This window comes from Nothobranchius furzeri, chromosome 14, assembly GCF_043380555.1.
Source record: "Nothobranchius furzeri strain GRZ-AD chromosome 14, NfurGRZ-RIMD1, whole genome shotgun sequence".
Classification (NCBI taxonomy): domain Eukaryota; kingdom Metazoa; phylum Chordata; class Actinopteri; order Cyprinodontiformes; family Nothobranchiidae; genus Nothobranchius; species Nothobranchius furzeri.
In genome coordinates this window covers 39,069,338-39,357,695 of record NC_091754.1, presented here as the reverse complement: position 1 = coordinate 39,357,695, position 288,358 = coordinate 39,069,338, and the positions used below count along the sequence as shown (strand labels likewise).

At 44.5% G+C, this 288,358-nt stretch overlaps 6 protein-coding genes and 1 pseudogene across 8 annotated transcripts in view; 4 read left to right on the top strand and 3 right to left on the bottom strand.

Moving 5' to 3' along the window:
• Window positions 1-13,823, bottom strand: part of fundc1 (FUN14 domain containing 1) — a 497,656-nt gene extending 483,833 nt beyond the window's left edge. Inside the window, exon 1 of the mRNA XM_070544114.1 lies at window positions 13,820-13,823. The gene's annotated coding sequence lies outside the window, so the exon portion shown is untranslated. The remainder of the gene's footprint in view (window positions 1-13,819) is intronic.
• pikfyve (phosphoinositide kinase, FYVE finger containing) overlaps window positions 1-29,906 on the top strand; it is a 103,038-nt gene extending 73,132 nt beyond the window's left edge. Inside the window, exons 22-42 of one of the 2 annotated variants that reach the window (XM_054746532.2) lie at window positions 6,185-6,285; window positions 6,354-6,425; window positions 6,497-6,668; window positions 11,300-11,478; window positions 11,562-11,675; window positions 16,559-16,667; window positions 16,834-16,988; window positions 22,371-22,464; window positions 23,450-23,507; window positions 23,670-23,783; window positions 23,894-24,014; window positions 24,087-24,182; window positions 24,678-24,758; window positions 27,273-27,361; window positions 27,444-27,500; window positions 27,594-27,770; window positions 27,862-27,965; window positions 28,032-28,160; window positions 28,241-28,502; window positions 28,568-28,642; window positions 29,645-29,906. In XM_054746532.2, coding sequence (XP_054602507.1) covers window positions 6,185-6,285; window positions 6,354-6,425; window positions 6,497-6,668; window positions 11,300-11,478; window positions 11,562-11,675; window positions 16,559-16,667; window positions 16,834-16,988; window positions 22,371-22,464; window positions 23,450-23,507; window positions 23,670-23,783; window positions 23,894-24,014; window positions 24,087-24,182; window positions 24,678-24,758; window positions 27,273-27,361; window positions 27,444-27,500; window positions 27,594-27,770; window positions 27,862-27,965; window positions 28,032-28,160; window positions 28,241-28,502; window positions 28,568-28,642; window positions 29,645-29,760 — 2,475 coding nt within the window. In that variant the 3' untranslated portion in view covers window positions 29,761-29,906. Of the gene's footprint in view, window positions 1-6,184; window positions 6,286-6,353; window positions 6,426-6,496; window positions 6,669-11,299; window positions 11,479-11,561; window positions 11,676-16,558; window positions 16,668-16,833; window positions 16,989-22,370; window positions 22,465-23,449; window positions 23,508-23,669; window positions 23,784-23,893; window positions 24,015-24,086; window positions 24,183-24,677; window positions 24,759-27,272; window positions 27,362-27,440; window positions 27,501-27,593; window positions 27,771-27,861; window positions 27,966-28,031; window positions 28,161-28,240; window positions 28,503-28,567; window positions 28,643-29,644 lie in introns of both variants that reach the window. The other variant, XM_015965682.3, reaches the window with a different exon arrangement.
• A 7,009-nt stretch (window positions 29,907-36,915) lies between these two features.
• On the bottom strand, window positions 36,916-116,312 carry LOC107389521 (ras-associated and pleckstrin homology domains-containing protein 1). Its single transcript, XM_054746533.2, has 19 exons — window positions 116,119-116,312; window positions 84,760-84,891; window positions 84,564-84,669; window positions 83,070-83,200; window positions 74,108-74,314; window positions 73,570-73,722; window positions 69,589-69,753; window positions 64,464-64,538; window positions 63,923-64,000; window positions 59,338-59,412; window positions 58,670-58,754; window positions 52,712-52,833; window positions 48,876-48,941; window positions 48,662-48,805; window positions 48,201-48,311; window positions 47,168-47,266; window positions 45,306-45,426; window positions 44,606-44,727; window positions 36,916-39,233 (listed from the first exon to the last, which is right to left on the bottom strand). Exons 2-19 carry the CDS (start codon window positions 84,889-84,891, stop codon window positions 37,098-37,100), a joined length of 4,128 nt encoding a protein of 1,375 aa, XP_054602508.1. The 5' UTR covers window positions 116,119-116,312; the 3' UTR covers window positions 36,916-37,097.
• Window positions 116,313-129,610: 13,298 nt separating this feature from the next.
• On the top strand, window positions 129,611-178,576 carry ccdc80 (coiled-coil domain containing 80). Its single transcript, XM_015965687.3, has 10 exons — window positions 129,611-130,372; window positions 130,439-130,636; window positions 131,084-131,478; window positions 136,159-136,476; window positions 148,916-149,072; window positions 159,568-159,704; window positions 162,966-163,117; window positions 164,904-165,007; window positions 171,398-171,481; window positions 178,060-178,576. The coding sequence occupies exons 1-10, from the start codon at window positions 129,793-129,795 to the stop codon at window positions 178,374-178,376; spliced, it is 2,442 nt and encodes an 813-aa protein (XP_015821173.1). The 5' UTR covers window positions 129,611-129,792; the 3' UTR covers window positions 178,377-178,576.
• Window positions 178,577-184,560: 5,984 nt separating this feature from the next.
• Window positions 184,561-211,806, bottom strand: slc35a5 (solute carrier family 35 member A5). 2 transcript variants are annotated; one of them, XM_015965691.3, is made up of 11 exons: window positions 211,716-211,803; window positions 206,507-206,582; window positions 205,365-205,608; window positions 205,191-205,289; window positions 204,669-204,799; window positions 204,479-204,546; window positions 204,212-204,400; window positions 195,450-195,650; window positions 195,255-195,382; window positions 188,681-188,949; window positions 184,561-184,813 (listed from the first exon to the last, which is right to left on the bottom strand). In XM_015965691.3, the coding sequence occupies exons 3-11, from the start codon at window positions 205,507-205,509 to the stop codon at window positions 184,745-184,747; spliced, it is 1,299 nt and encodes a 432-aa protein (XP_015821177.1). In that variant the 5' UTR covers window positions 205,510-205,608; window positions 206,507-206,582; window positions 211,716-211,803; the 3' UTR covers window positions 184,561-184,744. The 2 variants fall into 2 exon arrangements, with proteins under 2 accessions (XP_015821177.1, XP_054602510.1); XM_054746535.2 differs by lacking the exon at window positions 206,507-206,582 and having other exon boundaries at window positions 211,716-211,806.
• LOC139062699 (uncharacterized) lies at window positions 190,005-193,565 on the top strand (annotated as a pseudogene).
• A 5,004-nt stretch (window positions 211,807-216,810) lies between the features above and the next one.
• f5 (coagulation factor V) lies at window positions 216,811-284,388 on the top strand. The gene is made up of 25 exons (XM_015965688.3): window positions 216,811-217,099; window positions 226,355-226,437; window positions 234,787-234,909; window positions 236,843-237,055; window positions 242,530-242,691; window positions 244,606-244,827; window positions 244,906-245,071; window positions 245,149-245,329; window positions 246,236-246,332; window positions 246,419-246,624; window positions 251,076-251,223; window positions 251,362-251,574; window positions 251,656-253,768; window positions 253,878-254,046; window positions 260,301-260,537; window positions 260,620-260,836; window positions 268,432-268,611; window positions 272,612-272,728; window positions 273,932-274,003; window positions 279,841-279,926; window positions 280,011-280,166; window positions 280,246-280,390; window positions 283,113-283,264; window positions 283,385-283,567; window positions 284,015-284,388. The coding sequence occupies exons 1-25, from the start codon at window positions 216,939-216,941 to the stop codon at window positions 284,159-284,161; spliced, it is 5,949 nt and encodes a 1,982-aa protein (XP_015821174.1). The 5' UTR covers window positions 216,811-216,938; the 3' UTR covers window positions 284,162-284,388.
• The last annotated feature ends 3,970 nt before the right edge of the window (window positions 284,389-288,358 follow it).

Here is a 288,358-nt window from a genome sequence, read left to right as displayed (position 1 = left end):
TTGTTTTTACCCTGAGTCTAAATGCTGACAGTGTTTGTCCTGAGGACGTTTATATTTCAGATCACCATTGCATTTTCTTTAACTTGTCAGTTTCTGCATCCCCACCTCCTGCTCACCGTATGGTTAGTTCTCGTTTTCTTAATGAGAGCACAGCTAGCAATTTTCCTGCTGCTTTTGATCCACCCTGTTCTTCTGATAACGACCCAGATTCCTTAACTTCTCAGTTTAACGAGCACTGCCTCTCCATTCTGGACAACATCTGTCCTGTCAGAACCAGATCAGTTCCTGCAGTGAACCCTACTCCCTGGTTTAATGACAGCCTTCGCAGCCTAAAGCACCAATACAGAAAAATTGAGCGCTTGTGGAAGAAAACCAATCTCCACGTCCATCTGCTGCACCTAAAGGATCTTCTGACATCCTTTAACTCTGCAGTTAGAGATGCTAGGGTTTCCTATTTCTCCAAACTGGTGTCCCAGAGCAAAGGGAACCCCAAGGTGCTGTTTAACACCATCAGCAGCATTGTCTCTCCTGCCTGTCCTACAGCCTCCTTCCACTCTGTTACAAACTGTGAGAACTTTCTGTCTTTCTTTGTGGACAAAGTCAATAAGGTTAGATCTAGCACTTTGCCTGAGTTAACCAAACTAGTTAACTCTATGAAGACCTCTGCATGCCCCCTCCACATCTTACCCTCATCTTTGTTTAAAAGTGCTTTTCAGTCCATCGGTCCCAGCGTGCTCTCTATAATTAATGCTTCTCTGTGTCATGATCTGAGGTAGATGCTTAACCCAAGACATGCAGAATCAGAGACCGAGGTGAGTATAAAGGTAAAAATAAAATAGTTCTCCTGTTCAAAAATAAAATAAGGGTGCACTGGGGTCCAGCGGATGAGAATCAGGAAGCGGCGTCTACAAGGAAAACAGAGGTGAGTATGGGAGATGTAGTCTTGAAGGAATTGTTTGGAGTCAGGACTTACTATGCGGAAGTGAAGCAGAAAAATGGAGGGGGAGTGAGCCATGGTGATATCCAGAGTGAGATAGCAGTCCAGGAGGATGTGTTTGACGGATTGAGTTGAGGAGGCTGATTAGGAGAGGGAGCGTGAGCGTGGTGGAGAGCGGGTCGGCTGAATGAGAGGTGAAACAGGAACGAACCGGAGAACTTCTTCCAGAGATCACAGAGTGTCCAAAGATGCAGCAACCTGAGGTAAGGATCCAGAATTATCCACATTAAGTGTATCATCAAAAAACCAAGCACAAAACGAATCGAAAGGCCAGCGAAACTCGAAGGGCTAGATACTACCAGTTAGTAGCAATCATCCGGCGTCACAGCATGATCACCCTCCTCCTTATAAAGCCGGCCCGCTGATGAGGATCAGCTGTTGCTCCCTCTCCTGCAACCAGAAACTCACCCCGGCTCATGACACTCTGGTTTCTGGTCAGGTCCCTGCTTACTTTAAGAACGCTGTAATCCACCCGCTTCTTAGAAAACCGAGTCTTGACGTTTCTCTCCATAGCAGCTTCAGACCCATCTCTAAACTTCCGTTCATCTCCAAGATCTTGGAAAAGGTTGTGGCTAAACAACTCACAGCTGCTCTTGATGAACATAACATCTATGATAGCTTCCAGACAGGTTTTCGTAGAGCTCATTCTACTGAAACAGCTCTTCTTAGGGTCTCTAATGACCTTCTGACTCTCAGTGATGCAGGGGACTGTTCTTTTCTGGTCCTGCTGGACCTGACTGCAGCCTTTGACACTGTTGACCATCACCTGTTACTGGAGAGGCCGAGAGACTGGGTAGGCCTATCAGGATCTGCTCTGGAGTGTTTCTCCTCTTATCTCTCTGAGCACTCCTTTTCTGTGGCCGTCTCCAAGTTTAGGTCCTCCACCACCTCCCTTACCCATGGGGTGCCCCAGACCAGCTTGTCTGGGGCACAGATGAGGATCTCAGTCTTATCTTCATTCAGCTGTAGAAAGCTCCCAGCCATCCAGGTTTTAATAGAGTCTAAGCAGGTTTGTAACAGCTGCAGCACAGAACCTTGTGGGGCCTCTACTCTTCCTCCTCTATCTGCTTCCTCTTCAGCACATCCTGAGCTCCTTCAAAGGAATCTCCTACCATCTTTAAACAGATGACATTCAACTGTACATCTCCTTTAAGCCCCATGAGATGTCTAAGCTGCAGCTGTTACAAACCTGCTTAGACTCTATTAAAACCTGGATGGCTAGGAGCTTTCTACAGCTGAATGAAGATAAGACTGAGATCCTCATCTGTGCCCCAGACAAGCTGGTTCCCAAAGTCAGAGACTCTCTTGGTCAGCTTGCTTCTCACACCAAACCCTCTGCCAGGAATCTTGGCGTGACCTTTGACCCAGCTCTCACCCTGGATTCTCATGTCAGTCCTCTTGTGCGCTCTTCCTTCTTCCATCTCAGGAACATTGCTAAGCTGAGTCCCATTCTGTCCCGCTCTGAACTTGAGACTGTTCTCCACACCTTCATCTCCTCACGCTTAGACTACTGTAACTCTCTTTTCACGTGTCTGAGCAGAACCTCCCTGGACCGTCTACAGGTGGTTCAGAATGCCTGTGCTCGGCTTCTGACCAAGTCCTCCAAACACACCCACATCACCCCGCTTCTCCTCCAGCTTCACTGGCTGCCAGTCAACTTCAGGGTTCATTTCAAGATCCTGGTTCTGGTCTATAGGGCCTTACATGGACAAGCACCATCTTACATTGGTGATCTTCTTAGTCCCTAAACCCCCAGCAGGTCCCTGAGGTCCAGTGATCAAAGCCTACTGGTTGTGCAGCACCAGGCTAAAGACCAAAGGTGACAGATCATTTGCTGCTGTGGCCCCCAGACTCTGGAACTCTGTCCCCCTGAGCCTGAGATCAGTGGACTCAGTGATCTCCTTTAAAAAGCAGCTGAAGACTCACCTGTTCAAGCTGGCTTTTGTATGACCTTCTTTACCACTCTCTCTTTATTCTGCTCTCCCCACCTATTCCACCTTCCTCAGGATCCACTGATTTCCCTCTTTCCTGTTCACTCTCTCTCTTTCTTTACATTTTTTAAAATCACAATTGTCTATTTTTTGCTCATTTTAAATAAATATTTTAATCATTTTCTAAATTCTTTTTTATATTTTTACATCTTTTGTTTTTGTGAAGCGCCTCGTGATTTTTATCTTGAGAGGCGCTATAGAAAAGATCTTTTCTTCTTCTTCGTTTCTTCTGCGCTGCCACTGACTTCTGTTTATTTTGGGCATAACTTGCTTTTTATTGCAACTGAAGCCGCTGTAATGGATTAGAATTACATTTAATTAAGGACCATAAGACATTAAAAATTCATATCTAGTATGAATCTCATCTTACGGACACTGGGTTATATAAATCATAAGATTGGATCTTTTTATCACAGGGATTTTAAATAACACTTTGCATTAACTGAAAGACAAGAGAAGAGAGAGCGACTTTCAAACGTTTAAGGAAATTTATTACTAAATAATTTTAAACAGTTTAACAAGACTAACTCTCTAATGATAGATGTTCTGTTGGAATGAAGTGTGAGGTGGTTGGTGTTTGTGAATGGTGTCAAATTCAGGACCTCCGCATCCGGAGAAGCAAAGTTTGAGTGGGAGATGATGTTTTGCTCCTAACTGGTCAAAGTTTGAGACCTATGGTCATAAACACATGAGACGCCAGTTTGTCGCATCCACATACCCTCAGTGAGACCTCCACGATGGATCCAGAATGCCCAGGTCCTCGGACCTTCCTTCCGGTACTGGAGCCAATGGTACACCGTCACAGCACGACAGACTAGTCCTTGGATTGTCTCCAGGTAAAAAGCGACAGGTGTTTCACAGCGTCAAAAAGAGGACCCTCCTTGGGTCAGCGAGTTCAGCTTTTATTCTGAAGGAACCGTTGTTGGTTGATAACAACGAAATTTTCCCAGCTTGAATGGTTCTCAGCTTGGAAATAAAAGTACAGATGGCCTTTCCATACTTCACTTAACATGCGGTGAACTTCATGGGATATTGAATACTGTTGAATACTGAACTTAAAATGGCTTTGGAGCTGTTTTATTAATCTGGATATTTTTGATTCTGGACGAATCAAAGCTGACAGATTTAATGAACACCTCAGAGACTCTGCCATGCTTCAGACTTGAAGGTTCTGATTGGATCAGCAACAGCAATGTGTCATGTGATTATTTACCTTAGTGTATCAGCGTGTAGTGACTAGAATAAGTCATTTACTTATTTAAAACATATTAATCATAATATTGTGATTTCACCGATTGGTCACATTGTAATATTGACTAACAGTTGTTTTGATTAGCTTGATTGAAAATAGAGTTCTTTGATTTAATAAAAGAAAAGAGTCTTCATCTTCTGTCTTCATTGCTGGAAAGTAGTGTTGTCAAAAAAATCGATACCCAGATATAAATCGATACTAAAAGTGGTATCTAAATGAGATATTCCATCCCTGTGGTATCGATATTATGGACTATTATACACAGCCTTCTTCAAGTACACCGACACGCACGACAGCCAGATGCCGTAAAGCAACCTTCGCCTCCCAGACAAACAGAAGAAGACGCCGCATGGCTACATTGCAATTTCCCACGCGAGTTGTCTCCGATCCAAGTTTTGTCTGCCAAATAAATAAACAAAAACATAAACAGCGAATTTGGGAGGCGCTTCACAGCCCAACTTAATTAGCATACCAAGTCCGACACGTAGTTGTATATTCACGCTTATGTGCTTAAAGGAAACTCCTGTTTATTGCAACCCGGACTTAATTTCTAGCATGCAGTACGTTTGTTTACTCACGCTGACAACTTTGGTGCTACTTGGATTCCCCGGGGTATTTAGATCCATCGGCGAATCGCCGTCAGTGTATATCCATATAACGGGTGCGGACGGGCGCCCATGGTGCAGCCTCGAAATAAGACATTATCTGCACCAAAACATCTTCATGTCGAAAGGTTTTGTTAGGAATCATTAACGTGATTCCCCTGTTCGTTTGGAGCGGGTCTGGTCTGGGATTTCTAGGCGTGAACAGACTAGCTGCGGCTAATCTAACCGGCGCTTTTAATGACGTCACTGCCGTGCGCCAATCTGTTTTTATTAAGACTACCGGTAGATGTACCTTTGTCCTACTGTGGAGAAATTCGTTTTCTCCCTTTATTGACCAACAGAGTTGTTCAAAAGTACAGAACAAAACATATGGTATTACATCTTATGACAAAAATGCACCTTAAACAGAGTTTAAGCAGCAAAACATCACTCTGCAAATAGTGTATATATAGTGAGACAATTCATGATTTAAAGTGTTAACTTTCACCAGTTTTTGTATGCACGTTTTAAAAAATGCTGATACTTGAAAGGTTTAAGCACTTAATACACTTAATTCTTAACATTTAAGTTTTGTAATATAAATTGAGGAATGTTATTTTTTGAATAAACTTGTTCGATAAATGGGTGTTTTTAAATAGTATCGAAATCGAGTATCGAGTTTTTTTTCAAGTATCGAATCGAGTTTGAAATTTTAGTATCGTGACAACCCTACTGGAAAGTAAACAGTTCAGAAGCGAATGCATGACCTTGAGGCTGTTTCATGCACTCTAGCGCTGTGTCAAAGGGAACTGTGGTTAGAGGATAAATAACCTTGAGGAATGGCTCCTTCATCACCTTACACCGCACTCATTACGTTTATTTTTTAACAAGCCGCTCTTAAAGGCGTCTGTCCTTCACAGTCCCCGTTCAGTCGCTGGTGATCTGAGCTCCAGCTCTAATGGGGAGAAGCTCCAGGAGCACTACATCACTTCAGTTTAACATCTCAACTGGTTCTGTTTACAAAAGTGAAACGTATTGTCCGTGTTTACTTAAATTTTCATTATATCTGCTGGCCAGAGTTTCTTACATGATCATAATACTTCCCTCTGTTGCGCCAAGGTGTAATCGCCGTTTATAAGACAATTATCACAATATTACTACCAAGCAAAGCGGAACGAGTGCCGTAAAATTTGCGCATCGCCATGCTGGCACAGTACATCCATAAGACACACCGTTGTGGTAATATTACGCTGCTCTGCCGGCACGGTGTGTCTTGTAAGAAGGGCTAAAGTTGCAGCAGAGTGATGTAAGCATGTTTTGTTTAGAGTGAAAAACTGATGTTTTTGATGTGTGTTTTTAGCTTGACTGCTTGAACCCCATCAACCACCAGAGGCTCTGCGTTCTCTTCAGCAGTTCATCTCTTCAGTCCAACAATGCACCCAACCCCTGTGTCAGTCCATGGTAAAGTGCTCGCACATGAAGATTAGAAAGCAAAGTCACTGGTTTATACTCGTGTGTGTTGCGAACAGGATTGTCACCATGGAGTTTTATGGTAAGAATGACCTCTCTCTGGGTGTGTTTCTGGAGCGCTACTGTTTCAGGTGAGACACCTTCTAATCCAACTACAACACCTTTGATGATCTGAGTTGACGACGGAGTGTTTGTTCGCCAGGTCATCATACCAGTGCCCCAGCATTTTCTGTGAAACTCCCATGGTGCACCACATCCGCCGCTTTGTGCACAGCAGCGGCTGTGTGCAAATCGTGTTGAAAGAGTTGGACTCCCCTGTGCCTGGGTACCAGCACACGATACTTAACTACTCCTGGTGTCGAATCTGCAAACAGGTGAGCTGCAGGTAGATCAGGTTTGTTCAGGTTGTGATCATCTGTTCTTTTAAACACAGGAACGTCCTAAACGCAAACAGGGACCATGTGAAGGTGTTATCTAGCCTAATGTTTAACTGTCTGGCTGTGGTGGTTGATTATTGACTCTTTTTAAATCTAGCTTTCCTTATAATCCACTTTGAGTTAACACTAACTTTTAGTTGTCTGTTTTTGTGTTAGGCCCAGCTCCTCTGATTCTGAGTGGGCTACTGTTACAAGTCATCTTCCCAAGCTAGCCTAACTCTTTAACAGATGTTACGTCTCAGGGTTGACTTGTATTTCTATTTGTGCGTGGGCGTGATATTCAGCCGCTCTTTAAACTGTCTGCACACTATAGGAGCTAATTAGCAATCACCACTAACCTAGACACTGATTCTGGCAACACAAACTGCTTGCAGCTCAAAGGAAGACTCAGTTCAAACGCAAACACACCTTCAGTCACCTGTGGCTTATCTATGCTCAGGTTAAAGACTTTAAAATGACTCGTATAAACACCTTGAAGTGGGATATGATGTAACCAGCTCCTCTCCTTTTCCGGTTACCCGACAACAACGGAGGCCCCAGACAAAGTTGTCCTTTTAGTTTCTCACAATAAGAAACCAAGGTTTTTATTAAAAAAATATGAATAAAGATTCATCCAGACAGAATCACCCCGACACAGCGGGTAAAGACACTCAAAATCCAAATCAAACAGAGCTCAACCGAACTCAACAGAACTCCCGGTTCCTCTCGGGTCCCCCCTTTTATCTCTCAGCTTCCCCCTCCTTGTCTCCTGTTCGTCTCCATGGTAATTCTTCCTGTTTCATGAAGCACACTGACCGTCCACTGGTAACATGACCTCGCTCCTCCCAGCGTCTCTTGCCAGCTCGTCTTGGTGTCCTTAGGGATTACTTCATCTCTTCTTTGTAGTCATCAGTCAGCAGGGGGAGGTGTGTCCCCCTCCCTTTTCTTCTCCAACCCAGGGGTCTGCTAAGTCAGCTATAAACATTACCCAGACTAGATGTCTCCTCTGTATCTTTATAGCATTCTGGACTAAATCCACAGAGGATAAAGACAACTTACTACATGTCATTACAGGTTATATCTACAACATTCATTATCTAACCATAGCAGAGTAGTGAAGGCACATCCATTATTTACGACAGCACTGGTTATGAGTCTCCAGCCAGGTCACTGGTCACAGGTCACAAACAGCAGATCTCTGGCCTTTCAGCTTGGTTTCATACACACACACACAGATTGAGATGTAATCCAGAACTGATTCTTATAATTATGCAGGTCTGGAATCGAAATCTTTGTTCAACAGCTACGCCCTCCAAATACAGCAAAATGTTTTAAACTGGTTTCTCTGACTTTCAACTTTCTCCAGGGTTGTACAGTGCAACATAAGTCGCGCCTCATGATTTTCATCTTGAGAGGCGCTATAAAAATGATATTTTCTTCTTCTCCTTCTTCTTGTGAGCAGTAAAACTCGGTGCGATAAACTATTTTTAGACGTGGCACTCGTGCGACACCTTCCCAAGTTACTTTTCCCCCAGAACTTTATTGAATAATGGGTAATTGACTTATTTGTGTAAAGAGTTTGCATTTTACATGTGCACATTGATGTAAACTAGGTGCTGTGAAGGGAAATAGAGAAGCCAGCAAGAACACCAACCATTGTAGGGCTGCAGCTATTGGATTTTTTAGTACTCGAGTGTTCTATCCAGTCTTCCATCGATTAATCAAGTGTTCTATTTGACGACGTTTCAAGTGAAACAAGATTATGGTCTGCAGCTAAAAATATGAAAATAAAAAGCAAAATGATAAAAGGCTCAATAATATATATGAAATTGGTGTTGTCTAGTTCCCTCTTTCCCAGCTGATATTTATAGTTAATAAATATTTTAAGGAACAACATTTGACTTGCATTTCATCCACAATTTAGGTTTGTATTGACGTCATCCTAGTCAAAATAACATATCTAAAAGTTTTCACATATAATGAGTAGTATTTAATTATTTCATTAATGTGTTCAGTAGTAAGCTACTAGAAATGCTAACATTTAATTTCTACTTGTAACAATCTACTTGTGGTATACTTACTTATTATGTACGGGGGTTGGCAACATAATCTTGTCTAAATTGTACTGAAATATAAAAGTGTTAGTGAGTTACATGCTACAACGTCTTGCCATACACTTCTGCAACCACCAGACGGTAGCTGCAGCGGCTCTGCCCCACACCGCTGCAGAGATCCACAAATAAACGGGATGGTGGGGATTTTTCTTCCGCTTGTGGAGCTTAGTCGTTCACAACCATCACCTTTTTTCTTAAACACACTAGCTCGTGAGAATGCTACCCGCTAGCTTAGCTCTAGCAATTCTGCTCGTAGTTTAACTCTTGATCCCAAACTTTGGACCGTGTCTGCCTTTTACAGTGATTTCTGTATTTTCCTCCACAACACCTAGATCACAACATGGTGCTCCAGTAAAATGTGATCAGACTGTGGAGCGCACATTTAACGAAGCTTCAAATAATTAAAAAAATTAATCGAGGAATTTAATGAATCGAATCATCCAATGATTTGTTTCAGCCCTAAACCATTGTAAAAGGCAGAAACACTCAAACGTTAGGCATCAAAAGTGTAACTACAGGCAGATTGACTAATGTTAATGCCAGCAGGTAGTACGCTCACAATCAAGTGGGGTTTTGGAAAAACGATGACCGTGAAAGGTTGACTAAACTCTACAAATGGATGAAAAATCGCATACCTGACGAGTCTCCGTTGTAGTATGTAATTCACAAATGCATCTACCTTTGAACATACAGGATTATTGCCATCCTGTACTTAATAAAATAGATAAGTCACCATTAACTGTTACCTGGAGAAGTGAGATGTTACTAGCATTTCCTGTCCTTCTGAACATGTTAATGAAATTCTACTGATCATAGTTCGACTTAGATGTTCTTTTCAGTGGGATGAGTGATATTAATACTAACCTAAAGTGTTACTGAAATGTAGGTCCATTTTTAATTAAAATATTTAACTATAAATATCAGATGGGAAAGGGAAGTAGACGGCACCGAATTAATACATATTATTGAGCCTTTTATAAAAGGAGTCTTGACATTGTGACATATCATGTCCATGTCTTCTTATCTCTGTCGCTTCTTTAATCCGTCTCCTATTTCTGCAGCTCTGTGTGAGAAAGAATGACAATGACAAAATAAAATCATCCTACATAAAAGCCAGGTTGAATAAATGAGTTTTAAGCAAGGACTTAGAAACATCCAGACTTTGTGAGGTCCTGATCTGCAGAGGAAGACTGTTCCAGAGTGTAGGACCGGCCACAGAAAAAGCCCCATCTCCTCTCGTCTTTATGCGAGCCTTTGGAATTGATAATAAAAACTGTGAGCCCGACCGCAAATTCCTGGTAGGATTGTAGGGTGACAATAAATCATCTATATAAGGAGGGGCCAGACCATAAAGTGATTTATAAACAAAAAGCAACAATTTAAACTGAATCCTGTAATGCACTGGCAGCCAGTGAAGGGAAGCAAGCACTGGAGAGGTGATCATGCTTCCTTGTACCTGTTAAAAGGCAGGCTGCTGCATTTTGAACCAGTTGCAAGCGGTTTAAGGATGAATGCCCTAATCCATTGTACAAGTAATTGCAGTAATCTAGTTTCTCCCTCCTGCTTGCCTCTGCTCTCTGGGGCGTGCAGCAGGCTCATAACTGTATGGCTGTGATCCACCATTATAAACATTTACCAGCATTAGAATCCATATTTATCTCTGAATCAAGCTAATCACCTTAGTTTCTGTTATGTGACTCTAATTTCCCTCTGGGATTAATTAAGTATCTTTGAATTTTGAATTGAATTGTGTTTCTTTGAACATTTGTTCAAGGGAGGCTCAAACCTGCAAAATGCTCTTTAAACATGTGGTCGTCCAGACCTAATCCCACTGAAAATCTGTGAAGAGATTTGAAGATTGCAGTCTGCCAACGCCTACCATCCAGTTTCCCTGAAGAGTGGGCAAATGTGTCTCAATCTAGATGTGTAAAGTTGATAGAGAAGTATCTGTAGACTCAAGGCTGTTATTAAAGCAAGAGGTAGTTAATCATCAAAAGTTGTTTTTGTTAGCATCTCTACTCTCCAAAAGGAAATCTCTGAGCACTAGGTGGTGCTGTCAGCAATTCCCAAGCAGACCAGATCAGTAGTCAGGCCACTGGAAAATGTCCTGATGCTTATAATGGCCAGTCCACCACTGTGTGGAAATTACTTGGCCATCTGGAATGTGCTTGACAAACTTAAGAATTTAATGTGCATACATACTTTATGCATGATCTTTGCAAATTCCTTCAATTGGACTGGAATTTCTTCTGAAAACTCATATCTGAACAGCTACTCTTGATCACTCAGCCAGCTGTGAAAGGCTGTCACCTACTTGGGTTATGATTATGCTTCACAGGCTCCCAAGAGAGGATTTCCAATAATACCGCTACAGAAGACCAGAGTGCTAGTTGTGCACTCAGGAAGGCCTTCAGGTCTTAGTAAGACTGGACATTCTTATCATGCATATTTAACCCTCTGTACTTTCTCCTGCAGGTGACTCCAGTGGTGCCTCTGTCTAATGACTCTTGGTCCATGTCTTTTGCCAAATATCTGGAGCTTCGATTCTATGGCCACCAGTACAGTAGACGGGCTAACGCAGAGCCCTGTGGACACTCCATCCACAAGGACTATCATCAATACTTCTCCTACAACCAGATGGTGGCCTCCTTTAGGTCGGTTCACCTTACAGCAAACATCCATCTTAGAGGTTTACATCAACCAAAACAAATCATTTGTGACCTTCTTGCTCCCTCAGCTATACAACTGTAACATTACTGGAGATTTGTCTCCCTCGTCCCAAGATCTTAATCAGGAACCTGGGGCCTTCCAAAGCCAGCTTGCTGCAGGACCTGAAGGACTTCTTTCAGAAGTAAATGAGTACATTAAAGGCACTACTTAACAGAGCAGGACATCTGCTTGTTTATCTCTTTCTACATTTTTTTGTGTTAATGCCTTATTCTGAAATGGAGTTAAAGGCCCAGTGTGTGATATTTTAACCTGTTTAGTATAAATCCTGTGTTTCCAGTTCACAAACGTGTCATTTTTCACTAATGTTTCTCACCAACATCAATTCTAAATATTCCTCTCAACTTGAAATGTTACATTTTTATATACATAAACTGTGTTCGACACTCCATGGTCATCCACCATGTTAAAGTACAGTAGCTGTTTAGGGACATACGAGCTCCACGTTACCGTTTGTACTATGACTGTAACCTGAAAGAACCAGCAGAGGGCAGCAGTGCACTCTGGAAGCATGGAGTTTGATAATTCAACAAAGAAACAGAAAAGAATAGCTACACCGTTGCTGTACTTGTTAGTTTGAATAAAAAACAATTAAATCAATAGACACATAAAATGTGTCAGTTCGTCATCATGTCCGACACAAGGAAGCTGCACATGTTCAGACCCCGCCCACTATTAGCTGTTCTCCAGCCTCCGATTAGTGTCTCTGACTCCCAAACTCACCTCAACTTGTTCATCCGTCTTTTCCTAGTGCCAGAACTCCTGATCCGGTCCCAACGTGTCAGTACCAGAACTCCCGACCCGGTCCCAACGTGTCAGTACCAGAACTCCCGACCCGGTCCCAACGTGTCAGTACCAGAACTCCCGATCCGGTCCCAACGTGTCAGTACCAGAACTCCTGATCCGGTCCCAACGTGTCAGTACCAGAACTTCCTACCCGGTCCCAAATGTGTCAGTACCAGAACTCCTGACCCGGTCCCAACGTGTCAGTACCAGAACTCCCAACCCGGTCCTAACGTGTCAGTACCAGAACTCCCGACCCGGTCCCAACATGTCAGTACCAGAACTCCCGACCCGGTCCCAACATGTCAGTACCAGAACTCCTGATCCGGTCACAACATGTCAGTACCAGAACTCCTGATCCGGTCCCGTGGAAACTATGGAAAGTCCCTTTTCTGTCCAAAATCATTGTAAGGGTGGCTTTCAAGCAGATCACAGAATACCTCTCACAAAACTGTCTGCTTGACCCTTACCAATCTGGGTTCAAAAAGGGCCACTCCACTGAAACTGCTCTGTTAGCAGTGACGGAATCCTTAAAAGAAGCTAGAGCGACTGCCAAATCCTCAGTGCTTATCCTGCTCGACTTATCGGCTGCATTTGACACTGTCAACCATGGCTTCCTTTTGTCCACACTCTCTAGCATGGGCATCACAGAGAAAGCACACGCCTGGTTTGAATCGTACCTCACAGGACGAGAGGCGGAGGGCTGGGGTTGGCTTTTTGTTAGCCCCAAGAATCTCTGCCTGTGTGTTGGGGTTTACCCCAGGGGATGAGAGGGTAGCTTCCCAGCACCTTCGGGTCGGGGAACGGGTCCTGACTTTTGTTTGTGCTTATGGGCCAAATATCAGTTCAGAGTACCCACCCTTTTTGGAGTCCCTGGGACGAGTGCAAGATAGTGCTCCATCAGGGGACTCCATTGTCCTGCTGGGGGACTTCAATGCACACGTGGGCAATGACGGCATGACCTGGAGGGGTGTGATTGGGAGGAATGGCCCGCCTGATCTGAACTCGAGTGGTGTTTCGTTATTGGACTTCTGTGCAAGCCGCAGTTTGGCCATAACGAATACCATGTTCGAACATAAGGATGCCCATCGGTACACTTGGAACCAGGGCAGCCTAGGTCGCAGGTCGATGATAGACTTTGTAGTCATACTATCTGACCTGCGGCCTTATGTTTTGGACACCCGAGTGAAGAGAGGAGCGGAGCTGTCAACTGATCACCACCTGGTGGTGAGTTGGATCAGATGGCAGGGGAAGATGCCGCGTGGACCTGGCAGACCCAAAAGCATAGTGAGGGTCTGCTGGGAACGCCTGGCAGAAGAACCTGTCAAGACAGTCTTCAACTCCCACCTCCGGCAGAGCTTTGACCGCGTCCCGAGAGCAGTGGGGGACATTGACTCCGAGTGAGCCTTGTTCCACTCTGCGATTGTTGAAGTGGCTGTCACTAGCTGTGGTCGCAAGGTGGCCGGTGCCAGTCGTGGTGGCAACCCCCGTACTCGCTGGTGGACACCAGAGGTTCGGGGAGCCGTCAGGCTGAAGAAGGAGGCCTACAGGGCGTGGCTGGTCTGTGGGTCTCCGGAGGCGGCAGACAGGTACCGGATAGCCAAGCGGGGTGCAGCTGTGGCCGTTGCCGAGGCAAAATCTCGGGCATGGGAGGAGTTTGGTGAGGCCATGGAGAAAGACTATCGATCGGCTCCAAAAAGGTTCTGGCAAACTGTCCCGCGCCTCAGGAGAGGAAGGCAGCAACTCGCTCACACTGTTTACAGTGGGGATGGGGAGATGCTGACGTCAACTGGGGCTATAGTCGGACGGTGGAAGGAATACTTTGAGGAGCTCCTCAATCCCACCTACGCGCATTCCGAGGAGGAACCAGAGCCGGGAGACCTGGGGATGGACTGTCCAATCTCGGGGGCAGAAGTTGCTGAGGTAGTCAAAAAAACTACACAGCGGTGGAGCCCCGGGGGTGGATGAACTTCATCCTGGTATCTCAAGGCTATGGATGTTGTAGGGCTGTCGTGGTTGACACGTCTCTGCAACATTGCGTGGTCATCGGGGGCAGTTCCTGTGGAGTGGCAGACCGGGGTGGTGACCTGAGGGTGTGTTCCAACTATAGGGGATCACACTCCTCAGCCTCCCTAGAAAGGTCTACTCCAAGGTACTGGAGATGAGGGTCCAATCGATAGTTGAATCTCAGATTGGTTTTTGTCCTGGCCGTGGAACTGTGGACCAGCTCTATACCCTTGCAAGGGTGATGGAGGGGGCATGGGAGTTCGCCCAACCAATCCACATGTGTTTTGTGGATTTGGAGAAGGCTTATGACCATGTCCCCAGGGGCACCCTGTGGGGGACGCTCCAGGAGTATGGGGTGGGTGGCTTTCTGTTAAGGGCCTTTACCAGAGGAGCGTGAGTTTGGTCCGCATAGCCGGTAGTAAGTCGGACCTGTTCCTGGTGAGGGTTGGACTCCGCCAGGGCTGCCCTTTGTCACCGGTTCTGTTCATTACCTTTATGGACAGAATTTCTAGGCAAAGCCGTGGTGTGGAGTGTGTCGAATTTGGTGGCAGGACAATCTCGTCTCTGCTTTTTGCGGATGATGTGGTCCTCCTAGCTTCATCCAGCTCTGACCTTCAGCTCTTGCTGGGTAGGTTCGCGGCAGAGTGTGAAGCGGCTGGGATGAGGATCAGCACCTTCAAATCTGAGACCATAATTCTCGACCGGAAAAGGGTGGCTTGCCAACTCCGGGTCGGGGGAGAGGTCCTACCTCAAGTGGAGGAGTTTAAGTATCTCGGGGTCTTGTTCACGAGTGAGGGTAGGAGGGATCGGGAGATCGACAGGCGGATTGGTTCAGCGTCTGCAGCGATGCGGACGCTGAGCCGATCTGTTGTGATGAAGAGGGAGCTGAGCCAGAAAGCCAGGCTCTCGATTTACCGGTCCATCTACGTCCCAATCCTCACCTATGGTCATGAGCTTTGGGTAATGACCGAAAGAACAAGATCGCGGATACAAGCGGCCGAAATGAGTTTCCTCTGTAGGGTGGCCGGGCTCAGCCTTAGAGATAGGGTGAGGAGCTTGTACATTCGGGAGTGACTCGGATTAGAACCGCTGCTCCTCTGGATCGAAAGGAGTCAGTTGAGGTGGTTTGGGCATCTGGTCAGGATGCCTTCCTGGGGAGGTGTTTCAGGCATGTCCTGCCGGCAGGAGGCCCCCGGGTCGACCCAGGACACGTTGGAGAGGTTACATCTCCAATCTGGTCCGGGAACGCCTTGGGGTCCTGCCGGAGGAGCTGGTGGAGAAGGCCTGGGAGAGGACGGTCTGGAGCTCCCTAGTTGGGATGCTGCCCCCGCGACCCGGACCCTGATAAGCGGAGGAAGACGATGACGATCTTTATTCATATGAGGATTTTATGTTGCATGGGCTGGAGAATAAATTATAATACATCATAAAAAATACCAGAAAGGTTTTTTAAATACGTTTTAGATGTATTTGTTCTGAACTTCATGTGCAAATGTAAAAAACTGTCATTCTGACTAAATAAATAATAAATTTAAATTTATTATTTATTTAAATAAAATAGTACATAAATAAATAGAAGAAACGAAGATATTGTGATATAGATTTTAGAAAATATGGCCCATTCCTAAACACTTGAATATTAGACCAAGCGCCCCTGTCCTGGGCAGAGATTAAAGAAATACTATGAAGGAAAAACCAGAGCAGAGCTGCAGATTGCTACCGAGAGAGGTTCTGAAACCTCAGTCACATCAACCCAGAATGTATACCATCTAGTTTCAAATCGCAATTTTTATTTTGCGGAAATCTCAGAAAAGCTTTTTCATGTAGCCATTGTTGGGTGTTATGTGTAGAATTTTGAAGATAAACATGAATTTAAACAACTTTAGGAAAGGGCTGTAACGTAAAAAATGTGACAACTTTTGTGCTTTGTGATTACTTTCTGGATGCTCTCCTTTCCTGTGAAGGAAAGATTGTGTTGAGTCCAAAGTTTAGTTGTAGCCTGGACAGAAGTTAGTTCCCTTTTTGAAGGAGAGTAGAAGTCAAAGGTCAGGGGGATTAGAATATTTGTAAAGTTGGTCCTGGCCCTCCAGATGATCTCAGTGCAGAAGCATCTTTCCATATGAGAACCTGCAGAGCACTTCAACACCCTTTTACTTACGGTCACCTGACCAACAGGACTCTTGATGTTCTGACCACATCTTTCTGGTCTCCTAACAGAGTAACTCAAGTGTACCTGGCCATCGATGACCGCCTCACCTCTTTGAAGACCGACACCTTCAGTAAGACTCGGGAAGAAAAGATGGAGGACCTCTTTGCTCAAAAAGATGTATGTATTCATTCTCATCCCACCATCTCTTAGTGTTGTCTGTTAGTTTAATGTGTGTGGGTGTGCGTGCGTGCGTGCATGGGTGGGTGTGTGTGTGTGTGTGTGCGCGGGTGTGGGGGTGGGGGTGGGTGGGTGTGTGTGTGTGGGTGCTTTTGTGTGTGCACAGATGGAAGAAGCAGAGATGCGTAGTTGGGTAGATAAGCTCCTGCTGCGTCTCCAGACCAGTGGAATAGACTCTCCTCAGCAACTGCAGGTCCTCCTGGAGTCACTCGTGATGAAAAAGCAGAGTCTCTGTGAGACTCTGCAGTCCTGGAACAGCAGGTCAGAACCACATTCTGTGTTTGATTTACAGTTGTAGATGTTCCTCAGCCACCTCGAGCAACACACACACGTACACACACACACACACACACACACACACACACACACACACACACACACACACACACACACACACACACAAACATTAAAGGGATAGTCCTACCAAAATAGAGAATTGTTCTGTTGACAGTTTTCCCAGAGTTAGATAAGTGGGAAAAACCAGTTTTTAACCAGCCCAGTCATTCTCCTGATTCGGCTGTACTCCTTTAGCTTTAGCTTAGCATAAAACACAGTAAGTGAATGAATCCAACTATCATTGTGAGTAAATCTAAAGTCACTCAGTAGTGATCCCAGTAGTGCTCGGTGACCTAAGTAATCAGACTGACAGCAAGTGGAAATAATGAGTAACATGAAGGACCCACAGGCACCATTTTAGACGTGGGACAAAGTGCCGCTGGCGGCCTCCGAGACACCTACTTTTGTAACCGCAGATGCACATGTTAGTAAGTAAATGTTGTTTTTAGAGCACTCATCACAGACAGAATCACAACGGGCTTCACATAGATCTAAACAAAACAAACCATAAAGTCATAAAATCATAATGATCTCAAAACAGAAATTAATTACAATCAGAAAAATAAGATCATTAAATTATAACATTTCATAAACAGATGAAATATTAAAATTTGAGTTAAAAATAAGAAAATAAAAGGTTTAGGTAAAAGCAGCTTTAAATAAAAGGGTCTTTAGCTGTTTTTTAAAGTCTCCAGACTGTCAACGCTGCGTAAGGATAAAGGAAGATCATTCCGGAGTCGGGGTGCAACAGTCTGGAAGGAGCGATCACCTCCACTTTTATATCTGGTCTTTGGAACACATCACTTCTCGCAGTGATGTGTCATGGCTCTACATTTGGTGATAAACCGAATCCAGCTTTTGAAGAGCAGTAAAGATTATAAAAAAGATCACCATAATCTTACACAGATAAAAGACGCGTTTTTGCTTCAAAAGAAAAACACATCTTTTTATGGAAGAAAAAGCCTAGCTTAAGTTTTAGCTTCTTCACCAGTTTTTCTATGAGAAAAACAGTAACCCATCCCATTTAGTGAAGTGGAGTCAGAGTTCACAACGCTTCCTCTCTGCCGTGCTGCTTTGTTTACAGCTCGCCCACAGTGACTGACGACATCACGCTCTTGCGCCGGCACTCGTACCGAAACAAGGCACCGTTTCATGTGACGTGAATCGGTACTCTGTCGGTACTATGGAGTTCGGTCGGTGCCTTAAAAAGTACCAAATTCGGTGCCCATCCCTAGGTGCAGTGCTTTATCCTGGGCTGCATGGTGGCGCAGTTGTTAGCACTGTTGCCTCGCAGCACGAAGGTCAAAGGTTCGAAACTTGGCTGCGGCCTTTCTGCGTGGAGTTGCGTGTTCTCCCCAAGCATGCGTGGGTTTCCTCCGGGTACTCCGGTTTCCCCCACAGATCACAACATGCCCTATAGGTTATAAATTGTAATTCGCTTTGGATAAAAGCGTCTGCCAAATAAGTAAACATAAACAAACATTATACATTAGCTGGCATGCTACTTCCACATTTTTAAACAACTTAGCTCGGTTTCCTTTTACTTTAACTAAATGCAAATGCTTTGATAAGTTTTTGCCATTTTTTTAGTTTGTCAACTTTGAGAATTTTTAAAAACTGAGACTCCAGTAGGGAGACGAGCTGCAGCTCCTTAACAGGGACTTTTTTTTTAATTAATAATGACAATAATAATAATAATAATAATACATCGATTTTATATAGCTCTTGTTTAGGACGCTCGAATGCACTCTCACATTCACACACTCCTAGTGATGGTAAGCTACTTTGTAGCCACAGCCGCCCTGGGGCGGTCTGACAGAGGCAAGGCTGCCATTTGGCGCCATCGGCCCCTCTGACCACCACCAACACTAACTTGGGAAGTTAACGAAATTTAGCAGAGAAAAATATGTTTTTCAGCACCTGTTCAACAAGTGGTGTGGTTATTAACTTATTTACTGTTTCTCATCCTGCTGGCTCCCAACTCCGGGGGCATTGGAGCAGCTTGTGGACTGTACCAATATGAGGGTTAGTGGAGGGGGACACCTATATTATTATGATATACTTATATAAAATAAATGCTTTTAATATTATTAATTTTACTTTGGGTGCTTTTTGGGGCTGATCAGTGACATCACTCACTGCCAAAGCAGTCGTGATATGCTGGATTTGAATGGAGACACAACAGCTGAGAGGACTGGGACATCCTATCTCCTGGTCAAGTTCCCCATCCCAGGAACTACCCTGGAGTTCTGGTAATGGAAACATGCCTATTGATCGGTCAGAAACAACACCCAAATTTCTTAAGATTGACTTGACGGCAGAGGATAAATGAGCAAGTTTTAGACTAATCAGGGGAACCATGCTCTCAGGGGCAATGATCAGACATTCAGTCTTTTCAGAGTTTAACTGAAGGAAGTTATCTTCTAGCCAGCTGATGATAGCTGATAGACACTAGTAATTCAGACAGTTTATACAACTCAGAATCCCTAAAGGAGCAGTACAGCTGAATGTTATCTGCATAGGTGATCAATGACATTATGAACAGAATCACTTATCTGTCTAAGAAGGCGTATGTACAGTAGAAACAACATTGAACCTAAAACAGAGCCTTGCGGTATCCCACAGAACAGATGGGTAGAATCTGACATGATTTGGTTTATACAGACCCTGTAATTTCTGTTAGAAAGGTACGATCATCACACAATCATGCACATAAGACCTTGGGGGGTGGACAAGTCAAGGGGTGCGGGTATGGATCCCATTTCTGAATTCCTGTGGCAGCCTGCCCTCCAATTTTACTTGCACATTAAACATTTCCACTAACGACATTCAATCCAAACACGCGCTTAGGGCCTTGGGAGTGAGCACACTCAAGGGGCAAGGCAAGGGGATTTTTCAGCCTCATCCCGAGTGCTGGTGCCCACTTCCAATTTTAAACTGCACTTATACACAGAGGGCTGTGGGGGGAAGTTGGGTGGTGTGGTGGCATCAGCTGGCATAGGCCAGACGATGCCTGCACTGCCCGCTCACCACAGCCATAGAATACACCTCATCAACATGCACTAACACTGTTTTGGAGCAGGTGGAGGGAGACTAGGGTCTTAGCACACCTCTGTTGTCTCTTTGCTTCCCGTGCTGGAGGCTAGGAGGGGGAGCTGGCCGTCTGGGGTGGGTCTGGGGTGGTGGGTTGTTTTGCTCGGCGTTGAGCGAGGGAGCCTGCTCATCAGCACCCCAGCAGAAAGGGGCTAACTCTGGGAACTGGTGACGGTTGTATGCTTTGTGCAGCAGTACCGGGACCAGAGTGAATAGGGTGTGTATGGGGAGCATGAGTGGGTGTCTAGCATTCATTTTTGTAAGTCTTAGGTTGTATGTGTATGTGTGAGCATGAGGGAGGTAGTGTGTGACTGTGTCTGTGTATGACTGTATATGTCAGGTGGGTCTTGGACTCCTCCCCTCTCCTGGCACTACTTGTGCTGCTACACATCTTCGCCTGCCCTCCCCCTGCTGCATTTTGTGTGGAGTGCGGTGCCTTAGTCTGCCTGAGTGTTCGTGGCTCCTGGCTCAGGAGGCTTAAGATTTTTGGCATCTGTCTGGTTGATCCCGGTGGCTGCCTGATGGAATCTGGGTCCCCGGCGGGGGTGGTTGCCCTTGGGTCCCAGGTCGAAGGGTTTCGGGCTCGGCCAGCTTGGGGGTGGGAGGCTGCGGGCGGGCCTGTGGGCTTGCCGCTGATATCTCCCGGTACTCTGCCGGCTGCAGGTTGTGGCCCCCGGGGCAATCTTCTGCGCCTCTCGAGTGGGGCAGGGCTTTTCTGGTCGCAGTCTGCCTGGAGTCCCTGTGGCCTAGGGCAGCTCCTGGATCTCTGGGACTTGGAGCTCCTTCCATCTCCTGCACATCTTTGGGGGCAGATCTGTGGCTCTTCACACTCTCTATTGGACTCTCCTATAGAGAAATCTTACATAAACAAGCGCGTGTACACACACAGGTGCTCACATGGTGCTCTCATAAGTATAGACTTGGGCACGTTCAACACATGTCTTAAGGCTGTGGTTGGCACTAAATGCACTGTGATTTATTATCGTGTGATTGTTCAGTTAAACAATGTTGATTTTATATTTCTTCATCAAGTTGATGCAGTGATAGTTTGCTCTTGTTGTATTGTTGTGTGTCCCGTTTCTGCAGGTCTAGAAGCAGACTCTTGTTCATCATTGATTGTTTATTTTTATGGAACCCCCCCCCCCCCCCCCCTCCTTTTGTCTCCTTCTTTCTCTTTCACCTCTGTCTCCGTGTCTGGTCGGAATTATAAAGCGTTAACAGTGGATTGTTTTGTGGATGTTACATTATTATAAAGTGTCACCCAGGGGCCAACAATTTTGTTGAAGCGCTGGATTTTTTTTCCAGCAGACACTGTGAGGGCCAGATGCTGTTCCAAAATAAAGTTTAAGTATTATTGTATCCTAATATATTAATATTTAAAATGACTTAGTTTTCCATCTAAACTATTTTGATTGTAGGTTTAGTTGTGTTTGGAGAACATTTACAATTATTGATATTCATACATGTTTATGTCTTGTGATCAGCATCACGTATTAGACATCTCTCCACTTTCTCAACAAGTAAACAGCACAGTTTATTTCCAGATGTGCTATCGTTTTATTGTCAACTAATTCTGACAGAACACAACAGTGTTAATCACTCGCCTCTTTTAGAAAACAATGCAGCATCAGGGAGCCTTACGTCAGCCCGTGGTAGTAATGTGGCGCAATTGTGTTGTTTTTACAAAAGATTACACGATGTTGGCATGAAGGGTGTACGAGGGCGGTCTCTGTACCAAACCTCATCCGCAGACAAGGATCTTTTAAAAAATCACAAGAAAGTTTGGTCACCGTGAGCGGTACGGACCGTGACTAATTTAGGGTTGTAGCCAACCATTTAGAAAAGGATGTGTCCACCCCCCATTCCCTATGCTTCTAACACCCCTGTGTTTATGCTGTCAGACTCATACTGTAATGAAAATTAGTGTTATTTTTACCCAAAGCAGCTAGGTTAAATGTTCATCTCATAACGTTTTTCTCATGTTCTTGTCGACATTTAAGAAGATATTTATTGTTATTTGCTTGAAAAATTTAAAGGTGTGTTTTGACTTTCCTAACCAGGAGTTTCCTACAAACCCGACATTTATTCAACCAACCGAAGGTTGGGGTGCTCTAATGGGCCACAGACAAGGATTGATACATGGACCTCTGGAAGTTTTGTTTTAGTAGACCTGCACAGCTGGGCTCAGTTCTGAGTGTTTCTGTTCTTTTGCAGACTCCAGGACCTGTTTCAGCTTGAGAAAGGCAGGAAGCGACTGTCTGTCCCTCCAAGTCCAGGGCGGCTCCGCCCCCCCACTGCGGAGGACAAGGTAAATCTCACCTTACGGCTCGTTTGTTCTGGTTTCCTTTGTTAGACAGACAGAAGTTAACCAGGATGAGAAATAAAAGAACTGTGGTAAATGGTGGAAAGCCCACACTTACAGGGTACTGCTGTGAAATGTGGCACCCATGAGGGCCTGACAGTGATGGGCAGCTCATGTATGTGGGCCAAGCCCAGTTGAGCCGCTGCATGGCCCCAAATGATGGGACCCGCATGTGCCCTACATTTCCTAATGGCTGTGGGTCCCACAGTAGGCAACCTTTGTGTTCGTGGGTTATATTGCCTAGAGATCCCACATAGGGGCCCAAATGGGCATGTTTGCTGGGGAAGCCCCTGGGGACTTGTAGCTCTTTTCCATCCCCAGGTCTGGAATGGTCTAGTCTGGTTATCTTTGGACCAGTATGTTCCGGTATGGGTCTAGAACTTTCGGGCAAGCCTTTCGATCGCAGTTTGGGCCATCACGTCGACAGGCGGGGTTAAACAAATCGTCATGCGTGATTTTTTAAGTTGTGCAACTATTCAGTATGTCTGAGCTGCAATAACTGGTCCACAGCACTAAAGACTAAAACGAAATGCTGACCACAGCCTCCACATGTGACTCCAGAGTGCAGTCGCTAAGTTCGGAAGGCTGCTTTGGCTATAAATATCATCCAGTGACGAATTTCTGTCAACCAATCAGTGGACTGTGTTGTTGCTCCACCCTAACGGTACCACTCCAGGAATCTCCGAACCTACAACAGAAGGGAGCAAAAAAGTCCCGTGATTGGCGCGTTCAGGTAGGTTGCCTGGACCTGTTTTAACAATCGGATCAGAAAATTTAGCGACCCGATCCTGTCCGTTCCATACCAGCTTGGGCGATGGAAAAGGCCTTCAACAGCTGTAGGCTGGGCTAGATTTGTGTCTGCTGGTCCAGTTCAGCTCTGCACTGGTTTCACACCAAACTTGGCTGCTGTTCTTTTTGTCATGTTTGATAGAGTTCCCTGGATTCTTCTCCTCGTAACTCCTTACCTGTGGTCCAGAATGGTGACAAAGGTGAGTCCAAAATACTGGGAGACTGTTTTCTCCACTGACCTTCCTTCTAAGCTCTGGGTCAGGTTAGTGTCTCTGACACTTGGGACAGAGTCCAGGCTGAATAGCCACTCACACAGAGGAAGCATCCTGTATCCTAATGGGAAGCCTTTACCCCTCTGTCAGAGGACCGCCACCTGTGCACACTGCCCTCAACCATCTCCCCCCTGCTGCCATCACCGGGAGACCCCATAGCAGAACCAGCCACAATTGAACAGGACTCTGTCAGTATCCCAGAAGGTACACACACACACACACACACACACACTCTGTTAGCCACAGAGACACCGGGTACTCGACACATAGAAACTAGCTGTAGCTCTAAGGTCTCTGCTCTGACCCGACTGCAGACGTGTTTGATGGACACCTGCTGGGCTCCACTGATGGCCAGGTAAAGGAGAAGTCCACTATGAAAGCCATCCTGGCCAACTTCCTGCCTGGCATCAGCTACAACCCCATCCCCTTCCCGTTGTAAGTGTCAGAGTTGTTCTGTACCACACACCCGCGTCTGCCGTCCTGAATGATGTGTGTGTGTTTCAATAGTGATCCAGATAAACATTATCTGATGTATGAACACGAACGGGTTCCCATCGCAGTCTGTGAGCGTGAGCCGAGCTCCATCATCGCCTTCGCCCTCAGGTAACTTCCTCTTCCGTGTCTGAGCCACCTGTGATGTTGACCCTGATGTGTACTTCTCCGTCAGAGACGCACACCCATAACACGAACGTGTTTATGCATATTAGAAGCTGTATCACCTCCACCCCAAAGCACACATTTCCATCCACAAATAAAACATTGGCTCATATTTTTGTGCTTGTTCTGCGACGGGTTCTTCGATCTGCTCTGTGTCTCTCGCTAAATGTATTTTTACTCTCTGAGACGGCAAAGGCGTTGCTGTTTTTACAGGAAATTTACAGGAAGCAGCGTCCGTGACCAATCACAAGCTTGCGGTCTGTGCCACTTTCGACAGATGTTTACATGTTTGGGCGTGTCGCCGTCACCCTCTGTGAGCCCGTCGGAGAGCCCTTGAACAGATGTGTAGCGGCGTTGCGGCTCTCTGTGCCCACGCTGACGGAGAAGTAGAAATCAGCTTCACTACTTCTCTGCCTTAACACGCTGCTTGCTCTCCACCAGCTGCAAAGAGTACAAAACAGCACCGGATGACCTGTCCAAGACGTCCCCTTCAGCAGGAGACGAGGCTCCACATGCAGTCAGGTACTTGACCCAGATGGCTGAAGGTCTGGATGGTTTTGTAGCGGTGGGTGTTGACGGACCCAACACACAGAAAGAGGAGTTTTGATCCTAGATTGTGGAATGAGTTGCCTCTAAATGTCAAACACGCGGACTCACTTCTCAGTTTTTAATAGTTCTAGATTAGCATTTGATGGTTTTTCCTGGTTTCACCCATGTTTATAATATCCGTTACTCAGACACGTCTGGAATCTTCCCAGTTGCATTTGTGTAGGATCAGGATCCTCCAGAATACAGGAAGGCACAATGCTTGTTACCAAGGGTTCTGGTTCCCATGTTTGACCCATAGTTGGCTCTAGAGCCCTGCACAGGACTGCTTTTTACTCCATACATGCAACAAATAAGGTACTTTACTCTGCTGTCAGTTAAAGCTAAGCATGGCGCACCATCGCTGTTCCATATAGGGTGGGGCACAAAGGTCTTTAGCAGCCACTGATCCTTGTCCCCCTTAAAGAGGCAGTAGACGGTAAAGCAGCACGGTCCATGTTGCTGAACAAAGGCAGCTGTCGGATCACAATAGCCTCTCCTGCTGCATCTCCATGTTCCAACCCACTACAACATCAGCAATGTTTAGACGCTGGTCACAGTGAGCCGAGCCTTTTTTAACACTAGAGCGGAGGAAAATAATCCACGCGTTGAGATGTGGACACAAACTATTCTGAATCATTGAAGAAGTGTGCAGCATCTTCTTTTGTTCCTTTAACCGCCGCACCAGCGTCGCCGTGGCGGTGCACACAAGAGGGGCTGCCGGGAGCCCGCTGTCGGGCGTCAGGCAGCCATTTGCAGTCATCCACCAGCTGATCATAAAGGACGTTGCTGCCAGTGTGAAAAAGAGGAGAGACTTGAAGCAGACTCGAGAAGCTGGGTGAGCTCCTGTCCGCAGCTACGCTTACCTGTGAGTCAGGTGCAAATAAAGCTGTGTGTGTGTGTGTGGGTGTGTGGGTGTGTGTGTGTGTGGGGGGGGGGGGGGATGGGGTGGGGGGTCCGGTAGCTGTAAATGCTACATTTTGTGCCCAACACACACCGTGGCAGCATGCAGCTGGATCACAAAGCATTGGTGCTGGACCAGACTCTAGCTGAGATGGTTCAACAGAACTGAGAGTCAGCGGAGCGCTGCAGCCAGATGGAGACACTGCAACGATTCACAGCTGGTGGATTGGACTGGAGGAGGGACACCAACCACCACGCCAGGAGACCCACCCACTCATCGGCCTCTGACAGACGACAACTTAAAAGTGTGGTGCAGAGGAACTCCCAGGAACTATGCCAAAATGGCTGATTCCTGCACCATGTGGTCTTTAACCCCCAGAGCCACGGTGCGACTCCCTGACTCCGATCCCACAGAGGGGGAGACGGGGCTGATGTGACATCGGCACAGCTGGACCGCAGAGCCAACGGCCGAGGATGGGGACAGGCCGCATTGCTGATGAAAACGCGACGAGGTGGAACACGAGTGCCAGGGTGGCCTGGCAGTGGAGGTGCACAGCTGGACCCGCCCGGCGCGGGCAGCCCAGCTGATCAGACGTGGCTCCTCTCCCTCCGCTGGAGGAGGGGGAGTCGGCCAAACTGGAGATGACCCTGGCCCGGAGCCAGCTGGGGATCTGGCTGCAGCATTTTGAACCTTCTGCAGTCTACTTAGGGCTGAAACATTAATCCCAATCAGGACAGAATTCGCATAATCCAGACGTGAAGTTATGAAAGCATGAATGAATGACTCAAGATGCGGGCGTTTGAGGATTGTGTGATGCGGCGGAGTTGGAAAAGGCAGGACCTGACAGTGGCTTTTTCCATCTTGTCTCCATTTGTTTGGCTGTTTTGGGGGGTGGGGTGGGGGGTGGGGGGGGGGGGGGGGTGATGTGTATTTGTTTAGTCATGTGACAGTGAATTAAATCATCTCAGAAACGTAAATGTGTGTTGTGTGTACATAATGTAAATTCAGCTTTAATCATTTTCATTCTATACAAAATCTGCTGATTTTAGAAACATTGTCAGTATATCGGTATCGGCCCAACAATTTCATATCGGTGCATCACTAGTAGCATGTGATTGGTCCTCTCACCCAGAAAGGCTCTAAACAAGTGCAGGTCATTACCGTCTGTCGGCCATGGGAATCTGGAGCAGCCTTTGAAAGAACAGCACCACCCGGTCAGCGTTTATCCTAACTGAGGCAAAGAGTGTGTGTGCAGGTGTGTTTAGGAGGAGGCGGGGCCGGAGAACATGAATGATGTCGATCATTTGTGTTCTCCCAAAGGAATTGAAAGTGAACAGAAAGGTTTGTACTGCATACCAAGTATGTAAACAAGTATTGGTTTGTTAGGAAACTGGGCCATGCCCAATAATACTCTGACCAAGGCCAGATGCTTAGCACAGGGTTATAGCATCAATGCTAACTTCCAGCTGATGGACCAGCGCTCCTTGGTTAGACTGCTGGAGTTTTGTTGTTGTAGACCAGCTGACTGGTTTTTGTTTGTTTACCAGTTGTGCGGAGAGTCGAGGGAAGAGCAGTCCTGCTAGGCCCAGCGAGTCTCTGTCATCACAGCAGAGTCGCACTGATGGAGATCCTCTAAGTGCGTCTTCAAGTTCTCAAGTCAAACTAACATCTTCTGACTGACGCCAAATGATGCTCACCTTCTTATGTTTCACCAGAAGATGCAGATTTAGCTGAAAAGCAGAAGAAGCAAACACAGAATCCGCACATTGAGCTGCGTGAGTTTTGGGTTCCTCACACTTCTTTGAATCGGTGTAAGTTACCTGAAAAGGTAACAGAACAGTGATTCTCTCATCTGTGTTCCGACTCAGAGTTCTCTGATGCTAACGCTAAGTTCTACTGCCGGATCTACTACGCTGAGGAGTTCCACAGGATGCGAGAGGACATCATGGAGAGCAGCGAGGAGGACTTTGTGCGCTCGCTGTCACACTGTGTAAACTGGCAGGCTCGTGGAGGAAAGTCTGGAGCTGTGTTCTACGCCACAGAAGGTTTATAGACCTATACCTGCTCTCGTCTCACACGGTTTAGTAAGTAAAGCAGCAGAGGGAATAATCTGGTCCTTCTCCTGATTCTTGTCAGATGATCGCTTCATCTTGAAGCAGATGCCCAGATTAGAAGTCCAGTCCTTCCTAGACTTTGCACCTCACTACTTTTCCTACATCACTGGAGCTGTACAACAGAAGGTAAGCCTCCAGCCGGAACGCTTATGCCTGTAATGAAGCCCCACGTTAACTCCACGTGTCCTGTAGCGACCCACTGCACTCGCCAAGATCCTGGGAGTTTACCGGATCGGATACAAGAACTCCCAGAACAACACGGAAAAGAAACTGGACCTGCTCGTCATGGAGAATCTCTTTTATGGCCGCAAAATGTCTCAGGTGTGCGTCTCACAGCTGCTGTTGATCCTCTCAGGTTTGCTGGGGCATGAGTGGCGCTGACGCTGCGTGTTGTGCTGCAGGTGTTTGATTTAAAAGGCTCACTGAGGAACCGCAACGTGAAGACAGAATCAGGAAAGGAGAGCTGTGAAGTGGTCCTGCTGGATGAAAACCTTCTGAAGCTGATTCATGACAACCCGCTCTACATCCGCTCCCACTGCAAAGCCATCTTGAGAGCTGCCATTCTCAGTGATGCCTACTTCCTATCCAGCCACCTGATAATTGACTACTCGCTGCTCGTGGGGCGGGATGACGCCACGGAGCAGTTAGTGGTGGGGATCATAGGTGAGACTGGGGAGGGGGGGCTTTTTCTCAGGTTGGTTTTGATTCTGTTCCTCTGCTGCTTTCAGATTACATCAGGACGTTTACGTGGGACAAGAAACTGGAGATGGTTGTAAAGTCCACTGGAATCCTAGGAGGTCAAGGTGAGATGATCGGAAACATGGCATCCTCCACGTTCAGCATTTCAGAACATCTACTGTTATCTGTCTCCAAAGTGCTCTGGAGCAGTAGATGGCCTGTTGTACTGCAGGGCCGAGTGTCTGACTGTACACACCTGACACTTCCATTCATAAACAGATCACCAGAGACTGTACGGGACAGATACCTTTAGGAGCGACTTGCTAAAAAACGTAACGATCATTATTGATCGAAATAAAAAACAAGTTATGTCAAAGATAAACAGAAGTACGCTGCAGCGCAGAGACAGCCCCTATACTACCTTTATACCTCTGTTGTGTAATCCTTTGTGAAAAGGACACAATTGCACAAGATTATCACCAGGATCTGACCACAACCTGAGGTCCCTGATGCCGCCACGGCATTGCAGCAAATTGACAGCATTGTTTTGTAAAAGTGGCTTACAACTACTTCACGCCTCAAGCATAACACTCTCCTCTCTTCTATGTTTTCCTTCAGAGATTATATAATCTGAAGTTAAATCAGCCTGTTGGGATTAACAAACAACTTTGTTCCAAAAGCAACTTCTCTTGTCTTTTGAAGATTTTTCTTTCCCATCTGAGCTTTTCAAAAACTAATTCAAAGAACATGGATGTGATAACTCTTCATTTTATGGTTCTTTACTATACACAGAGTAAATTGAGCTTGTTTGTACTTTTGCCTACATACATGGACTTCTATTGCAGCCTTCATCTGAGCTTCGCCGAACATCAGTAAAGTTAAGAACCAGCTAAATGGAATCGGATAAGAAACATAGCACAAATGTAACAGACGTTGCATGTTTAGCCTCCTTAATCAGAATCTAGTGACATTTGCAAAGAAAATGAATTTCCGTAGATTAACTTTGATTAAATGAATGTTTTTTCATGGAATATGGTTTCTCCTGATGAGTTTTCAGCTAAATCATTTTACTCTCTTTGGCCTTTGTTCTGATTTATGGTAAATCTTATGCTCTTGTGTTTTTGCAGGAAAGATGCCTACTGTGGTTTCTCCGGAGCTGTACAGAGCTCGGTTCTGTGAGGCCATGGACAAATACTTCCTTATGGTCCCAGACCACTGGACTGGCCTGGGGACCAACTGCTGAGCTTGGAAACAAAAAAAAGCATATCAGACCCCATTTTCTTCCATACATAGTGCCATTAATGGGCAGAGCTTCTGAAATTTTTGTCTGGAGTTTTTGTTAATTTTATATGAGTACAGACTCTGTAACTATTAAAACATTTACCTAGAGATGTTTCTGTCAATGTTCATTAGAAGAGACTGTCTTGCCTGCAGGTGGTGGTTGTGTGTGTGTGTGTGTGTGTGTGTGTGTGTGTGTGTAACTGAGTGAATGGCAGGTGTGTTGTGTGGCGTCACGAAGGAACTGTTTTCCACCTAAAGGTCATCTCTCCTCATGAAGAACCAATCTCCTTGATTGCTCAAGGCCTTTGATGCCTCTGCATCTAAACAGTTTTAACTAGCTATTTGCCTCCCCCTACAGCTCAAGAGAGGATCAGAAGAACTCTTAAATAATTATCAAATAACTTTGTTAGTCCAAATAATCATGTGAAGTCAATGTTAAATCAGTCTGTGAAATGAGAACATTAATTACTTGATATTATAATCCTATGATAGTATTAATAAGTAATATAACATTACACACTAGACTGATTACACATAATGTTAAAATCACATGACACATTCCTTTTGTCTCTCCAATCAGAGCTTTCCTTTCTGACACATGGCATGGTCTGTGTGGTGTTTATTTTGGTGTCAAATCCTGATTTGACCATAAATCAAAACATCTGAATTATAAAACTAATTCCCACGTCACCCTTAACTCAGTTCAAACGTTCTAGAGTTTCGAGCCGGCCACTTGTAACTTTTTAACCACAAAGAACCTTGACAAGCTGGAAAATAAAACCTGTTGCAAGCTCCACCTGAAGCAGCGCTCCTTCAGAGTAAAAGCTGAACTCACTGACCCTTCAGGGTCCCGCTGATGCTGTCAAACACCTGTCGCTTACCTGGAGGCATTCCAAGACTAGTCTGTCGTACCGTACGCGGCTTCACCGGCTCCGGTACCAAAGGGGGGTCCGAGGACCTGGCATTCTGGATCTACAACGGGGGTCTCCACCAAGGGTTTGTAGAACGGCAAGATTGCGTCTGAATGTGGTTTTTGAAACTCCGACTGTAGTTTAGAGCAAACATTCGCTCCCACGCAGAACTAATGCTTCTCTGGAAACGAGAGTTCTGATAACAACATTCCACATTTACACCCTCCATTTTGCCTCATTCACACCTAGATCCATCCATCACACAGGGTGTTTAGAGTTAGTTAGCCTTGTTTAAATTGTTTAGAAATAAATCTTCTTAAACTTTAAAACTTGTCTCTCTCTCTCTCTCTCTCTCTCTCTCTCTTTTGACTGGGTTAATACGAATTGTTACCTAATCCCTGCAATAAAAAGTTCCGATCTTCTGGTTAAAGTAATATTCAAAGATCCATCAAATTGATTTCATATTTTCTATGGAATCTCACCTTTGATGGTTTCCTATGTTAGATGCAACTATTGGAATCACTACAGTTGTAAAGCACATTGGGGTGTAGCACTCTAAAAAGTGCTATATAAATAAATACAGGCCATTCACCCATTGCATTAGGGGTAATCAGCCCTGCCCAATGCTGTCTTCATAGACTGTCATTGGGTCGAACAATGAAAGATCCAGTCTAACCAGCATCTGGTGTCTTTTAAATGAGCATGCTCTGTAATTTTCCTGGCTCTAAATTCAGAATGATGTGGTTCCACAATTTCACATTCAGTCAAAGAAGTCATCAGCTGCTGATTCCCACCAACGACATCAAATTGAAGCTGTAATCCTGTTTTTTTTTTCCAGACAGAAACAACCTACTTTACTTTGGACAACTCTCTGCAGCCTTCTGCTGACCAGAACCCTCACTTAACAGTTGTGAGATTGGTAGGTTTTCTAGGGGGAGCTCTTAACCTGCTTAACATCTGTTAAAGTATTAAAAAACATTACATTCAGCATAGCCAAATTTAGCGCTTTAAATTTCAGAAAAAAGGGTATTATTTTTTTGATTTTTAGATGTTATATCTCATTTTTCAAATAGTTAACACTTCAAATTTGTCCTAAATATGCTGATCGATTTGGTATTTATAACTCAAACAACACAGCGAAGTGCACATTACAACACCACAGTTGTTGCCATGGTTACCAGCCAAAATTAGGGACAGCTGCAATCCAGAACAGCACCTACAGGAAGCTCCTCTCTCTCAGGGCAAAATATAGATTTTAAAAAAATATCAATATACTTTTAAACAAGCAGCAAGATGACCCAGTAAAGTTTATACCGATATAAAAAGTCTGTCTCCATTCCCTGGGGAGTCCCTCAAGGCTCCATTCTCTGCCCATTACTGTTTTCCCTCTATATTCTACCTTTAGGAGCCATTCTCAAACAGCATGCTGTTCCATACCATCTATATGCAGACAGGTCTGTGGAGAAAAGTTTGAAAAAGTGGCCGGTGACTGTGGCTAAGCCAAGCAAAGGCGCCATCTTGTTACCGACCGGAAGCGGAAGCTATGCCTGTTTCACCTTCAGGCAGCCACAGGAGGGCACTAGGCAGACACTCATCACAGCTCCCTGTAGGAGCTGCTGTGGCAGGTGTGTTTTCCACTCACCTGCTCTCCATTCTACCAACTACAACCAGGAGGATAACAGGAGAGGCAAGTCATCCAGTGCCAGAGCAATAAATCTGATATCTCTTACTTATTTGGCCCTTACAAACTTACTGTAGTGCCAGAGAAGTTAGTTTTATGACAACCATAAAAGTTTTTCTTTTTAGCTTCAGTTTCCTGAGAGTTTTGCTTCAAAGAGCAGAAGAAGCATTGTTTACACCCGCCTCTTGTAAGCACAGCCCCAAGGTATGGCTCCAGATCACCCTTACAGATAACACTGTAGGGCCTTCCTTTGTTCGCCCCCATTGGGTGAGGGGGGTTCATGAGGGATATACAGAGTGTGGGGGCCGTTGCAGGACAGGACTCGCTCCGGAAACTGCTTGGGGAAGAGCCTCTGTGACTGCCTCCTCATTTGGATGTTGCAATATTGAAATTAACCCCTTTTGATTGAATAATGGACTGCTTTCTCTTTTTTTTTTTTGTTAAGTCTCTAAAAGAAATGCCTCAACAAACCTCAGTGGTAACCTCCAGCCCCTGCCTATGAAATCTAGCTCTTGTATAATTGTGTTCCTATTGGAAAATGTTGTGACCAACCTTGTCCTTCCGGCTCCTCAGGTTAACAGGCTCCCGTGGTGATTCCTGGAACCTTCTTACTCCAGTCCAGCTTCACACTTGGATTCCTCGGTCAGAACCATCCACTCTATACCCACCATCCTAATCTTCATTACTTGCCCCATCTCCTGAGCTCCTCCAGAGCTCCTGTTAACCTCATCATTACCATCATCATCTTAACTGCTGTGCATCTCCTGACCACCCTCCTGCATTATACTGTAAGCTACATCTCATTCTTCTACCCAGACTCCATTCAGAAGTTCCCTATGGTTCACCACCTGCTCTACAGATACCCATCTCTGGACCTCACCCACTCTACCACCACTCCAGCTCCACCTCCCTCCCTGAAGTCCTATCACTCCTCATCTTCTGTAAGCATTATCTCCTGCCCAACTCATCTTCTCTCCTGTTTTATAGTTAGGAGTGTGCACGCCCCAGCCGCTGCCCTGGCGTCTCTACCGCAACAAGGACGTGTTCAGAAAAGGAAGCGCTGTGAGCTCTGAGCCCCTAGAGACAGCAAAACAAGCCTGAAATACTACAAATGTGATGCCTATGTTTGCAAAGCCCACCCTGACCTGAGTGTCACATGCCACTCATGTGCAATAATGCACACACACACACACACGACATCATGCTGAATTTGGTCTTTGTTTTTCCATTAAATGTTCATTTTGTGATACATTTTCTGGGTCTAATTGTATTTTCACTGCAGAAATGTTTTGTCTGACTCTGTAAACTTACGTCTAACAACACTTTGAGACGTTCACAGCTAAAGATTGTTAAATACAGTTTTAATCTAAAATGTAGCCACATGCAAAACGCTACAGAGGTGAAGTCTGCAGCTCACACTTCCAACAACAGATAATGAAAGAAGGAAAAAAGCTAGAAACATCTTTCTGATGTAAGAAGTGAGTCTGCTTTCTTTTGGTAGTTTAGGTGTTTACTTGGTCATTAAGCCAATCAGTAACAAGTTTCCTATATAAGGAACCCAGCAGGCTGCATCGAGTCACTGACTAGTGTCAGAGTCTTTACAGCAACCCTCATACTAAGCAAGCATGCAGCGACAGTGGAGAGGAAAACTCCCTTTTAACAGGCAGAAACCTCCAGAGGATCCTGGCTCAGTATAATTATTCTATGGCTACACTGTGATTTTTAGTATATATTGTAATTAGTAAGAGATTAACTTAATTGTCTTTATCTTAGTAAATCTATAATTCATAGAACACAATGTTCTTTGACTCTTCATAAAACAGTAAAAACGCTGGCAGTCTTTCTGTTACAAAAACAGCTCCCAGTGAAAAAGCTGAGAATCCCGATAAGTCAACCTTGATTCACCTAATTTTAACAAACGTCTCTCATGAACTCTCATCTTTAGGTGTTTTCTGCAGACTTGAGTGATCATTGTGTTATAGCCACTAGCAGGAGCACTAAAACACTTAAATCTACATCACGCATCATTTACAAGAGAAATCTTAAACAATTCAGTGAACAAGCGTATCATAAGTATTTGTCTTTGGTTAATTGGAGGCAAATACATTTGTTATCAGATGTGGAGCTAGCAGGAACATTCTTCAAGACTTTCATGGACATTGTGAATAAGCATGCCCCCTTCAGGAAACTCGGAGTCACTGTCAAATATTATCCATCGGAGTCACTGTCAAATATTATCCATCGGTGTAACGTGGCATGGGCCAAAGCTAGAAAAGGAAATCTGCCCTCTGGTTTATCTTTAGGCAACTGAGAAATAAATGTGCTACCCTCATCAAAAAGGCCAAATCAGACAATCTGTCACAACGGAGAACCTAAACAATCCACAGAATTTTACGATTAAGTCTTCGTCTGTTAACTTCTCATGCTCTTCCAAAATGTGTCCTAAACGACTCTGTCCCAGTTTATGATAAAACTGAGGTTTTAAACTCTTTTAACAAGCATTTATCTCATCTGGTCCAGTGCCTACTTCTACTGGAAAACCCCTGTGTCCCCCTGTACAGATTCCCAGATGACCCCGGTGTCTCTTTTAACTTCATCCCGTTTACTGTAGAGCAAGTACATCAAATTGGATCCCAGAAACCCTCTGGTCCTGACATGATACAACCCTATTTTTGAACATGGCCGCTGATTTCATAGCAGAGCCTCTTTTGAACCTTTCTATCAAAAACAAACAAAAACCATCAGTTAGGAAGTCTGCTATTGTGTCTCCTTACTAAAAGGTGGTGACTCAGCTCTATTAACTAATTACAGACCAATGTCTAATCTGTGTGTCCTGGTGAAGCTTCTAGAGACCCTGTAAGTGAACGATTAAATACTCTCTCTCAAGTCACCAATCAGGTTTCAGAAAGCAGCACAGCACCATCACTGCAGCTACAAAGGTGATCAACGACATACGTGTTGCTCTGGATAAAAAGCAGTACTGTGCTTCACCTTTTATTGATCTGGCAAACACCTTTGACCCTGTAGACCATGCTGTTTTTAACAAAAGCTTCTTTGTTTGGGATTGTCTGAACATTTCATCTCATGGTTCACAGACTACATGAAGGACTGAACTCAATGTGTTGAATGTGATGGGTTGTCCTCTGAGTTTTTGAGTGTCCACAAGGGAGTACCACAGGGTTCAGTTTTGGGACCCCTCTGGTTCATTAGGTATATTAATTCATAACAGAGTTATAACTCAACTACCTTCTGGAAAAAGTTATTTTTAGCTACCGTATTTTCTGGACTATAAGTCACACTTTTTTTCATAGTCTGGCTGGTCCTGCGACTTATATACCAAAGTGACTTATATACCAAATTATGGACATCGCGCTGCTGCGGGCCAGCTCTGGACCAGGTTTCAGCTCCTCTGCCCTGCTGGGAGGGTTTCAAACACCGCCATCACCTGCTGCAGCCTGTGGCGGGGTGCTGCGGGCGCTCTCCCTGCCCGCTGGGAGGGTTTGAGACACCGCCATCCTCTGCTGGAGACCGTGGTGCACCGCTGCGCTCTGGTTGTTTATTCTGTTATTGTGACCGGTACTTGTCTTGCAATGTGAAATGCTTGGTCTCAGATTTTGTAAGAAAAATAATAACATTTCCCCCCAAAATGCGACTTATATGTTTTTTTTTCTTCATTACACATTTAATGGCTGGTGTGACTTATACTTCGGAAAATACGGTACAACTAATTCCTTTTGTAAAGTAAGATGGCCACCACTGCACACCAGAATTACTTTCACAACTGACTGGGGTGGTGCTGCAGTCGCTCACTAGCTCTGGTTGTTTTTTCCAGTAATCCAGGATGACACAGAGTTTCTGCCGGTCTAAGGAAGATTTATTGTTGAAATATGTGGATCAGCCACTGTGTGTGTCATGGCTTTCCCAAATGAATTTTACAGAGAAGCTGGACTTGTGGGACATTAAATCACTGCGTATTTGAGATGGTCATGAACAGAGTATTTTGTTTGAGCAGGCCGAGCCGTTTTTTCAGGCACTTGTTCCCAGATATTTTATTCAGCTACTACAGATGCTGAGCACAGACCCTTAACACCTAATAATGTGACTGATGACGAGACAGAATGGTTTATTAACAAAACAACATGACCAAGGCGGAAGTGACCCACCTGAAGCTGACAGATCCATCCTTTTCAAAGTTCCTAGAATGATGGCAACATTCCACATGGACAAGTGAGTCTTTAGGATGTTTATATATGAAAAACAACAAGATGCGAGAATAATAAATATAAAATAATATGCTTTAGCTCTGTTGGCTGACTAGAGCTGTGCATTCACGAATGAGAGGTTTTGCTTCCAGCCATAATCATAGAAGTAGCAAGAAGGGCCTAAGGTGCATTACATCCCCCCCCCCCCCCCCCCCCCATCACTATATGTGATCTGTACAGATTATGATCTAACGAAGCTCCCATACATGCCAGACCACTTCCACTTGAACAGTCTGATGCTGTTTGAGTAGCTTGTTGTTTTGGCGGCATTTGCTTTTTAAACACGTATCTAACGGGTGAGTTGGGCTTGTTTTATAACAAGTAAGAGATTAGAGTCAGAAACGTCTGCAACGTGGAATCCGGGACAGCGTTAAGTCTCAGGAAAAAGGAACTTTCTTCAGCATAAATGAGTGGGCCTGATTGGTCAGCTCTGTTCTTCCATTTCCTACCACTCACTGGTCAGTTTGGTGCTTTGGTCTCGCTTGGGAGGAGCTGGAGGTGGGCCTCGCCGCAAAGTTGCATAGCCTGAGATGTTGCCGTGTTTAGCGGAATGGGAACGATGGTGGCGTGACAACGTGTGAGATTGACCTCTGAGACCTTGCTGCTGCTGCTGCAGAAGCTCGGGGGGAGGAGGTGGGGTGAGTGCCATGTCGTCCATTGTGCCAACAGGTTCCATCTTAGAGGAAGAGGTCAGTGAGCCATGACGCAGCACTGACTTCCTCTTCAGGGTGCGGTTCAGGTCTTCCAAAAAGTGAGGCTTGAATGCCAAACAGGCTGGATTTGGTGATTTAGGAGAGGTGGGGGGAGCAGTGGAGGAGAAGGAGGGAGGTGGGGTTTGGGACATAGGTGGAGGTGAGAGGGGCAGTGAGATTGTGTTATCATACTGGGGCACGTTGCTGGTCCATTGGTTTACAACTGGTGAAGGAATTGCCCCCTTTTTCAGCAAGCCTTGTTTCCGTGACAACGGTAAGGAGGATGCTGACAGTGGAGGCGGCAGCATTTGAGGCTGAGGATTCACAATGGCAACCTTTGGAGGGTGATGAAACTCTGAGGGGGCGGGTGGAGGAGGTAGGAGTTCCAATTCACTAGGAGGAGGAGGGAAGAAGTCACATGACGAGTCAAGTCGAGGATGAGGAGGGGGTGGGGGGGGCACTGACTGGCTTGTCTGCAGGCCCTGCAACACCAGAGGCAGATTGGCTAAGTTCAGTTTTCCTGGTTTTGGTAGAGGAGCCGGGAGCGTGGAGTCTTTCGAAGGAGAGCCGGTTGCAGAGGAGGAACTTGATGAGGTTCCTGTCTGAGGAGGTTGGCCAAACTTACTGAGCAGGCTTTCCACCTTCTTAGGCTTTTCATCCTGGATGTCTCTGATGTAGGAGGCTTTCTGTGGTGTCAGTGGGGGCCCCCACTTGGTGGATCCTGTGGATAGGCTGGAGGGGGACTTCTTTATAGGGGAACCTGTCTTAGAGGAAGAGGATGAAGGAGGAGAAGGAAAATCTCCAAGGGATTCCTCAGGAGGGGGTGGAGGGAACTCTGGAGACTGCAAAGGCATGACAGTACCTGGCTGCCACTTTGGTTTAACCTTAACCGCAGGGGGTGACTGAGGAGCAGATGAAGCAGACTGAGAGGAGGAGCTCCCTGGAAACTGATTGACAATCTTTTTGACCAAAGAAGAGGTAGCAGCTGTAAAGGAGACAGGTGAAGAGGATGTGGGGGAGACGGAGAGGTTCCTGGAGGAGAGGCTGTGCTGCTTGGGCAGCGTGGGGGGAGGTTGATTTGGTGAGTGTCCAGTTGAGAAGCTCTGCTGCTTTTTCATGTGTCCATGTCCCAAGGGGGGCTGAGTGGGGGACATGGGGGACAGGGCAAAGGGGAGGGAGGAGGGGCCTGATAGCTTGGGGGCAGTTTGTGGGGGAAAGCTACCAATGAAGGTTTTAGGAGCAGCAGGTGAAGATGCATTAGGAGACAGAGGTTGAAGAGAGGCAGGGGGAGATAAATCAGTGGGAGGGGGAGGAAGTGGGAGGGAATCATCATTGGGTCCTGCTGGGCTAAAATCATACACCATGTTGGGAAACTTCTCAGCCAGGAACTGCTGGAGGCCGGCGTTGGAGAGCTGAGGGTGCACGTTAAGGAGTGAGTTTGGAGAGGGAGGATGAGGCAGAAGCCCATTGGCTTCAGGGCTCTCTGGAGGAGGAGGTGGGAGAAGCACCTCCTCCTCCAGTGGAGGCGGTGATGGCAGAGCAGTGGGACTTGGTGTTCTGAACTTCTGTGAGACCATGGCTGAGCTAGAAGCTGGCACTGGCTGGGTGGCATATTGCTTCTGACCTGCCCCTCCCGATTCCTGTGTCTTGGACTGGTTCTGGTCCTGTAGCTGAGCCAGAGTGCTGTAGCTCAGAGTTGAGGAGGGGGGCATTGTTGTCACTGGGGTGGAAGAACGGGGGGGTGAAGGTGAAGATGGAGAGGAGTCTTCCAAGGGAACCAGACCATCCATGTAGCTGGTGTGGAAGGGCCGAGTCTGGGGCTGGGGCTGAGGGGACAGTGTGGGTATCTGGACATGGATGGGCCGACTAATTGGGTCAATCTTCATCATCTGTGAAAAACAAGAGGAAAATAATGGTGAATTTCTGTTTGACATCAGTGTAGTAAAGTATGTGAACACAGTAAGAATGAGGGCTCTGGCCCACTAAAACCCCCATGATAGGACTGCCATCCTCCCGTTTCAAAGCCCTGCAGGAATGCATGAAAACTGAAGACATACCCCTCCAGAAGCTGTAAAAGACTCAGCTTTAGAGAGCATGTCCTACACAGAACATCTCTTCTGCTGCCCCAATGCAGGGTCAAGGTCAATCTCTTTATAATAGAAAAGCACTATAACGTCACCAAGTCAAGAACTCCACAGCACTCTGCTCTACATCTGTAATTAGCTACATCACTCATGGAGATGACCTTGATAACCTGACCCACCGTGTCACTGATTATGTGAACGTCTGAGTCGAGAACGCTGTCCCAGCACAAAGAATTAGGTTGTTTCTCGAAAAATAAGCCCTGGCTGACTCCAGAGCCAAAATCCCAGCTGAACCATTGGAAGAAAGCTTTTATCGCTGGAGTCGAAGAGGAGCAGACACGTCCAAAGGGAGCTTAAATATAAGATCAAACAGGCTAAAGACAGCTGCAGCTAGAGAAGCAGCTCGGGCAGAACCACACCATTCTGTTTTATTTATGTTTAAACAGCATGGGAACTGACCAAAGAGCTGCACAGGCAACAATCATAAAGTCATGATTTTAAACTGTTAGTTTAAAACAGCCAATATAGATAAAACAACCCAAAAGTGATTTAAAAGATGGCAAAACCAGCATTAAAAGTCCTTTTCCAACAAGCATAGAAGTGAGTCTTCAATCATGACTGGAAGACAGCAACAGATGGTGACTGGCAAGTTTCAGTGGGTAGAGCATTCCAAAGGACGGGGGCAGCATTCACAAAAGCCTGCTCCCTCCTTGCTTTATAGTTTATTGTTGGAGTGCAGAGAAGCACGTGGTCTGATGATCTCAGTGAGCGCACCGGCACATAGGGCGTGAGCAATTCAGACAGATAAGATGGTGCAAGACTGTTAAATGCTTTAGAAACCAAAAGAAGATTCTTAAATCGCACCCTGAAAGTCACGGGTAGCCAATGAAGATGTGCCAGGACCGGGGTGATGTGGCTACATCTGTTTGTGCTTGTTATAACCCTGCAGCAGCTTTTTGCCCCAACTGAAGCCTGTCCAGTAGCAAGGGAGCCAATGATTAGGGTGTTCGCATTGTCCAAACAGGAGATGATAAATGCGTGAATAACAAACTCCAAATGGGACCGTTTGAAAATGGGCTTCAGGCGTGTTAAACGGCATAGCTGAACCAGCGTTTTCCACCCATACGCTTTACCATACACTGAAATTCCAGTGCCACGCCTACAAAATGCAGATTTTTTTTGTATTATTATAGTAGATAATATATTTAAATAAATTAAAATAAAGAGTAATAAATAAATAAATGAAAAATCTCAAACCGCCTGCATGAATATCTGTAGTCCACTGGCTGACGGTGGAGGTGCTACAACAACCTAAATGTTTATAGTGACTATGAAGAAAAGCACAGCTCAGTTTGTTTGCCAAAAAACACGAGAAGAAGAAGCAGCTGGTTGAGTGATGATAACCTTAAAAGATGGCGGAGGTGACCAGCAGGATACCAGCTAAACTGATTTTGATCTATCGTCACACCGTCTGCTAAGCTCAGCTGTTTCTGCCCACCGACAACATAGATTGTTTTCATTGCTTAGCAGCCCTACAGCAAGCCAGTCTGACATTTAATCAACAATGGCACCTCAGTAATTCCTTTCTACATCCATCCATTTTCAACCGCTTATCTGGAATCGGGTCAAAAGGGCAGCAACCTACACAGATAGCCAAGACTTCCCTCTCCCCGCTACTGGGCCAGCACCTCCAGGGGAATCCCAAGCCCGCGTTCCCTGGTCAGCCGAGAGACATAGTCCCTCCAGCGTGTCCTGGGTGTTCCATTGGGTGTCCTCCCAGTTGGACGTGCCCGGAAAACGTCACCAGGTAGCCACCTCAACTGGCTCCTTTCAATCTGGAGGAGCAATGGGCCACCCTGCAGGGAAAACTCATCTCAGCTGCTTGTGTCTACAACCTTGTTATTTTGGTCACTGCCCAAAGCTTGTGCCCATAGGTGAGGGTAGGAGCGTAGATCGACCGGTAAATGGAGGGCTTCGCTTTCCAGCTCAGCTCCCTCTTCAACACGGCAGACCGGTACAACACTGCAGTACTGAAGATGCAGCACCAATTGGCCGATGGATCTCACTCTATATTTTTCCCTAACTTGTGAACAAAACCCTCTACTTGAGGAAGGACCTCATCCCTGACCTGGAGAAGGCATTCTACCCTTTTCCAATTCAGGACCATGGTCTTGGATTTCGAGGAGCTGATTCTCATCCCAGCCTCTGCACATTCAGCTGTGAACCGCTCCAGCTACAGATCACTATCTGATGAAGCCAACAGGACAAAATCATCTAGAAAAACCAGGGACCTGATCCAAAACAAACCACATAGCTCCTCCTGAACCTGAGGTTTGTCAATCCGACAGACCCTCCTCTCCAGAACCCCCGAATTGACTTCATCAGGGAGGCTCAGGACTATGATCCCCCTGTAGTTGGAACACACCCTGCAGTCCCTCTTTTTAGATAAGGGGACCACCACCCCAGACGCCAGATGGTGGACCAGAATCTCCTCAAAGCCATACTGCTTTTTATATAGCAATAATAAAACGTGGTTTAATAACAACTGCACTACAGTAGTTGGAATTAATTTTGGAAACTAGCTTTATATATTTGAACTATGGCTGTTACTTGTAAAACATATTTTGAATTGGTAAACTAAAAAAATAAAGTAATTGTAATATTTTTAGATATCCAAACATTTATCTTCCCAGAAAAAAGTAACTTCTTGCCATCTATGTTGTGCCAGCTGTGTTGTCATTTCTCCCACCAATAATGCTGTTTTAGAGAGCACTGACATCAAGGTAAGACCAAAACCCTATGAGAAAATCTACTGAACTCTTTGAACTTGCCGACACGCAGTCAAGTGGTTCATGAAACCTGGAATACGTCCAAACAGCTCAGCGCTGCCAGCGGCTTCTGGCTGGAATGGAGACTAAAACGGGCATGGATGACCCTCTACCTCCACTGCTTTGTCTCTGCGGAGCCTAATACCTGGCCTATGTGTTTTTGATAATAATCACTTCATAACTTAATTCTTTTACATCCAGAACTCAGCTCTCCCAGATATGGAAGTTCTGATAACATCACATTCACACATAGGTCCATCCATCTCAGTAAATGTTAGTTAACTTGTCATGTTTTCATTGTTGGTGAAATACATTCTTACTTTTATAAACCTGACTCTTTTCTGAATCAAAACAAAGTATACATATACATATATATACATATATATATATATATATACATATATATACATATATATATATACATATACATATATATACATATATATATATATATATATATATATATATATACATATACATATATATACATATATATATATATATATATATATATATATATATATATATATATATATATATATATATATATGTATATATATATATATATATGTATATATATATATATATATATATATATATATATATATATATATTGAGCTCTTAAAGCACTCGATTTCCCAAACCCTACAATGGCATTAAATTAGTCTCCGAGAACAAAGGATTTCCTTTTTCCACCTTCGGAATATTGCTAAGATTAGAAGCATCCTTTCCAGGAGTGATGCTGAAAAACTAGTTCATGCATTTATTACATCAAGACTGGATTACTGTAATTCATTACTCTCAGGAAGTCCACAGAATGTAGTTAAAAGTTTTCAGCTTGTCCAAAATGCTGCAGCTAGAGTTCTGATGAGAAATAAAAAGAGAGATCATATCTCTCCTGTCTTAGCTTCCCTACATTGGCTACCTGTTAAATTCAGAATAGACTTTAAGATCCTCATTCTCACATATAAAGCTCTTAATAATCCAGCTCCATCATACATCAGTGATCTGATTGTTCCATACATTCCTAACCGAGCACTTCGCTCTCAGACTGCAGGTCTACTGGTGGTTCCCAGAATATCTAAAAATAGGATGGGAGGCAGATCTTTTAGTTATCAGGCTCCTCTCCAGTGGAACCAGCTCCCAGCTTTAGTCCGTGAGGCAGACGCCTTGTCTACTTAAGACTAGGGTTAAAACATTTTTATTTCATAGGGCCTATGGTTAAAATCTGTTAGCCTAGATCTGGACAAGTGGGGCAGTAGAGGGAGGTGCAGTGTACAGTCGGTAAAGACGGCTCTCCCTTGCCCTGCCTCCAACATGCCTCCATCTAAAAAGGCTAGGTTATCCAGAGTTAATTCTGTAGTTATGCTGCTATAGGCTTAGACTGCTGGAGGACATTAACTTGACCTGCCAGACTCCTCCTCTGTTTAATTCTGCACAGAGAAAGGGTCTGGGAACTCTCCTATTCAAATAACCCGCCCCGTGAGAATTCTATCTGAGCCAATCAGCGTTGAGCAGCGTACGTCACACACCATAACGCCGAGTTTGTCATAAACATGGCGACTGAAGCATAGTTCACTGCGACTCTTTCCTCTGTTTTAAATGACTTGAATGCATTTAAAACCACAAGTAGAAGTGCTAAAAGCCTTTCTTCTAAAAAAAAAAAAAAGATGTTTGCGTCGTTTCCAGACGCCTTTTTTGACTACAGCTAAAAAACAGCGTTGCATGGTACAGTGAGCATTTTGGTCTTTTTCTGATTGGTAATTTTTAAGCTGGCTAGTCCTGTCCCTCATGTGCCTCTCTGACTGTGAGTTAGAAGACTCTCTCTCTGTGCAGAATTAAACAGTGGATGAGTCTGGCAGGCTAGGCTAGGAGGATACACAGACCACATTCCACACTGGACTACTTTCTTCTACAATCTGCTCTTTAACTGTATTATTTTCTGCAATTTCAGCTGTTAACTTTATTTTTTCTCTAAGTGTTTTTCTCCCCAGAAGATGCGACAATGACGTTCTGCTGAGCTGTGGTGGCCTCATGGAGGGGGCCATCGTCTAGCACACTGCTGCTAACCACTTAAACTTTCTCCCTGTCCTGCTAAGAACTTTTAACTTTCTATGACATTGAATGTGCTACTACTAGTTTACCCGTTTAATTATAGATTCACTAGAATAAATACAATAAAGTTTATCTCTCGCCAAATAGAATATTTACTAAGAAATCACAATATAACTATAGTAACACTACTTGGTGTGTGTGTGTGTGTGTGTGTGTGTGTGTGTGTGTGTGTGTGTGTGTGTGTGTGTGTGTGTGTGTGTGTGTGTGTGTGTGTGTGTGTGTGTGTGTGTTCACCTCTCCCTGTGTTCCTTTCCTCCAAGCTTCTGAGAAGGTGGAGCTAACCGCTCTCTGGGAGCGGATGTGTCCTGATGACGTCATCTCAGAGACTCCACTATCTGACTGGCAGGACTGGGACTCTGTAAGCATCAGAAAAGATGTGATGGTTAATTCAACTATTGTGTTTTACACTGTTGTAATTTTTATTTAGTTTTATTCTTGACAAAAATTCTTTTTAATTTTAGTCACAATTTAGTTGTAGAATTTGTTTTAATGTTCATCCTTTTAGTCGACTAAAATATCATTTTTCTTCTGTAAAGGAAATGTTAACTATATTTACTTGAAACTGTAAAGAAATTTTTAAAAAATTATTGGAAAATACCAAAATGCACCATGACAGACATCGATCTGTGGTTACTGGTAGCTTGTTCAAACAGCAGCCGGCTCCAGACTCTGATTGGTTATTTACTCATCTAGCCCCGCCTGTTCCATTTACTGATTGGATTTTCGTTACTGTTCATTTTTGTTGTCGTCTTTTATTTGTCAATGAGAACGTCAATCAACATTTGTCATAATTTAGTCGTATCTTGTTTGTTTTTGTTTCATTTTAGTCTGCAAAAATTCATTTTTCATGAAAACAAAAACTAAAATATTTTGTGAACAAAATGAACACGGACTGATCATGACCAAGAATCCCGGCTGAAACCCCCTTGCAGACCTGGAAGGCTGGAGGAGCTGGATGCTGACTTGATGGAGGTGGAAGAGAGGGAGGACCAGTCGTCGGTTGCCTCTGCCCTCTTCATTGCATCCTGGAAGTTGATATACAGCTGCTTCCCGTACTAGAAGGACGAGAAAACTTGAATTACATACAGCTGGGAAAAAGGTCAACAGCCACCACCTGTGCAAGTAAATAGATGAAAGTAAAAAGATTAGTGTAAAACATGAGAGGTCTGTAATCTTCCTTCTAGGTACACTTTAATTGTGAGAAACATAATTAGAAAGGATAATCATGAAGTCATATTGAATGGTTTTTAAAGATTTTACTTGTATAATTGTGCAGAAAATAAGTATTTGGGGTCATTGTCATGCTGGAAGATCCAGCCATGTTTCATCTTCAATAACGGAAGGAGGTTTTTGCCCAAAATCTCAAGAGTCATCCTCTCTCTCATGAGCCACGTTTCAGCTGTCTGGTCTCCAAACCAGAAAAAGCACTTGCTGTTTGGGAAGATAGTTATAGTAATCCACTGTCTGACTTCTTTTTCTAACATCAGGGTTCATCTCTAGATCCTGGTTCTGGTCTATAGGGCCTTACATGGACAAGCACCATCTTACATTGGTGATCTTCTCAGTCCCTACACCCCCAGCAGGTCCCTGAGGTCCAGTGATCAAAGCCTACTGGTTGTGCTGCACCAGGCTAAAGGTCTGAAGATTTAAAAGTGATGCTATTTTATTGACTCTGGTTTTAAACACCTTCTGTTTGGTAAAACTTTTAGCAAATTATTATAAAGAGTTTCCTTGGATTACCCAAATTACCTAGTTTAATCATCAATCTACTATTAAAGGCTTAATAATATTGTCGTCATCTTCCTCCGCTTATCCAGGTCCGGGTCGCGGGGGCAGCATCCCAACTAGGGAGCTCCAGACCGTCCTCTCCCCGGCCACCTCCACCAGCTCCTCCGGCAGGACCCCAAGGCGTTCCCGGACCAGATTGGAGATGTAACCTCTCCAACGTGTCCTGGGTCGACCCGGGGGCCTCCTGCTGGCAGGACATGCCTGAAACACCTCCCCAGGGAGGCGTCCAGGAGGCATCCTGACCAGATGCCCAAACCACCTCAACTGGCTCCTTTCGATCCGGAGGAGCAGCAGTTCTACTCCGAGTCCCTCCCGAATGTCCGAGCTACTCACCCTATCTCTAAGGCTGAGCCCGGCCACCCTACGAAGGAAACTCATTTCGGCCGCTTGTATCCGCGATCTCATTCTTTCGGTCATTACCCAAAGCTCATGACCATAGGTGAGGATTGGGACGTAGATGGACCGGTAAATCGAGAGCCTGGCTTTCTGGCTCAGCTCCCTCTTCACCACGACAGATCGGCTCAGCGTCCGCATCACTGCAGACGCTTTTGCCTGCAGTGTGAACCAAGCCTATGTCAACAGACAAAATGTCTATTTCTAGTGGAGTATCCTTTTGAGATGTTATTTCTCCCAAATCTGCTTCTCTATGATCTACTTGTTTCCATGGTTTGTTTACACTCGTGATGTCATCAACATGTCCACCATGACCCAGAAGGCAATGCATATTCACATGTGATCACAAGCCCTAATCATGACTAAATGTTTGTGTAATGAAACAGAAAAATAAGACATAACATCTGAAAATCCTTTTCTGAAACGTAATACCCTTTAAGGCCTTAGACTTGGCTATAGTGAATGTAATGCTTTTATAATACTTTAAGCCCCCACAGCTACCCTATGTACCGAGCCATTTTTGGCTGAGTTAGAAAAACAGCTGAAGTAGCACTGGATGGCTCAGATGTTCCAGAGTTCAGGACTCAAAAGGAGAGCTGTGAGAACTCACAGTACCTTAGCAATACGAATGCTGTTGATCCACTGCTGGAGTGTTCTGAGGTCGTCACAACACAGATACTTAATGTACTGGGACTTCTTCTGTATCTGAGGGTACTACACACACACACACACACACACACACACATAGGCAAACACACATGCGTGCACACACACGCAAACACACACACACACATATGCAAACACACATATGCACACACACACACACGCAAACACACATGCATGCACAGACATATGCAAACACACACACATATATGCAAACACACACATGCACACACACACACAAACACACATACGCAAACACACACACACATCACACAAAAACACACACACACGCGCACACGCACACAAACACACATAGGCAAACACACATGCATGCACAAACATATACATGCACACACACACACACACACACACACACACACACACACACAAACACACATAGGCAAACACACATGCATGCACAAACATATACATGCACACACACACACACACAAATGCAAGCACACATATGCACACACACACACACACAAACGCAAACACACATGCATGCATAAACATATACATGCACACACACGCAAACACACACACACATGCAAACACACAAACACACACATATATGCAAACACACATATGCACACACACACACACGCAAACACACATGCATGCACATACATATGCAAACACACACACATATATGCAAACACACACATGGACACACACACAAACACACATATGCATACACACACACACACAGACGCAAACACACATGCATGCACATACATATGCAAACACACACACATATATGCAAACACACATGGACACACACACAAACACACATACGCAAACACACACACACACAAACACATGCGCGCGCGCGCACACACACACACACACACACACACACACACACACACAGACACACGCAAACAAAGAGAGCATGGGATTTCAACTGAAATCAATCCATCATCAGTTAATGCAGTTCTGGTGTGTGGCCACTAGGTGGCAGCAGGATCCTGTGCTGTCTCACCTTCAGCACCATGCAGTGGTCTGTAGGAGCCTTGTATTTGTCCTTGTAATCCTGACCCAGGTACACGTTAACATGATCCAGCTGGAGGAAACAAACCAGGTCTCTGGAGGCCTACACACACACACACACACACACACACACACACACACACACACACACACACACACACACACACACACACACACACACACACCAACAACATTCTTACACTTTTGACAAAGTCAAGTTCAAACACGGACTTTGAAGATTTTCCAGCCCCTTGCGATAATAGAGATTAACTCAAAAATGCTCAAGAGGAATTTTTCACAGATTTTGTTACACAGAACTTAAACACTTAAATATCACAAGCCTTCTCAAGGCTTTCAAGTACTCGTCTCACACACTCATGCATGCATGTTCACATGCATGCACACACTCAGAGAGATGCTTGTGTCATACTACGCATCTCCTGTCTGACGCACCTTGCCCTTGCTCTTAGGGACATAGTAGATACCAGACGCCCTGAGTAGAAAGTAGCGCTTCTTCCAGGACTTCTTGCTGTCCTCCTTCAGCCACAGGACTCCTTCCATCTCAGGGACGGACACTGAGCTGCCTCCAAAGCACTCCTGACACACAGAAGATCAGTCAGATTTTGTTTAAGATTCTGAAATGAGAAGGACACGAGCATGTACCAACCTCTAATAGAGCCTCTTTGTTCCTCTCAGACATCTCACAAGTGTCCTTCCTTCCCAGGAGATAGTTCTGCAAGCAGATGGTTCAAATGTGATAAACTGAAACCAGTCAGGCTCATTAGTGTGTGTGTGTGTATGTGTGTGCATGCGTGCATACATGCGTGTGTGTGTGTGTGTGTGCATACATGCGTGTGTGTGCATGCGTGCATACATGCGTGTGTGTGTGCATGCGTGCATACATGTGCGTGTGTGTATGCGTGCATACATGCGTGTGTGTGTGCATGCATACATACATGCGTGTGTGTGTGCATACATGCGTGTGTGCGTGCATATATACATACATGCGTGTGTGCGTGCGTGCGTGCAGAGGTGGAAAGAGTACGAAAATGTCCTACTTAAGTACGAGTACCAGTACTTTGATAATTTTTTGCTCAAGTACAAGTAAAAGTACTTGCCTAAATTTTTACTCAAGTAAAAGTAAAAAGTATCGTAAATAAAATATACTCAAAGTAAAAGTTACTTAGTTACATTTTTGCCAGCGTAAAGATGGTTACATCAGTGCAAAATCACAACACCAGTTCACAACACGCTCGTGTGCGCGCTCACACACACACACACACACACACACACACACACACACACACACACAGTTTGATGGAAGGATTTCTATCCAATCAGTGAGAACAGGACGTGCACATTGATTGGACGAGGTTTTTCTAGGATTGTACGTTTCAATTGTAATTAAAATTATTCTTTATTTTGAAAAAGAAAATGTTAATTTTTAGATGCCATCAGTATGTGAGGTATCTCAATGTTCTCATGACAAAACTCTAACATGAGACTGTTCTCTAACCTGTCACATAACAAGCTAAATGAAAGTCAAACATTTGAAATGGACCGTATGACAGCTGCTAACATTGGCCCTGCCCTGCTTTACCTCTACATTACAGTTCCTTTATTCATGTCCATCCTAGAGCTCCGCTCTGACCTTCATGCTTATTTAGAGCAGCTGATTTTTAAAGTTAGCAGAGTTCATCCTTGGTAGTGGGTTCACTCACTCATTTAAAGATATCGGCCAGAGGCAAAATTCATTTGAACAGCATGTGTAAATGTGTATTAAAACCTCAGATGAAAAAGGTTTTGGGATTTTGACGTCTGGAATTGTAAGAAAATCTGATGTTTGTGACTGACGCGGTTAAAAACAGAATCTAACTTCCGGTCTAAGCCCTGGGCAGCTGGTGACGTTTCACATGGAGCTCTGCTGAAACAGCTGTAGTAAACAACGCCTGGCTCCGGTGTTTCTGCGTTAGCGTTATAGCAGAGAACAATGTGTCATCAGTCAGATGTAGCTTCTGAAGCCTCTATTAGTGGGTCAGATTTGTTTTTTCTCTGGGATACGGCGACGAGAACGGATGTTAGATTACCGGAGAAGTTCAACCGAACTCCGACCCCGCCAGCTGGATATCACTACCAGAGGTGCAGACATGTTTTAGACCATTTGACTCAGAAGACCTGCAACCTGATTTGGACATAGAGGAGGATTCTGTTAGTCTTGAGAACCAAAATTGGTACAGTTTGTTTACTTTTCTTAAATATTTCATTTCTGTGCTCCACTGGGAGTTCGAAGCTGACGAGTTCTCAGCTGGTCTTAGCTCCATCATGTGTCCCAATATAGTTAAGTAATCTACAGTTTTACTGCTGTGTGTTTTTATTGATACAACTCTTGAAAATATTTAACCGACAATTCACCAGAATAAATCTTCCTGATGCTGGAGTAACTCCTTAGCTCTACTCGTTGTTTGCACTAATCCAGGATGTCATGGAGGTTCTAATGCTGAAATATAGAGATCATCTTTTAGATTATATCTGTGTGTGTGTGTGTGTGTGTGTGTGTGTGTGTGTGTGTGTGTGTGTGTGTGTGTGTGTGTGTGTGTGCGTGCGTGTGTGTGTGTGTGCGTGCGTGTGTGTCGTAGCTTTCCCAAAGGACTTGTTCTTTCCTTACCGGAGCGAACACGGTTAGCAGTGTTGCTGCAGTCATGCTAACGGGACTGTCTAGAGTCCAGAAGTAGCGGTGCAGTTCTAGATGGATTTATAGATGTAGGTTATTATTTTAGATCAGACCTGTTATTTAAAAATGCGTGTAGGACACAGACACATGGCTCAGACCTTTTGCTGCAGCTGTAAACGCAATTTTACGTAATAATTAGGAGCATGAAAGTAAACAAATAACAGTTATTCACAATATTAGCATCAGCAGCTAGCTTGTTTTACGTGCTGGAGTGACGTATGCTAAACACAGCTCTTCACTGTCTGGAGGAGAGGATTTGGATTTTCTGTAATGATTTATGACAAAAGTCCTTAACAAAATTTAAAAACTGGACCCAGTGCATGTTTATATAGATAATAAAGTGTAGTTATTTAGCATTCTACAATTTTAATGCCGAGCCAATACATTTAACCCTTCACCACTGAAATCAGTGTGTTCATTCCAATCCTCCTAAATAATCCTCCAATCATCCAACTGGAATCCTTAAGGGTCCCGTAATGTCCATCCTGTCAGAACAGGCCATGGGTGCCCAGGTGTTACTAGAACTAATGGTGTCTCCTCACCAGCGTGAGCCTCCAAACTGTGAAGGTTGGTCTCCAAACATGAACTTTAAATTTATGCATTTATCTCCTCTTGTAACATGTTTTAAAAGGCTTGTATCATGATAAGTTACACCTCCCAGACCAAAGATAGGTCCAATATAAGATAAAACATTATCATAAACACTGCAGAGACGTCATTATTTATGAAATATAAGTTATTTTCCTGAGCTGTTACTTCAGCCAAGATAGAAGATGCATGGATTTGATGAAACCACGCTGTCCTATATGTGTAACACACACACACACACACACACACACACACACACACACACACACACACACACACACACACACACACTGCAGCATGTTAGAATCATCTGAACGACTAATTTAATTGAACTGCTTTAGTAATAATTTAATCTCTTATTCTGGAGTAAAATAAAGAAACACGCTAAATCATCACATATCTGTGGCATCAAGGAGCATCTTCTGAGTTCAAACACAGGGATGGAGCACAATGTTTACACCTGAACAGCATCAGGATGTTTTAACTCACAGAGGCATGCAGGTCTTCTGCTTTATGAGCAAAGCTTGTTAGGAGCGCTAAACATTATTTTGCCGCAGCCGTGCGGAACGGTAGGGAAACACGTTTCAAACACGGAACCGAGTCTGGCTACCGAACCGAGTGGAATTGTGATGACGTCACACCGGTGCGCGAAGGTGCGGATTCCAACCCACAGGAGAGGAGGGAGAGAGGAGGTGAACAGCGAGTGGATCACAGGGACTGAACTGATGTCTTTGAGCAAAACTGCGGCAAAAATGGCTGTTTGTCCTCATTATCAAAAGTGTACCCCACCCCCCCACCCACGGTTTAGACGCGGCGCTCATGCAGGTGTCTCTTTCTGTTCCGACGCTACTACACGTAATATTTTTAATTTATTAAGCCTACAATTTATTTTTACTCAGTAACGGATATGATTTAAAATGTAGCGAATTACAATTCTTTTTTAAAAACGTACTCGAGTAAAAGTAAAAGTACAGATTTTAAAAACTACTTAAAAAGTATAAATATACAAAAAGGCTACTCAATTACAGTAACGTGAGTAAATGTAATTCGTTACTTTCCACCTCTGCGTGTGTGTGTGTGTGTGTGTGTGTGTGTGTGTGTGTGTGTGTGTGTGTGTGTGTGTGTGGATACATACGTACATGCCTGTGTGTGTGTGTGTGTGTGTAGGTGTGTGTGTTTCTCACCTGGGGGTTTTTAAACACAGCGTACTTCTCTGTACGCTCTGTGAACATCAGACGATTGTGGCTGTCTCTGGTCCAGTTCAGCAGGTTCTCCACTAGGTTCTCATGGTCCTCATAGATACGCTCTGCAGACACAAAGTTTAATCAACTGTAGGTGTTATTCTGTCACATAGACATGTCCACTTATGGACAGTGGGTGGACCATTGGTGAACCAAGCTCTCGTTGACATCTGTCAGCTGGTAACAAACTAAATATCCTCCAGAGCAGAGCTTAAGCTTGGTTTATGCTTGACGCATTCACTTTCCGCGCGGTGATGCGGCTCGCGGATGGAACGCGCTTCACAACTCGCAGCGTTTATGGTTCGTGTGGCTCATCTCTGCGGTGAGCCAATATTCTCCCGAACTGAACGGGGCAGCATGGAGCTCTATGACATGCACCCAACACTACACCATAGTAGAAGTAGAAATTACTGTTTACAACATGGCATTTCAGCATTTTTTAACAGCGTTCTCATCTTTTCCGACAGTGCGAGCTATTTCTCTCCAACATGTTGATCACGGTGATCTCTGAGAGCTGAATCATACAAATATCTGTATTTACGAACCTCTGCCATACTAGTTCTTGCCGGTCCGCCATGTTTTTCCACGTCCGTCCATCCGCGTGGTTAGAAATTTTCCGAGGTGCGCGTTGCGGAAATTCTGGGCCGTGCGGAGGCGCGGTGGATGGGCGTGGTTGTTAAAATGACGCAAAATGACGCAACTTTTCCGTGCGGAGCCGTGCGGACCTCGCGGACGCGTCAAGCATAAACCAACCTTTAGGGTCTGGAGCTTACAGGCGTGTGTTAACACATGGGACAACCACCTCAGAAAGGATCGTTGGTTACGTATTGTAACCCCACATTCTATGAGTCTAGTCGCAGCCCTTAAGCTAGCCGCTATTGGAAGGGTGATCTCAGCATCAGCCAATCATGAAGAGCTTAAATGTACGCCCACCAATGGTGGGCACCCCGTGGGTATACAAGTGGAGTGACTCCACTGTTCGCCTCCAATGGCTCTTGGTCCTAACAGAACCAGTGGGGCCACTGGCTTAAGGGCTGCGACTAGACTGATAGAATCTGGGGTTACAATACGTAACCAACGTTCTATTTCATCTAGTCTTAGCCCTTAAGCTAGCTGCTATTGGAATAATGCGCAGCTGGATGAGTTCAAGCCACACTGGTTAGCTCAAACCAAATGGACACATCCAACATTTCTCTTCTTAGAGAGGGTTGCTCAGCCTCAGCCCAAGGGCTTAGAAGGCTGAGGCAGCCAGAAAAAAAGAGTGGGGTTCCCACTAAAATGATCATCCACAAGAGGATGAATTTAATGATCCATTGATGTAATCACCGGCTCATGTATGAGGGGTGATAAGGCAATAAGGAGCCCGGGTGACCAGAAGGCAATGAATTGAATGGGACCCATTATGAGGGGAACATAGGTAGTGATTGTGAACATATCCATCTGGATATGTATTATTGTAGTAGGGCGGATGTGAGGCCGTAATGTTTTCACTCAGCCTGTTTGGGTCCAAGCACTGAACGAGTGATGGATCCTGAAGACACATCTCGTAAATAATAACGAGTAAAGGAACATGGGGAAGCCCATGAAGCAGCCTGACAAATGTCTTCCATTGACACACCACTGTGGAGCGCCATAGAAGAGGAAATACTTCTGGCTGAGTGAGCCCTGTGTGTCTCAGGAGGATCCCGCCGTGACGATGTGTAAGCGAGTGAAACAGCGTCACATAGTCAGTGTGAAAGACGCTGGGTCGACAGCGCTTGCCCAAGGGAAGAGTCTCTGTAGTGTACAAACATGCTCTGTGAGCGACGAATCCCTGATGTGCGTGGCACGTATCGTGCGAGCGTCCGCACCGGGCAGAGAAGGTGGGGAGCCGCCTCCTCGCCAGAATTATGGGGAGGGGGAAAAAGTCCAGCCAATGAAATTGACCTGGATTTGAAGGAAATATTAATGTTTTTGGGCACAAAGGCCGGGTTGGGGCATAAAACAGCAGATCCGCCATCTTCCTGGATCCTGAGGCATACAGGAGCCACTGAGAAGGCGGTTAGGTTGCTCACTCTCTTGAATGATGCCAGTGCCAGCAGCAAAGCAGTTTTAAGCGACAGGAACTTGAATGAGACCTGGTCCAAGGGCTCAAATGGGGCTTCAGATAAGCCGTGCAAAACCACCGTGAGGTCCCACTGGGGAAATAGCGGGCGGGACACAGGTCTGTTCCTTCTGACACCTTTTAGAAAACGTTTTGTGAGGGGATGATTGAAAACAGATCCATCTCCAAAACCCTGGTGACAGGATAAGATTGCTGCAGCATATGTTTTAATAGTGCTGAATGCGAGGCCTGTCTGTCCGTATCTGCAGAAACGATAGGACATCCGCCAGCTGGCAGGAGAGCGCTTGAACATTCCGCTCTGTGCACCAGTTCTGGAAAGCTGCCCATTTAGCAGCATACAGTGGTGTGAAAAACGGACCCCTTCCTGATTTCTTATTCTTTTGCATGTTTGTCACACAAAATGTTTCTGATCATCAAACACATCAGGCTTGGGGGTGGCTACAGAAATTGAACTCAGGAGTGAAACACCACAGTTGGGTTATTTTTTTAACAAGGGGGCAGTTACTTTATCACACAGGGCAATGCAGGTTTGGATTTTGTTCTCTCCCTAAACAATAAAAACCATCATTTCAAAACTGCATTTTGTGTTTACTTGTGTTATCTTTGACTAATGGTTAAATGTGTTTGATGATCAGAAACATTTTGTGTGACAAACATGCAAAAGAATAAGAAATCAGGAGGGGGGCAAATAGTTTTTCACATCACTATAAGATGCAACGGTGGAGGGCGCGCACACACTCTGAATCGTGGCGACCACATCACGCGGCAGCCCAGAAGCCTCTAAGCGTGAACGCTCAGCGGCCAGACCCAAAGCCGTTGGCCTATTTCTGGAGGATGTGTGATTATTCCCCCTGCCTGGAGAAGGGCGTCCGCCCTCCACGGGGAGCCGGACACCAGCACTTGTAGGTCTGGAAACCATGATGCGGACAAGCGTCTGGGAGCTACCAGAATCACCGAGAGCTGTTCCAACCAAACTCGGTCCAGGAGTCGGGGAATCAGTGGGACTGGCGGAAATGCATACAGGAGCGTCTAAGGTCAGGGCTGGTGTGAGAAGGCGTCCACTCCGAGCGGTGGGTGGTTCTGCAGTCTCAGGGAAAACCACAGGCGACACTGTGCGCTTTCACGAGCCGCGAACAGATCCACAGATGGTTCCCCGAACCTGATTCAGATCTGTGATATTAGAGCGGATGCAGACACCAGTCGGATTTGCAGGGTACCCCTCTTGACAGGATGTCTGCTGCCACGTTCAGGACTCCTGGAATGTAGGTGGCTTTGCTGGACATCAGGTGGACATGTGCCCAACACAGTAAATCTGTGGCTATGCGCAATAGTGGGAGGGATCAAACTCCTTCTTGGTGATTTATGTAGGCTGCCGCCACCTGGTTGTCTGTGTGAACTTCGACATGACGGCCCTCGAGAAGGGCAGCAAAGTGTCTGATCACATTCCTCACTGTCATAAGCTCCAACAAATTTATGTGCTCGTGGGTGTGGGAGGGCCAGCGATCTGCCACCGTATGGGAGAAGCACGTGTCCCCCCATTAGGGCTGTCGCGGTAACCGCAAAAATGAAATATCGCAATATGAAGAAGCCCACCACGCTGCATCATGGGCCACCGCGATTACTGAACTTGGTTCAACTCAATGATGCATGTTGAGAAGGATGGCTGCGCTGGTATCAAAACGAAACGTTACTTCGCTCCTTTGGGAGCACTTTGGTTTTCAGTACGTCAGCTGCTGCGCAGCCAGAGTCCTTGGCCGGGACAGAGCTGCCACCAGCGGCAAAAAAATAATAATAAATGCTCGGAGACCTGCTGAAGTCCCGGACAAGCACTGCTTCTGCAACCGTCCCGAAGAGAGTTTGAGCCGAGCTGGAGCTCACTCGCTACCTGCAGGAGGAATGCATCCACCCTAAAGAAACCCCCCTGACATGGTGGAGCAACAACCGGGAGAGATTCCCTTTGCTCGCCAGAGTCGCACGCAAGTACGTGTGCGTGCAACGAGCGCACCATCCAAGAGGGTTTTCAGTGTTGCTGGAAATGTTGCCACCCCTCTCAGATCCTCTCTCAAACCGTATATGGTTAACATGCTGGTTTTCCTTGTAGGTAACAAGGACGTGACCGAGCTATAAATCACCGTCATTCGTGTGTGTGAAAATGAAATGATAGTGCGCCCGCCCCCCGGCGCGCGCGCGCCCGGTACATGTAATTTTTTATGCTTGATTTTAAACAACTAAACAAAATGGGGACTTGTTTCTTATTTGTTAGATGCTGCAGCCAAATTTGCATTTAAAAGTTTAACCTCCTGAATTTTTTTGTTTTTAAGTTCAGTCGGACTCCGACTGTCGGAGAAACAAACGTTACTGCGATCTGTGTTGTTACTGCCCTTTGATCTGCATTCAGTAAAGTGTTATTGAAGAAGGCACGGCAATTTTTAACCTTTTTTAAATGTGTAAACATTATGTGTAGATAGTACTGCAATAAAAAAGGGCTGCAATAATATCGCACACCGCAATATTAAACCACCCTGAATCACCGCAGGGGGAATTCCTCAACCGCGACAGCCCTACCCCCCATCCCAATAGTGACGCATCCGTAAAAACAGAGACGTGTGACGTAGGACGTCCGATGGCGACCCCGTGTGAGAGATGCAGGGATTCCCCAGTGTGAGAGATCCCCGCCCACTGAAGGGGAAATCCTTCCACATGTCACACACACTACGAACTTCCAACACACACATACCACTACAAATGTTTTGAAGACTCACGGACCCGCCAAACAGTACATCCTCCCTCCTCAAAGCGGTTGACGCCATTACAGCGTCAGATGAAGTTTCTGTTTCCTCACATATATTTTCATGCAATATTCTTTATTATTGTTATTATTATTAGAGAGAGAAAAGGAAAACTATATACTACTGAAGAATCAGCTATAAATATTCAACATTATAATTTTAGACTCCTGCAGATTATTATTTATGTTTTCGTTTTTGTTAGTTTATATAAATGAGTGTAGCTCAGAAACTATTTTATGGAAGCACTTCATTTGTGGTTGTTTGAAAGGATTGTGTGAAACTTTTTCCATTGACAATTTTGAGGGATAAAGCTGTGGCATTTCGGTATAATGAAAAATATGTGTAAAAACAAAAAATGAATTTCAATTTCTGTATAGATAATTGCATTTTTTAGTAAAATATTTTGTTGCTATGGACATTTTACATTTATATAATAAAAATTTAGAATGTAAGGGATGTATTAATGTATAGAAAGTTGAAATACTCCAAAAAATGGCACCACAGCATGTAAAAATGTAAATATAAGTTCTGGCGAACTTGTCCTATGGCCGGTCTTAAAGGGTTAAGGCGTTAAAAAGATGAACACACAGCGAGGAGATAAGTTTCACTTTTGGTTCTACTAAACTGAAACTAGGGAGTGCTAAAAGCAAACCAAAGCTGCCAAGTGTGCCTTTAAAAATGTTAAATTTAGTCTCTCACAACTAAAGTGCACCTATGACAAAAATTGGCGCTCTCATCTTGCACATTAATTGGCTACTAAATACATTTTTGCTCACCGTATGTTTCAAGGGCTTTTTTATTCCTTTCAGACATTTTAGTTATAAAAACTATTGCATCTGACCTGAGTTTAAAACCCATGTATGAAAAACACAGCCATGTGCTTCCCACCTCAGTCCATCCAGAACTGGTCCATAAGCATCTGTTTTCTATCTACAAAACCCCAACAGCCAGGGGCAGAATCATATCTGTTTACCACTGAAACACGTGAACAACATTTTAATGACTCACCCATTTGCAGCTCACTGATGGTTTCCACCAGGGACCAGTCTGGACTGTAGCCACAGTGAGACTTGTCCAGAAGACTGTCCAGAACCTACAAAAAAAAGAGACAAAGCAGATTTTCAAAGGACACTACTCAGCCTAAAACAGCTCTGTACAGCGTGGGTCGCCATACTCCACACAAAAGTAGCATGAAGTGATCAGCAAACAGTGTAAGGCAGGGGTGTCAAACTCAAATTCACACGGGGCTGAAACGAAACTCTGGGACTCAGCTCAGAGGTCCACAAGTAACAGCCGGACATGGGAACCAGTGTGAGTTTCCACCAAGATATTGTTTAATACATGAACGTGGGCAATTTATGTGCTATGGTGAGTCCTGAAGCCAAATTGAAAGTGGTCCAGGAGGCTTTGAACTTCCAGGTAGTTGGAAAGTTGAGTGCAAACCACTTTCTCAATAATCTTGGAAAAAAATGGGAGATTGTGCAATAATCAGAAAGGTCAGTGTGATCCATCAATGGTGGATGTACGGCTGCGTTCTTAAAGGTGGTTGGAAATACTCCGGTAGTTAGGCATCAAACAAAGACCAATTGATTAAAAAATCTAAAGGACCTTAAAGAATTGACCCAGCTAGTTCTTTCTACCAAGTCCACCTAGAAAACCATTTCCTGAAGACCTACCTGCCGGACTGTCTGTCTTTCATCCACCATCATGGTTTTGGAGCTCTCATCAGACAAATGAACTCGAATTACCAGCTGTGAAAGGACAAAGCGATGATAAGAGTACAGCAAAAAAGTAGAACTTCAAAACAGTAGACCTGAGGGTCAAACAAACTCTGACAGGTGACTGAATCCAGGTCCGTTCTGTAGATCCACCACACACACTACATCAACCCTGCAAACTGAAAGCTGTTCCGCATCCTAGGTTGAGTTGGAACCATTACACAAACACACACACGCACACGCACGCACGCACGCACGCACACACACACACACACACGCACGCACGCACGCACACACACACACACACACACACACACAGACTTACATGTGCACATACTAACATTCCTGATTATGTGCAGTAAATACTGGTTGTTAATCCCTGAAATTGACATTGCAGTGATCGTTATGTTGAGTGCTGTGCAGTAGTGGCTCGTCCAGAGGGGGCGCTAGGGTGCCACCCCACCAGTCTCACAGGAAGTGGAAGAAAATAGGAATCACAAAATATATTAAAAAAAACATGAAAATGAAACTAAACAATCTTTACATCATACAGACTACAAGTGCTGTGTGTAAGCTGTATTTAAGTGTAGTTTTAAAATGTTATTTACACTTTTAACACTACCAAATCATCTTGTGACATTTTCCTGTTGCTTTTAGGTGCAGCAATCTCTACCATAGACCTACGCTAACTGGCGCATGCATGCTGGATCCCCCTCTCCAATACAAAGAATAGAAGAGCCTTTGGGCGCAGGGTATAATGCCCATGATGATACGCACAGAAGACCAGCAGGGGAGAGTCTCAGCTCAGGTCAGGACAGAACCAGAAATTTTCCACAGTTCATCGTCCTGTGCTGTTGTAGAGCAGCTGAGTACACCTCGTGGAGTTTTGTTATTACGAAGAACCAGAAAGTTATGGAATGGGGCATCAGAGGGCACCAGAGAAACTCTGGGACGGAGTCGCGGGCCAAACTTAATATTTTTTGAAAAAGTGACGGCAAATTTGCACATTTTCTTTTCCAACATATATGCAATTTTGAACCTTTTAATTTGGAAACAAACTTATTTTTGCATTAACACTGAATGTGGAATAACCAAATTACACACGAGCAAGTCAGTTTTAAAAAAAAGGCATCAGTGGTATTCATTACTTGTGGTATATTCAGCATTTTTAAAATCTATTCAGGATTTATTATTTTTCTTGTTGTTTATTCATTTTTCTTATTTTTTATTCTCCTTTTTTTCTCCTGTAATACGTGTCATCACTTATCACTTATCAGCAAGGGCTGTGCTGCAAAAGGAAGGAATTAAAAGTAATTTGTGGGGGTCTCCTGCCTTCTCTGGCACAGCAAAAGGTGAGTTTGCTGGTTGCTTCATTCCATCCCAGGTTGTTTTCATCAGTATTCACCTGATCAAAGGAGAAACTGGGAAAAGAGGATTTGGATGAACTGATATTAGGCCTGACCCAACAGGGGGTGCTCAGAGAGGTGAAAGAGAGCCTCACAGTCACACCAGTGCAGATGGTGCTCAAACCTAGTGGAAAACACCGGCTGGTACATGATACGAGGGCTCTAAATGAGTGTACCACACCAGATATAAGATATAAAGTGAGCCCCAAGAGAGCCCGTGCTCAGGTGCGGCCGGGAAAATACAAGAGCAGCAGGGATCTGGCCAATGGATTTTGGTCCGTGCCCCTTTTGTTGAGTCCCAGAGGCTGACAGGTTTTCAGGTGGGAAACAAAACTTTTCAGTGGACCCGCCTACCTCAGGGCTTCATAAATTCACCCAACGCCTTCCACTCCATAGTGGAGGAGGTGCTTAAGGGGCAGCCGGTTGTTGTGTATATTGATGACATTCTGCTCACAAATGATGACTCTCACGTGCTCCTCAGTGACTCCTTAAGAGTTATGAGGAAGCTCAGTGAGGCGGGATTTCTCATTGCACTGGATAAAACACAGCTTTTCCTGAGGGAAAAGAGGTAGACTCTGAAGTATTTGAGAAAATACAGCTACCTAAAGCTCTGCTGCAACTGGAAGGAGTTTTGGGGAAGTTAGGATTTTTTATAGAAAATATACCGCAGATGGCGGAGAAAATGCAGTCTCTCCAGGCTTTAAAACGGGGCCTGAGAAGCCGCTTGGGTGGCAGAGGAAATCCTAAAAGTGAGCGAGGTCCTGGAGTTTTGTAGACACAACCACTGTGCTCTAGAACACAGGAAAACCGCTCTGGATCCGAACGGATAAACATGAAGACGGTTATACTGTGTAAGCAGGAAACAAGGGATCAGAAAGAGCCACAGCCATGTGGGATGCCACATGGGAAGGGCCCAGAAAGGGAAAAATTCCTCCCCTGGGAAAAGGAGCTGGCAGCTGGGCATATCTATACTGGTATCAGATCATGTGCATGGCAGACGGGCAGCCCGTGCTGCTGCAGACCACAGAACCAGAACTCTGGAGTTTTAAATCCTCGCACGTGATCCCAGGTAAGGCGCTGGCATCCAGAAATGACAAACGGGATGCTATGCTAATGGACCCCACAGTGTCCATCGTGCCTGAGGGGGGTGATGTGAAGTCTAAAAAAAGTGAGGGTGGCAGAGCCTCCCAGAGACCCTGAAAAGGGAATCACATACTACACAGATGTGTCCAGGACACACTGATGACATGGCATACTGGGCGTGGATAAAACATGTAAATAACAAGAAAGTATCTCAGAGAAAAGGGAGAATCGCAGGCTCTGCACAGAAAGCTGAACTCACAGCCGTGCTGGAGGCCACGGTGCATCATGTGCACACACACGGAAAAACCCCTGCACTAATAGTCAGCGACAGTGACTTGGTGTGTAAAGGGGTGAATGATGAGTTACCCACATGGGAAAACACGGGATGACTAAAGGACAGACCGGAGGAGCTCTGAAGTTTACAGACAAGTGGGCTTTAATTGCAAACTGTCTGAGAAAAGGAAACTTTCAAGTCCGCCACCAACCAGCTCACACCCTGGACAGAACCAGTGAGACCAGGGGCAACGCTGCAGCAGATAAACTGGCCCAGGCCCGAATGGTGAGACTGGTTCTGCATAATAGTGACGAACCAGTTCATGAACTTGTGAGAAAACTCCATGAGAGTCTTGGACATCTTTTGTACGTTCTTTCTGTGTTTGTCTTCAAATTCCATGTTTGGTTCTTTTTTAAACACAGAGAAGGTTTTTCTTTACCTTGCCGACGTTTCGTTTGCGGCTGCAAACATCCTCAGAGCTGACGCTGATGGTGGCGTCACTTCCTACTCCGTTTATCCACGGGCAGCAGAGGGCGACAACGCTCTCCCCTCTCCGATGATGCAGTCCCATGCGCGATCCAATGAGAAGGGTTTCCCTTACATAGGCGTAGCCGTGGCAACCCGCTACGGCTGAAATCCCACCGCCACGCCTACAACATCCCAAGTTTTTTTTTTTTTTGGCGCAGTTTCCCGGAGAAGCAGCGGGAACTACTATGTTGTCGCATGTGATCACAGCCGGCGGCAGCAAGGAGGAGTGGGCAGGGCAAGGTGAAGTTACAGCATAAGTTACTGAGTTTAAAATTAGAAAGGTAGCAGTGGATATAATGCCTTTTGGTTTACATGTTTCAATAGCGTTAAGATAAACGAGTGCTGACGATCTTGCTATATTGTAGGATTTTCTTGTTTTACTTTGTTTTTTTGTTAACTTCATTTAATGCTTCAACGTGATGTAGGGACTTTAGAAATGCTCGACCAACAGGCTGAGAAAGGAGGCAAACGGCTGCTTCTGTGGACATGATCATGGTAAATGGCCTGTATTTGAAATAGCGCCTTCTAGAGTCCTGGAACCCCCCAAGGCACTTTACAACACAATCAGTCATTCACCCATTCACACACACATTCACACACTGGTGGGGATGAACTACAATGTAGCCACAGCTGCCCTGGGGCGCACTGACAGAGGCGAGGCTGCTGGGCACTGGCGCCACCGGTCCCTCCGACCACCACTAGCTGTCAAGGTGGGTGAAGTGTCTTGCCCAAGGACACAATGACAGTGGCAAACTGAGCAGGGCTCGGACCTGCAACCTTTCGACTACGGGGCGAGCTCAACTCCTGTGCCACCGTCACCCCTATCAAATCACTACTGTGTGTTTTTCTTTGTGTATTTAGCTTTTATTCCACCCTTTTTTTAGCATCATTCTTGAGGTAGAAAACATGGATTCTGTCATAAGATTGGTAATTTGGTGCCCCTAGTGGTGATATGTGATTAGCACATCTAACATTTAACAGACAGCATAACTGCGCCCCACCCCACAAAATTCACCAGTTGCCGTTGGTGCTGTGTGTATGTGCATGTAAATGTGGGTGTATGTCGATAGGAGTGTGTAAATGTGTGTGTGCGTGTGTGTGTGTGTATGTGTGTGAGACCTCAGCTGTAATTGACCTGAGCTTTCAAATGCAGAGTAACGTTGACCTGACCCAGAAAACAAATCTTCCAGACATGTGACACACACACCCACACTAACTGAAATGTTATTGTGTGTTCACGAAGCAAACCCACCTTCTTCACCTGGGCCTCCTTGATCTTTTCTAAGGCCACTCTGATCTTCTCTGCCTTCATCTTTGCGGCTTGCTCCTCCTACACACACACACACACACACACACACACACACACACACACACACACACACACACACACACACACACACAATGTTAAATACAAGACCACCCACTATCAGCACCATCAAAGCTGTCGGCCCACCTGACTCCTCCAACGGGAGCTCATGATAGATTCTATGAACAGAGGCATGGTTCAAGTCAGACGAGAACCAGAAAACTAGAGGGCAGTTTTGCATTGAAGATTAGAACAAGATCTCAGTGTCCCATGTAATGTGTGTGCACAACACACATTACATGCACATGCACACAATAACGTCTTAAAAAATAGCACCTAAAATCCACACAACTGCAAAAGCCGAATGAGGAGAAAGTGGCTTAAATGCTCCATAAGCATCAACATTCATTATTTCTAATGCATAAAACAGCTATGGGACACTGACATGTGAGGTGTGGGGAGTGCAGAGATAGATGAAGAAAGTCACCTTGGTCAACAGGTGAGAAGGTTTTCCTGCAATGTTCCTTAGAATCAGAGAGGTCTCGTTGTCCAGATAGGAGTGCTTTAAAGAGAGACAGAAAAAGTTTCTATGAGTTGATGTGATGCTTTGATGACGGACAGAAGAGTGTGATGAAAGAGGGCTCATGATCACTGAGACAAATCAGACTGGAACCTCTGAACAGCATCAGGATCTGAATAGAGATAATAATACTAATACATTTTATTTGGCAGCGCCTTTCAGGACACCCAAGGACACTTTACAACAACGGGGATAAGATAATAAAACAAGATAAACAGTAATATGTAAAAACACTGGAATGCTAAAATTTAAAACAATGAATTAAAACTGTGGTAAAAGCCTGTGTGAAGAGGCGGGTTTTGCGAGTGAGTGAGTGGTGCGTAGATCGGGGGGAAGAGGATTCCAGAGGTGGGGAGCAGAGCGGCTGAATGCTCGACTCCCCATGTTGACAAGGCAAGCGGAGGGAGTCGAGAGTTGAGGAGCAGTAGGAAGAACATGTGAGAAACCATTTCATCTGGTGGGGCTACCCATCTATAACTGTCTCTTTCAGAAGCATCAGTCCTAAAAAAAGCTGTGATGTCCAACACAAACAGCAGTGATGCCATAAAACAGCACTTTTGCATGGGTGGGGGTGGGGGGGTGGGGGGGGGTGTAACTGTGTGTCTCTAGCTCAGCAGAATCATCATGGTTGACTGACCCAGGCAAGGTTGTCATTTTGTGTGTTGGTTGGTGTGGCAACAATACGTCTTATGGGCATCCAGCCTGCCTATATTATTGAAGAAGAAGAAGGAGATCCATGCCCTGCGATGGACTGGCTCTCTGTCCAGGGTGTATCCCACCTAATTGCCCGTTGACTGCTGGAGATAGGCCCCCCCACCCCCGCGCGACCCTACGTGGACAAAGCGGGTTCAGAAGACGGATGGATGGATGGATGGAAGAAGAAGATCCAGAGTGGAGAATGAGTGCTGATACATTGAGAGTAATTGAAACTCAGACACACCTAGTTTGATTCTAGTGTTGTTTCATTGAGTTTAGTTTTGGTTAGAGGTCTGTGGAACATTTGGAGAGAGTGCTCAGTAGAGGTAGGAAGTTTGTTTAACTAAACCTGCTGGTTGTGTTTGCTCAGTGGAGATTAACTGGTGTGTTTTGGGTTGTATGCTCAAAGGAGCTTTGATGTAGTAATTATTACCATTTTGTGTTACCATTACCTTAACAGCCTGGTTTGGACTTCTTCTGAGTAGTTTCTACTTTAACGAAAAGGGTAATAGTAGAGTGTTAGAGTCCACTATGTTTATCGGTTTATCACTTTAGCTAACTGATCAATAGTGGAGCTAAGTCCTGGTCTTTTCCCTCTTTGGAGGTCGCCTTAGTTCTGGTATTTAATTGACCTAGTAACCTTAAATTTGTTTGATCATTTATTTGTAATAAAAACATTTTCATTTTAAATCCTGACCCCACGCCTTTTGTTACGGCATCCTTCACCAATAGCACCACCAGTCGTAACACAGAGACATGCAGGACAGGGAGGCGCTTGATAAAAGCTGGTTTATTTTTTATTTGGGTAGGAATGGGCCACAAAATGACTTGAGGAGGTTTTTCTGTTCAACACTAAACTCCTGAATTCCAAAACAAGGTCCATATAATCAAAGCTGTTCCATCTTCTTTACAAGTACTCCTTAATCCACACACACACTGCGCTTAGGCCAGCGCTCTATGCTGCAGCAGCCTCTAGTCCAAAGATGATGCAGCTTGACAAAATTCATGCAAATAGATAGTTGATAATATGATTTCCACCATGGTACAGCAAATGCTGTCATCATCTGGGTGATGAAATGTTAATTTTTCTGTGTACCCCCTGTAATGTGCACACAGACCACTAGTGGTACGTGTGCCCCTGATTGGGAATCACTGCTCTAGCAAACCCTTTAACCCACCTTATAAACTTATCATTTACTAAAGGGGAATTTCCAGACAACTTCAAAAAAGGACTCATAACCCCGATCCTGAAATCTGGTAGTTAGTAACTACAGACTCATCACTATCTTACCGGCCATATCCAAAGTTATTGAATTATCAGCAGCAGAGCAGGTAACTGGTTTCCTGGACAAAGATCAGCTACTTCATCTGGAACAGTTTGGATTTTGCTACAGTTAGTCAACTGAACTGGCTAACACCTATCTCACCAAAAATATTAAAAGATCCTCAGACAACTGTAATGTCATTGGAGCAGTGTTCTTAGATGAGAAATAACGTCTTTGACACAGAGAATCATGAGAGGCTCCTACATAAACTCAGCAAATTAAAACTTTCACAGACAGCTATTAACTGGTTCAGATCATATCTAAAACATATAGAACAGTGTGCTAAAGTTAATGGCATTAAAAACTGTACAATAAGAGTTCCACAAGGTTCCATCCCAGGTTCACTATTGTTTTTTCTATACATCAATGACTTGCCCAACAGTTGTGAAGCTGTCCAGTGCTAAAAGTATGCTGAAGATGACAATCTATGTCAGTGATTCCACACCAGGGGTACACACACCCCTAGTGGCCCATGAGCACATTACAGGGGGTATGCAGAAACATTAATATTTAATTTCCCAAATGATGGTATCAGTCGTTCTCCAGCGTTCACTGTGCCCCGGTGGAAAAACAAAAGAAAACAAAGAAAAAACATCAAGCTTGGATGCATTATTCTTAATGAATACCCAGATGTAGTGATGGATGGTAATGTACGGTTGATAGTAGGGATGTGTATTGGTGAAATTTTGGCGATGCGATGGGTATAACGATACAGGGGAGACAATTCAGTCAGACGTTACTAGCAATTTTGTTAGACTGAAGTTATTGTAGGAAAATTCAATCTAGTCCAAACTGATACACAACATGTTTGCCATGAGGTAACTGAACCATAACACAGGGATTTACATTTCAATGGTGGAAACAAAACCCAATGCACACTGCTAACAACTAGCAGTCTCCGTTTGAATTGTACCAAAAGAGAGGAAAATACAAAAATGTTTGCGTGTAAATTCTTCCAAAAATTAGATACATGGCTTTTGAATATCTACATAATATCGCAGGAAACAATATCACAATATATTGCCATATTGATATTTTCTTACATACCTAGTTGATATGAAATACATTTAGGCCACGCAAGACTCTGCATGGAGTGATTAAAGAGATATGTAAAGGATACGGGGCAGTCTTGGTTAAACAGACCTGGTTCAGGTTTGGAACCAATTTTCCTCCAAAGTTTAAGCATTTTGTCCCCATTTATTTAATAACGGGTTGGCAGTACCCCACCCCCCCCCCCTCTCCCTCGCTCCACCCGCTTCTTAAAAAACCGAGTCTTGACCCCTCTCTCCATAGCAGCTTCAGACCCATCTCTAAACTTCCGTTCATCTCCAACATCAGAATCAGAATCAGAATCAGAAGAATTTTATTGCCAGCGCTCCTTTCAGAGCGTAGGAACTTGACTCCATGGTACAACCTGGCCAAGGTTACACACACACACATATAGACAAGACAGATACAGGCAGACCACGGGAGCAGCCATAACGGCGCTCCTTTGTAGATGAGTAAGGGAATACATGAGGGAAGTTCAGGGATGGAGAAAAAAGGCATTAACAGAGTTACACCAGCAGGGTGTAGCGCTCCAATGCAAAAAAAACACCTGACATGTAAGCAACAAACGTCACAGTCCACAACATGAGACCCGGTAGGTGGGGGGAGGGGCTGGGATCCTGGTTTGCTCAGCGGGGGCGGCCTGTGTGGCGCTCGACCAGCTGTCTCCGCAGGTGGGAGGGAGGTCATGAGGAAGCATAGAGAGCAGTGAGTCCAGCTTGATGACCTCGGTGGAGACCACAATCTGAAGGCGGGGGGGTGGGTGGATAGAGATTCACAGCATTTGTCAGCATTCCTTCCAGCGTGGGGGTTTTGCACGCAACTCCAAGGCTGCTTGTGGCGTCAGATTCGGTAACAGAAACTTTGTTTGGGTTAGACAGAGATAATTTTTCCTCTCTGCCTTAAGTCTGTATTGATCATTCAAGTCCTCCAGTGAAGCCAATTCAGTGATTAAACATCTCCACACCGTCCGGTGACCCTTTCCGAGATGTTATCAATCCTGCGCGCTAACACCGGTAACGCAGCTAAGACATTGTCCAGCTTGCGATTCACCTCGAGCAACGTCCCAGTCTGTGAGGTATCCACACGGACGGTGCCGTCCATGGATGCGGGTCGCCCTCCAATCGCTCCCGTCATCCCAGTTTTGCGGAAAGCCAGATATCCTCCCACTCCAATCAGAAGAAATCCAACGATCATCAGGCCAAATATCCACATATCTTTGACGTCCTCAATGGACAGCTGAGAGAGACAGATGACATTCCACTTTTTCCAGGAATCGAACATATATCCCGCTGCATGTGTCCCCTGAGGACAAGCGTGAGCCCCCTCCTCCGTCCTCATTGTAGAAAAAAATCTTATCAATCGCGTTGAATGACCAATTAATTAAGTCCATGTTGAAAAATGCTGAAAAAGGTGATTGCAGAGGAAATGCAGAGAAACGCTCTGTAGGCAGACGGGACAAAAAGAGCCTTGGGAAAACACAGATAAGGGAGGAAAAGGCAGAAGCGTCTGCTCCCTGTGAGCGCCGGAAAGAAAAATCTTGGAAAAGGTTGTGGCTAAACAACTCACAGCACCTCTTGATGAACATTACATCTATGATAGGTAGTGTTGTGTTGGATTCTCATCTTAAATTTGAGTCTCACACCAGAAAAGTGTCCAGAATCATTAGAACCAACCTCAACTGCGTCCGCCTGTAAAAGCTCCCCAGCTATACCTGCATGCCATGATTCTGTCTTACCTCTTATTGTGTAACTGTTTGGAGCCAAGCGACCCGGTCCTCTTTAAAACTTGTCATGTGTCTGCGCAGACAAACCCAAACTAAACTAGGCTCGGTGGCATGTTGAATGATTTTTTGTCTTTGTGAGAAAACTGGTTGAGCTTTAGAAGAAGGAGGTAAGAACAAATTCCTTCACACCTTCTAGCTGCTGGAGGAAAACAAACACCTGCTGATTATGTGTTTGTACCTCTGTATTGTGATGAGTCTGATTGGCTCCTTGACCTGAGGTTTGCAGCCCATCAGCATAAGAGCGGAGGACGCTGTCTAGGGAGTCCATGGAGCAGGCAGAGTTAACAGAAACACCAGAAGCAGAGCTGACAGAAGTTCTGGTGGAGTGGATGATAGAGCACACCTAGAGAGAAAAGAAAGAGACAGCATGTGAGAAGATGCAAGAAACCCAGATGCAGCACGTGCGTGATGGTGGCAGAGGAGTTAAGTGCTCGATTTGTAACTGGACGATTGCTGGTTTGCAGCCATTGTGCCCTTGAACAAGGAACTCAAGCCGCCTTGCCAGCTGGTGTGGCTGCAAAGTAGCTCATCACCACCAGCATGTGAATGACCAATTGTGTAGTAAAGTACCTTTGGGGGTTGTAGAGCCCTAGAAGGTGCTATTTAATTACAGGCCATTTACACACGCACGCACGCACGCACGCACGCACGCACGCACGCACGCACACACACGCACACACACACACACACACACACACACACACACACACACACACACACACACACACGGGGTTGTATGAACTAGTCGACTTCACTGCTCTGTAGTGACTTTTATGCCTGTCATCGACTAGTCGCTGTCACGTGATAATGACCGACAAGATGCAGTCCTTCGAAAAGACAGCAGGTGACGAGCCCCTGCGCGTTGGGAGGCGACGCGCTGTACCAGAGCGTCGGTATCTGACGCCCGTGGTAAAACAGACATTTGACCGAATTGTGACCTTTACCCTCTTGCAATTTAACCTTCCCCTCAACCCCATCCTAACCTTAACCAGCTTACGCATGCAAAGCTCTGATCGTTGACACGCTCCAGACATCTGCGTCCTGAGCACGGCCACAGTAACATTATCAAATCAGGTGTCGCCACCTCAAAAACTAATTTAACGCGATCATTCATGTCGGCTCATTTCCTTTTATGTTTTCTGTCTTTTATTTGTGCCTGATGCGTTTCGCTGCTGCGGAGTGGAGCGCATCACCTGTTTCGTCCTCCGGTGACGCACCTAACTGATGTGGCCGGCGAGCACTCCGCTGTTTTGCGGTCGGTAGATCTTTTAGAACTGCAGTTCAAAGGTCACTCATAAGGTGAATATATATGAAGCCAGGTAGCAGTTTCTCTTTAGGATTGAGAGGAGATGCAGGAAGATAATAAACAGGCAGGACAGAAAAATAGTCACATAAAAACAAGTTAGTTTTTGTACCTGGTGGTTGCAACAAACAGACACGCAATCATGCACATAAGACCTTGGGGGGTGGGCAAGTCAGGGGTGCGGGTATGGATCCCGTTTTCGCATTCCTGTGGCAGCCTGCCCCCAATTTAATTTGCACCTTAAACACTTCCACCAACGACATTCCACACAAACACACACTTAGGGCCTTGGGAGTGAGCACATTCAACGGCATTTGGTAAGGGGATCTGTCAGCCTCATCCCGAGTGCCGGTGCCCACTTCCAATTTTAAACAGCACTTAGACACAGAGGGCTGTGGGGGGAAGTGGCGTTGTGTGGTTACATCAGCTGGCATAAGCCAGACGATGCCTGCACTGCCCGCTCACCACAGCCATGGAATACACCTCATCAACACGCACTAACACTGTATTGGAGCAGGCAGAGGGAGACTAGGGGTCTTAGCACACCTCTGTTGTCGCTTGGCTTCCCAGGGCTGGAGGCTAGGAGGGGGATCTGGCCATCTGGTTGGGGTCTGGGGTGGTGGGATGCTTTGCTAGGCGTTGGGCGGGGGTTGCCTGCTCCTCATCACCACAGCAGAAAGGGGCAAACTCTGGGAACCGGTGATGGTTGTACCCTTTGTGCAGCAGTACTGGGACCAGAGTGAATAGGGCGTGTATGGGGAGCATGAGTGGGTGTCCGGCATGCATTTTTGTAAGTCTTTGGTTGTATGTGTATGTGTGAACATGAGGGAGGGAGTGTATCACTGTGTTTGTGTATGACTTTATATGTCAGGTGGGTCTTGGACTCCTTCCCTCTCCTGGGACTTCTTGTGCTGCTACACATCTTCGCCTACCCTCCCTCTGTCAGACTTGGTGTGGAGTGCGGTGCGTTGGTCTGCCTGAGTGTTAGGGTTAGGGGGTTTAAGATTTTTAGCGTCTGCCTGATTAATCCCAGTGGCTGCCTGGTGGGATATGAGTCCCTGGGCTCTGTTGGGTCCCCGGCGGGGCTGGTCGCCTCAAGATGAAATAGCCATCCATCCATCCATCCATTTTCATCCACTTATCCGGAGTCGGGTCGCGGGGGCAGTAGCCTAAGTCGAGAGGCTCAGACTTCCCTCTCCCCAGCCACTTGGGCCGGCTCCTCCGGGGGAATCCCAAGGCATTCCCTGGCCAGGTGAGAGACATAGTCCCTCCAGCGTGTCCTGGGTCTACCTTTATGTTTATGTATTTAGCAGACGCTTTTGTCCAAAGCGACTTTTAGGTCTCCTCCCGGTTGGACGTGCCCATAAAACCTCACCAGGGAGGCGTCCAGGAGGCATCCTGACCAGCTGATGTGGATTCAGAGGAATACGACCTCTGATATCCAGAAGTCAAATTCCTCGCTTGTCGAGAAGACTTCATGGTCAGCCGTATCGCTGAGAAGCCTCCATACACATGGGTACCATGAATCTGCACTGGCGTTGGATGGGTTAAGATAAATTTGATATCTAAATAAAATTCAGCTTGACAACTCATAAACCCAGACATCACATTCTTAACTAAGACATTTAAATAGGTTCTTAATAACATCTAAGATCGAGTTTTATCAGAGTTTATTCCTTGTCTCCGTTGATACCCCCTTTAATCATCATTTATAATCATGTGTCCTGCATCATTATTAGTAGTAGAAATATAGAAGTAATTAGATTTTTATAAACTGTTTTTTATGTGTCAAATTATCATAAAGTGCTGTTTCCCTGACAAACACCTAGTTTCATCATCAATGGAATATTAAAGGTTCAATAATATAGATATATTACATTTTACTGAATACCTTTATATTCTATTGACAGTTTATTAAAAGCAACCACCTACAAATCATTAGAAAAATCTATAAACAAATGTTGAAAGAATCCTGATGAGGGGGTCGGAGGAGGAGAGGTGCTGCTCGTCACGGTGAGAGCAGGAGGTTAGGACCCAAGATGCAGAATCCCCTGAACGAAACAAGGCAGGAGAGGTTTGAGAGAATACGTCCTTTATTTTAAAGGCGGATGCGCCAAAGTCCAGAGGCACAAAACAAACTCGACTTAATATCAAACTCACAGAACGAACAAACAAACAGAAGCTCACGCATGAGCACAAACTAGGGTAACTAGAGGAGGACAGAACACGCTGACAATTACAATGAATCAACACAACATTGAGACACAGACAGGGTTATATACACAAAGGGAGAAATCAGGGAAACAGGAAGCAGGTGCGTGGGGAGTGAGAGGTGAAGGGATCAGGTAAGACTAATTAGCTGAGTGGGGAAAACTGACTAGGTAAAATAAATCTACAGAGAAACTACAGATAAGTGAACTCCTAAAACCTGAAAACAAGACAACCATAAGAAAAACAGGGATGGGATTTCTAAATCTGAAAACACTACAGGGAAACCTGGAGTGGGCTGGGGAACACAATGGGACACAAGAGGAAAACCTGGAGTGAGAACAGGAGGAGACTGGGGACAGAGGGACACAGAACATGACACTGCTAATGTGAAGCAGACATCTCTATTGGAGCCTTCCAGTGCTTGAGGAAAGCATCATCCAGGTGCAAAAGGAGAGAATATGGAGCTGCTTAGTGAGTTTAGTATGGTTGCTAAATTCAGGAAACGTTTTACATCTGTCTGCTATAAAATCTGATAATTATATATATGTTATTGTATTGTTTTATTCTTGAGAGGCACTATACAAAAATAATTTCTTCTTCTTCACAATTGCCCCTCGGGGTAGATAACATTCAGAATCTGATTACCTCATGTTCGCTGACCGTGCCCACCGATCCAGTGCGTCTGTGTTGGCGCTGAGACGATCCTGGCTGTCGCACTGAGGCTGATGTGAAAGAGGAGGTGGAGCTAAGAGAGTGGGAGGGGCGCTGACGAGCAGCTTTGTCCATACTAAGAGAGGCCTGAAAAGGAAATGAGCAAAAACATAAAGTTCAGACAGAAGCGGTTTCACCACATTGTGCGATGGTCATGAATATTAAGATCCAAACTTTGACCACTGGGACAGTATCAGAAGTCCTGCTTTTCCAGGCTAGTAACCCCTGATGGTAAGAGGCTCAGATTTGTATAGCTCCATTTACAACCCCCCAAGGCGTTTCATAACCCAGTCAGTCATTCACCCATTCACACACACATTCACACACTGGTGGGAAAGGGCTACGATGTAGCCACAGCTGCCTGGGGCGAACTGACAGAGGCGAGCAGGCAAGGTGGGTAAAGGGTCTTGCCCAAGGACACAACAGCAGCATTCTCTGGTCTCTGATGCAACCTCTGACCCTGTTTGCTGACCTTCTCTAGCTGAGCAGTGATGTCATCCAGGCTGCAGTTAGAAGCCAGCGGGTGCCTTCCCTGTTGTCCACTAGGGGTTCTGATGGTACCAGCCGGAGATGCTCTGGTGCTGCTGATGCTACTGGACCTGCTAGTGCCTCCACCTCCATCAGAGCCCTTTACTGCCTGTGTCCTGCTGCTGCACCCAGCTGGAGACTTCTGGCTGACCTTCAAGCACATTAAATAGTAAAAACAACAAGAACACACAACTGCATCTTAGGTTTTACCCAAGCAATCTGCTGTTTGTCATCTGGATTTAGTTTCATTTATTCAGGCAGCCGGTGTCATGTTGAACTCTAGAGTTCTTTGGTTCCTGGTGAACTTATCGGCATTGTCAAGCTGCACCACTCAGTAGGGGTGTGACACCTTAGCTACCTCTCCATTCTATTGGATTTTTATTCAGGGTCCTTCGGATAGATTATGAAACGATTATCATGATTATCACAGTCACCACTAGTTTTGATGCATTTTTTCCCATCATAACGTTTTTATTCTTTCAAATAAATTCAGCACACATTAGTTTAAAGTATCTTTCCGCAGTTTTGCTTTTTCAGAAATGATGTACGATTTGTCAGAAATCTGTAAAATTGATTATCTCATCATGTGTTGTTTACATTAGTGTGCAATACGTCTTGTTTTTTTTTGCTAACCACGCCCCCAACCCGCAGAGCTCCGTGCAATAGGAAACTGAGCACCGACCAGAACTAACCAATAGCGTTAGAGTGCCGCTTAGATTCTTCAGATTTAAGGAATACCTCGGCTGATGCAGAGTTGATGAACTTTTCACAGACAAGAAAGTCTCAAAAATATAAATATATGAGAACACAACATGACATGAGAATAATACTCGTAAAACAACGTGTTTTAGCTGTTTGTCGGCTACAGAAGCACATTTATAAACAGAAATGTGAAGTCGCCATCTTAAACAAACAGAGCAACAGACTTTTGTGTGATATGCTTGTCAGCCACTAGATGGTGCCTTCGGATAAGAGAAATACTCTGGAAAGAAGCTTTAAGTTACGAAATACCTTTCACTATTATTCATGTGAGACTGAACCTGCACCCGACGTGCTTTTCCATGAAATCTGCAGGATACACGTGAATAACAAAAATGGATAAAAAAAATAAAAGCAGGCAGTCAGTTTTGCTTTTGTAAACAGAATCAGCTGAGAGTCGCAAACTGGAGTGATGCACAGATCCTGAGGCTTCTGTTCCAGAAGCCTCAGGATCTCCACTCCAACAGAAGTGGAAGTAAATCTGCAGCCCAGATTATCAGACAGCTCGCGTCGGACTGTGAAGGATAACCCCCTTTTGGAGAGGCTCTTGAAAAACCTAGGGGGCGTTTCCACTGTGCAAAGACTTAGTTTGGACGTCCTACAGTCCAGGGGTCTTATTTATCAAACATGAAGTTGAATCGTTACTAAAACCGTACTTAAGCTCAGCTAAAAAATTTACTTATGCCAAGTAGGTTTGTGATCTATCAAACATGGAGTACGCACAGCTGCATGCAATCTCTGCATCATAACTCAGAAACTATCTAGAAATGTTCTCAGCTGCTTTTTAGTCACACCGCCCTCACCACGCCCACTTACTGCCATAAATAGTCAATGCAAAGTGCCTTGTGGATCTCATGCATATACATAAGCCGGCTGTTGCAGCGCTCCGCCAATGACATGGCGACCGTAGATCAAGGCAGATCAAGGAAGCAGCGCTATTTCACAAGCAGAAGTTGAGGTACCTGTGGGTGAGGTGGAGAAATGAAAAGGAGTGCTTTTGCAAAATAAATAAGAGAAAATCCACGGAGTGGCACAGCGTTGCTGAAGCCGTCAATGTTGTGAGTTCTTCAGAGAGATCTGTGACGAATATAAAAAAAATGGTCCAATCGGGATTCGATCCCCAGACTCCCAGGTAAAAGTCATGTGCGCTAACCAGTCACCCAAACAGAGATCTCCCTTGTCCATGTAGCCAGGGCGCATCATCAATCGGGTCACAGTGACAGGACACACACACTGTCACAGACGCATGACGTTCTGTCTCAGTCTGTCCCCCTGCTGATATTCCGCATTCCGTATTCTGCGCTTCAGGCTGTGTGTGTGTGTTGTGTGTGTGTGTTCAAGCTAAAGGGAAGTCGCAGAGATGGCTCCCACACTCACTTATACAGCCATCGCATAACCTTCGTGAAAACACATGATCGCTCCACATTACCGCTACAGTCTGATCACGTATACATGACCAAGGGCTCCCTGGTGATGCCTGAGCTTTGCAGCAAAGTACCGTCATAATTTTATGCAAAAGGCTGAAGTTTTGTTAATCATGGAGGAACATACACCAGCTTTTTCTCTTCATCTAACCCAGAATGGAGGCATGTATGGTGCTGTCGCAGATTGGTAATGTTGCTGTTGTATTTTATTTTACATTTACACAACTTTACTTCATTTCGGTAAAGGGTAGAATGCCTTCTCCAGGTCAGTGATGCGGTCCTGCCTCAAGTGGAGGAGTTTAAGGCTACGTTCACATTGCCGGCCTTGATGCTCAATTCTCATCGTTGATGGACAACTTAAGTTATGCTTTTATGTTTTTTCATTTACTACTCGATTGCCTTCTGTAACATTGATCTTATTAAGACTGGGATATGTTACATAGCTTTTATTTTTATGATGCAAGGTTGGGGGAGTGAGAGTTGGTGGAGGAGGGCTCTCATAGTTCAGCCACTCCCCCGTAGAGTGGATTGGCATTTGCCCCCATCACACTTAGTTGAATAAGGGAAGGAGAAAGGGTGTTCAAAAGTTCAGGGATGTCTGTTTGCATGTTCTGTTCTGTTAATTTTATTTTAGGGTTTTATTTTTTTTGCCACACCTAGCATGGTCGCCTTTGAAATTTTATGGAGAAATCAGGGACGCCTGAATTAAAATTAACAAGCTGGAATGTCAGGGGACTGAATAAGCTGACTAAATTAAAACAGGTAATGAACAGACTTAAAGACTTACACTGTAAAATTGTTTTTCTTCAAGAAATTCATATGACGATCTCAGGGATTCAGAAAGTATGGTGCAGGTGGTCCGGCCAAATTATACACGCAACATACAACAACTATGCTAGGGGGTACTAATACTTATTCACGGGACAACACCTTTCCAAGTTTCTAATACTATTCAAGACCCTGAAAGGAGATATATGATTGTACAGGGTAATATCCTTTCTCTCGTATTGAATCTGGTTAGCATGTATGGCCCAAATGAAGAAGACCCAAAATTTTTTGAGGATCTGTTCTTAACCTTGTCTTTGCTATGAAGCACATTTATTATTGGAGGAGACTTCAATTGTAAGCTAAAGCCTCTACTAGATCGGTCTACGCAATCAGATGTGTAGGACTGCTCGATTATGGCAAAAATAATAATCACGATTATGGTGACTGAAATTGAGATCACGATTATTTAGGACGATTTTTCAATTTATGTTGATTGTAACTGTTTTTATTCAGTCATAAAATTGCTCAGGGCACAATCAGGACAAAAATAAGAAACAAGATGATCACTAAAATAACTCATGATTCCCAGTATAAAAAGACCAATATACCTATAGCTCATAGTCTATAACCCACGGGCTATAGACCTTGGTTTAACTCATTTAAGTCTAACCAGTACAGACCCAAATACCAATATCTTGCAAATACTGACAGCAAGAATTATACAGTGGCCTTTATAACAAATACATGCAAATAAATTGATGTTCACAAAATGTTGCATAACATTTATTGAGTCGTGTCAAGGTGCTGTAGGAGAGTGCACTAGCACCGTGTCCTCAGAGAGATTAGTTATTATTTATCAGCGTAAGGAAGTTATTTCTACCTTATTTATAAACTATTTATTTACAAGTCCATCAGTTAATGTAATAATTGTCCCAAGCACAGCTGCACCCCCCACCCCCCAACCCGGTCTCACAGCAATCGGGGCAAGCTGTACATGTGTTTAGCGCGCCGCACGCGCACATTTAGCTGTTTTTAGCGGCTCAGGAGCCCGCAGGTGCGGTGTGTGTGTCACTCACTCTGGTTAATTCAACAGGGAGCCGGCTCGGAGAGCTGTCTTTAGCGACTGACACATCACTACATCATTCCCTTTCCTAATGTCCTGAAGAACGGTCCGGAGCGCAGATGGAGTGTAAGCTAACCTGCAGGAAATGTCAACGACAGTTATCCAGAAAGTAACTAAGGGTTACCAGAGATGTTTCTGAGGTGTTCGCTAGGTACTTTTAAGTTAAAAAATCAAGAAGGGGGTCTGAAAAGCTGCTAGAAATAGCGTCAAAGTCACTAAGTTGGCAACACTGTGGGAGGAGCGCTTCATTTGCAACTCAGGGCAGCGCAAGCGGGAGGAGCAAATAATCGGCTTGTTTCGTTTTTTATAATCGTTCAAAACTCAAATCGTAATCGTGATTAAAATTCGATTAATTGAGCAGCCCTACAGATGTGTATAAAACTAAATCCAGAAAACGTTTAAAGCAATATATAATAGATTTGAATTTAATAGATGTCTGGAGAAGACTAAACCCCACCAAACTAGAATACTCGTGTTATTCGGGCATCAATAAGTCTAAATCATGTATCGACTATTTCCTTGTGTCACAAGAATTGGTGTCAAAAATAAGAAGGTGTTTTTATGATTGTATAGTAATTAGTGACCACACCCCAATCTCACTGTATATTCATATCGAAAATCTTGTACACTCACCTAGTAATTCGCGTAGTCTTGGGAGGTATACCGGTTCATACCAAAAACCGGGGTGTTTATTTTGGTTATGATATGAATTTTTCACATACCGCTATACCGGTGAATGGCCTAAACAACGTACAGAAAGTTCGTAGTAGGAAAGTGTTTCAGCGGGGACTCGTTTCACTGCTACACACAAACACCACAGCGTGGTGAAACCAAGAATGGCGGCTGGCGGGAGCTGTCATGGCATCATCGAAACTTCGAACGCAGAAGAACTTATTCAAAAAAGAGGAGCCACGTCTGTTGTTTGGAGGTATTTCGGGTTTAAAAGGTCGGACGTGGAGTAAACAACTATTATATGCAAATGCTGTCGAGCAACGGTGGTAGCCGGCGGGGGTAACACCAGCAACTTGCTTCATCACCTCAGCCGAAAACACGTCTTGGATTACCAAGAATGTCTCAAGCTTCGATCTGCACCATCCACCTCCGAGGTTAAAACGGCTAGTAGCAGTCAGAATCAGGCGTCCATTAAAGACGCGTTTGCTAAAGGGACTGTTTATTAAAAAAAAGCAAGCGGTGGTCGAGATAACCAACGCAATAACGTTGGATGTGAAATCATAAAGATGATTAACTGCACAGATTATATGCAAAATGTGTTCAATAAAAATAGTTTATTTTGACTGCAATATTTTATCTTTCTAGTGTTTTTTTCTTAACTGCTTTCTTTTGACAAGGATACTTTGCGGGGGGTTGTGCATTTACCTACCTGTGACTGGACATGGAAAAACTGGTTCTGCACATGAAGGTAAAATGGGCTATTTAAGGCCAATCTAGTGCAGCAATTATTTTCCATAGAAATAATCTGGGTAATCACGGCCTTGAGAAAAAAAACGTCAAATACCGTAAAACCGATTTAATTTTAAAAAATACCATGATATACCGCCCAGGCCTAAATTGGCGTTTCCAAGTACAATGGTTACAAAATACTGAGTTTGTTAAATTTGTGGAAAGTAAAATTGATGCTTATTTTGAAATAAATACAGACCAAACTAATGCATGTGTAAGGTAGGAAGCTTTTAAAGCATACACCGGGGGAAACAATTAGCTATGTAGGTACCAAAAATAAAACACAAACTGTTGAAATCAAGAAGTTAGAGAAACAGATAAAATCTTTAGAAACTGAATTGAATCAAAAGGAGGATGTTACAAAACATAAATGGTTAATCCTTTTAAGAACGGAATATAATAAATTAACAACGGATAAAGCAGCAAAAAGCCTGTTGTGGCTCAAACAGTCTTTTTATGATCAGGGCGAAAAAGCAAGTAAATTACTAGCGTGGACAATAAAAAAATTCAATCTGAAAGAGCAATTATTAGCATGACCACACAAACAGGTGAACTTACTACAGATCCTAAAGAAATCAACAGTACATTTAAAGAGTATTATCAATCGTTATATAAGTCAGAATGTCCCTCTAACTCTGCTTATAGAGATGCGTTTTTAGACTAACTTAATTTTCAAACACTCTTGGATGATGCAAAAATGAAGCTAGATGATGATATTACAACAGAGGATCTATCTCAGGCCATCAATAGTATTAATTCAGGTAAAGCTCCAGGCCCGGATGGCCTACCAATTGAATTTTATAAAACTTTTCAAAAACAGCTATCAACACCACTTCTGACCATGTATAATGAGTCCTTCTGTAAAGATAAATTGCCACCAACCTTAAGACTTGCCACGATAACACTCATTTTGAAATCAGGGAAGATATCCACGAAATGTTCCTCATTTAGGCCCATCAGTCTCATGGGATGTGATAAAAAAAATCTTATGCAAGATTCTTGCTAGAAGACTAGATCCATTTATTGCAGGCTTAGTGCATAGTGATCAAAACGGTTTTGTACAAGGCCGCTAAGGGTTCCACAACATTAGAAGGATCCTCAATATTATTCATGAAAAAGGTGACACTAGGGACGCGGCACTCTTATCTCTAGACACAACACAAGCATTTGATTGAATAGAGTGGCCATACTTATTCAATGTATTACCAAGGTTCGGATTTGGAAAACAATATCTTAAATGGATTAAACTGTTGTACTCAAAGCCTACTACCCAAATCCGAACAAATTATATTCTGTCTGATTATATTTCACTAGAAAGACCGACCCGTCAAGGATGCCCTTTATCTCCACTGTTGTTTATACTAGCAACAGAACCTCTTGCCATGTCAATAAGAATCCAGACAGACATCTCAGGGATTACTATTGGGGACAATGAACATAGAATATCATTATATGCGGATGATGTGATTCTCTTTCTGTCAAATTTGTCTGTCAGTATTCCAGCTTTATTAAAATTAATTGACAAGTTTGGACAGTTCTCTGGATATAATATTAACAACTCAAAATCCACTATACTTTTCTTAAATAAAGATGAACGTGCTAATCCAACAGTAAAAACACAGTTTTCAAATGCAGAAGAGGGATTTACATATCTTGGGATTATGATCACACCCCAGATCAATACAGTAGTTAAGGCTAACTATGACCCCCTGATGAAAAAAACTATAGAAGCGCTGGATAACTGGACAGCAATGCCCATATCATTGATTGGTCAGATTAACATACTTAAAATGAACATCTGACCAAAGTTTATATACTTGTTTCAATCATTGCCCCTCCCATTATCGAGGTTATTCTTTAAAGAAATCAATACTATATTCAGTGGATTCATCTGGAATAATAGAAAATCCAGACTGAGGCCGAAGTACCTTCCATATGAGAGAGGGGGTTTACAGTTGCCTAATCTACAATGGCACTATTGGTCTGCTCAGTTGCGTTCTGCCATGTTTTATTTTGCGTTTCAATCCCCTCCAGCATGGATATCTATTGAGCAGGAGTCAGTACCTAAGCTGCCATTGAACCTGTGTATATATTCAGCGGACCCAAAGACTCTAAAGAAAAACACAACGAACCATTTCCTTAAAAATACAATTGACATTTCGTTCAAGGCACACCAGCACATCTGTGACACACCCGTGATCTCTCAATTCTCTCTTGTCTGGGGCAACACGCAGTTTGCCCCGGGCAGGGCAGATGGTGGTTTTAAAATCTGGGCTGTTAGAGGAGTGCAAAAAGTGGGGGATTTATACAACCAAGGCAACTTATTACTGTTTACTGATCTATGTTTAAAATACTCACTTCCCAAAACACAGTTTTTTAAATACCTGCAATTAAAACACTTTATTTCTCCAAACCACACTTGTATAGAAAATGAACCACCTTCATCATGCCTGGAAAACATTGTGCTTAAACATTTACATGGTAGACGGCAAATCTCCATATTGTACGCAGCGTTACTGTCACATGACAAAGAATCCAGCAATGATAAACTGTCAGCATGGAGATCGGATATACCAGATAATATTAATGAATCTGAGTGGATCACAGCTTGCTTAAGAGCTCAGACACAGACTATTAACACAAGGAATAAACTATTGCAATACAAGTGGCTAATGAGGACATATATCACACCGGAAATGCTGAATCGGTGGTCCCCTGACATTCCAGACACATGTGTGAAGTGTATGATTGAGAAAGGTAATTTGTTTCATTGTATGTGGGAGTGTCCTAAACTAATGTCCTTTTGGAACACGATTGTATGTACCCTATCTAGAATTGTAGGTATTCAGGTTCCTCGTCAAGCAAAACTCTGTGTTTTGGGTATATACCCGGAGAATTTTTGTGCCACCTCTAAACTAAAGACTTTGATCGACTTTGGCCTCCTGCAAGCCAGAAGGACAATTGCTCTTGCTTGGAAAAACACAGAGATATCCTCTATACCAATATGGATTAAAGAGATGGCACACTGTGTTAAATTGGAAAGACTCACTTATATAATGAGAGGCAAAGAACGAGAATTTGAAGAAATGTGGGCGCCCCTGATTGATTTTCTTAAGCAATAGGATAGACTGCTGATTTGTTTAACCCTTAGGTGTGGCTTGTAGTATTTTTATTCAATTTTTATATTTATTTTATACTATTATTATTATTTTCTTTCGATGGTCACTTTATGTGGCAGATGTCTTTATATTGTTATGTTCTATAATTAGAAAATGAAAAACACAGTGGAAAAAAAGTGCGTGTGTGTGTGTGTGTGTGTGTGTGTGTGTGTGTGTGTGTGTGTGCGTGCGTGTGTGTGTGTGTGTGTGTACCTTGGAGTCAGTTGGTCCTAATTGAGTCATGCTGCTAGAATTAGTGCTGATGGTGCTGAGCTCCTGCTCAATGGAGGACAAATCAGCCATCAACGAATCCAGGTCCACATTCTCTCCCTGATTCAGAGCCTCTGCACACACACACACACACACACACACACACACACACACACACACACACACACACACACACACACACACACACACACACGCACACGCACACACACACACACAGAGATATAGAGAGAGGGAGAGAGAGCTCAGACAAGACATATGTAGTTGTCTCCAGGGGCAAACTGGAACAAAAATTGGCCCACAACATGCACCAAGTGAGAGAATAGAACAGAATTGAATAGAACAGAAAATACTTTATTGTACATCAGTGGGGACGTTTTGGTGTCAGCAGCACATCGGATTCACAACAAAAGCAAAAAAGAAGAAAATGCTGTCCATTAAACAAAAACAACCGTGCAAGAAATACTTGGAAGGCTCAATGAAGTTCCTATTTTAAAAGATAAAAGAGGACACCGCATAAAAGACTAACAGATTATTATATGGAGAGAGGGTAATCTGTGGATCCTGAGGAAGGTGGAATGAAAAGGAGAGCAGAACAAGGAGAGGGAGGTGATGAAGGTCCCACCAAACCTAAACAGGTGAGTTTAAAGGAGACCACTGAGTCCACTGATCTCAGGCTCAGGGGGAGAGAGGTCCAGAGTCTGGGGGTCACAGCAGCAAATGATCTGTCACCTTTGGTCTTTAGCCTGGTGTTGCACAACCAGTAGGCTTTGATCACTGGACCTCAGGGACCTGCTGGGGGTGTAGGGACTAAGAAGATCACCAATGTAAGATGGTGCTTGTCCATGTAAGGCCCTATAGACCAGAACCAGGATCTTGAAATGAGCCCTGAAGTTGACTGGCAGCCAGTGAAGCTGGAGGAGAAGTGGGGTGATGTGGGTGTATTTGGAGGACTTGGTCAGAAGCCGAGCACAGGCATTCTGAACCACCTGTAGACGGTTCAGGGAGGTTCTGCTCAGACACGTGAAAAGAGAGTTACTGTAGTCTAAGTGTGAGGAGATGAAGGTGTGGAGAACAGTCTCAAGTTCAGAGCGGGACAGAATGGGACTCAGCTTAGCAACGTTCCTGAGAAGGAAGAGCGAACAAGAGAACTGACATGAGAATCCAGGGTGACAGCTGGGTCAAAGGTCACGCCAAGATTCCTGACGGAAGGTTTGGTGTGAGAAGCAAGCTGACCAAGAGAGTCTCTGACTTTGGGAACCAGCTTGTCTGGGGCACAGATGAGGATCTCAGTCTTAACTTCATTCAGCTGAAGAAAGCTCCCCGCCATCCAGGTAACCATGGCCTGGATGACAGAGAACCTTCACCAGCATACTCCCATTTTGAAACAAAACCTTAGAATTCCAGTCTATGGATATTAAATGTCCTGTGTACATGTTAAAGGTGTGTAACATAAACGCCATAATATGTGTTTCTAACCATTAATATTGTAGATGGAGAACCTGTAGAAGTTGGCCATGTTGGTCTCTCTTCTGAGGGGGGCTCGATTCTGTTGAGGGCATTCTGTGCGACCATCGTCCAGACTCTAGAAAGAACAAAAATGCTTTTATAGTGCTGTAATTAGTTCATACGGTAACGTTGGTCCTCAAGAAACGCATTTGATCTAGTGCTGCACCTGAGTGAGTTTGTTGAGCTCTCCCAGCCAAGCTCCAAACATCTTATCCAGGTCCTGGTCCTCCTTATCACTGTCTTCCTCCGCAACTTCCTCGCCCCTTACCTCCACCTCGTCGTCTGACAGCTGATCCATCTGAAGAAAGAAGAGATAGGGAGAAAAATACAAGTAGTAAAAATCAATCTCTACCTCTAGGCTTTATCCAACGACACTTTGCAGCGTGACTCGCGGGTTTGGTTCGGTCTGGCTGCCTTTTCCAACTGCACAGTTCAATATTTTCCCTCTTTCCCTTTAAGTCCCTGCTTCTTTGTGGATCCTAGGCTAGCATGCTTATCCGGGCCAGCACAAGTACTGTCAGCTACTGCCTGGCCACAGGGCGAAATCACTGGTTGTTCCTGAGCTGTCTGGCAGCAGCCTCGCTGCCTGCAGCCATTTCCTGGTTCAGAGTTTAACTGAAAGCCATAAAACTGAGAAAATTCAACATCACCACCATTGTTGTGCTAAGTTTTGTTGCTGTGTAGCATACACACCTCACACTGTCTAATGATCCCCTTATGCTATTTTTGTCTCAAATAAAGATCGAGATTTTTAATTATAATGACCCAAACATATACATTTTCTTTCTTTATTAAAAAATTACCAAACTATTTACTAATGTCTCTCCCCTCCTGACTGCTTTAGACTAGTATTGATGGTTATTTATTCAAGATCCAGGGGCTTCATTTATAAAGCTTGCACAAAACGCAGGGTTCCCACTCTTTTCTTGAAATTATTTTCCAGGACTTTTCCAGGACAATTTCAAGACTTTTTCAGTGTACAAGTCAAGTTATCATAACTACGGTTTGCCGATATCCCGATATATTTAGAAACAGATATGATATTGTACCTACCTACACCATAAATTTGACAATATAGTTGTGGAAAGATTTTTGTCTTTCACAATCCCACCTACTTTCTTCTACTTACAATTCAACACAACTAAAACAGAAGTTATTCTCTACTTTAGTTCATACCATAGGTGTGACATTGTGGCATCATCAAGTCATCTCCATGTCATATTTTTGTTCTGCTCAGCAACTGAACCAGGTTAATTCACTGTGCTGACTGAAATCGTCGTCGTCTTCCTCCGCTTATCCAGGTCTGGGTCGCAGAGGCAGCATCCCAACTAGGGAGCTCCAGACCGTCCTCTCCCCGGCCACCTCCACCAGGACCCCAAGGCATTCCCGGACCAGATTGGAGATGCAACCTCTCCAACGTGTCCTGGGTCGACCCGGGGGCCTCCTGCCGGCAGGACATGCCCGAAACACCTCCCCAGGGAGGCGTCCAGGAGGCATCCTGACCAGATGCCCAAACCAACTCAACTGACTCCTTTCGATCCGGAGGAGCAGCGGTTCTACTCAGAGTCCCTCCCAAATGTCCAAGCTCCTCACCCTATCTCTAAGGCTGAGGCCGGCCACCCTACAGAGGAAACTCATTTCGGCCACTTCATTACCCAAAGCTCATGACCATAGGTGAGGATTGGGACATAGATCGACCGGTAAATCGAGAGCCTGGCTTTCTGGCTCAGCTCCCTCTTCACCACGACAGATCGGCTCAACGTCCGCAGCACTGCAGTCGCCGAACCAATCCGCCTGTCGATCTCCCGATCCCTCCTACCCTCACTTGTGAACAAGACCCTGAGATACTTAAACTCCTCCACTTGAGGTAGGTCCTCTCTCCCGACCCGGAGTTGGCAAGCCACCCTTTTCCGGTCGAGAACCATGGTCTCAGATTTGGAGGTGCTGATCCTCATCCCAGCCGCTTCACACTCGGCCGCGAACCTACCCAGCAAGAGCTGAAGGTCAGAGCTGGATGAAGCTAGGAGGACCACATCATCTGCAAAAAGCAGAGACGAGATTCTCCTGCCACCAAACTCGACACACTCCACACCACGGCTGCGCCTAGAAATTCTGTCCATAAAGGTAATGAACAGAACCGGTGACAAAGGGCAGCCCTGGCGGAGTCCAACCCTCACCGGGAACAGGTCCGACTTACTAACAGCTATGCGGACCTAACTCACGCTGCTCCTTAACAGAAAGCCACCCACCCCATACTCCTGGAGCGTCCCCCACAGAGTGCCCCTGGGGACACGGTCATAAGCCTTCTCCAAATCCACAAAACAAGTGGATTGGTTGGGCAAACTCCCATGCCCCCTCCATCACCCTTGCAAGGGTATAGACTTGGTCTGCAGTTCCACGGCCAGGACGAAAACCACATTGCTCCTCCTCAATCTGAGATTCAACTATCGATCGAACCCTCCTCTCCAGTATTTTTCCAGGGAGGCTGAGGAGTGTGATCCCCCTATAGTTGGAACACACCCTCTGGTCACCCTTCTAAAAGATGGGGACCACCACCCCGGTCTTCCACTCCACAGGAACTGCTCCTGATGACCATGCAATGTTGCAGAGACGTGTCAACCACGACAGCCCTACAACATCCATAGCCTTGAGATACCCAGGACGAATCTCATCCACCCCTGGGGCTCTGCCGCTGTGTAGTTGTTTGACTACCTCAGCATCTTCTGCCCCCGAGATTGGACAGTCCATCCCCAGGTCTCCTGGCTCTGGTTCCTCCTCGGAATGCGCATAGGTGGGATTGAGGAGCTCCTCAAAGTATTCCTTCCACCGTCCGACGATAGCCCCAGTTGACGTCGGCAGCTCCCCATCCCCACTGTAAACAGTGTGAGTGAGTTGCTGCCTTCCTCTCCTGAGGCGCCGGACAGTTTGCCAGAACCTCTTTGAAGCCGATCGATAGTTTTTCTCCATGGCCTCACCAAACTCCTCCCAGGCCCGAGATTTTGCCTTGGCAACTGCCACTGCTGCACCCCGCTTGGATATCCGGTACCTGTCTGCTGCCTCTGGAGACCCACAGACCAGCCACGCCTTGTAGGCCTCCTTCTTCAGCCTGACGGCTCCCTGAACCTCTTGTGTCCACCAGCGGGTGCAGGGGTTGCCACCACGACTGGCACCGGTCACCTTGCGACCACAGCTAGCAACAGCCGCCTCAACAATCGCAGAGTGGAACAAAGCCCGCTCGGGGTCAATGTCCCCCACTACTCTCGGGACGCGGTCAAAGCTCTGCCGGAGGTGGGAGTTGAAGACCGTCTTGACAGGTTCTTCTGCCAGGCGTTCCCAGCAGACCATCACTATGCATTTGGGTCTGCCAGGTCTACGCAGCATCTTCCCCTGCCATCTGTTTCAACTAACCACCAGGTGGTGATCAGTTGACAGCTCTGCTCCTCTCTTCACTCGGGTGTCCAAAACATACGGCCGTAGGTCAGATGATAAGACTACAAAGTCTATCATCGACCTGCAACCTAGGCTATCCTGGTACCAAGTGTACTGATGGGCATCCTTATGTTCAAACATGGTGTTCGTTATGGCTAAACTGCGGCTTGCACAGAAGTCCAATAATGAAACACCACTCGAGTTCAGATCAGGCGGGGCGTTCCTCCCAATCAAACCCCTCCAGGTCATGCTGTCATTGCCCACGTGAGCATTGAAGTCCCCCAGCAGGACAATGGGGTCCCCTGATGGAGCACTATCTTGCACTCATCCCAGGGACTCCAAAAAGGGTGGGTACTCTGAACTCATATTTAGCCCATAAGCGCAAACTACAGTCAGGACCCGTTCCCCGACCCGAAGGCACAGGGAAGCTACCCTCTCGTCCACCGGGGTAAACCCCAACACACAGGCAGAGAGTCTTGGGGCTAGCAAAAAGCCAGTTTTGAAAAGTTTTGAATTTGCACCGTCTTCCTGACATCACTCACTCCTGCCTATAAAGAACACAAAGACATATTTAGAAAGATTGTTACAGTTTATATTGACTGTTTATTCAATAAATTAGGCCTGCTTTTCAAACCTTAGCTCTTTTATATCTTTCATATTCTATGTATTATACTTACTGTACACACCACATTACACTTTACTGCTTATTTCACATAGTTGGATGTTAAACTGCATTTTGTTGTTCCAGTATTGGTCATTTTAGGTTAGTCCAGTCATCCAGAAACAAGATTCAGGGTAGATGACTAGGCTAATATCTTCCGCTAACACCACAGACATATTGGACCTGAAAAATATTTTTTTTCTACCTCAGAGATAAGTACTTCTAGTTGTTTGCTACCTTTTTAGTCTGGACCAGGGGCGTAGCACCAAATTCTGGGCCCTAGGTACAAGTCTTCTAGGTGGGCCCCCATGCTCAATTACTTAATATCTCTCTTACACATTTTTTTGTCATGCTATAAGACAAGATAATAAATATGATCTTAGTTTAACCTCTATATTGAGCAAATACAAATGCCAGCATAATAAAAGTGAAATGCCCAGACTTGACATATAATTATTTTTATTTGCCAACAATGTGTTCAAACAAAAATCCTGGAATTTATTTTCCAGTAAATGCCCACTGACGGGTCTTCATGTTAGCAAAATCACTTATGAGATCTTTAAAGTCCAATTCTTTGGCTAATTGGCTTTCAATAGAAAGAAGAGCTAGGCTGTTCAGTCTATCCTGGGACATTGTTGATCTCAAATAATTTTTCACCAGTTTCAGTTTGCTAAAAGCCCGTTCACCCCCAGCAACAGTCACAGGTAGTGTGCAAAATATCCTCAGTCCAATACAAACTTCTCCAAAAATGCTCTGTAATTGCATCCTGTAGATGGCATTAAGCAGCTCAAGAGGAGACTGAATGTGTGGAAATGTGGCACCATATATTGTTCTCAGGTGTAGCACCTCATTCTCAAATTCAGCTGTGAGATCCTTGTAATATTTTCTCATCAGTGCCTGGCATGATATCTTCATCTGCTCTTCAGTCATGTCTGTCATGGTTCATGATGTTAAGCTTTGCTGATACTGATAAATATTGATATATTAAATACATATGACATGAAATAAACCAAGTTCTCTCTGTGAATGTAATGTACTCTAAATTTTATAATCCCTGCATTATCAGCCAAATTATAAGATTGTCCGTTTTCAAGATCAAATATAAAGAAATGTAAAATAGGCTTAAAATATCTAACCAAGTCAATAACAATCCTCTAACACCAGTGTCATCATGATATACGAAAAACAGTGGCAGCTTCACATTCCTGAGATTACCACGAATCCATCGATACCAAGTTTGTCCTGGTCCATGACTGGGAAGGAGCTGAAATATCCACACAGAGTGAACCTGTTTTTACTGCGATGTCCGCTAATTAATTGGCGGCGGCCGCCCGCGATAATAATTCTGATTAATATATATATATTAATTAATTAGTGTTATCACTGATAATACTAGTTAATTAATATTTGATCTTGATGGTGAAACTAAAGGTGTTTAACACTGAACACCTAACATGAATGCAGCTTCTGAGAGCTAGCTAATATCAGCTAAAACTGTGTTCTGCTGCTGCTCACCTTCTTTCTTGAAAAACCTAGTCAATACTTGCTTCTGTTCAATTAACTTTCTCTCCTTCTTTTCTTTTCTTTTCTGGAAGCCAGATTTCCCTTTCTTGGGAAAAGACATGACTGACTCTCCTGCCTCCAGCTCTGTCTGTCGGCATCTGCGATGTCTCATAGCTGTACATGCGGCCGTGCAGCCCTGGCTGCTGGTGTGGACTAAACCACTTTGCACATTTTTAAGGGGTGATAGATGCCTCAGAGATTATTCAGTTATTATTTTTAAGGCAAAATTCTGTTTCTTAACCTCTTTATCCAGGAAGTTTATTAAGACATTAAGTAAGTTGGGGGGAAAAAACAACAACAATAAAACATTTTTATTCAAAGCTGTCTCAGGGCCCCTCCCTGCAGTGGGCCCTGGGTAAACGGTACCCTTTCCCCCCCCAATCCGACGCCCCTGGTCTGGACCGTACGTAGCATTACTATGATAAATATATAGTTACCACTTAAAATCATTCTAGTTATTAATTTAGCCGTGTTGAATTCAATTTAATTACGTTAACAACTTTGTTCAAATGACCATGCCAGTCTTCAGTTCTCACTGCCTACTGGCTGCGGTTTGTGTAGCTAGCTAAAAACAGTATGAACAGCTGAGGCTCTGTCCTCTGAGCACATACTTAGTATTTTGATAGAATCAAATTCATGACATTTTTATCATTCACATATTTTTGTTTCTGCTGTCGGACGATAGAACTAGTATGAATTACTGAGTGGAGCGCGGGTCCGGTAGACTACCTGCTATCCATTGCTATCCCGAAGCTCTCGTCATGTTCGCTCGTCTCAACGCATGAGTGAAAAAAACAAAAGCTCTCCGCTGCTCCTTTGTCACTCAACAGAGAGAAGGAGAAAAACTTCTCGTTCTATTTCGTCTAGTCTTAGCCCTTAAGCTAGCTGCTATTGGAAGGATGATCTCCGCATCAGCCAATCATGAAGAGCTTAAATGTACGCCCACCAATAGTGGGCCCCCTCGTGGTATATAACCGCAGTGACCCCACTGCTCACCTCCTTTTTCTCTTCATGCCAAGCTTGAGAGCTTTATTAAAGAGCAAATATTATCTCAAAAGAGCAAATTATCCGAAGACGACTTACCAGCCATGTCCAGCGACACCAGACCCTGCCCGACCTGCCAGACGGGCTCCATTTCCAGCGGCGACCTGCACGCTAAGTGTGAGGTCTGTCTCGGGGCTCACCACGCTGGCCTGGCCTTGACCCCGCAGGCCTCGTGCCCGTTCTGTGCCGCTCTGCCCGTGGCGGATAAGATTCGCCGGGTCGAGTACTTCACTCCCGCCGCCGACGAAGAATTTCCGGTGGCTGACTCCTACCCGCTGGACAAGGCTTTGGTTTTCTTCGACGCCGGTCAGGAGCCGGCTGGCTTCAACCGGCTGGATGACGTCACTGACAGCGAAAACTACGATGAGGCGGCGTCCCTCCTAGACATAACGGAGGTCGACGAGCTTCGCTCAGCGGGTCCTTCTGCCCCAGTGGCTTCTCGCTCCTCCCTGCCAGCAGTAAGAGCACTGCTCCAGGAGCTGCCCGCCATCATTTCTGCGTCAGCAGCCCGCAAGGGGCTAGCTGTGCCAGAACCGGCCCTGCCTGAAGCGGATGATTTGGCGGGAATTTTCGGGGCAACTCAGACACGCTGTCCAGACCCTGTCTGGCCGCGCTTCCCCGCTGCTATGAGCTGCTGGTCTGCCGCCTTCTCCGAGCCTGCCAAGCTCAAGGCGCCAGTCTCCACATATGCGCCCATCACCAAGGTCGAGGGGTTTTCCGACCAAGGCTGGCCGTCCGTTCCTCCACTAGAGCCGGATTTGGCCTCGCTGTTCGGCGCCAAGAACCACCTCGCTGGCCCGCGAGCTGTTCCCGCTTCAAAACATGACCAGCTGCTGACGCGGCTCACCGACCGCGCACATCAGTGTGCCTTTCAGACCGGCACTGCAGGGAATAACATCGCCCTTCTTGCCTTCGGCGTCTCCAAGATGATGGAGGAGCTGGAAGCTCCCGAGGAGTCGAAAGCCGTCATAACTAAGACTGCTGATGCCATCCTCAATCTGTGTGCTGCTGTGCTCACCGGTTCTGCTCGCATCGCTGCCTGGCAGACCCTCATCCAGCGAGCGATCTGGCTGAAGGCCCTGCCCTCCATTCCGGAACATCTGCAAAGGGAGATGCTGGATGGCCCCATCACCACCGATGTTCTGTTTGGTCCCCATCTTAGGGGCGTCATTGAGAGGGCTCAGAAGACGGCCGAACTATCGGCTACGGTGCGAGACCTGGTCCACCCTCGGTCAGCCTCGCACTCCGGCCGTTCAGCCAGAGGATGGGACGAACGGCGCGGAAGCTTCAGACGTCCAGCTGCACCGCCCGCTCCACGGAGCCGGCCTCCCGCTTCGGCTCCACATCAGCGGGACCAGCGAGATGGAGGACAACGGTTCCGGCGGGGCCAGCAGACGCCGTCTTGGCAGTCCCAGGTGCAGGAGCCTCGCCGAAAGCAGCCACGGAAGTGACTCTTTGGGGGGAATGTGTGTGTTACTGATTGTTCTGATGTTGTTGGTTTTGAAATAAAACCCAAAAAACGTCACTCAAAGAGCTCAATCCTACAGTCCTCCGCAGAATCCTCTGCCGAGTTTTCACACATGTTCCCCACACCAAGCACTGCTGCACGCACACATGTTCCTGCAGGTAGTCATAATACACGGCCAGCCGTAAGGGTGCGCTCCATTTGCGCTCTGGCCCCAGCATCCGGCCAGGCCCAACTCGTCCCGCTCTCCCCACGCCGTTGGGTGGGGCGGGATGTCATGTCGCTGTCTCGACCACGCGCGGCTCCATCCGCTAGAACTCTGTCGCCCCCGTGCACAGGCCCGGCTCCCACTCGTCCTTCACTCTCGGACTCCACGCTCCGCGGTGTGGACCAGCCTGTTCCAGCTGTTTCGCACTTGCCCTTTCGAGCGCAGCCCTCCATGGGTCGCCCCCAGTTCTCTGGTACGGGCGACGGCGGTAAGGGCGCATGCACAACCCTCAGACGTTGTTCACGTGACCGCGCACACGCGTCCACTGTCGGAACGCGCGCACGAGTGGCGCCGCCTTTGCATCATGAGCAAATGGATTTCGGACACCATTCATTGCGGTCACACACTTCATTTTCAGGCCACTCCACCTCCCTTCAACGGGATCGTGGAGACGACGTTCACATCGCAAGTACAGTCTCAGGCGCTAGAGCTGGAGCTGCGGGAACTTCTGTCCAAAGACGCTATTTCCCGAGTCCCTCGTGGACAAGAACTCTCGGGTTTCTACTCCCGCTACTTCGTAGTACCGAAGAAGTCGGGAGGAATGAGGCCGATTCTCGACCTGTCCCTGTTCAACTGCTCCATAGCAGTAATGCATTTCCGCATGTTAACGATGAGACAAGTCCTGGAATATGTGCGCCCCGGGGATTGGTTCACGTCAATCGACCTGAAAGACGCATACTTCCACATACCAGTAGTTCCAAACCACCGGAAGTTTCTGCGTTTTTCGTTCAAGGGAGTTCAATATCAGTTCAATCGCCTCCCTTTCGGCTACTCGCTAGCCCCGCGCACTTTCTCCAAATGTCTGGAGACCGCGCTGCAGCCACTGCGCACGGAGGGAATGAGGGTCTTATTTTACCTGGACGATCTTCTCCTGTGCGCTCGGTCCGAGGACGAGGCGTCACAGCAAACCAGGAGGTTGACAGAGCATCTGTCAACCCTAGGGTTTTCTATAAACTGGGAAAAGAGCTCCATCCTTCCATCCCAGTCGATTGTGTATCTCGGGGTGGAGTTGGACGCCTCCCTAATGAGAGCACGTTTGTCGCCTGCAAGAGCGGCAGATCTCTCCACGGTGATCCCCGTGTTCAACCCCGCAAGATCGTGAGAGCCCGGTTAGTCATGAAACTCCTGGGCATGATGTCCGCAGCCCATTCAGTAGTGCCGCTAGGTTTGCTGCGCACGAGGCGCTTGCAACGCTGGTTCGTCCGCCTCCGGGTACACCCAATACGTCAGAAGAGACGTATGTTGAGGATTCCCCCTTCAGTGGGCGGGGACCTCGCTCACTGGGGGAACCCCTGCATCCTCTCACGCGGGGTTCCCATCGGACGTCCTGCGTCACACGTATCTGTGTTTACGGATGCGTCACTGTCGGGGTGGGGGGGCACGTGCTTGTCCCACACGGTGGCAGATCGCTGGCCCTCCCACACGCACGAGCACATAAATGTGTTGGAGCTTATGACAGTGAGGAATGTGATCAGACACTTCGCTGCCCTTCTCGAGGGCCGTCATGTCGAAGTTCACACAGACAACCGGGTAGCGGCAGCCTACATAAATCGCCAAGGGGGAGTTCGATCCCTCCCACTGTTGCGTGTCGCCACAGATTTACTGTGTTGGACACATGTCCACCTGCTGTCCATCAGAGCCATCTACATTCCGGGGGTACTGAATGTAGCGGCAGACATCCTGTCGAGAGGGGGACCCCGCGACTCCGACCGGAGTCTACATCCTGCACTGATATCACAGATCTGGATCAGGTTCGGGGAACCGTCTGTGGATCTGTTAGCGGCTCGCGAAAACGCTCAGTGTCGCCTGTGGTTTTCCCTGAGTCCCCGGGACGGACCCCCGCTCGGGGCGGACGCCTTCTCACACCAGCCCTGGCCTCGAACGCTCCTTTACGCGTTTCCACCAGTCCCTCTGATTCCCCGTCTCCTGGACCGAATTCGGTCGGAACAGCTCTCGGTGATTCTGGTGGCTCCCAGGCGCGTGTCCGCGTCATGGTTTCCGGACCTGCAAGCGCTAGTGTCCGGCTCCCCGTGGAGGCTCCCGTGGAGGGCGGACGCCCTTCTCCAGGCGGATGGGATAATCAAACATCCTCCGGAAATAGGCCAACGGCTGTGGGTCTGGCCGCTGAGCGGTCACGCTTAGAGGCTTCTGGGCTGCCGCATGATGTGGTGGCCACGATTCAGAGTGCGCGGGCGCCCTCTACCGTTGCCTCTTACGCTGCTAAATGGGCAGCTTTCCAGAACTGGTGCGCAGAACGGAATGTTCAAGCGCTCTCCTGCCAGCTGGCGGATGTTCTATCGTTTTTGCAGATACTGATGGACAGGGGCCTCGCATTCAGCACTGTTAAGACATATGCTGCAGCTATCTCATCATGTCATCAGGGTTTTGGAGATAGATCTGTTTTCAATCATCCCCTCACAAAACGTTTTCTAAAAGGTGTCAGAAGGAACAGACCTGTGTCCCGCCCACTTTTTCCCCAATGGGATCTAACGGTGGTTCTGCACGGCTTATCTGAAGCTCCATTTGAACCCTTGGACCAGGTCTCACTCAAGTTCCTGTCGCTTAAAACTGCATTGCTGCTGGCGCTAGCATCAGTTAAGAGAGTGAGTGACCTAACCGCCCTCTCAGTGGCTCCCGCATGCCTCAGGATCCGGGAGGATGGCGGGTCTGCTGTTTTATGCCCCAACCCAGCCTTTGTGCCCAAAAGCATTAATGCTTCCTTCAAATCCAGGTCAATTTCATTGGCTGGACTTTTTCCTCCTCCCCATAATTCTGAGGAGGAGGCGGCTTCTCACCTTCTCTGCCCGGTGCGCGCGCTTGCACGATATGTGTCACGCACTTCAGGGATTTGTCGCTCACAAAACCTGTTTGTGCACTACAGGGAGTCTTCCCTTGGTCAGGCGCTGTCGGCCCAGCGTCTTTCACGCTGGCTGTGTGACGCCATTTCCCTCGCTTACACATCATCAGGGCGGGATCCCCCTGAGGCACTCAGGGCTCACTCGGCCAGAGGGATTTCCTCTTCGATGGCGCTCCTCAGTGGTGTGCCAATGGAAGACATTTGTCAGGCTGCTTCATGGGCTTCACCCTGTTCCTTTACTCGTTATTATTTACGAGATGTGTCTTCAGGTTCCATCACTCGTTCAGTGCTTGGACCCCAGCAGGCTAAATGAATGCTTATGGCACCTCATTGGCCTTGCTGAGATGGATTTTATCCTCTTGTGGATGATGTTTTTTAGTGGGGGCCCCTCTCTTATCGTGCCTGCCTCAGTCTTTAGGCCTGGTCTGAGGCTGAACGTCCCCCACTAGAGGAGATTTGATTGGGTGTGTCCATTGGTTGTGTTAACCAGTGGGGCGTAAACCCATCCAGCTGCGCTTTATTCCAATAGCAGCTAGCTTAAGGGCTAAGACTAGACGAAATAGAACGTTGGTTACGTATTGTAACCCCAGATTCTATGAGTCTAGTCGCAGCCCTTAAGCCACTGGCCCCACTGGTTATGATGGGAATAAGAGCCATTGGAGGTGAGCAGTGGGGTCACTGCGGTTATATACCACGAGGGGGCCCACTATTGGTGGGCGTACATTTAAGCTCTTCATGATTGGCTGATGCGGAGATCATCCTTCCAATAGCAGCTAGCTTAAGGGCTGCGACTAGACTCATAGAATCTGGCGTTACAATACATAACCAACGCTCTATAAACTGCGATAAAGCAATACTCGTGAACCGAGTCGCTACTTTTGGCCCTTCTTTAGAGAAATAAATCTAGGGGTGAAAAATCTGTAAATCTAGCCAAAAAGACAGTTGGAAAAACAGAAGTGGAACTGGAACTGAAGGGGAATATGCAATCTGATTGGTTGGAAGCGTCATGTGGGGCACTGTGCCAGCTAGATGCAGAAATGAAAGGAGAAGCGCTACAGCCCAATATTGCCCAAAATGTTTAATCCGTTTGTTTATCCACAAGGATGGAAAATTATTTTCCAGGACAACTCAAAAATTTCCAGGACATTTTGCAATTCCCCCAATTTTCCATGTGTTTTCCATGACTGGAAAATTGGACTATCATTTTCCAGGTTTTCCAGGTTTTCCAGGACGCGTGGGAACCCAGAAAACGGGGTCGGAAAACTGCGTAAGCAACTTTCCACGCAAACTTTGGGATTTATGAAAGAAAACTTAGCGGAAAAATGTGCGCAACTTTAAGTTGACTAAGGACCTGGCTTACGCACATGTTGGGCATGGAGAGCACCTGCAATGCTGCTGCTGAGAAGGATAACATTATGAAATCCTGCAGCGTTATCACTTGTACTGCTTTGTTTTCACACAGAACAACACCCCCCGCACGCACACACACACACACACACACACACACACACACACACACACACACACACACAGCCTGAAGCGCAGGATACGAAATGCACAATATCAGCAGGGGGGACAGATTGAGACAGAACGTCATGCGTCTGTGACAGCAGGGTTTCCCTTACATAGGCGTAGCCGTGGCGACTCGCCACGGCTAAAATCCCACCGCCACGCCTACAAGATCGCAAGTTCTTTAGTTTTTGTTGGAGCTGTTTCCAGAAGAAGCAGCGGGAACTATATGTCCCCCCCCCCCCCAATTGATCATGCGTCCTGGCTACTTGGACAAGGGAGATCCCCGTTTGGGTGACTGGTTAGCGCGCGCGACTTTCACCCGGGAGTCTGGAGATTAAATCCCGATTGGACCATTTTTTTATATCCACCACAGATCTCTCTGAATAACTCAGCAATGACGGCTTTAGCAACGCTGTGCCACTCCCTGGATTTTCTCTTATTTGTTTTGCAAAAGCACTTCCTTTCATTTCTCCACCTCACCCAAAAGTACCTCAATTTCTGCTTGTGAAATAGCGCTTCCTTGATCTGCCTTGATCTACGATCGCCATGTCATTGGCGGAGCGCTGCAACAGCCGGCTTATGTATATGCATGAGATCCACAAGGCACTTTGCATTGACTATTTATGGCAGTAAGTGGGCGTGGTGAAGGCGGGATGTGACTAAAAAGCAGCTGAGAACATTTCTAGATAGTTTTTGAGTTATGAAGCGGAGATTGCATGCAGCTGTGCGTACTCCATGTTTGATAGATCACAAACCTGCTTGGCGTAAGTATATTTTTTTAGCTGAGCTTAAGTACGGTTTTAGTAAGGATTCTACACCGTGTTTGATAAATGAGACCCCTGGTTGGTCTTTGGCTTTAACTCTTTGTATGGAGCTACCCCAACATATTTTGTCTCATTGCTGACCTGTTTTGTCCCTGCAAGATCATTATGTTCGGGTCAGAGTGATCAAATGGTGGTTCCGCAGTCAAAGCATAAGTCCAGGGGTAATTGTGTCTTTTCGGTTCTGGATCCTCAGCTTTAGAACCAACTGGCACTAGAAATAAAACAGTCCAATTAGCTGCCCATTTTAAAAGCTAGGCTAAAGATTCATCTTAGGTCTAGTTCTTAGCTTTTGTACTCATGTTTTATTGTTCTGATCATTTTTGTTTATGGCTTTTTAATATTTTACTGCATTTGGCCTAAAATTAAAATCTCTGATTTTATTTTTTTTAAATTAGATTTACAATTTTTTGCTGATTCTCTCTTCCCCTCAGTTATTAAGAATAGCAATAAGTACAAATGGAAGGCATCTTAAAGCCAATTTTGTTTTTTATTTAATCACAAGCAAGACAAATGTAACCCTCATTTCTGAGATGAATAAGGAATGAATGACACCTTCTTGGAATAAAAGTGCCACGCTCCACGTCCGTCGCAGCAAACTCAAACCAGTTCCAAACAACGGATGATTTAATTCCTTTTTTAGGAACAAACTTCCCACTCTCACCGGTGCCCATGGAGACGCTTGCTGTTGCTGTTTCGTAAGCGTGCTGTGATGTTGTCGCGACTGTGAAACTAATGCTACGGAAGCTCTGGGGGGCCAAAAAGGCGCTATTACATATAAATTTGATTTACTTTTTTTTTTTATCGCCAGCAACAAAAATTTGAATTAATTAATTAAATCGATTTATCGCTCAGGCCTACTGCTCTGTAAATGACAGTTCTTTTAGTGCATTAGCTCTTGGCAATTGGAGAGTAAAGCCTGATTTATGCTTCTCCATCTGCGTCAGTGCAGAGACACGCAACGCCATTATCCGTCCTTGCGTAGGGCTCCGACAGACACGCAAGTACGTACGGAGTCGAGCCCACTTTTTTAAACATTTGTCGAACGAGACGGATTATGCAAGCTTGTGATTGGTCAGGACGCCGCTTTTGTTTACAGCGCCGCCATTGCAAAGAGAGCCGAGGATAACTAGCGGCAGACACGGAGAAGCTTGAAGAATATCTCGCGAAAAAACTCTAAAAATATGAACGTTTCATCCTCCCGTGACTGGAGGAGTGAAAAGATGCGCAGCAAGCATTTTATTTGTGGACAGAAATGACAGGAAACGTGGGTTTAGAGGTGGGGAGCGCATGAAGCGGTGGGAGAATGAGAGACAAATATGTCCGTGTTAAAAGTCTCTTATATACACAAAAAACACAATATAAACACACGATCTTGGACCGATACATGACAGGATACCACAGAACAGCGCTACACCCTCTGTGGTCCTGCCGGGCAATTGCTTTGCAACACTCCCCAGGAGACGGAGAAGTAAAAGAGCAAAACGCTTCCGTCAATCCGTGCGTGTCTGTCCCTTGCGGAGCTGACGGAGAAGCATAAACCAGGCTTAACGGTAACATGGGAGGCTTTTCTCTAAGGCAAGTCACATACAGGTCGGTAGCAGCTCTGTGAACAAGCTAAAAGCTTTATGAAAAGTCCAAATTTTCTGCAAGGACAGAACCAGGTTACAAGCTAGTCTGTCTACCTTTATGACAGACTAGGATGCATCCAGTTAACAATGGCTCTAAAAGGACAACTGAGAAGTAGCCTAGCATCTCTGTTCTGAGCTTTCTGAAGTTTATCAAAGTCCTTTGGGGCAGCACTGGACCAAACAGCTGGACAGTGATCCAGATAACACAAAACCATAGACTGTATAACAAGTTTTCTGGTTTCTGTCAACATAATGAGCATTGTGCCTAATTTCAGAAATGCTCCTACTCATTTTATTCACAATGTTGTCAATATGCGTTGTCCATGACAATGTTTGATCTAATGTTATGCCAAGCAGTTTAGTCTCATTTACTTGTTCAATCCGTTGACTCTCCAAAGAAACGTCTAACTTCTGACTTGCTCTCACAAAATTCCTGGAGCCCAATAGCATACACTTGTATGGATCTTGTTCTGGCAAGATCCGGCTCAAATTAACCCCTGGGAGCATGTCAATCTAAAATCGAGATAAAGGAGATTTTGAAATGTGACCAAGCATCCTCAACAGTAGAAATGAGGTTAATTCTATACCACTGTTCTTTTGATAAGTCACGTAAAAAGGCCTGCTCATTGAAGTTTTTTTTTAGTATTTGTTTACTGATAATTAGGGGAGGTTGTTTAATGTTTGTACCATTGTGGACACAAGCAGTAATACAATGGTCGCTAAGGCTTTGGCTGAAAACTGCAGATGAGTATTTTGTTGGTCTGTGGGTGATAAACAAAGGAAAACAACAAACAACAACAGAAAGAAAAAAACAACCAAAGCAAAGAACCAGAAACCCAGAAAGACAAGAACCAAAACCAGTGAGAACCCTACCATACGTCAAAGGCATAACAGAAAAAATAAGAGCAACAATGAAAAACACAACATAAACACACCAACAAAGCCATACACAACAGTTACAAACAGACTAGTACACCCAAAAGACAAGATACCAGCTGGACTTAAATGTGGAGTCATTTACAAAATCCCATGCAAACTCTGCAACAAAACATACATAGGAGAAACCGGACGCCAACTCAACACACGAACAATAGAACATAGAAAGGAGTGTGAGAAAGAAACAAGTCGAAAACACACAAGAGCAACAAAAGAAGAAGCAGAAAGCACAATAAAGAAGTCAGCCGTAACAGATCACTGCACAAGAGAAAACCATATAATGGACTGGGACAACACAAGGATCATAAACACCGAACAACAGAAATACAAAAGATGGATTAAAGAAGCCATAGAGATAAGGAGACGTGGATGTGGGACCATGAACAGAGACGATGGAGTTTACTCGTTGGATCGTGCATGGGACTGCATCATCGGAGAGGGGAGAGCAGCAAGCAGAGGGCGACAACGTCTTCCGCTGCCCTCGGATAAACGGAGTAGGAAGTAGAATGAAACTAGCGTCAGCTCTGAGGATGTATACAGCCAGTAAACGAAACTGTCAGTAAGGTAAATAAAATCCTTTTCTGATCTCAACTAGAGAAAAGCTGTTTATATTCTTGACGTGGGTTTCACTATGGACATTTTGTTGAAGATCAAATAATTCATTAACCCCAAGAAATTGTTCTGCAGATTTGTCATCAGCATAGTCAACATGAATATTAAAGTCACCAGTTATGAGAAGATCTGCAAAGTCTGTTGTGAACAGAAAGAAGCTCAGTGAAGTTTTCTAGGAAAAGAGTGCATGAGCCTGGAGGCCTGTACATTACTAACACCAATTATCTTCTTTTTACACAGTTAAGTAATTAGATGTTTCTTTACCTTCGGCCGACATGTTTCGGCAGGAACTTCTGCCTTCATCAGAGACGCTAACTGTTCGTGGCGTTACTTCCGTTTATGTGCGGGCAGCAAAGGACGATGTTGCCCTCTCCTGCCGCATCCTTCACGCTGATAACACAGGGCTGTACAGTGCGACATACACTCACCTAAAGGATTATTAGGAACACCACACTAATACGGTGTTTGACCCCCTTCCTGCTTCAGAACTGCCTTAATTCTATGTGGCGTTGATTCAACAAGGTGCTGAAAGCATCTTTAGAAATGTTGGCCCATGTTGATAGGACAGCATCTTGTAGTTGATGGAGATGTGTGGGATGCACATCCAGGGCACGAAGCTCCCGTTCCACCACATCCCAAAGATGCTCTATCGGGTTGCGATCTGGGTACTGTGGGGCCCGTTGTAGTACAGTGAAATCATTGTCATGTTCAAGAAACCAATTAGAAATGATTGGAGCTTTATTATATGGTGCATTGTCCTGCGGGAAGTAGCCATCAGAGGATGGGTACATGGTGGCCATGAAGGGATGGACATGGTCAGAAACAATGCTCAGGTAGCCCGTGGCATTTAAACCATGCCCAGTTGGCACTAAGGGGCCTAAAGTGTATCAAGAAAACATCCCCCACACCATTACACCACCACCACCAGCCTGCACAGTGGTTAACAAGGCAAGATGGATCCATGTACTCATTCTGTTTACTGACTCTACCATTTGAATGTCTCAACAGAAATGGAGACTCATCAGACCAGGAAACATTTTTCCAGTCTTCAACTGTCTTATTTTGGTGAGCTGGTACAAATTGTAGCCTCTTTTTCCTATTTGTAGTGGAGATGAGTGGTACCCAGTGGGGTCTTCTGCTGTTGTAGCCCATCCGCCTCAAGGTTGTCGTGTTGTGGCTTTACAAATGCTTTGCTGCATTCCGCGATTGTAACGAGTGGTTATTTCAATCAATCAATCAATTAATCAATCAAAGCTTTATTTATAAAGCGCCTTTCGCAACCCTTTTATGGGCCATTCCCATCTGTACCGGGTCGGCCCGGGCTGGGTAGCCCCAGTCGGCCCCAGCCTGGCCCGGTTGATTCCACACATCCTTGCCTTAAGCCCATGTGGGCTGATTCTACCCACCAATCAGAGGCTTGCTCTAATGGAAGGTGTGAATTTGCTGTCAGCAGTGGGTGTGTTGGCCCTGGTCGGCCTGAAGCAGACCCCCTCAAGAAGAGGGCTGAGAATGAGCCTTGGTTGGCCCGGAAAAATACCAGGCCACCCAGATATGTAAACAACCTACGCTACCCGGCCCGGGCCGACCCGGTACAGATGGGAATGGCCCATTAGTGAGCCCAAGGCGCTGGACACAGTACATGAGAAATGTAAATCACAATGAATAAGTAGATAATAAATGCAAATAAAATTGTGCAAATAGGATTAAAACATTGAAGTAGAAAAAAATAGATAAAACAAGGGATAAAGTGACCAATAAAAACTGGGAATAAAATCAACATAAAAGACAGCTGACCTCAAACATGTTCACGGAACGCCAAGCGGAAAAAGAGAGGTTTCAGGAGACTGTTAAAAACCGGCAGAGATGGGGACAGCCTAACTCAGGGTGGCAACTAGTTCCAGAGTGATGGAGCTAGGACTGAGAAAGCCCCGTCCCCACGAGTCCAATTTCCGTTTCAGTCAATGTTGCCCTTCTATCAGCTTGAATCAGTCGGCTCATTCTCCTCTGACCTCTAGCATCAACAAGGCATATCCGCCCACAGGACTGCTGCATACTGGATGTTTTTCCCTTTTCACACCATTCTTTGTAAACCCTAGAAATGGCTGTGGGTGAAAATCCCAGTAACAGAGCAGATTGTGAAATACTCAGACCGGCCCGTCTGGCACCATCAACCATGCCACGCTCAAAATAGCTTAAATCACCTTTCTTTCCCATTCTGACCTTCAGTTTGAAGTTCAGGAGATGGTCTTGACCAGGACCACACCCTTTAATGCACTGAAGCAACTGCCATGTGATTGGTTGAGTAGATATTTTCATTGAGAAGTTGAACAGGTGTTCCTAATAACCCTTTAGGTGAGTGTATATGTTGCACATGCGATGAAAAAATCTGTGTGATAAACAATTTTTAGACGTAGCACTCGTGCGACATTTTATCAAGTTACTTTTTTTCCCCAGAACTTTATTGAACCAAGGTAAATAGCTTGTTATTGTGTATGGAAGATGACATTTACTGACACACAACGTGCTAATCTAGGTGCTGTGGAGGAAAACAGAGAAACCAGCAAAGACACAAAGGCAGAAACGGTCCAAAGTTTGGGATGAAAAGTGGAACTACGGGCAGATTAGCTAAAGCTAGCGGCTCACGATCAAGCGGGGTTCCGAAAAACACGATGGTTTTGAAACTAAGAATATCTAAACTCGGAAAAAGGCAGAAAAAAGTCCCAATAATCCTGTTTATTATTAGCTGTCTGCAGCGCTAAGCAGCAGAACCGCAGATGTTGCCGATTCGAGTCTGTTCCACACGCCGCAGCAGGTATACGGCAAGCCACTGTAGCATTTAAATCACAAACGTGTCTATCTTCAAACATATTTTAAAACAGATTATTGCTAACCTGTACATGATAGATATGTCACCATTATATTTTTAGAATTAGAAATAAGTATTGGCGTTTCCAGTACCACTGAACATGTTAATGAAGTACATTAAATTCTACTGATCACACTTTTACTGGGGATATATTTATACACTTTCTTTTGAATAAGATGAGTGATATTAATACAAACCTAAAATGTTACTGAGATGTAGGTACAATGTTTTCATAAAATATCTAACTATAAATATCACTACTGCTGCTTTAACTGACAGAATTACTTCCCAATTGCTTCAGTTTCCAGCTGACTCCCGATTCGGCCAAATCGGGAAAGAAGCCTCTTTTGAAACCATCTCCCTTAGGGTTGGGCATCGTTTGATTTTGAACGATTCCGATTCTAATTCCTCGTTTCGATTCCGGTTCCTATCGATTCCCGATTCTGATTCTTTGAAGACATGACACGTTTTACACAAGCCAGCTAACCACAGGTCCTACTTGATGAAATAATCTTAACTTCAACATGAATTTTAATTCTATGAACAACATCACCTTCATTTAGACAAAAACATGTTTTGGAGGAAAAAAGAAAAAGACTTGCAGCACAACCGGTGTGTTTGTTTCTGACCACAACCAAAGTCTGGAAGAAGCCTCTGGGATGAGAGGCTAAATGTCTCCAACATATCCAAAAACGTCCAGCTGTTTTCAGCTAAAACTCTCAGTATGATCCTGTCCAGGATGACTGAGAACTACACCTCCATGCTGCAGCAGCATTCAGTCAGAACAGGAAGTGAAACTTAAATGTAGCTGGCTGCATGTGACTGCTGACGCTCCGTGTGAGTTTTTATTTCTGCATTGAGACAAACTCACCTCACACCGTCCAGTTTGTTCTTTAAAGCTTCTATTAAATCCACCGTGTTGACGTATTTAACAAGTTTCCTCTACGCTGCAGGAGTTAAAGTTTACATTACAGAGTAAAAGTTCAGCAGACGTGTTTGTTTATGTCTGGGTGGGGGGAGGGGGGACTTGTGCTCTGGTGTGATCAGCTCTGAAAAGCGTTGATCACAATTGGCAGATCACCTTTATTTTTCACGGAGATTGGCTGCGGATTCCTCTTCCGTCAGCATACAAGGAATTGAAATTAAAAACTTTTCCGGGAAAAACTAACAGTTGGAACCGGTTCCAATCGATGCTCGATGCCCAACCCCTTTGACCTCCAGTCAAAAGCCTTTCTGCGATGCTGCGAGTGATTACAGCCAAACAGCTCTTTTCAGAGCTACTTCACACCTAAGACATCTTACCACAGACCCCGGGTTGCATCTCATGGCCGGGGAAGCTGAACTCAGAGGAAGCTACTAATCTCTGAGTATCGTGGTTTTGACATCCGGTGACCTCACCACTTGGATCGCCGAGAGCAACTCATACCAAGGGTATCGTACGCCTGCATACTGGTGTCTGATGACTTTTATAAATAAACAACTCTCTAGTGTAGAACCAAACAACAAATTCTTTTACAACCCAGACTTCACAATTTCTCTCAGATACAAATAATGGTTTTGCTAAACATCTAGCTTCCATTAAATTTCGCACATCACATTAAATCACTTCATATCCATTACACCATCTCATTATTCATATCTTGTCATGTATAAATTATTAGATTAGGAAAAGGAATTAAAATTTTTTTATAAACTATATACCTGACTGTCTGAATTAATACGAAGTGTGTTTGTGGTCCCTGAAGAAGCAAAGAACCATAGAATCTTCTGGTTAAACATTCAAAGATCAACCAGGTTAATATTTCATATTTATATGGAATATCACATCTTATTGGTCATAATTAATTAGTTAGACTCTCGCTACCAGGAATCTGCTTTGGCGGTTGTTGTGTTTTAATCATATGCACTGCTGGTGATTGTCAGTGTGTTTAAGTAATTATAAGAACTACTTTGGTTTTAGAGATTGTAACAATTTTTTATGCTGGTGCTACAACCTTTTGTTCTGTGCTACAAAACCTACGAACTTCGTAGCGCCAGTGCTATAAGCTAAACATGTTAACGCACAGCCCTGTAACACAGGCCTATGTGTTATCCAACATGTAAACACCATCGTCTCTGTTAACGGTGTTGTGTCTGCGTCTCCTTATCTCTATCGCTTCCATAATCCATCTTCTGTATTGTTGTTGTTCCGTGTTTATTATCCGTGTGCTGTCCCAGCCCATTATGTGATTTTCCCTTGTGCAACGCTCCGTTACCGCTGATTTATTTATTGAACTTTCCGCTTCCTGTTGTGCTGCTCTTGTGTACCTTTGTTTAGTTTCTTTCTCACTCTTTTGAATTTCTGTTGTTCGTGTGTTGAGTTGGCGTCCTGTTTCTCCTATGTATGTTTTACTGCACAGTCAGCATTGTATTTCATAGATGACACCGCATTTTAGTCCAGCTGGTATTTTGTCTTGTGGGTGTACCACTCTGTTCCTGACTGTCAGGTATGGTTTTGTTGGTGTGTTGGTGTTGTGTCTTTTCATCACTGTCCTTTTTTTTCTGTTATGCCTTTGATGTAAGGAAGGGTTATTGCTGGTTTTGGTTTTGCTCCCTCTGTTGTCCTGGTTCTCCTTGATGGTTTGTTTTTATTTTCTGTTGTTGTTTTCTTTTCTTCAGTGGCCATGTTGGGTATCCACAGGTTTTTAGTGTGTTTTGTATGTGTTGGTCCTCTAGTTTGAGATCCCCTTCTTCTGTTATCATGTTAGCTCTGTGGTATAGTGTTCTGGTAAGTGATCGTTTGTGTACAGTGGGATGTTCTGATGTCCATAAGAGGTATTGACAGGGCTGTACAGTGCAACATATATGTTGCATGTGTGATGAAAAAAACTCTCTGTGCGATAAACTATTTTAAAACGTAGCACTAGTGCGACATCTTTTCAAGTTACTTTTTCCCCCAGAACTTTATTGAACCAATGTTATTTTGTAAGGAAAATGTTTTTTACTGGTGCACAATGTGCTGATACATGTTTATGAGAACAGTCCTTTGTCTTCATGTCTAACAAATTGATCTTATTTTGATCTTGTATGTTTTTACCTTACCTGTTTTTCTTTGGTGTAACCAGATCCTCATCGTAAATAAGAACAGTTCTCAATCGACTCATCTGGATAAATAAGATGTCCTCTATGATAAAGACTTGTGGTAATAAACTGGAGAAACTGAACTGACTGTATTTTGTTTCACTTCATATGTAGTTTATATTGGAATTTTGACTTCAATTGGACGTTTTGTGTTAGTCTATTTTATGACTGTATTCAGCATGAGGTAAACCACAACACAGCCAGCTCTGTGATGACCAGTGAGGAGGAGCAACACAAAAGCCCTGCAGCAGAGAAATGGTAAATGGCCTGTATTTGATATAGCACCTTCTAGAGTTCTGGAACCCCCAAGGCGCTTTACAACACAATCAGTCATTCACCCATTCACACACATTCACACACGGGTGGGGATGAGCTACGATGTAGCCACAGCTGCCCTGGGGCGCACTGACAGAGGCGAGGCTGCTGAGCACTGGCGCCATCGGTCCCTCCGACCACCACCAGCAGGCAATGTGGGTTAAGTGTCGTGCCCAAGGACACAACGACAGCGACAGACTGAGCGGGGCTCGAACCTGCAACCTTCCGATTGCGGGGCGAGCACTTAACTCCTGTGCCACCGTCACCCCTCCACTGGTGGGAAAACAATCAAGTGCTGTATCCTATGGCCTCTAATAGGGATGTCCTGATACTACTTTTTCACTTCCAATACGATACCGATATTGCAGCCTTCAGTATTGACCAATACCGATACCAATCCAATATGATATCAGCACAAATCATACGTACTTTACCTATTTCATAGTGCAGAATGTATAAAAGGCCTGATCAAGTGATAGTACTCAAAACAGAAAACAAAAGCCAGCAACAGTAAGTATAAAAAACTGACCAATGTTTGATTTTGGTTGCATAAATGTGAACCGCTGAGCTTAGGGACATGAGGAAAAACACAATATAGTTCACTGACCAACTGCTACAAGTCGAGTGTCTAAAGTTTCAATTTCACAGACTGAGAAAATCCTCGTGCAGCGTTTTGTGATCCTGCTTGAAACGAGCGATGAGGTTGGACGTATTAGACCTCCCCGGATCTGTCCGACCAACTTGTGTGTGGCAAGTACTGCAATGAGACAAACTGTCTTTTTGGGACTTTTGGGACAAATCAAACCAGGTGATCAGTAATATTGGAGCACCACAGGGGACTGTACTCTCACCATTCCTTTTCACCCAGTACACCTCAGACTTCCAGTAGATGACAAAGTACCTGTCATCTACAGAAATACTCAGATGACTCTGCAGTTGTCAGGTGTATCAGAGATGGACAGGAAGCTAAGTATAGAGAGTTGGTGGAGCGCTTTGTGGCATGGTGTGGAAACAATCATCTGACCTTGAACGTTAACAAAACAAAGGAGATGATTTTAGACTTCAGAAGAAACAGGTAGGAGTCAAACACTGTTTCCATCATGGGAGAAGAAGTGGAGGTGGTTGAGGAATACAAATACCTTGGAGTTCACCTGGACAACAGACTGGTCTGGAGAAAGAACAGCGATGCCGTTTACAAGAAGGGACACAGCAGACTGCACTTCTTGAGGATGCTTAGGTCCTTCAATGTCTGTAGCAAGATGCTGCAGATCTTCTACAAGTCTGTTGTTGAGAGTGTAATCTCTTCAGCTATCGTCTGTTGGGGTAGCAGCATCAGAAGCAGGGACCTAAAAAGGCTCAACAGCCTAATAAAAAAGGCTGGTTCTGTTCTGGGGACGACTGTGGAACCACTGGAGGAGATAATGCAAAGAAGGATTCTCCAGAGAATCAAGAAAATTATGGACAACCCTGAGCATTCTCTTCACAAGACTGTCCGACAACGGAAGAGTGTCTTCAGTCAGAGGCTTCTTCAGTTTGGCTGCAACACTGACCGCTACTGGAGATCCTTCCTGCCAACAGCCATTGTAATATACAATAGCTCTTTGATGACTTGATTATTATTATTATTCTGAGCTACTACAACAATCAATTTCCCTCTGGGATTAATAAAGTAGTTTTGAATTGAATTGAACAAAAAATACAGCCACATGGCCGACATTGTTCCTTGCTACTTTGCTAGCACACACTGTTCTGATCACATGGACTAGTTCATGCTGGATCTGGGCAAGGCAAGGCAGCTTTATTTCTACAGCATATTTCACACACAGAGACAATTCAATGTGCTTTCCATTAGCAAGAACATTAAAATCAACGTGACAGAAAGTATTCAAAAAATAAAAAGAAACAAAGTTAAAGGGTGAGCAGTTACAGTGCAGAAGGTGCAGCATAGGAACATTTATTCATAGGCTGATGAAAACAAAGATTTTCCATTTTCATTTAAAAGTTTCTAGAGTGAGCTGTACAGTGGCGCAGTGGTTAGAGCTGTTGCCTTGCAGCAAGAAGGTCATGGGTTCACTTCCCGGCCTGGGATCTTTCTGCATGGAGTTTGCATGTTCTCCCTGTGCATGCGTGGGTTCTCTCCGGGTACTCCGGCTTCCTCCCACAGTCCAAAAACATGACTGTTAGGTTAGTTGGTCTGTCTAAATTGTCCTTAGGTGTGTGTGTGTGTGTGTGTGTGTGTGTGTGTGTGTGTGTGTGTGTGTGTGTGTGTGTGTGTGTGTGTGTGTGTGTGTGTGTGTGAGAGAGTGATTGTTTGTCCTGTGTGTCTCTGTGTTGCCCTGCGATGGACTGGCTGTCTGTACCCCGCCTGATTGCCCGTTGATCGCTGGAGTTTCTAGAGTTAGAACACATCTGAGGTCATGAGGAAGCTGATTCCATCTGAGAGCAGCATAGTAGCTAAAAGCAGCTTCACCCTGTTTGCCCCCGGGTCAGAACCAAACAGTTAACAGGGTGGGTGCTGCTGGATAGAATTGATGGAATGGAAATGAAAGGCCCCATATGTGAAATCCACAGAAATCATGATGAAAAAATGTGACTCTTTAGCACCGTGCAGTCCAGAGAAATTATTGCAGCTACAGTGGCCCACTCATGAGTTTGGCTGTATAACCAGTTTCCAGCCTGTGCAGCCTAACCCACACAGAGCTTAAGCTACTCGACCTCTTTAGAAAAGCATTTATAATTATGACTGTTTTATCAACCTACCAGTCCTGAAGGAAGCAGCTGGTTCTGTTAAAGCCGTCACCATTCACACACGGAGGAGGGGTGACGTCAGCCAGGAGGTCAGGTGTTGCGAGAAATTGTGTTCCCCTGAAATATTCTGTCCCCCCGTGTCGGGAGATCACACTTCAGGCTATTTTCACAACATTTGTGATAAACTTTTACGGTAAAATGATGTCATGTAATGTAATAATGTTATGCTTGTGAGTTTAATCAACATTTCCTCCTAAAAACAATAAAAAGATACAGTAAAAACATTCTTGTTCACGCTTTTGCAGCAAGCTTATTTATCGTTTTACAAAGTTATGTAAAAGAATGTAATCTCACTCAGTTTAACATCTTTTATTTGAGCTAGTTTAGTCCTCATAATGGACAATTAGTTCTGTGGATTTGGTAATATTTGCTCTTGACTGCCTAAGGGAAACAGAATATTTCAGGGGAACATAATTTCCCACAACACCCGTTTCACGTGGATCATGAAGCCTCGATGTAAACAAACTAGCTGCCGCTACCAGCTTACATGGACATGGAGCGATCACTGGCTGATCGTTAACTACGGCTGGTGAAGGAGGGTTGGTGAGCCAGGGACACGCTGGAGATCAAGTAAACAGTGCTGACTTATCCACCAGCTAATCGTGGCTCGCGGCTGGCGTGGTGAAGATGGACGTAACGAGCTACTAGTTAGCCATGGCTAGAGGTGGGGAGATGCTGTGTACACTGTACGTAAACTCCCACGGATTACCAGCAAAAGGTGGCCAAGGTCTAAAGGTAACATTTGAGAAGAAGCCCTCTGTGTCAGAGCGTCTCAGTAACGCGTGGAGAACTACATCGCTGTTAGTAAAGTGTTGTGGAGATAAAGTAAACAACGCGGATTTAGCCACTGGCTAGCAGACGAGCGCTGGAGCATGTTGGGAGTGATGGCCGAGATGGCAGGAGGAGAGGAGACTTGAGTAGAAGGACTTTGGAACGGACACATTGGGACCGGATCAGGAATTCTGGTACTGACACGTTGGGGCCGGGTCGGGAGTTCTGGTACTGACACGTTGGGGCCGGGTCAGTAGTTCTGGTACTGACACGTTGGGACCGGGTCGGTAGTTCTGGTACTGACACGTTGGGACCGGATCAGGAGTTCTGGCACTAGGAAAAGACGGATGAACAAGTTGAGGTGAGTTTGGGAGTCAGAGACAATAATCGGAGGCTGGAGAACAGCTAATAGTGGGCGGGGTCTGAACATGTGCAGCTTCCTTGTGTCGGACATGATGAGGAACTGACATTTTATGTGTCTTTTGATTTAATTGTTTTTTATTCAATCTAACAAGTACAGCAACGGTGTAGCTATTCTTTTCTGTTTCTTAGTTGAATTAGCAGACTCCATGCTTCCAGAGTGCACTGCTGCCCTCTGCTGGTTCTTTCAGGTTACAGTCATAGTACAAACGGTAACGTGGAGCTCGTATGTCCCTAAACAGCTACTGTACTTTAAGATGGTGGATGACCATGGAGTGTCGACCAGTTTATGTATATAAAAATGTAAAATTTCAAGTTGAGAGGAATATTTAGAATTGATGTTGGTGAGAAACATTAGTGAAAAAGGACACGTTTGTGAACTGGAAACACAGGATTTATAGTAAACAGGTTAAAATATCACATACTAGGACTTTAAAGCAGAATGTACTGCTAATATCTGAGATTTTTTTATGCAGCCCGATATAATCCGATAGTGTTTTGGGGCTGATATCTGATATCAATATCGGAACGGGACATCCCTAGTTTCTAAGTTAGCCAAGAGGTACCAGTGCATTCCTGGGACATGGTCACTGCACAGCGAAGCACACTTAAATCAGAGCGTGTTGATCAGCTTCTGTTCCTACACAAGAACGTGAAAGTTTAGAATCCAGAGACTGATGGCAGCAATGGTGCTGGGGAAGAAGGCAATGAGGAATAGTTTCACATTTGCTGCCATGTTGCACTTACATGCCATGGACAGATTTCACTCATTGTTCTGATATAAATCTAGCCTTGATTTGGGAAAAAATAGTTCCACGTGTTATGAGAGCTGCTTTTGTTGAAGGTTTAAAAGCTGCTACGATTGTGGGAAGCTTAGCTGGATTTGTGTTGAGGATTTTCTTGGATATTCTCCAATAACTGAATAAGCTACCTTCTGTAGTTCATAATTAAACCAGCTGAATAAGCTATTTATTGGAATAGAGCTGCTAGGTCAGAAAATGGTGCCAACTGCTACTTGTTTGTTAAAAGATGTACCATTGAAGGCACTTTGTTTTCATAAGAAACTGAGCTTTAAGGGTTGAATAACTGACACAGGTGAACCGAACCCTGGTGTTCAGAGGTGGTACTGCAACAACAGGACAAATCTTCCAGCTGCTGGGATGTTGGTTCACTGCTGACACGTTCCAGCACCGTGTTCGGAGACATATCGTACAGGATAAGGCCTTTTTTCTATGTTTATTTTACAACTGTATTTACCATTAGAACATCTTCTGGGCTCAGAATCAGCTTCTTGACGGGTCAAGTCCGCCATTTTACACAGTTCCAACCTTGCCTTGCGGAGCGGACGTTTTAGCGCAACGGCGCCCTCTAGCCCAGTATCGTGCCCAATAGAATTAGTTTTTTTTTTACAGATGTTAGGACCCATTTCTCAATACTAATGTCACTTTTGCTAGACACCACACAGTTCTCCTAACGGCGTTTCAGCTTGGCAAAACAGTTCATTTCACATTGAAAATGCACTACAACCACCAAAACACTTCATTCAGGTCTCAAATAAACATTCCTCCAGAACACTAGTAAAGGTTGACAGCCGACAAACATACTTTGTCACCCACAAAACAAAGCCCTAAAAAAGACTAACAACATGTAGCATTACATTTTCTTGTGTAAAACAAGGACACATCTCTGTTCGTACTTCCAATAGATGCTACTGGAATGAATCAGACATGATGCAGAATTATTCAGTATTTCATGCTGTTTATTTATTTTTAATGGTATTTGTTATTGCACTAAGTACTTCCAAAACACAAGACTTTGTAAACACAACATCCACTGATACAGATTCAATATGCTAATCTACTCGGTCTTCTCCATTTGGCCACAGGTTCTCATCCACATCACATCTTATGTCATCTAGGGCAATACACCTAGGAAAGACTCTTCTGGCATGCCTGATCCATCCCTGGCAATCTACTGCTGATATGTCCAGGCATCCAGCATACATCGCATCCAGAAGGGACATTTGATCATGTGGATGATGGTCGAACACCTTCCACCGCCATGAGGCAAAGAATTCCTCTATGGGGTTGAGGAATGGAGAGTAAGGTGGGAGGAAAAGTGACTCCATTCTGGGATGGGCCACAAACCACTCTGACTGCATGGGAGTGGTGAAATGCCACATTGTCCCATACAATTATATATGTTGGCGTTGACTACTTTTATAATGACATTGAAAGTGTAACACCTGTGCAGCTGTTCATCTACAATTAGTCAGCTGTGGCTGGTTAGACTGCATTTATGTTCCAATAACATATTGCTGTTGGATGTTGTTGTCATATTCAGTTTGCAGTACGTTATTGTTTTGAACATGAGTTTTACAGTTTTGTGAACAGTATGTAAGCAAGTGCAACATGTCCTGTTAGTACAATGATTTTTGGCAGTTGTTGTGTCTGAGTGAGAAGGGACTTCATGACATTTGAGAGATGTAGTCACTCAATGCATTTTGTGCCAAAGCAATGATAATTGATCGTCAGTTTGGCCCACATAGACTTCTGTTGTGCACACCGTATGTAGAGTTTTGCAAATGTGACCAAGGTATTGAGAAATGGGTCCTAACGTCAGTAAAAAACTGTAAAATGTTATTATCTTTTTGTTTAAACATAGCTTTAAAAGGAGAAGCTGTGCACACCCCTGAACGCCCCGTAGAGGTATTAGTGTTTTTAAATATAGCTTTTTATTCAAATGTTCCATTTTCCAACTTTAATATGCTAAACCTTGTTTTTGTACTTTTAAGAGTTTTATTTTTCAAACAAGCATTTTTTATTTGAAGTGTTTTGATGCAGCTAAATAAAAGCCAGCTCACAGTATTGCTGGGGAAAAAGCTATTAGCTTGAATTAATGTGTTCTAAATTAATTAGAAAGTATGAAAAAGCTACATGAGAAACAAATCCTGATTGCTGGAAACAACACACCAAAAATAGTGGTAATGGTTTAATGATTGAACCGTAGGACCCTGAATCGAATACAGGGGTACCTAAGATGGCCCACCCCGACTGAAAAGGCTCACCCCTTGAGACTTGAGCCTAATTTGTACTTCTCTGTCAGGTCCCTGAGGAAGACATGCACGCACTGGCTTACAGGGAACTGCAGTATTCCAGCCTTAACAGGACAAATGCACACGCTACAGTCTCTAAATCCTTTCTTTAAATGATGAGTCTAGACAGGCATCAAAGCTGAAAGAAGCAGGATCTGATCACTGTATTCACTTGGGCATCAAATGTCCACTTTCACTCCCAGGTCAGTGACATGAGGTCCCCACCATGAGTCACTGTGAGTGAAAACTATGTCCTCAGCCTTATCGTCATTAAAACACAGGAAGTTAGCTGCCTTCCAGGAGCGTACCTCATTTAAACAGTCGATCAGAGGCTCTCCCAAGTCTTGTTCTGCACAAACTGTAGTAGACTCCTGGGGTGGAGGAGAGTAGCCTTGGTACCACAGCCGAGTTAAGACAGCTAACACAGCTTCAGCATGCAATCCTTACGCCTAATTTATACGCCTCCGTCTGCATTGGGACGGAGACGCGCAACGCCATAACGCGTCGGTGCAAGAGCTCTCCAATGGGCGAAAGAGGGTGACGGACACATGCCCCGTTTTAAACTATCCGTCGAAAGTGCTGGAGCATTACGGAAAAAGTCCGAAAATATGAAGGTTTTTTCTCCCGTGACTGAAGGAGTACAAATATGTGCAGCAAGGTTTTTTTCGTGAACGGAAAAGACGAGAAACGCGGCTGCAGAAGTGCCGATCGCAAGAAGAGGTTGATGATATTGTGTTCACGTTGAAAAGTATCTGAAACACATTAGAACAATGTAAACGCAATAATAAATACACGCGAGGAATGGACACGTGACTGTAACGGTGGCAGGACACCTCAGAACAGCGCTATGCCCTCTGTTGGCCTGGCGAGGAACTGGTTTACAACAACCAGCTGATGCAGAGGTGTGAAAGCAGAGCGAGTGTGTCTCCCTCGTCTGGATGGATGGATGAATGGATGTGTGTGTGTGTGCGTGTGCGTGTGCGTGTGTGTGTGTTCACATGACGACACGCCTTGCTGGTACCAAGGTCCGGCCTCCGAACGTCACCGGCGGCCGGCATCCATCCGTGTCAGACCCTTTAGACCCGAGGTGTGCCAGCTACACAGCCCGGTGTGTAACTGGATCAGAACCGGTCCCGAGTCCCCCACCGCTGCCAAGGCGAGCCCCAGCCCCCCGCTCCTTCATGCTGAGCCTTTCTGCAGTCTGCGGCTCCTGATGAAGGTCCGCTCTCCTTACTGACCTCGGCTAAAGCTCCGAGGTTCTGTTTGATTCTGAAAACCGAACCGAATCACGGGAAGATCCCAGAGACCACAAGAGGCCACGGAGATACTTACAGCTGGTCCAGAGAGGCTTCAATCCGCAGCGGGGGACCCAGAAACGGTGTGGTCTCGGTCTTGCGGTGTTCCGGTCCAGGTTCCACGAGGGGTTCTCTCGGTCCGGTTCTAAACGACCCGTTTCCCAGATGAGGCCCAAATCCTACAGTTTTCCCCTTCAGCCTGCATGGATCCCAAAACGGCCTCAAGCTGCTGGACGCAGGCAGCAGATTACTTCCGGTCGAGACTTTCACAATAAAACCATGCATGCTTCCGGTCCCGTGTTTGTTTACAGTGGCCTTGCCTCCCTGGAAAAGAGACGGACGTGGCTGATATTCACAGATTCGACTTTTCCTCCTCAGTAACTCCTGATCCGAGTGTCATTTAGAAACACAACACACCTCTTCGGAATTGCGGCAAGGCACTCAAAAAGCTACAGCCTTGTTGTTTTCTTAAAAACAACAACTCGTTCTCTGCTTCCGACGCGCTAAAATACGTGAAAATCTCCGCTACGAGGTGACGGAGCTGCGCCAGCGCTTAGGGACCATCCGCAAATAGAAAGACCTGAAGAGGCTCATGAAATAAAAGATAAAAATCTCCACCTTTGTCCACTGCAGGTTAAACAAATTCATGAAACAAAACACTGAGCATATGGTGAACATATTACACCAATTAGTTCAAGCCATCAATGTTATTTTAATTACTGGTGAAATGTTAAATATGTTAAACTTTAATAGAAGAAGAAGAAAATATCATTTCTATAGCGCCTCTCAAGATAAAAATCATGAGGCGCATCACAAAAACTGTAAAAATATTTTAAAAAAGCATTTAGAAAATGATTAAAAATATATTTAAGATGAGCAAAAATAGACAATTGTGATTTTAAAAAATGTAAAGAAAGAAAGAGAGTGTACAGGAAAGAGGGAAATCAGTGGATCCTAAGGAAGGTGGTAAACAGCAGAATAAAGAGAGAGTGGTGAAGAAGGTCATACAACAGCCAACTTGAACAAGTGGGTCTTCAGCTGCTTTTAAAGGAGGCCACTGAGTCCACTGATCTCAGGCTCAGGGAGAGAGAGTTCCAGAGTCTGGGGGCCACAGCAGCAAATGATCTGTCACCTTTGGTCTTTAGCCTGGTGCTGCACAACCAGTAGGCTTTGATCACTGGACCTCAGGGACCTGCTGGAGGCGTAGGGACTGAAGATCACCAATGTGAGATGGTGCTTGTCCATGTAAGACCCTATAGACCAGAACCAGGATCTTGAAATGAACCCTGAAGTTGACTGGCAGCCAGTGAAGCTGGAGGAGAAGTGGGGGGATGTGGGTGTGTTTGGAGGACTTGGTCAGAAGCCGAGCACAGGCATTCTGAACCACCTGTAGACGGTTCAGGGAGGTTCTGCTCATGAAAAGAGAGTTACAGTAGTCTAAGTGTGAGGAGATGAAGGTGTGGATAACAGTCTCAAGTTCAGAGTGAGACAGAATGGGACTCAGCTTAGCAATGTTCCTGAGATGGAAGAAGGAAGAGCGAACAAGAGAACTGACATGAGAATCCAGGGTGAGAGCTGGGTCAAAGGTCACGCCAAGATTCCTGACAGAAGGTTTGGTGTGAGAAGCAAGCTGACCAAGAGAGTCTCTGACTTTGGGAACCAGCTTGTCTGGGGCACAGATGAGGATCTCAGTCTTATCTTCATTCAGCTGTAGAAAGCTCCCACCATCCAGGTTTTGATAGAGTCTAAGCAGGTGTGTAACAGCTGTACAATAGCAAACCTGCCAGAACTCTCCTTAGAGCTAGTCCCTGTTTAACACGGAGCTCTTATGTTTGGCCCTAGGGTGCTTAAGACGCCATCAAAAATAAAACATGTCATGTCACACCCACACAGGGTTTCAGTGTAGATTCAGAGTTTTTTTGACATTTCTAAAAAAAGGACTAACGTCCAGAGCGCAGGGTGTGAGTGATGACACATGACCCTGTCCAGCTGAAGCCAAGCGGAGGATTTCCCAAAGAGAACGAGGCCTGATAGAAACGTCTGAGCCGGTGTCTAAGATAGCATTACAGCCAAGGCACCCCTGAAGGGTCACAGGCATGTGCAGTTTTCATTTGGGACCTTCACGGATTACTCCACAGAGAAGCTTTAGTTTAGGTTTGTCCAGCGGGAATGGATTACTTGACCCGCTGACAGGTGCATTGGATGTACGAGGACCGGTGCTATTGGATGTGACCTCACCAGACCCTATTGGGATCAGGTGTCACTGGACGCACCATTGGGGCAGGTTCCTATTTTTGGGTGCTCTTCATTACAACAAGGTCTTCCGCAGGTGGCATAGGTGCACAAGGATGTGTACTTGGGCCTGCAGAAGAGACAAGCAGAACCTCGTTAGTATTATATGGGTCTTTATCCAAGGCGCTAAGGGCAGATCACAGCGCATCGCACAGGGCTTGAGGGGAACCACGTCCAGAATCAGATCTTGGCCTTGGGGCAGGGCTGTGGCCCCTGCGTTCGCCTCACGGTGAGCAACCGTCAGGACGAGGGCGGCATTTGCCTGAGCGAGACAACTGCCTCCTGGAGGAGTACTGTGAACCCCCGTCTGAGCCGGTGGGGAAGCCTTGAGGCTAAAATGGCTTGTTGGACTTCTGGGCCTGTGAGTTTGCTCCAGGCCAAAAGTGAGCTGAACGGTTGTTACCTTCTTTGTTACGCTCGTACTGTGTTTGTTTTCTTTAGTTCTTCGTTGTACACGGTGTGATGACGGTTTGTTTTTACCTTTGCCGACATGATTCAACGTCACTGGCGTCTTCATAAGGGTAACCGCCATATGATGTTGGCTTTTATCCGCGGGCAGCCGAGGACTGCTGCCCACGCCTTCTCCGCTGATTAGCGTGTCCCATGAGCGGTCCAGGGTGTAGACTCCTTCATCCCTGTTCATGGTCCTGGGTCCATGTCTCCTTTGAATGTCTGTAGCTCTGTCTAGGATCCGTGTTGCCAGCTCATTACATGGTTTTCTGCTGTGCGGTGGTCGGTTACAGCTGATTTCTGTTGGGTATGCACAGGTGTATAAAGCGTTTGTATGTGTCGGTCCCCGTGTCCGCGTTCCTCTTCTTCTGTTATTACGTTGGCTCTGTGGTACAGCGTCCTGATTACTGACATTTATGTATGGTAGGATGTTCTGATGTCCATAATAAAGATTGGTCTGTGTGTGTTTATGTTCAGGGTTCCATCTCTCTGTCTGGTTATTTTCATGTCCATGAAAGTTATTCCTGAGACCAATCATGGAGGTTAGCTCATTATCTTCAGCACCCATAAGGAGGCTGTACTGAGCATGTCAATTCTCAAGGAAAAGTTCTTAGAAATCTTTGTCCTCCTCCATCTCCGGTGCACATTCGGAGCCAAAATAAACTTCAAAAAGCCAGAGGTAGTGTGGTTGTGGGTCTTCAGAACACCCCTGCTTTATGGACATAGTCAGTTTTAGTCAGGCTACCTTTGCAGTGCTAGCATACTCTTTTTAGTTGCCACTTCCATTCAGATGTAATCATTTCTGATCACATCCAACTGGCGGTAAGGGAGTGTAGCTCCAGTATACTTGTTGAAATGATAGCTAAGGTCATGGAGATATGAACGACCCTGTTGTGAGCTCCCTGGGCGAGGGTCAAACTTTTTAATGCTTCGTGACATCTGATTGCTATTTGGCTGCTGCTTCATGAACAGCCGGTACCATGGGGGGGTGGAATGGGAACGGTCTCCCCCCTTTGACCAGCTGTGTCAACAAGCAGTGAGAATGTTTTTACACACTTATGTGAAGTGAATGTTAACCATTAAGAATAATCTTATATATGAAGTTGTTAACTGGACAAACACTGATCTGGTGTTAAGATCTGAAATGAATCATTGCAGGAAAAACATTCATGTGAACACATCCTTGATTAATGCACAGATTATTCAAGCACTTTAGGATTAAAACGTCTTGTTCATTCAACACATCTGATTATATAAACCATAACGTTGTAAAGATGAGCTTCAGTCAGAGTGACAGTAAAAGGTCTCGTCTCCTGCACGACTCCTTGAGCAGAGATGTTATGACTTCTTTGGTGGGTTGCATGTTGTATCCTTGTTTTTCTTGCTTGGAGGTCAGGCAGATGTAATGCGTCGCTGGATGAGTGACGCAGTTTGAGGCTGCAAATGAAAAGTTCCTTTCTGTTTATTTTGGTAAAAACGTGACCTCTGGTACGCTACATCAGCATCTAACTTCTTACTTATCTTTTCTGCCACATCCTTTTCTCAGCTTCTTTGTTTTCTTTCTGTGAGTTTTCCACCTCCCTGATTGCCTCCCTGTCTGCGATGCTGAGTTGTCATAACTCTGTTCGGGCGTGCAACCCTTTTTGCGTTCACTCGTGATTTACGACCTCAGTTTCTCAGAGGCTGGCTAGAAGAAAACAAAATGCCCCAAAGCATCTGGGCTCATCCCGACCCTAACCTTCTCAGTGCCAGTGAGAACCTTGTTGGCTTGTTCCCAAATCACTTGTTGTACTCCAGCGGGTGGAGACCGAGTCACTTCATTGCTGGGTTCTGTTGGGGGAATAGAGTCAGTCCAAGCTGTAACAGCAGGTTTTACACACAGCCCTAACGGCAGAGGTGCCCCCCACGGCCGACGCACGGCACCAAAATGGTTACACCACCACCCCCTGCACCACGGCTGGAAACATTTCTAGGGGAAACACTGGAACAGCTGATAAAGATGCATCACACAAACATCTGAGCATGTGAAGGTAAACTCATAACACAGCCTTACATGTCCGAGTCCAAAAGAACCTGCTGGTGTGCGACCCGCAGACACGCTCCGAGCTGCTCTCCACAGTGCTGAGCCTGGTGTCCAAGTCTGAGATAAGGATGTTCTCTGTGTGTGATGTTTAAAACGTCTGTGACCAACAGGCTGGAGATCTGTCTGTCTCAGATAAACAGTCAAATACAGATATTATCTGGTGAACATGATCCTGACTACATTTCACTGTTTACCTTCTTGTGAAAATACTTCACAACGCTATAGAGCAGGGGTGTGAAAGATGCGGCCCGCGGGCCGGATCCGGCCCGCAAGCAGGTTAAATCCGGCCCGCGAGATGGTTGTGTATTTTCATACTTTACAATGTAGAGTGAAAATAAACTTATCATTGTGAGCAAGTTTTCTCTGTAATGAGTATAAATAAAACAAAGCTGCGCTCAAGGCTCACACAAGAACTTGAATCACATCCTGAAGATGGCCGCCACTCAGGATGTGACTTCTGATATTGATGTGCCGGTGAAAGCTAAAAAATGTAAAGTAAAATGAGTCAAAATACTTTAAGTGCTGCATGAAACTGATCTAGCCATGTGATCTGTAAGCTCTTTGAATCACTAAGGAATGTTTTTTTATTTATTGATTTTTTTTTTTCAAATTTTCAAGTACACTTCAGGTGTTGTACTTGTACTACACTGTCCTCAAGCTCCAGCCTTGTTTTATATTGATTGAATTAAAACAAAGAAAACAATCTGAAGTTTTTTTTTTTAATTTACCGGTCCGGCCCACTTGGGACTAGATTTCCCTCAATGTGGCTAAAATGAGTTTGACACCCCTGCTATAGAGAAACTATAACCATCAGAGGCCGTTAACTCCACCACTTTAAATAGGAAAAGATGTAAAAACTGTCATGACTCCCATCCTTCACCCTCCTCCACTTCCTCATTATACCTTCATTCAGCTCACCTGGTTCCTCTCACCAAGCTCCAGCCAAGCCCTGCTTTCCCCAGCAACCTGTCAGCTTCAATCAGCTCCATTCATTCCACCTGCTCCTGTAATCAGCCTCATCCCATTCACCTGCTTCCCCTGCTATAAAAGAACCAGCCATCCAGTCAACAGAGGCCAGATTATTACAGCCTTGCCAGTAGTTCTCCAGCCATCCACCCTGCCTGATCTCTGCCTCTGGACCTTGTTTTTTGCCTGACCCCTGCCTTGCTCTCTGCCTGCCACTTTGACCTTAGCCTGCCTCTGAACCTGCCTCAGCCTTGCCCTCCAGGTACCTCTGCATTAAATAAAGACTTTTAAATATATTTTTACTGTGTTGGCGTCTTCACGGGTCTTCTGAACTCGGTTCATGACAGAATAATCTGGCCAAAAATCTGACCCAACGCTGACACAGCACTTGGAGTATTTTTTTTCTTTTCTTTTTTTATCGTACCTGTCATGGAGGATCTCACGCTCCTGGAGTTTATGGAGCTAGAGAAGGAGCAGGAGTCACCATTCTGGGGAACGCGGCTGGCCATCAGGCCAGAGCCACGCAGAGGCTCCACTCCTCTGTCCAGGCCTGCTGCAAACGTCTTGTGCAGCAGGTTCACGACCACACCGCTTCAGCCTCAAACCCCTCCTGTCAGGTCACGACGGCGGCGGTCCCGGAGGTTTTCTGGAGCTGATAAGAGGGTTGATTCTTCTCCCGTGCTGGTGTCGGCGGGTTCCTCGGACAGCACCTCATGTTCTGCTTCTGGACCGGTCCCAACAGAGGAGATTGTTCAGGGGATTATGCAGATGGTCGAGGAGGCTGTGTGGGAGGTCTTTGCCAAGCCAACCTGCCCCCACTTACGTCTGCGGGCGGCTGATGGGTTAAATGTCATCTTCTCCACCCATCCAGAGCTGATTGCGGTTCCAGCACTTGGTAATTACTACCTTTATGTCCGGAGGGTATATGGGTCTGCACTGAAGGATGTCGCCACAGAGGGTCTGACCTGCTGTGAGAGGTGGTCATCTTCCCCAGAACCCTCCAACGCATCACATCCTGCTCTGGCGGTGGTCCCGGGGGACGCATCGCATCCTGCCTCGGCGGTGGTCCCGAGGGACGCATCGCATCCTGCCTCGGCGGTGGTCCCGGGGGACGCATCTCATCCTGCTCTGGCGGTGGTCCCGGGGGACGCATCGCATCCTGCTCTGGCGGTGGTCCCGGGGGACGCATCGCATCCTGCTCTGGCGGTGGTCCCGGAGGACGCATCGCATCCTGCCCTGGCGGTGGTCTCGGAGGACACATCGCATCCTGCCCTGGCGGTGGTCTCGGAGGACGCATCGCATCCTGCCCTGGCGGTGGTCTCGGAGGACGCATCGCATCCTGCCCTGGCGGTGGTCTCGGAGGACGCATCGCATCCTGCCCTGGCGGTGGTCTCGGAGGACGCATCGCATCCTGCTCTGGCGGTGGTCCGGGAGGACGCATCGCACCCTGCTCTGGCGGTGGTCCGGGAGAACGCATCGCACCCTGCTCTGGCGGTGGTCCGGGAGGACGCATCGCACCCTGCTCTGGCGGTGGTCTCGGAGGACGCATCGCACCCTGCTCTGGCGGTGGTCCGGGAGGACATATCGCATCTTGCTTCGACGGATGAGGTCCAAGAGGCCCCGGCCCAGCCTGTCCAAGGGGCTCCAGCCCAGCCTGTCCAAGGGGCTCCGGCCCAGCCTGTCCAAGGGGCTCCGGCCCTAGCCTGTCCAAGGGGCTCCGGCCCTAGCCTGTCCAAGGGTCTCCGGTGAAACCTTTCCACGAGCCTCCAGTCCAAGGGTCGACACCTCCAGGCTCTGAAGAGGACCTCTCCTGCTCTCAAGTTCCCCAGTCTCAAGTTCCCCAGTCTCAAGTTCCCCAGTCTCAAGTTCCCCAGTCTCAAGTTCCCCAGTCTCAAGTCCCAGAGTCTGTGTCCCCTCAAGTCCTAGTCTTGGTCCAGTGTCCCCTCAAGTCCTAGTCTTGGTCCAGTGTCCCCTCAAAGTCTTAGTCTTGGTCCAGTGTCCCCTCGTAGTCTTAGTCTTGGTCCAGTGTCCCCTCGTAGTCTTAGTCTTGGTCCAGTGTCCCCTCGTAGTCTTAGTCTTGGTCCAGTGTCCCCTCGTAGTCTTAGTCTTGGTCCAGTGTCCCCTCTTAGTCCTCGTCCGCCAGTGTCCTCTGTCACCACACTCCTACAGTCCCGGTTCCTGGTTCCCCGTCGCCGGCCCCCCAGACTCCCACGGTCCCGGCTCCTGGTTCCTCGTCGCCGGCCCCCCAGACTCCCACGGTCCCGGCTCCTGGTTCCTCGTCGCCGGTCCCCCAGACTCCCATGGTCCCGGCTCCTGGTTCCCCGTCGCCGACCCCCCAGACCCTTCCGGCCCTCCTTCCTGGTCCCCCTCCTCCCGCCCTGCTCTGGCCCTCCTTCCTGGTCCCCCTCCTCCCACCCTGCTCTGGTTTCCTGTGGGCGTCTGGTATCCGCCCTTGAGGGGGGGGGGGTTCTGTCATGACTCCCATCCTTCACCCTCCTCCACTTCCTCATTATACCTTCATTCAGCTCACCTGGTTCCTCTCACCAAGCTCCAGCCAAGCCCTGCTTTCCCCAGCAACCTGTCAGCTTCAATCAGCTCCATTCATTCCACCTGCTCCTGTAATCAGCCTCATCCCATTCACCTGCTTCCCCTGCTATAAAAGAACCAGCCATCCAGTCAACAGAGGCCAGATTATTACAGCCTTGCCAGTAGTTCTCCAGCCATCCACCCTGCCTGATCTCTGCCTCTGGACCTTGTTTTTTGCCTGACCCCTGCCTTGCTCTCTGCCTGCCACTTTGACCTTAGCCTGCCTCTGAACCTGCCTCAGCCTTGCCCTCCAGGTACCTCTGCATTAAATAAAGACTTTTTAATATATTTTTACTGTGTTGGCGTCTTCACGGGTCTTCTGAACTCGGTTCATGACAAAAACTGATTGTTTGTTGTAAAGTTTTGTTCAGTACCAAGTTTAATGACAGCAGTCCAATGAGACCGAGCCTGGATTTGTATTCTGAGCCGTTTAACCCTCCCACTGTCCTAATGGGGGTGACCCCGAGAGGAAAGCTGACCATTGAGCAGGATGGACGGTTTATCCTTTGGGTCCTCAAGGCAGGGGTGATGAGGTGCTCTGTCACTGCGCCCTGGCTTCTTGACCAAAGGGTCATCTACGTTTGGCTGACTGGTCAGCGTGCATGACTCTCACCTGGGATCAAATCCTGATTGGACCATTTTTTTATATCCACCACAGATATCTCTGAAGAACTCACAGCATGGACACTTCAGCAACGCTGTGCCACTCCGTGGATTTTCTCGTCTTTGTTTTACAAACCGTCACAGACTCATGACATTCTGTCTCTCTTTATTCAGAGTGAGGATGCAGCAGCCAGGCTCCTGCATCAGACCTGGGTGAGAATGTTTTGTCTTCTTATACGGAAACAAGAACTTAGCTGAACTTTCTGGATTTGGAGGCCAGACTAGACAGATTGTGGGCTTATGTCTGCAAATGAAAGGTTGTCTTGTGGTCAGTTACATGGTGACAAACTGACCCTTTGGTGGGTTACACAGCTGCTGATCTAGATCCATAACCAGCTGCTGGGCCCGTGGGGATGTCAGTGGGGGCTGGTCCAAACCGTTCTTGGTGAGGATGATGAGGCAAAAGACGTGTCCTCCGTGTCCATCTGAAGTAATCAAAGAAACTGCTGGAAAGGTTTCACATCAGCCTCTCATTTCCACTCTAAGTCAGCAGCTTACAGAGGTTCACAGCTGAAACAGTCCCAGAGATGAGCTCACAGCAAGGCTGTGAGCTCATGCAAGGTTAGCATGAAACCAACACACAAGCGTACAGCGTGCACCTTTCAATCAAACGTTCCCAAGCAGCTGCAGTGCGTAGCGCACATATCCAGCGTGAGTGTCCAGTCTCCAACCGCCTGTGGGCCTCAGCTACTTCATGTGTGTGTGCTACACTTCATCTTCTGGCCTTCTCACAGAGCTCGTCGTTTTCAGGACAGCGTTCTGGAATTTGTATGATTTACACATTTATTATTGTGCTCTGTGGCAAATTGCTGTGTGCTCTTCATAAACATCCCCCCCCCCCCCCCCCCCCCCACACACACACACACACACACACAGCATTGCTGGTGTGATCCCTGTTGCCACGAGCTCTCCTGCCCTCACAGGACGGTGTAAACAAACAGCTGACTCTCTTCTTGTCAGCATCAGGAGAAGAGAAGGAATGTGGTTCGACTCTAAAACGGTTCCAGCTGAGACAGTCGGGCTGGCTGTGGTCGGTGTGGTGGCCTCTGGGGAGCCAAACTTTATCACAGCAAACTCAGATGATCCATGTGTTGCATCACTGACCTTCAGCCAGAGAGGAGAAAACTCATCATCCACATCACATCATAGCTGCTAGCTTAGCAGCAGCAGCTCTAGCGCCACGCTAGTGGCTGACGTGACAGAAATATATCAGACAATAAAACATGTTTGACCACATCAGGATTCAATTTATTGTCACAAAAATCTTTCAAACTAAAGCAGATTAAGGAACGTTGAATCTGAATCGGTTACAGCAGTGTTTCCTCTTGCTGGCCTCCTTGGACTGTGAGATCTGTGTGAGAGTTTTAGCTCAACTACAGAAGGCAGATACGCCCGTCTGATCAAAGTCCCAAAGACAAATGTTTTCTCTTTTCACTGGAGCCTATGTCACAGGGGTCAAACTCAGGCCCTCGGGCCAACTCTAGCCCGCACTCTTCTTATATTTGGCCCACGAGGTCAAATTTAAAGCGTGTAATAATCTCACCGGTTCATCTGCTGAGAAAGACTACAAATCCCACAGCGCTACGCCTCGTGTATGCGTCAGTTAAAGCAGCCATCCTGTTTCCAGTCGTTAGCGTCCGTGGTACCAGAGTCGGTGTCTGCAGCACTACACACCTCAGTCTGGGACAACTGAAGACAAACCCTAACCCTACAGTAACAGGAAGTGGAAAGGCTACCGAACCCTAACCCTACAGTAACAGGAAGTGGAAAGGCTACAGAACCCTAACCCTACAGTAACAGGAAGTGGAAAGGCTACCGAACCCTAACCCTACAGTAACAGGAAGTAGAAAGGCTACAGAACCCTAACCCTACAGTAACAGGAAGTGGAAAGGCTACAGAACCCTAACCTTACAGTAACAGGAAGTGGAAAGGCTACAGAACCCTAACCCTACAGTAACAGGAAGTGGAAAGGCTACAGAACCCTAACCCTACAGTAACAGGAAGTGGAAAGGCTGCAGAACCCTAACCCTACAGTAACAGGAAGTGGAAAGGCCACAGAACCCTGACCCTACAGTAACAGGAAGTGGAAAGGCTACAGAACCCTAACCCTACAGTAACAGGAAGTGGAAAGGCTACAGAACCCTAACCCTACAGTAACAGGAAGTGGAAAGGCTACAGAACAGGCCTTTATTGTCCCTCAGAGGGGAAAGCTTGGTGTCAGCAGCAATGACTTGATTACATGAGCAGAAAAGGGGAGTAAAAATAAGAATAAAGAGAAAACAAACGTTGAGATAAAAAGACTAAAACGTTGAGATAAAAAGACTAATAATAGACACGTAATAAGTAAGGAATACTACTGCTGCTAGTGTGTCATGTGCTTATTCCAGACTCAGTGTTAAACTATGTTTGTTTCCATCAAGGCTCAACAACACACACATCTGCCGTCACCTTTTCAAGAGATATTGGGTTTGGGTCCTGGTTGTCGTTTTACCCCAGCGTGAGTCTGAGCTGGACCCCGCCGGCCTACACCCGCTGGAAATCTAAGGCTAAAGTGATTTAGCACCTTTCCAGGATCACTGGTTGTGTCCCTGCCTTAAATCAGGTTTCATCTTGTTTCTTTATTGACTTGTTTTACTGTTACGCTGTGGCCAAATGAACAACTTCCTGTCTGTCTGACATCCCTGAGGAAGGACACCAACCAAGTGTAAGTAAATGTTATTTCTATAGTACTCGAAATAAAAAAAAACAAAGTCATTAAATTGTAAAGATCTCAAAACAGAATCAGATTAACATCAGAAAAAATAAAGTAATAAATTATAACATAAACAGATGAAAGATAAAAATTTGAGTTAAAAATAAGAAAATAAAAGGTTTAGTTAAAAGCAGCTTTAAATAAAAGGGACTTCAGCTGTTGTTTGAAAAGGTCCAGACTGTGAACGCTGCATAAGGATAAAGGAAGATCATTCCAGAGTCGGGGTGCAACAGTCTGGAAGGAGCGATCACCTCCACTTTTATATCTGGTCTTTGAAACTTCTAGAAGGTTCTGGTGGGTGGACCTGAGGGCTGGGTTAGAGCATAAGGCTTTAACAGGTCAGTAATATAGGGAGGAGCTTGACCATGTAGAGCCCTGAAAGTTCTAGTCAGGATTCTAACATTAACTCTAAAGTTAATGGGTAACCAGTGCAGAGACGTCAGAATAGGAGTGATGTGTGCTCTTCTGTTTGCTCCAGTTAGGAGCCTCGCTGCAGAGTTCTGGACCAACTGAAGGTGGTCAAGGGCTTTTTGTTAAAACATGTGAAGAGTGTGTTACAGTAATCCAGACGGGAGGAGATGAAGGCATGGAGAACCATTTCTAGTTCATGTTTTGACACCAAACTTCACAGTTTAGAGATATTTCTTAAATGATAAAAACAGTTTCGGACCTATGTTTCTGAGTGACCTTCAAGAGACATTGATTGGTCAAAAATAACACCAAAATTCCTCAAGTTTGTCTTGACGGTAGAGGATAAATGAGCAAGTTTTAGACTAATCAGGGGAACCATGTTCTCAGGGGCAATGATCAGACATTCAGTCTTTTCAGAGTTTAACTGAAGAAAGTTATCTTCTAGCCAGCTGGTGATAGCTGATAGACACTCTAGTAATTCAGACAGTTTATAGAACTCAGAATCCTTAAAGAAGCAGTACAGCTGAATATCATCTGCATATCGGTGATAAGAGACATTATGAAAAGAATCAGTTATCTGTCCAAGAGGGTGTATGTACAGCAGAAACAACAGTGGGCCCAAAACAGAGCCTTGGGGTACCCCACAGAACAGATCAGTAGAATCTGACATGATTTGTTTTATACAGACACGTAACTTCTGTTAGAAAGGTACAATCTAAACCAGTCTAGAACAGTTCCAGAGATCCCCACCGAGTCTGTTAATAAAGGTGTTGTGATCAACAGTGTCAAAAGCTGCATGAAGATCTAACAACACTAACACTGTGAGTTCCCCGTTGTCTGCAGCCATCATGATGTCACTGGAAACTTTAAGCAAAGCTGTTTCTGCTGAATGCTTTTTACCAAAACCAGACTGGAATTTATATAAACTGTTGTGTAGTTCCAGAAAAGTAATCAGCTGATCTGCCACAACCTTTTCTAGTATTTTAGAGATAAAGGGTCATTTAGACATGGGTCTGTAGTTTTTAGGCTGAGGTGAGCTCTGACTATAGGGTCTTCAGCTCCTTCACCGGGACTTCCTGTTTCCGGGTTTCCTGTCAAGTTCATCAGTACTTTATGTGTGTGTGATCCCCTGAGTTTGTTTTCCAGTGCGTGTGAGCGCGCGTGTGTAAGTGGTGCGTGTGCGGTGAGTGCGCGCGCGCGCGCGTGTCGCCAGAGGGACACCCCGGAACAGGAGGAGACCAGTTCCAGCTCCAGAACCTCCTCCTCCTGGACAACACCAGCCCGGACTGGTTCAGAACTTTTCCTTGTTTTCCGGTTCGGAGGAGATTCGGCCTGGATGCTTGAGCGGCTGTTGGCTGAAGTTTCCGTCCCGTTAGCGCAGGTCCGGCCCGGACATGCTCTGAGAGCGGTACCGCCGAACTGCCTGGACCGTGCTTCATCTGGACTTAATGTTCTGAGAACTGGATCAGAACCCGGATCGAGCCCAGTTTGCTGTAAAAGTCTTTACAATGAGGGGGGTTGTTTGTTTGGGGTTGGTTCTGGTCCATCTGCTCAGCTGGACCGGAGCCGACAAACAGAACCGCGTGAAGCTGCGGGAGACCTACAAAGAGCGCGCGGGGCGCCTCCGAGCGGGGTTCGGTTCGGCCAGCAGCTACAAAGTGGGAGTGCAGGCTGAGGAGGGGGTTTCGGGTCGGCCCGGGTCCAGGAGACTAGGGGATGAAGGTGCGTCACCATGGAGAGGGGGGTCCGGGCGGCTGCAGGATGAGGGCACCCCAGGGTCCAGGGCCAAGATCTCCAGCAGCACCGGGTCACCCAATCTGTTGGCCAGCTTCGCAGGGAAGAACCGGGTCCTGGTGATCTCTGCGCCTCACGAATCCGACGGCTACTTCCGGATGATGATGTCACTCCTGAAGCCAGACGTCTACTGCGAGCTGGCAGAGAGACACGTCCACCAGATCATCATGTTCCACCAGGAGGGGGAGCTGGGGGGCAAGGTGAGACGGGTCAGCACGGACGGGAGGGTTCTGGAGGAGCCGCTGGACACCACGCTCATCCCCAGGCTCATGAGCTTCCTCAAGCTGGACAAAGGTAAGGGGCGGGGCCTGATTAGCATGACCTTTCACCTTAGACCAGCCTAACAGTCTTGACTGGCAGGTAAATTTGGGATGGCGCTGCTGAAGAAGACCCTGCAGGTGGAGGAGAAGTACCCCTACCCCGTCAGGCTGGAGGCCATGTATGAGGTCATAGATCAGTCCCCCATCAGGAAGCTGGAGAAGGTCCGCCAGAAGGGATTTGTCCAGAAGTGTAAAGCAGCAGGTGTAGAGGGGCAGGTGGAGGAGGGCACTCTTCCAGGTGAGTTTGCCATCAGCACCAGGAGATGGTTTCCCTGATGAAGCCATTCTCACACACACACACACACACACACACACACACACACACACACACACACACACACACACACACACACACACACACACACACACACACACCAGGACAGGGTTTGCTCGCCTGTTACAACACAGAAGTTGGTCTTAGTTCCTATAATGTGAGATATTTAGATACTCGAGTACACATCCACACTGATTCTTAACTTGGCTTGATTGTTTTTTCCTCAGTGCTCCAGGTTGATGCTTTTAAATCTAAATGTCCAAAGTTACCAACACTTTCATGTACAAATGTATTTTATTTGAACCGTTCTAGTTATCGGGGTAAAATCCTAGAAAGAAGAGCATAAACATGTTCAGAATGTTCTAGAAATGAGCTTGTTATCTAAAGAACGTTTTTGTTTGTGTCGAAAAGCTCCTGACCCACCTCCAGAGAGAAAACCATTGAAGAAGACCTCGAGAAAGCCCACACAGACCATAACAACTTCCACAACCACCACAACAACAACCAGAGCAACTACAACCGCCAAACCCACAACTACGTCTACCAGGAGACTCACTACCACCACCCAAACAGTGACCCAAGCCCAGACCACAGCAATGTGGCTCCCTGCGCCCAGAACCACCGCTGATCCTTATTACACCTTACACCCTAACAACCACAGGGAGAGGTTCCCGCCTAAAACCACCCCAGCTGGAAACAACCGCACGGACAAGGACAACAGATATCCTCCGAGCCGCAAACTGGTGCCTTTCACCCACAAGCCTCCCAAAATCAAGCCCACCAACAAGAAGAACAGAGGAGAAAAGGTGATTTTACAAACTATCTATTTATAGCCACTTTTACAAAACAATGCCGTAAATTTGCCGCAATGTCGTGGCGGCATCAGGGAGCCTTAGGTCGTGTATAAGTGGCGGTAATGTGGCATAATCGTGTCCTTTTTATAAAAGATTAGGTGATGGTGGCATAAGGGGGGTATGGGGTGGTCTCTGCGCTGCTACAGACTTGTGTTTATCTTGGACGTAACGTGCTTTTTATCATGATTGAAGCTGCGATCTAAGTGTTTTGTAACAAGCCTTGTCAGCTGATTTTGTTCAAAAAGCAAAACATTGCTTTACTTTTATTTTCAACGTAAGTGCCGGCCGGAGCTCGGCATTAACTCCCCACGTCATCATGACACCTTCCTCTGTTGCGCCGGTTATAGCCCAGACAGTTACCGCTACCAAGCAAGGCGGAAAGACTGCCTCAAAATTCACGCAACGCCATAGTGAGTTTATAAGGCACCGTTGCAGAAGTATTACGCAGATTAGCCGGCATGGTGTGTCTTGTAAAAATGCTGCATCTGTCTGATATAATCTGACGATACTGGCCTTCAAATGTAATATCGGAAAATATAAATATTTAACTCCTATAGTGACCCGATCTTTACATACCACGCACAGCAAACTCTTTGGCTTCATCTCCTCGCTCTCAAATCGACAAGATATGACAGATTTGAGGTTTAGTTTCTGAGATATTGTAGTTTTATTTGGCACAACTTGTGAATAATTTGTAATTATGTAATCCTGCTATTCCTGTAAGTGACAGTCATTTGGCCCTCAAACGTAAGCCTTATATGAGGAACCTCGGAGTTATCTTTCACGAACAATTGAATTTCTTTAAGCAGGTCAATGCAGTAGTCAAGAATAGCTTTTATCAACTTAGAGCCATCTCGAAACTGAAGCAATTTCTTAACTGCTCATGCTTGGAGAATGTTATTCATCCTCTTGTTACTTCACGCCTTGACTATTGCATTGCCCTATTTGTCGGCCTGCCCAAGTCCACCATAGCTCGTCTTCGTTTAGTTCAAAACTCTGCAGCCTGTCTCACCACAAACACATCAAGGTGGAACCGTATTACTCCCATTCTCTCAGAGCTGCACTGGCTCTCTATCTTTCAGAATACAATTCAAAATCATTCTATTTACATTCAAAAGGTCTAGATACAAACATCAGGGCAAACGCGCATTCTCAATGGTGGCCCCTTTACTCTGAAAAAATCTTCTCAATGATCTGCCTGACGACTGACACAAGTCAAAGCTTAAAACACCCTTTTCAGCAGGCATTTATTTTTAGGTAACCATCTGCTCTTTTTTAGGTAACCATCTGCTCTTTTACTCTTCCCTTTTAGCTTTTATGATTTGTGCATTTTTAGTTCTATCTTTTATTGTAATTGTCCAAAAACATTACCCCACAAACAGTAAAGGAAAATTTAGTAAAGACGCAACTTGAGTACTGAGTAAAATCAGACCTAACAATTTTCAAATGATGTCCTCTTTCAGGCAAAAGCCTATAAAGTTGTGGACAAATTATGATATTTTAAAGACTAAAAAGAAAGTAATTGTTCAAATAAATGACATAATCTATTTCAACCTGAAGAAAGGCTTTTCTAAGTAAATTACTACCCACCTCCGCTTTCAACTGCCCTCCATATTTGGCAGATGTTTGGGTAATGGCAACTTCATATAGCACAGGGGTGACACCAAAGCTTAGAACTAGAATAAACCAAATACTAAATAAAGAAATAAAAACAGCATACAAATTGCACTAATAAAAGAAAATACAAGCAGTCTAATGGCCACGGGTAAAGGCCAGACCAAATGAAAAAAGTCTTTAGCCTGACCTTAACAACTGTCACCAATGGTGAAGCACGCAGTTTAATAAGTAACTCATTCCCGAGTTTCGGACCTGCCATGGAAAACGCCCTGTCTCCTCTTGTCTTTACACGAGTCCTAGGAACAGTGAGTAGGAGACTATTGTCTGAGCGGAGTGCCCGTGCTGGTGTATATAGATGCATCAGCGTCTGTAGATATGCAGGAGCCAGTCCATTTAACGATTTAAAAACCAATAAAAGGACTTTAAAACGAGTCTGAAAATCCACAGGCAGCCAGTACAAGGATTCCAAGACTGGGGAGACATGGTCAAATTTCCTTTTCCCCACCAAACATTTTGCAGCTGCATTTGGCACTAGTTGCAGCCTTGCCAGAGTTGCCCTGGTGACTCCAAATAGGAGGGAATTACAGTGGTCAATCCGTGTTGATGTAAAAGCATGAACTACCATTTCCAGGTGTTGCCTTGTCAGGAATGGTTTTATGTTAGCTAAACGGCGCAGATAATAAAAAGATGTGGACACGATTCCATTTACATGGGCATCAAAACCCAAGACATTGTCAAGTTTAACGCCAAGGTTTGTGATAGCTGTCTTTCCCTTTGAAGTAAATGACCCACAGTCAAGTGAGGTGGTATCAATGCCATTAGGTCCAACTAGGATTGTCTCTGTCTTGTCCTCGTTGAGGCAGAAATTATTTGCCAACTACCACCTCTTCACTTCAGACAAGCAGTCTACTGTATTTAGTTGTCCACCGATTTGCCATGTTCACCACCGAGGGGGAAATAAAGTTGGCAGTCATTAGCAAAAAAATGAAAACTAATGTCAAAACGACGGAAAATATCCCCCAATAGGAGAATATAGATCAAAAACCGAAGTATCCCAGCACAGAACCCTGGGGAACACCCCAGGAGAGTTTTTGAATTGAATTGAATTGAATTCAAACAAGGTGCTGGGGTTGTGTTGTTTCAGATACAATCTAACCTGCTTTAATGCACAATGAATTAGTCTAATAATAATTGTTAATACATTTAGGATGATCCCTAATCATTTCTGGCTATTATGTTTTTCAGTTCTTTTGAGCTGAGTCACTGTGGTAGAAAATTGTTTGCATTTTGCTAAAGAAAAAATCACAATCATGATATTTTAAAATTAGTCAGATTATTGCAATAAAAATATGTGAATGTCAGAGTTTACTACAAAACCCTGTTGAATAGATGCAAATCTGCAGCAAAATACTATTGACTCAATATTCAGAACCTCCTTTTGAAGAAATAACAACCTCTAAATGCTTGCTGTGGCTTCCAGTGAGAGTCTGGGATCTGGTTGAAGGTATTTTGGACCGTTCTTCTTTACAAAACATCTCTAGTTCATTCAGGTTTGATGACTTCTGACAGCACGGACAGCTCTTTTACTCACACCACAGATTTTCAATTATATTCAGTTCAGGGGACTGAGATGACTGTTCCAGAACAACGTGTTCCTCTGCATGAATGCCTGAACACACATTTCCAAACTTTCTGGCCATCTCCTGTGATTCAGTTTCAACACATTTCCCTCAGCAGTACTAGCTGATTGTCCCATTTAGTAATAAAACACGACTGTGAACATCTCTCTCTCTCTCTCTCTCTCTCTCTCTCTCTCTCTCTCTCTCTCTCTCTCTCTCTCTCTCTCTCTCTCTCTCTCTCTCTCTCTCTCTCTCTCTCTCTCTCTCTCTCTCTCTCTCTCTCTCTCTCTCTCTCTCTCTCTCTCTCTCTCTCTCTCTCTCTCTCTCTCTCTCTCTCTCTCTCTCTCTCTCTCTCTCTCTCTCTCTCTCTCTCTCTCTCTCTCTCTCTCTCTCTCTCTCTCTCTCTCTCTCTCTCTCTCTCTCTCTCTCTCTCTCTCTCTCTCTCTCTCTCTCTCTCTCTCTCTCCGTGCTGCACTCAGCCGTCAGACCCACAGATCAGCTGATCCAGCTGTAGGGAAAAGGACAAACGTACAACTTAATTTTAATATTGTCACCCAAAAACGCAGCAAAGCATCATGTTACCTGCAGTTATTCACTAGTGAAGCAAAACTTAATTTAACGTGAGTGAAAAAAAAAAACCCCATAAAAACGATTCAAAGAATCAGGAAAGCAGGAAGAAATGTTACTTCTGTTTTTACATAATTTTTTTACTTAAGTTCACACTATTCAGAATTTTGTGTTTTCATCGCATTTAGCTTGTATTTCATTTAAAGTATCTTCAGCTTTATTCATTTTATGAGATTTTGAATTGCATTGTTGAGAAAAATGATCATAATTCAACATTTAGGTTTTGTAAAAATGCCATTTAAAGAACATCCAATGATCCCTAAATGGCATTCGACAGTTTTTGAAAGTATTTGTTCATTCCTGACAGACAGCTGAACACTATGAAAAACTGACATTGCTGCTTAGGCTCCAGCCAGGGCACAGGGTCAGGACAGGTCAGCTGTAAAGATATGCTACTGATCCATTCTAAAATAAAGGTCAACTTATTCACACCAAGTAAGTTTTTACCGGAAAGCATCGGATTAGCTAAAAAACAAAATATGTTTCATTTAGTTTGAATTTTAAAACAGGAATGTCACCATTTTCATTTTATTTTTATTTTTTATTATTGATGTATTGAAAGACAGAGAAATCAACTTGTGAAGACAATGTAATAAATGGTATGGCAGTAGCTCTTCTGTACCTTTGTTGTGTAAAAGCAACTCACGTCTCCAAAAGGTCGGAGACCTCTGGCCTAGACACTCGTCAGCTACAGGTCTGAACGAGCCTCTGATTCTGATGCTGCATGGGTATAACATGATCATCTAACATTATTTCCCTCTGTGTGTAGATGTTTGTGGAAACGTATGAGCCCAGTGTTCCAACTGAGAAGGACTTAGAGAAGATGGAGACCGTCACCAATATCAGGCCTACCAAGAGGGTTAAGAGTAAGCATGAGAAGAAAAAGAGTGAAGACCCTTTAAAGAAAGGCGACAGAAAAGGAAAACCTAGTAAGGAGGGAAAAAACAGAGGAAAGAAAAATGGGAAAAAGCTTCCTAAATACCCAGAGAATCAGGACTACCCAAAACCCACCAAGAGGCCAGCTGTCCTGCCAAAGAACTCCCTGCCAGATTTCCTGGACTACTTTGAGAACAAGAGGCGACTGTTGGTAAGATCATGACACAACAAGAGAAAATGTCTATTCTGACTCCAAAGAACTGAGCATGGTTGAGATTTTAGGAAATACTTTGAGTTTCTATTCTGTTCGCCAATGACCAACTGTAGCTGATCAGGAAACAGCAGCAATCTCAGCAGGGTGAGCCCTGGTCAGACTATCCTGTTCTGGTTTATTATCAGTACACACACACATATACACACGCAGGCTCACACATTCACATAATAGATATCCTTAAAGGTGTCACCACCGATCACTACCGCGCATATCTACATCCTGGTCTTTAAGGCCGTTAAAATAAATAGTATTGGAAAAATAAAAAGGTGCTTTTCTGACCCTTTTTTGGAAAAGACATATCTTCTTGCAAAATCACACGTATTATTTCAGATGTGCCGGACAGTCGTTATAATAATGCAAATGAGGGCCGTGTTGATTGGTGGAAGGAAGTAAGGGTGTTGACACCGTAGGCTTTGCTCTAAAATAACTATAAGGCTCAAGTTATGGCTGAACCAAACCTGGCTGTGACCTACGTGATCTAACCGTATATACAGGTGCTGGCCAGTAAATTAGAATATCATCAAAAGGTTGAAAATATTTCAGTAATTCCATTCAAAACGTGAAACTTGTACATTATATTCATGCAATGCACACAGACCAATGTATTTCCGATGTTTATTACGTTTAATTTTGATATTTATAGGTGACAACCAATGAAAACATCAAATCTGGTATCTCAGAAAATTAGAATATTCTAAAGGCCAATGAAAAAATGTTTGTTTCTCTAATGTTGGCCAACTGAAAAGAATGAACATGAAAAGAATGTGCATGTATAGCACTCAATACTTAGTCGGGGCTCCTTTTGCCTCAATAACTGCAGTAATGCGGCGTGGCATGGACTCGATCAGTCTGTGGCACTGCTCAGGTATTATGAGAGCCCAGGTTGCTCTGATAGTCGTCTTCAGCTCCTCTGCATTGTTGGGTCTAGCGTATTGCATCCTCCGCTTCACAATACCCCACAGATTTTCTATGGGGTTAAGGTCAGGCGAGTTTGCTGGCCAATCAAGGACAGGGATACCATGGTCCTTGAACCAGGTGCTGGTGGTTTTGGCACTGTGTGCAGGTGCCAAGTCCTGTTGAAAGGTGAAGTCTGCATCCCCATAAAGTTGGTCAGCAGCAGGAAGCATGAAGTGCTCTAAAACTTCCTGGTAGACGGCTGCATTGACCCTGGACCTCAGGAAACAGAGTGGGCCAACACCGGCAGATGACATGGCACCCCACACCATCACTGACGGTGGAAACTTTACACTGGACCTCATGCAACGTGGATTCTGTGCTTCTCCGCTCTTCCTCCAGACTCTGGGTCCTTGATTTCCAAAGGAAATGCAGAACTTGCTTTCATCAGAAAACATAACTTTGGACCACTCAGCATCAGTCCAGTCCTTTTTGTCCTTGGCCCAGGCGAGACGCTTCTTGCGCTGTTTCTTGTTCAAGAGTGGCTTGACACACGGAATGCGACACCTGAATCCCATGTCTTTCATGAGTCTCCTCGTGGTGGTTCTTGAAGCGCTGACTCCAGCTGCAGTCCACTCTTTGTGGATCTCCCCCACATTTTTGAATGGGTTTGTCGTCACAATTCTCTGCAGGGTGCGGTTATCCCTAGAGCTTGTACACTTTTTTCTACCACATTTTTTCCGTCCCTTCGCCTGTCTGTTAATGTGCTTGGACACAGAGCTCTGCGAACAGCCAGCTTCTTTAGCAATCACCTTTTGTGTCTTGCCCTCCTTGTGCAAGGTGTCAATGATTGTCTTTTGGACAGCTGTTAAGTCAGAAGTCTTCCCCATGATTGTGGTGCCTTCAAAACAAGACTGAGGGACCTTTTAAAGGCCTTTGCAGGTGTTTTGAGTAAATCAGCTGATTAGAGTGGCAGCAGGTGTCTTCTATATTCAGCCTTTTCAGAATATTCTAATTTTTTGAGATACCAAATTTGGAGTTTTCATTAGTTGTCACTTATGAATATCAAATTTAAATGTAATGAACATTGGAAATACATTGGTCTGTGTGCATTGCATGAATATAATGTACAAGTTTCACGTTTTGAATGGAATTACTGAAATATTTTCAACCTTTTGATGATATTCTAATTTACTGGCCAGCACCTGTATAGAAGCCCGACTCCGAACCTGAGCTGGAAAGCGAAGATGTAGAGCACACATGTCAGACACAAGGCTCGTGGGCCAGGTGTGGCCCACCACATCATTTTATATGGCCCACGAGAGATTCAAGTGTCTTAAAATAGGTCTATGCCGCTTCAAAGCGCACATTGGCTATAAACTACATTTCATGATGATTGTGTTCCCACTGCAGTGACGCCACTAGGTCGCAGTGTATCCACTTCAGTGTTTAATTAATGCAACAAGTGAAAATAACTATCCACACATCATCCCAAAATGTCCAGGAAGAGAGAGATTGATGCAGAAGGAAGGTGTTTCAACAAAGATGGAAGATGTTGATGCTTCTAGGAGAAAAACCGGTATGTCTTTACTATCATTAGCGTCCATGCTGCTAGCATCAGCGTCTGCAGCGTTACCTCCTCTGCCTCGGACAAACTGAAAACACTCTTCTTACTCAGCGCCAAGTTACTCAGCAATTAGCCGACTTTGAAGCCCAGAAATGGAATTTAACAGCTCAGTAATGTTTGCTGCTGACATAGAAAGCACACCGACCAACTTCCAGACCGAGATGATTTAACTCCAGTTTAGCGACACGCTCAAGTCACTATGACTCTGTGGCTGCTGCAGCTTTTATCCCCCTCCCGACACAACTGCGTGGTCCAGATGCTCTCCATGTCCAGCAGCACAAACCTGTGTGAGCAACTGTTTCTCACTGATGAACTCCTTCCTCAGCTCAGAGCCCGACCCCACAGGTGCAGGTCTGGCTGGAGCAGGTGAGCATCAGAGGAAACCAGAGTGGAGAAAACTGGGATTGAATTGTTTTGGCTTTGACCCATGCGTCGAGGTGAGTCGGACTAGATCTAGTCACAACCTCTCAACCTCACACACCAACTAACCCCCAAATTCCACTACCTCCGCTCCGGTCCGCCCCCGCCTTCCGCAGCCGCTCGCTTCCAAACTCAATTTTTCTTGGTACCCGCTCTACAACGGCTCCGCTCCGGTGCGGAGACCTGAGGTGGGAAAACAGGCATGCGCGGGATTTTCGAGATCTTGCGATACAGTCCGAGCAATAAACGCGGAAGTTAGATCCAAACACCCGTTGTGTGGGAGAAGCATCGGCATGAACTGTTTAATCTGCCCATCATTTGTGTTGACAGATCAGCAGTGTTTGGATCAACAAAGTGTGACTACTTTGATAGTGGAAACTGTATTTATGGCTTATTTTTGTGCATTTAAACTTCAGCCGCCACTGTTGTTAAACCTGTGCATTTGAAACAAAAAACGCCTTTTGTTTATCAATTTATTGTGAAAAACAGAAGTTGTGCTTGCTCCTTTTCCTGTTGGGCGGTTGTGATTTCTGTCCATTTACTGCGGAGGTGCTCCGGCGTCCGGCAAAAATAGGATCAATTCTATTTTTGCCGGAACAGAGGGCGGCGCGCTGCGCTGCACTACCGGAGCACGGCCGCAGTAGTGGAATTGCTCTGACTGACTACAACGGGACCGATTTTGCTCCGGCTTTCGTGTCGGAGCGGAGCGGAGGTAGTGGAATTTGGGGGTTAGGCTCCTTCCCCACCAGGGAGGTGACATTCTACGTATCAAGAGCCAGCTTCTGTAGCTGAGGATCAGGCCACCAAGGTCCGCACCTTTGACTACCACCCGTCACACACTGCACCTGACCCCTTTGGCCCCTTCCACAAATGGTGAGCCCATGGGAAGGGTGACCCACATTTCATCCTTGGGCTGTGCCCGGCCGGGCTCCATGGGTGAAAGCCCAGCCACCAGGTGCTAGCCGACGTGCCCCACCTCCAGGCCTGGCTCAAGAGGGGGGACCTGGTGACCCGCGTCCAGGCAAGGGAACACTGTGTCCATTTATATAATTCATCATAAGAGGTCTTCGGGCTGCTCTTTGTCTGGTCCCTCACCTAGGACCTGTTTGCCATGGGTGACCCTACCAGAGGCATAAAACCTCAGACAACTTAGCTCCTTGGATCATTGGGACACTCAAACCCCTCCCCCATGGTAAGGTGGCAGCCCAGGGAGAAAGATGGTTTTTATTTATTTTTATTTAACCCTTATCTAAGCAGTGAAATCCTTTGAGATCGAGTCTCTTTTGCGAAAGTGACCAAGAAGGCCGTCATAACGGTTTCACATAAAACACAGATGTTGGTGATGTTATAAGTCCTGCCATAGAACAAGTTCGCCAGAACATATATTTACATTTTAACATGTTGTGGTGCCATTTTTTGGATAATTTCAACCTGCTGTACATCAATACAACCCTTACATTCTAAATTTTAATTATATAAATGTAAAATGTTCTAAAAATGCAATTATCCATACAGAAATAGAAAATCATGTTTTGTTTTTACATATTTTTCATTATACTGAGATGCCACACCGTTATCCCTCAGGATTGTCGATGAAAAAAGCTGCACACAATCCTTTCAAACAACAACACATTTATTTGAAGTGCTTCCATGAATTAGTTTCTGAGATACACTCATTTATGTAAACTGTAACAAAAACAAAACAAATAATAATCAGCAGGAGTCTGACATATTAATGTTGGATATTTGTAGCTAATAGTTTTCCTTTTGTCTCACTAATAATAACAACTGTAAGGTTTTGGGTTCAGACAGAACTTTTGCCTTGTCATTGACTCAGGATGCTACCAGCTGTTGTCACCAGAAGAAAAGAGAGAGTCCAGGATTTAGCAGAGCTCTGACTTTTTTATCGTTTTGGTTGCAAACATTCCATGACAGTGGAGCATGGATTCCCCTTCACAAACAACCAACCATCTAGAGACAAACCAGGCTGACTTTTAAAGCTACCTAAGAACCAACGTGGGCAAGGACAGCAGTCAGCTAGAAATCCTTGAAATTCAAACAATCTATTTACATGTTTACACCCTAACTTCACTCAAAAGAACAAAAACAACAAGTACACTTAAACAAATACAGGTTAACATCCTCTCCCCTCCCTCTCTCTTCAGTCAGTTGGCTTCTCCCTCAGTAGAGCTGATTAAGCACACCAGGAAATGATCAGGTCTGCCTATGGGCGCGCTTCCATGGCAACTAGAGCTGAGGAAAATAATCAAATCATCGATGCATCGGGATGTGGACATAAACGATTTTGCATCGTGGAAGAGTACGCCATAATCGATTATAGTGGAATGCAGTTTTGTTTTATTAACGGCGGCACCAGCGCAGCATCCAAACCTGTCAGAGTGAGCGTCCTCCACATTTACCAAGTGGTTCCGCCTTAATGTGTTTCTGCAGGGCTGAGCGCTGGAGTTGTAACCTGAGACCAAGCCGGAACCGAATCATCCCGACCGGTTCTGTTGGATTTGGGCCGTGAATTATGTTAATTGAGCGGGTTGTCATGTTGCGTGCTCAAGCGAGAGAGGGAGAGAGAGAGAGTGAGAGAGGACGCTCCTCCAAGCACACATAATTATTTTCATAACGTCATTATTGTTTCTCCTGGAAGTGCTCAGTCAGACCGAGTGCTGTGATGTCGGGAGAGCCGGTCTTGGGGAGGAGGCGGGGTCAGTGACGGCGGCTGCAGCGTGATCGTCTGTCTCTTTTATTTAGGGACACGGAGAAGTTAAAAGGAGAGAGAAATAGAAGAAAGAAGTTCTTGTTCCATTTTATTCTTTTGTTTCATGATGATAAACTGATGTTAAATTCAGCTTAAAGAGAAACTGGGAGGAAGCTAACAGTTTTTCCAGGCATTTTTAGCAAGACAAACGTGGTAGAGTGATGACGTCGGAGTTGTTTTACCGCGTTAGCATGTAGCTAATGTCCCGCTGATCTCTGCCCGTGGAGAATGAGCTGATCTGGAAGGCCAGGGCTCCCGGTCGCAGCGGTAATTTAACAGTCCCAGTCCATATTAGATCTCAAATTCAGCCTAGAGACGAGTCCGCGGGCGGCAACACCCCCCACCCCCACTGCTCTCCCAATGGGGAGGGCCGACAATTCGTAAAAATGCCAGGGCCGAATTTTGGTCCCAGTCCACCCCTGCCTATACAGTTTCAGTTCTACAAGCGTTTGAACACAGATATGCAAATGGGAGCACCGGCACTCCTGCCGGTCTTAAAGGGTTAAAGTGCAGCCTGTGACTTTATAATCTAGTTGACTTCCAGCAAGGGCGTATGAACGTGTTTAATGTTGGGGCGGGTGGTGGTGGGGTGGTGGGGTGGTCACATTTTGGAAATCTAACAAATCTGTTGTAGGTCAATATATAGGTCCCATGAAGTGAGACCTTAATGATCATTACATGATTTTAGAGTGGGACTGGTTGTGCAATTTTTGATCAATTTTTGAGTGTGTATGAGTGAAGAATAACAGGAATGTATATCATTTCCTTTTTAAGCGTTCTTTGTATTTATTTCTTTGTTATCAGCTACGGAGCGCTGTACATCTTGTTGTATAATTTGCAATGACAATAAAGGTGAAATTGAAATATTCATTTCAACCACAGTAATTTAAGCACAGATTAATCAAAACATTGTTATTATTCTTCAACCATTATTGATCATTCAACCATATGATTATTTACTCATCTTGTTTGTTATATGGTTTAATTATGAAAGTTCATCCGTTCTGTTCTGTGAAGCAAAGCAGTCTTGGATAACAGGGAGCTTGCGAGAGGCCTTGGGCAAGCCCAGTATCTTTCTTGCAGATTAAAGCCCCACTTAAGACTTATGTCTCCATGTGACCCGATACTGAAGAGGTGACCTGTAGATGAAAAAACAGACCATTTCCTAAGGCTACATAACCCCCCTTTTCAAGGACACAGGGTCCTGGCAGAAACCACAAGTCGTTGAATAATTCCAGAGGCCTTAAGGACGTCGTAGAGGAAGGAAAGGTTAGTTCCCAGGCAGAAGCATCAGGTGGGGAAAGCAAACCCCCACACTGGAGAATAATCAACGGTATTCCAAGTAGGAAGTAATAATTCCGAACAGGCAGTAATAATTCCACTTAGCGTAATCCTTAGGCAGGAAGCAGACGAGCAGGAAACAGACCAGATCCCAAGCGAACCGTAGAAATCCAGGAACCATAGCGGGAACCAAAGGACGTCCAGAACCAGACGAACCGGAACCACAAGCAGCAGGCAGCTGAACCAGGAGATGAAGCAGAGGTCGTCCCAGGAAGCGAGGAGCACTGGTGAAACCCAGCAGAGAAGAGAGCACACACACACATGTAGACACACAGATGGTGTCTGATGTAAAATAACAAATAAAAAGAAACCTGGCACTGCATGTACCTGTGTACATACCTATGTGAAGTATACTATGTAAACAGAGTCCTGGTGAAAGAAATAGATGCAGTAAACTACGTGTACTGGAAAAGTGTTGCAAAAAGAACTAAATAATAAAAACCTATAATATATGTAAGGGACAGTGAAAGCTTTTGGGCAAAAATGTCATCAAAAATGATCTGTAGCCCATAACTTGGCAAAATTAAAACAAAGGAGATCATAAAAGTTATCTCAAAAAGTAATCAGCTGTAAGCAAAATAATGCAAAAAATATACAAAAAAAAAAATATATATATATATATATCTGCGAATGAAGAACACTGGAATGTAAATCAGTGATGTTAGCAATCAACCTATATGTGAATATACCCCATAAGGAATTAGAGATTCGTAAATTAAACTGAAGAATAAAGTGAACTTAAATCAGTCATAAAATGTATAAAAATAGCAAAAATTATCCAAATCACTGGGAATTGAAAAATAAAAGAAAATGGAATTTTGATTAAACATAACAGTTAGTGGAATACGCCTTTTACTGTTAATGACTTAACCATTACAGAACTTCAGGAACCCACAGCACGACTGTCTCAAGTCACCCAAGTCTGCACGTCATGTAGACAGGAAGTACAACCATGCACATACACAAACACAAACAGAACTTGACACCGAGTGTGAGCGGACTGAACTTTCACCCCCCTTTTGGATCGATTCCAGTTGGGTTATCAGAGTCATGGGTTGTAATATCATCCAAGTTAGTGGAACCCTTGTGTGGTTTGATTTGGTTCCTGTGGATCCACTTATAGATTGGATCTTTGTTACCTTTGGTGATCTTGATCTGATGATACATGACTGGAGAGAGTTTTTCAGTTATCAGGTATGGACCTGACCACTTTGGCAAAAGTTTCTAAGCCAGTTTACCAGAGGAGACTTTTGTGCGACCGGAAGTAGGAGCAAAGATGTAGAACCAGGCCTCATCACCCACGTTGAGTTCAGAATGTGAGGCCTTCAGATCATAATAAGCCTTCCTGCCCTCAGTTGATTTCTCCAGATTGGTCTGTGCAAAAGAAAATGCTGCAGGCAGATGGTTCTTCAGGTCCTGCAAATACTGCTCGCTATTGTAAGCTGGAGTGGCAGTGGACTAAACTGACTGGTACAGCAGGTGAAGTGGCAGGGTAATCTGTCTACCCGTCATCATTTCTTGAGTACACGCCGATGTGGGGTCAATTTTAACACAACCCTTTAGTGTGAACAGGCGGTAGTTAGTCATCAGTAGATCTGGGCGCTCTCGGAGCGTGATACCCAAAGACCATTTCCAGAGGCTACATCACTATCGCTCTGCCCCCTTGGGTCTGGTGGTGCTCTAGAGGTATCCAGAAGCCCTGGATTGTGATATTGACCTGCAGATCCACCCCTTAACACCCAACCTTGGCCAAAACCAGGACCTGGGGTCTGGGGAGCTTCAAGAGTTCTCCAGAAGTTCCGTATTGTGGTCTTGACTTGTAGATCCAGTTCTGAACACTCAACTTGGGCCCAAACTCAGGACCTGAGGTCTTTGGGTCTTCCCAAAGTCTCCAGACCATTTGCTAGGCTCAGTGGACATGCTGAGTTGGGGTGAGATAAGGATAAGGTGACTGTTGACAAGAGTTGATGTGTCTATGGCGCGGCAAAGCTTGTTCGCCCTGGGTCGCGACGCTAGGCAGAAGAGGCACTGAGCTGTGAGGACCAACTTGCAACTTTATTTAGGCCCGAGCATAGACGCTGCCAAGGCCTATTGTATTAGCTCTGAAAATTATTTGGTTTTTTGGGGGTGTTAACATATCGAGAAATTCATCAAATGATGCCACTATGTTAGTCTGGCAAGCCAGACTAAGTAAATGTATTATTTAGTCTGGCAATGCTCCATTGGCGACTCTCGGTCGTGGGGCGGGTTCTACTGTTGTCTTTCAAACAGTCTCCACATGCTACTAGACAACGAACAACGTGACGTACTACCCACAATGGATGCTGGTAAACAAGGCAGTCCACTGTTGAAGAAGGAAAAATCCTTTTTTCTAAGTAAATAACTTAAATGCATCTCTCTGCTCCTGATTCTAATAAAGCCCAAGTCCAAATAGTCCAACATTGATGTAAAACCCGTTTCAAATGAGCTGTCGCCCTCTGGTTTTATTCTGTTGCATTTTCTCGCCCACCAGAGGGATAGAGGGCTCTGATTGGTCCACAAAGCTGATAAAGCACTATTGGTCCATAGAGCAGATAGAGCTCTAAATATTTGAAACCCCTATAGAGAGCTGTGATTGGCTAGCCAGAATTCTGCTAGCAGCTGTGGAGGTTCCAATGGAGCGTTCCCAGTACAAACTTTGCAAACCCTAACCCATTTTCTCACTCCTCACTGTTGTCTCATAACTCACCATTGTCTCAAACCTCACTGTTGTCTCACACCTCACTGTTGTCCCACACCTCACTATTGTCTCACACCTCACTGTTGTCTCACACCTCACTCTTGTGTTACACCTCACTGTTGTCTCACACCTCACTGTTGTCTCAGACCTCACTATTGTGTTTACACATCACGGTTGTCTCACACCTCACTCTTGTGTTACACCTCACTGTTGTCTCACACCTCACTATTGTGTTTACACCTCACGGTTGTCTCACACCTCACTCTTGTGTTACACCTCACTATTGTCTCACACCTCACTATTGTCTCACACCTCACTGTTGTCTCACACCTCACTCTTGTGTTACACCTCGCTGTTGTCTCACACCTCACTATTGTGTTTACACCTCATGGTTGTCTCACACCTCACTATTGTCTCACACCTCACTCTTGTGTTACACCTCACTGTTGTCTCACACCTCACTATTGTGTTTACACCTCACTATTGTCTCACACCTCACTCTTGTGTTACACCTCACTGTTGTCTCACACCTCACTGTTGTCTCATAGCTCACTCTTGTGTTACACCTCACGGTTGTCTCACACCTCACTATTGTCTCACACCTCACTGTTGTCTCACACCTCAGTCTTGTGTTACACCTCACTGTTGTCTCACATCTCACTGTTGTCTCACACCTCACTGTAATCTCACACCTCACTCTTGTGTTACATCTCACTGTTGTCTCATACCTCACTATTGTCTCAAACCTCACTATTGTTTTACACCTCACTATTGTCTCACACCTCACTATTGTGTCACACCTCACTGTTGTCTCACACCTCACTCTTGTGTTACACATCACTATTGTCTCACACCTCACTGGTGTCTCACATCTCACTGTTGTCTCACACCTCACTGTTGTCTCACACCTCACTCTTGTGTTACACCTCACTGTTGTCTCACATATCACTGTTGTCTCACACCTCACTGTTGTCTCACACCTCACTCTTGTGTTACATCTCACTGTTGTCTCACACCTCACTCTTGTGTTATATCTCACTGTTGTCTCACACCTCACTATTGTCTCAAACCTCACTCTTGTGTTACACCTCACTAGTGTCTCACACCTCACTATTGTGTTACACCTCACTGTTGTCTCACACCTCACTGTTTTCTCACATCTCACTGTGGTCTCACACCTCACTGTTGTCTCACACCTTACTTCTTCTGTCACACCTCACTGTTGTCTCACACCTCACTGTTGTGTTACACCTCACTGTTGTCTCACAGCTCACTATTGTGTCACACCTCACTATTGTGTTACACCTCACTATTGTCTCACACCTCACTATTGTGTTACACCTCACTATTGACTCACACCTCACTATTGTGTTACACCTCACTATTGTCTCACACCTCTCTGCTGTCTCACACCTCACTATTGTGTTACACCTCACTATTGACTCACACCTCACTATTGTGTTACACCTCACTATTGACTCACACCTCACTAGTGTCTCACACCTCACTATTGTCTCACACCTCACTTTTGTGTTACACTTCACTATTGTCTTACACCTAACTGCTGTCTCAAATCTCACTGTTGTCTCACACCTCACTATTGTCTCACACCTCACTATTTGTCACACCTCACTGTTGTCTCACACCTCACTCTTGTGATATACCTCACTAGTGTCTCACACCTCACTATTGTGTTGCACCTCAATGTTGTCTCACACCTCATTCTTGTGTTACACCTCACTATTGCCTCACACCTCACTGTTGTCTCACACCTCACTCTTGTGTTACACCTCACTGTTGTCTCACATCTCACTATTGTCTCACACCTCACTGTTGTCTCACACCTCACTATTGTCTCACACCTCACTATTGTGTCACACCTCACTGTTGTGTCACACCTCACTGTTGTCTCACACCTCACTCTTGTGTTACACCTCACTGTTGTCTCACACCTCACTGTTGTCTTACCCCTCACTGTTGTCTCACACCTCACTATTGTGTTACACCTCACTATTGTCTCACACCTCACTGTTGTCTGACACCTCACTATTGTCTCACACCTCACTATTGTGTTACACCTTATTATCTCACACCTCACTCTTGTCTCACACCTCACTATTGTGTTACACCTTATTGTCTCACACCTCACTTTTGTCTCACTCCTCACTCTTGTCTCACATCTCACTGCTGTCTCACACCTCACTATTGTGTCACACCTCACTGCTGTCTCACACCTCACTCTTGTGTTACACCTCACTGTTGTCTCACACCTCACTGTTGTCTCACATCTCACTGTTGTCTCACACCTCACTGTTGTCTGACACCTCACTATTGTGTCACACCTCACTGTTGTCTCACACCTCACTGTTGTGTTACACCTCACTATTGTCTCACACCTCACTCTTGTGTTACACCTCACTGTTGTCTCACACCTCACTATTGTCTCACAGCTCACTATTGTGTCACACCTCACTATTGTCTCACACCTCACTATTGTGTCACACCTCACAGCTGTGTCACTGCAAATCTACAGGTTTCTATAGAAGCTTTTTCGCAGCATTTTGGTGACGTGTTTCATCTATCCTCCATACCTTTGTCCTTCCAGCTAATTACATCCCTCACTGAGGACAACACCATGTACGTCCAGCAGAAGGATGAGTATCTGGAATCAGTGTGTGAGATGGCCATAAGGAAGGTTTCTATCATCACCATCTTTGGCTCCTTGACCAACTCCACCATGAAGATCGATCACTACCAGATCGGTGAGCACAAAGGCCATGTTCATAGTGGGGGCATTTATGTAGGAAAATATGAAATCATTGTGGCATTTCCAGAATAATAGCTAAGATTTACCCTTACCCTTTTCTGAATCAAGACCATGGTCTCAGATTTAGAGGAGCTGATTCTCATCCCAGCTGCTTCACACTCGGCTGTGAACCGCTCTAGGGAAAGCTGAAAATCACGTTCTGATGAAGCCAACAGGACCACATCATCTGCAAAAAGCAGAGACCTGATCCTCAGGCCACCAAAACGGATGCCCTCCACACCTTGGCTGCACCTAGAAATCCTGTCCATAAAGGTTATGAACAGAGTCGGTGACAAAGGGCAGCCTTGGCCGAGTCCAACTCTCACTGGGAACGAGCCCGACTTACTGCCGGCAATGCGGGCCAAGCTCTGACACCGGTCATCCAGGGACCTAACAGCCCATATCAGAGGGCCTGGTACCCCATACTCCCGGAGTACCCCCTACAAGGCCCCCCGAGGGACGCGGTCAAACGCCTTCTCCAAATCCACAAAACACATGTAGACTGGTTGTGCGAACTTGCCACCCGGGCCACATTCCGCTTGGCCCGCCGGTACCCATCAGCTGCCTCTGGACTCCTACAGGCCAAAAAGACCTGATAGGACTCTTTGTTGAGCTTGACGTTGGATAATAATATTATGTTTTAGTCCAGCAGGTCTTTGTGGGAGGCTATATAGACTCTTTGTCCTGAAGCAGTGACACAGTTGATCTCATGATGTTCACTCCTTCATCACACCTTTTTACACCTATAGTACAAAACGTACATTTTTCTGTTTAAATAACATTGTGTACCCCTAACACACACACATACGCGCGCGCACACACGCACGCACGCACACACACACACACACACACACAGTTAGTGTTACTAATGCTAGTGAGCTCGGCCATGTTGTAAGCACATATCTTCCTTGTCGTCATTTATTTTATAACCCTGCTGCATGGCCCAGTTGGTTTCCGGTCCAGGAGAGGCCCTGGTTTAATGATCTCTGCAGGAAACCTGACTCATCGCTCCGTCATTCTGACTCCTATCAGCAGCGTATGTTTCACACATCTGTTTCTGATGTACTTCTGTGCTTCTAGATTTCCCCAGTATTCCAGGTCCGATTCATCAACCAACAAGTTGCTCCCGAGTGCAGCCACAGCTGCAGCTCACCACTCCCCATGAACATGGGTCAAATGCAGAGATGTAATTTCACCCGTGTGTGACGATGACTATGGGACTTTACTTTGTGCAGCAGAGAGTGGAATAGTCAACCACCACATTTACTACTCTGTGGTTTGATGCACACATCCATGGAGGGAGGAGTGATTGCATGCTTTTCCTCTTAGCTAGCAGGTCCTTTTTAGACTGGTCATCCATCCAGGTCTCAGCAGATTAAAGATCAAGTCACCCCAAATGAACTTTTTTTGCTGATAAACTGTATAAATGAGTGTCTAATAGTGCTGTTGACATTTGTAGTCATTATTTCGGGATTTTAATATATCTTATTTCAAACTGAACTATCAACGTGACACCCTCTTCAGGTTGAACCTCTGCACTAGAGGAACCTTGTGATGCTAGCCGGTTCCTCCATGTGTCAGCAGTTGGTGTCAGTCATTGCCGAAGACCCGCCCCCCTGGTCTGCCAGGTGTCACCTGCTTGTGAAGCATTTTTTCAAACAGGAATGTGGGTGGAGTAAAACTCTGGTAGGGAGTGACTTACTCTTTCAGTAAGTTTTCCTGATTACTCGTGTTTGCTGCTGAATCTGCAATCTGTGGGTCTGGGGCCACTCATGGCCCTTTTAGACCCTCTGAAGTGTGTCCTCTTAATTTTGACCCGACCCGACAGGAACCTGGTTGGTGTTATTATTTACATGGAATTAGGAAAGCATTGTTTAGCAGTTTTACCATCCATATTTAGTATTGGTGCATGGCACTCAGTGTAACATACAGCGCGGAGAATCAGGATTTGACAGGTATTTCAAAGCTGACTATCAGAACATTGAAGCATACAAGTGGAGTCGTAATAGAAAAAGTGAAATGACACAGGGGATAAGTACTGAACACACCCTAGTTTGTAGGAAAGCCTTTGTTGGGGATTACAGCTTCTAGACGCCTCTTGTATGGAGACACCAGTCGTCTGCATTGCTCAGAAGTGATTCTGGCCCATTCTTCCACACAAACACTCTTTAAATCTTGAAGGTTCCTTGGGCCTCTTTTATGAGCTTTGATCTTCAGTTCTCTCCTTAGATTTTGTATGGGATTTAGGTCAGGTGATTGACTGGGTCATTCAAGCAATTTGATTTTCTTTCTTTGAAACTAATTCCCTGGTTCCTTGGCTTTGTGTTTGGGATCATTGTCTTGCAGAAATGTCCACCCTCTTCATTTTCAGCTTTCTGGTAGATGGCAGTGTATTTTTATCCTGAATGTTCCGGTACATTTCTCCATTTGTCCTGCCTTCAATAATATGATGACTTCCAGTACCTTAATGATGCTTTCACCCCCTAACTTAACTGTTGGTATGGTGTTCTTGGTGAATGTCAGTCCCATTTCCTCTCCAAATATGGTGTGTGGAATGACATTTTGGTACAGTCCCCCAGTAATCCACAGATTGTTTCACAAACTTTATTATTTGGACCCCACAGACAGGAGTCTTTTGTGGAGCACCTGATCGGTAAATGGCCTGTATTTAATATAGCACCTTCTAGAGTCCTGGAACCCTCCAAGGCACTTTACAACACAATCAGTCATTCACCCATTCACACTCTGGTGGGGCTGAGCTATGATGTAGCCCCAGCTGCCCTGGGGCGCACTGACAGAGGTGAGTCTGCCGAACACAGGCACCACCGGTCCCTCCGACCACCACCAGGCAAGGTAGGTTAAGTGTCTTGCCCAAGGACACAATGACAACGACAGACTGATTTGGGCTCAGGCCTCCATTTATGAGCGAGCACTTTTCAATTCAATTAAATTCAAGTTTATTTATATAGCGCCAAATCAGGACCAGAGTCATGTAATTTCTTAGTAAATATTCTATTTGGTGAGAGATAATGTTATTATCAGGAGAGGGAGAATGTTTAAATGGTTAGCAACAGAGTTATCTGTTCTAGTCTTGTTAGATCTCAGTGCTGCCTTTGACACGGTTGATCACAATGTTCTTTTAGAAAGACTTGAACATGTTGTAGGGATCAAAGGAACAGCGCTAGGCTGGTTTAAATCCTACCTGTCTGACAGATTTCATTTTGTAAATGTACATGACTAATCTTCATACTCCAGGGTTACTTGTGGAGTACCACAGGGTTCAGTGCTTGGATCAATTCTTTTTACTATATATATGCTCCCAATTGGTAAAATCATTAGACATCATGGGATAAACTTTCACTGTTATGCTGACGATACTCAGTTATATTTATCCATTAACCCTGATGAATCTAATCGGTTAGTTAGATTACAGGCTTGTCTTGAGGACATACAATTTATCCTAGTGAATCTATAATTAAACGGGTAAACTAGTAGTAGCACATTCAATGTCAAGGAAAGCAAAAAGTTATTATCAGGAGAGGGAGAATGTTTAAGTGGTTAGCAGCAGTGTGCTAGCCGATGGCCCCCTCCATGAGGCCACCACAGCTCAGCAGAACATCATTGTAGCTTCTTCTGGGGAGAAAAACACTTAGAGAAAAAATAAAGTTAACAGCTGAAATTGCAGGAAATAATACAGTTAAAGGGCAGATTGTAGAAGAAAGTAGTCAAGTGTGAAAAGTGGTCAGTGTATCCTCCAGCAGTCTAAGCCTATAGCAGCATAACTACAGAAATAACTCTGGATAACCTAGCCTTTTTAGATGGAGGCATGTTGGAGGCAGGGCAAGGGAGAGCCGTTTTTACTGACTGTACACTCCACCTCCCTCTACTCCCCCACTTGTCCAGATCTAGGCTAACATCAGATTTTAACCATAGGCCCTATCAAATAAAAATGTTTTAAGCCCAGTCTTAAATGTAGACAAGGTGTCTATCTCAACTCCTGTGCCACCGTCACTCCATAAACAACTGCTACACAACTGCCCCACCTCCTCCCCCTTGTTGCCTGCATGCTGTGTTCACGTGCAACAACAGTGGAGGCTTTTGTGGACTTTAGGAAGCACACAGCCCCCTCCCCCATAACCCTGTCTGACACTTCCATCACGATGGTGGACTCATGTCGCTTCCTGGGCACCACCATCACCCAGGACCTCAAGTGGGAGCCCACCATCACCTCCCATTATAAAAAGGCCCAGCAGATGATGAACGTCCTGAGGCAGCTGAAGAAATTCAACCTCAGAATCAGTACATTCGATTAGGCAGTTCTACACCGCAGTCATCGAGTCCATCCTCGCCTCTTCAATCACCGTGTGGTACGCTGGAGCCACCATCAGGGACAACTGCAGAGTGTTGCATGCTCTGCTGAGACGGTGATTGGCTGCAAACTCCCTTTTAAACAGGACCTGTACACCTCCAGGACATTGAGGTGTGCAGATCAGATCACAGCAGACACATGTCACCCTGGACGCAGTCACTTCGACTCGCTCCCGAAGAAAAAACTCTTTGTGATAAACTATTTTTAGACGTAGTGCTCATGCGACATCTTTTCAAGTTACTTTTTTCCCCAGAACTTATTAAACCAATGTAAATTGCTTGTTATTGTGTAAGGAAGATGCATTTTACTGGTGCACAATGTGCTAATCCAGGTGCTGTGGAGGAAAACAGAAACCAGCAAAGACACAAAGGAAGAGACGGTCCAAACTTTGGGATGAAAAGTGCAACTACGGGTAGATTAGCTAATGCTAGCGGGTAGCCGACTCACGATCAAGCGGAGTTACGAAAAACATGATGGTTGAGAATCTAAGAACATCAAACCTCTACAAGCGGAAAAAAGGGTACCACTTTACAATAAGGCTCCCCTTATGAATGGCTAATAAATAGTTTATAAATGTGTTATTAATCTATAATCTTTATTAATAATGAATAACATTTATTAATCTTTTATAAAGCATTATAGATTGATTAATAACACATTCATAAACAATTTATTAGCCATTTATAAGGGGGGCCTTATTGTAAAGTGGTACCAAAAAAAAGTCTCAATCATCCTGTTACTTATTAGCTGTCTGCAGCGCTATGCAGCACAACCGCAGACGTCCGATTGCTGATTCGAGTCTGCTTCATACACCTCTGCCGAAGTATGGCAAGCCACTGTAGCATTTAATTCACAAATGTGTCTATCTTGAAACATTTTTTAAAACATATTATTGCTAACCTGTACATAATAGTATAGTTACATTTTTAGTAGTAGAAATAAACATGAGCGTTTCCAGTACCACTGAACATGTTCATGAAGTACATTAAATTCCACTGATCATAGTTTAACTGTGGCTACATTTATATATGTTCTTTTGACTAAGATGAGTGATATTAATACAAACCTAAAATGTTACTGAGATGTAGGTACAATTTTTTCTAAAAATATCCAACTGTAAATATCAGATGGGAAACAGGGAACTACACAACACGAATTTAATACACATTATAGGGAGCCTAAGTCACGCCCATCTACTTCTGGACCAATGGGGCCAACAACACTATTTTCTTATGTCCCATGGATTTCACATATGATGTTCGTGAATTTTAAAGATGCATTTTAATACCAAGAACGCACTTATTTTTGAACGGGAGGAAATGTTATTTTAGGTTCTGTGTAAAAACAAGTCCAGGACTACAAATGTGCTTCACAAAAGTGACATCATCGAATCAGACATGGAGAAGAACAGAGGGAAAATGGCTGGAAGTTCAGCAAACTACAAATCCTTCCTTCAGGAGGACAGAAACACCATAAATCTGGTCATGTGGTAAGCAGCAGCTACGCTAGAGGAGTGATTATGTGGTGATGTCACATATGCAACGTACCAACGTCTGATTTGTAGTCATGCTAACAACAAACTTTTACAAGCTGATAAATCTGAAAGTATGTGACTGGCGTGGTCAAACTCCCATCATTAGTTTTCATTTAAATAGAAGTACAACATATGTATGATCCAGGGTCTAAGGCAAAGTGGATTAGAAAATAACTCCTTTTCACTTGCTTTCTTTTTTTTCGTTCTTCGTGATGTGTGATGTTGCTGACGCCTCTCCATGCACCACAAGCATTGTTCTGCCCCAGCGGTTTCTCCAGCTTCTTCCTGTAGATGTCTTTAGCCCATCTGATTTTCTATTTAAGGTCCCTCTGGACCCGTCTCTGCTCCTCTTTGTCTCCTGCCATAAAAGCTTTTGTCCCATCGTTCAGCAAGATTTCAGCTCAGGGGTCAACCAGGGTTTATTATTCTACCTGGGTTCAGGCTTCTGATAGATGAGATTGTGATCTGAGCGGCCGAGTGGAGTGCGTTTTTAGCATTAGGATACAGCAGGTCAATAGTCCTGTTGTCTCTGGTGTGGAACTTCACTTACTGTGTAAAAGCTGGGAGGGTGGAAGAGAGTGAGGCGTGATTCAAATCCCCGCTGATGAGAATGAGCGCGGCTGGATGGGCCGTCTGCAGCTTCTCCACAGAACTTTGGAGCCGCTCACATGCAGCGACCGCGTCGGCCATGTACACATTTACACATTCACATTATTACAAATTATATCAATTTCATTCATAGACAATCTCACCAAATCCATAGTTTTATAAGAAGTTGAAATTTTCAGTAGGAATGCAGAAAAGCGCTCTGGCAGCAGAGACAAGACCAAGAGCCTTCAGGATATAAGGAGCAGGAGAGAAGAAACAGTCGTCTGCACCCTCTAAGAAGCAGAAGAAGGAAAAAAAAACTTAAATGTTTAGATGTCTTTGCATGAATTCAATACTCGAGTTGACAAATGGTGGCATTTTTTTGTTAAATGGCTCACTTAGAAAAACCCTCACTAATAAAAATGCTGATGTGTCAAATAACTATTTTCCAAGTAGTAGCTAAGGTTTTCATCAAATGTCTAAATGCAGTGATTGGTTTTACATCTCATAATGGTTGTTCTATACGTTGGTTTACCTGATACCAGCTGGTTAAATAAGTTTAGACTAGGGCTGCAACAACGAATCGATAAATTCGATGAAAATCGATTACTAAAAGCGTTGGCAACGAATTGCGTCATCGATTCATTGTGTCGCACAACTCTTCCAAAAGCGCCCCGCCTTCCCGCCCGCCGTTGCGCGCAGACCAGAGCAAGTCAGATCAGCGCGAGGGAGAGCCGCAGATCAGCGCGAGGGAGAGCCGCAGATCAGCACGAGGGGGAGCCGGCAGATCAGGGCAAGGGAGAGCCGGCAGATCAGCTCGAGGGAGAGCCGCAGATCAGCGTGAGGGAGAGCCGGTACCGGCAGATCAGCGTGAGGGAGAGCCGGCAGACTTGCGCTGCTGCGAACCGGTTCCACATTGTTGCACAGCGATCCAGGCAGCTGCTTCCAGCGCACGGTCCATTCTCAAAGTGGCGCAACCAAAAAACTATAATTAGCATACGATCGTTCATGTCCGCACATGTTCTCTATTTTCTGTCTTATTTGTGCCTGAAGCTCGCTACTGCGGAGCTCATCACCTGTGCTGTGGTGATGTCACCTCACTGACGCAGCATCGAAAACGCGCTCTGCGCTTTTCGGTCAAGAGATCCCTTTGATCTGCTCAAAAGTAACTGATGAGGTGAAAAAGTAAGAATCCAGGCAACAGATTTTCTGGAGAATTAAGAGGAGATGCAGGAAGATGAGAGACAGACAGGACAGGAAAATAGTTAAATAAAAACAAGAAAACAAAACAAAGTGTTGAAAAGTAAAATGTAGGTAGATTTATCTCCACTACACGTTTTTACCAGTAAAAAACAATAAGTTCTACACATGTCATATTTATACATCTGATACAATTCAGATCACCTTCAAAACTCAGTCACACACCCAGGGCCGTTTCAAGACATTTTGGGGGCCAAGGCAAAATGCCCCCCCCCCCCAAATAACTGGGCTCCCCAGAAGCCTCTGTGTAATTCATGCCCTCTCCAGTAGTGTTAGTTATATGGTGTTTATAAAAGCCCCTCAGACATTACTGACATGTTCTAATATTATCAGATGAAAAACTAAATTATCAGACATGCTGTCTCATCTGCTTCTTTTATAAACTTGCAAAAAGTAACAAAACCATTTGAAAGCCACTGTGGATTCTCTGAAAGTTTCCATGGAGTGTGTGACAACTTATTTTTTCATTGATTCTATCGTCTAATCTCACAGCTGAAACAAGCATCCTTAATAATCTGTGCACAGGAAGCTTACCGATGCTGTAGTAAAACAAAAAGTATAATAATTTATTATTAATAAAACCTTGTTGCAGCACTAAAGCAGAAAAATTAGATTTTGCATTAAATATGCAAAATATTTACATATGAGTTGTTTTAGAGCCCTTTTATTGGCAGAATCTGATATTAATTTAGTTCTTACAAAAAATGGGTCCCAACATGGTTTGTGTGGCATTGCCTTAGTGTGATGTCATAGGCACAGATCACCTGTCCTCTTGTTTGGAAATGGAAATATGGTCACCCTATATTAAACAAACTGTCCACCCGGGCTTTTGCACTGCACAGAGACGCTTCGCTGCCTACGACTGAACGTCAGTTGAGAGTCAGTCTCATGCAGACTGACCAATGAAGAGAGTTAAGAGTATGAGTTAAGACCCCCTCCTCATTGGTCAGTCCACACGAGGTGGGTCAAAGGTTACTCTGGGCGGGTTACGTGTTGTCAGGCATTCAAGTATTGAGTATATTTACTGCATATTACAGTAAAATATTCTGTATGTGACCACATTATGGTGATCCTTGGGTCGTGATGATGGAGCCCTTGAATATTATTGCCCAGGGTACAACAAAGTGTTAATCTGGCCCTGGTTCCGCCGTCACATTCCCGCAGAAACTGGTTGATCACACCGGGGCCAGACTACTAGCATGTGGCTTTACAGCCACAATGTCCTCAGAAGCAAAAACGCTTTTCAAAGGGAGGGAGGAGTCCTAACTGTTGCTGCAGGCGTGTTGTGTGAGAGTGCAGTTATATACTGGTTAATATATTTTTGGGTTCAGTTGCTTTCATGTGGCCTAATGTGAGTCTATTTGGGATCATTGGAATGATCAGCAGCATTTCTTGATGTGAATTTATGGCAGTTGCCCAGGGCATCATCGCAAGGAGGATGGCATTCATTTACTTTTGTTTTATTTGGTATTTTTTCAGTCATTTTTGGAAATAGTGATCAATTTTGATTAATTCACAGCCTATGTTTAATTACATTTAAAATAAATGTCAACAGATGAGATCAAACAAAACAGATGAGAATTGCCCTTAAGCTGTTTAACTTGGACCAAGCATTTTAGGTCACAGATAGATGTAGCTTAGGGTCTCTGTCTATACACCTTATAAGACAATTTAGGTGATGGCATGATGTTTTTCTGCTATTGAACTGTTTTCTAATAATGTTGTGTTAAATAAAGTGAAGGAAGGAGAGAAATAACATTTCCCTAGCAGTTTTTAAAAATTTCCCCATGTAATCCGATTAATCGATTAATCGTGTCGAGACCCCATCTGATTAATCGATTTTCCAAATAATCGTTTGTTGCAGCCCTAGTTTAGACATTCTAAGAAAGTTCATTTTTATACACTGGTTAGGGTTAGGTTTTTATACACTGTCCAGAAAAAATGACTGCAAAAAGTTATTTAACCCTAATTGGTGCAATGAGTTGCTTCTCGTTTCTTAAACAACCATCTTAGAAAACATCTAAGGATATGGCAGAAACCACTAACACTGAGAACTGTCCAGACTGGTCCAGGGAGAATGAGACGTCATGGCCAGACCTTAACCCCATTGAGAATCTTTGGGAGGTGCTGGAGAAGACTGTGCGTCGGTCAGACCCCACTGTCATCAATGTGAGATCTTGGTGAAACATCAAAGCAACACGGGATGAAAATAAATATTGTGACATTCCAGATGTTTATTGAAACAATTAGCATAGGGAACGTGTGCCGTAATCAAAGCTAAAGGGCCCAACCAAATACTGAAGTGTGTGACCATTTCTTTGTGTGGTGAAGCTTTTTGGCCTGGGCGGTGTGTGTTGGGCAAAATGCTGCAGCAGCAGAAGTATCTCATCACATTTAATGGGATTTAGCTGATTTTAGGACCTCATAGATGCACCAAACAATTTTCATCAAGAGAAATTTGGTAAAAACTCCCATTAAACACCTTTCAGCACATTGCTGTAGATTATTTACCACCAGTCTCAAAGTCAAAAAGACTTGCTTGAAGATGATTCACCTCACATCGAAAAGGCTTCTTCCATTCTGATCCTGGGCTCAGGCTGTAGTTGAAGAGCAGGACTACTGTTTTACAGGTGTTATTGGTACTGGTACCACCTGGGGTGAATGCTCATTGTGGAATCTGACGTTCTTTTCTTCTCTCAGAGAACGACAAACCTATGAAGGGTCTTCGTCAGGAAGACCTGATGAACCAAGACCTGATCATGGATCTGAGAAAACGGTTTGGGATGACCTACGAGGAGTTCTACATGGTCCTGACAGACATCGACATGAGAGTCAAGGTGGGCCTGGCTCCATGCGAAGCCTAATCAAACAGAATATGTTGCTTGTGTTAAAGAATTGGCTCTAAGGGGTTCTATAGTGGTACTCATCAGATCAGGAAACGTTTTCTGGTCCAGTTATGGTGATCCAGTGTGAATTGTAGCCTCACTTTTCTTAGTAAGTAGTAAATAAATGTTATTTCGATGGCACTTACCACAGACATAGAATCACAAAGTGCTTCACATTAATCAAAACTAAATAAAACGATTTCGTTACCAAGCAAAAATTTTATTTAGACTAAATTTACCAATAAAAATTCTCAGTTTTCTGTACCAAAACAAAACACAAAGACATGCTACCTGAACACCACCTTTTTTATTCAAGTTAAATAATGAAATAAATAATGTTTGACACAAACAGGTTGTCACTTAATCTTAAGAAAACTAAATTTTTGTTGTTTAATGACAAGAGGTACAAATGTATCATTGAAAATGGATGGTATGGAACTTAAGAGGGTAAAGAAAATCAAATTTTTGGGTGTTATGTTTGATGAAAATCTTACATGGAAACCTCATATTATACACATTAAGATAAAAATAGCTAAGAAGAAGAAGAAGAAGAAAAGATCATTTCTATAGCGCCTCTCAAGATAAAAATCACGAGGCGCTTCACAAAAACACAAAGAATGTAAAAATGTAAAAAATAATTTACAAAATGTTTAAAAGTATATTTAAAATGAGCAAAAATAGACAATTCTGATTAAAAAAAATGTTAAGAAAGAGAGAGAGTGAACAGGAAAGAGTGAAATTAGTGGATCCTGAGGAAGGTGGAATAGGTGGGGAGAGCAGAAAAGAGTGGTGAAGAAGGTCATACAAAAGCCAGCTTGAACAAGTGAGTCTTCAGCTGCTTTTTAAAGGAGTCCACTGAGTCCACTGATCTCAGGCTCAGGGAGAGAGATTTCCAGAGTCTGGGGGCCACAGCAGCAAATGATCTGTCACCTTTGGTCTTTAGCCTGGTGCTGCACAACCAGTAGGCTTTGATCACTGGACCTCAGGGACCTGCTGGGGGTGTAGGGACTAAGAAGATCACCAATGTAAGATGGTGCTTGTCCATGTAAGGCCCTATAGACCAGAACCAGGATCTTGAAATGAACCCTGAAGTTGACTGGCAGCCAGTGAAGCTGGAGGAGAAGCGGGGTGATGTGGGTGCGTTTGGAGGACTTGGTCAGAAGCCGAGCACAGGCATTCTGAACCACCTGTAGACGGTTCAGGGAGGTTCTGCTCAGACACTTGAAAAGAGAGTTACAGTAGTCTAAGCGTGAGGAGATGAAGGTGTGGAGAACAGTCTCAAGTTCAGAGCGGGACAGAATGGGACTCAGCTTAGCAATGTTCCTGAGATGGAAGAAGGAAGAGCGAACGGAAGTTTAGAGATGGGTCTGAATGGATACCATCTCTCATGTAGTATGAGGCTCTTTTCCAAAGCAAGTTAAAAATTATCAATGAAGTTAAAGCTTTTAGCCCTGCAGGAAGACTGAAGCCATGAGTGAAGTCCAAGAATCCTGCTGAAGCATTCAATACTAATGCTGCGAGTGGGAATAGGGTCTGAGATAAAAATGGACTTTCCACACAGTTTAAGAACATTATAACCAAACCAAGGATGGAATCCAACTAGGAAGTTTATCTAAAATGACCGGAGTCAAATCAGTCAAATCACATCAAAGATACTTTATTAATCCCAGAGGGAAATTAGAGATTGCTCCAGGAAAACACAGTGTGGTAGCATTTAAAAAGTGCACATTTTTAATAATAGAGTCATCAATGATGACAGTAGTGGGGGAAATAGCAGTAGAGAGAATGAGTTAGATGCTGTGGTTGATTTGACAATGTTGGGCTTGAAGGAACATCAATCCCATCTGGTGATTTCAAGTTGGAATTGTCTAACCTGGAGAAAACCTTCTGTTCCTTTGGATGGTCAGAGATGTGCAATTCTGCTGAAATTTTATCTGTTGCTGCATCCAACAAGCTCTGACGAGGTGAGGATGTTTTTCTCTCCTTCTGTGAGGCCGGGCGTTCACTGCGGTAAACTGGGCTGAAATGGTTTACAATTGCATGTAGTGCCACGTCAGCTGATGTAAGCCCAGGGCCAGATGAATGATCTCTGTCTGGTGGGATGATGGGATCAGGATTAGCCTGTAGCTCCATTCCATCACAGCTCTTTTTTGCGTCTCCGGCCACCTCCGACCAGAGTGGGAGATGGATTGCAGTGGAGCTGTGGATAGGAGCCTTTAACCTGGCCACGACCTGGTACCAGTGATCAATGTGGGCAGAGGTTGTTATCATGGGCATAGATCCACTCGCACGGCACAGTCCCACACCACACGCAGGCCTCTCTGCAACAACTGGATTTGCTCTCAACCTTACCAAATTAATGTTAACATCAGACTCTGGCCCACCGCCACTGGTTCACCAAGGCATGGCAACATGGAGGCGAGGTCCTCTGGGACTGGTCCAGATAGGGCAGGAGAGGCAGCCAGTGCTGACAGCTGTGCAAGCAAGATATTGTTGGTTTGGCTAGTGGCGATGGAGGCAAAATCTGAATTTTGTGTCTCAAACGAACAATTTCCATCAAACATACATAGTTTGGTTTACAGTCTTTGCAGCAGGCTTGGCAACTAATTTCCCTGTCAGCCGTTGACACTGACAGCTGTCACTCAACTCAATTTTCATTTATATAGCAGCTTACAGGCAAAAAGCATGCCACCAAGGCACTTCACAGATCAATAAAACATAAAAGCATAAAAAACATTGGTTCAAATAAAAGAACAAAAACAATGTATCAGATAAACTGACTAAAAACACTAAAACATAATGAAACCCTTTAAGTAATAACAGTAAAGCTAATTAGAAAGATTCAAAGACAGATCATAAAAGTAGCCGCTGGACCAGTTCACCAACAAGGCCAGTTTTCTCATGGCACGCTGGCAGAAGCAGCGTCGGCGCAGGCTGTGTGTGGGAGCCTAACCCTAATCCTGGAGAATGCCACATTTTCATACACGTGTTTAAGTTCAGAGCATGGGCGTGAGCGACATACTTTTTGCCTCTGCCACCAGTTTTATTTAATCTGATTCAGATGTGAAACACATCCCAAATATTCACAAACCAGCTCCAAATGTGACGAGACTTTATTTTCATGCTGTGGAGTGAATCATTTTCTGTGTCTTCACATTTGTAAGTAATCCACAGCAGACTGACTCGTTCTTGTTGATGTTCTTCTCTGGGCAGCAATCTTATGAGGTTCCCATCGCCATGAAGGCAGTGTTTGACTACATCGACACTTTCTCCTCTCGCATCCAAGAGATGGAGCAGCAGAAGAGGGATGGGATTGTGTGTAAGAAAGAGGACAAGCCCCGGTCACTGGAAAACTTCTTGTCTAGGTAAGACCATAGATATGCAATATAATTCTGGACATGGCATCGCCCATTTTTCTCGTCACCGCCACATTAGCCATGTCACACATCTCGTCAAACCCAGACAATTCAAAAAAGGGAAAAGAGGTGGAGTTGAGGGTGGGGGCTATGATGATGGGAGCAAATGAACCAGTTTAGCTACTAGCTAACCGTGCTAACCCAAGAAGCTAAGAAGGAGCTCAGGGCAGTCAACTCACGCAGCCGCCTGGTTTCCATGTGAAGCTGTAGTCATGCTGGTCGCCTGTGCAGCTTTAATATGGACAGTAGAAATAAAAGCAGCGCCTCAGTCCACTGCGATGAGAGCCGGGCCCACTGGCCATACATCAGCTCATGCTCCACCACAATCGGAGTTGAGCTGGATATTAGCTATATGCTAACTCGAAGCTAACAGAGGTTTGCTGGTTGCTTTTAGTAAGAAAAACAAGGTTGAGCGACTCCAAAGCGAAGGCACTGCCGGCTAGAAGCATGGACCTCGCACAATCAACTCAAAGGGCTGTGGTGTTTCTGTGGTCTCCCTCAGAGCTCCATAGGCGACCAACATGACTACAGCCTCACATGGGACGTGCACAGCTGTCCCAGCATCTCGGCTGCCCTGAAAAACAGGAACAGCTAGCTGCCTGCGTCTTAACTGTTTCCGGGCGGGAGACAGGAGAAGCCTGGCCCCCACTCAAATGTAGTTATCCAGCCAGCAGCCCTGCTAACACGTTTGACCAAATGAAATAAAGTACAGAAATCTAATTTTACTTAGTGATGGAAATGAAGCAGAGACTTCACAGTTGGTCCTCTGTGTCCAGGTATTTCCATGATTAACATCCAAACACAAACGCACAGAGTTCGAAAAGTCAAAATGGCTGAACATCTATTAATGTGAGGCTGAGGGCTTCCCTGGACCTAGTTTTGTGTCGCTTCACAAAATTCACATTAAAATGATCCCTTGGGTAAGACTCAGAACCCACAGCCTGGACAATGCCGGTCAGTGGTGGAACAACCTCAATCAATCAATCAATCAATCAGTCAATCAATCAATCAATCAACCAATCAATCAAAGCTTTATTTATAAAGCTCCTTCCGCTACCCTGTTGGGAAGCCCAAGGCGCAGACCTAACTGCAGCTTACCTAAAGACATTAGTCCACTCATTTGTAAGTAATGTCTACCTATCTACCCACTGCTCAATACCTGCAGGTAACCTCACTCAAAGTGGGTGGAGTCTGTAGAACAGGAAGAAGTCCTCTGACCAGAACAACACTAGACAGATTGGTAAAAGACTTCTGGCTAATTTCTGCTGGGTTTAAAAAGCTAATAAAGCCTTTTAACACCTGTTTAAACATTTTCAGACACCATTCTGTATTTGATGCTGCTTTTTTCCAGTAGAGGCCCAGTGGTCTGGAGATGTGGAGATGTTGAGGCTAGTTGTCTGTTCTTCTCAGTGGAGAACAGAGAACTGGAAAAGACTTATCCAGCATTGATTCAGAAGTTAGAAAATCTGTTTGCGTCAGATAGTATCGGCTGCTTACGAGCTGCTTGTTGGTTCGCGTTCCTCTGAAGCTCTTTTGTTGGTCGAGCCGAATCACAATGGCACATTCTTTCATGAAATTTCCAAGCAGGTGTTTCTATGGAGGTGGGGAGATATTCAGAGTGAAGTGACCTGGCAGGTTTTTGACCACAGTCAGGGGTTGTCTGCATCTAGGAATAGCACATTGAACTGGAAGGGCACCAAGCTTTAATCCAACATCAACCTCTCCCTGATGGCAGGTTTCGATGGAGACGTCGCCTGTTTATTATCTCTGCCCCCAGTGATGAGGAGTGGTCCTACCAACAGCAGCTCTACGCTCTGACCAGCCAGGCATGTAATCTGGGTGAGTAACTCCAAACAGGTCACATGGCTGATGACCTAATCCACAGTTCAGCTTCTGGTTGTAGTGAATTAAATCAGAGAAAATCATTTGGGTGTGCTCCTGGCACTTCATTCCTCTTTACTGGGTTTCATTTATTCCAATGAAAAGCTTATGTGATTAGTTAAAATGCAGTTTAGGAGTGTCTCATCAATTCTGATTGGCTCTCAGTTTATTATTTTCATTTCTATATTTTTTCTGATTATTAATATTATTTTGCGTGTTAATACATGGTACCTGTGAAAGCAAATCTCAACTTGTGTTGTGTGATTCTTAATTTTTGAGCAACCCAGCATTCAATTGAAGAAGTCTTGGATTTTCTTGAGCAGTATGGTGATCTCAAACGCAACATTACAATAGATTCATCTGAATCAGAATACCACAACTTGGTTGTAGTTGATTATAGTTCAGGCTCATCCTTAACTCATTTATCTCACTAGTTACCATACACGTCTACATCCAGTGCAGGTGACAGATTTTGTATAGAAAACCTATCTGATGTATATGCCTCAAAAGTTGGTGGTTCCAAAATGAATGTTTACTTGGCTGATTTACAAAAGGTAGCCAAACTGTCTGGGAAGACCTTAACCCTCCCACTGTCCTAATGGGTGTGACCCTGCGAGGAGAAATTGAGCAGGGTTGATGGTTTATCCCTTGGGTCCACGTGGCAGGGGTGATGAGTGAGCACCACCTCCCCCCTGCCACGTGGACCTCAAGGGATAAACCATCAATCCTGCTCAATGGCCAACTTTCCTCGCGGGGTCACCCATGAAGACAGTGGGAGGGTTAAAGATGTGGTGTCCCACATACATCAGTCTATAATGGTACTCGAACCAGAGACTTCAATGACTGTAAAAGCAGAGCAATCTGTGGATTCATGCTCATCTGATCCAGAGAATCCTCCTCCAATTCTGATTCTGCCAAAACTCTCCTACTTCCAAGGGTTAAAGTGGACAAGGCAAAGAAAACCAAGCAACTTCCATTCCCACCTCTGATTTTATTCCCCCTGGAGAACCACGACATGTAGTGGAACATGTCTAACGAAACAGAGATAATACTCTGCATACACCTTGTAGAAGTCGAATCCATTACTTCTGAGGCTGTTAGACCGGGACCTGGTTGACGCTCTGTGTTGATCCGACGTTGACTGATTGAATTACTATTTGCTTAAATAAAACAGCCTTAAGCGTGGAATTGTTGTGCTGATGCTGGATTGGATTTTTGTTTTTATTTTATGTGTGCACACAATTTAAATGGCCATACTCAGTGTAGCGCTACGCATACCTCTTTGATGGGTGCTGTGACGACAGGAAAGGCCGCGGTGATCCTCAGCTTGATCCGACAACTTGATTTCGTCCTCCAAACAAATAGGAAACGCTCCTAAAACCCGCAGGGATCCAACGCACATTGAGCCACTCCACTTTTTATGCAGGTCTACCTTGATCAGCAATAACAGTCCAATGACGTCCATTCCTCTCCACAGCAGGTTTTTGACTAATTGTAGAAGTCAAATCCATTACTTCTGAGGCTGTTAGACCGAGACCTGGTTGACGCTCTGTGTTGATCCGACGTTGACTGATTGAATTACTATTTGCTTAAATAAAACAGCCTTAAGCGTGGAATTGTTGTGCTGATGCTCAGCGACATCTCTTAACCAGTCCTTATGAACAAATACCATCTGAAGTTGTCAGCGCTATTTGCACAAGTTGTCTTGCCAGGATTAAAGCTGATGTTGTAATGGTTGAATCCGAAACCTGCAAAGCAGCAGCACTTCCTGGCAGCTATTCTGAAACCTGTCATGGACTTCCTATTGTTCCAGCATTTTCTCATGATGAGCTACAAGGGAAACCGAGAGATGATCCAATTCTCTAAATGGTAATTTCCCAGATGGAATCGGGAGAAAAAGTTCCTTCAACTGTTAGACACAGCTTCCTGAGATTCCTCTTCTCCTTAAAGAAATGGATAAATTGGAGCTGATCAATGGCATTCTCTACAGAAAGCGATATGAAAAAAATAAAACAACAGACATACCAGTTGGTTCTTCCAACAGAACTGCGTGAGACTGCTGTCCATAGCCTACACAATGATATGGGCCATATGGGAATAGAACGGACTCTTGACCTTGTCAGAACTCGTTTCTACTGGCCAAGAATCAATCAAATCAAAGATACTTTATTAATCCCAGAGGGAAATTAGAGTTTCAGGACACACAATTCAGAGATCAGACATACATGGGCAAGACACGTGACAAGAATTGGTGACTGTGGTCATTCGCAACCCTGAGTCGCGCTACCTTAATAGAGATAAGAGGGTTACATGAGGGTTGGTTCAGGTCGAGGGAAAAAAGGCACTTCAGAGTTACCCTCCACCGGGAGGGCAGCTTTGCTCTGCAAAAAAAACCCACCTAAAACAGATATGCAACAGACTTCAGACAACACGACATAAGTGTCCACTAGGTGGGGTGGTGGGTTGGGACTATCCCCACTTCAGTTCCTGCAGTCACGATAAGCAGCGCATGTCACCTCAGTGTGGATAGGGGGAGGAGCATTGAGGGTTGGAGGGGTTGCAGTGACCCTGGAATGATTCAGCGGCCTTCCCGCAGTCCCACCCAGGCTGGGATAGCAGTAGATGGCAGCAGATGTGGGAGAGAAAGTAAAGACATGTGATCATTGTGTTTGTAGGAAAAGTCTGCCAGAAAAAGCAGCTCCTCTTGTTACCGTCACAACTTCCTGTCCGTTGGAGCTTATTTGTGTGGATTTTCTCAGCCTTAGGCCTTAATCCAGCAAAATTAAAGACATTCTGGTGTTGACAGATTATTTCACCAAGTTCGCTCTCGCCTTTCCAGTACCTAGCCAGAAGGCAAAAACCGTAGCTAAATGTCTTTGGAAGAATTTTGTTGTCTATTTATTATGGAATTCCAGAGAAACTACATACAGTCCAAGGGTGAGACTTTGAGTCCAAGTTAATACCAGAACTGTGTGTTCTGTTAGGAGTTCAAAAGTGTCTTACAACGCCATACCATCCTAGAGGCAATCCGGTAGAAAGGTTCAACCGCACCTTACTGGGAATGTTGGAAACTCTTCAACCCAAACAGAAGTCCAAGTGGAAGGAGCATGTGAAACCACACGACCATGCTTTCAATTTTACTAAAAATGAGGTGACTACATACACCCCATATGAACTCATGTTTGGACGTGGTCCATGTCTTCCCATTGACCTTGCTTTTGATCTTCCTGTACAAAGAAAAGGCTGTCAACCTCACTCACAGTATGTACAAGATTTAAAGGCCAGGTTGAAAGAAAGCTATCGGCTAGCTTCACGCAGAGCTGCAAAGAATGCTGAAAGGAACAAAGCTCAATTTGACAGTCGTGTTATACCGTCCAAACTGGAAGTTGGAAGCAGAGTCCTAGTGCGGAATGTGAGACTCAGAGGTAAACACAAGCTGAGTGATGGATGGGAACCAGGCGTCTTTGTTGTGGTTCAGTGTGTCAAGGGCCTTCCAGTCTACAGAGTGGAACTGGAAGGCAATGGTGGACCTGTTCACAACCTTCATAGAGATCTCCTAATACCCTGTGATTTCCTTCCTGCACCAGAACCGTACTCTGGAACCTCTGCACTTCCTCTACAGTGTAAAGAAAAACTGTGTGTGTGCGGGGTTCGGGGGCCCACGGCCTCCTATTGAGGACTAGGGTTGTCACGGTAACCGGTGTAGCGGTAAACCCCCGGTAAAAAAGTTGACAATGATAACATAGTTTTTTAAAAATCAAGACGGTGGGTTACCGTGGCTGCGGTGTGGGCGCGATGACCCTTACCAGCCACCGTATCATCTGCTTAAGTTGCCGGCAGCACATGTGCGCTTTGTTGTTTACAACCACAACTTTCTTGAAGCTAAAGCCGAAATTGCCATGACTCCCATCCTTCACCCTCCTCTGCCTCCTCATTCAACCTTGATTCAGCTCACCTGGTCACTTCACCAAGCTCCTGACAAGCCCTGTTTCCCTGGCAACCACAATCAACTCCATTCTTCTCACCTGTTCCTGTCATCAGCTTCATCCACTTCACCTGCTCCTGACTCGTCAGCTCATCTCACACACCTGCTTCCCCTGCTATAAAAGAACCATCCTGCTATCCAGTCTCTGCCAGATTATTGGAAACATTTGCCAGTAAATTCTCCAGCCATCCACCCTGCCTGATCTCTGCCTCCGGACCTCGTTTTTTCTCCTGACCCCTGCCTTGAACTCTGCCTGCCATCACGACCCTCGCCTGTCTTCTACCACGTCTCCTGCCTGCTCCCTGTACCTGCTTGTGCCGATCTGGTTTTGACTCACGCCTGCCCTACGACTCTGTCTCCTGCCTCGCCCTCCTCTGGTAACTCCACAAAAAATAAAAGATTTTTGTTTTATACTTTTACTGTGTTTGGCGTCATTACGGGTCTTTTGAGTTCTGTTCGTGACAGAAATAATGGCCAATGGAGGAGAAGGTGTTCTGGGAATTTCTCCTACCCCGTAAACCGTCCTACCCGTTGTTCCTGAGCATGTGCGCGCATGCGCACAACACAAAAAGGGAATGCTACTCCGTTGTCATATTTGCAGGAAAATAGATAAGTAGTAAGTATTAGTACTTTTTATTGACGTTGATACTTGATTGTTTGGGTTAGGGTTAGGGTTATGGGAAGTATGGGCATTTTTTGGATATTTGAAGAAGGCAGAAAAAGTGTCTGTGAAAGGCAGCAACGCTTCAAATCTCATGACACATCTGCATGACCATCACCCACAACTCTACAGTCAACGCAAGGCAAGCTAACATTAGCATTTTAGCTAAAATGCGTGATCCGAGGATTTGGGTTGAGGGAGAATGCAACGAGTTGCTATATAAAGCAGCCGCAGCACCCGCTACCTGCATATAAACAGTGTCGCGGACATCCCCATATTGAAATGACGCTATGCATTATGGGGCTCCCGGGGGCAGATAAGAGTTGGTCTCTCTCCGAGAATAATTATAAATTTATGACATTTTCCCAAATCTGCAAATCTCACTGGAAGGACACAAACCGAGGACAATATTTTCCTGATACAGGGTTTATTACTCAAGTAAGGGTAAAAAGTATCTGATTAGAAGGCTACTTGAGTACTGAGTATCATCTGATCTAATATTTTTAAATGATGACATCAAATAGACAAAAAATAAGAAGTTATGGGCAAATATTGGTATTATAAAGACTAAAGGGAAAAAATGTAAACAAATAAACAACATAATTACAAAATAACTCATTTTAGGCAAAATTTAGACACAAACTGAGGACAATATTTCCTGACATACAGGGTTTATTTAATTGTGTGAAAATGTAGCACGTTTAAAAAAAGTACCGCGATAATACCGAAAACCGTGATAATTTTGGTCACAATAACCGTGAGGTTAAATTTTCACACCGTGACAACCCTATTGAGGACCACTGCTGTAGAAGGTCCAAAGAGCCTGAGCTAAGCTGTGGTAACTGGGAACTGTGGTGTTTTCCTGTTCATGTTGATTTCAAATAGAATATATAGTACATGAATTATATAATACTATTATTATGTATGTAACAGTGGTGTTGGAGCTAAAAGGCAGAACTTTATCGTTGCAGTGGAGTTTCTCTCTGTCCCACATTTAGTGAGTTGGGATCTGATCACCTACATAATTCCAACAGATTATTGAAGCAATAAAAGTATGTAAATGTCAGAGGTCATACATAACCCTTTGAATAGATGCAAGTCTGTAGGACCTTGTTCGGGGGGAAAGTGGGGGGAGATTTCAGTTGTCACCTTTTTCTCTTGAGTTTGCAGGTGTGAAAAATAGACGCATGTAAACAAACAAAACAAAAGATACGTTTCCATACCACATGACTTAACGTGCCATTACTTCAGCCTTGCTGTCCCAGATCTTACTAAATGATAAAGTAGAAAATGAAACAATGCAGTATTTGAAAATAATATATTTGTTTAATAATTGATTAGGTTATTTCCATAAAACCTTCATTTTATTTTAGAAGGTCTTAAATGTCTTGATAAGGTTTAAATTGAATTTTAAGATCCCTGCAAATACCCTGTTACACCATCAGTAGTCCAGATCCTGCTGGGTTGGAACCAGCACAAAGTAAGGGCTGACCTAACGGGCCTAGAGCAGTGATCCTAGTCTACAGTCTGATGTTGGATTTCTGAGGTAAGTTCTACCTGGACCACCACCAATGTGCTGTCCTCAGTATCCAGAAACCGTCAGAGGGTAGTTCAGAACCTCAGAGGAACTGGCTGAGGTCAGAAGCAGGGCTGATGAAAACATCTAAGTGTTGAAGAATATGATCCACTATTTGTGTTGTAGGTCTGAGGCACATCGCCATTCTGAAGCTGGTCGGTACGGAGCTACCAGATATAGGCGGAGTCCTGGAGCTGTATCCAATCAATGGTAAGAACATCCCACAGAATCAGTGTGGACCAAAGATCATTCATTCATCTAGGGCAGTGACTCCGAACCAGGGGTGCATGTACCCTTAGTGGTCCTTGAGCACATTACAGGGGTATGCGGAAAAATGTATATTTCATTACCTATATGATGAAAGCATTTGCTGTGTCCTGGTTAAAAATCATTGGGCTGGGATGTGTTATGCTTGATGAATACTCAAAGTAAAGCACGGTAATATATGCTTGATGTCATATTATCAGTTTTAGGCCAACCACGACTATACATGAATTTTGTCAAGCTGCTTCAGCTTTGACCAGAGGCTGCTGCGGCAGCACAGAGCACTTGGATTAAGTAGAAAACTTTATCCCCAGTGGGACTTTAACCATGCCCACCACATCTGCACCATGGGTTCCCAGAAGAACGAGAAAATGAATGCAAGTCAACGGGGTTAAAAACGCTACTTTCAGTTTAAACCTCTTCATGTTGCATCGTATCGCCCTGTTTCTGTATTGCTGATGGCAGCAATGTATACCCACATTACAGAGGGTGATTGGGGTTGTTAGGATCTGGAGTAATAGTACAGCCATGGATTGTGGAGAGGTAATTAAAGATACCTGACCAGAATCTGCTCAGCTTGGGGCAGGACCAGAAAAGGTGACCAAGAGTGCCTTCCGTTGTTTTACATTTCGGGCAGGTTGGTGAAACAGAGGGATAAAATGAGTGTAGTTTAGTGCAGGAATAGTGGAGTCTATGAGTTACTTTGAATTGGATAAGTTGATGTCTGGGGTTTATTGAGCAGCTGTGAGTAGCAGGGAGACAGACATCCCAATCCTCAGCACTAACTGCGATACCCAGGTCCTATTCCCAGGCCCCCTTAAGGTGGTGCGTAGGGACAGGTTCATAAGCAGTAAAAATGTTAACAAAACGAGTAATAAGTTTCCTTGAGTCAGGAGACTGATTCATAAGCACATGCAGATCTGCAGGAACAGGGAATGTTTCCCAGTTTGTTATGTGTTTGTGTGTGTAGTCTCTAATCTGGAGGAAGCGGAAGAAATGTGAGGATGGGAGTGTAAATTTTCCTGTTAGCTGGTCAAAGGTCGCAAATGCTTTTTCAATGTAAAGCCCGCTAGAGTGACGAGGCCTTTATTCTTCCAAACTACAAACATGTTATCACTGGGGGGGGGGGACTGAAAAATCGGGAAGACCATATGTTTTTATTTATTCGTCGCCAAATTGTCAAAGAGCTGTTCGCTACAAAACCGGAACCAGTGACAGCTGTTGAAGGTTTGTTTGTTGAAAAGAGCAGGTAGTGAGCCGACTGGAAGATCCTGTTCGATCGCAAGCCATTACCACGGTATGCATTTTGCCAGTACATTAGGGCTCTACAGTTCGCAGCCCAATAGTAATGTTGGAAATTAGGCAGATTTAGGCCTCCTGCAGACTTAAGTTTGAAGATATGCTTCTTGGAGATGCGATATGTCTTGTAACCCCAAATAAAGGTGAAGATTATAGAGTTTAGAAGCTTAAAAAACGATGTTGGTAGAAATATCGGCAAACTTTGTTAAAGGTAGAGGAACCTTGGGAGGGCCATCATCTTAATTGCGTTAACACGTCCAATCATAGATAAGGGTAGCAGTCTCCAGGATTCAATATTAGTTTTAAGTTTTTCTAGTAAAATTAGGTAGTTCAGTTTATAAATTGATTTTGGGTCTTTGGGGATATCCAGACCTAGGTATTTGATTTAATCTGTTAAAATATGAAAAGGTAAACTATTGAGAAAGCGTGGGCTCAAGTTATTTTTTGAGGGTAGCAATTCACTTTTATCCCAATTTATAGTGTAGCCAGATAGTTCACCAAACGTATTAATAAGCTTGAGCAGCAGAGGAATAGATTCTTCAGGGTGTGAGAGAAACAGTACTATGTCATCCACGTATAGTGAGATACGGTGGTCTACTCTGCCTAAGATTAGCGGAGCAATAGAGGGGTGGTTCCTTATACTTGTGGCGAGGGGTTCAATTGCTAAAGCAAATAGGAGTGGGCTTAATGGACATCCCTGATGGCAGGAGCGTTGCAACGGAAAAGTAGATGATTTGTCAAAGTTGGTTACTACAGAGGCACTCGGGAGGGTATATAACATTTTGACCCAGGAGGCAAAGTTATCGCCCAGGCCAAACTCTTTAATCACTGCTAAAAGGTATTTCCACTCGACTTGGTCGAAGACTTTTTTTGCATCAAGGGCTAGGATAAAGGTTTTGGAGTTTTTATCATATCTTGCGTACATTATATTCATCAGCTGCCTAACATTAAATAAAAAAAATCTTCCTGGGATAAATCCAGTTTGGTCATGATGGATTATGGTTGAAATACATTTATTTATTTAATCTATTCACAAGAATTTTAGTAAACACCTTAAGATCCGAGTTGAGGAGAGCAATAGGGTGATATGAGGCAGGGTCTAGTTCCTCTTTATCTTTCTTCAGTATCAAAGAAATACTAGCCGAATATAGGGTTTCAGGGAATTCAAAGTATTGTTGTCTGGTTTTTAATAGCATAATACTCACTTGTTTAGACAGAATGGTATTATATCTAAACTTAATTTTTAAGACCTCATTTAGTTTAGAGGATGAAGGAGATTGTTGAAAATCACTCTCAAGAACTGATAGTTGGGTTTTAATTTCTGACATTTGCTTCTGTCCTTCCTTTTTCAGCGTAGCTTCATAGGCTATGATGTGGCCCTGCACCACAGCTTTAAAAGCTTCCCAAAGGGTGGAGTCTGTGACATCAGATGTGTCATTATGAGATACACAGTCCGTGATAAGATTGTCCATTTGCTGGAAGAAGTGCTCATCATTAAGCAGTAGCGGGTTGAACCGCCAGTTGAATGTGGGTTTTGTCCTGTCTAAGTTTATTTTTAGTTCAACGGGGCAGTGGTCGGAAAGTAAAATATTATGGTATTTGGTGTTGGCTATCTCGGAAGTCAATTTAGCATCTGTTAGAAAGTAATCAATTCTTGTGTATGATTTATGTACATGGGAAAAAAGGAGTAATCTCTGCCGGTGGAGTGTTGGAGCCTCCAGATATCAACAAGGTTCACAGAATTACTAAGGTTATTTATGGTGGTGGTAGATTTGGAAGGAACAGTTGGATTTGAGGAAAGGCTATCAGTGAAACAGTCCAAAACAGTATTAAAGTCCCCTCCTACAATTAAATGAGTGGTGAAGGGATCCGGAATAAGATTAAAAACTTTTCTAAAAAATCCGGGGTCATCAAAATTGGGCGCATATATATTAAGAAGGGTCACATGCCACGACAAAATATGACCTGTTACAATAATATAGCAGCCGTTTGGGTCAGAGGTTGCAGAGATGTGCTGGAATGGAATATTTTGATGAATTAATATAGCTACCCCTCTTGCCTAAGAAGAAAAAGTTGACAGATAGATTTGAGACACCCAGCTGCATTTTAGCTTCTGTTGATCTGTGTGTTTAATAAGTGTTTCCTGTACAGGGAGTGCAGAATTATTAGGCAAGTTGTATTTTTGAGGAATAATTTTATTATTGAACAGCAACCATGTTCTCAATGAACCCAAAAACTCATAAATATCAAAGCTGAATGTTTTTGGAAGTAGTTTTTAGTTTGTTTTTAGTTTTAGCTATTTTAGGGGGATATCTGTGTGTGCATGTGACTATTACTGTGCATAATTATTAGGCAACTTAACAAAAAACAAATATATACCCATTTTAATTATTTATGTTTACCAGTGAAACCAATATAACATCTCCACATTCCCAAATATACATTTCTGACATTCAAAAACAATACAAAAACAAATCAGCGACCAATATAGCAACCTTTCTTTGCAAGGACACTCAAAAGCCTGCCATCCATGGATTCTGTCAGTGTTTTGATCTGTTCACCATCAACATTGCATTCAGCAGCAACCACAGCCTCCCAGTCACTGTTCAGAGAGGTGTACTGTTTTCCCTCCTTGTAAATCTCACATTTGATGATGGTCCACAGGTTCTCAATGGGGTTCAGATCAGGTGAACAAGGAGGCCATGTCATTAGTTTTTCTTCTTTTATACCCTTTCTTGCCAGCCACGCTGTGGAGTATTTGGACGCGTGTGAAGGAGCATTGTCCTGCATGAAAATCATGTTTTTCTTGAAGGATGCAGACTTCTTCCTGTACCACTGCTTGATGGTGTCTTCCAGAAACTGGCTGTAGGACTGGGAGTTGAGCTCGACTCCATCCTCATCCCGAAAAGGCCCCACAAGCTCATCTTTGATGATACCAGCCCAAACCAGTACTCCACCTCCACCTTGCTGGCGTCTGAGTCGGACTGGAGCTCTCTGCCCTTTACCAATCCAGCCACGGGCCCATCCATCTGGCCCATCAAGACTCACTCTCATTTCATCAGTCCATAAAACCTTAGAAAAATCAGTCTTGAGATATTTCTTGGCCCAGTCTTGACGTTTCAGCTTGTGTGTCTTGTTCAGTGGTGGTCGTCTTTCAGCCTTTCTTACCTTGGCCATGTCTCTGAGTATTGCACACCTTGTGCTTTTGGGCACTCCAGTGATGTTGCAGCTCTGAAATATGGCCAAACTTGTGGCAAGTGGCATCTTGGCAGCTGCACGCTTGACTTTTCTCAGTTCATGGGCAGTTATTTTGCGCCTTGGTTTGGCTTCTTGCGACCCTGTTGACTATTTTGAATGAAACGCTTGATTGTTCGATGATCACGCTTCAGAAGCTTTGCAATTTTAAGACTGCTGCATCCCTCTGCAAGATATCTCACTATTTTTGACTTTTCTGAACCTGTCAAGTCCTTCTTTTGACCCATTTTGCCAAAGGAAAGGAAGTTGCCTAATAAGCACCTGCACCTGATTAGACCACACCCCTTCTCATTACAGAGATGCACATCACCTAATATGCTTAATTGGTAGTAGGCTTTCGAGCCTATACAGCTTGGAGTAAGACAACATGCATGAAGAGGATGATGTGGACAAAATACTCATTTGCCTAATAATTCTGCACTCCCTGTAAGAACATAATGTCTCCAGATAAAGACTTCATGTGAGAAAAAACTCTGCCTCTCTTCAAGTTGGTTCTCAAACCTCAACGTTCCAACTTAGCATGGTTAGAGTGTCATCTTGTGGCAAAGATGGGGCGGTGTGGCAAAGATGGGGCGGTGTTAATAGCCATGTGAAGATACTGTCGGGGTAATATGATCTATCAGCATAAATAAAGTTGTTGGTACTGAATGCATGAGCAGAAAAAAAACCTACAGCAACATATATGTTCCAATTCGGGACACTGGTGTACTACGGACTCCAACCCTACTGCGCACTTCCTCTAAGTGCAATTAACAGAAGATCATAGGGTGCAGTGTGAGTATTGGGAATGGGCCCTGGTTCCACCAGAGAAGCATGAAAACCAAAAGTTAAGCCTCCTCCTATTCTACATTTGAAACCTGTAGTAAGCAACCCTGTCATTGAGAGTCAAGTGCTCTGTTGCAAACATTTGTAATAAAAAGATCTCTTGATCTTGATCTGTTGATCTGTCAGAGCGTTAACCCTCTGGAGGCAGGCGTTGCAGATTTTCTACGTTAAAACCTACCTACCTGGTTACTCCACAAACGCACTTCATGAGCATTTTTAACTCAGAAGTACCCCTGAAGGACTTAGTTGTTCGTCCCTTGTAGCAAAACTTATTTTGAACCTGAGAGGGTTAAAAGTTAGAAGCAGCATTTAAAATGAGCTTTTTCAGACCAAACATTTTCAGATTATGAAAAATGGTAAATGATCTATATTTATGTAGCGCCTTCCTACAAGTGTGGGGACATTTGTTAAAGGGGACATATTATGAAACCCTCACATTTTGCATCTTTTTGTACTACCATGTGGGTTCTTATTGCCTCTATAACCATTCCAAACATAAATAAAAACCATCCATATGTTTGCTGTTAGTGTTTGGTTTCAGGAATTATGTACCTCAAACAGGCTGATGCAATCATTTGCATAGAAGCCGCCGCCCAACACCCACCTCCTGTCATTACTGGAGGAGCAGCAGCTCTCCTCTGAGGCTCTCCCAGATATCTGAGCTACACACAACATAGCAGCCAACCAATTAGCTAATTGGTGGGTGGGGCCAGCTCCAGCTTGTTTCCATAAAGTAACAAGAGCCCTGAAGTTGCTCATTCTGGTAGGTATGAAATGTCAAGAATAAAACTGCTGAGATCACTGTGAGAGATTTCAAGCAAAGAGCGTCATGGTTCATGTTTTGTACCGTCTACAGAACAGTTATTAAAAAAACACACAAAATGTATTCTTTAACATATTCAGCCCAAATCAAAGTTGCTCTTTGGAAAAGTGAGCATCCTGATGAAGGAGGATTCAAATGATGTCCTGACTTGTGTTGAGTTCATATGTTAATTTTAATGAGAATGCTGAGTTAGCATAATGAGGTATTTTGTTTTCTGGACTCCAGCAGTAAGATGTACAATGAATGTCTACACAAGAGCACATGTCTTAGATCTCTGTCCTTAAGAGTCTTCAGTCCTCACCTAAACGTGTGCTTCATCCAGGTACTGCTACTGTGGAGCGCGAGGGCCTCTCAGCCACCCTGGTGAAGGACATGAGGAACTACTTTCAAATCAGCCCAGAGTACTTCTCCATGCTGTTGGTTGGGAAGGACGGGAATGTGAAGTCCTGGTACCCTTCGCCCATGTGGTCCATGGCCAATATCTATGACCTGGTGGATTCCATGCAGCTTCGCAGACAGGAAATGGCCATCCAGCAGTCCCTGGGCATGCGCTGCCCTGAGGACGAGTACGGGGGTTATGGCTACCACCAGCATGGCTACGAACATGGTTACCAGGATGGGTATCATCAGGGTTACTGACTTTGAAACAATGATGGGTTGGTACAGATGGAACAAGCACACTTTTAAAGACTTACTTTAAAGAAGAGTTGGTCCTTGAACAAAACCGCCTAGGTCAAAATTGTAATGAGACATTTTCACGACAAACATTTAATTTTGAAATGGCTAAGTTAGACATATTCATTGGAAATGCCTTTAAAATACAATTATCAGTTATTTTAGCAGCCATGTTGTCTCATTTGTACGGCTCTAGAATGTTCTTATTTCTACTTCATCGAGAAGAGTATGGGGCAAACCTAGAGACTGCAGTGTCAAGCCGATGGCAGATTCGCACTTCTATTGTTTTTGAGGCCGCGCCGCCCTCTGTCTCACAGCATCCAAGATGGAGGACGATCGGAGAGTATGTGATGAATGGGAAGCACGTTATTTGTTCAATGGTGTCAAAGTATCTTTTCTACCGAACTTTCAAAACTAAATTTAATAGTTGAGTTAAGTTTGACAAAAAATGAACGTTGTCTTGTGGTTAGTTTAGAGTTGAGGCTATTTACCACCACATGTAGGCTAAGCTAAAGAAAGGAGCACTGTTCAAATAGGAGGAAATGCTGTTCATGTAAATATACACTGAATGTGTTTGCTGCAGAACGTTATACACTGAACAAAAATATAAACACAACACTTTTGTTTTCGCTCCCATTTGTAATGAGCTGAACTCAGACATCTGAAAATTTGTCTACTAACACAAAACATCCATGACTCTCAAATAGTGTTCTGAAATCCGTCTAGATGTGTGTTAGTGAGCGCTTTTCCTTTACCAAGATAATCCATCCCACCTCACAGGTGTGGCACATCAAGAGGCTGATTAAACAGCATGAATAATTTACAGGTGTGCCTTAGACTGCCCACAATAAAAGGACACCCTGAAATGTGCAGGTTGATCAAACAGCACAATGCCACAGATGTCCCAGGCTTTGAGGGAGCATGCGATTGGCATGCTGACTGCAGGAATGACTACCAGAGCTATTGCTCGTGAAATGAATGTTCATTTCTCAAAGGAGTTTCAGAGAATTTGGCAGATTTCAGGACAATATTTGAAAGTCATGGGTCTTTTGTGTATGTAGACATGTTTTCAGATGTTTGAGTTCAGCTCATGAAAAATGGGAGTAAAAACAAAAGTGTTGCATTTATATTTTTGTTCAGTGTAGTTCAACATACACACACACGAACGCATGCACGCACGCACTCACACACACACACACACACACACACACACACACACACACACACACACACACACACACACACAAACAGTCCTCTAGAGCAGTGTTTTCCCACCTTTTTTGACTCGTGGACACCCTGAGTCGTTTTCTCGTACCACGAGTACCCCCGTAGTCAAACATATACGATTCCCCAAAAGTAGAACGCACAACTGATTATTAAATGAAAATAATTTCACTAAACATCCTTAACACTGAACCACGTCTAACTTCTCAGGTGAATTCTTTATCTTTAACAATCCTCATGCAGGGTCCAGAAAAAATAGATTCCATGTGGAAACATTTATGAGCTCTACATCCGGGTACGCACCACAGTTGGTGTAAAGGCTCTCATTGGACTCAATGTTTTCTGATCCATGTGGAACTGGATCGTATCCATTCATTTGGTGTGAATAAGGCTTCACGCCCTCTCTCAGTAGCAGCTGCAGCCCTGCTCTGGTTTGTAGGGATGAGCGAGTACACTATCTGTATCTGTTCAACCATCTAGATTATCTGTATCTGTACTCGGAGTGGGCGTGGTTTAACTGGAAGTGGGTGGATCTTCAATCTGTACGTTATTTTAAGTCTGACATTGATAAGGATTGATCAGAAGTTGCTTTATGTGTTGTTTATTTGAAAACTATTTATAGAGCAGCCTCAGAATTGAGATTTAATGTTTTTGATCACAGTAGTAAAGGAACTATTACAGAACAAGTTTTTAAATAAACTCAGAACATGAATATTTTCATGATTTGGTGCTTTATAAATAAAATTGAATTGAATATTTAAGTGCATGAATGAATACAACTGAACTCATGCAGCAGGAAATATGAACTAGAACAAGACAGCTTTTTATTTTACTTTTTCATTTTCTGATCAAATTGATGTTTTATCCCCCAAAGTGTGTGTGTGTGTGTGTGTGTGTGTGTGTGTGTGTGTGTGTGTGTGTGTGTGTGTGTGAGAGAGAGAGAGAGAGAGAGAGAGAGACAGCAGCTGCGGGCCATCTGATGGTTTTATGTGAAGAGAAGGGCGGGAGCTCTGTGGACTGGCCAATCACAGAGCGTGAAAAATCGTCAAAAATGTGTTCTCTGACTTCCAGTTATGGCTGCCATGTGAGAGGACGAGCAGAATTATGCTTAACATAAGTCCGATCAGTGAGAGGAATTATATCTCTTCGTCGGCCATGTTTGACTGAATGGCTTTGTTTGGGTAAATGACGTAGCCTAGTGAACTAGACCAAATTCTTGCTTTGCAAAGTTTGGTCTAGGAATGCTCCACTGGAACCTTTGCAGCCCCTAACAGCATTCTGGCTGGCCAATCACAACTCTCTAGAGGGGTTTCAAACACATAAAGAGCTGTGATTGGTTTATAGTGGTGGGCCAATCATAGTGCTCTATCTGCTTAGTGAACAAATCACAGAGCTTTGTCCGCTTTGTGGGCCAATCAGGGCACTCTATATGCCTGGTGGGTGGGACGATGCAACAGAGTGAAACAAGATGGCGACAGCTCGTTTGAAACAGCTTTTACATCAATTTTGGACTATTAGAACTTGGGCTTCATTAGAATCTGGAGCAGATAGATGTATTTAAGTGCCATTTTTTTAGAAAACATTATGTGTTTTCTCCTTCAACTGTGGACCGCCTCATTTACCGAAAGCTGTTGCGGTGAGTATGTCACATTCATTGTTCAGTAGCACGCGGAGATCATTTGAAACACAACGGTAGAACCCGCCCCACAACCGAGAGCCGTCAATGGAGCATTGCCAGACTAAATAATACATTTATTTAGTCTGGCTTGCCAGGCTATAAATGACGCATGTACGCCTGCCGCACTATGTTTACGCACTATCTGGGTACAGCCTTCCCACCCCCTCCCCCTCAGACATCTGGAACCTTTCCCTGCTGTGTGAAGGCAGCCGAAAGGACAAGTTCAGATACAAAAGTGGTGTGTCTGAAAACACAGTTCTGGTTAAAAACCGGGCTGAATTGTCCACATATTCCAGATTGCCAATCTGAAAAGGGCTTTGGTGATGTGTGAGCTGATTCACCTGGTAAACAACTTTTACATTAAATATTTTGTTTTTTGCTATCAGAAGTAAATTAACTAATAACCTGGATTATTGTAGGACACTCAGCAAAATATGGACTCTACACCATGAGGCAGGCACACGTTAATACTCTATAAGAGCACAAGAGGTGAGCAACACCACAGATTATTATTGTGTAGCGTTAAAGAGTGGCTACATATGGAACAAATTATGAATAAGATGTGATAACTCCATATAAATATTGCAGCACCCCATTACTCAGTCTAGTATAACTGCAGGAGAATCTAAAACTGGTGGGGTGTACTGCCGGGGCTCTTTGATTTCTGGTAGAAAACCAACAGGTTCCCCTAAAGTTAAGTAATCTGTTCCTTTTGCTCTCAAACCTTTAGAATTATCACGTAAACCAAATAATCCCAGACAACTTTCTGACAAAAATGATCTTTTAATAATCAAACTCACATAGAATAAAACAACTGTTCACTTCAGCTGAAAGCAATCAAAATACCAAAAGTAACAGAAAACTTCAATCCCAGGCAACACTGACCTGGTGTGGTTTAAGATCTGAAATGAATCATTACAGCAAAAATATTCATTTGAACACATCATTGGTTGATGCACACATTCTTCAAACTCTTTCGTTCAACACATTTGCCTATAAAGCTGTAAAGTCATTTATGATTCAAGGAGATGGGACTTCAGGGCGATCGTGGCACAGGAGTTAAGTGCTCGCCCCGTAATCGGAAGGTTGCAGGTTCGAGCCCCGCTCAGTCTGTCGCGGCTGTTGTGTCCTTAGGCAAGACTCTTAACCCACGTTCACTGTGCTTGGCAGCCTTGCCTCTGTCAGTGTGCCCCAGGACAGCTGTGGCTACATCATAGCTCATCCCCACCAGTGTGTGAACAGATGAATGACTGCTTGTGTTGTAAAGCGCCTTGAGGGATTCCAGGACTCTAGAAGGCGTTATATCAAATACAGACCATTGACCATTTAATTTACCATTCATTCAGCGTGAAAGTGCAGAAAGTCGGGTCTTCTGCGTGGGCCTCGTCTTCCGTAAAGGTAAGGAAAGCACTTTTATGCCTCCCTTATTTGGTTGCGAGGTCGTAGATCCGTGCTTTTCTTGTTTGGAGGCCAGTCAGATGTGATGGTCCCTGGATGTGTGACACAGTTTGTGTCTGCAAATTTGTGTTGCAATCCCATGAACTGAGTTGTAAGACACACACACACACACACACACACACACACACACACTCACACTAAGTTTTAATCAGTATCATTGCCATTGTCCATTCTGTCCACCAGTCCAATTTCTTATCAACAAATCATTCATTCCCGAGTAGTTTAATAAGTGGCAGAAAAATCCATTAGTCGGGTAGTGACGGCCTTTCTGTTAAAAAACAGCACCCCCTCACCCCACAGCCAATCATATTTGAGCTAGCGGGGTTGCCTAGTCTTCAACATCACCGTTATGTTGCGTTTGTTATTGGCCTCCACTCTCCACCAGCAGCAGCTCCAGCCTCCAGCCAGGAGCATCCTCTCTCCTCTCTGGTTAGTTGAAACAGTGTTGTGGAGAGAACTGAAGCCAGCACACAGAGCACTACAGAAGGATTTTCTTGTGAACATAAGAAGCCTCCATCTTCCCAAAGACTGAAGAACAGGAGAAATGAAACAAAGTCATAACAATGGAAACTATCTTCAAAGGTTCAGATGTTTGGGCCAAATCTATTTCAGGAGGGATGCAGAGTTGTCCCAGAGAGGTAAGATCTACTATTTTGTTGTTTGACCAAACAAGAAAAGCAGACAGCATTGTGTTACCCATGGAGCTCAAAGCTAACTAGCATCAATGCTAACAGTGATAAGTTAGTATTTTTCACTCTTGGGTGAGTGTGTGTGCACGTTTTGTGTTTATTTTGTTACAGAATGTCTGCCGACATGTGAGGAGTGTTCACATCAGTGGAATAGCCAGAAACTAATTTGTGGGTGGGCCTAAGAAAAAATGGGTGAGCCATGACCAATAAGATGTCATAATTTCATATAAATATGAAATATTAATCTGATTGATCTTTGAATGTTTAATCAGAAGATTCTAGTTACTTTACTTATTCAGGGACCATAACACACTTCATATTAATTCAGACAGAGTCAAGTATAAAGTTACAATTTCTAATTCAATTCAAGTTTCTTTATAAAGCGCCAAATCACGACCAGGGTCGTCTCAAGGACCTTCACACAGTAAACATTCCAATACAGGTCAGTTCATTAAGCCAATCAGTAAAAAGTTTCCTATATAAGGAACCCAGCAGGTTGCATCGAGTCACTGACTAGTGTCAGAGTCTTTAAAGCAATCCTCATACTAAGCAAGCATAAAGTGACAGTGGAGAGGAAAACTCCCTTTTAACAGGAAGAAACCTCCAGAGGATCCTGGCTCAGTATAATCAGCCATCCACCATCTCTCACACACACACACACACGCACGCACGCACGCACGCACGCACACACACACACACACACACACACACAGATTTATCACACAGCCACTTTCATTCATATAATTTAGTTCATATGATTTGCACAGTGGGACAAAAGGTTACATTCAAAAACAACCATGATAGAAAGAAAATAAATAACACCTAGAGAAGGTGGTTGGTCTGATTCTTCTCACCTGCTTCTGGACGACTAGAACATCATTCCCCCTTTCCTCTCAGTTGTTTTAGAACTTGAAGAAGGCACACAGACATGTGTACAAGACCAAAGGGTATGTTTTGGGCAGAGCTACCACCTGTCTGCTAAACGAAGCCTCTGGGTTCAGAGATGTCATGGACCACGTGTACACAAACTGAGTTCCTGATTTTCAGATTTTTCTGAAAGAAAAACAGTAGCAGGTCTAATGGACCCTCATGTTCCACGTTGGACACATCAGAGGAACATCTACACACAACAAGACCCCACAAGATAGATGTAAGAAACATTCTGGAGCAGATATGAACCAGCAGGAACCTGCTGACAGCAAGAATGAAGGTCCAGCCAGTATGTTCTACAGGGTTCTGCTGTTCAGACTAACGAAAGAGTTTATTAGCAGCACACTTCCAGCTCACAGTGACTCCTCCTCAGACTCAGAGTCTGTGTTGGTCTTTGTCAGGAGCTCCAGCTCCTCACCATCCTGCAACACAAGAGGACAAAAGAATGAATCCAAGAGGTGTCCATATCCAGGACATGAGCTGGAGTACGGACCTATTTCTCTCATGATGGCTGTCTAAACAATTGCTGCTCTAAACTCCATCAGCTTTGGTTCAGGTTCTGGCTTTTCCACCACACATACACTAAGTTTTAATCAGTATCACTGCCATTGTCCATTCTGTCCATCAATCCAATTCCTGATCAACAAACTCATTCATTCCCGAGTAGTTTAATATGTGGCAGAAAAATCCATTAGTTTATGAACCCCGTGGAATCGTTAATAACACCAACACTAACAGGGACAAATGAACTTCTTCATGTTGCCTCGTACGGCCCTCTCTCTGTGAGCTGATGGCAGCAACAGTACAGAGGGTGACCAGGGTTGTCTATAATAGCTTTAGCTTTCCTTATAACCCTTGATCTGTATGCCTATAAGAGTTCTGCCATTTAGACGATGTAATTCAGTCTGCGCTTATCTTTAAGGGTGAGAGACTCAAACCAGCAAATAAAAGAGAAAGTTAAAACAGAGTCAATAGAACAAGAATAAAACATTTTCATAAAAGAGGTGTCCACATTAAAACTTCTCAATTTTCTACATAAATACAAACGCTGGTGAGCCTTAGCACAGACTGCATCTGTATTAGCTTCAGAGGTCAAACGACTGTCGATAATTGTACCAAGATATTTATAATGTTGCACAGTTTCAACAGCCTGACCATGAATTAAAATTGGAGGGCATGGTGGAGGCTTCTTCCTAAAGTCAATTACCATCTCTTTGGTTTTTGAAACATTAATCTGTAGTGATGAATGCTCATACCAATCAATAAAGTCCTCCACCACAGGGCCATGATCACAATCCTGTCCATCAAGTAGACACAATTACAGAGTCATCAGCAAACTTTATGATTTTGCCTTCCCTATTACTCCGACACTCATTTGTGTAGGAAATAAATAAAAGTGGAGAATGAATACAAACCTGAGGCAATTGGTGGAAGATAAAAGCACATCTGATAAAACGTCATCAACCCTTACCCTCTGGGTTCTGTTTATGAAATCCGTCCTGATTAATGTGGTGACAGTTCATAAGGCGGGTAGCTAAAACGTGGTTGTACAGGGTAGGCCATTTCTATGGATACACCTTAATAAAACGGGATGGTTGGTGATATTACCGTCCTGTTTGTGGCACATTAGTATATGTGAGGGGGCAAACTTTTCAAGATGGGTGGTGATCATGGTAACCAGTTTGAAGTTGGCCATCTTGGATCCAACTTTTGTTCTTTCAATAGGAAGAGGGTCATGTGACACATCAACCTTATTGAGAATTTCACAACAAAGACAACGGTGTGTTTGGTTTTAACACAACTTTATTATTTCATGAGTTATTTACAAGTTTCACTTTTTCACAGCCATTGACAGGTTGAAGAGGTTAACACTTAAGGAGCGGATCAAAATTGTGTTGGTATCTGGTGAACGCAGTAACCCGGTTCATTGCAGCAGATTTCAATGCAAGACACCCTATGAGACCACCTATCTCCCATGCTACAGTTAGCAAACTGCTAGCTAAGTTTCATGAAACTGGTTCAGTTCACGTGTTATGGAAATTTTATATTTCATTACTTTAGTCCTATTAACAGATCTATTAACTGAATGTCCTGAAAGCACACACACACACATTCTTGTCCTGCCATCCACACATGCACACTCACTCTCTCACACATGATCCACTCCCATTCCTTTCTTATCTTAAGTATAAATAAACTCTGTGACCAGATGTTCGGGGCATTTGCCCTGTGCACTTGCCACAAATCATGATTTGGTTGTATGTCTGCCTCATTGTCTCCTTTTCTCTCTCTAGCTGCAAGGAAATGGGTTTATTGATAAAATATATTGATAAAATCCCTAACAACATGTCACTGGAGAGTGGCATTAGTTGAACATCCCTTTGGCGGATATTAACTCCTCACAAATGGCACCCTTACAAAACTCCAGCTACTGCAGCATCTCAATGAGGATGACCCAGATCGGCGCACAGAATTTGCAGAATGGGCAAAACAAAAATGAAACAGGACCCTCAGTTCACGCAGAAGACTTTGTTCAGTGATGAGGCAAACCTTTATGTGAATGGTGAAGTTAACAAACAAAACCACTGCCATTGGTCTGACACTAACACACATTGTTCGGCAGCCTCGCCTCTGTCAGTGCGCCCCATGGACGCTGTGGCTACATCGTAGCTCATCACCATCAGTGTGTGAATGTGTGTGTGAATGGATGAATGATACACTGTAGTGTAAAGCGCTTTGGAGTCCTTACTCTGAGAGGCGCTATACAAGTGCGGGTCATTTATCATTTATTGGATAGATCCCTCCAAGACTGTTGGAACAAAAAAAAGTGATGGTATGGTGTGGTATATGGGTACAAATATAGTGGGGCCATTCTTCATCAATGGAACCCTCAAGGCCACTAGATATTTGAAATTGCTACATGATGATGTGTTTCCCTCTTTATGCACTGAAGCAGGCACGTTCCCTGAGTTTGTCCAGCAAGATGGTGCACAACCGCATTATGGGTGTCAGGTCCGAGCATTCCTAGATGAACAGTTTCCTGGAAAGTGGATTGATTGTCGTGGGCCAGTTGAATGGCCCCAAGGTCTCCCGATCTGACCCCCTTAGACTTTTATCTTTGGGGTCATCTGAAGGCAATTGTCTATGGTGTGAAGATACGAGATGTGCAACACCTGAAACTACGGATACTGGGAGCCTGTGCTGGCATTTTTCCTGCAGTGTTGCTATCAGTGTGTGAAGGGTGGGAGAAGAGGGTTGCATTGACAATCCAACACAATGGGTAGCACATTGAACACATTTTATAAGAGGTCAGAAACTTGTAAATAACTAATAAAAGAATAAAGTTACGTAAACACCAAGCACACCATTGTTTTTCTTGTGAAATTCCCAATAAGGCTGATGTGTCACATGACCCTCTTCCTATTGAAAAAACAAAAGTTGGATCCAAGATGTCCGACTTCAAAATGGCCACCTTGGTCACCACCCATCTTGAAAAGTTTGCCCCCTCACATATACTAATGTGCCACAAACACAACGTTAATATCACCAACCATCCCATTTTATTAAGGTGTGTCCATAGAAATGGCCTACCCTGTACAATTAAAAGCTGAAGAAAAGTCGATAAAAAGCAGGTGAATGAAATGCTTTGCCCCATCCAAAAGTAGTGTGTTGGCTGCATCATCAACACCCCTGCCAGCTCTATAAGCAAACTGTAAAGGATCCAATCTGCTTCGGGTTTCTTTCAAGAGGTCAGATTTTATGATCTTCTCTAAAGACTTCATAATCAATGAGGTCAGAGCAACTGGAAGAAAATCGTTTTGAACTTTTGGAGATTTAAACTTGGGCACGGGTAAGATCTGGGTACTCTATGAATTCGGAGAGACATTGTGAAAATAAAGGAGAAGATGCCAGGCAACTGTTTGGCACAGTTCTTAAGAAGTTTTCCCCGAATGTTATCAGGGCAAGGCCTCTTCCCCTCCTTCACCCTACCAAAGCTTAGACACTGTGCTACTGTTCATGTTCATTAAAGTGCCAGTCTGTGCAGGTGGAACATCTCTGAACTTAGACAACTCATCATTACAATTCTGTACATCGTAACGATTATAAAAAAGATTCAGATAATTTGAAACTTCTGAATTTGACTTGCCAGGCAGGAGTATTTGACTCTTGGACCATATTCCCATAATAGATTTCACTCAATAGATTATACAGTCAGTTAGGCAGCAACCAATCAGAACCCTACAGAACCTCAACCATTATTACCATGCAGTGTGAGGTGTGCTGCTTACCCCTCTTGACCTCTCAAAAACCTCTCCATTGATGACCCTCAGCTTCTCTTGTTGCAGGCTGTACTCCGGGTCCTTGGGCCGACTGGCGTTGTAGATGAAGATGGACAGGAACACCATGGGAGCCTGCAGGAAGAAGTCCAGCGAGGGGCGGAAGTCGAATATGGAAAGGGAGAGTCCAGTGACCAAAACAGTGGTGATCTGGCTGGTCAGCACGTGGAACATGTTGTCTCTGAACTTCAGGATGAAGGCCACTGATAGACCCAGGGCGGCTGGGGGGGTAGAACATCAGATATTTGGTCTGCTGGATGTCACATTTGACACAGATGGAGCCAGGTCCTGGTTCTAAAAACAAGTTCTAATAATTATGCTCAAATGAAAACTACAACCCAAATTTTCCCAATACTCCACTCTAAAGGTCAGAACAGAAAATGTAAGTTGATGAATGAATCTGCTGTCTTCAGGTCGATTATCATCACTATAATTGGTGATGAAAACGGTACACAGAGGAAATTATATAAATGTAGCCAACAGAACAGGATTAGACTCCACTGGTCTACTGCTATTGCTCATGTTCTTGAGTTTTGTCTTTGGAAAAACGTGGCAGTTAAACGGTCCTGGTTTGGGCTTAAGGAGTTGAATGTTCAGCAGAAAAACATCCTCAATAAATAACCTGGATGGCAGTAAAGTCTTGTGCATTAATATTCAATTCTATTCCATTCAAGTTTATTTATAAAACACCAAATCAGGACAAGAGTCGTCTCAAGGCACTTCACACAGTAAACGTTCCAATACAGTCCAGGGGTCTCATTTATCAAACATTGCGTATAATCCTTACTAAAATTTTACTTAAGCTCAGCAAAAAAAATATGTACTACACAAACACTGGACCCCTACAGCAAACATAATACCAAGAATATATGGAACGCCAAAAATACACAAACAAAACACCCCACTTAGACCAATAGTAGACAGCATAGGTACACCAACATACAACATGGCAAAAGAAATCAGTGAAATCATCAGCCCGTTATTAGGTAACACAGATCAACACTGCAAAAATAGTATAGAACCGGCAAAAGAACTAAAAAAGATTACAACAGAAGATAACGACATACTCATCTCACATGAAGTCACATCCCTGTTCACAAAAACACCAACCCAAAAAAACATAGACATAGTAGTTAACAGAATCAGACAGGACAAGACTTTACACAAAAGAACAAACCTAACAGCAGATGACATAACACAACTGATAGGACTGGTAGCTAACTCCAGTTACTTCACATAAGACAACACAATATACAAACAACTGGAAGGCTTCGCCATGGGTAACCCGTTATCAGCCACCCTGTGCCAGTTTTTCATGGAAGACCTGGAAAAAAAAGCCGTAGCCACTGCCCCCCCCCCAAACAGCTAAATAAAACTATGAAAACGCTACGTAGACGACATACTGGGAATCATACCAAAAGGGCGAACAGAAACACTAACACAACACTTGAATAACATTGACGACACGGGCAATATAAAGTTCACATATGAGTCAGAAACAGATGGCAGTATAGCATTTATGCAATCAGGGGCTGTGAACAAGCTGTTTCTCCCCTCCCTGAAAACAATCATCAGGTGATCTAGGTCTCAACCATTGCAATCAGCTGGTGCATGAACACCTGTTTCCAACTAGTAGCACAGCATAAGTTTGGTGGCATAACTGAAGTGTCAGCGAAAGCGTCAGCCCTTGTGTCTCAGCCCTTCCGGGGTAAAGACTTACGTGTCTACCTGCGCGTGTCCACAGAGCAGGTACACAGAACAAACAAGCTCGACCCAGATGCCGCTCCATCGACACCTTGCAAAATGTGCCATTATCCTATACCTGTGATTACTGGTTTCAGAGGAAGGTCACACACAGCAAAACGCTTTCACAACCTTCAAAACCTCCGCTCTCTAAAACCAACTCCCCCCAAAGAGATCCACCTGTCTATGGGACTGTGGAACTGCCAATCAGCTGTAAACAAAGCAGACTTCATTACCGCATATGAAAACCACCTGTCACTTGATGCACTGGCTCTAACTGAGACCTGGATCAAACCATGTGACAGTGCTACCCCATCTACTCTCTAAAATTAACCACACTTTCTCCCACACTTCTCGTGCATCTGGCCGAGGTGGTGGAACGGGCATGTTAATTTCCAACAAATGGATATACAGTCAGTTGCTACCCATCCCTAAATACAACTCCTTTGAATACCATGCCATCCAGGTAACTGTACCGAAAAAATTGTTTTTGGTTGTCATATATCGACAACCAGGTCAACTCCGAGACTTTCTTGATGAACTCGACACCCTGCTCTCCTCCATTCATGAGCACGACTGTCCCACAATGGTCCTTGGAGACATGAATATTCACCTGGACAATCCCAGCTCATCAGGCTTCCTGTCACTAATGTCATCATTTGATCTAAAACTAGTACAAAGTCCTCCAAGTCACAAAGCTGGAAAAACACTTGACCTCATTTTCAACAGAAACTGTGCCATAGACACAATCTCTGTCACACCGCTGCATCTTTCGGATCATTACTTCATCCATTTCAGCACAACTCTACAAGGGAGGTCCACTGCTTACTCCCCAGTGGTCTCATTCCACCGCAACCTCCGCAATCTGGCACCCAACCACTTCTCCACTCTTGTTGCCTCCACTCTTCCATCTCCCAGCACATTCTCTGCTTATGAAGTGAATGATGCCACCGAGTCACTCTGCTCCACACTCTGCTCTTGTCTTAACAACTCGTGCCCTTTAGCCACTAGACCTGCTAGATTCTCTCAGTCGCACCCTTGGCTAAATGATACCCTCCGGTCTCTACGCACCAATCTCAGAGCTGCGGAACGGAAATGGCGCAAAAGATCCTGGTGACCAATTGAAATTTCATGAATTACTGTCCTCATTCTCTGCCAGCATCACTGATGCAAAGAAATCTTTCTACACTGACAAAATTCTCAGCTCTACTGACTCTCAGAAACTATTTTCAACATTCAAAACTCTGCTCAACCCTCCGTCTCCACCTCCAACCAACAATCTATCAGCTGACACCTTTGCCTCATTCTTCACTGACAAAGTGGCAGCTTTAAGCAAACAGTTTACTCAAATGGCCATTCCTGAACATTCGCTACCACAAACTCCTTCTAGCCCAACCATCTCAAGCCCTACTGCTTCACTTTCCTCTTTTTCCCCTCTCACTGAGAACTGTGTGTCCAAGCTTCTCACATGCAGCCGCCCTACTACATGCCCACTTGACCCCATTCCGACTAAGCTGCTCCAAGCTATTGCTCCTACAGTAGCTGCAGCAGTCACACATGTGATCAACGCTTCACTGACATCCGGTACATTTCCCACCTCTCTCAAGCATGCTCAGGTTAAACCGCTGCAAAAAAAACATCTCTTCCTCCAAATCATGTGGAGAACTACCGACCTAACTCTCTCCTCCCTTTTCTGTCCAAAATCATTGAAAGGGTGGCTTTCAAGCAGATCACAGAATACCTCTCACAAAACTGTCTGCTTGACCCTTACCAATCTGGGTTCAAAAAGGGCCACTCCACTGAAACTGCTCTGTTAGCAGTGACGGAATCCTTAAAAGAAGCTAGAGCGACAGACAAATCCTCAGTGCTTATCGTGCTCGACTTATCAGCTGCATTTGACACTGTGAACCATGGCTTCCTTTTGTCCACAGTCTCTAGCATGGGCATCACAGAGAAAGCGCATGCCTGGTTTGAATCGTACCTCACAGGACGATCATTCAGTGTATCTTGGCTTGGACAATCCTCTACCGTGCACCATCTTGCCACAGGAGTTCCCCAGGACCTCTTCTCTTTGCCAAATACACCACCTCACTGGGTAAGATCATTTGATCACATGGCTTCTCCTACCACTGCTGTGCAGACGACACCCAGCTCTATCTGTCATGTCCACCGGATGACCACACTGTCTCTGCACGAATATCAAACTGTCTCTCTGACATATCAAAATGGATGAAATCCCACCCTCTCCAACTCAACCTCTCTAAAACTGAACTACTTGTCATCCCAGCAAAACCATCCATACAGCACAATATCTCAATCCAAAATGACTTCCTATCTTTGGCTCCTTCAAAGGCAGTTCGAAATCTGGGTGTTGTGATTGATGAACACCTAACCTTTAAAGATCATGTTACCTCTGTTGCTCGTTCATGCTGCATTGCGCTGTATAACATACGAAAGATCAGACCATACCTAACACAACATGCCACCCAGCTCCTAGTGCAATCTACTGTCATCTCCCGCCTCGATTACTGCAATGCCCTTCTAACTGGTCTTCCAGGCTGTGCTGTGAGACCTCTTCAAATGGCCCAGAACGCAGCGGCGCGTCTGGTCTTCAATCAGAATAAAGAGCACACATCACCTCTCTGTTCATTGAGCTCCACTGGCTACCGCTAGCAGCACGCATAAAATTCAAATTGCTAACACTAGCATACAAAGTCCTAGATGGTACGACTCCCATCTACCTGAATCCTCTTGCAAAGCCTTACGTCTCGGCCCGGCCGCTCTGGTCATCACAGGATCGTCGGCTAGCAGTGCCTACACCACGCTCAGGACAATCCAGACTCTTCTCATGCACCGTTCCACAAATGTGGAATGACCTTCCAAGCACTACCGGAACTGCGGCTTCCTTTTCAATTTTCAAGAAACTACTGAAGACCCTGCTCTTCAGAGAGCATCTTCTTAACTAGCACCCTCCCTGCACCTGTCCCCTCTCTCTACCGTCCACTCCGTTGTTCCCTCCTCTCCATGATTGATGTCAAGTTGTTGTTGTTGTTGTTAGCCTCAAGGGCAACATGCCGATTATCACTTGTAAGTCACTTTGCACAAAAGCATCTGCTAAATACATAAACATAAACATAAATAACCCGGCAGACCGATGGGACCCTAAACATAAACACATATAGGAAACCAACACACACAGACCAATATTCATTATGGACACCGCACCATACACAAAATGTCAGTAATCAGAACATTATATCACCGAGCAAACATGGTAATAGAAGAGACCGTAAACAAGAGGACAAACACATACAACACGCTTTAAAGACCTGCGGATACCCGACATGGGTGATAAACAAAGGAAAACAATGAACAACAACAGAAAGTAAAGAACAACCAAATCAAAGAACCAGAAACCCAGAAAGACAAGAACCAAAACCAGTGATAACCTTACCATACATCAAAGGCATAACAGAAAAAATAAGAGCAACAATGAAAAAATACAACATAAACACACCAACAAAACCATACACAACAGTTAGAAACAGGCTAGTACACCCAAAAGACAAGATACCAGCTGGACTTAAATGTGGAGTCATTTATGAAATCCCATGCAAACTCTGCAATAAAACATACATAGGAGAAACCGGACCCCAACTCAACACACGAACAATAGAACCTAGAAAGGAGTGCGAGAAAGAAACAAGTCAAAAACACACAAGAGCAGCAAAAGAAGAAGCAGAAAGCACAATAAAGAAGTCAGCCGTAACAGATCACTGCACAAGAGAAAACCATATAATGGACTGGGACAACACAAGGATCATAAACACCGAACAACAGAAATACAAAAGATGGATTAAAGAAGCTATAGAGATGAGGAGACGTGGATGTGGGACCATGAACAGGAACGATGGAGTTTACACGTTGGATCGCACATGGGACTGCATCGTCGGAGAGGGGAGAGCGGGCAGCAGAGGGCGACAACGTTCTCTGCTGCCCGCGGATAAACAGAATAGGAAGTGACGCCACCATCAGCGTCAGCTCTGAGGATGTTTGCAGCCGCAAACGAAACGTCAGCAAGGTAAAGAAAAATCTATCTGTGTTTAAAAAAGAACCAAACATGGAAGGTGTGTCTTCTTCACAGTTCCACGTGAACTGTCTGATCTAAGCTTCAGATCTACATCCAGAAACTGCCAGATCTCTGCATCACTCCCGTCTGCAGTCTCAGCTAATTCTGTTTACAACAGCCGACTGACTGCCGGTGTTTCCTTCATTTTCCATTATTCGTGTTTTTCATGTAGATTTCATGCAAACGTATGTTGGGCCTGTATTCAGTTTTACATGTAGAGAGGAGTAAAAGATATTTAGTAACTTGAATTAATGTGTGCTGAAGTATGAAAAAGCTACGATGTGAGAAAACAACCTGAGAAAAAAAGCATCAAAACCGGCGATAATCGAATCACGAGCTACCTAAAACCGAACAGCCCCAGTACAAAAGTGCATTAATGTCAGTAATCCATCTTAGACTGAGAGACCATCTAAAGCAGAGGTACGGAACCTTTTCACAATATTCTGACTCTGAGATTTTGAATGTGGGGTTTTCATCAGCTGGATGCCATAACCATCACAAGTATAACAAATAAAAGCTGAAATGTCTGTCTTCGCCTGGAATGAGTCTGTCTCATTGACTAGTTTCACCTTTGGCAGATTCTCTTTTTCCAGTTTCATCTGTAGACTGTTTCTGCTGTTTGTGTCTTTGAGCAGAGCAACCATCATTACTCACCAGTGACCAGCACCAGACCCAGAGAGTAGATGTTGTGTCCATAGAAGAGGCCACAATGGATGGTGAGACCTCGGACCTCCCTGCTTAACCCCAGGGTCAGAGCGTTGAAGACCACACCAAACACATACCTGAGGAAACACACCAACTTCACCATCACACACACGGTTCCTCTGCTGCTCCTGAGCTCATACTCACAGTTTACTGTTCTGGATGAAGATGCTCTCGGTCATTTGATCTCCCTCTTTGAGGATCTTCTCATTGTAAATGTTGGCCATGGCAGAGATGAAGCACTGGAAGAGGATCAAAACGTGGCCAATGCCCAAAGACTGAAGTGTCCTCACTATCCTTTCCCTCCAGGCCTGGCTGGGCAGGGAAGAGTTCCACAACTCAGAAGCACTGAAAACAAACAACAATACACCAGTTAACAATAAAAGATTTGCCAGGCTGGAAGAAACAAAACTTCTGGTCATCAAACCATTGTGAAAGGTGTCAAACGTGTTGAATGCTGCAGGTTATATATCCCTTTTGAGTACACGAACACGTATTTATATGTACATGTAAAGTTAAGCTCCGCCTACCTGCTTACAGTGTCTACCAGTGTTCCACCCCTTTTCCGATGCATTCAATTTGAAGGAGTTAAAGGAATTTATATTTATTCCGATGGGCTACAAACATTGCAGAAAACATTAACTATCTTTTAAAACTACTAAATATGTCAACGCCAAAAACACGAACCTTTTGATACTAAATTTGCTGCGATAGCCAAAAACTGCTGAAGAATTGTGAAAATAAAATGTACACATTGTCCTAATTCACATTTGATTTTGACATTAAATTATTTGACAGCTAAAGTTTTCAGTTTGTGTGTCTTTATTGATAATCTGCTCTATGCATGTACACCTCAAAGTACAATACTCAGCTCCACCAGTCGGTGGCACTAACACATCTTAGAAATAGTGTTAATGAGAACAAACACACTTTTTCTTCCACAGCTGCAGGGATGATTTCAGCTCTATCACCATCTATCAGTGGTGTGGTGGTCAAAGGCTCGTGCTGTGCAGCGATCGTTTCAGAGTGTGCTCAAGATTTTTCTATTTTTTGGTTCGAGGGAGCCGCGTGAATTTTGGCAGGAAGTCAAACCAAAACAGAAGATAATTTTAAAATCATTTTAAATGCTGTTTTTACAGCAAAAGATGGATTTAATAAATGTAGCAAGTAAATGTTTTTTCTATAGCACTTATCACATATATAGAATCACAAAGTGCTTCGCATAGATCAAAACAAAATAAAGCAAAGTCATTAAATCATAAAGATGTCAAACAGAAATAGATTAACATCAGAAAAAGTCATAAAATTCTAACATTTCATAAACAGATCAAAGATTATTACAAATTTGAGTTAAAAATAAGAAAATAAAAGGCTTAGGTAAAAGCAGCTTTAAATAAAAGGGTCTTTAGCTGTTGTTTAAATGTGTCCAGACTGTCAACGCTGCATAAGGATAAAGGAAGATCATTCCAGAGTCAAGGTGCAAGAGTCTGGAAGGAACGATCACCTCCACTTTTATATCTGGTCTTTGGAACTTCTAGAAGGTTCTGGTGGGTGGATCTGAGGGCTCGGGTTGGAGCATAAGGCTTTAACAGGTCAGTAATATAGAGAGGAGCTTGACCATGTAGAGCCCTGAAAGTTCTAGTCAGGATTCTAAAATGAACTCTAAAGTTAACGGGTAACCAGTGCAGAGACATCAGAATAGGGGTGATGTGTGCTCCTCTGTTTGCTCCAGTTAGGAGCCTCGCTGCAGAGTTCTGGACCAACTGAAGGCGGTCAAGGGCTTTTTGTTAAAACATGTGAAGAGTGTGTTACAGTAATCTAGATGGGAGGAGATAAAGGCATGGAGAACCATTTCTAGTTCATGTTTTGACACCAACCTTCACAGTTTGGAGATATTTCTTAAATGATAAAAACAGTTTCAGACCAACGTTTCTGAGTGGCCTTCAAGAGACATTGATTGGAGTTTTTGACAAGTAATTAAACATTGTGCCCACATTTTCTAAGTTAACGCACATTTCTTCTTAACGCACAAACTCACTGGTGCGCCTGCAGCCTTTCAGAGGCGAAATGCCTTACAGTCCTGTGAGGGACTGAGGTTTGAAGGAGATCTGAAGTGTATCAAATATATAAATATTACATGCTTAGAAATTATTGCCTCAGAAAGTAAAAAACATGTAGTGGGATGAATCTACCAAAATGTTCCTTTTCAAAGACTTGTTTTCTGTCCTGTCTGTTATCTCCTGCATCTCCTCTCAGTCCTAAAGAAAAACTGCTACCTGGCTTCATATTTTTCACCTCATGAGTTACCTTCGAACTGCAGTTCAAAAGATCTACTGACCGAAAAAATAGCAGAGTGCGTGCTGTGCCGCCTTAAACAACTGACAGGCCGTGGGGCAGCGAGGCTCAGTAGGCCCCCTACAGGAGGAAATATGTGTGCGCTGGTGGAGGAGGTGATCTGGATAAATGTTTTTGTCATGTGCTTGTATTGCATTCATTGTATCAGTGGTTGTCCTTTTCTTTATTTTTCTGTCCATTAAACCCTAATTCATGCAATCATCACATCACAAATCCACTAATACGAAAGTATCTTATATGGTATCCCGTCCAAATCCCTCACCAACCTTCAACACATCCAGAATCTCCTAACCCACACCTACTCCAATGACCACATCTCTCTCATTCATTCAACACCTGCATTGGCTTCCTCTAACTCAGAGCATCACAAGTCCTCCATAACCTGACCTGCTCCACCACCGTGCCCCATCCCACTCCCTCCTCTCCCTCCCCCAACTATGACCAAGCTCTGGACCTGGGGAGACACAGCTTTCTTTATTGCTGCCCCCACCCTCTGGAACTCACTCCTACCGCCCCTCCACAACTGCTGACCTCTCCACCTTCACAACTCTTCTCAAGACTCATTTTAAAACAGTTTGAAGTCTATTTTTGATTGTTGCATAATCTGTTTGTTTTATCTGGATTCTTACAGCAACTCTGAGTGTTTAGAAAAGAACTTAATGAATAAAATGTGTTATTATTCTGTATTACGAACCTAAGATGCACCGAGGACGTACCTCCCTGTTTGTTTATCTGAGTGGCGCACTGGCCCGGAGCCAAACGACGATTCCTACCAGGGCGCCTCCAGCAATGTTTATCCGGTCCCGGGAAAACGTCGGAGGATAAGAGGTAAACGAGCAGGCATCCAGGTGAGAATAAGACTTCTCTTAAAGAGTGGTTTATCTAATAAACATCGGTGTGATCTTCTAGCTTCTCTTTCTTTGTTTGGCGACTTGAGCGCCACTTCTGCATTCCCGCCAGGCCGTGTTGCGGCGCGGTTTCTCTGTCCAAGTTTTTTAAGGTCGGTTTATCCTCATTCCTCAGTGGTTTCTCCTCCTGTTCCCTCCATAAGTGGTTTTTACAAACACCGTGGATCTAACCCTGCTAATTTACGTCCACTAACTCCAGCTGTTTCTGTAGTTTCTGATTCCTCCACCTTACTCAGCATGGCTCTATTAAATACCCGCTCTGTTAACAATAAGTCCTTCCTGCTCAATGATCTAATTCTCTCTAAAAACCTGTATTTTCTGTTTCTGACTGAAGTTCGGCAGCAAACATCAGATTATTCTGGTCTGATTGAACTCTGCCCGAGTGGTTATTCTTTTCTTAGCCAGCCCCGGGGTTCTGGTCATGGTGGAGGCCTAGCTGTTGTTTTCAGAGACCATCTTCCATGTAGCTCTACAACCTCTGGTCACTTTGCTTCCTTTGAACTGCAGCTGATTAAAGTCGGGCGTAAGGACCCGTTCTACTGTGCTGTGGTCTATCGTCCACCTGGTCCAAACAGTTCTTTCCTTCAGGAGTTTAGTGACTTTCTATCCTCCACTGTGAAGCAGTCCAGACTCCTGATTATTGGTGACTTTAACATCCACGTTGATGATCCCTCTGATCACTTTGCCATGAATTTCTCCAGCCTTATGGACTCCTTCAGCTTTGCCCAGCATGTTTCTGGCCCCACACACACCAGGGGGCACACTCAAGACCTTGATTTTACCCTGAGTCTAAATGCTGACAGTGTCCTGAGGACGTTTATATTTCAGATCACCATTGCATTTTCTTTAACTTATTTTTCATTTTCTTTAACATATTCTTCGAACAGAATATGATCATTTAATTTTGTGTGATTATCAGTAAGATTTTATTTTTAATGTCTACAGTGGTTCCCAAACTTATTTAGCCGCACACCCCCTTCTATGTCCCGACCATGACGACGCACCCCCCCCCCCCCCCAGCCCCCACATCGGGGCATGGCTATATATATATATATATATATATATATATATATATATATATATATATATATATATATATATATATATATATGAGATGTCAAGCTAAACAGACAGGGTTAAAAAAATTCCCCATCACTTTCATTTTTTAAATAGTAATTAATAAACATTCGATACCATTACAATTTCCTTTGATTTCATTTTAAATAAATATTTAGAGTGCCCAGGAAGCACATAAACAATGCAATTTAACGGTTTTCTTAAAGTAGGAATGTTTAACCTGTGCGGCCAGAGCTCTCTCCTTCCTTCTGCTCTGCATAAACCTGAGCTGATCACCTACTTGTGCGTAATCAAATATCAATAGGGGACAAGATATAGCCATGATGTTCACTTTTGCCTCAGACCGACTTATTGCTGTTTTGGTGTGGCTGAATCTGCGATCCGCTGTCATGCGGACTGGAACAACAAATGCTGCAGTAACATGAGATGTGGTCAGGTTCATGAGGAGTCACTGGCTGGAGCGGACCCGACTCATCCCAGAAGCTAATATCTTAATTTGACCTTGAATGAAAAATAACCTCTTAAAAGTTTTTATCATGGTGGAGGCAGCGTTCATTTCTGCCTTCAGTCTGACGGCTCGCCGGAGTTAAAGCAGCGTGTGCGCTTATTGAATCTGTGTGTGTGTGTGTGTGTGTGTGTGTGTGTGCGCGGCACAGCCGCTCGAGTCACCGCGTCTCGCGCTATTTAAACCAATGTTGTAAAATTCCTTCTGCCCAGCCCAGATGTGCTCACTTGTGCACCCGTGAGCCGTGGTTCCGCTGGAACGCGTCTGACCTCTGACAGACGCACACTGAACTTCAGATCTTCAGCGCGCTGTTAATAGCTTGAATGGGAATCATTTCTTGTTATTTTGTTACATCCACAATGTTCTGTGTGTGAGGTTTACAATGTCAGAACACCTGCATGAGACATGTGTTAATTACAATCTGCCAGAATGACTCGCCACCTTCAGATTCCTCCAACACCGTTAAAAATGATCAAATACGGAACATATCAGCATGCGCAGGCCAGAGTGCTGAAGCTCGGCGCATTGTTATTATGAAGCTAGGGCACATGCGGAGGACACGCGTGCACGCGCAAAAATATACTTGTTTTCAATTACATTTATTGTGCCCACTTACTTTTTCTTTGGCCCACCCACAAATGAGTTTCTACGCTAATGGTGACATATGACAGACTTCTCTGAGCTCCGCAGCCATTACACTTTTCACCTCGCGCACCCCCTAGCGGCAGCTCGCACACCCCCAGGGGTGCGCGCACCACACTTTGGGAATCCCTGGTCTACAATTACTTTATTATTATTATTGTTATAATAGTTATTTTTATTCTTATTATAATGTTCGAAATAAAGATTTCATTCATTCATTCATTCATGTCAGTTTCTGCATTCCCACCTCCTGCTCGCCGTCTGGTTAGTTCTCATTTTCTTAATGAGAATAGAGCTGAGGAAAATAATCAAATAATCGATGCATTGGGATGCAGACATAAACGATTCTGCATCGTAGAAAAGTAGGCCATAATCGATTATAGTGGAATGCAGTTTTGTTTTTTTTACAGTGGCACCAGAGCAGCATCCAAATCTGTCAGAGTGAGCGTCCTCCACATTTACCAAGTGGTTCTGCCTTAATGTGGTACTGCAGGGCTGAGCGCTAGAGTTGTAACCTGAGACCGAACCGGAACCGAATCAGCCCGACCGGTTCTGTTGGATTTGGGCCGTGAATTATGTTAAATGAGCGGGTTGTCATGCGGCGCGCTCCGCTCGCTCGCACAGCAACTGAGAGAGAGAGAGAGAGACTGCTGACACAAGAGGGAGGATCGGAGGACGCTCCTCCAAACTGATGCTCCAAACACGCATTATTTTTTTCATAATTTAATTATTATTTCTCCTGGAAGCGCTCAGTCAGACTGAGTGTTGTGATGCTGGGAGATCCGGTCTCGGGGAGGGGGCGGGGTCAGTGACGGCGGCTGCAGCGTGATCTTCTGTCTCTTTTATTTAGGGACACGGAGAAGTTAAAAAGAGGGAGAAATAGAAGATAAACTCGTTGTGTTTGGAGGAAGAAGAATACTGACTTGCATCCCAAGAACACCATACCTACTGTGAAGCATGGGGGTGGGAACATCATGCTTTGGGGCTGTTTTTCTGCTAAGGGGGCAGGACGACTGATCCGTGTTAAGGACAGAATGAATGGGGCCATGTATCGTGAGATTCTGAGCCAAAACCTCCTTCCATCAGTGAGAGCTTTGAAGATGAAACGTGGCTGGGTCAAAGGTTATGTTACAAAGTATTGAGTTGAATTTTTGTTATTGACCAAATACTTATTTTCCACCCTGATTTACAAATAAATTCTTTAAAAATCCTGCCATGTGAATTCATGGATTTTTTTTTCACATTCTATCTCTCACAGTGGAAGTGTACCTATGATGTAAATTACTGACCTCTGTCATCATTTTAAGTGGGAGAACTTGCACAGTCGGTGGCTGACTAAATACTCTTTTGCCCCACTGTATATATATATATATATATATATATATATATATATATATATATATATATATATATATATATATATAAATATATAGTTTCTTACAAAACGTTACATACATAAATGACCCACACTTGTATAGCGACCCACACTTGTATAGCGACTCTCTGAGTCAGAGTACTCCAAAGCGCTTTCCACTACAATGAATCACACAATAGTGGTGATGAACTACATTGTAGCCACACTAGGACACACTGACAGAAGCAAGGCTGTCAAAACACAGGCCCACTAGTCCCTGTTATGGCCCCAACCAGGTCTAGGAACCCGTGGGAGGTCCAACACAAAAAGATGACTAAATGAGCGGACTTCACTTCCTTATTATTTACACAAAGTGTTCCAACGGGAGGTGAACGGATAAAAAACAATTAAAAATAAATGAGAAATGTAGTTTTATGAGGTATTAAATCAAACTGCCTGTTTTAACTAAAGAAACCATCCTTCAACCAGGATGGGAAGAAAACACTACTGAGGTGCATCATGTCAAATGGTTAACTGATTGGATCAACTCGGTTGTAAACGAAACGTAACTCTTACCGAGAGTGGGTTCGGCTAAGAATACTCATAAGGGCCTTACCAGTACGGGGAACGGAAACCAACCAATAAAAACCTCTACCTGCTTCAGCCCAGCTCACAAACAAGCAGAAGAGAGGGGAGCTTGCCAAACAAACCTATGGTTCTACAAAAGCTTCCCTAAAGGTGGAGAGCACAATAATCCCTGGTTCCTTCCACTCTGAGGCCTAGTCCACACGTAGCCGGGTTGTTTTTTTTTTAAACGAATATCCGCCCCTCCAAAACTTGCATCCACACCACCTCATTTTAGAAAAAAACTGTCCACACGTACCCGGATAAATACGTTGTTAAGGACATGCCAGACCTGTAGGCGGCAGTACTTCCCCCGTTCTTAACCTCGTCCTTCGTCTGTGGTCTTCCGCAAGGAGCAGTAATTCCGCTTGCAAAAACAAACAAGCAAAAAGCACTTGGACAATTGATAAAGCGAGCGCAGCTCTGAGGGCATCCATGCTGTTGGCTAGTGTAAACACAGGTCGCACACGTGATGTCAGCATTTTTTGTCGCGGAAAGTGACGTTGCGGACCTTAAAACTCCGGTTTTGTCCGTCCACACGCAGACACCCAAAACGGAGGAAACGCAGATCTTCACTTTGGCCGGAGTTTTTAAAAAGATCCGTTTTCATGTGAAAAAACTCCGTTTTCATGTGGATGACAGGCCAAAACGTAGAAAAATATCTACGTTTTGGCAGATCCCCGGCTACGTGTGGACAGGGCCTGAGTCTGGGTGTTTCTCAATGTCAAGGCGCCTGGCCTTGTGAGGCGATGTCTTGGGAGGCCAGGCGCCTTGCTTACGAGGACAGCGCCTAGAGAAGTCTGGAGCTGCCTGAAGCAAAAGGCGAAGGAAAATGGTAAATGGCCTATATTTGATATAGCGCCTTCTAGAGTCCTGGAACCCCCCAAGGCACTTTACAACACAACCAGTCATTCACCCATTCACACACTGGTAGGGATGAGCTACAATGTAGCCACAGCTGCCCTGGGGCGCACTGACAGAGGCGAGGCTGCTGAGCACAGGCGCCACCGGTCCCTCCGACCACCACCAGCAGGCAAGGAGGGTAAGTAACTTACCCAAGGACACAACGACTGACAGAGCCTGGGTTCGAAACTGCAACCCAACAATTACACGGAAACCCCTGAGCCACCATCTCCCCAAACATCAACATTGAAGAGCAAATGAAAGCAATGGAAGAGTCACATTGCTGTTGGCCAATTAGAGGCAAGATTTCAGGATATTATGAATAATAATGAGCGAGAATCCAAATCCTGCCCTTTTCTGCCCACTTCTCCTTGGACTAACTCCTACTTCCTGAAACAAAAGCACCACAGCTCTTTTTCCATAGACAACGACCCACAAGGCGTTCATTGATACTAGACACCACTGCAGGTTTATTGGGAAAAAAAAAAAAAAAGTGAATGAATCCTTTAAGAACCTCTACATCTGCTCAGGTGCATGCTACCTGCTGTTCCTCATCTGCTCCATGAGCTGTGTGTAGAGAAGGCAGGAGTTGGAGGGTGTGGAGAGGGTTGTTGCGTGGAGGCCCGGCACTGATGTGGCGTTCTGGCTGCTTCCTGATCCTGCTGTTAAGGAAACAATGGCCAAGAAGAGAATGAGTAGGGATGCCCACTGGACCCAGGACAGACGCCTCCTTAAGACAAAGAAACAAACAAAATGTCATCAGCAGTGAGAGTACTCGCAGAGCCACGGCTGATAGTGAGTCACTTACTTCAGAACTACTCTGAAGAGAACAGCCGTAGTCAAGATGACAACGTTGGAGAACAGCACGGCCATGGCCTGGAGGACGAGGACAGATAACCAGCTAAGTCACAAACGATCGTGCTCACAGAAGCTGGTCTGTTAGAGTCGATGTGATGAGATCCACATTCAGCTGGATAAACAGTTTCATCTCCACCCACCGGTTGCAGGTAGGTCATCACGTGGAAGATGATTAGGTTGTCCAGAAAGTACAGGAAGGCGGGGACAGCCCACTTGAGGGACATGAGAAAGGACGAGCTGGAGAAGCTCAACTCTCTGCATGACCGACCCTCTGAGGACAGAGACGTGTTTTTTCAGGACTTCCACTATGGCGAGATTTTAGATGCTGAACAGTGACTTTAGGGGATTTAAGTAATCAAGCACATGCTGCTGAATAATAAATTCACCTGATTGTCAATAATCTCTTAATCTACGTTCATCTGTCAGAAAAACCCCAGAAGCAGCTGTTAAATGCAGTCATTCTGGATGCAGACGAAAAGCATCTCATGACACAAAATCAGCTGTTTAACTGCTCTGTAGAGTTCTCCTGTATGAAATGTGACATTTTAATCATGTACCACTAACCCTCCACAAGAGGACGCTGGAGGGTGCTCTACATGGGGTTCTGAAGATGTGCAGACATATGAAGTATCTGAAAACCCTAACTGTGATCCTGTGTTTACCCCGAACAATGATCCTGACTGACATCACCAGACAGAAGAGCAGTTTGAGAGCTTCAGCCAGCAGATTCACAGATGCAGGGAGGAAGTCATACTTGTTGTCTGAAACAGAACAAACACAAGGTAACATCCTGGGATCGAACCTCTCCTCGGATTACTTCTGCTGGTTCAACTCACCAGCGTTGGCAGAGAACTTGAGCAGAACAATGCGAATGGTCCCCAGTGTTACAAACCCCACAGCTAGTGCTAGGGTGTAGGCGCAGGTGCGTGAGCAGAGCCTGCGGTAACGGCGGGGGGAACAGCATGCCATGGCCAGGCCCATGGGGAAGGCGGTGCCACCTGCTGGATCTTACAGACACGTACAGTATCAGAGTGTCCGAGGTTTGAAGTCAGGCCCGGATAAATAACATGCCACGTGCATCTGCAACAGAAACATGCCAAAGCTGTTACACAAGCAAGCGGCCAACATCTGACTCGTCATCATGAGTGAACAAATCAGGTTTCAGTTCAAAAACACTAAATCAACCACAGAACTAAATTAAACCACTGCAGCTTCCTGTTCACACCCCCACCCAGGGCTGGGCGCAGTGGCAGCTTGTCCATAGGGGCGCCGCCCTCAAATATGAAACTACACTTTGTGTTCATGAAGCTACTATAAATGTGTCTGTTTTGCCTAACTGTGAGTGTCTACTTTCCATCTGAATGTTTACTCATCACTTTCGTCAGCTGTCTCACTAACAGCCAGTTTCCCCCAACAGGGCCCGTCGACCGCACTTACCAACATAGCTGTGCGTATTTCATGCATAGGAACGACGTTACGCATTGTGTGGTGTAGAAATGTTCCTAAACATAAGAACCGCTCAGACCATGAACAGCATCTAGCGGTAGAACGGGAGAAACGCAGCACTGACGTCTCAGCCGTCCACACATGTTCCTCATCCATAAAGGATTTCACCACATAAATAATTATGCCGGTGGAAAAATAGCCTCTTCCCATAATTGGTGCTAAAACTAATCAGGCATGTGATCACATGTGATCACGCGCTGCACTCTGGGGCAGTGGCGGCCATGTTGATGGCTTGTCAACCGTAAACATGAAGCAGAGTTGGGAGAAAGAAAGTGGAGCACAACACGTGTAAACCCCGATTAGGATGCGGACTACACCGGGACAGGTTTAATATGGAAGCCAGGGACCAGTTTATGGACTAAGTCCATATGAACGAACCAACAAAGAGCGGAGCACCGACGGCGAATTGTTACCGCAGCAGTTCTGCTTTACAGATGTTTCCAGATATCTTGTTTGTGGTGCGAGTGCTTACACTTCAGAACAGGTCCGGAGCTACAAGTCGTCATGTGCAGTTTTGAAACGGAGCTGGAGATCATGAAGCCTGCAAACTGTGATAACAGAAATACGGACAAAGGTAAGTTAAGCTAAGCTCCACGTATCTGAGTATCCCTAGGTGCTAACCAAGTTCACATGCGTTTCAAAAGTGCCCAGATGTTATACACTACTGTGTGTATATAAAGATATTATAACCAGCATCCAGAACAGCACACATGCTGGTGTCCTTCAGCAGGGGTGTATATACACAACTTTGAACTTGGGCTCATGCATTCACAACGACTGGTCATTTTGTTATTTTAACTGTTACTATGACTTCTGTTTTTCTGATTTAAAGTAACTTTTAAAATCCTTAAATTTGACCGTCTGACCCTGTTCTATGAGAAAAAGTAAGTAACGTTTCATCATTTGTTTTCTTCCAAGTCCCTCCCCCGTTACAGCTAAACCAATCATTTCTGCCAGCCAACCGCGTTGACCAGTGGCACTGTGTTTCCACCAGGGGGCGCTGTCAGTCAACAAGTAGAGCATCAGTCACCATCGTGGACAGTGGTGTCAGAGGCTACATGCTAGCGGTTGGGCTATGAGTTCAGGCTGATTTAGAGAAGTTCCTGTTTAAACATGACAGATTTGATTAAAATGAGTAATTAGCAGCTGCTGCAGAATCTGATGAAGGCTGCCTAAATATATCCACCCAGGAGTTTCTTATGGCCTGCCATTGTTTATTCTAACCAAGTGTGTATCTGCAAAAAAAAAAACAAAAGGTAATGCACACACTTCTGACAGTAGAACAACAGAGTGTAGCTATATCCCTCTTTCCTAATCATTTTCTGTCTTGCTTTCCATAGTTTTAATCACTATTTTTTTTCTGTCTCATTTTAAACATTTTTAAATCATGTTATAAAATCTTTTAAACACGACAGGCCCGGTAACGGGACTACTTCCGGTTTTATATGCAAACTACACAAGTACATAATGGGAATAATGCATATATATATATATATATATATATATATATATATATATATATATATATATATATATATATATATAGATATAGATCAGGGTCTACAGGGAAGACCTGAAATGTGATATATCAGATGTGCAGTTAGCAGAAATGGCTCACGATATTGAAAAGACAGTAAAAGACATGACAAAAGCATACAGTGAACTAAGAGAGCGTAATGTACCATCACATGTTATAAGGTGCAAAATGGATTCTTGTGAATCTGTGACAAAGGATATTATGAAAATGACTTCTGAGCGATTAGCAGCCATAGATGAATATGATGGAGATCGAGAAGGGCAGCGCTTCCATCAGCTCTTAACTTCTGAACATGCAAGGTCCATATATGGTACTGTATCACAGTAAAGTTGCCACTCTGATGCAAGCATCACAACCAGAAGAATCGATGCAGCTGCAGAATTAGCTGCTAAGGAGGCTCAGTATAAAATTGCACAAGAGGAAATCAAACAAAAGGAGAAAATAAGAGAAATGGAAGAGAAACACAGGCGGGAACTGGATGTGCAAAAGTCTAAACTAGAGCATTTACAAGCAGAAAAGGAAAGGCAAGCTGCACGTGCTAAATTAGAGACTAATGACAAGGTGATATGGAAAGTCAGTCAGTGACTGTTGCAGAACAATGGCACTAGTTTTCTCAACAATGATGTTGCACAGCCAGCCCCGGTGCTCTCTACAGGTTCATATATCCCACCTGTGCAACAACATGCATCCATTACCCTCATCAATTCTCTACAACAACCAAACTCTCATATTGCCACTCCATTACCTCCAACAGACATTTCTCTGCTGGCTAAAGCTAGCCAAGATAGCATAGCTGTAAACAGAATCCCAGTATTAGTGCCCGTCATATTCAGTGGAGAGCCCATAGCCTACACTTCCTTCAGCTCACTAGTGGACTGTAAAAGTATACCTCCTGCTGATCAACTGCACTTATTAAAAAGATGCATTACTGGTCCTGCACTTAAAGAGCATTTTATCGTAGTGATGAAGAGGCATATGCATGCATGGAGAAGACTTGATCAGCGCTACGGTCAGCAATCTGTTGTCCAAAAGGCCGTTAGAGACAAACTGTCTAAGTGGCCTAAAGTCCATTGACAGGATGCAGAAGGTTTACGGACATTTTCTGATTTTCTCACAACCTGTCTTCAAGCAACACCACATGTAAAGGGCTTGGAGATGCTAAGTGACTGTGAGGAAAACCAAAGGTTCCTGCAGAACATTCCTGAATGGGCTGCATGGGTTGAGGAGGTGTCTATATGATACTGTTGGTGTTGATATACTCAATTTTTGTTTCAATAACAGTGATCCCATCATGCTGCTGGGAGGTTTCAGATGGTCGCAAGTCGCTGTAGCAGATGAAGACTCACCTGTTAGGCTGACTTTGGTGTGACCCGCTGATTCTTCATCAATACCTTCTCCTAATGCAGCTCTTTCTACCAGTGTTGCCTTTCCCAGGATCTACAGATGATCTTTTTTGTATTCATTTTCTTCTTCCCTTTCCTCATTTGTTTTAATGACAATTAAACTTTTATGATATTTAAAAATCTTTTTTTTTCCTATTTTTGTACTTGTGAAGCGCCTCATCATTTTTGTCTTGAGGTGCTTTATAAGGCCGGGGTATTCAACTCTGGGCCTGGAGGGCCGGTATCCAGGACATTTAGTTGTAACTCTGTTACAAAACACCTGATTTCAATCAGCAGGTGATTAACAGCTTTCTGCGGAGCCTGATGAGCTGTGTTGGAGCAGAGAAACCACTAAAACGTGCTGGATACTAACCTTCCAGAAACAGAACTGAATACCCCTACACTAAACTGATTCTTCTTCTAAACATGCACAATTTTGCACTTTCTTCATCCAGTTGAATTCGGTCAAATCCAGACGACATCTACCTTTGAAAAGAAGCATGCACCTGCCATGGCACTCGTGACGTACCATACCATACCATGTTTATTTATATAGCACGTTTGAAAACAGCATGAAAGCTGACCAAAGTGCTGTACAGTAAAAAGGACAAACCCCAAGATAAAAACAGATAAAAGTCATTTAGGAGGTAAGAGGTAAAATCTAAAAAATTGTAAAGGAAACATACAACAATAAAATACAGAGTCACAATAAAACGTAAAAACACTAAAAGCTAGATCATTGAATAAAAGCTAAATGATAGAAGAAGGCCTTCAGTACCAATTTAAATCGACCCTGTCTGGGGCCTGTCGCATTCCAGAGTTTAGGAGCAGTGAACACAAAGACCCGCTCTCCACGAGATTTATACCTCATTTTCAGGACGCACAAAAGCAAATGATCTGCAGATCTCAGGTTTCTGGTTGGAGCATAAGGCTTTATCAGTTCTGAAAGATAAGCCGGGGCTTGACCATTCAGAATGTTGTAGACAAAGGCTGCATGGTGGCGCAGTGGTTAGCACTGTCGCCTCGCAGCACGAAGGTCGCAGGTTCAAAACTCGGCTGCGGCCTTTCTGCACGGAGTTGCGTGTTCTCCCCATGCATGCGTGGGTTTCCTCCGGGTACTTCGGTTTCCCCCACAGATCACAACATGCCCTATAGGTTATAAATTGTAAGTCGCTTTGGATAAAAGCGTCTGCTAAATGAATAAACATAAACATAGTAAACAAAGGTCAAAACCTTAAATTGGATGCAGTATTTAACAGACAGCCAGTGCAAGCGTGCGAGGACGGGTGAAATGTGACAGCGTCTCGAGGTGGTTGTCAGGAACCTAGCCGCCACATTTTGCACTCTCTGTAGACGCTCGATTGCTGAGGTGCTGACACCAACAAGTAGTGAGTTGGCATAGTCTAAACGTGTAGTTACAAAGGCGTGAACAACAGACGTAGGACTTTATGGGTAACTTGAAGAGTTTCTGTTTAATCTGTCTATTTAGGTGTTTTGGGTCAATGCACAGTCTTAGATCTCAAATCTTCTTCTTCACTGTAATAAGATTAACAACCCAGTCTTGTTGGTTCTTCAACCCATCTCACAATCCCATTGTCAATGAGTTTTTACTTTAACCAGTTTAGTCTTTACTCTGTTTTTCAGCATTATTACCACGTTCCTGGCTGGGTAGACTACTGGCTCTGCAATGTAACTGTATTTTGTACTTGTCTGGTAGGCATCCAACACCGTGAAAAACATCTTTGTATTTTTCCACAGTTCCTTATGTTGATTGTTTGACTTTTGTATTTCTCATGTGCAGTCTTTGTACTCAGAATGGTAGTGCCAGTGTTTTATTAGAATTAGTCCTATCCTCTCACTTGCCTTGAGACCAAGAAAAGGCTGTCTGTCATTTTCCACTAAGACAAACAATGAACATCCTTCCCCGTTAATAGTAGCTCTGAAAACTCCCCTGTGCGTTATAAGTTGGTTATTGAATGCTCTCAGGTTGAGTTTTTTAGGTCCCACTGTAGGTTTTGAACTCAGCTTCTTGTAGTACTTGTATGGTAAAACATTTATTTGGGCACCTGGGTCAATCTTTAGTTGTACATTCACAGCATTTATATCCAAATGTGCAATCAGTTATTTACTGACATCCATTCTTGTTAGTGCATCAAGATAAACTGGTTCAACCACTTCCTTGTTACAGGTAGACTTTTTTCCCCTGAAAAGCAACATTTTGCATTCTCTCTCTCTCTCTCTCTCTCTCTCTCTCTCTCTCTCTCTCTCTCTCTCTCTCTCTCTCTCTCTCTCTCTCTCTGTGTGTGTGTGTGTGTGTGTGTGTGTTTTATCTCTTGTGCCGATTGAGTTTCCTAGTTGAAAAAAATAAAAGTCTAAACAAATAGAACCAGATAGACCAAAACACGGTAGATCTTTGCAGAGAATGTAAATATTGAGTTGTCTATGGGATTAATAAACAAGTTCTGAGCCTGCTGAGTTTCAGTGAACTCTGTTGAACCGGACCTCCATCCGAGGGGAGATTAAGTCCACAATAGAAGATAAATCTGCTGAAATATGGTACACACACATTAAATCAACTCGAATGTTTATCTTACTCCAGCTAGCAGCTCGGCGTTATTAGCATCACTAGCATAGCAACTCCTCTACTTCCTCACGTGTAAAGAAGTAATAAATCAACTCGGATTCTCGTCTAAACATCTGACACAATCTTCCAAGTCCTTATAGCAGCGGTAAGACTGTAACTCGATTTCAGGATGACTTACCCACAACTTCTCTATTTTGTGAGAAGTTAGCTTTCAATTTGTCAACCAAAGAGCATTTCCGGGTTACTGTGCGCACTGCGCAGGCGTGTCCAACGCATAGACCCCGCGTCATAGATCATACATATTAGCTAATCCCTCATCCGTGCTGACGTCCGTACGCGGCGGCCATCTTACTTCGGACAACTGCCCTCCTCTAACACTGGTGTTTAGTGGTGCATGCACTATTTAAACAACTCTAACTTTCTCAATTTTCAACCGATTTTTATACGGTTTGATTTTTTAGAAACATTAAAGACATGGCTATGAAATATATCAGCTTTGGCGGGAAACTCCCTTTATTTCACTCCACTTTTCAGCCGTTTTCCCCTATCCTGTCAATTTCCCATAGACTTACCGTTTTAATGTCAACAAGATCTGCTTCTGATGAACTAGCTGTAGTTTGTAAACTGAAGTCAACTTATAAATATAAGTTTTAAGATACCTTATAACTTACCATATCAACTTAATAACCAGTGGTTTGATGGGCTGTGATCGTCTGCTCACTGATGCCTGGCAAATTGCCCACTCTGCTGCTCTGATGACCCTCACGGTACCTTCAGATGGGACCACAAGACCCCCGTTGTTCTTCAGAGTCAGCAAATGGTAGCTCTGGTCATCACAGGCAGATGCAGCATCCATCACCAGGCTGGCACAGCAGACATCACAGGACAGCTTGGTCATGGCTCGCCGAACAACAAATCCTGAAATTACAATTACCAATGTAACTGGACAGTGTGGTTGCCTTTATACTTTACATAGGCCTATAGAACAACATGATGTCAGGTGAAAAATCACACAAGAACTATAGTTTGACTACCTTAAAGGCAAACAAGTAATCATGATTAGTAAGTGTGGCATTTATTCATTGTATTTATTTATCAGGGGGATTTGATTAGCCAGCAGTTTTTCTAAAGACTACAAACATCTTTTGTGTTTTACTTCTGACTGCATTTTTAGGTTCTTTTTGAAACACAGGGAAGGTTTTTTTTTTTTTTACCTTGCTGACAGTTTTGATCGTGATGCCACTGAGCGTCAGCTCTGAGGAAGATCGCAGATACTTCTTAGGGCAACTTCCCACTGCCTCCTTCGTTCTCCATCTTTGGGAAATCTTAAACAAGTGACAAAATGTAGGCAGCTTTATAAACCGTTGTAAATAGTTTACAGCAATTTCCTTTAACATGAACATAAGACTAGTTAAACAAAAGGTGTCAAGACAGAAACATGCAATTATTGATTAACCAAGAAATCTTGAATTCAAGCAATGATCCCAGTTAGCTGATAGATCTTTAACTTTGCCATCACTGTTGTTTCTAAAAAGCAGTTAAAAGCAAAGATAATGACAGACTTATTAGCCTAACACAGTTGAATGTTTGTTATTGTTAAATCTTATGGATGAAAGGTGGTCCCACTTTGTCGTGATTGAAGAAATCGTCTACGAGAGCATCCATAGGCAGCACAAAAGTCAGGCATGCTTGTTGGGTTTCACATGTATTTCTGTAAAATCAAAGCCAGTAATTTCCACTATTTAATATACTTTAATCTAAGATTTTTACATTGTTTTTAACAATGTAAGCCGCCTGGAAAACAGCCCAGCTCCAATGACAACTGGAGTTGTGGCATGTTGGTGAGCACCTGGTGGCCGGGCTTTCACCCATGGAGCCCGGCCAGGCACAGCCCGAAGAGGAAACCTGGGCCCCCCTTCCCATGGGCTCAAAGGGGTCAGGTGCAGTGTGTGACGGTAGTAGTCGAGGGCGGGGACCTTGGCGGTCTGATCCTCGGCTACAGAAGCTGGCTCTTGGTACATGGAATGTCACTTCTCTGGTGGGGAAGGAGCCTGAGTTGGTGTGTGAGGTTGAGAGGTTCCGACTAGATATAGTCGGACTCACCTCAGCACATGGCTCTGGCTCTGGAACCAGTTTCCTTGAGAGGGGTTGGACTTTCTACCACTCTGGAGTTGCTCCCACTGGGAGGCGCCGAGCAGGGGTGGGCACACTAGTTGCCCCCCATCTTGGTGCTTGTACGTTGGGGTTTACCCCAGTGAATGAGAGGGTAGCCTCCCTCCACCTTCGTGTGGGGGGACGGGTTCTGACTGTGGTCAGTGCTTATGCACCATACTACAGTTCAGACTACCAACCCTTTTTGGAGATCTTAGAGGGGGTGCTGGAAAGCGCTCCTTCTGATAACTCCCTCGTTCTGCTGGGGGACTTTAACGCTCACGTGGGTAACAACACTGAGACCTGGAGAGGTGTGGTTGGGAGGAACGACCCCCCTGATCTGAATTCGAGTGGTGTTTTGTTATTGGACTTCTGTGCCAGTCATGGATTGTTCATAATGAACACCATGTTTAGACATGAAGGTGTCCATATGCGCTCTTGGCACCAGGATACCTTAGGCCGCAGCTCGATGATCGACTTTGTTGTTGTTTCATCTGACCTGCAGCCGCATGTCTTGGACACTCGGGTGAAGAGAGGGGCAGAGCTGTCAACTGACCACTACCTGCTGGTGAGTTGTCTTTGATGGTGGGGAGGATGCCGGTCAGACCAGGCACTCCCCACCAGGCCGCAGGTGAATCTCGTTTTTTTCTTCTGTTTGGACAGGAGCCAAGGCTACCGGTGGACTTCCTGCTTGGTCGTGTCCAGGACCCAGTGGGAGGCCATGTCCAAAACTGGGTCCAGGAACATCAGAGCCGGCTACAGTTTGCTTTTGAAGGGGCAAGAGAGAGAATGGCAGCAGCGGCTCAGCGTAGGAAAACCTACCACGATCAGCGGGTCAAAAGCTCCCCTCTGGCTGAGGGCCAGCAGGTGTTACTGTGGCAACATGGCATAAAGGGTCGGCAAAAGATCCATGATCTGTGGAGCCCAGTGATACATTTGGTGGTGAAAGCACCAAACGAGGGAAGCCCAGTGTATGGAGTGGCACCAGTGGAGGATCAGACCAAGGTCAGACATGTTCATCGTAGCATGTTGAAGCCACTGGTATGAACCACTCCACTGGAGAACACTGCTCCCCCTCCACAGTTGTCGGCCCAATGGGAGGACGAAGGCGAGCTATCAATGAATAGTGACCTTGGTGAGGGTGACCTTTTTGTTTTGGAATTTCAGGATTATGCAACAGTCCTGACACTGACCACCGCAGTGGATCAGGTTACAGTGGGGGCACTGAGGGCAGTAGCACATCCAGCTCTCACAGTGGTGAGTCCCACTGGGCCCACAGAGTCTGAGTTAATGGTGACCCAAGCCATCCCACTTGTTTCGCAACCTATTCCAGTTGCCCATTGCCTTGCAGTAACTGAAACTAATGTCCGGCGAACTCAGAGGTGCACTGCTGGACGGCACTCCAACCTCCATCACCTCCCTAGACCAGTAGGAGGGTCAGAGCAGCAAGCTGAGCCCCTGACTGCGGACTTATCAGGTATGTGGTGGATAGTTTTTAGACCTTGGGAATGAATCCCAGGCTTCGGTGAGTGATCGTCGGGGCGACGATCAATTTGGTGGGGGTGGACTGTAGTGGGATTACTCATCTGCCACCAAGTAATTGGATGACCTGTCATTGAGGGAAGGTGCTAATATAAATAGGGCCTGGGGTGGCGCTATCGCGTTCTTTGCTTTGGCTCAACTTCCGGTTCCTGGGTGAAGTGCAATTGTGTACGGGACTCCGGCGTGTCGGACTGAAGTGTTGCATGTGGTCCTCCCAGAGGAACGGAAGGCTTCTCTTTATCCTATGTGCTTCAAAGAAGTGATCGAGGAAGGGGTGTGTCTCCACGGGAGACTCTGTTGTTCTGCTGCTTTTCTGCACTGTTCCATGGGATCGCTGTTTCCCTGTTGTTGACCCGGTGATGGACCATCATCCGGCTCCAAGGCCTCTCCACCCCGCTGCTCGGGCTGGTTAAACAGGATTAGCGGAGCCCATCAGGAGCGGCTTTTCTCACTCGCTCCTCTAGACTGAGTACCAGCGGAGGACCTACACCCGGTGTGGGTTTGGGTATTTCGACGAGGGGCTGCGGGCCCTGCCGGCAGCTGTCGTCGGCCCGGGAGCTCATAAGGACGGCTGAGGCTCAGGCTAATAGAGTGTGCAGGCGAGCTGTATGCTCGCTCATTTCCTGACGGCCTGTCCGCCCAGTTGTTGCTGTGTTTTTGTGTGTGTGTGTGTGTGTGTGTGTGTGTGTGTGTGTGTGTGTGTGTGTGTGTGTGTGTGTGTGTGTGTGCCTGCTCTGTCTTCTCCATCCCCAGTGAGTTGTGGTGGATGGCTGCTTATACTGAGCCAGGATTCTCTGGAGGTTTCTTCCTGTTAAAAGGGAGTTTTCCTCTCCACTGTCGCTTTATGCTTGCTAAGTATGAGGATTGCTGTATAGTCACTGACACTAGTCAGTGACTTGATGCAATTTGCTGGGTTCCTTATATAGGAAACATTATTTCTGATTGGCTTAATGAACTGACCTGAATTGGAATGCTTATTATGTGAAGTGCCTTGAGACGACTCTTGTCGTGATTTGGCGCTATATAAATAAAATTGAATTGAATTGAATTGAAAACTTGAATCAAGGTAACAGGTTGAAATTCATGACTAAAACTTTCTACTAAAACTTAATTGTTTGCACGACTGGAGACTTAAAATGCACAACACACTGCATTTAAGGGTTAAAAAAAGTGGATTTTTCATGATGTCTCCTTTAAAGGTTTAATTTTTATAAAGAACACTTTGACTTTTGAACTTCCAGCAAGTGAAGAACAATGTTTGTTTTCTATATTTCTGCAGTGCAACAAATCCCAGTCACTGAGGTAAAAATGTCCACCAGACCAGAGCTCAGGGATCACAAGGTTAAGTCCAAAATTCCCTGTATTATGATGCGTGTGTGTGGTGTTTTTCATTCTGAGAACATTTCCTGTATTGTGATGCGTGTGTGTGGTGTTTTTCATTCTGAGAACATTTCCTGTATTGTGATGCGTGTGTGTGGTGTTTTTCATTCCGAGGAAATTCCGAGGTCAATGTTTCCAAGAGAAGATGGGGAGCTAAACAAGCCGAGGTTGACTCACAGCATGGAGTTAATGATGAAGAACAGTTCATTGCCCTGGTGTCTGACCATGAGTGTCTGTGACTGATAAAGGACGGAGCGAGCCTCCCAGCCAGAACACAGCTCCACAGACTCAGAACCGACCCGTGTGTACTAGAGGACCCATCACAGACATGAGGCTCAGTCCCATGACCAGAGTGCTCCATTTTCTTTTTCTTCTGGCTCTTCTGGTGGTTGTGAACGTTGGAGCAGACCCACATCAGTCCAAGGAGAGACGCTACTACATAGCTGCTGTGGAGATAGACTGGAACTACTCTGGCAATGACACCAGCAGGTCGGATACGCGCTTGACTTTGTTCTGGTTGTTAAAATGCTGCAGCTCATCCAGAGTTACTGTCTTGTTTTGCTTTGCTATGATTATCTTGTCCCAGCCAGCCGTACTTGTACAATTTGTACTGAAGTCAGCCCAGTTTATCCTTGTTTGTTTGTCACAGCCTTCGTATCTAGGATCTTATCACTCTTACACACACACAAGTGATTTCATACACTGCTGTCATGATGAGGAAACTCATCTTATTCTCAGACCTGACACAGATTACAGGCAGGTGTCACACGCCAACATTTAAAACAAATTAAAGTCTGAAAAGTGTGACGTTGAGTTGTACCCAGCATGTTTCTGGCCCCACACTGGACCTGCTTTCTACCCTGGGCCTACATGCTGACAGTGTTTGTCCCTGAGACCTTTATACTTCAGATGCATGCTCTTGAACTCGTCCGTCTCTGCGTCCCCACCACCTGTTTGCTCTCTGGTTAGTTCTTGTTTTCTTAATGAGAGCACAGCTAGCTAGCTGCTTTTGCTCCAGCTGTTCTTCTGACAATGACCCAGATTCCTTAACTTCTCACTTTAACGAGCACTGCCCCATCTGTCCTGCCAGCGTCATTTGGAATGGTAGGATGTCCAAGGAAGATCAGTCCTTTCTTGCCTCTGATTGGCTATAAGGGCTCTCCTACGATTGGCTGTTTCATGTAGCTTCCCTGGCTAAGAGCAGACTGTCCTCCTGCCACCAACAGAACAGCTGTTTGGTACAGAAAATATAGTGAGCTTAACTCTACAATAACCATTCTGTCCTAAATAGTTTTTCTGTTTCTTTTATTTAACGAAACCTGAAAAACGTCAAATGTGAACTTGTAATGAATCTTATTGTTGGGCTTACGTTGCGTATGTCTGTTGGCTCTTAAGCACTGAGGTTATCTGGTTACAGCAGAGTATGTAGGATGCACGTGTGGTATGACATGTAATATAACTGCCCTATTCTGATCCTCTTCTAGAATAATGAAAACTGCTGAAAAATAGGTCTAAATCATAATGAGCTTTGATTAAATTTTGATGAAATGATGCACGTTTAAAAAGATGTTGAGAGATGCGTTCCAAGCAGCAAAGAAACAGCCTAACCTGTTAAAGCCAGATACAGTCCTGCGTTTCCCGCGTTGGTTTCCCTCCATTGTTTACTCTCTCCTTACATCTTTAATCATGTTTTCTTCTCATTTCAACCTGATTTTTAATCTTTTTTTCCATATTTTACATGTTTTGTTCCTGTGAAGCGACTCTGGGTTTTTATCTTGAGAGGCGCTGTATAAAAGATTGATTTCTTTCTTTTTATGGTAACAAGATACTCCCAGTGCTTAAGAGCCAGCAGATATAAAGTCAGTCTAACAGTGTGACAAATGCAACAAGATCTAGTACAAGTACACATTTGGAGTTTTTCATGTTCCTTTGTAAAAGAAACTGGAACTGGTTTGTTGAGAAACAGGACAGAATGGTTTTTGTAGCGATGAGTCCCATTTTGTTAAAAAACTCCTCAAGATCTGGCTGCAGACATAAACACCCTGCAGCGAGGGAATCATTGGAGAGCCCTTCCAGCCAATCAGAAGCAGAGGACAGGATCTTCGTTGGACGTCCTACGATTCCCAAATGACGCGTCCTGTCAGAGCCAGTTCCTGCAGTGACTACTCTCGACCACTCTGGTTCAATGACAGCATTCGCAGGCTAGCCTAACCCCGCCTCCACGTCCATCTGCTGCGTCTACACCATACCAGTCCAAGTTCATCTCTGTAGCGCATTCTGAACAGCATAACCGCGGACCAAAGATGCAAAAAACAGCAATGATAAAATCTGAGTTTGAAAGCAAGATAAAAGGAACGGGCCTTATGAGTGGACTTAAAACGAGCTAGCAACGTGCAGAGCAGCACTCCAAATCTTTTACCCCTGTGCTGAGTCTGAATCTTGTGGCTCCCCTTTGACCCCAACACGCGTTTCGAGTCCTTCTGAGAGCATTTTGTGATCAACCACGTCAAATGATCGAGAAATAGGAGGAGGACGTGGGAGCCTGAATCAGTGGCCACCAGTACGTTATTGAGCATGCGCATGTGGGCGGACTCTGCGCTGTGCTTGGGCCTGATGCCAGATTAAAAAGGATCTAGGAGGCAGTGATCCTCCAGATGGTGTAGAAGTTGGTTATGGACTACCTTCTCTAGGATTTTTGACAGAAAAAGGAGTTTTGAAGTGACCTCCAGCTCTAACGGATAAAAGCTACAGGATGTCTGCATCACTCCAGTTTATCATCTCAGAATCAGAAGGTTTTATTGCCACATGTGTGAGAACCAAAGCACTAGGAAGTTGCTGCGGTACTTGGTGTAAACAAGGAAGATAAAAATAAAAGATGAGAAAAAATAGGAAGTAAGAGTATAATCATGATAAAATAATAACATTAAGTGGCGATACTTAGAGAAACTGCTGCTGTGTAGGTACTAATCAGAGCGGATCAGATCAGGTACAAACACAAAACAGGGTCATGTGACTGGAACCAAGCGACTGGAGTGGGCAAGAAACTGTTCTTGTGGTGAGAAGTTCTGGTCCGAATGGACCAGAGTCTCCTGTCAGATGGGAGCAAGTCAAACAGACTGTGTCCAGGTTTGCTGTTATCTGACCTGCACGCCTCCATGTCCTGGAGGCCTACAGGTCCTGTATGGAGGGGAGCCAATGACCTTCTCAGCAGAGTGTACAACACGCTGCAGCCTCTTCTTGTCCCTGGTGGTTCCAATTTTGGGAGTAAATCTGATTTATGTGTGTGGCCGTTCACACGGCGACTGAAATGCAACATCAGACTCTCTCCAGCGTGAACGCTCCGCGGCCCCAAAGCGACCCGCATGTGCAGAAGACAGGAAGTCACTCAGTGGAGAAATCAGGAGCGGCGGAGTTGTGATGTGATCCTGATCCTGTGGATAAACTATCAGTGAAAACTTGAGGGGAAAAAAGTGGATTTGATGCACTAATGACTGCAGTGTGAACATTGTGATGTAGCCCTCACTACAGCTGTCCTTTTCTATAGTTTTGGCTTCCTCTAAAGACAAAACAACCCATTTCTTTGTTGGGTGACCATGTGACATCAGATGATTCTGTGCTGAAAAATAAAGGTTTTAGTCTGAGAAACCCCTTTTTTTAATTTGTAAACTTTGTAGCGTTAAGATGTAGGAATCTGTAGGAAATGATCAACAAGATGTATCATTCTATATAAATATGAAATATCGATCTGATTGATCTTTGAATGTTTAATCAGAAGATTTTAGTTTCTTTAACACTCCCGCTGTCTTCATGGGTGACCCCACCAGGAAAGTTGACCACTGAGCTGGATTGATGGTTTATCCCTTGAGGTCCATGTGACAAGGTGAGGTGGTGCTCACTCCTCACCCTGTCACACCTGTTAGGACAGTGGGAGGGTTGACTTATTGAGGGACCATAAACACACTCATGTTAATTCAGACCGAGTCAAGTATGTAGTTTATAAAAATGAATGTATTTTTATTCCTCTGAACTAATGATGATACAAGACAAGGTAGGAATGAAATGATGGAACGTAATGAATGCTGTGACTGAATCTAATGGAGCTACATGTTGTAGCAAAACCCTTCTTAAGTATCTGAGAGAGATTGTGGAGTCTGGGTTGTAAAATCAGTTTGGCTGTATGGTTTCATAAGGTCTATAAAAACACCATCCGACACTATTTGTGCCGAGTCAACTGATTCTAACAGATTAAGTATCTTTATAATTCTTTATAAACTCTTCAGGACATGTTAATCACTCATTTAATCAAATCTGTGGTGTTCTAACTGGAAAACATCTAAAAACGGAAAGAAAGCAACAACAATGATGCTAATGCTAACTGCTAAGACTCCAATGAATCTAACCAACAACAGTCTGATATGATGTAAGGTTAAAGCCAACACCAACCCTTGGCCCAGTTATACATGTGATAAAGTTCCCTTTTGTTCAACTGTCCTCTTCCACAGTTATATTCGATCTTTTACTTTACACACTGACATGAGTTAGGTGCTATGCTAGCATTCAAGCAAGTGCTATATTAGCCAACACAGCTAAATCTGCAATATTATTTATTTCATTTTAATAAAACATAATCAGTTACAGTTCTCTAAAATACAACTGATGACTCAGTGTTTACCTGCCCAAAAGCTGCTTTACCAACTCTTCATCTTTTAAATGTGTCTCCAATAATTCCCACTCCATTGTCAAATCTCATGGCCAATTTAAAAAAAAAACAATTCTAAACTTTTGAAGCTCAATTCAATTCAAATGTGTTTATATATCACAACGAGAGTGGTCTCAAGGGAAAGCTTGTGTCAGAAGTAAAGGCAGTGAAGGAAACCATGACAGTATTTCTTGCTCCGTTGTGGCGTGGAGCCGACGGAGGCTCGTTCTTGTTGACTGACTTTTCCTGGTGGAAAAGCAACTACTGGTCAACACAGTAGACTCACAGAAACAATTCGTCTAGCTGTAGGGGGGGGGACTTAGGAGAAAAACGATATGAAAGATTATTCACTATTCTCATGAAGCAGGGACAGAGGGTCAAGCTTAAGGATATTGTCTGGATAGAAGTAGCTATAGCTGTAAACCTACCCAGACATCGCCGTCCACCTAAACCAGGGGCAGTCAACTCCCTTCCCCTAAGGCCGGCATCCAGCATGTTTAAACCCCCACCCCCACCCCACACTAGAAGCACAACAACGTATATTATTCTTTCCGTCAACAATGGCGCTCTTCCATATGGGCCAGATGGACAGTTGACTCCCAGTTGCCCTATAGAAAGATTGTTCCAGCTGAGCTGTGGATGTCTGCAGCTCCTCCAGAGTGACCATGGGCCTGTTGGAGGCTTCTCTGACCAGAGCTAGTTTTAGTTGTTTCCCTGCTCCAACACCCTTGATTCCCCTGTTCAGCAGCTCGTCATGTGCTACTTTGTGCTGGTCTGTCACAGACAGCCTAAATGAAAACATTTCAGTTTGTGGTTGTGAGCAGTCAACGTGCAGAAGTGAAAGGGTTTGTGTAGTTTGGCAAGGCACATTTGGTCTGAGCTAAATTTGCCTTCATTTACCAGATTAAACATGCTGGATAGTGGCTTTCGAGGACCTGCTTTGTCCACCCCTGAAATGTACAGAAACCAAAGTGTTTGGATTTTTGTGTTTGAAGAAAAATGATTCACAAATGGAGACATAAATTTAGAAGTGTGCGGAGGAAGTTTATCTGAGGTTGGGTTTTGCAAAACAGAAAGTTGTCAAACACTTCAGAAGTCCATCCCAGACTCTACAGGTAGCCGGTACAGGTCACATGAGGTCAGGTTAAGAAAGTTTCATCTGAAGGATCCACAACACTTCTGGAAAAACCAAACCAGAGTGAAGATATGTACCCATAATGTACTGGAGGGCTCATGGTTTGGCCTTGTTGAGCAGATACAGCACTTTCTTAGTCCACCAGGAACTCCTCTGGATACCAAAGTGTTTTATAGTCAGATGGGAGGCCATGGGTCTCCAGGCTGAAGCTTAAATTGAATGTCATGAGAAACATTTCAGATTTCAGTCCTGGCGCTTCTAGCATGTTTAATCACACCTGTGCTAGACATGAGCCCAGGTGTTTCTGGATCCCATCCCTCGTCCTACACACCAACTTTCTCCCTTAAATAGATCCACAGTATAGTGTAAAAATCTACATATACATGAGCTGGATCACAAGTATTTCACGGACAACCATGGCAACCAAAAGGTCTAGAAAACACAGTTGCCCTAGCCTGAAATCAAGGTGCTTGTGTGTAAGGTAGAGGCATGGAACAACCACTAACTGTTGTTGCAGTGGTGAGGTGTGTGTGGAACCACTTAGATATCAAGACAGGCATACTAAATACAGAACATAACAAGAGGTTGTCAGATGGAGGAGAGGAGGACGACTGAAATAATCATTTTAATGATGTATCCAAAATGGCTGCTTTATGGAGCTCAGGGATGGCCTCGTTTATCATCCGTACTTACGCACATAACTTGCTGTGCGTAGGAACTAATGTACGCGTCGTGTGGTATTCAGCAGTTTGTACTTGTGTGTGAAAAGGTTCCTAAATTTAAGACAACCTCAGGCCACGCGTAGAAACAGTCTCTAGTGGTAGAATAATGGAAATGAAGGTCTCAGTCATCCACACCTGTTCCTCATCCACTAATAATTTACCCATTACAAACGTTTTGGGTGGAAAAACAGCTGTACCACATGACAGGCGCTAAAACTTAGAAAAGACACCTGTGACTCACAGACATTGCCACATGATTCAGCTTGTGTTACCAGGAGGATTTGACAGAGACTTCGGTCTCTGGAGTCCGGAGGGGCGTGTCCTATGTGAGCTCATTAATCTAATTCCTGAAGGAGATCCTTCTGGAGCTATGCATTGATTTGGGACCCATTGTGAAGCGACAAACCACACAAATACGATTCCAGTTCATATTTTATTTTACAACTACAAAAACTCCTTAAATATAAAATGTAAATGAAAACTCGTTATGCTACGACTGATCATATTTGGTTTTTTATTGATTCCTGATGGGAAGCTGACTGAGTTTATAGCTAGGGTTGGACATCGTTTGATTTTGAACAATTCCGATTCCAATTCCTCGTTTCGATTCCGGTTCCTATTGATTCCCAATTCCAATTCTTTCAAGACATTCCATGCGTTACATGAGCCAGTTAAACACAGGTCCTACTTGGTGGAATAATCTTAACTTCAACATGAATTTTAATTCTATGAACAACATCACCATACCATACCATACCATACCATACCATACCATACATTACCATACCATACCACACCACAGATTATTTGTATGGCACGTTTAAAACGCAGCATGGGAACTGCCCAATGTGCTGCACAGGCTAAAACAAAACACGACCAATCCAAGCAACTAACACAGAAGATAAAAAATACCAATCAAAGCAGATAAAACATCAGAAATACTAAGAACACATTAAAACAATGACACAATAAAACACTAAAACGAGTCACTGTCTAAAAGCCAAATCGTAAAAGTGGGTCTTTAAGTGGTTTAAGTGGCTTTAAGTGGTTCTCTCTAAAAGAGATTTAAAAACTGCCAGTGATGGAGCCTGCCGAACTCCAATGGGCAACGAGTTCCACAGCTTTGGGGCAGCATGCACAAATGCTCGTTCACCCCGCAATTTGTATCGCATCCGCGGCATACACAGCAGCAAAAGGGCAGCCGACCTCAACGTGCGCGTGGGTACATATGGGGTGAGCAGGTCAGAGAGATAGGGAGGTGCCAGGTCGTTGAGTGCTTTAAATACAAAAGTCAATAACTTAAACTGTACTCTGAAAATGACAGGGAGCCAGTGAAGATGCGCCAGGACAGGGGTAATATGGCTACGTCGCTGTGTATTCGTCAAGAACTGGAACACCAACGAGGAGGGCGTTTGCGTAGTCCAGGCGAGAGGTAGTGAAGGCATGGATGACTGACTCCAAATGCCTCCGTTTCAGGATTTGTCTGAGGCGAGTCAGGCGGCGAAGCTGATAAAAGCAAGACCTCACTACGGAGTTTATCTGTGGGGCCATTGTGAGTTCAGCATCCAGCTTTACCCCGAGACTTGTCACACACTGTTTGGGATTGAGGGTTAAAAGGTCACAAACAGGGTGAGAGCCATGGTGGTTGCGGGGGTCAAAAACAATAAACTCAGACTTCTTTTCATTTAACTTTAAGAAGTTGGATGTCAGCCAGCCCTTCGCATCATCTAAACATGCAGCCAATCACGAGCCGCATTCTCCTCATCCATTGCTAGTTGACTGTCATCAGCGTAAATGTGATAGCTCAGGTCATGCTGATTCAGGATGTTGCCCAGAGGCAGAAGGTAGATAAAAAACAGCAATGGCCCAAGAACGGAACCTTGTGGCAACCCCCAAAGCAGTGGAAGACAGGAGGATGCACAGTCACCAATCTGTACAGCGATGTTTCGGTTTGATAGGTATGAGCGGAACCATTTATGTGCCACCCCTGTCACCCCAACCCAAGACCCAAGCCGATCCAGTAAAATATGGTGATCGACCGTATCAAAAGCCGCTGAAAGGTCCAGCTGGAGCAGCAGTACCCTGGACCCAGAGTCAGATGCCACCAGAATGTCATTTAGCATCCTAATAAAAGCAGACTCAGTGCTATGGTGCGGTCTGAAGGCTGACTGAGACACATCCAACAATGAGTTGCTGTTCATATGAGCAGAGATCTGACCATGCACAATTTTCTCACGGACCTTCGAGAGAAACGGGACTTTCGATATAGGGCGGAAGTTCTCAAAAATGGAGTGATCCAGACCAGGTTTCTTCAATATCGGCTGAACAACTGCATCTTTAAAAACCTTAGGGAACACTCCAGTGCTGAGGCTAATGTTAAAAATGTTCACGAGTGCCGGGCTCAGCGCAGACACAGAGTTGCGCACCAATTTAGACAAAAACATGCTTTGGAGAAAAAAAGAAAAAGACTTGCAGCACAACCAGTGTGTTTGTTTCTGACCACAACCAAAGTCTGGAAGAAGCCTCTGGGATGAGAGGCTAAATGTCTCCAACATATCCAGAAACGTCCAGCTGTTTTCAGCTAAAACTCTCAGGATGATCATGTCCAGGATGACTGAGAACTACACCTCCATGCTGCAGCAGCATTCAGTCAGAACAGGAAGTGAAACTTAAATGTAGCTGCTGTCAGTAACAATCTAACAGATTTTAAACATTAAAACTCAACAGAAATAGTTCAGAAAGGAAATAAAAAATGTTATTTATTATTATTATTATTTATTGTGGCAGAAGCTGGGAACCCAGGGAACCCCCTCATGAGCTGTCAGTTATGATGTGGTGTGACCAAACATGGTTTACTGAGGGCGTTTCTTACGTAAATGACAGGCTGGAACGTTTCATTTAACCCAAAGGTCCTGAGGCGGGAAAGTTCAGGTGAGCCCGTGACAGGGAACCCGAGGCTGCAGCAGGTACATTTGCACTTGTATTGCCCAGTTGGCAGCAGCGCTGTCTCTGCAGCTAACAGAAGCATTTTACTTTAGAGCTTAATAACACGGGTTAACAAAGTTAGTGTAGAAACGACTTAAGCTGTTTTCACACCCCCATTGTGAGTAAACACACTTTATAAATGAGGCCCTGGACTGTAGGGTTCCTTCTCTGTTCTGATCAATGATTTGTGCTTTCTTCCTCAGGTTTGGTACCACCTATAAAAAAGTGGTCTATCGAGAGTATGACCAAGACTTCAGACAGGCTAAGACGCATCCTTCCTGGTTGGGTAAATGCTGCTCAAGGTCTAAATGACCACACTACCTATCTGCTGTTGGTTCTGATGAAACATGTCTCCAAACACATTTCCCCGCAAGACCCGACATCTGCATTCAAACCTGTTGGTGGACCAAACCAGGATGTGGGGACTGGGATGTCTTCAACAGGGAAACAAGCATCTGCTGCAGCAGGAATTCAATGAGGGTTCTTGAAAGGAGTTTGGGTGGGAACCTGCTGACAGCACTTTTGGCAAGGCAGCTTGATTTCTACGGCACATTTCACACACACACACAGAGGCATTTCAATGTGCTTTCCATTAGCAAGAACATTGAAATCAACGTGATCAAAAATACAGTTTAAAACAGAAAAAGAAACAAAGTGAAAGGGTTAGGGTTAGGGGTGGGGTTAGAGCAGCTACAGGACAGAAGGTGCAGCATAAGAAGATTTATTGAAAGGCCGATGAAAACATGAAGGTTTTCAATGTGGATTTAAAACTTTCTAGAGTGGGAACACATCTGAGGTCATAGGGAAGCTGATTCCATCTGAGAGCAGCATCGTAGATAAAAGCCGCTTCAGCTGTGTGGTTCTGACCCGGTTCTACCAGCTGACGGTTTCCTAAGGATCTCAGAGCCCTGCTGGGCGTGGATACCTGGAGCAGAACTGACAGGTATCATGTAGCATTCTGAATGAGCTGCAGCCACTTCCAGTCAAGAGGCCGTTGCAGTAGTCCAGCCTGCTGTAGATGAACACATGAATGAGTTTCTCTGGGTCTGGTCTGGACATGAGAGCTCTGAGTCATGCTGTTTGATGAAGACGATCTAGTTCTAGCCTTCATGACCAGTGAAGCTCAGGTCTGCATCAGTTATGACATCTAGATTTCTAACCTGGGTCGTTATTCCTCTGAAGCCGAGCTGAGCAGCAACCTCCATCCTGTCCTTCTGATCTCCAAAGACAAGAACCTCAGTCAGGTCTGGTTTGTCTCTAAAAAGCTGTTCAGCTGGATCAGAACAGCTCTTTCAATCATTTTCCCAGTAAAAGGGAGATTAGCGATGGTCTGTATTTATTCATCACAGGGATCTGATTAAATTTTCTGTAGAAGAGATTCAACAGCAGCAGTTTTCACTGATGTAAGAAAATACCTGATATTAGGGAACAGGTAGCACTTTTCACTACATCAGCCTTTAAGCAGCTAAAACCTTTTAGAAGAAGTGAGTTGGCAGGTTGTCCAGGCAGCAGGTAGATGAGTTTATCCTTAACTATGTTCTCCAGCATTTCAGCGCTGATCACTGAGAGCTGCTGTTCTAGCCAGACTGCTGCTGTGTTGCTGCAGCTGAGGTCTGGTTGTGATGCTTACGATCTTCTCATAGAAAAATGATACAAACTGATTGGACTTAGTTTGGGAAATGAAATCAGGGTTTAACTGTGTTGGGAGATTAGTTATCCTCTCACAGGAGTTATTATCAGTAAAGACTTTCTCGCTTTATCTAATCCAGAGTTGTGAGTGCACAGCTGCATTCTGAAGGTCTCATAGTGATCTGCTTGGTTACTTTTCCTGAATCGATGCTCAGCTTTCCTACATTTTCTTTTCTGATTTGTAACCGATTCAGTGAACCTCCATGGAGCTTTTTGTTTGCCTGAGATAACTTTAACCTTATTGGTGTCAGGATGTGGGTTTGGGGGAAGGTTAGGACCCAAGATGCAGAACCAGAGACACAAGGCAGGAGGTGGAAAAAACGTTAAATCCTTTATTAAGGAGTAAATCCAAAGGAAGCAGGGAGTCAAAAACCAAAATCCAAAAATCCTCCTAAGATCAAAACCTAGAACGAGGGGGACGAGACTGACACAAACAATGACCCAACCCCACACTGAGACGCAGAAAGGGTTAAATACACTGGGGCAGCATGAGTGGGAGATGAGCTGCAGGTGCGTGGGGAAAGAAACCTAGTGAAAACAATTAACTAATCAGGGAGAGGAAAGTGAGCTGAGGAGGGGAATCTAACATGACCTAAGAATAAAAACAAAACCTAAAGACAAGAAGAGCAAGATAAATAACTAATGATCTAAGGAGGAAGGAGAACTAAAAAACCGGTGGGGAAAGAAACACACTAAAAGAGACTAAGTAAATGAAAAGTTGAACCTATAGAAAAACTACAGAGGGGTGACAGGGGAGACCAACGGGAGCGCAGGACCTGGGGGGAATACCTGGAGGGAGAACCTGGAGGGGTCTGCAAACAAGGGGACACATGAGGGAGACGCAGGCGCAGACCATGACAATTGGGTGCAATGGTGTCAAGGACATCAAGAGTTTTGCAGTAGAAATGATTTGAAAGTGAATGAGTACAGCTGGTTGTCAGACTTGTTGATGTATTCCTGCGTTCTATAAAAACTGATGCATGATCACCCAGATACCTTTTTATGAGAACAACTGAGGTGTGATGTGTAGCAGGTGAAGCAGATATCTCAGAAAAAACACAGAAATGGTCAGATAAACCTACACCCTTAACAATGTCACGAGCGCGCAGGTGAGGTGAGCGGAGGTGAGGATCCAAGCGCAGGGGAAAGAAGGCATGTTGGACATAGAGAGGGTTTAAATACAGGAGGAGCAGCACCTTGGGTGGTTGGGAGAAGAGAGGCAGGTGCAATTAACATGGACACAGGACTGAACAGAAAGGGGAGACAGGACAGGTTGCAGGCGGGGGCCGCTGACTCGGCTTGAGGCGGGGCCGCTGCAGGCGATCATGTTTCATCAGAGTTTATTCATTGGCTTAGTTGATACTGTAGAGCACACGTGTCAGACACAAGGCCAGATGTGGCCCGCGAGATAAATATCAAAAATATATTAAAACTGACCCGTTGGCCGATTTTACCGCAAAGACTACAACTCCCATGATGCTTTGCAGTGTTTGCGGTCTGCTGCCGGTGTCTGCAGCTCCGCTGTCTCGGACAAACTAAACACTCCTCTCACTCAACGCCGAGTTTGGGTGGCGGCGCTAGGGGGCGCTATAGCTACCCCCAGATTAGTCACTGCACCCCCATAGCACCCTCAAGTAAATATTATTATTTATTTTTTTACAATTTAATTTTAATTTAACGTGTGGATGTGATAATATTTAACATACAAAACAAAAATAATCAGTAAATTATCATCTAGATAGTAAGAACTTAAACCAAAACAGGAAATTGATGTTAACCTTTGACCTCATTTTCCACCTGTGAACGAGTGAAAGGTAGAGCTAGTGGTAAAATGGATTGGTTTTGTTGCCCACATTTCAACGGGTTCAGTCAGAAATGAGTGAATCCTTGGAAGTGATCTCAGACCCACAAAAACCTACGGATCTGGATGAAGAGAGTCAACCCTCATCCGCCGCAGCAGTCGAGGGTTTTGTTGCTGGAAATGCTAACGCTAACGTTAGCTAACCTTGCAACACTATAGATGGTTTTCTGTGTGGCTGTATGTGTTTATGATTTCATGGAAAAGTCAGCGATTGTTCATATGTTTATGATGTATATTAATGATTGTTTCAGGTGTTGTTGAGGTGTTGTGCACCCATGTGTATCTGCTAGTGTAGAAGGTGTTTTAGAGAACAATAGGTGCGCATGACCACTTCCTTCATAGCACCCTCAATTAAAAGACTAGCTCCTTCATAGCACCTGCAGAAAAACATTTCTGGAGCCGCCCCTGCTGAGTTTACTCAGCTATTTGCCGACGTTGAAGCCCAGAAACTGAGATTTTAACCGCTCAGTAATGTGTTCATGACTGAAAGAGAAAGTTTTCCAACTAACTTCCAGACAGAGCTGATATAACTCCAGCGAGCAGCAACACGCTCAAACCAGCATGACTCTGTGGCTGCTGTAGTTGTTATTTTTCCTCCCCGACACACAACAACGTGGTCAAGCTGCTCAGACATGTTCATCAGCACAAACCTATGTGAGCACCTGTTGTCATCTAATGTTGTCCTTATTATGATGAAGATGAACAAAACAACAGGAGTCTCTTCCTCAGCTCAGATCAACCCCATGATGCAGGTATCTGGCTGGAACAGGTGAGCATCACAGTAAACCAGTGGAGCAGACTGAGCTTTAAATATTTAGGTTTTATGCTCTTTTTCTGCTCAGCCAGCGGGTCAGTTTTAATATATTTTTGATATTTATCTCGCGGGCCACATAAAAATGCTCTGCGGTCCTTGTGTCTGACACATGTGGCCTAAGGGAAACAGAATATTTCAGGGGAACATAATTTCCTCCAACACCTGTTTCACGTGGATCATGAAGCCTCGATGTAAACAAACTGGCTGCCGCTACCAGCTTATATGGGTATGGAGCGATCACTGGCTGCTCGTTAGCCATGGCTGGTGAAGGAGTGTTGGTGAGCCAGGGACATGCTGGAGATCAAGTAAAGAATGCTGACTTATCTACCAGCTAATCGTGGCTCACGACTGGCGTGGTGGAGATCGGCATCACGAGCTACTAGTTAGCCACAGCTAGAGCCGGGGAGACGCTGTGTATGCTGCGTGTAAACTCCCACGGATCACCAACAAAAGGAGACCCAAGTCTAAAGGTAAATTTTGAGAAGAAGCCTTCTGAGCCGGAACGCGTGGAGAACTACACCGCTGTTAGTAGAGTGTTGTGGAGATAAAGTAAACAACGCTGATTTAGCCACTGGCTAGCGGACGAGCGCTGGAGCGTGTTGGGCGAGACGGCAGGCTGCAGGAAGAGAGGAGACTTGAGTAGAAGGACTTTGGAGCAGACACGTTGGGACCGGGTTGGTAGTTCTGTTACTGACACTTTGGGACCGGGTCAGGCGTTCTGGTACTGACACGCTGGGACCGGGTCGGGAGTTCTGGTACTGACACGTTGGGGCCGGGTCGGGAGTTCTGGTACTGACACGTTGGGACCGGATCAGGATTTCTGGCACTAGGAAAAGATGGATGAACAAGTTGAGGTGAGTTTGGGAGTCAGAGACACTAATCGGAGGCTGGAGAACAGCTAATAGTGGGCGGGGTCTGAACATGTGCAGCTTCCTTGTGTCGGACATGATGACGAACTGACACATTTTATGTGTCTTTTGATTTAATTGTTTTTTATTCAATCTTACAAGTACAGCAACGGTGTAGCTATTCTTTTCTTTTTCTTAGTTGAATTATCAGACTCCATGCTTCCAGAATGCACTGCTGCCCTCTGCTGGTTCTTTCAGGTTACAGTCATAGTACAAACGGTAACGTGGAGCTCGTATGTCCCTAAACAGCTACTGTACTTTAACATGTTGGATGACCATGGAGCGTCGACCAGTTTATGTATATAAAAATGTAAAATTTCAAGTTGAGAGGAATATTTAGAATTGATGTTGGTGAGAACCATTAGTGAAAAAGGACACGTTTGTGAACTGGAAACACAGGATTAGATAGTTTATGTTTATGTATTTAGTAGATGCTTTTGTCCAAAGCGACTTACAAGTGATAACTGGCATGTTGCCCTTGAGGCTAACAACAACAACTTGACATCAATCATGGAGAGGAGGGAGAAGCCCAGAATCTGACATCCTCTTCAGCTCAGAAAGCGTCTATGATTACACTCAAGCGTGACGCGTCAACCCGGTCTCACAGTAAGACCAGGTTGGAACTGTTCAGGTTTACGCAGACAATCTTTACATTTAGAATTGACATACAGATGTAAAATTAATGCAGTAAAATATGAAGCATTTTATTTAAATATCCATTCATTATTTTACAAGCACAGAGAGCCGCATCAGATGGATGGAAGAGCCGCATGCGGCTCCAGAGCCGCGGGTTGCCAACCCCTGACTGAAACGCAGCAGTAGAGCCCTGCGCGGGACTGTTTTCTTCATCCCGCTCCTGCCCGTTCCCGCTGAATTTATGACAATTACCGCCCGCAACCGCAACGTGCATGTCACTCGCTTCAGTGGGAGGAGCCTTCCCGCATGCGCTCTGGTTCTGCGACGCGCTCCAAGCCAATCTCCACAACTTCAGCTCGCTGTGCACATATGCGCTGACAGCGAGCTGCGCTGAGCAGTGTCCAGCTCAGATGTTCAGATGGGAATAATTTCTTGAGTGATTTAGCTACATCTGCGATTTGCATAGAATAAAGTGTCAGTTCGTCTGCATGTGTCGGGGTAATTCTTTCTATTCTTTCTCCGTCAAAATAAACGTTCAAATACGGGAACTATCCGGTCAACACAAGCCCTGCTTTTGGCTGTTTTGTTTTCTTGTGAAAATTGTTGGAAAGAGATCAAATTTAACTTGATTAACACCAGAGCCAGTGCGCCGTTATCTCCGTGACGGTAAATCAGGGAAAAACAAATAGATTGGATCCTGCACGTCTTTTAACACATTGGTCATGATTGACGCACTTTGTTTTAATTTAGTTGGTTAAAAAAGTTGGGCTCAGGCTCGGGTCGAGCCAGATAATCCTGAAAAAATTTCGGACCAGGTTGGGCTGGCGCTCCACCCCCTCGGGCCGGGCCGGACACGGGCTCAGATTTTAGGCCCGTGCAGGGCTCTAGTGTGTGTGTGTGTGTGTGTGTGTGTGTGTGTGTGTGTGTGTGTGTGTGTGTGTGTGTGTGTGTGTGTGTGTGTGTGTGTGTGTGTGTGTGTGTGTGTGTGTGTGTGTGTGTGTGTGTGTGTGTGTGTGTGCTCTGTCTTCTCCATCCCCAGTGAGTTGTGGTGGATGGCTGCTTATACTGAGCCAGGATTCTCTGGAGGTTTCTTCCCGTTAAAAGGGAGTTTTCCTCTCCACTGTCGCCAAATGCTTGCTTTTTATGACGATTGCTGTAAAGACTCTGACTCCAGTCAGTGACTCGATGCAACCTGCAGGGTTCCTTATATAGGAAACGTTTTACTGATAGGCTTAATGGCCTGACCTGCATTGGAATGTTTACTATGTGAAGGTCCTTGAGACGGCTCTTGTCGTGATTTGGCGCTTTATAAATAAAATTGAATTGAATTGAATTGAAACACAAGTTTTCATTTAAATTTGTTGTTTTTAGTGGTTGAAGGTCACAATAATACCTTACTGCCTTTTTGTTTACTTGTTATCTTGTTATTATTTTCCTTCTTCCTTTTCTCTAAGTGTTGGTGCCGCTGTAACAAGTGAATTTCCCCACTGTGGGATCAATAAATTCTATTCTATTCTATTCTATTCTATTCTATTCTGTCTGAGGTAAATGGTAGCATGTTTAAACTGCGGTCAGCTCTAGTCATACTTGTCCTTGTCATACTTTATTCTTTAAAGGGTAACTAGGCAGTTTTGGCTTGCATTTAGCACCCCCTAGTGTTCATTTGTAGAACCGAAAGGAATGCCACGCTATGTGTTTGTATTTTTAATAAAACAGCTAAAATGTCTCTCCAGCCTCCTTTAGTATCTACTGGAGTGATGCATCACTAAATGAAACAAATCAGCAGTGTTCATGATCTAGAACAGGGCTTTTCACTTCCGGGCCTCAAGGGCCAGGAGCCAGCACTGGTCCAAAATGCTAGATTCACTGGTAGAATTAGCTGTACAGCAGCTCATCATCAGCTGATTGAAACCAGGTGTGTTGAAGCAGGATTAACTTTAAAGCATGCTGGATACTAGCCCTGATCTAAAATGTGCAAGAAACGTGTTGGAAGAACACTGCAGTGCCAGCAATGTAAGCTAATTGTTTTCTAAGTCCCAACAGGGCGGCCAGCAAGGCTGAAGTTGCAAGTGGATTATTTTGGCTACAGAAGGCGATGGGGGATGGGTGACCTTTCATTAATACTGTAAAGAGTAATTATAGCACATACTGGCTCAAGAAAACCATTTTAATTTATGGAAAAGTTGCAAAGTATCACTTTAGTAGAAGTACAAGTTTAAGTTTTCGTTTCTTTTTTTCTTCAAAAAATTTTTTTAAATAAAAAAATTTAAATATTTCATCCACAAAATAACACTGACAATTTTGTGGATTTTTCATCAACATTTGAATGATTACATGTTCAAAATCAATTGAATGTATTCATGATCATTTGGTTAATCATTTAAAATCACTGGTGCATCCTGATCTTACATAAGACTGATGACAATTGTGACTTTAGAATGTTTTACATAATGTATAAACATTCACCATCTGTGAAATGTTTAGTTATTCATTATTTAAGCATTTGTAAATGTCATCACAAGCTACAAAAAATGAAGCATATCTATTACCTAAGGCCTTGCTAATGATCTTTTAATGACATACTAAACACTTATAAATGTTTAATGACAAAGCTTTTATTATAAAGTGTTGCCCATAAATTAAATGTGTTTCTTAATGTTTGCTGTCAAAACGAAAACTGGTTCCTTACGATGCTCCAACGTCCAGGACCGTTGTGTTTCTCTGCAGGTCTGCTGGGACCCACGCTGAGGGCGGAGGAGGGTGACACAATAGTGGTGACGTTCAGGAACATGGCAACTGGAGTGTACAGTATCCACCCACATGGAGTGGCTTACGGGAAGCAGTCAGAGGGTCAGTAGGTCCAGAAAATAAAGCTCTCTGCCAGTCATCTACTCAGCTTGAGGCTTTACAGCTGAAGGACATTCAGAGTGAGAAGCAGGTGAGCTAGAGCACTCAAGTTAAGTACAGATATTTAATAGATGCAAAAAACAGAAACTAATGTTTTTGGCATGTATTAAATATTTGTACTCACTTGAGTGCTCTGGCTCACCTGCTTCTCAGTCAGTGGATCCAGTTGGGATTGGTTTGGTCACAGCAGGTGCTCCTCATGTTTTTCAGGCTAGTTATCCAAAGGGGTTTGAATGAAGGCAACTGGACTTCTTTGGTTTCTTGAAGATGTTTTGCTTCATAGGTAGTTTCTGCTCGTTAAGCAACAACAGACAGCTACAGTTTATAGGCTTGACTCTCCCATATTCCAGTTAATCAAAGATCCTCAGATGAGAAGTTAAACATCTTCAAGAAACCAAAGAAGTCCACTTGCCTTCATCTCAAACCATCTTTATGCAGATGACATCCAACTGTACATCTCCTTTAAGCCCCATGAGATGTCTAAGCTGCAGCTGTTACACACCTGCTTAAACTCTATCAAAACCTGGATGGCTGGGAGCTTTCTACAGCTGAATGAAGATAAGACTGAGATCCTCATCTGTGCCCCAGACAAGCTGGTTCCCAAAGTCAGAGACTCTCTTGGCCAGCTTGCTTCTCACACCAAACCTTCTGTCAGGAGTCTTGGCGTGACCTTTGACCCAGCTCTCACCCTGGATTCTCATGTCAGTTCTCATGTTCGCTCTTCCTTCTTCCATCTCAGGAACATTGCTAAGCTGAGTCCCATTCTGTCCCGCTCTGAACTTGAGACAGTTCTCCACACCTTCATCTCCTCACGCTTAGACTACTGTAACTCTCTTTTCACGTGTCTGAGCAGAACCTCCCTGAACCGTCTACAGGTGGTTCAGAATGCCTGTGCTCGGCTTCTGACCAAGTCCTCCAAACACACCCACATCACCCCGCTTCTCCTCCAGCTTCATTGGCTGCCAGTCAACTTCAGGGTTCATTTCAAGACTCTGGTTCTGGCCTATAGGGCCTTGCTTGGACAAGCACCATCTTACATTGGTGATCTTCTTAGTCCCTACACCCCCAGCAGGTCCCCGAGGTCCTATGACCAAAGCCTACTGGTTGTGCAGCACCAGGCTAAAGGTCAAAGGGGTCAGATCATCTGCTGCTGTGGCCCCCAGACTCTGGACCTCTCTCCCCCGAGCCTGAGATCAGTGGACTCAGTGGTCTCCTTTAAACTCACCTGTTCAGGCTTTTGTATGACCTTCATCACCCTCTCCTGGTTCTGCTCTCCCCACCTATTCCACCTTCCTCAGGATCCACTGATTTTCCTCTTTCCTATTCACTCTCTCTCTCTCTCTTTACATTTTTAATTACAATTGTCTATTTTTGCTCATTTTAATCATTTTCCAACTTCTTTTTATAGTTTAAATTTTTTGTTTTTGTGAAACGCCACATGATTTTTATCTTGAGGCTCAATAGAAAAGATTGTTTCTTCTTCATCTTCTTCACTTGAAGCCTTTTGAATTACCATGACCTGGATGAGTGAGAACCGTCACCAGCATACTCATTCTAATGATTAACTTGGATCAACAATTCAACAAACAACTCTGTTTGTCTTGTTCTGACATATTAACCAGGATATGCAGGACAGGAATGGGTCTGAGGTCCAGTGTGAAGCTGCTGTTTGTGTGTTTAGTGCTGTTTGTGAAAACTTGGATTTCAGAAAATTATTGCACAATCCAGCAAAAGCAAGCATCAGCAAACAGAGTAAAAAGATTGTTTTGGGAATAATTCAAAGGAATTCTATGTTTCATTCATTTTTTCAGATTTACAGTCAATAATAAATCCTCAGACAGTTCACAGCAATCTCACATGTTGTTTCTTTTTAAAGGGGCTAACTACTTTGACAACACGTCACAGAAGGAAAAAGAGGATGACATGGTGCTTCCCAATGGTGAACATGTCTACCATTGGGAGGTGACTCCAGATGTCTCACCTGTACCAGATGACCCTGCATGCCTTACCTACACCTATACCTCCCATCAGAATGTGGTTCAGGACTACAACTCTGGCCTCATTGGTGCCCTGCTCATTTGCAAGCCTGGTTGGTGTTGTATCTGTTTGGAAATCAGTTTGCTGCTTTTGCATGAACTAATGCTTACAGCCTGAATCCCAGAAACATTGAGACCTTCTGGTACTAGAATGTAAGGAACATTTTCCTTGTTGTTGAACTACATATTGGGTGGTCAAATCTAGAACACCAAAAAGTCAAAGCAGTGTGTGACCTGCATTCTATGTTAGGGTGACCATATTTACATTTTCAAAAACGAGGACAGGGGATCTGTGCCTACTGATGGCGTCACACTATGGCAATGCCATACAAATCAAATTGGGACCAAATATTTTCCCGGGGTTCTGTCAAATCACCTGGCTTAGAGCTAAAACTAATATCAGGTTCTGCCAACAAAATGAGTCTAGAAACAAATAATATGTAAAGTTTTGCACATTTGTAGTGTTTGCAAAAACTTTAAAAAGGATTTGACAGTTAAACACAAATTAGTCTCATGTGTCGTCACGGTGCAGGGAAGATTACAATCACACAGGTATCCTTGTGGTACTCCACAAACACAGTTCAAACACAGATGAGGTTCTACAGTTACCTCTGATGCTGCCTCACTTACTGAGGAAGAAGAAATCGCATTAGGGAGGATGCTAAGGATTTTATTTCTAATAGAATTAATTTTACTTGTGAAAAATCCCATAAAGTCATTGCTGCTGAGGGCTAAGGGAATAGATGGTTCAGAGCTATGATTCTGTGCAAGTTTGACAACTGTACTGAAAATAAATGTAGGATTCTACTTCTTCTCCTCAATTAGCAATGAAAAATAAGCAGTTCTAGTTTGTCAAAGCTTATTTTCATAAAGCACAAGAGTATTTTTCCAGGATAAGTAGGACTCATCCTGGTGTGTTGAGCGCCATGTTCTCTCTAACTTTCTAGAGTTGTGTTTTAAAGTTCGTAAATGAGAATTAAACCAGGGAGCCAACTTTCTGTCCCTAATTACCTTCTTTTTTAAAGGGGCAACATCATCTAAATCCACACGTAAAGAGGAATTAACATTATGAACTACGGCATCAATTAGTGAGGGGCTAGAAATAAAAATATTGCCCTCTGCTACGTTCCTCTGAGATGCTGAAGATAGTAAAAATGGAACAGTTGATTTAAAAAATGCAACAGCATTGTCAGATAGAGACCGACTATATTGAAATTTACTTTCATGTCTCAAGAACTCGGTTAAAAAAACTCAAAGGTTATCAGAAAGTGGTTCGAGAGGACTGGACTATGTGGAAATATCGTTATTTCCTCACACTCTATGCCATAAGTCTGTCACAATGTGGGTTAGAGGAGGAGGAGTAGGACCCAAAATGCAAAACAAGATGAATGAGGCAGAGGTGGAAGATAAAAAAAATCCTTTATTTAGGAGCAATCCTCAAGGGCAGGGAGCCAAAACAACAAAAATCCAAAACAAGCACTAGAGAACTAGAAATAATCCAAAACAACACTCGAGACCTAGAAACACTCAAAACTAGAGAGGAGAACAAGACTGACAGGGAACAATGGACCGACAAACACACAGAGAACAGACAGGGTTATATACACTGGGGAGGATGAGAAGGAGATGAACCACAGGTGTGTGGGGAGAGAGAGACCAGGTGAACTCAATTACTGATTAGGGAGGAAACAAACATGACCTAAGAATAAAAACTAAAGACAAGAAGAGCAGGAACATAACTAATAATCTGAGGGGGGGAAAACCTCAAACACTGATGGGAAAAACACACTAGAGAGACTAAAAACATGAACAGCTGTAACTAAAGGATAAAGACCTAAGAATAAAACCAAAGACCTGAAGGGCAGCAAACATAACTAATGTTCTAAGGGGGAAGCAGAAGCTAGATAAAAACACTACAGAAAGAAAACCTATAGGGGTGTGACTAAAAGGGGGCCAAGGGGACACAGGACCTGGGAGGGGATTGCCTGAGGAGGGAAACCTAGAAGGCTGAAGATCTGGGAGCAAATGGGGAACACTAGGAGACACAAGAGGAAGACGCAGACAAGGACACATGAGGGCGCTAGGAGACACAAAAGGAGAATCGAGAGAGGGATAGAGAACAAGGAGAAACATGAGGGGAGACGCAGACTCAGACCATGACAAAGTCAGCACAAGGTCCAATATATGATGGCAGGAGTGGGTGGAGCTATGTATTCTTTGGGTAAAACCAATTGAGTCTAAGATATTACTAAAGGCTGCATTGAGATTACCTTCAATGTCCACATGAATGTTAAAATCCCTCACTACAATGACCTTATCAGTATTTAGCACCAAATCAGATAAAAAATCAGACATCTGATCCAAAAACTCAGAGTAAGGGCCTGGTGGACGATATAAAACTACAAACAAGAGTGGTTTTACAGTTTTGCAATCTGGATTAGGAAAACTAAGAATAAGATGTTCGAACGAACTGTAGCTATTAATTGGTAAGGGACTGATTAATAAGTCCGAATGAAAAATGGTTGCAGCTCCTCCTCCTCGCCCTGTACTTCCAGCAATATGATGATTTAAATAATTTGAAGGAGTCGACTCGTTTAAACCAACATAGTCCTCTTGCTGCAGCCAGGATTCTGTGAGAGAGAGCAAAGAAATCTGATTATCACAAATCAAGTCATTAACTAACAAAGTCTTAGGAAAAATGGATCTAATGTTCAACAACCCACATTTAAATTTTCTAGTTTTCTGCTCAGGTGAATTTGTTCTAATATTTATGAGATTTCCATGATTTGCTTTATTAAGCCTGATATTTAATCTGTGTCATTTTGGTCGTGGGCAGGACACTGTCTCTATGGGGTAGTGGGTGGGTAACAGTACAGAAGCTGCAGAGGGGTGTGTTAAACTACGACTCTGCTTCCTGGTCTGGACCCTGGGTTGTCATGGAGGACTAATAAAACTGGCCATGTTCCTAGAAAGAAGAGCTGCTCCATCCAAAGAGGGATGGATGCCGTCTCATCGCATCAGACCAGGTTTTCCCCAAAAAGTTTTCCAGTTATCAATGCAGCCTACGTTGTTTTCAGGACACCACCTAGACAACCAGCGGTTGAAGGACAGCATGCGGCTTAAACATGTCGTCACTGGTCCGATCAGGCAGGGGGCCAGAGAAAATTACGGAGTCCAACATTGTTTTGGCAAACTTACACACCGAAGCAACATTAATTTTAGTGACCTCCGATTGGCGTAACCGGGTGTTGTTACTGCCAGCGTGAATATCAATCTTACTATAATCTTACAAGGTTGGGACCTTCCCCTCCTGGACATCCCCCTCCCTCATGATGGGACAGAATTGTTATTATTTCAGAGGAGCCAAGGTCCACCTGATGCCCCTGAGCCTGGGCCATGCACTGCAGCGTGTTTTCGCCTTCTTCCTGGCAGCATACAATTCAGGACCCGGTCTCCAAGGCCTCACCCAGGACCTCACATGGGGCCGGCCACCCCCCACATCCCGAGTCCCCAGGTCCCCACCCTAGATCCAGGCAGCAACCCATGGCCACTGCCAAGACTCCCCAAGGGGCCCCACTCACAAACGCCAGTAGTCCACCCCTGGAGACAGGCCAGTCAAATCTTGAATAGTACCTCTTTCAACCCACAGGTGCTCATCCATATCCTGGACAGCTTTCTGCATTAGGATCACATCTCTCAATGCAATCTTGTCTTCTAGGTCCACCTTACGTGTGACCAGGAAAACTTGACCTGCTCGGAAAGCCCCTGTTATGGACTTTGCTGCCTCATCAACTGCAAGTGTTATCTCATGTAAATCGTGACATGCCTGTTTTATGAGCAGCACATTTTGGCAGGTTTCATCATAGCCTGCAAAAGTTTCACAACTTGGTCATGATGGTGTATAGGAGAACCATCAGTTTTCTTAAACCCTCGGTTCATCCACACCCCACCAAACAAATGACATACGTCATGTGCTTGTGCTGAGTCTGTGAAAATTGTGACTCATTTACCTTCTGCCATCAAGCAGGCCTCGGTCAAACCAACAAGCTCTGCCAACTGTGCAGATGCAGGCTGTGGGACCATTTCAGCTTTTACTGTAACAATTTCAGATCCACTGACTAACTATAGCTTAGCCAGCAACCAATTCATCTCCTATCCGGTAACAAGACCCATCAATCCACAGCTCCATATAAGCTATATTAGCTTTAAATAGCTGAAGGCTTATTCTTCTAAAGAAGGCAAGCTTTCTGCACACAAAAAAATGCTTACATGGACCAGAGTGAATTCTCTGACCACATACAGTAACCAAGTTCTGCACCTGCAGTATTTTCTTTAGATACCACACATGGGTCTTGTGTTATTGGAGGATTTGGCAGAGCATGGAGGGAACGCGTCCTCTGTGAGTGCACTGATTCCCGAAGGAGATCCTTCTGGAGCTGTGATGTGATTTGGGACCCATTGTGGACAAAAGCACACAAATCCAATACCAGTCCATATTCTATTCTACAACTATGAAAACTTCCCAAAACCTCCTCTGCTCCCTGATCATACATGTGTTGCCAAGGTAACCAGACTGACTGACGGCTCAGAAGAGGTGGCACTCTCAGACAACATTTCCAAATAAAACTAACTCCGAACAGAACGACTCCTTGGATGTAAAATGTAAATGACGACCCGTTATTCTGATTTATCAGATTCAGTTTTATGCAGAAACATTTTATTTCATTCCCAACAGAGACCTCCTCTGTACCAACCGCATTTAAAACCTCTGCTAATAGTTTGGTTCCTTTGCACTTCAGCAGCCAGTGTCTCCATCTCGCTGTCAAGAAAGTTGTTTTATTTGGGAGCAACACGGGAATTCCCCTCATGAGCTGAGGATGTGGTGTGATTGGTTAACTGAGGGCATTCCTGTATGTGAACGACAATGAACAGACATAAGCACCTGGGTACGCTACAGTCCTTATGTCTGTCCGATGTCACGACCACACAGATTTATCATCAGATGACTGCGGAGGAACAGGCCTACACGTGGCCACCGCATGTTTCATAAGTCAGGATTTTGATTGTTCATACAACCTCCCACAAGGACCTCTGTCCCATATGGACTGTTTGTACTGGAGTCCATTAAACGCTAGATGTCCTCCCAGCTGTGTCCTCTTAAAACGGTTTGGTTTGTTGACCCTGTCACATGTTTTCAATGCTGAAGCAAGCCCCGCATTAGAAATCTGCTCATTTAGTGCATCAAATAGTACAAAACTACAATTAAGCACTTTTATGTTATTTATGGCCTTTTGTGCGTAAACTAATAGCTTGACCATCATTTAGTTTTATTTTATTCAACTTTAAAAGTCTCAACATTTCAGGAATTTGCTGCTGAAATCCAACAGATGTGAAACCCATCAGTATGCTGGCTTCCTAACACTTTATTCTGTACTACACCAGTCGCAGGATAAAATTCAAAATCATACCAAAGGAAGGCTCGGGTCCTACGATGTTAATCCTACTCTGTCTGTCTCTGTGGCTGCAGGCAGTCTGGATGACTCTGGAAAACAATTTGGCTTTCACCAGGAGTACGTATTCCTCTTTGGGGTTTTTGATGAAACAGCAAGTATGTACAGACCAAGCGGATATTCTCCAGACAACCATGTCAAATACACCATCAATGGATACACAAGAGGATCGTTGTCTGGTCAGTGTGGTCATGTTTGACTTCCATACAACATTATGTTCCACATGATCTGCATGCTACAAAGCAGATGCTTGGCAGAGAGATCCCTAATTTAACTTTTTACAGCTAATATGAATTTATTCTGTAAAGCATATATAAAATACAAAAGCTGCATCAAAATACTGAACAAACAGAAAAACAAGAATTAATAATAAAATAGTTTCAATGGAAACAAAAGGCTTTAAATCATTAAAGTACATTTAAATTCTGTTTTCAGGGTCTTGTTTAGCAGAATGCCAAACAGGTGAAGGGAGTCTTTAGTAATCACAGTCAACACTCAACATCACCGACCTGTGGTTCAGGTTTCACCACTTATCTAAAGTCAGATGATGCAATCCAGTTCTGTATTCATATCGAATATCGGCCCAAAAACACTACTGGATTATATCGGACTGCATCAAAAATGTCTGACATCAGCGTTCCGTTCCGCTTTAAATTCCGTTCCAGCTTTTCTATCCAGCAGCCCCAGACCCAGCATGCTAACTAGTCCACGTGATCAGAACAGTGTGTGTGCCAGCAAAGAAGCGAGGAACAACGTCGGCCATGTGGCTGTATTTGCTGTTCAAGTCTGAAACAGAAAGTTTGGCTCAGTGCAGCACTTGTCAAAGACAAGTTGGTGGAACAGAACCTGGAAATATTACAACGTCCAACCTAATCGTGCGTTGAAGCAGGATTACAAAACATTGCATGAGGATTACTTTAAACTAGCGGTACTCAGTAAGTGACCCGCGGGCCCCCAAAAGCACGGTTAAAAGGAGAGAGAAATAGAAGATAGAAGTTCTTGTTCCACTTTATTCTTTTGTTTCATGATGATAAACTGGTGTTAAATTCAACTTAAAGACAAACTGGGAGGAAGCTTTGGTTCATTTTAAGTTACAGGAGGTCTTGTCTCCTATCTGCTCCTCCAGAGACAGCATGGACATGAGGGCCACATGGTGAGGGTCCCACAGGACAGGTTAGTGGTTAGCTGGTTAGTGAAGGACATCCATCAGCTGGATAATTTAATCCTAATCCAGCCCACAGCCTTCTGCTGGTGTTATTATCAGCAAGAATAGAACAAACAGATTTTTTTATGTTTTATTATTTTCTGCATCAAACAGAACTTGATTCAGTCTTTAACCTTTCAGAAACGAACCACTGGGTTCAAATAAAAGAAACTAAGTCAAACATTTCATTTGGTGTTATTTCTGACAGACTTGAACTGTGGCATTAATATTTGACTCTAGAGCTGCTCACAGACATTAAACACTCCTATATGAACCCATGATGGACTTTATAACTTAAACTAAAGGCAAGAACTGGACGTGTCCTGTAGGTTTTAGTATTTCCAGATTTTGTGAGTATTGGTAAAGCATGTTTATCTCAGCCTGAGGTGTGATGTTGAATGAGGAAACACATTTTTTACTGTTTTACATGTTTAAATGTTTTGTCCTGAGGACTGTTGTGAATGGAGAGCTTTTGGGGATGGCAGGTTGCATCAGACACGACAGATATAGCAATTATGTCACATCTTCTATTTATCGATGAAAACATATAAAATAATCGTAATGCATCAGGATATCAAATCGATTTGAATTGTTGACACAATAATTGTAATCTAATCAGGAGACAAGTGAAGATTCACACCTCTAGTGCAGGAACAGCAGCGGTGTGCTGTAATATTGCAGGCTGGTGTAATGAACCACCAGCAACCCCAAAGATCACTTTCACTGCTGTGAACTGTGTGACATCCCTCTACGGGTCACAGCCTTCTGTCTGCATACGTGTGACTGAACAGTCTGTGCATAAGTAGTCAAAAACACATTAGAAAGAATTAAATCAACAAAAGTCAAACACGAATTCCTTTTGTGACCTTGACCCTTCCTTTGCTGTAAGGTGTCAGCATGTGTGCTCATGCCCCTGTGAGCCTCCATATGGCAGGAATGAGCTCAGAACCGGAGGCCTTCTCTGTGCACATCAACGGTCAGGTGATGACACAAGGAGGCCACAAAGTGTCATCGGTTGGGCTGATCAGTGGCTCCAGCGCCACGGCCAGCCTGGTGGCTCCATATGCAGGCCGCTGGCTTCTCTCCTCAAAAACCATGAAGCACATAGAAGGTTGGTGTTCCTTTGAACCCCCGGATGAACAAAGGACAGGTTTACTTCATGAAGCTCAACGTACTCTTATTATTGCAGCTGGCTTGCATGGCTTTGTGGATGTGCAGAAATGTGACAACTTTGAGGAACCATCACGCAGAATGACAATTGCACAGCAACGACAAAGCAAAGAATGGACCTACTACATTGCTGCAGAGGAAATCATCTGGAACTTCTCACCCAATCTTCAGGACCATGTTGATGCGTGAGCAGCATTACCTTAGGCTTGTACCCATAGTGTTACCTGCTGACCTAACTGCTAAATGTTTGTTTTGTCGGTAGGGACTTCCAACGACAGTACCTGACAAAGTCACCAACACATATTGGTGCAAAGTACAAGAAGGCGGTGTACACCCTGTATACAAATGCATCGTTCACTGAGAAGCTTGAGAACAAACAAAGGAAAAGTGAGCTGGGAATTCTTGGTCCAGTAATTAGAGCCCAAATCAGAGACGTCATCAAGGTGAGACCGTTTCCCAAAGGTGTCTGAAATCTGTTGTAGATGTAGCATCTCAGCAACCAGCGCTAGCAGCACCGAGATGGAAACTGTAGGAGCACTGCAAGAAAAGATGCACATTTTTTGCTTTAGTCTCACTAAATTTATGCTCACATCCCATTTTGCACGAATTCTGCACAAATGTCTCACAAGATCTCCGCTGACTTCCATCAAAATTCTCCGTGGGAGGTCCCAAGACTCTTGCGTCTGGTCTTTCATCACAGTGTCACTCAGTTGTCATTCACATTTGTTGTGAATGTGGTAAAAACAGCAACAGGAATCTGTGCCACACAAATACAGGGCCAGCACTCATTTGTCATGAGACTGGAAACACGAGATTAGGTCTGGGAGCTCCAAGAAGGAGTGCAGAAGCTGCTAGATGAGCACCGTAAGTGGAATGAGGCCCAGGCTGAAAACTGCATCATATCTGGTTGCTGGTGGCTCTAGGGAAGTCAGTGTGGTTGACATGCTTATGAAAGTCCTTACAGACAGGAGTGTGAGGGTCTCCTCTTTGAATGGGCCCAGAGATGAGTCAGCAGATGGTGGAAGGCCCGACCCCAGGCCTCTGATAAAGCCCAGCTCAACATGGATTTGAGATGTGAGCAAATACTCAGTAACTAAAGAGACACAACTTGTGTCTGGAGAGGGAAGCCCTACATCTCACTCAAGGAACCTGAGAACAGCCATAACTGCACCAGCCCAGCTGGAAGCTTACACCAGTGTGCTGGATGGTAAAAGGCACTGGCAGCTCATTGAGATGCTGCTGCGACACGCTGACAGCCAACAGCACGGGAATGCTCAGTGGAAAAACAAACAGCGGCATGTATGATGCTTTTATTGTGAAAAATCTGATTCCCCATCCCGTGTTTGTAGGTTGTATTTAGAAACATGGCTTCAAGACCCTACAGCATCTACCCACATGGGCTGACCATAGACAAGTCTGAGGAGGGAGTCACCTATCCAGAAGGAGGTATGGCTCTTGCTGCTTTGTGAAGCTGCTCTGTGGTTGGATTACATCTCATGAAGTGACAAAGCTTTTCGTGATGTGGTTGACAGGAAACAAATCTCATGCCATCCAGCCAGGCGAAACACACACCTATGTCTGGAATGTGCTGACAGAGAATGAGCCTTTGGATAAAGATTCTAGATGTTTGACCCGAATGTACCACAGCGCAGTGGACACACCACGAGACATTGCCTCAGGACTCATAGGACCCATTCTCATCTGCAAAAGTCAGTCCCTCAATGTCAGAAATGTGCAGGTAAGCACGATGTTTCATCGATCCATTTTCATCCGTTTACTCAGAGTCGGGTTGTGAAGGCAGCAGCTTTAGCAGGGAGGCCCACGCTTCCCTCCACCCAGCCACTTGGGCCAGCTCTTCTGGGGGAATCCTGAGGCGTTCCCTGATATAGTTCCTCTAGCAAGTCCCAGGTCTCCCCTTGGGTCTCCTCCTTTTTGGATGTGCCTGGAAAACCTCACCAGGGAGGTGTCCTAAACAGATGCCCAAGCCACCTCCACTGGCTCCTCTTGATGTGGAGGAGCAGCGGTTATTTAATTAACTAAGAAGAGACTTACGGGACCTGGTTGAAATGTCAGGGATCACACTCACCAAGAACCGTCAGCATCCACCCCCAACTAGCACATGAGTCTGCTTATAGCTCAGTTTATCCATGAGGCTGCTAACTCACAAAATGCTCTGAAATCTGCATAAGACAGTTTCTACACAAACTCTGTCACTTATTGTATTATTTATTTTTACAGATAAACAACTACAGAGAACAACCCCTTATCCCCCCCACCCACCCCCACCCCTACCCAGTCCATCATTCAGTCCAGCCAGTGTTACAAAAATAAATAAAAGAAAAGAAAATAGGGGAAAAATAGTCAGCAGCATCATTTCCTACTCGATGTTGATTAATTCAATGGTTGCAAGAAGAGGTCTTCTTCCATTGTGAAAACTGTCCGCCCGTCAGCAGTAGATTAGTCAGATCTGTGGGTATGCAGTCAAAGACAGTCCCTGCCTGTCCTTGCCCCTTACTACTGCATGCAACCTTTCAGGAGGAAGACTATTAAAGACCTCTCTGTACCAAAGGGTGACGCTGGGTGGTGAGGTCTTCCTCCAGAATGCACTTTTAGACAATTAGGAGTTTGTCGAGGACATTCTGATGCAAATCTTTAGAAGGTAGGCCTTGTAGGAAAACCCAAGGGTCATTTTTATTTTAAACATCCTGTTGATCACCTTTGAAATGAGTGTCCAGAATGTGGAAATAAATGAATGCGTCCAAAAATAATGATAATGTGTCCTTTCCCCTTTGCACTTGAGGCAGAGAGGGGAGAGAGAGTGGTCGAGTTTGTTTAAAATGACGGGAGTAATATGCAGCCTGTGGAGAATTTTACGCCTGGAACACACCGGGAAAGCGCGACAAAGTGCCACGAAGCGCCGTGGACGAGCGCTTCTAATCGGCGACCTTGTTGACCAACGCTCTCGGTGACATCAGCTGTGAAGCGCCACGTAGGCTTGCGCCGTTCAGCAACCGTTTTGACGTGAGCTCTATTTTTTCCTGAGCCGTGTCGATTCTGGCAGGAAGTCAAGCCGAAGAAGAGGCAGGCCAGTAAATTTAACTAAATATAAGAAAAATTTCAAAACAAAACACCATGATTGATAAATGTGATCATTTCTGTGCATCTAAACATACTAGAATGATGAAAATGAACAAAGACACACACACACACACACACACACACATACAGCAAGCGCGATTGGGGGGGGTGGGGGTGGAAAACAGTAGGCATGAGCAGAAGCGCTCATTGGAAATTTTCGTCTGATGTGAACAGAGGAGCAGCTGCAAATGTCGTGAGCGATCCGCTTTGCGGCGCTTCACAGCTGACGTGTTCCGGGCGTTATACTGGGTTTCTCTCAGTCGGGTACATGTAGGTAGAGTTCTGATCAGCCATATTGCCAGTCAACCTCGGTGTATTCATTATTTAAGTCCCTTCATGCCTGGTAGATGGTACGTGCCAGAGGAACTAATAAGAGAGTAAAGCTTTGTTATGAAAGGTTTCCTGTTTTTGCATTTTAAGAGAAAACTCAACCTCACAGTAAAAGACATCAGTAATGGAAGAGAACTGTGGTAACACAAAGTACCTAATTTGTAAACATCACCAAAAGTTGTGTGACTTTGTCACTTGTGAGGTAAAAATATGACGTGAAAATGTTGCAACTTAAAGCAAACTCTGACCCTGTCCTAAGCACTCTGGCACTGGGAAACTGACAGCACAGCTGGTGAAATGGTGAATTTAAAGCCCTTTTTACAAGACACACCACGCCGGCAAATCAGTGTAATATTACCACAACCGTGTGTCTTATAAACGCACCATGCCGGCATGGCGATGCCAGAATTTTGCGGCATTTGTTCCACCTCGCTTGGTGGTAATGTTGAGGTAATTGTCTGTCTTATAAATGGCGCCTTGATGCAACAGAGGGAGGTGTCATGGCTCAGGTGCTGATGTTGACCTTGGCTCAATGGCCCCGTATGAAAAGATAATAGTCAGTAATTTGGGGATAAAAATGGACTCTTCAATTAAACTTGACACTCAAATCAATACGGTTGTGAGGTCCTGATCTTTTCATGTGAAACGGTTATCCAGGATGAAGCCTTTGCTGTCCAGAGCTCCTTTGGAGACTGTGCTGCATGCTTTTGTCCAGTCCCGACCAGACTACTATAACGCGCGGAACACACCAGGTGTGACGAAGCACCGTGGAACGGCCTTGTTAACCTACGCTCGGTCACATCGGCTGTGAAGCGCTGCAAAGGCTCGCGCCGTGCAGCGATCGTTTCGGCGTGAGCTCTACTTTTTTGTGAGCCGTCAGTGAGCCGCTTCAATTCATGCAGGAAGTCAAACCAAAACAGAAGAGGCAGGCCAGTAAATTTAACAAAATAGACATTTTTCTAAATAAAACACAAGAATTGATAAATGTGATCATTTCTGCGTATCTAAACAGACTAGAGAGATGAAAATGAACACACACGCACACACACACATGCACACACACACACACACACACACACACACACACACACACTGTGAGCTTTCCACTTCCTCGTGTAGTCCTTTTATTGACAGAGAGGTTAGTTGCATAAGCAGTTGTCAAGGCATTGCCTGCACTCAAACAGAAAACCAGCTCCATGGAAACAACCATGCGTGAGTGTGTATCTGTAATGGTATCTGTTAAAACACCAGAAACAGAAAAGTAAAGTGTCCAAAAAAAATACAGTTTTTCTTGGGAAACAAGAAGAAAAAATGCCCAAGAAAAGGCAAAACTTACATATAGTCAACAGAGCTACTCCAACATGCAGCCGCCCAGAGCAGCGCAGTTCCGGAAACGCGGCTATCCCTGACTGTACATACTGCTGCCTATCCATGCTACTGTTAGACTTGTATCTGTAAGTCTTCACATGCTTGTTAAGCTAATATAATGGTCACATTGTCAGTAAGCATGCTAAGCCGCGCTGCATTTGTTTATGTATTTTCTCGCATTGCTTAGCTTTAGCCTTTAGCCCATGCTGCTGCTTCACACTACCGTTTGCTTCTGCTCATTCAGCTTTGTATGTTGTTGCAGGGCTCCTTCATCCTGGTCAATAAAGCCATTAGACATCGAGGAGTGTATTTCTTCAATGATTACATGGCCAATCAGAATTATACATGTAAAGAGGTGTTAACAAACAAACCTCAGAGCCACACCTTTCCCAGATACAGGAGCTCTGATCTGTGGATCAGAAGCAATGTGTCATGAGATTACTTTAGTCATGTGTATGAGTGTGTGGCTGATTAAATAAAGGCCAGAATTCCTCAAACGTTTTTTTTCCTACTGGCTGATATAAATTAATATAATAGAATAGAGAAAATTTTGGTGCTGAGGTCACTGAGGTGGTTAAATAGCTCCGCTGTGGCAAGGCTCCGGGGGTGGATGAGTTCCTTAAGGCTCTGGATGTTGTGGGGCTGCGTTGGCTGACGCGGCTCTGCAATATCACGTCGACATCGGGGGCAGTCCCACTGGACTGGCAGACCGGGGTGGTGGTCCCCTTATTTAAAAAGGGGGGCCGCAGGGTGTGTTCCAACTACAGGGGGATCACACACCTGAGCCTTCCTGGTAAGGTCTATTCAAGGGTTCCGGAGAAGAGGGTCCGTCGGATTGTTGAACCTCAGATTCAGGAGGAGTAATGTGGTTTTTGTCCTGGCCATGGAACACTGGACCAGCTCTATACCCTTAGGGGGATCCTGGAGGGTTCGTGGGAATTTGCCCAACCAGTCTACATGTGTTTTGTGGATTAGGAGAAGGCGTTTGACTGCGTACCTCGGGGGGCCCTGTGTGTGTGTGTGTGTGTGTGGGGGGGGTACTCCGGGAGTCCTTGGAGGAACCAGTCCTCGTAACCCATTGTATAGTCTCGGCCTCCGTTCTGCAGCAGTTTCACTGCGATGGTCATCATCTTCTATCCCAGACCAACAAATGGAGAAACATGAACCAGCTTTACATTCTGTATACTTTCAAGTGTTTGTTAAAGTCAGTAACCCCAGGAAAGATTTATATTTTAACTTTTATTTTTTTATAGTAGAAAAATGTCAGGAAACACATTTGAGCCAAAATCAAATCAGAAACATGAACGTGCATATCTTTAAGGAAAATCAGGTCAGACGTATTTGTTTGTGCAGGTGAGAGCAGACAAGGAGCAGCATGCCATGTTTTCTGTGTTTGATGAGAACAAGAGCTGGTACCTGGACGATAACATCCGCCAGAACTGTGACTGGTCCAAAGTAAACAAGGCTGATCCAGACTTCTACAAATCCAACGTCATGCACAGTGAGTTTTTCCACTTCTTATTGACTGTTTTCTGTAGAAATAGCTCAGAATGATGACGGGGGAACTGACGTGATTTTGCTGCTTTATAGTAGTGGTTCCACATCTGAGAAGTTAGCTCCCTTTTCTTTTTCCTTAAAGCAATAAACGGTTATGGCTTTGAGAGTGGGCCGCTCCTAGGCTTCTGCAGCGGTGAGGTTGCAACATGGCATGTGTCCAGCGTCGGAGCACAGGACTACATCCAGACAGCTACCTTCTATGGCCATCCCTTTGAGCTAAATGACAGAACAGAGGAATTTCTCAGCCTCTATCCAATGACTGGGGAAACCATCAAGATGAACATGGACAACACTGGTGAGTCACACCGCATACAACCTCTAGGTGTTCCTCTTGTTTGGCCCTTCATAAATAATATATGTATCCATCTTGAAATAGGCGTCTGGCTTCTGGCTTCCCTAAATTCCCATGAAACAACAAAAGGAATGCGCTTAAAATTCCAGGATGTTGTGTGTTATAATAACAATGATTATGAGTATGAGGATGAAGATTCAGGAAAAGATTTCATTGAGTGGAATCCACCAACACTGGATAAACCCAAAGAGGAAGAAAAGAAAATACTCAAAACCCCAACGGCTGAGCCAGACACTGACACAGACGTGTTTGCAGAAGAACTAGGTCTCAGGTCAAGAAAGAACCAGCCCAAAGACTCGGATATGGAGGAACTTGACCCATCGGTACTGGAATATGGTACTGATGATCCTGTCAAAAACGTTAATCATAGCTTGAGTTTCATCAAACCCTTGAATAAACCTGAGCCTTCTAATCTGGATGCTTTGAATGGTTCCCAGTTTTCAGTCCAGTTGGAGGTAAATGACATAAGCTTCACAGAACCGCACTCACAGAACCACAGCTTCAGTGGGAATGCTACACACAGTCCAAGTAATAGTACAAGATTGATTTCCCACAGTTTTCAACCAAAGGACAATACAACATTTTTTACTGGTCAGAATCGGTTACTGAAGAATAACAGCACAGCAGCTTCTAAGAAGACTGTCTCACACCCTGATAATGTCACTGCTTCTGCTGCAACAACAACTAGCAACGCTGCAGCCGCACTGGGACACAGAAATGTGTCTGCAAACAACGTTAATGCCGCTCTACCGATCAAATCCATCATTCCAATGACCAATCAAACCACAATAACACAAGAGTGCATCAATGTGACATCACCATCTCAACAAACGTTTGCTCCCACAATGGCAACTCCAGGAAATTCAACCATTGATTCAGACAGAGAAAAGGGCTTAAGTCTAGAGGACTCTCAGGAGGAATTCACCAGCATGAATGTGTCCTCTAACAACCTATCTTTGTCACATCCCAGGATTACCTCTCAGAAAGATATCCCACACACCAACACATCTACAGTCACGCTGATACAGCGTACAACAAGGCATGCTAACCTGTCATCAACTGGATTAAACCATTCCCTGTCTGTTCCAGCGCTTGATGTAGAGGAGGTTAATGTTAGCGCTGTGGTCAGGAGTAACCTAACCATTTTAGAGCTGAAGGATAAAGACAAAACAAGTAACAAGAGCAACTCCATTATCACCAAAGATCAACCAAAGCAAGGACTTATTCTAAATGCATCTGAATCAGTGACTGTTCCTACAAACTCCAGCCTGGGAAATGCAACACGTGTTCTGCTTAAAGATGAGTTGTTTAAAAATAAGACTGTGAATGTGTCCATACTGGATCCATCAGGAAGAAGTACAGAGAGGGGAGCAGTCATCACAGCCCTGAAGAACAAGTCAACCAACACATCATCCGTAGGGTTACCTCACCTGCCTATGGCTGCTGAGGGGGTAAAAACACCCAGCTCTGATGAGTTAGAAGCTTCAGAGAGCAATGAAGAAGTCTTTATCTATCTTGAAGGAAACAGAACAGAGGTCATAAAAACCTCCTCCATCAAACCACAGGGAAACAACTGGACTTATGATGGAACACACTCCCTCAAGCATCATGAGATTCCTGGCCACATGAAGAAATACTTTACAGAGAAGATGCCTCAAACAACTCCACCACCCAAAACATTCAAGAATGTTAATCGGAGACAAAGACCCAAGAAAGGTCAAGGAATGAAAACAAAGAGAAGGAAGGACTACAGACCTCAGCCCAGGAGTTTTGTACCCCCCAATCCACACATGACCCCTCGTGGCTCAAGGCCCTACTCACCCCTGCCTGTCTCTGACGAGGAGAAGCTGATTAACATGCCTGTGGTCATTGGTGTGCCCCGATCCGATTTCAGGGACTATCAGCTGTATGTTCCTGGAAGTGACCCAGATACTCTTGATTTTGATCAAAACGATGTGGTTGCAAACGAATATGAGTATGTTTCGTACAAAGACCCATACAGCAGTCATGAAGATATAAAGAACCTGAACCTGGATGAAACCAGTAAATACTACCTGAAGTTATCAGGGCCAAATGTCAAGATGTATTTTATTGCTGCAGAGGAGGTTGAATGGGATTATGCTGGATATGGGCATAGGTGAGTTCGTAAAACAAAGCTTCATTAACACGTACATGATGGGAATCAATGAACAGCTGCTCTGCATAACCACGCCGACAGCTAAAGCAGATTTTTTTCATCATCACAGAAGGCTAGAAAAGTCGCAAGCAAACAGTCTACAGACCAAATTTACCAAGGTGGTGTTCCGAGGTTACCTGGACAGCAGCTTCAGCACACCTGACATCCGAGGGGAGATGGACGAGCATCTAGGCATCTTGGGGCCTCTCATCAAGGCTGAGGTTGGACAAAGCATTATGGTAAGAAGACTAGCGTTAGCTGTAACTGGATGCATGACAATTTTATTCCTCAAAGTTGGAGTGCAATTTACATTTTGGAACTAAAAAACAATTTTAGGCCCAACCAAGTCGTAGAATTAGGAGGTCACAGAATGTGGTGTGACAACAGAAATGCATGTCACAAGAATAATGAAAATTCTTACATGATTAAAAAATGAATAGAAATACAAATAGAAGATAAAAACTAAGAAAACAAGGGTGCTTGATAATATACAAAAATGTTACAACACCGCCATGAAGAAATGCTAGTGAGGAAAGGGAGGATGACCAGGAGGTCACACCAATGCCAGCCTGAACAAGGAGACCACTGAGTCCACTGATCTCAGGATCAGGGGGAGAGAGGTCCAGGGTCTGGGGGGCCACAGCAGCAGATGATCTGTCACCTTTGACCTTTAGCCTGGTGCTGCACAACCAGTAGGCTGTGATCACTGGACCTCAGGGACCTGCTGGGGGTGTAGAGACTAAGAAGATCACCAATGTAAGATGGTGCTTTCCATGTAAGGCCCTATAGACCAGAACCAGGATCTTGAAATGAACCCTGAAGTTGACTGGCAGCCAGTGAAGCTGGAGGAGAAGCGGGGTGATGTGGGTGTGTTTGGAGGACTTGGTCAGAAGCCGAGCACAGGCATTCTGAACCACCTGTAGACGGTTCAGGGAGATTCTGCTCAGGCTGGGACATATGAGATTCCGTCTCTGATGGCTCATGGATTATTATTTTTTTATTCCAGTAATGACATTTTTTACAATCATTTTTTACAGAAATACAGTAATAAGAAGTCTAAATTCTAATTACTAAACCTCCAGTTGAGACGCGCTGAACGACATTGATATCACGCCCAGAAAAGGCGTCGAATTAACTTTCCTTTTGGAACTATGTGTCAACAGCCACGCTCCGGCATGTCACCGTTGTTTGAAAGAAAAAACGTGAAGTTGCTTGTTAATTTATAAATAAACTTGATCTAAGTACATAGAATAATTAAAGAACAGAGGTGTCAAAAGATCAAGCAGCATCGGTCCAAAATAATAAATCAGTGTGGTGAGGGTTAAGGTTAAATTACTTGGAGCATCAGTTAAGCCGGGCGTACACTGTGCGACTTTTTCCCTTTTTTTAGCTGATTTTCCACTCGTGCAAGAATCCACAAGATCGGGGCGAGTTTTGCGCCGAGCGTCGTGTAGTATACAGGGGGTTACGAGAGGCGATTGACACCACGTGACCAGCTACCGATCAGCAGTCGTGAGCTCACACGGACTTCTGGCGTGTTTGATATTTTGCTCGTTCCTCGTGAGGGTATCGCACTGTTGAAGCGGCGCTCCGAGCAGCTGCGACCCAAAAAATACCAGAACCGCTCACTCATGCATGCTCAATCATGCATCAACACCGCTCGCCCGCTATTTCCCTATAACGTTGTTCGTGTTTATTTCTACACGTATTTTTTTTTACACAAAATGGCAAGGATTGTCAAGAAGGTGTGTTTGTCGTGTTCATGTCAAATTAAACTGATCACAAAACACAGATTTACTTTCTTTATTTTGTTTTCCTCATCCAACCCCATAAATCCCTGTGTGTCCTCCTGCAGCACTCCCGAAGGACAACAGGCAAAACAAGACAAAAAAGTCTGACGTGTTGAGTAAAAACTGCTATTTTTAGCATATTTTTAGGTCCAACGTGTTGCTACCAGACGTACAGTGTGAGCAGTCAGGTCGCATCCGAGAACTGGGTCGTACAGTGTGAGCACATGACTCGTGAGATCTGCCCTGCGAGGAAGTCGTACAGTTTGAGCTGAAGCTGAGTGCTACGAGTGGAAAAAGTCGCACAGTGTCCGCCCAGCTTTAGGCAGGATACATCCACCATCTGTCTCAGTTGTGGCACACTCTGCAAAAACAAACAATTAACAAGAGTCTGCTTCTAGACCTGCAGAAAAGCGACACACAACAATACAACAAGAGCAAGCTATCACTGCGTCAACCTGATGAAGAAATATAAAATCAACATTGTTTAACTGAACAATCACAATAATAACTCACAGTGCATTAAGTGCCAACCACAGCCTTAAGACATGTGTTGAAAATGCCCAAGTCCATACTTATGAGAGCACCATGTGAGCACCTGTGTGTGTACACGCGCTTGTATATGTAAGGTTTCTCTATAGAATCGTCCTGTAGAGTGTGTGAGGGGCCACAGATCTGCCCCCCAAAGATGCACACATCTTGTGATTAACAAAAAAGAAACACACATTTGTTCAAGAATTTTTTTTAATGAAAGCTGGCAGTTTCAAAGAAAGTAATCTAAAACAAATCCCCATAGTTTAGTAACAGCATGTGCTAACCGCTAGCAATACCATAGCACATTTCTATGTCAGACACAAGGCCCGCGGGCTAGGTGCGGCCCGCGGAGCATTTTTATGTGGCCCACGAGATAAATATCAAAAATATATTAAAGCTGGCCTGCTGGCCGATTTTACCGCAAAGACTTCAACTCCCATGATGCTTTGCGGCGTTAGCGCGGAGCCGACGCGCCCGCTCCTTTGTGTTTTTTCCAGCGCCTGCTGCCGGTGTGTGCAGCTCCGCTGTCTCGGACAAACTAAACACTCCTCTCACTCAGCACCGAGTTTACTCAGCTGTTTTCTGATGTTGAAGCCCAGAAACGGAGATTCTAGCCGCTCAGTAATGTGTTCACGTCTGAAAGAGAAAGTTTTCCAACTAACGTCCAGACAGAGCTGATATAACTCCAGCGAACAGCGACACGCTCAAACCAGCACGACTCTGTGGTTGCTGTCGTTCTGTTTCCTCCCCGACACACAACAACGTGGTCAAGCTGCTCAAACATGTTCATCAGCACAAACCTATGTGAGCACCTGTTGTCATCTAATGTTGTCATTATTATGATGAAGATGAACAAAACAACAGGAGTCTCTTCCTCAGCTCAGATCAACCCCATGATGCAGGTATCTGGCTGGAACAGGTGAGCATTACAGTAAGTCAGTGGAGCAAACTGAACTTTAAATATGTTGGTTTTATGCAAATTTGCCGTCACTTTTTCAAAAAATATTAAGTTTGGCCCTCGACTCCGTCCCAGAGTTTCATTTCGGCCCCTTGTGAGTTTGAGTTTGACACCCCTGACATGGAACAATAGACTTTACTGACAGATGATGGTTGAGTTGACTAAGTAGTTGGTGCAGCTTCATTGTTGTGTATCAGTCACTGCGTAAAGCTGGACTCATACTGTCCGAGGTTTGAGAAAGAGTCCCGTGACAGGTCAGGAGGGCCTAGCTTTGAGCTAGGATTAGCCTTTTCTTCTGTCTGCAGATGCATTTGGTTTATATATGTCCAAGGCTGTGTAACGTCCAGAAAGGGTCCTTTTTCACCTACATATTGACCTACATCCCACCGGTCATCTGCAGACATAGTTCCATTCTCTAAAGTGGATTTTAAATTCTATCCTCCAACAAGCCAGAAGGATTCTGCAGTGCTTGTTGACATTTCAGGGGGAAACGGTGTCAGCCAATGTTCCCAAACAAAGCTTTCTTTTGATAAGACTGCAGGATGGCACACTCTCATGAAAGATGAACTTTTACCGCTCATAAGTTAAATAATCACTAAATAAACATATGGTTGAATGAACAAATGTTATATGAATAATGATACTAATGTTTGAATAATCTGTGCCTAAATTACTGAAGTTGAAATGAATATTATTATTACATTGAAAAATTTATATATGATGATCAGTAATGTTTGATATGACAAGGGAATCATGATCTACACTCACACACACACACACACACACACACACACACACACACACACACACACACTGCGTATCTTCATGACACAAGTTAAAGTTAACGTCACTGCACAAAGATATTTTCTGGTCCACAAATCACAGCTCTTTTGTCTGAGGGAGGGAGTGTTCTGAGGCTTGTTCAGTAAAACCTTTAATAAAACTAAGGTCACTTCCTGAATGAAGTAAGTTTTTGAGCAGAACTCCGGACTGGCCACCGGAGGAAACTCTCTAACCACCGCATTTCTTGACAAGCTGTCAAAACCTACTACACACTACAGCGACACAGAAAGTCGTTCCTTCAGCTACTCAGAAACAGCTGCTCTAGACGCAAACTAGTTCCAACCTGTGTGCCCGCTGACATCTCTGGACTGGAGCGTCGGTACTGCGGTTAATCTACTGAACCTCAGTGCCCAGAGGTCATCCGACCTTTCTGACCTCCGGATCCGCGAAGAGGGCCTCCAAAAAGGGTGAGGTAGTCACAGCATGATTGCGTCTGATGCCTTTTGATAAGAACCAACTTCATAGTTTAATGCCGAGCAAATTCTTTTCACACCCAGAACTCTGGCAGGCAGTATTTGAAAAGTTTTCATGAGTAAAGCCTGTAAGTATAAATAAGTAATGTTTATCTGTACCTTTCTCAGAAAGAATCACAAAGTGCTTCACACCACAAAATAGGTCTGCCCACTCAACTTTGCTGCTTAACCAACAAATGCATTTCATTTGCTAATGTGGCTCCATCCATCCATCCATCCATCCATCCATCCATCCATCCATCCATCCATCCATCCATTTTCTTCTGCTTATGTGGGGTCAGGTTGCAGGGGCAGCAGTCTAAGCAGGGAGGCCCAGACTCCCCTCTCCCCAGCCACTTGAGCCAGTTCCTCCAGAGGAATCCCAAGGTGTGGTCAGCCGAGAGACATAGTCCCTCCAGCGTGTCCTGGGTCTACCTTTAGGTCTCCTCCCAGTTGGACGTACCTGAAAAACCTCACCAGAGGCGTCCAGGAGGCATCCTGACCAGATGCCCGAGCCACATCAACTGGCTCCTCTCAATGTGGAGGAGCAGCAGGTCTACTCCGAGCCCCTCCTGGATGACCGAGCTTCTCACCCTATCTCTAAAGGAGAGCCCAGCCACCCTGCAGAGGAAACTCATTTTGGCCGCTTGTATCTGTGACCTCGTTCGTTCGGTCACTACCCAAAGCTCATGACCATAGGTGAGGGTAGGAACGTAGATGTGTGTTAAACGTGGCTCCATTTAAGGTAAATAATCAGATTTTCCAAAGATTGAAGATTTTTATTTTTATTGTTGAAACAAAGAAATTTTTCACCTAACTTTATTTATTTTTTGTGCTGAGTTCTGCTAAGGTAAATAAAATACTACAGTAAGTTCTGTTAAGGTAAATAAAATTCTACAATAAGTTCTGTTAAGGTAAATAAAATACTACAATATCCAAATTCCCTCCAACATGAAGAAAGTATTTTTGAATTAAATTGGATAGAAATTTTCTGCTCACGTACCTTTTATGTAACAAGATACAAACGGAGTAATTTTGCTTTAAACGTCTTTGGTACGTTCTTACTGTGTTTAGTTTCTAATTCCATTGTTGGTTCTTTTTAAAACACAGGAAAGGTTTTTTCTTTACCTTGCTAACGTTTCATTTGCCGACTGCAAAACATCCTTAGAGCTGACGCTGATGGTGGCGTCACTTCCTACTCCTCAGTTAGCAGCCCTAGAGTTTTTCACCATCTCATTCAAAGTTATAAAATGTAGTCTATGAACTTCTAACTCGGTTGATTTCCAATGCCTCTCAGCATTGCGCCATGCCCTTCTCCAACTATTTTATTAATCCAGACGCTGTTCATTCTGAGTCCTCTCCTGGTGTGATGTAAGACTCAGTGATGTTTAGGTGGATTGAGTCTTGATACCTGTGCCTCCGGCCCACTGGTTGCCCCCTACATGAGGAGCATTCAGTGGGTCAGTCTTGCCATGTTTGGGGGCAGATACATCCAGACCGCTGTCCCTCTTGATTGTAATCTGAAAGACAAAACTTACAGCCATTAAACAGGTGTCTGTATAAAAAATTCCATCTTTCAGTTCTTTTTAAAACACAGAGAAGGTTTTTCTTTACCTTGCTGACGTTTCGTTTGCCGACTGCAAAACATCCTCAGAGCTGACGCTGATGGTGGCGTCACTTCCTACTCCGTTTATCCGCGGGCAGCAGAGGACGTTGTCGCCCTCTGCTGCCCGCTCTCCCCTCACCGATGATGCAGTCCCATGCACAATCCAACGTGTAGACCCCATCGTCCCTGTTCATGGGCCATTATCCACGTCTCCTTATCTCTATAGCTTCTTTAATCCATATTTTGTATTTCTGTTGTTCGATGTTTATGATCCTTGTGTTGTCCCAGTCCCAGGAGTAATTTTGTCTTGTAGGTTGTGTTCAAGAACAATGCCAAGCGGCCGTTCTCTCTGCACCCAAACGGGGTTTCCTATACTAAGCAGTTTGAGGGTCTGTCGTATGAGGATGGGTCCAAATACTGGTACAAGTACGACAACGAAGTTCAACCTAATTCTACCTTCACTTATGTATGGAAAGTCAGCTCTACGGCGGGACCATTGTCTGAGGAGTCTCAGTGCCGAACCTGGGCATACTACTCAGGTGTCAATCCTGTAAGTACTTAAAACATTAGTTTCATCAGACAAAAGATTTAAAATCGTGTACTTCACATTTCTTTCATATGATGTCTTTCAGGAAAGAGACATCCACTCTGGCTTGATTGGGCCTCTGCTGGTGTGTCGAGAAGGCACCCTGAGCACCAAACTACTGGACATGAGCGAGTTTGTTCTACTTTTTATGACCTTTGATGAGTCCCAGAGCTGGTACTATGACAGGAACAGTGAGGTCATAAACAGGAAGAGTCGAAAAAGGGTTCTGGATGGCAACCACAAGGAGAACCTCGAATTTCACAGTAACGCATTAAATATATTTATTCCATCTCATTCAAATGACCAGTCATGGGCGACAATGTTGGTAACCTCAGGCGATGATTACAGTTGGTCAATGGCCTGTATTTGACTTCTAGAGTCCTGGAACCCCCAAGGCGCTTAGGCTATGTTCACACTGCAGGCCTTGATGCTCAATTCAGATTTTTGGAGTAAATCTGATTTATGTGTGTGGCCGTTCACACTGTGACTGAAATGTGGCATCAGACTCTCTCCAGTGTGAACGCTCCGCGGCACCAAAGTGACCCGCATGCGCAGAAGACAGGAAGTCACTCTCAGTTCAGACTGCAGTCACTTTCAAAAACATCAGATATGAGTCGGAACCAGGACTGCATATTCAAGTGACAGGGATCGTATTTAAAAAATCAGATATGGCTGCATGTGGGGGAAAAAGTGGATTTGACGCACTTTTGCGAATCTGGTGCAGATGTTAATTTATTTCAGTAATTCAACCTAAAGATTCAACTCATGTAAAGGGCAGACTCCCTCCATGCAGATCCAGATATTTCAGCCTTGAGTTGTTCTAACGGATGATTGTGGCTCACAGCTGAAAACCCCACATTTTAAATCTCAGACAATCAGAATATTGTGAGAAGGTTCAACATTCTCGACTCACACTCTAATCAGATAATGAATCCACCTGCAAATGGCTTCTGAACCTTTAGATGGTCTCTCAGTCTAAGCTGGATTACTCAGATATTCTAATGATATTCAAATTTTCTGAGTTTCACTTTTATTTCATATTTTCTATTATTCTGCTACTCTACGTGTAATCCGTTTTATTCTAATGTTACCTCAAACTACAGAATAGTATCTTCTACTAATGTTGTCACAGGAACATTAAGCTACTCACAGATGGTCTTCTGGCCTTTAGACAGACAACAGACGAATAGATGGACGGACAGACTGACATGTTATAAAAAAGAGTGAGGGGGTCCAGAAGTTTATTTTTTTTCCTACTGAAATCCTCCACCAGTTCCTTGGTTTTGCCAGTGTTCAGGTGTGAGTAGCTGGAATGGCACCACCTAGCAAAGTCTTCGATTAGGCTCCTGTAATCCTCCTCCTGTCTACTCCTGATGCAGTCCACAACTGCAGTATCATCAGCAAACTGTTGCACATGACAGGATCTGCAGTTTAGAAGACAGGCATGTATGTGCTGAATAGTCCCATACCCCCTGGTGCTCTTATGATGCTGATCACAATGTGAGACCTGCTGTTCCTCAGCCCTATGAACTGGGGTCTGCCTGTCACATATTCCATGATCTAGACGTCATGGTGTGAGTCTACTCATATCTCTAGTAGTCCATCCCTGAACAGCAGAGGTTAAATGGTGTCAAAGGTGCTAGAGAAGTCCAGAAAAAAGATTCCTACAGCGCTGCCTCTATGGTCTAAGTGGGCGAGTGATGATGGTGTGGGTGGGGTCTCGGGTGGTCTATCTGTAAGCCTCTCAAATAGTGTTCAGTACATATAATGTTAGAGCTACTGGCCAGAAATCATTACAGGCCCTGTGGTCCTTTGAGAACTGAGGAAAAGCCAGATGTTTTCCAGAGTCTTGGGACTTTCTGTAAATCTATTATTTCTAGGGAAATCGACTTTGCATTAATCCATAATAACATTCTTGCTGTCCACAATGGACATTTCAGATATCGTAAATGTTATTCTTCCAAGGACAAATGTGTCGCATTTCCCATTCATGTGTATTGGGTTTGCAGCACTTCCAATCATAAATACACAAATACAAGCCTCGACTTCATCCAAACAACCCAAGAGCTTTCTAACGGGGGATCACCCCTTTACTTATCCAGAGGTGAGTATAGCTAACAACTATCAGAATATAGATGTCATACTTCTGCCGTACTCATCGTTTGAAGCCTCATATCATTGGCAGAATAGAGCCATCTTCAACAAAGTGGTCATTTTATATCCAATATAAGGACTCCAAAAAACTGCAAGTCAACAAGTCTTACATTCACAATCAAACTGTTGGGCATCTTACATTAAAAGAGTAATTAGTTATAGTTACAGATTACTTTTTCCATAAAATAAGTTGAGTTAGTAACTCAGTTACCACATTGTAAAAGTAATTAGTTACCTAGCAAAGCAACTGTAACCTTACTGTGAACGCAGAAACGTTCTATAATATCTATTACATCAGCGGAACGATTCTTACTATCTAGAATGAAACTTTCAGATATGTCAGCACACCACTGCACATGAGTTTGGAAGTCAGATGTGTGTGTGCTGAACAGGACTGCGCTCCTGTGTTGCTGATCACAATCATAACTAAAATGTACAATATTCTTATGGATATCTGGAATGTTCTTTTCTCCTAGGAACAATACAACTGTTAGGTATCTGCAACACATGTCCAGTCTGCCTGATAAGTGTTAAAAAGACCACCTTAAGTTTTTTTAGGGATTCTGAGAAATCTCTAACTTAATTCCTACTAATGCAGCTGTTATTATGGATATCCTTAATTATAATTTTTGTAGTAACAACAAAACTATTGATGTCTTTGTTTGCATCTTTGAGTGATAAGAATACAATTAGTACTAGGATCAATTAAAGAGCAAATTGTAGGTGAAATTTTTTTCTAATTCATATAAAATGCCGTCCAAAAATACTATTTGAAATGCTTATTGTGGAAATCTTTTTAAAATACATAACAGCAGAGTTTTTCTAATAAAAAGTGGAAACTGAAACTAAAAACCTGAATAAACTGAAAACAACTTAACTGAAGACACTGTGGAGGGCCGGGGAGCAAAGATGCCTGATCTAAATAAATGAAAACCAACACTGATGTTAACTGGGGAAACTACAGAGACAGCAACCAAAAGACCTGGGCAATCTAAATAGCACAGCCAGGGGAGGGGACCTGAAGGGAAACCTGGAAGGGGGTGGGGGACAACAGAACACTCCCTTTAGTGACTGACACTTACACCTTTAGGCACCAGCGTTACATCAGTATTCCCCTCGGTTAGCCATCAGTTCCGTAGTTCACCTGCTCCACATCGCCCAAGCAGCAAAACACCAGTGGTCATCAGCTCATCCCACAGAGCTGCAGCCTCCATGAGCTCAAACTTTTGTGCAAATCAAAATTTGATACTTGAAGTCAAATCAGGTGTAAAGATGCACTACCCCTGCGTGTTTATCAACTCAGAATTTGATTTTGATGTCAAATGTATGTGCTGAGTTAGCCTGTTTCATTATTTGATTGAAGAAGAAGATATTAAAATATTACAAACAGTAAACAAAACATAGGCTACAAGATTAAGCTGAAGTTGGTTCCCTTTTTTTTGTTTCTGAGTGGGAGTGGGCGATTCCAACAAATGTTTCCATCTTTATTTTGCTTTAATTATACAACAACAACACCTAGACTCTTCAAACCTGGACTATGTTTCTTTAAATTAATAACAGAATCCTTAAAACATAGTTTGTGGTTTGTGAAACCTTTATTTGATTTGTGAAAGCTAAAATAACACATTTAGCACAGTTTTGCATCTAGACCACATTAGAACTGGTCCAGCTTCAAACCTGGACTGTTAGTCTACATTAACAGCAGCACCTATAAAAGACCAGCTGCTCCTGACTGTCCAGAAGACAAGGTGTAAACTTAGAGGAAGACGGATTCTCAATGTCAAGGCGTCTGGTCTCATAAGGCAACACGTTCTCACACCCAAAGCATCTAAAACTGACGAAGGGTGACCAAGCTTTACTTTCCAACTCGATGGGGCTCCAAGACATCGTCGGTTCAGTTGTTTGGGGCTCCCCACGCATCGGGAGGCGACACACTATGCCAGAGCGTCTCTTTCCGACGCCCGCTGTAAAACGAGCATTTCACAGACATTTAACCTCTAACCTCTAGCGATTTAAGCTTCCCCTCACCCCCATCCTAACCTTAACCCAGTTCCTCATTCTAAATTTCCCGTTAACTATGTTTGAGAGGAACGATACAACAAGAAATACATTTTAGCATGCACAAGTAGGTTAAGGTTAGGATGGCGTGAGAGCAAGGTTAAATTGCAAGAGGGTAAAGGTCACAGTTTGCTAAAATCTCCGTTTTATCTATTTTGTACGTCAGAAAGAGTCACTCTGGCACACCACATTGCCTCCCGACACAACAGAGCCCCAACGCATCGGGAAGAAACGCTTGGTCACCTTTCGTCAGTTTTAGATGCTTTGGGTGTGGGAATGTGTTGCACTAGGTGACGTGTTGCGAGGCCAGGTGCTTTGCTTAAGAGGACATTGTCCTTGCTTGGTCAAAAAGAACGGTTAAATGGAACAGACTTGCATCACGTGAACGCGGCGGCAGGTAATGTTATATTTTGTATGTATAAGTTTCAATATAAAAATATAATGAGCCTTTTAATGAATAAATAGTGTACATATTGGTTAAATTAAATATGTAAGCAAGTTACTACCCACTAGCTACCGAAGCTGTAACTACTAAGCAACTAACCAACCATAGACAACTGCTTTAGATATAAAAATATATTTTACATATCAGCCAATAGCTATCGGCCGTCCTTTTGAAAATACTGTGCTGTGTTCAGGAAAATTTTTGACCAAGGCTAAGCTACAAGACACCTCCTGTGTATCCTTGCGCAGCTAGCTAAATGACTAACAAACGGAGATCAGATGCCTCGGTAGAGCATGAACTTTGGAACATACCTCGGCGGTTCCTGATGACGTATCGCCCTAGGCAACCGGGGAGGGACCAAGTCATCAGCAGGGTTCCTTGGCATTGAGAAACACCCCAAATTGTGTTTTTACTCTAGCACCAGCTGAATTGTGGCATGAGCTTCCTTTGATTATCAGATAGGCCTCTTCGCTGTCTGATTTTAAATCACTGCTTAAAACCATTTCTTCTCTCTGGCCTTTGACACCATCTGACATGGTGTCTTTTAGCTAATTTTGAATCAGTTGAATTTTTTAAAAAGCATTTTATTTTGTTTTAACCATCTTTGGTCATGCAGGTGTTTCAAGTGCTATACAAATAAAGTTCATATGGTATGGTATGATTAGTGAGCGTTTAAAGAAGGCTACTTTCTTCACTTTTTATTGTAAGTGTGGACTATGACATTATAACATATTTATAATTTTATAATTAGAGCAGATTAAATCTACCCAGGGAGTGGATACATTAGTTGGAATTGCTCTTTCTAAATCAGAATATTAAAAAGGGAACCAACTTCAGTCTTATACAAAAAAGGCAATAAAATATAAACAAAAGATTAAGAAAATAAAATGCTTAAAATTGCATTCCAAATAGCTTCATTGTAGTAAGTCCGTCCATCCATCCATCCATCCATTTTCAGCCGTTTATCCTCCTCTCAATGTGGAGGGGCAGCAGGTCTACTCCAAGCCCCTCCCGGATGACTGAGATTCTCACCCTATCTCTAAGGGAGAGCCCAGCCAGCCTGTGGAGAAAACTCATTCCAGCCGCTTGTATCCGCGATCTCGTTCTTTCGGTCACTACCCAAAGCTCATGACCACAGGTGAAGGTAGGAACGTAGATCGATCGGTAAATCGAGAGCTTCGCCTTCTGATTCAGCTCTCTCTTAAACACGACAGACCGGTACAACACCCGCATCACTGCAGATGCAGCACCAATCCACCTATCGATCTCATGCTCCATCTTACCCTCACTCGTGAACAAGACCCCGAGATACTTAAACTCCCCCACTTGGGGCAGGACCTCATCCCTGACCCGGAGAAGGCATTCTACCCTTTTCCGAATCAAGACTGTGGTCTCAGATTTAGAGGAGCTGATTCTCATCCCAGCCGCTTCACACTCGACTTCGAACCGCTCCAGCGAAAGCTGGAGATCACGTTCTGATGAAGCCAACAGGATAGCATCATGCAAAAAGCAGAAACCTGATCCTCAGGCCACCAAAACACATCCTCCCAACACCTTGGCTGTGCTTAGAAATTTTGTCCATAAAATGTATGAACAGAATCTGTGATAAAGGGCAGCCTTGGTTGAGTCCATCTCTCACTGGAAACAAGCTCAACTTACTGCCAGCAATGCGGACCAAGCTCTGACACAGGTCATACAGGGACCTAACAGGGCCTGGTACCCCATACTCCCAGAGTACCCCCACAGGGCCCCCCGAGGGACGCAGTCAAACACCTTCTCCAAATACACAAAACACATGTAGATTGGTTGGTCAAACTCCCACGCACTCTCCAGGACCGCCCTAAGGGTAAAGAGCTGGTCCAGTGTTCCACAGCCAGGACGAAATCTTGAGTAGAGGTCAGCAGCACACCATCGTCACTGTAAACAGTGTTGGTAGCACACTGCTTTCCCCTCCTGAGATGCTGGATGGTTGACCAGAATTTCCTCAAAATCATACGGAAATCTTGCTCCATGGTCTCACCGAACTCCTTTCATGCCCGGGTTTTAGCCTCCACAACCACATTACTTTTGGACTGCCGGTTCCCGTCAGCGGTCTCTGGAGTCCCACAGGCCAAAAGAACTCGATAGAACTCTTTCTTCAGCTTGACAGCATCCCTAACCGCCGGCGTCCACCAGCGGGTTCGGGGGTTTCCACCACAACAGGCAGCGACAACCCTGCGGCCATAACTCCGGTCAACCACCTCAACAATAGAAGCATGGAAGATTGCCCACTTGAACTCAATGTCCCCCGCTTCCCTCGGGACATGTTCGAAATTCTGCTGGAGGACAGGAGACTCTGCCAGACGTTCCCAGCAGACCCTCACAATACGTTTGAAAGCTGGCTGCCCTGTAGCTGCCCTGGGGCCTACTGACAGAAGTGAGGGTGCCGTACACAGGCATCACTGGTCCGTCCGACCACCACCAGCAGGTAGGGAGAGTGGGGTGTCTTGTCTGAGGACCCAACGACTGATATGGACAGAACGTTGGTTCTAACCGGCATCCCTGCAGTTACACGACAAACTTCTAACCACTGAGCCACTTTGACCCCACCACTATTTTTAGTGAAACTAATTTATCCAAACAGAAGTAAATTTAATCTGTCTTGCGTTCAATTGACTCCTCAAAGTAGCCAATGTTTATACTAGTCTGTTTATACTAGCCCAGTTCTAAGGCAGTCTCTTAATATGCTCAGCTTCAAGGGACCATTTATGGTTACAGGCATCCCCCTCCCTCTTGGTTTGTAGTCAGGCTAATGTTGCTAGCTGCATGGAGATGGTTTGCCTAGACATGGTCTTCTAGCCTTTAGTTAACTGAACATGGTCTTCTGGCCTCTTGCTGCTTGAGCATGGTCCTGTTCATTTAGCCTGTTGGTCAATAATAGTCTTTCTAAGCTGCTGAGACAACAGTGTGTTCAGCTGTTTAAAGCCCATGTTCAGTGTGTTACACACCCTGATACCAACCAGCACTGTGACTACCTTGTACCCTTTAAACTGGCAGACTGACTGATGACCAGACTGAAGACCTGCGGTGCTGATTCCATGTCTAACATGTCATTGTATTTAGCCTACATCTTCTCAAGATGAACCAGCAGTGTTGTTAGTTTGTTTAATAAAATAAAAAAGCTTAAATAATGAAAAAGCCATTAATTTTGTGTTTCTGTAGCCATCAACGGGATAATTTACAGCCTTAAGGGCCTGAGGATGTACACCAACCAGCTCGTCCGATGGCATCTGCTAAATATGGGTTCTCCAAAAGACTTTCAAAGTGTTCACTTTCATGGACAGACATTCATTCACAAAAAGAACAAAGGCTACAGACAGGCTGTCTACCCTCTGCTACCAGGTAAGAAGAGCTTCTGAAATGGCTGTAACTGTAGGGTTGTGCCAATAAGTTTACACACCCTGGTGGTATTTATTTTTTTTGGGGGGGGGGGGGGGGGGGGTCTCAAAGGAAATGAATGAAAGCACCTAAACCGTTTCTTTACCCATGGCCAGTGATGTTGTGAAGCAATTTATGTGTTGTGAAAAAAATGTATGAAGTTATTTCAGATTACCATAACACATTTAAAAAGAAAAGACCCTATAGAACAGTTTACACACCCCAGTGATTTTGAGTCTGAAACATGTACACAACATTATTTCTTTTCATTTATAGAGCACCTTCCACAACCTTAGCAGAAACCCAAGGTGCTGAACACAACCATAGTGGGCACAGTAATGATCGATTATATAAAAGTATAATAAAAGAGCAGAAAAACAAGGAAAAAGGAAAACAGTTCAAATCAAGGCAGAGTGTCCCAGTGCTGAAAATGCCACTGTGGGGAGAGCTCAGACAGGCTGTTCATGACAGACAGACCATGAAGTTATTTATTTATCAACTTATATTTAACGAAGATAACCCAATTGAGATGAAACATCTAATTTTCAATTGGGTCCTCTCGGAAAAAAGATGCAAATTGAAAACCAAGATAGTAAAACAATAATTTACATTCAAAATAAAATGACAATGTTGCAAAAGTAACGCTACTACATCTAAAAATGCATAAACATTTAAATGAAATTAAAATAATATAAAGTTAAACTAGTCAAATATAATTAATTGTGTGATCATATACAGTACAAGCTAAAAGTTAGGGCACACCTTCTCATTCAATGAGTTTTCTTTATTTTCATGACCATGGCCATTTACAAAGGGGCCAACAAGTGTTGAACACCTCTGGGAACTTCTTCAACACTGTTGGAAAACCATTTCTGGTGACTACCTCTGGAAGCTCATCAAGAAAATGCCAAGAGTGTGTAAAGCAGTAATCAGAGCAAAGCCTGGGGGTGCGCGAGCTGCCGCTAGGGGGTGCGCGAGGTGAAAAGTGTAATGGCTGCGGAGCTCAGAGAAGTCTGTCATATGTCACCATTAGCGTAGAAACTCATTTGTGGGTGGGCCTAAGAAAAAGTAAGTGGGCACAATAAATGTAATCGAAAACAAGTATATTTTTGCGCGCGCGCGTGTCCCCCACATGTGCCCTAGCTTCATAATAACAATGCGCTGAGCTTCAGCACTCTGGCCTGCGCACGCCGATATGTTCCGTCGCGCGCGCGTGTCCTCCCTATGTGCCCTAGCTTCATAATAACAATGCGCCGAGCTTCAGGTGCCTGCGCACGCTGATATGTTCCGTATTTGATCATTTTTAACGGTGTTGGAGGAATCTGAAGGTGGTGAGTCATTCTGGCAGATTGTAATTAACACATGTCTCATGCAGGTGTTCTGACATTGTAAACCTCACACACAGAACATTGTGGATGTAACAAAATAACAAGAAATGATTCCCATTCAGGCTATTGACAGCGCACTGAAGATCTGAATTTCAGAGTGCGTCTGTCAGAGGTCAGACGTGTTCCGGCTGAACCACGGCTCACGGGTGCACAAGTGAGCACATCTGGGCTGGGCAGAAGTAATTTTACAACATTGGTTTAAATAGCGCCAATAACGAGACATGGTGACTTTAGCGGCTGTGCCACACACACAGATTCAATAAGCGCGCACGCTGCTTTAACTCCAGCGTGCCGTCAGACTGAAGGCAGAAATGAACGCTGCCTCCACCTTGATAAAAACTTTTAAGAGGTTATTTTTCATTCAAGGTCAAATTAAGATATTAGCTTCTGGGATGAGTCGGGTCCGCTCCAGCCAGTGACTCCTCATGAACCTGACCACATCTCATGTTACTGCAGCATGTGTTATTCCAGTCGGCATGACAGTGGATCGCAGATTCAGCCACACCATAAAACAGCAATAAGTCGGTCTGAGGTAAAAGTGAATATCATGGCTATATCTTGTCCCCTACTGACATATGATTACGCACAAGTAGGTGATCAGCTCAGGTTTATGCAGAACAGAAGGAAGAAGAGCGCTCTGGCCGCACAGGTTAAACGTTCCCACTTTAAGAAAACCATTAAATTGCATTGTTTATGTGCTACCTGGGCACTCTAAATATTTATTTAAAATTGAAATCAAAGGAAATTGTAATGGTATCGAATGTTTATCAATTACTATTTAAAAAATGAAAGTGATGGGGAATTTTTTTAACCCTGTCTGTTTAGCTTGACAGCCGGTAGAGAGGTGAGCTCCATGGAGCCATCCAGCCAGCTGGGAAAACAACCCCCCCCCCTTCCTCCCCCCCCCCCCCCCCCCCAGTCCCAAGCAGGAAACGACTCCCTGGCATGACGGGTTCACGGCACCAAAATGTTAGGTATTTTCATTTTCCCATCCAGGGTTACCTGAAGGGAAAGCTCACCACGCAGGGGTTTTATTATTAAGATGATCAATTTAACCCATACTAATTTTATTAACAATAAACCATTTAGACTTTTAAAGTGGAGAGAGAGATAAAATGATACGCACGAGTCGGTGGTCTCTTTGCTCTCTCGTCGGACCAAAGCCCTCTCAAGATTATTTATTAAAAGACACACAGAAATCATAAAACGCACACACATTTAGGGAGACAAGCATGCGCTGGCACAGGGCGTTCTTACTGATAAGATAGGACTGGGAAGAGGCAAGGTCAAGCGCCTGTCTGTTGCCAGGGAAGAATAAGCTGGATGAGTTTCGTTTAAAATAATGTATCCATAATTTATCCAACATATACCATCTTGACCTGAAATGGTAGAGGAGGAGAGTGTTTTAATAGTCTGCAGGACGTTATTAGGAAGGATTTTTTTAAAAGAGAATGAAAACCTTTCCAAGACTAATCTTCAGGAAAATACAAAAAAAAAGTAAAAACATTTTTTTAAAAATCACTTTTTAAATTAACTGTTTTTATTGAAAATTTGAGAAAAAATACTGAGCAAAAATATTATTTTAATGCAAACTATCAGAACTTTGCTGACATGTGAAATCAAAAGTCAAACGAGGCTTTTATTCAGACGTCCTCTGCCTCGCTGTACTCACGCATGCTGCTGCCGTCCCGGTGGACCATCAGATCGCTACACCTGCCGACTCCTCCCAGAAGGTCATCCTCACTGCCATCCAAGGCAACCATGCATGCAATGTTTGACACCTCTGCTGGGTTGACCACCGTCATCTTAAAACTCACATAACTTTGCCTTAGCTCGTAAACTTGCCCCACTTTCGGTCCACTCTGCCCCGGACCTCGTCTCTATTTTTTTCTCCTGTTGAACATACAGCCTGGCGCCCTCTGCTGTTACGGCCATGTAATTGTTAAACCGCGATTATAAGACGACCCCGCATTGTAAAATGATTTTCAATTAAACAAAACCTGTTCCTATATTCGGGTCATTACGGTAGTTGTTGTAATTTCCGATTTCCTGCACAGATTATTAACTGTGCTCCAGATTTCCTCGGATTGTTGAAGTTGTTATTGAAGCTGTTTCTACAATAATCTGGTTTGGCATTCCTAGTTTGAGTTGTGCAATTATTTCTCAGTTTCTTGTACTTACACCAGTCCACACGACTACCATTTATTTTAGCGTTTTTCCATGCTTTGATAATAATGTCGGCTTTTTGCCCAGAAGAATGAGCTGCTTTACCTTCAGACTATCTACAGAGCCTTTTCCACAATGACCACAAAAGGCTCCAAGCTGCCATTGATTCTAATAGATGGTATTAGGATTGTTTTGGTGTTTTATTTTATTGTGATTTGAAATGAGCTCACACATATTTTCACAAGGCTTCCCAACATCACTGACCATGAGTGGAAAGAAGATTTTTGTGTTTTTATTCATATTATTTGAGAAATGGCCCCAAAAAAAGTCCAACTGGAGGTAAAAATTTCTTGGTACAACTGTAAATCCTCACAAACATTCATTACATCACAACATGTTCATTGTTACAGGGAGCTTTGCAACTCTGGAGATGCAACCATCCAAACCAGGCCTGTGGCAGCTGGAGACAGAAGTTGGTTTAGCTCAACAGAAGGGCATGCAGACTCTCTTTCTGGTTCTAGACAAGGGTACATACTTTAAAAGTCTAATCCTAAAACATGTGGTGTGGTTTCCCATGAGCACTAGTCAGAGTAACTCGGACCGGTGCGTCTCAGCCTGACCACAGTTCCCAAAGGCACGGTTCGGTACTTCCCCTCAGCGTTTCCCCCAATTTTTAGTTCCTGCATAAATGAGGTAACTGGCAAGGCTGAGTTGGGCTGCAACACAACTGTGGCTGCTGATTGGCAATGGGGTGGAGACACTGGTTGCTCATGAGTTTTGTGGCCTGCAGCCGTTTTCTTTTTCAGAGTGACAAAAAGCCATAAAACAACACATTTTCTGCTGAAGCCTGATTTATGCTTCTCCGTCTGCGTCAGTGCGGAGACACGCAACGCCATTATCCGTCCTTGCGTAGGGCTCCGGCAGGCACGCAAGTACGTACGGAGTCGAGCCCACTTTTTTAAACATCCATCGAACGAGACGGATTACGCAAGCTTGTGATTGGTCAGGACGCCGCTGTTGTTTACAGCGCCGCCATTGCAAAGAGAGCCGAGGATAACTAGCGGCAGACACGGAGAAGCTTGAAGAATACCTCGCGAAAAAACTCTAAAAATATGAACGTTTAATTCTCCCGTGACTGGAGGAGTGAAAAATGTGCTGCAAGCATTTTATTCGTGGACAGAAATGACAGGAAACATGGGTTTAGATTTGGGGAGCGCATGAAGAGGTGGGAGAATGAGAGACAAATATGTCCGTGTTAAAAGTCTCTTATATACACAAAAACACAATATAAACACACGATCTTGGACCGATACATGACAGGATACCACAGAACAGCGCTACGCCCTCTGTTGTCCTGCCGGGCAATTGCTTTGCAACACTCTCCAGGAGACGGAGAAGTATGAAAGCAAAACGCTTCCGTCAATCCGTGCATGTCTGTCTCTTGCGGAGCTGACGGAGAAGCATGAACCAGGCTTGAGTTGTGTTTCTGTGTAACATACAGATCACCTGGCACTGCTTACTGATCACCTAATGCTATTTTTGTCACAAGTAAAAATCCCCCCAGCCACACCCACCCCCATGTCTAAAAGAGTGTGATAATGATATAAAACCAATGAACCTCAGAAAAAACTGTCACTTTACTTAAACTGATCTGAATGCAGCCTATGTTATCATTTTCTAACTGTAGTCAGATGTTGTGTTTTATTAATGACTTTTTTTATGTTTCCTAGATTGTTATTATCCACTGGGCCTTGAGTCATGCAGCGTGAAGGACAATCAAATCACAGCAATGAACACCAGAGGTAGTTGGACCCTTTTCCTTCTGCAAGAACCCATTAATCCATTTCCACTGCAGTAACCTTGTTCATCAGCTAGAGTAGTTCTGTTGGTCCCAATCTTTTACCATCAGCTGTATAAGCTATGAGCCAGCGACAGAAAAACATTACCAAGGTAGAAATGAACCATAGAAAAAGGCCTTGGTAGGGAGTTAGAGCACTTGAAACCACCTGGAACCTTCAGGGAGATGAGGAGCTCACAAAAGCTTTGATTGAGTAAGAGTCCCTAGTGTTCCCTATGACTTCCATCAGAAAACACAGGTGAAACAACTGAGACATACCTGACAAACAGCAACACTAATCTGCCCAGTGGCCAACGCTTTCATTCAAACGCAACAAACCAGGACTGAAGTAATTGTAGATGGTCCAGAAGAACAGATGCTGGATTCCACTGCTGCCTTTGGAATGGAGAAGACAAGAAAGAAAACGATCCATTATGTTGCCTCTCAAGATAAAAATCACGAGGCACATAAAATAATTTAAGTGTAAAAAAAGATTTCAAAAATCATTAAAAGTATGTTTAAAATGAGAGAAAATAGAAAATGTGATAAAAAATAATAATGTAAGGAAAGGGAGAAAGAAGATTAATAGGAAAGAGGGAAGTCAGCAGATCCCGGGAAAGGTGGAATATGAGCAGAACCAGGAGAGGGTGGAGATGAAGGTCCCACCAAACCTGAACAGGTGAGTTTAAAGGAGACCACTGAGTCCACTGATCTCAGGCTCAGGGGGAGAGAGGTCCAGGGTCTGGGGGCCACAGCAGCAGATGATCTGTCACCTTTGACCTTTAGCCTGGTGCTGCACAACCAGTAGGCTTTGGTCACTGGACCTCAGGGACCTGCTGGGGGTGTAGGGGCTAAGAAGATCACCAATGTAAGATGGTGCTTGTCCATGTAAGGCCCTAAAGACCAGAACCAGGATCTTGAACCCTGAAGTTGACTGGCAGCCAGTGAAGCTGGAGGAGAAGCGGGGTGATGTGGGTGTGTTTGGAGGACTTGGTCAGAAGCCGAGCACAGGCATTCTGAACCACCTGTAGACGGTTCAGGGAGGTTCTGCTCAGACACGTGAAAAGAGAGTTGCAGTAGTCTAAGCGTGAGGAGATGAGGGTGTGGAGAACTGTCTCAAGTTCAGAGTGGGACAGAATGGGACTCAGCTTAGCAACGTTCCTGAGATGGAAGAAGGAAGAGCGAACAAGAGAACTGACATGAGAATCCAGGGTGAGAGCTGGGTCAAAGGTCACGCCAAGATTCCTGACAGAAGGTTTGATTTGAGAAGCAAGCTGACCAAGAGAGTCTGTGACTTTGGGAACCAGCTTGTCTGGGGCACAGATGAGGATCTCAGGCAGAGCAGGTTACGGGTAACTGGTGTCGATCAGAAGGGGCTTGCAGTTTCAGCTGAGCGTTTCAGTTTGTGCTCACTTGGCCGGCGGGGTGAAACATACTGTCATGCGCGATTTCATGAATAGGCCTGGAGGTGGCCCCCGTTTTCATTTCATGTCGTTCTGAGGTCTTGTGGCTACTCGCTCTTTGCTTCATAAAAATAATTCATTCATACTGTTTTCAAAAGTAAAGTTTCTCCTCTGAAAGATTTTTACGATGGTTGTTTTAATTCGGGACCAGTTTCTTCAGAGCATAATGACAACGTAGTGAAGCGGCTCCCACACGATCGCTTCAGACCAATGCGGTGCATGCACTGGTAAACAGAAATCCAACATGTTGGTTGGAAAGTTGCAGCGATTATGATTTAAATGCCTTGAAAACGTTTAAATTTGTGGAAAAAGCTGTCTGAGCTGTAGTCAGATGCAGCTTTTCCATCACAGCCTGAGGACACAGATCTGTGCGTGACAGTCCTGATGACATACAGGAGCACTTCCTGTCTCGCACGGGCCCTTCCTGCAACTACAACCTGCATCACAGTGTCAGGGGCAGGGTTTCAGTCTTATGTTCTTATTCTTATGCTCCAAACCAAGCCCTCAGGTCCACACACCAGAACCTTCTAGAAGTTCCAAAGACCAGATATAAAAGTGGAGGTGATCGCTCCTTACCGACTGTTGCACCCCGACTCTGGAATGATCTTCCTTTATCCTTACGCAGCGATGACAGTCTGGACGCTTAAAAAACAGCTTAAGACCCTTTTATTTAAAGCTGCTTTTACCTAAACCTTTTATTTTCTTATTTTTAACTCAAAATTTTAATCTTTCATCTGTTTATGAAATGTTATAATTTATGACTTTATTTTTTCTGATGTTAATCTGATTCTGTTTTGAGATCATTTTGATTTTATGACAGTTTTATTTTGTTTTGATCCATGTGAACACTTTGTGATTCTATGTGTGTGATGAGTGCTATAGAAATAACATTGACTTTCTCATTTACTACACCTTGCATTCCTGCTACTGCAGATCCTAGAATATCCAGGTAGGACATGCATGTGTGAAACGCTCCCAGTCTGAGCACTAAGCGCTGTGTGAAATCTTGTTTCTTCCAGTGTATTTGCTGGGCTTTTGCATATATAGCCTGGTCAAACGCTAACACTATCTGTCCAAGTTCCAGCTCATCAGCAAACACTCCGCAGAAGGATCGAGTAGACTGTTGACATGTCTGTGGGTGAAGCCTCAATGACTGGTGTGAAAACTGTCCAGGGATAGTGCATTTGTCAGCATCCAGAAACTTCATAGCAGTGCATGCTAGTTCAGTTTGTCCAGCAGACTGAGTGTTAACTCTGTATGTTTCTGCCTGCTGCGGTGGTTCTGTGTAGAGCCCTGCACGGGCCTAAAATCTGAGCCCGTGTCCGGCCCGGCCCGAGGGGGTGCAGCACCAGCCCGACCCGGCCCGAAAAGGTTTTCAGGATTCTCTGGCCCGGCCCGAGCCTGAGCCAGACTTTTTTTTTAACCAACTAAATGAAAACAAAGTGTGTCAATCCTGACCAATGTGTTAAAAGACGTGCAGGATCCGATCAATTTGTTTTTCCCTCGTTTACCGTCACGGAGATGACGGCGCACTGGCTCTGGTGGTAATCAAGTTAAATTTTATCTCTTTCCAACAATTTTCACAAGAAAACAGAACAGTTAAAAGCAGGGCTTGTGTTGTGTTGACCGGATAGTTCCCGTATTTGACCGTTTATTTTGACGGAGAAAGAATAGAAAGAATTATCCCGACGCATGCAGACGAACTGACATTTTATTTGTTACGCACATCGCAGATGTAGCTAAATCACCCAAGAAAAGATTCCCATCTGAACATCTGAGCTGCTCAGCGCAGCTCGCTGTCAGCGCATATGTGCACAGCGAGCTGAAGTTGTGGAGATTGGCTTGGAGTGCGTTGCAGAACCAGAGCGCATGCGGGAAGCTTCCTCCCACTGAAGCGAGTGTTTTCCAAACCCTGTCTCTCAGAGAGACTTGTCACTTAGAAAATGTTCCCTGATTATGAAACTTTGGCTGACTAGTGCTTGTTCCTGTCTCCAATGTGGCGACACATCCAGGAGCTGTCTGAGGAGAAGCCCAGAATCTCTTCAGCTCAGAAAGCGCATTTGATTACGCACAAGCGTGACGCGTCAACCCGGTCTCACAGTAAAGACCGGGTTGGACCTGTTCAGGTTTACGCAGACAATCTTTACATAGAATTGACTTACAGAAATAAAATTAATTCAGTAAAATATAAAGCATTTTATTTAAATATCCATTCGTTATTTTACAAGCACAGAGAGCCGCATCAGATGGATGGAAGAGGCGCGGGTTGTGACATGTTTTCTCCAGGACCAGAGAGGACGCAAACTCAATACATCTCTTTATTGTGAGGTAATAACTTCTCCGAGTTTTACGGTTGCGGGCGGGAATAGACATGCACGCTACGGGTGCGGGCGGGAGTTTAACGTTGCGGTTGCAGGCGGTAATGGTCAGAAATTCAGCGGGAGCGGGATGAAGAAAACAGTCCCGCGCAGGGCTCTACTGCTGCGTTTGTGTTTCCATTTTTTTATGAATTCGATTAAAAATAAAGGCGCCCGGCCCGGCCCGTGTCCGAGGTAATTACACAGTTGTTGGCCCGAAGCCCGGCCCGAGGGCCGTCAGGCCGGGCCGACCCGAGGGCCTAGGGCTTCAGTGCAGGGCTCTAGTTCTGTGGACCTAGTCTTCTCGACTGGTGGTACTGTTCCACTGGAACCCTAGTGGATGCTTGGATCGAGGACACCCCCTTCTTTAATGGCTGTCTTACTGATGTTGTCACAGATGCAACCATAGAATTTTGCAACAATACTGTTTGTTTGGTGGGCAGTCCCAAGACCTGAAAGAGTCTCCTCCCCAAAGTCTATATTGTCCCACACAAGCATAGTAGATGTCTTCTTAGAGAACCCTGCTGGTATTTTGTGTCTGCCCTCTACTACTTGCAGTTGGGCAAGGCTAGTGTCTAGACCCATAACTGTGTCCCGTGATGTCCAAGTCTCTTCAAGTGTCACTATTTGTGAAGAACCGGTTCAATGTCGAACAGTTAAACCAAGAGACAGTGACTTTTCAGCAATATTGTCCAATTCTATACTTTGGTATTGTTCATACAGTTCAGCCAACGCTCAACTCTCACCATGCAATCCACACCACTTAGTGACGGCTTCCCTGTAGGTATTCCATCGAGTAAACGTAAAACCCTTTGCCTGCTCGTGCTTCACAGAACCGATATGCATGTAGCACACTTTCTGTAGACATTCAATCATTTTTGTTGATTTTTCCGGTGATTTATGCTCGTCCTCACTGCTACCTTCTGAATCCATGTTGTCCGCCATTTTGAAATGTTTTTACTGAATGCGCGCACCACATTGGTCTAAAACGATCACACGAGAGCCGCTTCACTACTTTCTTATTACGCTCTGAACAAACTAGTCCCAAACAAAATCAACGATTGTAAAAAAGCTGCGGGACTTTCAGAGGACAAATTTGGCGTTTGAAATTGGTACGAATGTACTAATGTTATGAAGCAAAGAGCAAGTAGCCACAAGACCTCTGAACGACCTTACGGCCTAAAATAAGTTGTGAAACTATTCAGTATATTTGTGCTGTAATGATACAAAAGGAATGCTAACCAACATGTCCACATATGACTCACAGTCTCTGAGTCCAGGCCTGCCTCAGTTTGCTGGTCTGTGGCTATAAATAGTGTCCAGGGCATCGTAGCACCTCCACGGATTTCTTCCATTCCACTCTGGCTGTTTTTGTCCTTAGCTTTTCCATATTGGGATTTAGTTTTTTCAGCTTGGCCCGACATCCTTCTGATGTCCAGTCGAATCTTTTGGCTCCCATCCGCTGAGAAACTTCCTTAAAAACGTGCTTCCGTAGCGATCCGTCTTGCTCATTCTAAGTTAGGACTCCCACAACAATGGTAAGGAATGTACTGAGCTGTGAAGCTGACCAAAACTTGCTGCTACTTGCTGGCATTTTCTCACATCTGTGTACAACTAATGAAAATACAAACAGCAGAATGCGGAGGTTTGTTTTGCTTGTTGCAAGTAGTGACACATTTCTGTCCCCCAATCAGTGAACTGTGTTGTAACTCCACCCTAACACATATAACAGAAGGGGGCCACAAAAGTGTCGGTAGTGGCACTGTTCTGGTTGGCTTTGAGAACCAGTTTTACAATCGGAGCAGAAAAAATAGCGAGCTAACCCTTCCCGTCTCAGCCCAAACCCGGAGGTGGTATAAGGTTCTGGGTTGTGTAGTATAGACACACCTTTGTTGGCTAACTTAACTTCAGCTGGCCTAAAATTTGTGCAGTCTCTCTTTAAGACAGTTTTACACAAAAATATGTTTTTCCCTCATTTGAAGAAAACTGGGAGCCCCATCTAGCCAGACTGAACAACCAGGGTACAAAAAATGCATGGAGCACAGAGAAGAATGGCAGCTGGATCCAGGTAAGTTTGTAGATGTTGGAGTGTTTAGTCAGATCACTTTTCAGGGAGATATAATCTGTTTCTTGTGGATATCACCTAATACAGGTAGACTTCCAGCGGCCAGTAGTGATTAGTCAGATCGCCACGCAAGGAGCCAAGCAGCGATTGCGGCCCCACTTTGTGACAAAGTACTCCATCTCCTACAGCAATGACCGCCGTAAATGGATTCACTACAAAGGAGACAGCAGGGCTTTCTGGAAGGTGGTGGTGGTAATTGGGATGGTGGTAGTGTGGAAGAAATGTACCATTTCCTTTAATTTGTGTGTGTCTGTTTAATTAGGTGTTCTCGGGAAACCAAGAGGCATACGAAACAAAGAAAAATACTTTCATTCCTCCTGTGATTGCACGGTTTATTAGGCTCTACCCCATTAACTGGTATAACACAGCCACGCTTCGCATGGAATTCTACGGCTGTGAGCTGGACGGTACATGTTTAAACTTTTTATTACAACTCACTTACTCATCGTCTGAAGGTGGGTGGGGCACACATACGATACACATAGACAACCAAGACAATGAACATGCCTAGGGACTCCTAGGGACAATTTAGAGTCCCCAATTAATCAGACATGCATGTTTTATAATATATGAAAGGAAAACTGCAGTGTAAACCCAAATAGTTGAAAGTAATAAAAGTAATTGAGTAGGCGAAACTCATAATTAAAAAAAAGTTTTTAGAACTCAAATTTGTTGAGTTAGTTTAACCTTTTCAATAATTTAAGTAAATAAAACTCAAAATGTTTGTTTCATATTAACAATTTCCTTTTTTAGTAAACATAACTTGAATAAATCAATAAAGAACAACTTGATTTGAATGAATACCATTAGCAGAAAATTTTTAGTTTAATATTTGAACTATGCCTTTATAGTATTCTATTCATCTTTATGGCAACCTAAACTGTGTCTGATAAACAGACCACTATATATACATATATATATATATATATATATATATATATATATATATATATATATATATATATATATACATATATATATATTAGTGTTTATATATATAGCAGAGTCCCGGGAGATATCAGCAGCAAGCCCACAGGCCCACCCGCAGCCTCCCACCCCAAGCTGGCCGAGCCTGGAACCCAGCGACCCGGGACTGACCAGCCCCACCGTGGATCCAACAGAGCCCAGGGACTCAGATCCCACCATACAGCCACCGGGATCAATTAGACAGATGCCAAAAATCTTAGGCAGGCACTCAGGCATATCAAGGCCCCACAATCCACACTAAGTGTGGCAGGGGGAGGGCAGGGAAAGATGTGTAGCAGCACAAGAAGTCCCAAGAGAGGGGAGGAGTCCATGACCCCACCTGATATATACAGTCACACACTCCCTCCCTCATGCTCACACTTCCACTTACAACCTAAGACTTACAAAAATGAATGCTAGACACCCACTCATGCTCCCAATACACAGCCTATTCCCTCTGGTCCCAAAGACATTCCTCCAGAAGGCATTATCTCCCTTTCCTAATCAAGACCATGGTCTCAGATTTAGAGGAGTTGATTCTCATTCCAGCTGCTTCACACAGTTGCAAACCACTCCAGCGAAAGCTGAAGATCACGTTCTGATGAAGCCAACAGGACCACATCATCTGCAAAAAGCAGAGACCTGATCCTCAGGCCACCAAAACGGATGTCCTCCACACCTTGGCTGCGCTTAGAAATCCTGTCCATAAAAGTTATGAACAGAATTGGTGACAAAGGGCAGCCTTGGCGGAGTCCAACTCTCACTGGGAATGAGCTCGACTTACTGCCATGTGAACCAAGCTCTGACACCGGTCATACAGGGACCAAACGTCCCGTATCAGAGGGCCTGGTGCCCCATACTCCTGGAGCACCCCCCACAGGGCCCCCTGAGAGACGCGGTCGAACACCTTCTCCAAATCCACAGAACACATGCAGATTGGTTGGGCAAACTCCCACACACCTTCCAGGATCCCCCTAAGGGTATAGAGCTGGTCCAGTATTCCATGGCCAGGATGAGAACCACATTGCTCCTCCGGAAGCCGAGGAACAGGAAAAGTTACAAAGATAAAATGTGGTAGCAAGTCATAAAAACACTCAGAACAAAAATAAGAGCATAGATATTACTGAGAAGAATAAAATGCAAATGAAATTAAATTTAGATAAAAGAAAATTCAAATGAAGAAAACAAAACAAAAACCAGAAACAAAAAGCTTTAGGAGAAAGCCATCCTATGAAAATGAGTCTTCAACCTGCTCTTCCAGCCTGCCAGTGGTGGGTACTTTGGATTGTGAGTGAAAGCTGGTTCCAGAGAGAATGAGCAAGGACTTGAAAAGCCCAATTAATGGCACTAAAGTCCACTTTCACCACTTTTTGAACTCTGGGGGCCAATCAGCTATGATGAATTGCCCAAATAGTTTTCTCATTTGTTTTGTAAAAACCAGTCGAACTCTAAAGGGAGCGTAAGTCTCACGGGTCCCCAGAAGAACAAAAAAAAAATGAATGCAAGTCAACGGGGCTTAAAATGTTATTTTCTAACCCGCTTTGCCTTACAGCCTGGATCACACACATGTTGTACTTATATTTACATGAAAACTAATGATGGTGTTTCGACTGTCACGTACTTTGAGATTTATCAGCTCGTAAAAGTTCGTAATTAGCATGACTACACACCATAAATCGGCACGTCGCATATGTGACATCACCACATAAGCTCCTCCCCCCTAGCGTAGCTGCTACTGACCACATGACCAGATTTATGGTGGTTCCTTCCTACTGTGGGAAGTTTGCTGAACCTACAGTCCTTTTTCCTCAGTTTTCTCTGTGTCTGGTTCGATGGCGTCACTTTGGTGAAGCACATTTGTAGTCCTGGACTTATTTTCACACTAAACCTAAAATAGTGTTTCCCCCCGTTCGAAAATAAGCACATTCTTGGTATCAAAATGCGTCTTTAAAATTCACGGATATCATATGTGAAATCCATGGCACAAAACAAGCGGAATAAGAAAAAAGATTTTTTAGCCCCGTTGACTTGCATTCATTTTTTCGTTCTTCAGGGGGCCCAGGGTCCAGAAGTAGGTGGGCGTGACTTAGGCTCCCTATAGAGTTGAAAAGGGGCCAGTGGTTAACTTTGACCCAACTGAACGATAAACATGTCATCCTATAGGCTGCTCAGTCCCTCTGGGCCTGGAGAACGGACTGATACAAGATGAGTACATGACAGCCAGCTCCTCAGCTACCAACTGGTACTTTGGACCCTGGAAAGCTTCACTGGGTCGTCTAAACAAACAGGGCTCTGTCAACGCATGGAGGGCTAAGGTAGGAATCTCAGTGGCGTATATAATGTGTCACGTTATAGTAACAGAAGATGTTCCATATTTGACTTGATGCAGCTCACACCCCTAAAACGTGGGACTTCTGTCTGTGGCCTGTTTTCAGAATAACGACATTAACCAGTGGCTTCAGGTGGAGCTGCCCCACATCAAAAAGATAACAGGCATCATAACACAGGGAGCCAAGTTTATGGGGAAGGAGATGTACGTCCGCTCCTACAGTCTGCAGTCCAGTGAAAATGGGATCCACTGGATGAACTACATGGATGACGAGGACCAGTCCATCAAGGTTAGCTGACCGACGGTCACCGTTTATGCAGCATCTTGAAGAGGGATGGCACATCATCAGAAAATGTAGCTCCACCCCTAGTCAAGATAGAAAAAATGCTATGAAAGTGGGCGTTGCCAGGAGGCACAGAGGGGCATGGCCAAGTGTGGGAATTTCCATCCTGGGAGGGAGGAGGAGTGGGAGGAGACTGTACCGATGATGTGAAATTGTACCAGCCCCAGCCAATCACAAGTTTAAAATGCAGAAGCTGTTGTTCTGCCACAGGGGGCAGCACTGAGACGTTTTAGACCTAGATTCTAGATTTAATCAAGTTTACACAAACATGTAAAAAATGCACAGAAACAGAAAGATTGCATTTGTAAAGACCCAGTTTATAAGCAAAAACATGTTTGTTTATTTGGGGTTTAGTTACTCTTTAACTGTTTCTTTCTCTCTCATCAAATCCAGATCTTCTCTGGAAACACAAATAACAGCAACCACGTGAAGAACTACATCTACCCCCCTCTCTTCTCTCGCTTCATCCGAATTATCCCCCAGACCTGGATGAACTCTATCACCATGAGGGTGGAGCTACTAGGCTGTGACTTTGAGTGAAGGACAGCAGGCCTGCTCAAATATTAATGAACTCAGAAAAGTTCAAAGCTTCAGGTCCACGTTCCCGCTCACACACGCAGACGTCTCGTAGACATAGAAAGTTTAGCCTTTTGTTAAACAGATTGTAGAACTGAACTGTTACATAAATGAGGCTTCCTCTATTATTTAAGGAGCAAATCACCAAAACAGTTTTTAGTGGATAAACCGAATAAATGGGTGTCTAATAATGCTGTAGTCATGTGAAGTCATTATATTTGGTTTTTCAATGCATCTTATTTCAAATATATTGCCTGGCCCAAAAAAAGTCACCACCAGAACAAAGGTCACGCACTACTTCGTTGGACCGCATTTAGCTTTGAGTATGTCACGCATTCACTGTGGCATTGTTTTGATCCGTGTTAAAGGTGAACTATGTAAGAATTGGACAGTAAAATAATCACGGAACAGTCCAATGTGTCTATCACAGGTTACAATGACAAGATCTAGATGGGGAACGCCAGGTTTTCTGTTTCAAAAAGAGCCGGGTCGTGACGGCCTTTCTGTTAACAAACAGCACCCCCCTCACTCTTCCTGGTCCCACAGCCAATCATATTTGAGTTAGCGAGGTTGCCTAGTCTTCATCATCACCGTTATGTTGCGTTTTTTATTGGCCTCCACTCTCCACCAGCAGCTCCAGCCTCCAGCCAGGAGCATCCTCTCTCCTCTCTGGTTAGTTGAAACAGTGTTGTGGAGAGAACTGAAGCCAGCACACAGAGCACTACAGAAGGATTTTCTTGTGAACATAAGAAGCCTCCATCTTCCCAAAGACTGAAGAACAGGAGAATTGAAACAAAGTCATAACAATGGAAACTATCTTCAAAGGTGCAGATGTTTGGGCCAAATCTATTTCAGGAGGGATGCAGAGTTGTCCCAGAGAGGTAAGATCTACTATTTTGTTGTTTGACCAGACAAGAAAAGCAGACAGCATTAAGTTACCCATGGAGCTCAAAGCTAACTAGCATCAATGCTAACAGTGATAAGTTAGTATTTTTCACTCTTGGGTGAGTGTGTGTGCCCGTTTTGTGTTTATTTTGTCTGCCGACATGTGAGGAGTGTTCACATCAGTGGAATAGCCAGAAACTAATTTGTGGGTGGGCCTAAGAAAAATGGGTGGCCATGACCAATAAGATGTCATAATTCCATATAAATATGAAATATTAATCTGATTGATCTTTGAATGTTTAATCAGAAAATTCTAGTTACTTTACTTATTCAGGGACCATAACACACTTCATATTAATTCAGACAGAGTCAGGTATAAAGTTACAATTTCCAATTGAATTCAAGTTTATTTATAAAGCGCCAAATCACGACCAGAGTCGTCTCAAGGACCTTCACACAGTAAACATTCCAATTCAGGTCAGTTCATTAAGCCAATCAGTGAAAAGTTTCCTATATAAGGAACCCAGCAGGTTGCATCGAGTCACTGACTAGAGTCAGAGTCTTTACAGCAATCCTCATAGTAAGCAAGCATGCAGCGACAGTGGAGAGGAAAACTCCCTTTTAACAGGAAGAAACATCCAGAGGATCCTGGCTCAGTATAAGCAGCCATCCACCATGACTCACTGGGGATGGAGAGGACAGAGCAGACACACACACACACACACGCACGCACACACACACACCTACCTACCTTTCCTAGGTGAAATGGTTAAGAGATGCAATTAAAAACTCAAAAGAAAAGAAAAAGGACTAAAGTACATTCTTTATCCTCCCTATGCGAGAGGAAATGATAAATTACCCGTACTTGTATAGCACCTCTCAGAGTAAAGACTCCAAAATGCTTTACACTACAGTGTATCATTCATCCATTCACACACACATTGACACACTGATGGTGATGAGCTACGATGTAGCCACAGCTGCCCTGGGGCGCACTGACAGAGACGAGGGTGCCGAGCGCAGACGCCACCGGTCCCTCCGACCACCACCAGCAGGCAAGGTGGGTTAAGTGTCTTGCCAAAGGACACAACAGCAGAATTTTCTGTCCGGGGCCGGGATCGAACCTGCAACCTTCCGATTACTGGACAACCCGCTCAACCTGTTGAGCTGCTGCTGCCCCTAACACACCTGCCTCTGCTCCAGCACCGTCTGAGCCTCAGCAGGCTGTTCCAGTACAAGTCCACCCCACCCCCACATATAGCTTGAGAATATGAAATACAGTGAAACGCACTGAAAACCGATTTAAAACCCAATTTGCAAAAAGGGCTAATTACAGTCAGCTCTCTGGCATAAAACAAAAATTAGGAGAGGATTTGGATGATTTCCACATCAGATGTGAAAAAGAATTTAAAGTTCACAGCAGAATGACACCAGGTGAAGCACCTGACAGTGCTTGTCAGCAGCAGTAAAAAAAATGGTCTGCTTAACAGCATTATGCCTGACGTTAGCACATGGGTTAAAAAGCATGATGCAACTTGGGGAAACAGCTGCAAAAAGACAGAAAATATGCTATTTCTCAATTCCCCAGACCAGAGACAAAAAAGCAGATCAATCAATCAATGAATCTTGACTTGATTCATTCAAGGTCAATGTCCATGTCTGATGAGGCTGAATGGACTCCAGAAACTCTGGAATGTTTCCACCAATTAAAAATCTGACAGATACCACAACGCTGCTTCTGCCAGACTACAAAAACCCACACGGACCCTGTCTCTAACGCAAATCACCCTGCAGATGAACGAGCTAAGGAAGCTGCTCGAGGCCGGCATGGCGTCTCTACACACGCACACACGCACGCACGCACACGCACACACATTCGCTCCTGATGCAACAGATCACATTATATTAAAACAAAGACAGATGGATGCACCATAACTAGAAGTGACATCATGGGTTTCTATGCTGTTCTAAACAGAGACTGGGCGGATATGAAGCAGATTCAAAACAGATTCTGCCAAAATCCCTCTTTAAAGCAGCAGCCATGCTCACGCATGGACCTTGTCATGTGTCAGCAGGGCGATGCAGGAGATAATAAACATTTTACAATTTAACAACGTATCTAAAATCTTTTTGTATGGCTTGTACCATCTGTGTAAAACACAACTCACAAGGAAATATGAGACCAAAACGAGGACAGTTCTCAACACCAAAGTACCCTTTTCAAACATCACACATGGATTTTATTGAGCTGAACCAAAGCGATCCCAATAAGTACTGTTTAGTACTTATAGATGCTTTTAGAGCCCTGCGCGGGACTGTTTTATTCATCCCGCTCCTGCCCGCTCCCGCTGAATTTCTGACCATTACCGCCTGCAACTGCAATGTGTGTGTTACACTTCCGCCCGCACCTGCAGTGCGCATGTCTACTCCCGCCCGTAACTGCAAAACTCGGACAAATTATTACCTCACAATAAAAGAGATGTATTGAGTTTGTGTCCTCTCTGTTCCTGGAGAAAACATGTCATTTTATAGGCTACACCAGGGGTCAGCAAACTGCGGCTCTTCCATCCATCTGATGCGGCTCACTGTGCTTGTAAAATAATGAATGGATATTTAAATAAAATGCTTTATACTTCACTTAATTAATTTTATATCTGTATGCCAATTCTAAATGTAAAGAAACAATTCCCAGCAAAAATTGTGATGCAATAACTGTTAAAGACGATCGTTCCTAACCACGGCATTCCTGAAACTATCTACAGGGACAATGGCAGCCTTTTGTAAATGATGTAATAGCTAAAAAGTGTTTAGACTTAGTGAGCATGTACATGAGAATCACACCTACTACATTGGGTAGGGTTAGCCAGTTTCCTCCCCAGATAAAGAACACTCTAGCAGACTACATCAGGAAAATGCAGTGAGGACTCCAGAGGCCTCTTTCCGAAGTTGGTCGTCCAAGGAGTTCTGTTAGTCTAGCTGCAAACGTGGAGCCAAACAGGAAGTGTTGGCTCGCTAGCGGTGTTGTGATGCTGGTAGGAGTTGTACTCATGATCGTCCTTTTGCTAGTTTATGAAAAGGAAGTCGATGACCAGATCCAACTCCAAAACTTTGTGGAAGCCTTAGAGAAAGGCTCCCTCTTCCAAATGCCGGTCCTGTGTGCCATTCACCTGAAGCAAACTACACCCATCATTTTTCTAATGCTTCTCTGCTAGCATAAATGCTGCTGATGTCTGTGTGGTTTGTTATAACAATACACAATCACTTAAAGTTTTTCAT

What these genes read in the sequence shown, in the direction of transcription:
- LOC107389521 (XM_054746533.2), bottom strand. Translation starts at nt 84,891, where the DNA reads ATGGATCAGCTGTCAGACGACGAGGTGGAGGTAAGGGGCGAGGAAGTT. An exon ending in CTTCTCACCTGTTGACCAAG is followed by an intron (nt 64,001 to 64,463) that starts GTGACTTTCTTC and finishes GTGTGTGTGTAG; the next exon opens with GAGGAGCAAGCCGCAAAGAT. An exon ending in AAAGACAGACAGTCCGGCAG is followed by an intron (nt 58,755 to 59,337) that starts GTAGGTCTTCAG and finishes TTTTTTTTGTAG; the next exon opens with GTTCTGGACAGTCTTCTGGA.
- ccdc80 (XM_015965687.3), top strand. Translation starts at nt 129,793, where the DNA reads ATGAGGGGGGTTGTTTGTTTGGGGTTGGTTCTGGTCCATCTGCTCAGC. An exon ending in AGAAGAACAGAGGAGAAAAG is followed by an intron (nt 131,479 to 136,158) that starts GTGATTTTACAA and finishes CTCTGTGTGTAG; the next exon opens with ATGTTTGTGGAAACGTATGA. An exon ending in GATCGATCACTACCAGATCG is followed by an intron (nt 149,073 to 159,567) that starts GTGAGCACAAAG and finishes TTCTTCTCTCAG; the next exon opens with AGAACGACAAACCTATGAAG.
- f5 (XM_015965688.3), top strand. Translation starts at nt 216,939, where the DNA reads ATGAGGCTCAGTCCCATGACCAGAGTGCTCCATTTTCTTTTTCTTCTG. An exon ending in CACAAGAGGATCGTTGTCTG is followed by an intron (nt 242,692 to 244,605) that starts GTCAGTGTGGTC and finishes CTTTGCTGTAAG; the next exon opens with GTGTCAGCATGTGTGCTCAT. An exon ending in TGTCTACCCTCTGCTACCAG is followed by an intron (nt 268,612 to 272,611) that starts GTAAGAAGAGCT and finishes TCATTGTTACAG; the next exon opens with GGAGCTTTGCAACTCTGGAG.
- slc35a5 (XM_054746535.2), bottom strand. Translation starts at nt 205,509, where the DNA reads ATGGGCCTGGCCATGGCATGCTGTTCCCCCCGCCGTTACCGCAGGCTC. An exon ending in CAAGTTCTCTGCCAACGCTG is followed by an intron (nt 205,290 to 205,364) that starts GTGAGTTGAACC and finishes GTTCTGTTTCAG; the next exon opens with ACAACAAGTATGACTTCCTC. An exon ending in TTCATCCAGAACAGTAAACT is followed by an intron (nt 195,383 to 195,449) that starts GTGAGTATGAGC and finishes GTGTTTCCTCAG; the next exon opens with GTATGTGTTTGGTGTGGTCT.